Source organism: Platalea leucorodia (assembly GCF_965183815.1).
Source record: "Platalea leucorodia genome assembly, chromosome: 6".
Taxonomy (NCBI): Eukaryota; Metazoa; Chordata; class Aves; order Pelecaniformes; family Threskiornithidae; genus Platalea; species Platalea leucorodia.
Genome location: NC_138828.1, coordinates 77317725 through 77571739, shown reverse-complemented (window position 1 = coordinate 77571739; position 254015 = coordinate 77317725). Strand labels below are relative to the sequence as shown.

The following is a 254015-nucleotide window of genomic DNA, read 5'->3' as shown; positions in this document are numbered from 1 at the left end:
CTTCACTGCATGCACGTGTATTGTTTGTGGATCTCGGGATGTGACAGAAAAAATACCTTTCTTGTGGAGCTAAGATATTTTTGATATAAAATAGTACATAAATCAGTCAATCGACAGATGTGCTTTGCTTGTGCTGGTTAATAGTTTGGTTACAGGTAGCACATTACTCTTCAAATATCAGTCTACTCCTGACCAATCAAATATTTCAGTACTTGGTTAATACAGTATTAAACAGTACCGTTAATTTTGCTTAGTTTTTAACCGTATAGACAGATGCAGGGAAGAACCAGAATTGAACTGCAGAACTTATAATTTCATCTGAGAACAGTGAAATTTTAAAAATTATGTATATGAGGTTTGGGTGTTAATGCCCGCCTTCCTCTAAAAAATGGGGGAAAAGCTGCTGGAACTGTTTTTCAACAAGATGGCTGACACCCCCCTGCCAACAAGATGGCTGCCTCAAGGACAGGGCTCAAAAGTGACAAGGACACCGTGGTTTCATACCTCCTATATTTCACAGGTTATTTATAATGCCAAGCGTTTGTTCACCTATACATCCACCTAAGCCCCAAAGAAAATAGGTGCTATTTAACTTTATATGTAAAGGGTAGCAGAAGCTTCAGGTTTGACCCAAAACATGACTGAAACAGCATCTCATAGCAGGAAAAAGCAAATGTGGCTGCAGTCATCCTTTCATGCCTCAGACTTGGCAAATGCAGGAAATGAATTAGTAATATTTCAAAGTTCTTTTATGTATTTAATGAAAATCCTCAAGGTTTCTCCTAAGTATGAAAAATATAGATTAAATGTATGCTATTTATATTTTTAATTCAAAAGAATATGTGAAGATGGAATATTCAATTGACGGAATCTTAAAAAAAAAATCAAGGCACCCTTTTCTCACATCTTTTGACTGTGTTGGGTACAGAAACACTAATGTTTAAATTTAGTGATTATTAAAGAATTAATTGGTATTTTTATTTATGTACTTATTATTAGAGCTACTTTTAAAAGGTTAGGCTCCCAAATGCATTGCAAGATTTTTATGCAGCTGTGTTTGCTTTACGAGTATTTAAATATGTAGTGCATTTAAATGGTTAAAATTATTTAAAACGTGCAACTTACCAATAGTGCTTTTTGTTAAGATGGCAATCTTAAAAAAAACAAACAACAACAACAAAAAATCTTCCCAATCTACACATTTCTCTCACTAGACTGGGTTTGTAGCCTTCTCTTGTTATTCTTTTTTCTTTCTGGTTGGCTGATAACAAAACCAAATGAAATGGGGCAACTAATGGCAGTTCCTCTAACAAAGCTGCTTAATTATGTAGAAACATTATATGAAGCCCATACAAGAAGAATAATATGCTCTGAAGTCATTAAACTATTGACAAGAGATTTCAGACAGCAAACAGATGATTACAGAGGTCTCAATACGTTTATGCAGACAAGTAACCAGTCTTTCAATAGTTTCATTAAATTCATTAGTATTCAGGGTGGCAGACAATGTAGATGCATGAGCCTTTTCAGAGCTGAATCCGTTATGTTTTTGTACAGTCCTTTGTTCCAGATTTGTTTATACCTGGAAGTTACATGGTTTTCTACTGTATATGAAAAGGAACGATAGTACACTCTGAAAATTTCCTAAACGGATACGGTTTCAAAATACTAATTGATTTGGTGCATTTACCAAGGATTGTGAAATAACACTTAAGAAAAGATGAAGTATTAATAATTTTCAAGTCGTTGTACAAATTGCTCCCACATGAAGAGGCCTAGTGACTGTAGGTGATATGTGGGCCTTCCACGCAAGTCAGGTTTTGTTTTAAAGAAAACCATCTTTCACTCCATCCAGACCAACAGCCTGTGAGTTCACAAAGAAAACACTCATCCCCAGAATAAAACACGATACACATAGTTGCTAGGGTTTTATTTTTAAAAAACTTAAGCTGCTACGGCCATTTTAGACCCGGTTCTTAAAGCAACCATGTTGTTTGGAAAAGTTGTCAGCCATCTTGTTGAAAAATGTGTTTTCTAGCAGGAATAAGGTGAGAGGCTAAAAGAAAGAAATACAAACCCTTCTTTCTAGATGGATGTAATAAGGATCTGAGAATGATTAAAATAAATATAATATTTAAGCACAGTTAGAATTATTACTTAGTATTAAACATCAAATTGTTTTTCCCCTGAAAGTTAAATAGAAGCAAAAGCAAGGTGAGAGTCATCTAAACAATTACAAAACAAACTTCAAATAACAGGAAATTGTGATGCCTGTTATAGGCTGTGGGAATATCGAAACATGTAGTTTACTGATATATGAGCACAGCCCAGTGATATGAAAAAAAGCAAGAATGTTTTACTTGTCTAAAAGAGGTATGTGCATAAGACCTATAAAAGCACAGGATATGCCTACATCTGTGCATTACTTGCATGGACATGAAAAAGGAGCAGATGAACCTACAATTCTCCCTGAGGAAGTTTAGAGATCTGTCTAGAAATTGGGGGGCAAATGTCAATATGAACAGGGAGCAAAACTGTAAGGTAATAGCTCTATGTGCAGTATTCTCTTTCAGAAAATCTCTACTCACAGCACAACAGATTTCCCGTAGTAAGCAGGGACATGAAATTCTCATCTGCTCTTGTCCCGCGCTCCTTCCCTCTTCACCAGCTAACGAGCTCTGGTGGGCAGCGGGCAGATGCACGTGGGGAACAGGATTCCTTTGTGGCCTGCCAAAAATGTCTGCACAGCTGGGGGGGGGGGGGCACCCCTCCATGCTCATCACAGTTGTCACCCCTTCCCTGAGGACATGTCCCCAGGAAGCACGTCCTAGATCCTGTTGGATTTTTTTGGAGGATGGATGACGGGACCCCCACTCCCAACTTCAGACGCACGGTCAGCTGCCCCATAGCTCGTGAAAGTGGCTGTGTAGCGATGCCAAATCTCTGAGGCTCCTGCCAGAACCACCACGTTCATTACACGGGCACGGCCCGGGTTCCTCGCTACAGCCAGATGACAAGCCAAGCTGGCAGCAGAGGCAGCAAGGGACTGGGCAGAGAAGATTCAGTGGGTGGAGGGGAAGGAGGTGCGATGTTCGATGCTCGGGGCTGTAAGCGGGAGGAGGTGGGAGCATAATTAGCGTTCGATGAGACGGGAGACGGGTTTGCCATTTCTCTGCTGCAACATCATGTTTGTGTACGCAGTGTGGTTCTGTAAGCGATGTAGTGGTACAGGTCCGTATACAGTATTTCAAAGTAGGATTACGCTTTTAGTCTGTAGAATCTGTTTCCATGGCAATCCCCAGGTTGTCTCCTTGAATAGATTTAACAATATGGGATTAACCTCATCTTTATTCACCACTGTTCAGTGTAAATCTGAAGAGGAAAAAAAAAAAAAAAAAAGACATTACTATGTAGCAAGTTGCATTAAGTTTCCACTCCAGAGAGAAAACCAACAGATCATTAGTAGTTCTTTAAAAAATACTCCCATTCATCATCACAGATTTTTAGGAGAGGCTCCCAGGATACTGGAGCCTGTTGCTCTGTAAATGTTAGAGCCCAAAGGTAAAAGTTCAAGTGGTCGCTGGATTACAGACTTGCTCTCTATGTACGTCCAGGTCACAAGTTCACTCCTGTCTGTAACGTGCCAAAACCAAGCGGCGGTGGCTACACGCTGCCAACAGCACGGGAACAATCTGCCGCGGGTGCCTTTTCAAACAATGCAGGGAGCAGCTACTCAGAGATTGCCGTGACAGTAATAACGTGCTGTAAACACTCATTCCAGATCCAAGGATAATTACCTGCTCAAATTCTAGTCAAAAAGTGGTATTTTAAAAGATTGCATAGGTTTGACCCAAATTAGCAATACAAAATAATGTATTAGGTTGTCATTAATTAAATTTGACATGCAGGCGGACGAGGAGAACACAGCTGGGAGAGTAGAAACAGATAATTTTGAAAAGCTTTTCAAATTGAGGAAAAAGTAGCATTTGCAGTTCATCGTGAAAGTCACACGGATTCTAGTTTTAACCAGCAGATGGAGCTTATGTGAAACAAACAAGTGGAAAAGATGCATAATCATCGCACAAAGCAGTGTTTTGGGGCGCCGCTGTCTACAGGACTGGCGGAGGGCATGGGGAAAAAGCTAGAAGGTTCTGGCCAAGGCAGGGTCAAGCAGAGGAGGGGGGCAGGCAGAGTTCAGGCTATATGCATTGCAAAAAGGGAAAAACGTAGCTATAATGAGTAAATGGATTTACCTTGAGAAATACGGAGGGAAAAAAAAGGACAAAAGGAGTCTCTAGTGTTAAAAATGCACCTGTTAGTTCTGGCTGCTATGAGATTTTGCTGCAAAATTACCAACCCCGTATTTAAGATAACCTGTTATGCCTCCAAATGCGTCAATTTGATTTTATGAATGACAGGCTTTAAAAATATGTATTTAGAGTTATTCTTTGCCTCCAGGTTTTTTCAACTCTGTAAGGTTTGCGAGTTCCTGTCCACAATTAGAAACACAGAAAGCCAACAATCTTACACCATCCTCAGCCTCTCAGAGTTAGGTCTTTAAGAAAACACCAGATGTTGTGTTACTGTCAATAAAAGCCCTAAATCTGCTACCTCTGCTTTCATAAACCCATCCAGAAAGCAAGACAAGGAGCGCATGCGACCAGGGAAGCCCTCCCCCCACCCCATCCCACATTTTGTAGACCTGATCCCGCACTCCGTATATATCTCCAAATCCCTGGTGAAGTCAGCCAGTATTATAGGAGTGCTGGAAAAACAGGAGGTCCCTGCAAACCAGAGATACCTTTCGGTTTGTGTCCATTAAAGAAACAGCAGAAGGTCAGCACACCATTTTAGGAGAATTTTTACCTCTGTATTCTAAAAAGGAGAAAAATGGGCTACTTGCAAGCGCCATTTTAGCGGCAATAACGTAACTTTCTGTAGCAATTTGGCAAGGCTGAGGCTGCTCCTGATAAGCGCTGGTTTAGAGGGGAGGGGATTACAGCCAGCACATGCACACAGCTGTATGACTTGGTAGCAGGCAAAATGCTACATAGTCCCGTTGTCCCCCAGGCATATTCGGGCTTTGTCTGCCTCTAAGGAGGGAAGCAGAACTAAGCATTTCTGTTAAAAGAACAAATCGGAAAGATATTGAAGATGGATAGGTTGATTTGCTGAAGCCTGATGCTTAAAATTCCTGTGCAGAATCTAGCCCTCTTGGGCCTCAGCTGTTGTTACCTCTTTCTTGCTGGTTTTGCCGATGACCTTATCAGTCCTCCCCATATTTTTCCCTAACAATTAGCCTGAGTGACCCTACCAGAATATGTCTTTCCAGCCTTTGAATCGCTCTCTCTTGTTTACCTTTCAGATTTAAACTTTCTACCTTACATAATCCAGACCAAGCCTGTACCACAGATCTCACACTTTTTTATCCTGTTCTCCTTGACCTGACTAACGCTCCCATCTTCCCTGCTGCCGTACAATGACCTCCCCATTCCAGCATGCAAGCCCACAGCCCCTCCTTTATTCAAGTCAAAGAGCTGCTTTTCTCAAGAGGCCACCCCACAGAGATAATGAAAAGCAGATTAAGAGATTTAAAAAAGGAGTTGGTTCCTTTGGAATGGTCAGTGCGCTTTCCCTTTCTACAACCGTCTTCTATACTGTAAATTTTCTAAATCAGTGTTTGTCTGGATGTCTGTGCCTTGACCTCAGCAGGACCTAAGCTGTTGGGCCCCAATCCTACACATGCATATGCATGCCATGTCCCTTTGCTATCAGAAACGTTCACAGGCACAGAGTGGTAAAGGAACAAGCGCAGTTATGTATTTGTAAAATCAAATCCTGGTGCTTGCCAGATAATATCATAAAAGTGCTGGAAAGGGCTAAAAATTAACATTTTTATCTTCATTCTTGTGACAGAGAAAGAACGGCAACCTCCAAGGCAAGTGAAGCGGCAGCTCTGTTGAGAACACTTGGTTTGGACTGATTTGTAGGTATATGAGAATCTGGAGGGGAAATACCTGGTAAAATGTGATGTGAAGCTATAGAAAAATAACAAAGAGCCATCAGCACAAGTACATCCCAGTGGTGCTTTGCCAGTATCCTCCCTTTCTCTTATGCAGCTGAATTTCAGGCATCAGAAACAGAAGATGCTTTGTCTGGGCTTTCCCATGTAATCAGCAACCTCTCCTGCCTGTCTTAGGCCTCTATTCACTTTATTACTATTATAGTATCCCCTAGAGACAGACTTAGGAGGCATTCACCCCCAAACGTCCTGTTACCTTAAAGCGATTAATTATTTTCTCAGTAACACATTACATGCTTTAATCCTGGTTATGTGATTGTATAAAGTGTGGCTACCACGTTATATACGTATATAAGAAAATACAAAGTTGACATAAAAGAGCTTTACTGTTGGATTTGATTAGTATCCAGGGGAAGTAAAGTCCCTCAAACCAGGCGCTCTCCTCTGAAAGCAACTTCAGGAGGGAACTTTGTGTACGAACTGAAGCCTTAGCTGGGGATTGCCAATAGCTAGCAGTTCATCAGCTGGATAGAACGATTGGGACTAATCTGAGCTACAGGTAAAAGTAAGCCATCCGGACTGCTCATCAGTCAGGGGGACAAGCCCCACGCTCATTCCAATACGACATGTATCGAACATTTTTACTCAAACTAATCCAACAGCTGAAAGAGGAAATCCACCCAACAGATATCAACAAAAGGACTCCATTCCCCGTTGGCTCAGCCAGCAGTGCTTTCCTGTCGTGCCAAGGGAGCAACCTCCTCCCCTTTCCGAGGCCTCTCCTCCAAGGAACAGACATCTAACTCTCCCTGAGCGGGAAGCCTCTTTCAGCATGCCAGCTGGGAATCAGGGCCCTGGGCTCAATCCCAGCACCTGTGCCTAGTTTTCTTACAGAGCGCGGCCAGCTGCTCTTCCAGGTCCACAAATGTCCTGTATACCCTATTTCTTTTCATTTCTATGTATTGCTTTGGATAAGCAATGCAAATGTGTTGCTTATATTTGGATTTTTGCAAATACACTATTGTACATTTACCTTAACCTGGTTTGCATTAAGGATCATATCAGGGTACTGACAAACAGAGCCGTGCCATGCTTTCAGTAATCCTTAAACCAGGGCTGTTGAACCAGTAGTGCCCAGAACGCCTGTACTATTTTTGAGGGAATTTGAAGGTGAGCAGGATATAACCGCAGGCCACGTTGGAAACTAGTCACACGGAGTTAGGGAGGAAGAAGTGGGTTTGATGGCTGGTGTTTGTTAGTGCACTTTTCTGGCATTAAGCATGGTAGCAGAGAGTATAGTTGACCCTGAGGGTTCACAGGCATTAGATAATTGCTTTGGCTCTGACTTAGTTCACAGCACGTTAGACAAGTCATTTCTATCTGTGACACCGACCTATCAACTGCAGACTTCCTGTGTGGAAATAATTATGCATCTTTTCCGAGTTTGCATTATGTTCTTGTTTATCCAACAGTTCTTATGCAGAGAGGCAAGGTTAGAGTTAAGAGGAGGCTGTTGTCGCTGCTAATAGCTTGACTCTGGAAAGCCCTCGTATCATTCAAAAATCCTAGTATAAACAGGAGCCAGGCTGGGGCTTGCATTCTGTACTGCAACAGGAAGGGAATACATAGAGGTCTGGAAAATAATGAAGGTGGGAGGAAAATGAATAGAAAATGGTTATTATCAATGTTCACAATACCATATTAATGCAATCAGTTTATCAGGGAGCAGGGTTTAAAAAAGAACAGAAGGAAATACATTTTCATATGAACTCGTTGCCATGGGATGTTCTAAAACCCCAAAATATAAATAAATAGGTTCAAAAAGAAAATAGACAAATTAAGGGAGCTAGGCTTAACGAAATCTCTGACACACGCTCATGCAGATGCAGTGTCTGGTTCAGCACTGAGTTAGTCCCTAAACTACTGATTTTCAGAAGCGGGAATGACACAAACGGGTAAGAGCTCCTTTTCCTATGCCCTGTTTCCAATTCTAAGCATCCATTACTACTTCCCTTCTTGGTTTCCCTTGAGGAAAGGACAGACCTGAGCCCGCTTTGAATTTTAAGAGCCTTCTCCATTCTGCAATAGAGGTGAGAATAAGAGATCATAAATGATTACCCATGAGCAGCTAATGAAAACCGTAGGATGCGAGTCCTAAATTGGAACCAAGGAGGCGTCTGAGGTGGACTAAGGATCACTGTTGGTGGCTCTCATGCCACTTGACTCGAGGCATGGATGGCTCTCCCCGTCCTGGGGGGCTATGGCAGTTCAGTTAGTCCTAGACAAGCACAACACTGTTTCTGCCATCCTTACAACTCCAGGTGTTGCTGTCACCAAGAAAAGAACAAACACATTAATAGAGTTGGGGATGTTTTTGAAGAAAAGGTAATGAAAGCCAGGTCAGAAAGGGAAAGGATTTCAGTCCAGTCGGTAATTTACACAGAACTTTGCAGCACGGAACTCTGCCAGGGTAGGGAACTTGCATCTTCTTTGGCTTTCTTACCACAGTTTTCCTCTTTGGACTTTACAAAGTCCAACTTCTGCCATCATCCACCTGGCAACAAGTTACAGTCTATCTCCCTCTAGTGGGTAATAACCCATGAAAGGCACGAGGAGACGTGTGTTAAAAATTTGCCTTGCACTTACTTTCCACTATCTTCTTTCTTCAGTTTGCTTTCGTCTTCTTTCCTCTGTGATTTTTCTTACAAATACATTCAGTGTTTTCTTGATACCCTCTAAACATCATGACTGCTCTTCCTCCATTCTTGTGCTAGGCGAGGACTTGGGCTGTTTGAGGGTTTTCTATTTGACTTTGATGTAAGTGGAAATGAAAGTAGAGAAACTGTCCAAGAATGAATTTACAATGAAATATTCTGGGGATTGGTGGTGTTTGCACAGAGGCATGTGTGCAACCCCCAGTATGCTGGAGACTTAGAAGTCTGAGAAAAATAAACCCCTAAGATCTACCTTAAATGGGTTCCTCAGGTTTGTAATTGATTTTTTCTATCTGGAGTCAGTCAAAAGAAATTTGCAGTTGGGTTTTCTTATCCTTAAAATTGATTTATTTGGGTGGAAAATCTTCTGCATTCTGCTTAATAGTTTGTTCGCTTTGCATTTGTTGTTCCATTACCAAAAATATTAACAGCAAAATACATAAGCCAGCTGTGTTATATCTAACGTTAGCTCTCTAACAGCAACAGTTAACTACCAAAGAGTATTCCCAGAGCAGAGCTGACATTAATTGAGAAAGATAGTGCTCTCAAATATGTCGAGACAAGATGCTATAGGAATTGATTTAACCAGACCATGCCTTTTGTCTATAGAACTGCATTTCTCTCCTTTGTAGAGCATATAGACTAGATACTATTGCTATTACTCCATTGAGATTAATGGAAATGTATTAGGGATGAATCTCAAAGGTGTTTCCTTTCTCCGACTACTCTGATTTTTTTGTCTGGTTAAGCACATTTCAAAAAACAAGATGAACAAGCCAATATTGTCCAAATGAAAAATGACAGATCTGGTTGAAAGAAATTCTTAGGTCAGGCTTTGATAATAATACATTTCTCGAGTGATAGTACGCTTCATATTAATCATTATCTGTTATCTTTCTGTTTAAAACTCTGAGTTACTTAAACAGACCAACAGGAAAGACATTTTGCTCCAGTCCAAGTATTTTCTAGATTCCTTGAGGCACTGATCTCTTTCTCAGTTCACGGTGGTAACAGTGTTCCTCAAAAGTCACTAATTAGAATCCCAACACAGCCTTTACTATGGCAAACCTAAGTACCACAAGGAGAATGAATGAAATGAAGATAAACTGGAATTTAACTGAAACAAAGTAAGATCATGGATTATTTGTTCTAAGCAAATTGTGCTCCTACAAACACCTATGCGATCCATATACTTTTATTATTTTGTGAAACAGCATCATACAAAACTAATTTTGCTATATACCATATCAGGATTATCAACAGAGCCATTTTACTTACATGGGTAAAAAAATATTGTAGCTTTTGCTCCCTTTATAACTGAGATGTCAACATAACTAATTTCATTTCACTGTAATAACGATGAAATGAATTCCAATCCTTCTCCTATGTCAGTAACAACATATTTTTATTCAGCTGAGACACTTCATAAACCTGCTGAAGGTAAGAATTGCAGACGGCGCTGACACAGGATGTGAAGGCAGGGAAAAGGTACTGCAGAAGAAATTTACGGATTTTGTCTCCAGAGCTTTACTTGCATTGATGTACGGGCAAAAAGAACCCAGTGACTATCAGCTTTCAAGAGCAGCTTGTAGAGCTGACAGTAAGAAAATGTTCTTTTGCTTCCAAATTGAGTACATTTGTTCTAGAATTTATTAAGACCCTGTAAACAAAGAAACTTACAGTGCCACATCCTGTTCTTTATTTAGGTTGGATGAGGGCTTCATTTGGCATTACAGAAACTAGAACAACTGCACTGGGCTAAACGAAAGGCCTGTGAGTCCCTTTATCCAATCTCTGGTCATAGTCAGAAATGAGCGCTTAGGGAAAGAGTATGAGAAAGAGGGCAAGCACAGAGCGTTGCTGCCATTAGCCTACTCTGCCTGCAGCAGCGACTGTTGTGCTTCGTGCTGATACAGAAACACAGAAGGTAGTCTCGTGGTCTGAGCACAGAGCTGGGAGCTATGAATCTGTGTGTTTCAGTCTTGCCTCTGTCACCAAGGTTACTTGTATATTGCTGTGTCCCAGCTCATGTGCGTGTGTGCTTGGGGCAAACCTGTCTTCAAGCCTCCGCACTGCAGAGGCACACACAACCCACGCTGATGTACCCATGCTCGCATTCACGCTGTAGTTGGCCAGGTCTGGTATTATGGTTTGGCGAGATTTGTTCCTCCCTAACAAGCTGCTTAACATCTGTGATTGTTTCCTGAAGAGCTGCATAATATCCCAGTGCACTTCTTATTGTGCCCCTTTATCTCTCCCCCATTCCTTCTGGTTCCTCTGTTTTTCACATGGTTATCATCACCCCTCTTTGTGGTCCTTGTGCTTTGTCTTAAGCTCCTCATCCCTCAGTTCTTACACTCCAGAACAGTAGGCTCAGTGCAGTGGGAAAACTCTGCAAATGTTTTCCCTGACTGTGTAGCCTGAGTCAAGGTCAATCCATCAGGTAGCACGGAGAGACTGACTCTGTCAAATGTCCCAGCTGAAGCTGCTGGTAAAAAGGTGTTGCTGTGAGATTTCCAGTACAACCAGAAAGATAATGTTTAAGTCTCCTCCTTAGACATTCCTGTTAAAAATTTTGTATAAAAACTATGTTCCACCTTGCTTCAGGACTACCCTGCAATTCCCAGCACCATGAGATCACACTTGAATGGACCCTCAGAAAATGAATCCATCAGCTGCAGGCCTGCTTCTGGTGAGCTCGCAACTTCACCGTTTCTCCTGAAACTCTGCCACCTCCTCCTCAACTGTCTCCTCCAGTGCAACCGTTGTTCCCACCTCCATTGGCCTACTATCCTTCCAGAAACACGACATGGAGGACTGCAAGCTCCACGCTCAGGGCGCTGCTCAGAATATCACGCCGCAGGCAGGTAGATGGGGAGTTGCCAGAATTCTTGTTTCCGTATTTAACCTTGCAAGGGAGAGCCTTTACCACTTTGATGCATTACTTGCCCTCCACAGCCATTGGGCATGTCCTCATTTCTGCAAGCTGATTCAAGCTGGTTGGATTGAAGGGCAGATTTGAGGTATTTCTCCCCAAATCCTTGCACCTCAGGTTGAGCAGAACCCTGGAGAGCTCCTCCTCCTCCTCCCTGCGGCCTTCAGCTGCACCTCTGATGAGGGCAGGGGTGCAGAGAAATGGGAGTAAGCCACATGCAAATCAGGGCTGAGTGGTAACCAAATATGTCTAACCCAGGGGGAAGCTGGTGGGAAGAGCAGCGTCAGTGAAAGGGAAGTAAGCGAGCAAACAGGCTGGAATATACAGGCCCTGGTATATTGGCATGGCACGGAGGGCTGTTTATAGTAAATAAATAAATACAGGTGCACGTGCTTTAGCTATTTCCCCAGGGTAAAGTGAGTAAGAGTGTGGTTTGTGTTCAAAGAGTAATATTTGCTTTATACTGTCCTGCAAGCACGGGTTCAATATGTACATTAGGAAGTATTTATAGGTCGTATGTGTGAATGATCAAAGAATTTAGACAACAACCTGAATAAGCAGCAGCATACACCAAATCCCATCAGTCTGATCCCAGTCCCAAGTTCCTTCCTTTTCAGCGTTACAATTTCACAAGCAATTAAAATGGCTACTTAGCTACGTTATGTTTTTATGAGCAACATCACTTGTCAAGTATTTTAAGTATGAAAAGTGATGTTAATTGTTAGGCATTACTACCCAGGTAAAAATTACACCCCGGTGTTAAGAATGCACAACAATATACCATTAACTTGTTTAATATGATAGCTTTGAAAGAGTGATATGTTTTTCTTTTACATTTCTCCTACAAGACCTTTGTTATTACTTTGTTCATTAAAATTCTTGCTGCAGTAAAGATTATTCAATGATTTTGCAAACCAACCTCATCCCTAGAATGTTATAATTTGACAATTTCAAGGCTTTTCAACACAGACCCTTGCATATATGTCATATATCGCACTGCAGATTTCATCCAATAGCAGAAAATGTACTCTGAATGCAATATCATCTTATCAGTATTCTAGCACCATAAGCTTTCTCACTGCAAGCAGGGTACTGTTCATTACAATGAAACTGAAAATGGAATAACTGAAGGATTGATTTATATGACCTTCACTCAGGAATGTTCTAATTCTGACATAATCTCCCTGACTGAAATCCTAAACACTGTATAATTTTGATTTATTGCCCTTAAAAGAAGGAGCTTAGATCTATAGATCAACAGAATACCTAGCATGAAAAAGACTGGTGCAACAGCTCAGGAAGACTGCAAGAAAATGCAGATTGCTCACGTGACTTTACTCCAAACATCGCCTCAGCCAGCAAATCCAAGAACAGGGCTGAAAGCAAGTGGAAAAACATTATGCGGATGTTTTCACAAATCCACTCCATCACTCAGAAATCTCTCTCGATTATATACATTTTTATAGCAAAGATAAGGCATGTTAATAAGTTAAAGCATGAACCAATCTGTTTACTAGAAGTTGCAGGAAATGTTTATTAAAGCAGCTAATTTATGGCAGAACAGGGCCAGAGCTTGATTCCCGATATACTACACAAAAGGCTGCTTTACCAGGCAGCGCTGTTTTCCTCCCGCACCAGCGGCGTATCCTATTCTGTCCCAACATCTGCATGTCACGGGGGCCTGGGGAAGGCTCCTCTATGGTGTGAGGGTGTCTTGGACCTGCCTCTGACTGCAGGTGAAAGCTGGAGCAGCCCTACAGCGTGCTGCTTAAAAATAATAGCTGGTATCTTTAAAGCAAAGTAGCTGGGTCTAAATCAAGTAGAAGCTTATTGAATTGAATTGAAAGGTGAATCAGGTTGGTTGCGTTACTGCTTGGATTTTTTTGGTGAGGTAACGAGAGCAATGAGAAGAAAGGACAGATACAAACTATTCACCACAAACTGGCTGACAAATGTACATTAAAAGCCCAATGAACACAGTTTTAATACCTTCCAGAATTGAAATCAACAGGTCACGTAATTTTAAGCAGACTAAGAAACAGAAATCTGGCCCCAACCCGCACCTTTTTTCTGTTCTTAGTGTTGGGTGAAATGAATGCTTGCCTCCTTCCCGCCTACACGCTCAGCTCACAGCTCCCACTTAGCCACTTCCCAGCCCTGTTTTGGACAAACCTTTATCTTATCACCCTTCTCTTGCAAATCCTTCTTCTCTAGAGCACTTAACATCCTCCTCCTTCACAAAATCCACCTTTTACAAGTGGTACCTAATCAATCTTACTTTATGCTAGCTGGAAAACGGCAGGTTTTATTTTAGAAAAAAATCTTTTTATTCAGTGCATTTTGTGGCTGGTATCAATACTTTAATTCTAGCAGATGGTAGTCTCCTCTATGCAGGAACATTTGTCTGCTTCACTCTATTGCACAATGCTAGTCCAAGCATATTATTCTCACCTATGAATGGGCCTGTTCCTTATCACTCCCAAAGATCAAACATTACACAATTCCTCCAGTATTTTTCACTTACGGACAGTCTGAGCTACAGCTACTGCAGCTACTGTAAAAGCACTACAGCTCAGAGAGATTATTCCTTCCTTCCTGAATATGTTAGAGTGGATATACCAGGAACTACATTTGTGCTTAGGGATAGCAGGAAGTGCCTGATTCTTTTTATGTGTTTGTAGAAAGGAAACAGAAGAGGGGAAAAAAAAGAAAAAAAGAACAAACTTGGGTGGAATCAAATTTAGGACATTTAGTCCCTCAGCTATATGGACACAGTTTTCAAGAGTAATAAAATACATTATATCAAAGACTGTTTTCTGCTAGAATGACATAAAGGCCTGTAAGCAGTGGACATAAGAGAAAAAAACACTGCATATTATTTTTATAATCAATTAGCACCATAATCATATATGGTGCATATCAACATATATGAATACAATAAACATAATATTTGACTCTTTGGACTAGAAAACTTAATGTAAAGCCCAGTTCTGCAAACCAATCCTGGCATGCTTGATTTTCAGCATGAGCTGTTTATTGAATTCTCAAATGAATGTATTTATCGGTAGGAAAATCACAACAGCAGAGGAAGTAATATAGTCTTAGATTTCCCAATGGTGAATTCATTAGCGGAGTCAATTCTGGACTCAGCCTGGCATCTTATCCACCAGACAACACTCACTTTCCAACGTAATGACAGATGATCGTAAAAGCTTAACAGTGTTTTGCTATGCTGGTAAAGCAGATAGGGATGGGAGTGAAGAGCATGGTATCTTCTTCTTCGACCAATAGCAAGCCATTAAGTATGAGAGATTAAGGAGTAGACTTTATTAGGATGATTATCATTACCCTCAACAACAACTATAAAAAGCTCTAAGTCAAATGGTTCTGACTCACTTGTTGAAGGGTGCTAGCATCTGTGGAGGAAATTCTGGGTATGGGCTGTCACCGGTGGCTAATCCCCGTGGAGCAGGTGCACAGCAGTTTGCCAGTCCCACATCGCAGCCGGGCTGGGAGCCAGGGCACCCAGCTCATAAAAGAGATGCCCATTTGGAAAAGAGGTGGAACAAAACAAAAAAGGGCACTGCCTGTCTTGACATCTCTCCTGAGTGGCTTCCACCAGTAAAGTTTTGGTGCCTAGCACAATTTGGAAGCCTTTCTCCCCTCAGCGCACGTCAGTGGTAATACCCTACCCGTCCCTCCCCATATCAAGTTCTCCTGGGCCACCACAGCAACTCTTGGGTGAAGTACTTTTGCAGCCAGTATGTTTGTAATTGTAAATTCAACAGATTTTCTATAAACTGGTGACTGTTAATATTTAAAAATATCACCAGAATGCATAAGTAGCAGATCACTCTAACCTGACTAAGGTCAAAGAACATTTATTGAGCACTTGCAGGACAGAAAGCAGAAATATTGCAAAATTGACTTTCAAATGAACGAATAAGGAATACAGACTCAAAATCTCAACTCTGGCAGATGCTGAACCCAGTGTCATTTGATCTTCAGTAGCACTTAGGTGTCTGAGTAGGTCAGCTGAAGCAGAAGGAAACCTTTCTCAAAAAATTATTGCCCTTGTTCAACTAGTCCAAACTGGTGGCTTCTGAATAAGAGAAAAACATTTTCTTACATTATAAGTAATATAAATAAGATAATATAAAGTCTTCTCACTGATTCAGATACACCTATTAAAAATTACATGGTATAGAGTTAGAGAGGACCCTATCGTCAGACCTGCACTAGACAGACTGAAAGACTACTTGAAGGGATTTTTTTTTTTTAATCTGAAACACAGCATGCCTTTCAACACAGTATTTCTGCCCAATTAGTAATTCCATTGATGGAGAGTCTATCAGTCATAGTTTGATTATGATTACAATTTATTGTAAACTTATTGTATTCATTATTAACCTGAGCTGTAAAAATATTAATACTAGTAATTATTAAACTTGAGAACAATAAAAAAAAAAGAAAAAAGAGGGAAATGAAGCTGATTAAATGTCTGGCTCCCATTGATTGCCAATAGCTGCTAGTGTTAAATTAAGAGGTTATTTTATTGTCCTCTACAGCCAAGCTCAGCCATACTCCATTCAATAACCAACAATTTAGGTCTTTGAGTTAATAATAATTACAATAAAAGTATTCCCCACTTTCTGGCATGCTGTGTTTATTTTAGGATATTACCACAGCAATCCAAATACAACACGTAAGACTCCCTCAGGGCTTTCTGTCTCGCATCCCAGACCTTCTGTTTCTTTATAACCTTTAACAGCCACAGTTAGAAGAGATACAAATAGTCCGAAGCACAAGAGAATCTCTCTTCCCTGACAGAATCTTTATTTACAAGCTGTACAAACCTAAGCAGGTCAAATAGTCCCTTGCTGGTAGGTTAATAAGGCCCACCTGCCAAATAAACCCACCAGTGAACTCCACGGAGCCTACATAAATCCGAAAAGCTTGGACAAGAGAAGATTTTTCTCCCTAGGAATCATACTGAGATGGGATGCTTATAGTTAAAAAGGCATTCATCTTTCAAACTCCAGGGTGCTTGTCTACCTGGCACATACCCATGAGTGCACCAAAAGCTTGCAGAAGACACTGTTCTTACCTTCAGAAGACACCATTATTTGACATTTATATTTCCACATTGCTTACAGGACACCTGCACGCCCAGGGCTCCTGTACTGGTGCCATACAAACATGTAAGACTTACAAGTCTCTGCCCTTGAGAGTTTTTAAAAGGCAAGTATAGTTAGGTCATAAATCAAATCTTTAAAATTATTTAAGACTTAACATACAATTAATTTGCCTACAATACCATGAACGAGAAATGGAAGAATAGGATAACTGGTTATTTAAGCTGACCTAGAAATTAATTCTCACAAGCCACAGTACATTTTTAAATGAATATTGACCGCTATCAAAGTGGAATTCTGTTCCGAGACCTGAGCTGTTCAAACACAACTCTTGGGTAAATGTTTCCCACTGAATCAATGACTTCTTTATGTTCTCTCCTGAATCAGCTAGGCCCAGCAACTGTCCCAGTGTGGGCATATCCATAGACCTTTCAAGAGGCCTAGTCACTATGTTTATATTGTATTTTAAAAAGCATCTCCAAAACATCCTTCAGATTTCTATTTGCTATTTGTACAGTCAGCAAACTGGTGAATTCTGAGAGCACGCCTCCTAATTTATTGTACTTCGGGTGGCATCAGGCCGATGAAGGCAAGCAGCCGTGCAGCAGTGGGTTGTAGCCGGGCAGCAGAAGCGCCCTAGCCCAAGGCTCTGAAGCAGGGACTTGTGATCCATTCACGAAGGGAGTTAGTTCACCTTTGCATGCCGGGCCAAGAACTGCAGCAGTGCCCGAGCTGATTCACAAACAAGATCCTATGTCCCAGCCTCAGAGGTGGCAACAGCGATCAGGGAGGGCGATATACGGCTGGAGAGGCAGCGTGTGTGTATGGAGGGCAGGGATCACAGGTCCAATTTTAACTAACCAGCAAAAAGTCTGATGAAGTTCTTTAATATATCGTGAGGGACATGTCCATAGCAGGCCTACAGGCTGTGGGCTGCCAGCCTGTAAAAATCCTTGGGGACAGGTTACAGGCAAATCAGGGAACACTTAAAAAGGTACGCAGCTATTCCTTCCTGCAGGTCTAGAGTGGGCTAGACCAGGCTCCCCACAGGCACTGGGGATTACAGCTGTATTAAAACATATAGGGTTGGGGCTGCAAAGAGACAGCTCACGTACATAATGCTAAGTACATATATTTGAAGTTGCTCTGGCAAATATAAGTCAAATGTAACAGTTTTACAAGTGCACATGAAATCAGGAACACATGTAGAACGTGCATGTAAGATGGTATGCTGTGGCGAAGCCTTTAGTCGCACTTTGAAAGCCTCTATGTCAGCTCACCGGAGGGAATGCTGGGTTTCGGGAGTCTGGTATTTTAGGTGAGCTACCTGCTGGGAGTGGTGTACTTTTAGTCAGATGCAAAAGTACCTGTTCCAGCCCCTATAACAGGCTTCTGGGGTGAGACAGAAGCTGGGGCTTTGAATCACAAGTTAGACTCCTGAATTCTGAGTGCCATTTAAGTGCCCATTTCTTCCTTTGGACCAGTGCAAACAGTTTATTCCTGCCTTGAAGAACCAGCTCAAACCCAGATGCATGCACCCTCAGCCCTTCAGCAAATACTGCATGCCCAGTTGCTGTAGCAATTGCAAAAGGAGGAGCATCCAACACACGGTGGCTTGCGTCCATGGTTATGATGTTACTATTAGCACAATGGTACTACAACCATGCCCAGCGTCAGCGTGAGACAACGCAGAGTGGGTGAATCTTCATGTAGGCTGTCTCCCACACGCTGGCCAAGCCCAGCACCTCTTCTCTGCTGAGTGCATTCTTCATTTGAACCAGTTTAGTTCAGCTGCTGTAAATGCAGCTGAGACAGTCCCGTGTTTTTCTACTGTACGCACACTGGATGCAGATTCGGCGCTGGAGCCAGAACTGCCACAGTGGGATCGCTCGTGCCTATAGGGTTGAGCTGCTGACAGTGAACCGCAGTACAACTCCTGCAGGCAGCTCAGCAGCCACCTCTCCCTCCCTGCTAGGGCTTGTTCACCAAGCAAGGGTGTCTCATAAAATGCCTGCACTGATTTGCAAAGTGTAAGCTCTGGCTCATTAACAATAACTGAAGCGAACAAATATAGCTTAGAGGAGCGAGCATATTAAGCTCAAGAAGAGTGCAAGAACATGGTAAAATGTGCAAAAAACACGTCCTACTCCTTTCAGTTTTCATAGCAAAAACAGCACAGGTGATAATCTAGCAGTTAGGCCTGCATTTGCAAACCTGCTCATGCCATGCCTCAAATCCAGTTGTTTCAGCCCTCATTTGTCAGGTACATATTTGCACGTACTCAACACCAATATAAAACAAGTGCTAGGCATCTTATATAAAGTCTCCGAACAGTTCTCAAAATTAGTGGATATTTCTGAAAATGTCTGTCAATGAGCATTTTTCTCAAGGCATATATGCCGAGTAAATGGGATATGATCACAGCTACAATTTCACAGTACAGGAAATTGCCAGCCACCAACATAATTAGAAACAGTTCATATGATCAAATTAATCATTCAAAAAAGAGCAATTACTATTAACAGAATAATGGCATGCCTTAAAAAAGAATGAAATTAACCTTTAGGACCGACATAGTTACCCTCACCATTCTGTACTGAGGCAGCAAAGATTAATATATGTGCAAAATAAAACACTGCAGTAGCGTCTGCTGAAAACAGAAGTAGCATTATCTATCTGGCCTATTCAACCCTTGACAAACTTTATTCCTTGGCACTGGCATAGAGTGGAAATATCAATAGTCACTTCTCTGCCAAAATGAGAAAAAAAAAAAAACAAAAAACAAAAAAAACCAAAAAACCCAACCCTTCAAGACTTCCATTGCTATATAACTTACCACATTGTGTTTATCACTGAACAATAATTACATGAAGATTAAGCATAAGTCAGTAATTTGAAATGCAGTAGAATTAACATTCAAACCTACATTACGGCTCCTCAAAAGCTAAGAGTTATAGAGTTAAGCTTTAGCCTTAACAAGCCAAGATCTAGAAAGGCATACCAAACATATTGCAAAAAAAAAAAAAAAAAAAAAAAAGTAGTTTTGCTCTGTGGTGTTAAGCATTAATTCTGATTACGAATGTATTTCAGTATTTATACTTCTAAATGAGATTAAATTTATGTCTATAAACACAGTAACATACTATGCTATCAATAAATAGAAGAGTTAATGTGTTTTGAATCCTCAAGCTGTGTGTTTCTACATAGATTAGATTTATTTTATTCTCAATGTCAGCAATGTTTAAATTAAGTCATACTGATGTTGAAGATAATTAGAGACATATAACTTCTATAGATAAATTTATTAGCGCACTGAAGTTACTTATACCAGGCTGGAGCATGTTAGCTGCTTAGAACTGGTATACAGCTGTTTTTTATCATCCCAACACTGGAAAACAGCAGGGACATGCTCCTCAGTTTTCCTTTCTCCCGGCCTCTGCCTTCCCCTGAAGATGTATCCCACTCCCTCATGTCTTCAACTTCCCTCTTCCTTTTGCTCCCTCAATGACACATCCCTTCCTTCTGCTCAGCACAAATGATGCAAACAGAAATAGGTATTTGCAAGAAAAGTGACATTTACTCCATTCTTTTCCTAACTGAAAATGTATCTGGTAAACAGACTGATGTATAACTCATAGTATGAAGAAGAGTCACATTCAACTGTATATTTTCACCAAGGTTACCATTTCTTACTCTGAACAGTATTTAAGCTATAAGCTATAGTTGCACCTAAGATGTCTCTCATTTGGGCAGGACTAATTCTGTTTGAAATTCTCTAAGCAGATTATTTTCTTTTTCCCCAAAGATTCAACTTGCAATTAAAAAATACTGTTACTCCATTTTTATATGGCATTACACAAAACATACAAAAAGTCTGAAAAGCCTGTACCTTCTCATTTTCAAGTTAATTTAAAAGTAAAAACAATTCTAATACACAATGCTGAATTTTTTAAATAACCACTTTTAATGAACTTTCATTCAAATTAATTAGCAAATTTATGTGTAGGTTCTCAAGAATGCATTTAGTACTATAATTTTAGGATGACTACGCTACGTCTAATATCAAACGTTTTGAAATGCTGATTTAAGTTTTATATTTCATTCTTCCTTCATTCTACCTCAGCACCTTGCTGTCTCCATATTAAACGGCATGCAATATGTTTCATGGCCAAAGACATAAATGCATACGTGCCGATAAAGATTTTTCTTAACAGTTGTGATGATGCACGGGCTGACATGCTGAAGGATCAGTGGCTTTGTCTAGCTATACCTAACATAGCTAAAGAAAGGGTCAGACAGGGTTCAGGCAGGTTGGAAACAACGATTACTCACTGTTAATTCGAAGGAAAAACATGGACTGCTGGCCAAAGTCAGCGCTCAGGTGACGGGTTGCCCACTGACAGTATGAAAGACAGAGTAATGGTGATACGAGGGACAACGCTGGGAAGATCTCTCTGCATCAGTGCTACAACAAAACAAGACAATGGGTGGCATTAACTTTTCCAGTGTATTCATGTTTTGAAGGAGAACTACAATGTCTTCAGTGTTTAGCCCTAATAGGTGGAAAAGTCTGTGAAAAAAGAAAAACCTACATTTGTAGACTCTATATGGCCCAGTACAGTCCTTATGTCATTAAACACCTGTAGTACAGTAAACACTGTGGACATGCTGTGCTGCTGTACTAACTTGGGAATATCTGATTAACTCATCGACTGCACTCACACATAACTTCAGTTTAACTCTACTTGTAGTTATGTTTACATTGCCAACAAGATGACCTGCATTCAGAAGAATATTTACTAAACAGATGATTATATAAAATCCTGAAACAGAAATAAAAAGGGATACAAGAACAGAATTCAGAAAGCAATCAATCCTTAGGATCCCTACAGGAGAGAAATGTAAACACGAAGCTCCTGCCACAAAGATCTACAATGAGATTAAAGTGCTTGCTAACTGCACCGTCATTACGAGTGGCCTTTGCAGGAGAAAGGCAAAGCTTTAGCACAGGGACTGCTAATCTCCATTATTTCTAATAGCAAGAAGTACCCCAAAATGTGCCCCATCCCCTTGTTAACAGGGCTGACCAAACTCTCAGGGGAGAGAGTTCTGCACTGTTGCATGGAGTAGTGCCACACACGTAGAATTTGTTTCTGAGCTCTGCCTAGCGCAGTGAAACTACACCAACTGCAACGTAGGCCTTAGCTTTTCTGGCACTGTCCGTCCCTGCGCTGGCAACACAAAAATCTTCCATCAGCTTCACAATTTCAGCATATCCTAACATACACCTAAGGTCAGGGGCACTGACTACCACCATTGCTGAATAAATGATCTTGAAAAAGTGTTTAAATTGTAAATTATCTTTTGGCCTAGTAACTAATTGATAATCTCTAAAATATGTAAATATTTCTAAAACAATATGCAACCGCTACATTTATTTAAATTCCTTTATTCAGTTGAACAGAGGGGTATTGATCTTGATACTATTGCTTAACACAGTATATCCATAAAAGTTGAAAGTAAGGAGCAATAAAATTTTAGATACCGAATGAAACAGGAGTCATTAATAAATGAATACTATTATCTGCTCTAGTTGTACATCTTTTGGTTTCAATGACCTGTTAAGCTATCCAAGAAACATCAAACTGTTAAAAAATATTGGCTAATTCAAAATCTCAAGCAAATGTAATGAAAGAGAATAAAACCTCCAAGAGGTTCAGTCTGGAAATTTGCAACTACTGGAAGCAGATTAGAGGACACTTACTTCAAGTCTTTCAAAGCCATCACTCAAGTGTAATGCAGCGTGCCTGTTATTTGTCAGCACAAGCTCATTCTGCACTGCATGTGCTCTTACACCATCAGAAGTTAAAACTTTTTTGAACTCAGTTTTCGGAAGGGTAATATAACTATATCCACTTTCAAAGAATCCGCCTCTTTGTGTACCGCAGTGGAAAAAATTGAGAGATTTCTTACTATCACGATATGAGCTCAGGAAAACACACAATTGTTTTTGAAATTAAAAAAAACTGCATGCGCAGTTTCTGTTTAAAAGGGCCATGACATTGGAGAAGTTTGCACCAGTGTCCATGTACAGTATAAACTGGTGCTATTCCAGTTAAAGGTGTTAACTCCCAGCATAAGCTTTCCTGGAAATTTGCATGGTGGCTCTATCAGGAGGTAATTACATGGTTGCAAATCTTAGCAGCATAGACAAGGCCAGTGATCTATAGGAGTTGAAAGGACTAAGGAAGATTTGTTGTCACCTTGACCACGATAGCAAAATCCTTCCACTTAAACAACTGATACAGACGGCAAACACGAGAACTGCATTATCTGGAGGATCTTATGCATTAGTAATAAGTACGGAACAAAAATCTGTTTCTCTTCCATAAGTCATACATAGAGATGGATTTATATCACTGAGCCTGAACATAGAATTTATTCCCAAGAGAAAGCAGATAATGCATTTGTAGCATGCCAATTATTGATAACTAACCTGGTTTCTTATGCAAGGTGGGCTGGTTTTTTTTTTGGGGGGGGGGGGGGGGGGGGGCGGGGGGCAACGGGACAGACATCAAGTACCCCTGCAAGCATGTCATGCTTTGTACTTTTAATATGTTAGCATTATTGTTCAACTATTGAAGAAAAACACACCTGTATATGCTCTTATGTAGCAAAACAACAGGATTCACGTTTGTACTTATATTTATTTGTATTAACAACGATGCCTCTATTTTAAATAGAAAACTTTTTTTTTTCCTGTAAATGCATATAACTGAACTTTAGAAAGGAAGCTGGAATATAAAACTGTCATGACTCTTAATTCAAATTAGCTATTTTAAAATGTGATGGCAATTTATCTTTCTCTTTAATGCTGTAAATGCTGACATTCGGAAGCTGAATCGTGTCTGTCTAACACCTTAATGTATTTTTTTTTACAGAAAGGCTGTATAACAAGTTAAAGTACCTTTATCACTACAGACAGATTTCCTTCAGCCACCTTGAGATTAGAGTTTTAATCAGCCGATTATTAAGTTGTTCATTACTAACTAATTAACACTAAGTTTGCACTGTTCAACTATTAACTGCCATGCTAAGAAAGGTGCACCCACCATTAAACACACACGTAAAAACATCGACAAACTTTAACATATTAAGGATTATGTAAAAAAAAAAAAAAACCAACCAAAACTGAGCCTTTCTGTAGCAGATGGCATAATTACATCATTATCCAGAAAGCATGATGCTGGTGTGTTCCCCTCCTCCATTATGGTGTTTACCTTTCACAGGAGCTGCATTAGGCCCGTAGCTACCAGGTTAATACAGTATCCATAGCACCGAGGGGCTGTATTCTCGGCCTGGTACACAACACGCAGGTTCTCAGTGCTCCGCGAACCCTTTTATCAAACCATCGAAAGCTTGAAAAAGTTGACCATTACCTGCTTTATGTTATCTGGTGCGACAGCTCATGAGACTATTTGTTCCTGTTGTAACATGACAGATATTTAACGATTTGGCCTAAGAAAAAAAAAATAAATAGCTGTGCTTTCAACGGGCAAATTGCAAGCACATGTACTTATTTTGATGCAAGCTTTATAAAAAAAAAAAAATAAACCAGGCCATACTTCCAGAAGAGACGGCCTGGGTAATTCACAGCCAGGCGCACTTGGTTTCTTACAACGATCCGACAGCCTCAAAATTGTGTGCAGTTGCACGGAAAGTCAAAACATTTGGCTTAAATCAGGGTTTTCAGAGCGCACACGTGTAGGGCCGCCGAGGCCGGCGGGTGAGGAGGGCACGCTCGCCAGGCAGCGCGGCCCATGGCGAGCGGCCCTGTGCCACAGGGGGAGATAAATAATAACAATAATAATAAAAAAATTTTAAAAAAGGGTTTTCCACCGACCTCTGCGGGGCCGGCGGGCCCTCGACGCGCTCTCGCCCACCTGGGGACGCCGCCGCGGCGAGCCAGGCCCCCCCTGAGCGGGCCGGGCCCCACACAGCTCCCGCCTTCGGCCCCACCTCGCCCCGTGGCCTTCCCTCCCCTGGCACCCGGCCCGCCCTCCTCTTCCTCCCCGCCGGCGGCGGCCCTGTCAGGGCGGGCGGGCGGCCGGCCCTCGGGGCCCGGGGCGGGCGGCGCTGGCGGCCCCGCTCCCGCCGTCGGCGGGCGCCGCGGCTGGCGCTGCTCCCGGCCGCCGCCGGGCCGCTGGGCCGCGCGTGCGGGCGGCTCCGTGCGGGGGGATTTGAAACAGCCGCTCCAGGGGCAGCGCAGCGGCGGCGACCAATCAGCGGCCCGGATTTTTCGCGCTGGTTCTGGCCGGAGGAGGGGGCGGGGCCGCCGCGCAGGATCGCCGGAGCCGCCGCCGTTGCCGCCGCTGCTGTTGCCGTCTCGCCTCAGCTCCCGCCGCTGCCCGGCACCGAGCTACCGCCACCGCCGCCGCCTCCGCCCGGCTCCTGGGGGAGAAGGATGCGCTAGGGCACAGGTCAGTAGGCCGGGAGCGCGGCTGGCTCTTCCCCCCCCCCCCCCCACCTCCCGTCTCCCCGGGGAAGGGAGGAGGCACCCGGGGCACGTTCCCGCAGGCCCCGGGCGGGAGGCGGGAGCGGCGGTGAGGCTTCCTCGCCCGCCGGGATGCTGCCGCCCGGCCCCGCCGCCGTCACCGGGAGCCCCCTCCCGGGCTGGGACCGCGGGCCCTGCCCGGCAAAGCGCTGTGGAGGCGGCGTGGGGGCCGGGGGTCCCGTCGCGGGGCATCCGCTCCCCCCCCCCCGCCGGCTCCGGCCCTTCCCCCGGGGACTCCCCCTCCGCCGGGGCTCCGCTCCCCTCAAACTTACCGCCGCCGCCCCGCCGTCTCCATCTCCCGCCCCTGCCCGGGCAGCCCGCAGCTCCCCTTTCCCTCTTCCCCGGAGGAGGGTTTTTTTGTTCGCTCCCCCCTCTCTCCCTCCCTCCCCCCCTCCGCTACCTGGCCCTCGCCGAGGGGCCGCGGGTCCCCCCGCCGCCCCCGCCCGCCCCTCGCCCCCCCGGAGGCTGCCGCAGGATTTCTGCTGCTGGCTGGGCCTGACTCTTGGGTGGCGGAGGAGCGGAAAGGAGCGATGCCGAGCCGGAGTCCCGGCTGTTGCAGCTTCATCCTTCCCCCCCCCCCCGCCTCCTCCTCCTCCTCCTCGGCGCTGCGGGAGGTCGGGGGCAGCATAAAGGGGTAAGGGAGAGGTGCCCACCCGTCCCACCTCCCTCCCCCGGGGAGGGGGGGATCAATCAGTGCAAATCAGAAAGAAAACCGGAGGGGGGGGGGGAGAACCGATGGGAAGGGAAAAAAAAGCCTCCCCCAGGGTTTAAACCGCCTCCTTAAGGGGTGGGGTGGCTGCAAATGCCCCCCCCGTGGCGGTGAGGGTGTGGGGAGGTGGAGGCTGCTCCTGCCCCTTCCCTCCGGGTAGGACTGGGATTGTACGGCAGCAGGAGTGAATGTAACTCTGGAAATGTATGGAGGGGGAAGCCATGTTTGATTTATTCCTCCACTAAACACTGGTGTGATGATCCTTCTACTTACACCCTTCTGCACTCCATCCTGGACCTGTATGGGAGGAGAGCCTTGTTAGGAAAACGGAAAGGAAACATTCCTGCGAAGGCGTACGGGCTCGTTGGCTCGATCTTCATTAAGTATAAGAGGATAGGGCTCTTGTAACTTGAATTGATATTTGTGTGGTAAAAGAGCCTGGGGAACTTGTATTCCCAAGGCCATAGTTACAGCTCATCCGTTGTGGCTTTACCGCTCTGGGGGTGGAGAAGGGAATTTGCCACACTTCTTGAACATATTTATACTTGCTTTTTGGTTTTGTTTTTTTTAAATATGTCGGCTGAGAGGAGGAGTAAATACTAGTAGAAGTACAGAGACAGTAAACAGCGTATTTAAACAGATTTCAGAGAAAATGGGCCTCTTGCTAACAGGCATTAAGCAGGCAAGAGGCTGGTATCAGTCATTGCCCATGTATTTTGTGTCCGTGAATAGTTTCCTTATTGGCATTTGCATTAAAATTGCTTTATAATGATTCTTAAATTTAGGAGCTAGTGCTGCCCGCGCTGAGTAAGCTAAACGAGGTCTGCTTTAAAAAAAAAAAAAAAAAAAAAAAAAATGTTTGGCGTTTAGCCTTTTCAGACATCTAAGGAAGGTAACTGTAAACACTGTAGGGTGGCAATGAAGTTTGTCATAGATTTTGCAAAGAGTCCTTGCTCGTGGTTTATGCAGACATAATATGCGTACTAAAATTCCTTAAACATGGAATGTGTGGCTTCAGCTGCAAGAATAAATTGGTTCTTCACCAAAATGTTCGTGTGTTAGTAGAATCTCTGTAAATTTATCGCTGAAGCTATTATTTGCTTGTTTTGCTGTGGGAATTTTGCTTGGGAAATGCAGAATATCAACCTTAATAAACTCCTCAATTTCACAGTGTGGTATTATTTGACTGTTGGATGTAATCATTGAATAAAACCACTGTTTTGCAGGACTACTCAGGGCTCAGTACTTACAGTATATGCAATTTTTGGTTGTTTCAGTAAGCATCTATATCCCATATATTAAAGCACGCTGAGATTTTCATCTAGTATGCAGCCATCGGAAAATATGACCATTTTTTCAGTGTTTGAATATAAAAGCTCTGGATATTCCTGGAGACTATATGGCTAGTTCTTGTGACGGTTATAGGAGTATCCACCCTCATATATAATGGGAAAAATTCAGATATTAAAAGTACAGTAAAACCCACTAATTTATCAAATATTATTTGAAAATGTCAGAAGAAACTAGGTCATTATACTTTAAGGGTGTAGATTTAAAGTAGTTTAGAAAATGTGAAAAAAATGTAAAATTAAATGTAAGATATATTTCCTTTTAGTTCAATGCAAATCCAACAAATGGCTAGTAAGAACAAGAAAAAATGTGTTTTAATATCGGTAGGGCTGCGTGCTTTTTCTGAAGCCAGTGGTTGTTTTGCAGATGAGACTATTGCATTTAAATTACTGCCTGCATGCAATAGACTGGATATTACAACAAAAACAACCCCACTTTGTTTTAGACTGGGAGCAGGAATGATTGTTGAGGGGCTTGCTTTGTAACATTTGGGTGGTGAAATTGATGCGTACAGGTAGACGTGTATATATATGTATATGTGTATATATGTATTTTTATAGAGAGAGAGAGTTTGTGTCCAAAACATTGCGCTAACAAAATGGCAAAGGAATGGAAAGAATGGATTGTTTTTCAGTGTCCTATTGTTTGTGGCCCATTCACCTCTCACTTTTGCACTGAGCCTGCTTTTTGTTCCACCGGTGTCAGTGTGTTTCCCAAGCGAGGCCTTATTTCTACAGACTGATAAATGCGTGTCTTTCCTTGTGGTCGATCAAAGCCTATTGACTGCATTGGGACTCCATGCCTATATAAAGGTTCATCTGCTCTGGTCAGATTACTGGATCGAGGATGTAGTTTATGATGAGGAGAAGATACAAGCACAATTCTTGCAGCATTTCAGTCACCTCTGGTCACTCCTGCTTACATAACTATAAGACGTGTCTTAGGTTTTAAGCGTAGAAGATGGTTCAGTGCATGAAAATTGCAAGTATTTTCTGTGTAGAACAAGGTAAAGCACCTAGCCTTTTCTGGGAAAAAAAATTTTCACCTCTCCTCGAGAGCATTGTGCTGCACAATGGGAAGCATCCACTAAGTGGTATTGCTGAAAACAACAGATAGCCTAAAATTCAGTACTCAAACATCAATAAAGAAACGCTTGGTGGGACTAATAATAATGCAGTAGATGATGATGACTGCATATTTTAATACTATGTTTGTGGCTATACTATTTGAGCTCTTTCATTGCTTTTCTGCAAGGACAAATGAAATGGCCATACGGTCAAGTAAATATGATAGATGTGGTATGATTCTCAAATCTAGCCTTTGGATGAAGGAAGAATGGAGATACTGAAGTGCATAAGTAAGTACATGTTTCTCGGAAGCATCGCTTTCCAGTTAGGATGTAGCTTTGAGAAAACGTCTTTACTGAGACTGTTCTGGAATCTCGGTGGTGTAAATGAGAAGGTGGAGATGGAATATGTCACCGGATAAGCGGTCAGGTGGTAAAGTGGAGAGAGAAAATAATTTCCCATCAGAGCTTGGCATGGGAGTCCAAATTTTCTTTGGTGCATAATTGTGGAGGACTTGGGAGAAAGGGGGTGGGTGAGGAGAGCCTTGTTGACGTGCCAGTAGTCACCCTGCAGCTTGTAAATTCGTGTAGCCAGTTGAATGGGTCAGCTGTTCTATAAAATTAATGGTTACTTGGAAGGCTTTGGTTCTGAGAACACTTTTGAAGGAAAAGAGAGAAACTACCTAAATTCACCCTTCACTGCACCTTCAAATTAGCTTCTCTATGACCTGCAGTCATTGGAGGTAATAAGATAGCTGTATAAATGTATTTACTTTTTTCCTTTCAGTTTACACTGACAGAAATTACAAAAGTGATATATCAAAGTGCTATTTTTAAATGGTTTTATCAAGTTGATGGTGTCCAGCATAGTTATTTTATATTTATAGTTATATACATCAGCAGGAAGGGAAGTTTTTGGAATGTGTTATAAGGGAAACTGAGACCGTACTCTATTCTGCTGCCCTTCTGGTGAATAGCAAGCTACAAAAACACGCAAGATTCCTGGAGAACAGATCGTATATACTAATACTTTGTGTATGGTGATGATAGGTTAATGCATAGTCTGTCATGCATAACTTTGCTTGCAAGCAACTCTAAACTTTAGCACCAGATCATCTATTGACTCTCTGGTACATTTGAAAAGCTGGTTTTGTCCAAAGCGTGTAATAGTTTATACCATACACTGAATTTTTCAGAATGCATTTTCTGTGCAATGAAGAAATACCTGTTAATTGTGGTTGAACCAAAAGCAAGGTTTCTACCGTCCTTCTTGCTAAGGTTAAGAAATAATACCATTACATGGAAATTGTTCTGATAGCACAATGGTGTGATGAGCTACATGTGGAAAGTAGATGTTTGAAAATCTTTTTGAACATTTCATAGCAAGCAAATTAAATTGACTAAGTATGGAAAAGTGAAGTGCTAGCCCGTACGTACTTCAGAGTATTCTTATGTTGGGCAAAATTACTTTGCCCTGGGGCACCATTGATGTAGGTTCTCATATTTGACATAATTTGAAACTAATAAAATACATAAGTGACTTAAAGCATGTGTTAAATTGCAAGGGCTACTCAACAGGTGATGGCTTAGTTTCTAGTTTTGTCCCCATCCTTTTAACTTGTCCTATTTTTATCTTAGTGCAAGATAGCAATTTGATCTTGTTTTGAACTTTGGTATTCAGCTCCCCAGCACAAATCGGAGCTATTTCATATTCATCCATATTTGGGGTAGGAATACATATGTGGCAAATGACTGGAAAGCTATAGCATGATGTGCTGTTGAAACAGACTTTCATAGAAGCTTTAACATTTTTCTTCTGCTGTCCGTGAAGGATACTGTCAGTTTTCTGTGTGGCTCTTTGGAGAAGCACAGGGTGGTCTTGTTCTGTTGGCTGATAGAGGTGGCTCTTTAACTGTCTTTGTGAATCCTCTTCTGGCCTGTGCGTCATATCAAAATATTAAAATACTGGCATCTCACATATGTGCTAAAACACACATAACAAATGAGAAAATTGGTGTTGTAAAATAACAGTCATCATTCAGCATATTTGGCCTTGAGGGCTAATATCAGAATCCCACTTTTTCTTTTCCATGGTCAAAAACATAACAGAGAGTGAACGTTGTCCTGTTCTCTGAGTTCTGCCTTACTAAATACGAGATACACCAAGGTGAAATATTTTGTGACAAACATATTTTCAAGAAAGAAGGCTGAGGTTAGGGAAGTTTTTATTAGAAATGTGATCTAAACGCCATGTGAAATATTTTGAAAAGCTACTGATAAAAGAATAAAAGCAGCAATAGGAAGGAGATGCAGTAATGCAGCTTCCTACCATAATGTTTGGGACCCATTTCATTTATTTATTCATTATAATAAGTTGAAGTGTGAATGTTCCTGCTGTGGTATGGGTTAGCCTGTGGAGCTGAGGTTCCCAAGATTGTGTATGAGATACATCAATTGAACTTGCCAGCCTTGGTGGGATGCCATCGGAGCAAAGAACCTGACTGCACTGGCACTCAGAAACATCTAAATTGGGGAGTTATCTCTGTAGTAAAGAATGCCCAGATTCTAGTCTGATAATAAAGCCAGAGGGATTTAAGCCAAAGAATGAACCTTGGAGAGCAGTGTAGGATGAAAGATATGAATATGGATCATTTCGCTATATGGAGTAGTTGCCAAGAACTTTCAATCAGATACTTCAGAATGAAATTAATGTTGTGATTTTTCTGTGGATGCAAAATGCAGACCATCAGAAGCTGTTTTATAGTAGCACTCCTGAACAAACTGGAAGCAAATGCTGTGATGTGGAACATGACTGAAATTCAGCAATAGTGCAAAAAACAAGTGGTAGGCTTAAAATGTGTAGTAGAAAGTGCATGTGCAATATCTATTCATCAGGTGAATGCTTGGCTCAAAAGTGGTAGTGATACTTGTGTTTTCAGAAACTCTGCAAGGAAGGATAGCAACTAGAACTGCTTAGCACAACTTATTTCTACAGTCAGAACTTTTTAGATTTTCCCATAAGAAGTAGGTACACCAGAATTTGACTAAAGAACTAGATTTGATAAGGCAGTGAAGTAATCCATGGAACTAATGCTATGCTGAGAGAAGGGACAGCAAAAATGACAAGAGATACCCACTGCAAACCTCTCAACACAGAAGTTTTGGGAAGTGGACAAGAAGGATTTGGTTTGTTGGACAGAAAAGTGTTTTAGCTTTCTGTCTCCACGTTAAATGCGTAAGCTACACTGTATCTGCAGAAACGTAAAACTTGCTTCAAATTCCAGACCTTTTACCTGTAACAGTCATTCAGATCTCTCTTCTGGAGAGATTTTTGATGTAGACGTAGCGAAAGAAATAGAAAGGGAATTAAGAATGCTGTGAATGGTAGTAATGCATCTTGGCAAGAGCCTATTAAAGCCCCAGCGCAAGGGGATACTTCAAATAATGTCCAAACCAGAAAGGCCACTTATTAGCAAGTATTTGGATTTGTTTGGAGAGGTTCTAGTGTTCCAAGTCTCTTGTGAGCTCGGGCCTTGTTTGAGTGTTCCTGGCATACATCTGCCAGTTATGTGTGTGGCTTTTGCTTCAAGGTAATACACTGATAGAATAATTGACATAATCGCATCTATATAGTTACAGTCTATGTGTAAAGTAGACCAGAATTAGCACAGTATGGCCAGGATTACATTATAGGCATAGTTACATTGATCAGATACGGATATATACAGTTCTTGATGAAAGGTGTAAGTCTATAAGTAAAATTCCATCGTGCCGTTGAGTCACTATTAACTGCCTCTGAACTTTACCTTCCAGTTCTTTACTTGATGTTATGGGATGTGAAATTGAATGTAGTGGATGAAAGAAACCATGTTTATTTTCACATGCTACCTGCCCACATTAGAGAGGTGCATTATCAGTGCAATGTGTTGCTGTTCTTATACACAACAGAAGACATGGCCAAATACTGTTCTATGATAAAGATTATGCTACTCTCCTATATATACATATAGCTGGACTTTGGACAAGGTGTCACAACACTGCCTTTTAGAATTATTCCAATGCACCAAGTGTGTTTCTGGCATGTAAATCCACCCACTTGGGTGAACAGGTTTTAATGCCATGGTAGATAAAGATAGATAAACAAAGATAGACAAAGAGTTTTAAGGGTCTAGGCAAAATGATTGTATCCTCTGTATTAAAATTAGTTGCTGTCTGGTCTGATCTGGGCAACATTGTTTATTTCTGTAGAGGTGTAGCGGATAACGTTTTGTTAATACTACAGTTTGATTCATTACTTATATTGATAACTTATTTTGTGGTGTCATCCCAGATTTGATCTTCCCTGCTCAGAATTTGCACGATCAGAAATTTTCGTGATACTCGCAGTGAAGCTTCAGGCAATTGCTATGCTGTCATGACTACATATGGGAATAAGGGCAGAATCATTGGCCACAGTGAAGAGGAAACAAACAGATTATAGCGCATTTATCTGCTGCAGTGAGTATTATGTAGAACCAGAGGATCCAGGTCCTGAAGGTATGGTGCAAGGAGTGGAGGTAGGATGCTGAAAAGAAAAAGCAGTGGGATTAAAGAAGGGGTGGGAAATTAAAGTAGGCTTGGACCAGGTGAAAAAGCAGCATAAATAAGGAAGAAACTCTGCACCTAAGTGCCGAGCTATTTGAGATTGCATTTGGTTCTTCATTCCCAAGCTAGAGGCCAGATGCACAACTCTGGCCCACCTGAGAGAAACAGAGACATAATTTCACTGGTGAGTGAAGACCGAGGCTGAAGGAGTATTCTGGCTGTATTGAATTGTTGAGTCCTGTTTTGCTAGAGGGGGGCCATTCCCTTCAGCTGCAACATTTGGAACTCTCCAGGAAACAGAAAAGTCTCAAATTTGCATTTGAAAACATAACCTTTTTTTTTTTTTTTTTTTTTTTACTTTTAGCCATTTGTTAAGCAACTGTTGAGGGCTACCTTTTAGTGTTTATTAAATACTGATGGTAAATCCAGTAGTTCCTACCATTTTAGGCACCAGTGTTCCTCTCTGCTTATCTGCAGAGGAGGAGCAATTCTGTTCTATTTGATTTGTGGTCCCACCACAGTATTATCTGTATTCTCTCTTCAGACAGAAATAAAATGTTTTACAAGAATTTGAATTTACTCAAATCTATCTCCTTCCTTTACCACCCACCTTCAGCAGCAGGAGTGGAACTGACAAAATTCAATTTCTGCAGCAGTGGATAAAGAATATTTCTTCTGATTTTGAAGAAAACAAATTAATGGGGAGGAGTCCTGTTACAGAATCTTCTAGCCTTGTCCTCAGCAGCAAGGGTTGGTTGCAAAAGCTTTTCCTGAGGAGGAACAAAATCCAGTCCATCGGTTTTGTAAGCTTGCTTTCTGCAGTAGCAAGTAACATTTAAAGTGAAGAAATTCTTTGCTTGCCATTCTACAGTTCTTAATTGTACAAGCTGGTATTGCCTATTGCCTTCATGAGAAGGCAATAAATACTTGTTTCTGTTGATGAAAAAAGACTGTAACAATTAAGTTCTGAAATTTTATCCATTAGGAAAAAAAAAAGGCAAACCCAAAACAAATTAGAAAAGATTGATACTATTTTTTTTCAAAAATACTTGGTGGCAAATAAGTGTAAGTGCAACTGTAAGTACACTTAACCTTTTTCACACATTTTTCAAAATATGCTTGATCCTTTTGTACAAATGTATATTTTGTCTCTATGTAAATGTTATTATGTACTATAAGCGTAAGGAAAATTTCATGTACTCATTTGTAGGTCAGCCTTGCCATCTGACTGGTTAACTGAAATCATAGTATATCTACTGCAAGACTAATGAAGTCTTTACTTCAGGTGCTTTTAAACTTAAAATTGGCTCCTTTGGACTAAAGTTGCCTTTTTTTTTTTTTTTTTCCTTTCCTAAGTCTTTTGTAAGACTAGTGGTAAATTGTTAGAAAGTTTTGGTATAATTATTTTCAGTTCTCTATCAGCTACTACAGCAGTGGTTTTCTTCATGCGAGAGAATACTTTTCAGTTTGCTGGATAGAGCTGGCTTGTAACAATTTTTGGCAAACCCACAATGCAATTTTCAGTTACGTGTTTTCTTCTACAAGTAAATTCTGTTTAGATCCTATAGTAATTTTTCATTATTTTAATACAATGAAGAACAGTCACAATGTACTGCATGATAGTAAATATATCTCTACCCCTATTTGATATTTTGTTTATTATACAAGGTAATGTGAATAAGCATACTCAAGTTTTCGTATGTATTAGCAAGACTGTGTTGTAACTTTACTAATCTCTTTTTAAGTATTTTGTCTCATTCTGATCTGAAAATAGGAATAACTTTGGTCTTAAAATTGATGAGAGAATGGAGAAGACTTATCAGAAAGCTATCATTACAGAAAAAAAGCAGCAGCCATCTATTAGCTTTTTCAGTGCCAGCTGAAAGCCTGATTTGTAGGTAATAAAAATAGCTCCTGTGGATAAAGTTCTCTTACTGTGAATTTGTATTTAGGTGTGTCATCTTCCCCCTCTCCTCCCCCCCCCTCCCCCCCCCAGTAATTCACCTGAGAAATGGTTTTAAGAAAACCCTTAGACAAAACAAAAGTGGTATTTAACAGTGACGCTTGTTGTTGACTACTTACTCTGTTCGCTCCCTTTGGCAGAATTGGAAGGAATGGACTACTCCATAATTTCTGACACACAAGAAATGCATCTCTGAAATTGCAGCAGATGTGGAAGAAATGAATAATAAGTATCACATAAATGATAGTGTTCTGGACAGTGAAGGAGGAATCTGACATGCAGACTAACTGTATTTGGCTCATGACTCCTGTCAGATGATGGACCTTCAAGTAATTAATAACATTATTTAAAATATCTGCAAAATAATTTGCCTTATGTAGAACCTGGTTTTTTAGTATGAAAATGTGTACAAAGACATTGCAAGGATTGTCCGATTGTCATTGTCCGATTAAGATATCTAGAGACCCTTCTCTGATAAGTCAAATCTTCTTTTGCTTACTGAAAGCTATTTGTTCACGAGCCAAAATATCATGTTTATTCAGCAGACTCCTTGGCTATCGTGTTTTTTCCTCTTTGTTAGTGAAAATGGTACTTGTTGGGTCACCAGACAGTCAATATGGGACGATACTAGCTTAAGCTCATTAGCTGCTGCTAGTGTGTGGTGCTTTTGTCCCCTTCCTTTCCCTACCCTCCCCCCAGTTTCCTTTTCTATAGATACAGAGTCATCTAGAAAAAGATAAGGGATTGCTTTTGCTTCTCTGTGATATGGTGGTCCAGCATGAGTGCACTTAATTTAACTACCAAATCTAATCATATGCTCAGCTGCTTCAGGACCTTACTCTTACAACGCTGATCAACCAGATCTTGTCTGTGGTCTATCTCACTTGATTCTTTCATGTCCTGTCTTCTAGATCTCCTTGCATTAATTCTAAGCTCACAGTACTGCTTGGTTATCTGTTGCTGATCATTTTCTTTCCTTGCCCCTTTTCTTCTTTTCTGCTCTATTGTCCTCACAAAGAGCCTAGTCCTTTTTCTTGCTTGTGGTATTGTGTTACCATGAATTTTAGATAGCAAAGGTCATGCCAAATTTAACTAGCTTCAATTTTGCCCTTCTTTCTTGAAACCCTTCGTTATTCCCATGTGTAGATTTGCTAGCTTCTTCCCTTTAACTGGACCCCACAATGTAGCTTATTTTTTACGAGGAGGACTGAGATGCATCTTGACAATTTCCCTTCATTGGTTGCCCTAGAGATGGTGACTAACCTGCAGGTTGCTCTCTACAAGTCTCATCTCCCCAGTGGGACTATATTTGCTTATAGGAGCTCACATCTATTATCTTTGCCCGTTATTCTGCCTCTTTAAGCCTCTTCTCATTTGGCTCCATTAAATCTTTGTACAAACATGGTCTATTTTCCATATTCTATATCTGTATCTACTGGTTCTGATAATCTTACTCTCTCAAATTACTGCCTTTGTCTTCATCTTCCCATTTACTATTGACCTGGGTACATTGACTTCCTTTTACCAGTTATACTCATGGATTTGTTGTCTCTCTAGGCTCTGTGATTTGAGGGGCCTTTTTCAGTGCTTTCAGCTGTTTTTCGTGGCCTGTATTAGGGAGAATCATTAACTGAACCTTCACTCACCAAAGTTCTAAAATCTGCATACTGTGTATCTTCAGATGTATTAGGCAAATTAAGGTAACCCCTAAAAGCTCAGGGTCTTTCACTGCATGGTCTTATTGGTCTTCATATTTTTGTGGTATGGAATTACTACCCTTAGGTTTATTAGCTAGAAAGAGAGTAACTTGATTTCTTTAAGCCGTGTCTTTTCACGTAGTTATTTACTGGTCATTGTCCGGACGAGGGCCTGAGCAGCTTGATCTGCGTTGGCCCTGATTTAAGCAGGGGGTTGGAATAGATGATCTCAGGAAGTCCCTCCTAGCCTAAGTTATTCTGTGACTCTGTGATGATTTTTATGTTTTGAAACTCTTAAGCTATCGCTTTTTTAATGCATCCAGTTTTGAGATTGAGTACACGGTAACGTAGTCTAATTTGATTATTTGTTGCTTTTTTGACTTGTCCTGGTCTGTCTCAAGCTTGATGGCTTTCTAGCTTAAAGAAATAAGTGATAAGAGTAAGAGTTATTATTAAGCAGGACAAAAAAATACTCGTAGAATTGTGAATTAAAACAAACAGAGTTACAAAATGCAGATGTCTCAATCCAGAAATCCAGACCCTGGTAAGCAGCTAATGGAGCCATATTAAAAAATGTTTTTCAACTTAACTGTTTAGTTGATGGACCGGAGGAGGTCACACGAGGCATTTTTGGTGCTGGTCCTCTTGTGAGGAGCTGTGATGAGCAGCAGTCTGTCAGGCCGGGAAGTGGGGAGCTGCGGTGTTTGCTGCGCTGGCAGGTTCAGGCAACCACTGGATGGCGTCTGCAGCCACAGAAAAGCTGCTCACTTGTAGGCTTATTTTTTAGATAGAGGGGAATTTTGATGCCCCAAATCAAATCTCTGTTTTGCATTTTGGTTTACTGTGTTAGGAATCTGTGGGAAGGAAGTACAGATTTTGCAACAATTCAGTGTTTGGGTGGTTTTTGGTTTTTTTTAAGGAATTTTGCTGTCATCTCCGTAACCATAACTGTCACACGTTCCGTAATGGGTTTGCCTTTTCTTTTGCCTAGAGATTTATAGAATTTGTCATCAGTTGTTTCTTAAAATAAATATGATTTCAGTTAAATCTGCTGAATCACAGCTTGAGACATTGTCATATTATTAATTGGGTTGAGAGTCTGTCTCATGTCCATGTTTTCAGAGAAGATCTTGTGAAAGTACGAGAGTTCTCTTTCGATTTAGTGAGTTCTTTGTTCTCTTCTGGTGGAGGCTGGAGTTTCCTTTTGCCTCTGACTCCTCTTCCAAATGGTTAATACCGTTGGCTGGTTTGCACTCGTTTTATCAGAGATTTTATTGGTAATTCAGACTTCATCTGGCTAAAGAAAGATCAGAACCTTTGCTGTTGCAGATTCACTTGGAGTTCAGATTTACATCTTACCTTGTTTAACGCCAGCTTTTCAGGCTGCTCTTTGTCCCTGGAGAATGGTTTTCATCTCTCAAATGAGTCTGTGTAGCTTGTATGGAGAGATACCCTTTTATCTTGCAGAGAGTACCATGTTAGGGAGATGGGAGCATTTGCTAAGGAGTGATGGAGTTACGATTTTTAGATTTATTTTTTCTTCCACTCTGCATCTTTGTGCGTGAAAAGGTTTCATGTTGGCCAATTGCTTTGAGTTCAGGCTTGACACCCTTAACAAGCTTTGCCAGGCTAGGGTAGTGCTCAGTTATAAGCATTTGTACATTGCTACTCCTGATGTAGAGGTAGCAAATATGCAAGTTTCAGGAATATGCCAGTTGTAAGCATTATAACTGTGTGCATTAATAAACAAGGTGGTGAGATTCAGAAGAGATTTCTTCCGTAGTGACTGACAATTCAATAATTATTCATCATGGCTTTTACTGCACTTTTTTGGAAGCATGTGAGACTAGATTTGTTGAATCTTTGATTCGATGTGACAGTTCTTGGACTTAATCATATATGAAATTGGTTACCTTGAGCATGGGTATGGTGATTATTGTGCTGAGCTTTCATAATATTTATGATGGTGTATTTCTCTATATCATGTATACGCTGGACCTGGTAATATGAAGAGTATGCATATGAATTTTAAAAATGAAAACGATCATCTTGCCTGGTCTGGGAGTACAAAGGAGTCATTCTGCCAGATTCATTTGCTACAAGAGTATAATGTTGAAATGGGCAGGGTTAGCTTTTAGAAATCTCGGAAAACCCATCTAGGGCAGATAATAATGCAGTTTTAGCTTGTTGGATGTTTTCAAATTTCTGTATGAAATATGGGTGATGTTATTGTTGTTATTAAAAAGCTGAAACTCCAGCAGTTGCTTTGATCATTTAAATTTTGCACAGTGTGGCCACTGGCCTGAAGGATCAGCTGTCCCAGTGGGCTGATGTTCGTGATACTAAGTGCTCACTTTTTATTCATTCTCATAGCCAGAACGCTTTGAGATACGTCTGAAGGCTGAGCTGTGTTGTTTCCTCAGGAGGTGTGCTTTGATGGAAGAGCGTAGAGCAAGGCAGAGAAGTTTGTGGTGCTGCTGTCCATGGTGTAGGTGCTACAGTAATGCAGCCTGTGGGGTTTTTATGCTGGCACGACCTCTTAGAAATAAGCTCATCTGGTTTACATTGTTATTAATGATACTGTCTTAGGTCTTAACTCTTACTTGTTTTAAACAGTGCAATACCTTTGAGTAATTAGTGTGGGTAAGACTTTTGGTGTAGATTGTTAACAGCTTGTTAAAATGAAAGCTGTGATTTTGCTCTCTGCTTTTGTTTCAATAAAATTGATGATTCATCAATCTATTTTTCTCTAACTTTTTCATAATGCATATTAACAAATATTGAAGTGTTTTGGTTATGAAGATTGTAAGCAACACTTTTTTTAGTAAAACTTGAATGAAGTACATTGAATATTATATTAGTGGGGACATCTATCTGAATAGTTGGTAGCTTTTGACATTTCTGTATTATTAAAAATATTCCCTGTGTTTTTGTCTTAATATAGCAGTGTAAGACTGGAAACATCTGGGCTGAATGGACTTTAGCATCAAAAGAAGTTCTCAACTGTTAACTCGAAAAATTAACTACATCAAAATGAAGCAGGTACCAGAGATCCTTGGAAATACCAATGGGAAAACTCAGAATTGTGAAGTGAATCGTGAGTGTTCTGTCTACCTGGGCAAAGCACAACTTTCTGCCACTCTACAAGAAGGTGTCATGCAAAAATATAATGGCCATGAGGCTCTTCCATTTATTCCAGCTGATAAATTGAAAGATCTAACCTCTCGTGTGTTTAATGGCGAGTCTGGGGCCCAAGATGCCAAGCTGCGCTTTGAACCCCAGGAAATAAAGGGAGTTGGAACACCACCCAACACTACTCCTATCAAGAATGGCTCTCCAGAAATTAAGCTGAAAATCACTAAAACCTACATGAATGGAAAGCCTCTTTTTGAATCTTCCATTTGTGGAGACAATGGTGCAGATGTGTCTCAGTCAGAGGAAAATGAACAAAAGCCAGCAAACAAGGAGAGGAGAAACAGAAAAAGAAGCATAAAATATGACTCCTTACTTGAGCAGGGTCTTGTTGAAGCAGCGTTAGTATCAAAGACTTCAAGCCCTACTGAAAAGAAGGTATTACTCTTTTTTACATTCTTTCTTCTGTTAGGTTTGTTAATCATACTGAGATTTCATTTGTTCATATGCTAATCTTCATTTCAGGTATTTCAATAGGTGCTTCCCACAAACAGGTCACTTTCTATCATACTCTCCCTTTGTCTCAACAAAGGACAGATGCACTCTAGTTCTGGTCTGTGTTTCTTGCCTAGGCTAGGAGTATCCCATAAATTCTGTTTCCATATAAGTAAAATAAGTCTCCAGAGCAAATCAGGGCATGTGGTAGTATGGGATGTATGAAGCAGAAGCTTCATCCAGACATGCAGCCAAGACCTAGCCAGGATGTGCACCTGGGCAAGGGGGCTGGGGAGGCCTCTGAATTTAGAGATGGCCTTTAACTGTTGGAGGATGAGGTGTTCTGGCTTCCTAATAAACAGATGTTTCAGAAAAAAAATAACTATTTCTGTATTCCTGCTTCTGAATTAAAGAAAAATGTACACACCTGTCAGTTGGCTGATAAGCTAGGCTCTTTATCTTCAGATTTTGGTAGTTGGAATGTAGTCTCTACCCTTATTTGTCACCTGAAAAGAGCTAGTTTTGCTTGCCATAATCTAGTGAATTGTATTCATTGAAAAGGTCTAGATACTTGTATTAAATGTCATTAACTTTTCTGGTCAAGCTCATCTGTTTTTTGCTTCTTTTAAACACGTGCAGAAATGGAAATTTCACTTTTTTTAATTTGCTTTACCAAGTTGTACGTAAGAATGCTGCTGGGAGCCCTTTTCCCCCTTTATTTAGTTTTTGTTGCTAGACTCCATTTAAAGGAGTGTGATTTGCAATCATTTTATCTGGGAGGAAGAAACCTACATAGCAGGAATACTTCTATGTATATTAAGTTTCTCAATGAGTAATTCAGAATAGTGTTGTATAACGATGGTAAACATTAATGAATGCTTTGGCTAGTGAACAGGTTACGGTTTTACACACCTTAAATGCGAAATGTATGTTATAGTTTTCTGTCAACTGCAGGTTTAGTGGTTAATGTTGATTCTTAATTTCTCCCAAGGTCACACGTGCAGAGAACCACCACACACATAGCTGCTGTATTACTGAGTTTACTTACCCTTACTTTCATTAAAACTACTTAATGAATGCGTTTACAGAACTGTGTAAACATTCTTCTAAGTATCAGAAATATTTATCATTTATTTATTATTTGAATATATTATTCATCCTAGAATGATCAATACTGATGTCTTCAGGAATTTTATTAAAGAGTTTGTTTTTAATTTTGTTAAGGAGAATGTTTTAACACTAACTGGTTCATTCACTACTCAGAGGTAAAAAGTATGGGCACAGTCAGTAGTTGGAGTAATTCTTTGTCCTGTTTATTGTTAATGAGGATAAATTGGACTAAAAGGTGGTATATTTATTAGCATCAACACCTCTAGCATATTTGTGTGCTTTTTTTTTTTTTCCCCCTTAAGAAAGAGGAGGCAGTATTTAGTACGCCCATCTACACAGTTTATTCTGAGGCATCTCACATTGGTTGTTGATTAAGGGTGGTCTTTAATTTTTCCTGGTGAGCAGTTCATTTAACATTAAAAGAAGGGTTGGTCTGGCTTCTCTGAGTTATCTTTCTGGCCAGAAATGGTCAGGAGAAAACCATATCGACACTGTTTCCCAGAGTGCTTGAGACTGGATGGCTGGAGAGTGGTAGGGTTATTTGCTCCTGTGCCAAACCAGTGAGCTACCAAGCTACCAAATCAGGACAACCGCCTGCTTGATCTCAGACTTTGCAATATTATAACCCTATTCTTTTCAGAGCACTTGAAACACAGGGACTTTCTTTTTTTTTGGCTTTTTTTCCTTGCGTAGTGCACTTTAAAGCACAAAGGGCAAAAGGAAAAGCATTTGAAGGTCACAAGATGTTGTTTTATGATATAACTCCTTGACTGTAAAAGGTCTGGGGCTTTTCTCTCTCTCACAGGGAGGGTTTGCAACTGTGCAGGTTTAAAGTAAAGGGAGAAAAGCATAATACTAGGGAACATGCTGAAGGAGATTTTTCAAATGTTTGTCCGCATGTAGGCGAGTGATATACATGTGTTCTCTGTGATCGTAACTGTAATATCTTAATATCAGTGCTCTTTGGTTTCAGGCCCCTGCTCTAGGTGTTATTTCATCGCCAACATCCAAAGCCTTAATGTTAGTGCATCATAGGGTGGTTTTATGTAGCTGATTGTGGCTGCAAAGTGGAAGTTAGAGAAATATCCTTGGAGTAAAAGCTGATTAATTTTGCACTTAGATATCTGTTTATTGTAGGTTACAAGTTAATGTAGAACCTGTTTGTCTGGTTTTATTTCTGGGCTGCTTTCTCTTTCAATTTGTCCAAGCCCTTACTCTTTTGATTTAGCAAAAATCGCCATGGTTCAAATACTGCCTTTTGTGTAAGGTAATTATATCTCTGTTTGATGGACATAGCAGATTACTATCTTGCTGAGGTGAGAGGTATATCGTTTAACAAATGTTCCAGTGTTCTGTTGTTGGGTTTTCTTGTTGTTCGGGCATTTTTTGTTAGCATAGAGGAAGGCTGTTTAAAACTCTATCTGCAAGTCAGTTTTCAATTGGGAATAACATGATCTGCCTAGCTCTGACGTGAGTTAGATTTCTGTTGATAACCACCAACTCCTCCAGGCCTCCAAGATACAGCTGTACTGCTTTCACTTTCCCAAGGTAAAGGAGAGGAAGGTGGGACAAGCCGGGGCTCCTTCCTCCCTCCCCTCCCACCTTTCACCCTTCTTCCCCCCACCCCCCGGTAAATCTCTCCACCTGAGGAGATACTTTAAAATCCAGGCCTCTTCTGATAAGGCCTGGTTTAGCAGCTTTTATGCCAAGGCACTACACTGATAGTGGTCTGACACCACCTCCAAATGTTCTGTTATTGGTGGTAGGTATCACATGTTAGATGTTTGAATTGACGCCAAACCCCTGGACTCCGATAGCTGCCCACTTGATAGTCCTGCTCATGAGAGTGGCAGTATGCTTCAGTACTAGATTTTGTGGTGGCTGCTTTTTGAGTCATTGTTTCTGTCAGTTCTTGCAATGCTACCAGTTAGGAATGAGGACATTCCTAGATTTTTCTCACTCAGTGCTTTTGTTAGAAGTAAAACAATCCTGTGTGGAGGAGAATGGCAGAGGTTTACTTCATGTACTAACTAATATGTAGTAATCCAAGTCCGATCCCTGGAGCAATCCATAGTTTCTGTATGGGAAATACAGAGAGTACATATATGTGCAGCTCTCCTGCTGGTGGTCCCAAAGTAGGTCTGTGCTCTCTAACCCTAAGAGCAGCTCACTATGTGACACTGGCACATTTCAGCTTGTTGCGCATCAGCCTGTTTGGGCCTTCAAGTGGCAGTTTGCCCTTTTGGCATGGCTTCCTGGCGTGACTTCCTAGCACGGGTGCAGTAGCTCAGAAAAGCAGCAGCGCTGTGTCCAGAACAAACCTGGAAGTCCACACACTGCTGTACTTGCTAGTTTAGGGATTCCAGCTGCATAAGATGTACATGATCCAAAAGCTGTACCTTCCACATAGCTTCCTATCCAGTTTTCTTGTAGTCCTCTTCTGGTATTATACCAGAAACTTGGCCGTTTGTTACTCTTTCTGCTTGGTACAGTCTATAATGACTTTGCAGCAGCTGCATGGGGGGCAATTGTGACTTATGGGAGAAATTCCACTAGTCCTCGTCATGTGTTTATGTTGCCATTTCATCTTCACAGAGAAAAACCTGTTCCAGCCAACTCCATTATATCCGATGTCTACATAATGGTACAGTACCTTTCCCGGTGAATGGCAAAGATTTAGAAACCCAGTGAGGGTAGAACAGAAGCAGTCTGAGGATTATTGGCTGCTTTTTATGCTTCTGTGCTAACTAAATATAGGAAGATGGGGACCACTGAAGGCGGTGATGTTGCTCTGATGCTTGCATCTAATTGGTAGAGATGAGCAGAAACCAGCAAGTTCCCTCTGTAAGATTGGAGACCTGTGCTCATCAAATGTTTGATTATCCTGTTATAAATGTTACAGCCAGATCCTGAGGTGACTTGTTTTGTTTTAATTTCAAAAACAGTAAAAAAGAAAAAATAAAGTCAAATAAATGCATCTTTTTTCAGGAGTAGGACTTGCTTGATTGTTTTTCATCATTGGTTATTAGGAATTCCTAGTTGAGTGTGATTACCGAACTTGTCATAAAATGTGCAGCTAAACTACCACGGGAGTCAGGATCTGTATTTGTAGAGTAAAATGAACTCAATTATTTTTTCATTTTTTAATAGGCTGTTCTTGAGGTATTAGATTCTGTCTTCAGGCGAGTGATAACACAGGCTGTCTGGCTGATGTCATCAGAATCCCAAAAGAGTAGGAGTAACCCTAAAAATCTCTTCTAGGTGATTCCTTCAGGAACAAGAGGAATAACTTCTTATCCTTTTTGGAAGTCTTCCTGAGCTACTGTTTTGCGCTAGGCATTAGTAAAAGATTGTGTTTAGCTACACCTCGAAAACTTGTTTGTGCTAAGCGGCTCACAATGTGCAGCAGTAATTGTTACTTTGGAACTTTAAATTGTTTGTTCTTAACGCCTCATTGGAGAAGTATCTTAAAGAACTACTTGTAGGTTAAGAAGCACCAAAAAGCATACAGCATCAAGAGTATACTGGTTTGGGGGGAGATGAGAAGCAATGAGTGTTCTCAGAGTTGCTACAAAGTTAATTACATAAAGCTTAAGTATTTGTTCAAGGCTCTCCATACTAGACTTCCAGTTCTTGTATGTAAAAGTGGCTGAATTAAGTACACCTTCTGCGTAAAACTGTCATCTCAATATGTAATATGTAAATAAATTTTTTTCTCTCTTCATAAACACATTGGTGGAAGAATCCAAACCAAATATGAAATAATATCTTGAAGTGATGATAAAAGTGCTATAAAGAATAGCTCTACCAAGTTGGATCAAGGAGCCGTTTAATGCAGCACTTCAGCTTGGCTGTGAGGTTCAGTGGAGGATGCATAATGGTGGCAAATGATGGAGTGATGCTCTCTTTGAATACATTCAGCCTCCAGCAGTTTGTGACTCAGAAGTTTCTAGAGCTGGTGACTTTGTATTTAATTGCTGTAGATGGCTAAATTCATGGAAGAAGATCTCAGTTTCTTTTTGAGCCAGTGTGAACTTCTTGTGTGCATGACATTAAGTAGTAGAGCAGTAGAGCAGCTCTTTTTCCTTTTCAATTTGCCACCTACTTGTTTCACCTGATTCTCTCATAATACTAGAAGTAGGGATCATGGACAAGCTTCTCTATTATTGATAGTTTTATAGATTTCTCACAAACCTGCTCAATTTTTAATTTCAGCTTGAAGAGTCCTAGGGCATTGTTCCACATATAGGAGCCATTCCAGAATGTTACTTCTTGTTATCATCCTTTTTCTGAACTGTGATGCCCTTTGGGTTCTGCTGTCTCTTTTTTTGAGAATGAGGGACCAGAACGGTACAGGACGTTCAAGATACAGATGTCGTGTGGATGCATACAGTGGCATGTTAATGATTTCCTATATTGTTCTCAATTTCATTATTTTTCATTATAAATAATACTTAGCATTTGGTTGATTCTTGACTGCTTCTGAACACTGAGCCAGTTTTCTGTGGAAAAGAGCTGACCAGATGTAATCTAACTCAAATTGGAAGAATGTCAGCAACTGTTGCATTGTTTCATACTCATCTTTGGTTTGTGCGTTCCAGGACTCTTTTTATTTTATTTTAGTCTTTTGGGCGCTATGGTGGACCTGACAGATCAAATAAAGTGGTGAGCAGGCCATTTTCTGGAAGAACTAACTTCCCTTTACGTCTCAACAGCAGATTGTGTGCCATAACACAGTTGAGAGGTTAATGACACTTTTTTGCTTTAATTGTTTTTTAAGTTGACCAGACTTATTCTCAGTCGTTGCACTGGTAGTGTCATGATTTAAATTAATACTGTCATCTCAGCATCTCCTCTTCACGTTTTATTGACCGTTACCAGTTGGCGTGTCAAGGAATTCGCTTGTTTTCACTGCTTTTCTGCCGAAGACATGGTGAAGCCTTTCTGTTGCTCTGCTCAGTGTTCTGCTTCACCAAAATAATGCATGTCTAAATTTTGTGTTTAGCTGAGAGTTAGATCTACAGTTCAGGGTTATGTTACTTGGATGGATTTACAGGCAGATTTTTGGGAAACTTCAGTGATCTGTACCAGATGTCATTTCTGGCCCTTGAAGCCCCCTTTTGTAGTAACCCTTAGGCAAAGTAGCGAAAGCAAAATATTTTGATCTGTCTTGGAACAGTGATATCAGGCTCCTTTACAAGTTTCCTTGTTCTGGAGTGGATTTCATGTAGGGCACATGAACTTTAGGAGTTCCAAAAGAGGTCTTGGTTCACAGACACTAATTTTATGCTTGTCTATTACCGTGTTTTGTTATCCTCCTATTATAAATGAATAGGTCCAACTGGGCTAACATTTATATTTCTCCTTTTTCCGAATACCCGAAGTACCTACAGGAGTTGTTCTCTTGTGCATCATAAAATGGGCAGTAGCTAAAAGTTTAAGTTGTCAATAATAAGGAATTAATTCCCTTCTCAGAAAGACAGTACATAAAAATGCTTTACTTTGGAAGCTCAGTGCGAGAGGGAAAACTGGATCTTGCACAGGCATTTGTTAAACAAGCCCTGCTGCACTTGTATGAAGAAGGGAAGTGAATATGTAGCCTCATAGCAGCAACTAATGCTAGAAAAGCTTGGGTTTGTTTCTTTGTTTTGTTTGTTTTGGTAAATAAATAGTCAACTGGAATGTATGTTGAGGATGCTTGTAAATGCAAGGATGAAGTAAAATTATTTGGGGTCTTAGTTCTTGTGGAATTGATAGCACTTTGATCATGTGCTTCATGATGTTTTACTGCAACAACTGCCCTGATTTAATATTTGTACGGGGTTGGGGCATTTCTGGTTGGGGTTTCCCAGGTTTTCTGTACATCTTTATTGCTGAAAATAAGGACTGTTTGAGGAATATGCTTCAGCATTGCCAAATCAAGGTAATGTTTGTCTATTTAGGTTTTTTGGTTTCCCCCACCACCACCCACTTGCCCCTGGGCTAATTAACCATTGATATGGTTTCTTGAATTTCATCTCTAGAAGAGGAGGACCTACTAGGTATACGTAACAACACAACCTGGATGGAAACCTCTTGTGCCTACTTTTAGGTATGGGGTTTCATTTTAAAGGTCTAATCTCAAAGGCAAAGTAGTACTTGGACTATGTCAAATTGTTGGTTAACTAACAGAGTCCGTCTATGCCAAATCAGCATTTGTTCTATTAAAGCCTAGACAGCTTCTTTCAGAAGTGTTCTTGTTGCAAAAACGTGTAGAGATAAGTATCTGCCTTCACCACAAAACAGTGTTCTGTAATTCTAGTTGCCTGTTGGCAGTATTATCTGGGCTTGGCTTTTTCTGTTTTCTACGAAGAATATTGGGATTCAGAACATCTACCCGTGCTATGTTGGATGTTTGTGAGCAACCAAGAGGAGGCTATCTGTCAAGAAAGTGTTTTGGGAAAACTCTTTCCTATGGAACTCTATGAGGGCACAGAAGAGCACTAAGGATAAGGCCCTGATAGAGATTCTGATCTTTAAAGTATGTGAAACCAGTGTACGTGCAGATAACAAAATACATATGGATATGGCATTCTGAAAATCTGTAGGTGCGTTGAGATGATTTAGCTTTCATTCTGTTATCCTATGTGAAATTCATATGGAAATTATTCAGAAGTAACTGTTTCCCATGCCAGACTTCCTCATGGCTCTACAGTTATGCTTTTCCAGACTTCTGTAGCATCTCTCATCCGCGCTGTCTTATATATCCAGATACCGCATCAAAAGTTTAAACTTTTGAGGGTGCATGAAGGTTAGAGAAGTTGGATATAGGCAGAAATCTTTTTCTAATATTCAGTATAAAAGAAGGTTTCATTCATTCTTATCAAGCCTTATCTAATTTAAATTTCTGAAACATGGAACCTTTCAATAATAAGCCAGTAACTTACAATTTAAGAGGTCATCTAAATGTAAATGCAGAGGTTCAGTAAAGCAGCTGAAAGAAACTGCTGTCCACATTTTCAAGAAAGATCGAGGGTTTGGGAAGTTTTCCAGAACTTGCATCTTACTGGATCTGTCTGTGAATGATTGAATCTGTTTCTCTTCAACCCTGTATTCTCAGAAAAGGGTTGTATCCTAGTTACTAAAATACCGTGTTAAGTTTATTTCTAAAATACTTGCTCATATAGTGTTTGTGTAAAGGAAGATTGCTGATTTGGATAGACAGATTTGTTTTTAAATGTAAAAGCATCTTTAAAAACTTTCTCATCTACTGGAGACTTGCTAATGAGGGAACCAAAGCCAGAAAAAAGAATTGAAATGTAACCAGGAGTTTAGTGGTTGATTTGAAATACAAATTGGAGCTTTTATCTTGTTTTAAAATCCATAATCTACATTATGAATCCCCGTCTAAACTTAAATGGATTTTTATTGTGTTCTGCTTGTTTTCCCTCTTGGAGGGGAGGGTCCTGCATGGTGATACTCAACATGCTGTCCACAAACTGTGTTAGATGAGTTTGTGGAAAGAAATGGAGGAAACAAACCTATTGTCACAAAACTTATGTTTGGTTTCAAAGAGCCTCAGCCAGCACAGAAAAGTTTTCAGGGGATCTGCAAGTAGAGCTGTGTGATTTTCTTCAGCATTTTTTGTCCTCTTGTTTTATGCTTTACCACCCAAGCACATTGAAGACAAATAAATAAATCCTGGTTGTGGCAGGAAGAGTCAAACCTAGTGTCTTCTGCAATTTGATTGTTCAGACTGCCAGATTTGACCCCCTTTTAGTAACAGAAGAGAAGTAAGTGGTTAGTAATAGAAGAAAAGATGACTTGAAGAAATACATTTAATGTAATTGCTCTCAAAATTGAATTTGTAAGGTTTTAGTTAAATCTCTGGCTTGGTATAAAACAATTAGAAATCTGAAAAACTAACAAACCAACCCCCAGTATAGTTTGTTCATTGTTTTTGTTTTGTTCTGGATTTTTCATGTCCTCTTCCCCCTCAGTCTTTACCTCACTGCACAATATAATGCGTGTTTTATGAGGACGTGGCAGATTTAATGGTGCAGAGGTTGATGCAGTGGCCTCTTGAGGGCTGCAGTCTTTGGATGCTCTACTGAAGTGTCCCTTTCTGTTTTACTGAAGTTGGAACACAGAACTTTGCCAACTCATTGCTTCTTTCTTCATGTTTCCTCATCCTTTTCCATTTTGTAGTAACAATTCAGCATTTTCTCTTAATCTTCTTGCAAGGCTCTGGTTTACTCTTTAGTCTCCTGCCTGAAACATTCTCTCTGTAGGCAGTGGTTTGCTGAATATGTAATTACACAGCATTCTTCCATTAGATAATAAACAGAATATAACAAGACAAAGTGGAAAACCTTATTTTTATTCTTAATACATTCAGTTACTTGTGGTTTACTATCTAAATATACTCCCCCACATCCCAGAAGGTGGGAGCTATTTGGATAAACACAGGGCCTCTAAGGACTTGTCCTTCTGGGATAAACAGATTTACTATAACGTGTTAATTAAAATCTTAAAAATAAAAAAAAAAGAAGAAAACACTAAGGCAGTTGTGTTTGTGAGGATACTGTATTTTTATAGACAGAATGATTAAAATGAGCACTGGCCATTTCTTAACAGACTGAAGTTGTCAGCCTTTTCATTTGAAGCAATAGTGTATATTGAGGGTTTTGCACAGATTTTAATCAGCTGTAGTTGTAATTTTTTGTTTTGAAGTGATTTGACTTCATGAGATTTTTGTCCTCGGTCACAGAGCAAGAAGAAGCCCTTTCTCTGTCCTGAATGACAGGACATCACTCATTGGGAAAGTAGCTGCATCCCTCCATTCCTTTGCCTGAAGACTGAATGGTGATTTGTCTTATGTCAAATGAAATTCCTGAATTTTTCAGGAAGCAAGAGCTTTCCTAAGAACGTAATCATGGTGGTAGTTTTTCAAGGAAGAAATGTTTGGAATCATTGTCCTATTACACAGTTTGTTTGCTTGTTTATAGTGTCCTCAATCATTGGTGAATTCAGGTGAATTCAAGTGACAGAACAGCATTACAAAAATAATTTTTGTTCTGTTGCTCCCTTTTTCTCCAGACAAACCTACCACCTCTCCTGAACCTCTGAAAGGAACGAAGTTTGTTCTACAACCGCTTCCTTAGTTCACTATCTTTCCTGATAGAGAGGCAAGAGAAGACAAAACATTTTTACTTTTATTTTCATTACATAAGTCCATGATAGAAAATAGGAGTATTAGTGGATGAAACACGGCACAAGTAGATAGCAGGACCAGAAAAATATGTAGTTTTGGTCAGCAAGCAATGTTATCTTTTCCATAGTGAAGAAACACGTTTGACTGTCTTAAGTTTGTGCGTTCTAACTTTGATTCAAAGTACACTTTAATTGCATATATTCTGTTTAGGGACCTTGATTATTTTGGTTTAGTTTCGTTGTAATGCTAGTAGATTGGTTTTTATTCTGCAGTGCAAGCGGACCTCCAGCAATCTGTGTTTGTAGCATCGCCTTCTGTTACAGTGCGGTCCAGTGGAAGTTGTTTGATACAAGGTGGAACTGAGTTGAAAATGAAAACAGAAAGAGAGATACCAGCTCTCTGCAAGTTGTTCAATACGTACTTCCCGGTTATGTTACACAAGAGGAGAGCATTTACTGTCTTTGCTTGTCTTAACTGTTCTCTTTTTTGGTCCAATATTAAATTCTGGTGGTGTATTATTCTTCACCAATTCTCAACATTGTTCTTTGTCTAATCCCTTTTTGACAATTTACAGTTAGATGAAGGTTTTTTTAACTATTTCTATAGCTTTCCAAGTTTGTATAGTGAAATAGTAGCTTTTTGATGCTTAAGGTAATTTGCAATAATTTGGGGGGGGTTATCATTCCTTGCACATGTGTGCACATGTGCATATATACACAAAATAGATAATATTAGTATCTCTACCACTGATAATTTAAAAGGGATAAAGTTATCTCAGTCTGACACCACCTCGTAAGCCTTCTAGGTGTTTTTTAAAAAACCTACCTTTTCCCCTTGTTTACTAAACACTCATTGTGGTGTTTTCATAACAGTCTGCAGACAAACCCAAAGCTCTCAGTGCAGTAAAGATGGTGCCCTTAAATGCATTTTTCTTTGGTCATTTTAAGATAGTTTTAAGCTTTGAAATTACTCATGGTGTGTTCTTGTCTCATCATGTTCATCAGTCAGACCAGAACTAAATGGAAACTGATTGGATTCTTTTGATCAGATGTAGGCAAAGTTAATTAAATACCAATGTTTTCTATGGCCAAGCCACTTCTTTGGGCTGGTAGAATGCTGACAGCAGTGGCATAAATTCTTGTCAATCTGCCTGTCACTCATCGCTTAGGAAAGTGCTGAGAGAAATGACAAGCAAATCTGTGAAACGTTAAGGGAAGAAGAAAGGCATATTAAATTTTCTTTTCTCTTTTGGTCCGTCTCAGCTGTTGGCCCAGATGAGTTTTTAAGGATGTTGGTACTCTCCAAGGCATAATTGCTCACAGAAAAACTCAGTTGCAATAAGAGAATTATTCCATTCCACACTCCATGCCTGCCTAGACAAAATAATCTTAAAATCTGTCTAGCTGCCTTTCAGAGCAAGTGTTCCATTAGGATACTAATCCAGAAAGCCAGGAATTTCATTGTCTGCCGTAGTGAGCAGTACAGAGCCTGTCAAATGACCTGTCTGGTCAGTGTTAGGACTGGTCTATGTGGGAGTCATCACCTGCTCACCCGGGCTTTGATTGCCCATTTATGTAACTTGTCTGCAGTCTAGTGTTTGAAAGGAGGAAAAAAAACCCTGGAATTCCTTCCCAAAGTAGAAAAGAAATACCATCATAAGCTGTTGCCTTCTTCTGTTTAGCATAACTGGTTTAAAGTTTACGACTAAGGTGGTTGAGGTGGTAGTTGTCAGAGGCTGCAGAGCTTGCCTATAATTAAGGAAGAAGAGGGAGGGGAAATCCTGTGACTAAATGTGTATGCGTTTACTTCTGTCAAAACTGCAGTAAAAGGTAACGCGATGGGGCATACGCATAGCAGTCCAGACTTACTTAGCAATGACAGCAAGCAACGACTGTTCTGCAGCACAGAAAGCCTGACAGGCTTTACTTTGTTGATGTTTATGGGTAGGAGATCTAGTTAGCAATGAGGACAATTTCAAGAAATAAAATGTCATCAAAAAGATGCAAAGAGCCAAAAATTGAGGGGAAGATATTTTAAAATAGTTTGATTTTGTGAAACCTTCCCTTGCTTTACAGTTGTGCTCTAAACCAGGAGTCTCCCATCTTAATTTGCTTGCCTAGGTATCATCACAGAAAGAACGGATCAGCTGTTGCAGGAGGAGGTATTCCCTGTCTTCTGGTGCGTTCACACAGACCACCAAAAGTGTGCTTCCAGTCCTGCCTCTCCATTTTCCACCGGTTCACAGTCAGATGCCCTGTTCTGTCTGACTACATACCGTTAGGAATCAAAATTTACTTAAACAACAATTCCTGTTTTCTTCTGGAGGAAAAAAGCCTGCAAGCCAAATTACTTTTTTTTATACCACTTTGCAACTTGAATGGTGACTTCCTCTTCTTAAAAACTGCAGAGAGTACAAGTGTTTCATAAAGAAGCTCCAGCTCTCATCGTATGAGAACATAGATGCCATCAATAATTAAAAAACCACAACCTGGATACTGAAGCAAAATCTATGCATATGGCTGCCTTCCAGTATCTAGCATTTTCTGATGTTTTTAAACAATTTAAATACTTAAGCATTTAATGCTATACTGGCGGTTTGAAAAAATGTTTTTGAGAGGAAGTCTTAAAGAGATGTTGATGTCCTACAGCTGCTTGTCTCCGAAGTACATGCCAGGAATTTCACCTCACTGTTTACTGTTGAGATACCTATTAAATAGATCAGGGTCATTTCCAGAATGAGAAAATCAAACTAAACCAGAATGATGTGGGAAAGTAAGATGGAAGTGAGCACGTTCATGGTGATATTTTCGATAGGTTTTTAAATAACCTCACATGAGAGCTCTTAAGAAAATTATATATAGAGAATTCTGTGCTGTATTTTGCCATTCTTTTAAAGTATGTGCATTTTATCAATAAAAGAAAACATAAATACAGCAAGCATTGTATAGATAAACCTTGCAGGTTTTATCAGAGCCTGTCACTTTCAAGTTTTTTATCGTGATCCGGTATAGTAAAAGAATTGTGGGCATATTTAAAAGCTGTGAAGTGCTTGTAGGTACATTGAAATGCGATATTCACCCCTGCACTGCCACTCCTTTTAGATTATGCTGCAATAAGAAGCATTGCTAGAGCCTTTTCATTATTCCAGCCAGCTCCCTCTCAGATTGTAGTCATAAATCTTTGCAGCTTAGTTGCACTTTCTGAAAAATACAGGGACTCATAAATTAAAAATGAGACTCAGAATCCTGAGTAACTTTTACATTTCTGAAAAGTTAACTCATTGAAAAATATTTTCATCCCACCTATTTAGTTTAAATGCTGAAGTCAGTTCGTGTGCATTAGTATAATGTTTTTCCGGATCTGTTCTCGGTATATGTATTTTTTAATTTTTAGCTTTTAAGCATAACTTTTCATGTCATGTTTAACTGCTAGAAGGAGCATTTGATTTTTCACATCTGCTTGGAATCTTTTAGGTCCATTGAGACTGCTGGACTTGAGGCAAGCTCAGTGGGAGGGGTTTTCTGACAGTCTTACAGAATCCTTAGAGAGCCAAAAACCTTGAGACATGGCTCTCGCTGGAGGCACATGAACCAAGTCTGAATTCATCAGAAAAGCTGAATCACTGGATGAGTAACTGTCCCTAACAATCAGATGACATAGCATCGTGTGTGTTTACCAGGCATAGCTTTGAAAGCTTTGAGGAAAGGAGTCTCTGAGTACGTTAAGCTTTAGGTTTTTTGATTGGATGTACCTCTATGTTTCAGTTGCAAAAAAATCTCTATGCTGTTGCAGCACATCAAAGATTTTTGTTGTTTGTGTTTGTAAAATAATGTGTAATTAGTTATGGTAGTATTCTCTGGATTTAAAAATCTGTACAAGGTAACCTGATCTACTCTGATTCAACGTAATGCTCCAAATACTTGTTTTGCATTTTAGATTTCTGGTTTCTTAACAGTGTTCTTTCTTTCATCTTGCCACTTTTAATTAATAAAAACAAAATTTTGCTCCAGCTCTAACATTAAATCCACTGAAAACCTGAAGCTCCAGTCCGCCTTCTGTATATTGAGCTGGTACTACACAAGATGAACAATATAACATGTTGCATATAAATTTAGTACTAGAAAAATGAAAAAGCAAATTAAAAATATGTGATTTTTTTATTTTACAGACATCTGTAATGAGACACATTCTGTGCTTTCTTACATCCAGAGTTAGTGCTTACCTAGATAAAGGCGTTCATTATTTGTATGAAATAGAACAGATGAAGCCAGAAAGACAAAATGTAACTAACTTCGTTAAATGGTTTTAGTTGGTGAATAAATGTCTGTGTTGCTGAACTTTGTTATGATGCAGTAAAAATGTGTGTCTGTCATAGGGGAAAACAAAACTCCCTTGTAGTTAAATCTATCCCTTGAAGTGGAAATAGTTCTATAATTGTTTTCCAGTAGCTAAAATCGCTTTAGAGCACCAGCTGAGCACTCACAAACTTTTACTGCTAGAACTGGAACAGAAAAAAAATCTTGCAAAAGGGTGTGGGGAAGGGTTCGTGTCACAAATTCTCAGTATGTAAAAAGACAGCTGAAAGATGCAGAATTTGGGGTTTCTTAACTGGTTATTTATGTAGTTTCTATTCAGACATAAAGACAGTATTTCAGTCTAGTCTAGTTTGGGATTTTTTTTTATTTTTTTTTTTAAATCTAAGAACACATTTGTGTGTGTAGCGCTTAATTTGATTAATAATATTCAGTACAGACGGAGGTTGGCTCTTCCACATCTACATCCAGTGCTCAGTTAATGTGTTTGAAATTAAAGTAAGCCTTCCTGATAGTCTCTCAGCAGTTATTCAAAAAGATAAAGGCAAACCACAGCTTTCTTGCCAATATTTCTAACTAAAAACAAAAACATAAATGGAACTTGGAATTTTTTTGCTGTGAGAGAACAAAAATTATGACTTAAAAGTTTTTATTACACATGAAATATTATTATTCTTTGTTAGCAAACATGATAGCTTTTTATTCTGGTGAACTATTTATTTCCCTCCTCCTATTACCACTGTGTGTTTTTACATATGATGAGAATGTTTAAATAGAATATGAATGATAGTTTGTTTATTTTTGTGTTCTAATTAGTAATCCTAGTGCATATCTGAAGAAATATGGTGATAGGTTGGTTTTTTTTCTTCTTTTTTTATCTTTTAAGGCTCCTGCTAAGAGAGATCCAACTCAAAGTACCATCAAAGAAGACAAAGTCCATCTGTTGAAGTATAATATAGGAGATCTAGTGTGGTCAAAAGTGTCTGGTTTTCCATGGTGGCCGTGTATGGTTTCTGCTGATCCTGTTCTCCATTCCTACACTAAACTAAAAGGTATGTCCATGATGCTACAAACATCCAGATTTCTTCAGGTTTACATAACCATTATTTTGGGGAAATTCTGTTTTTCATTTTATCTTTTCAGTTGTATCAGTAACTGAATCAGCTCCTTGTTGTCAAGAGGAATGTTAAAATCATGTAAACACTATTCTTGAGCATATAGCAGACGGAGCTTTTTTTCCACTGTGTCTTTTTAACTCTGAACATTCTCCGAAAGATATCAAAATTGTGATGTATGAAACTGTGTGGAGTCTTATTAAAAAAAAACTATTTGATAGTACTTTCCATTGTTTTTATGGAGATGCTTGGAGAAGTTATATGGGCTAAAAAATTTATTGAAAGCTAATGGGAATTAAATACTCCTGATGATTCTGCTTTACTAAAAGCAATCCATAATTCAGGCAGCTCAGTTTTCTGTGATTCATAGAATCAATGCTGTTATCTACAGACTACATTAGCTGATTCTAAATGCAGGGACTACCAAGTGTTAATGAAGTTTTTAAAGTAGGAATCTGTACGATTTCTTAATCTCATTTGCAGCTTTGTTCTCTGTTCTGGTACCTGAAACTTTTGAGGCTTATCTGTGCTGGTTGTAGAATGAAAAAGTAATACAGGTTGGCAAGGACCTCTACAAGTCATATGGTCTCCAGGTTAGAGCAGGTTGTTCAGGGCATTGTCCAGTCAAATATTTAATGTCTTCAAGGATGGAGACTTTACAGCCTTTCTGGGCAACTTGTTCCAGTGACTGGCAGCCATTATGGCAAGAAGACTTTTCCCTTTATCTAGTTGAAATTTCCTTTGTTTCAACCTGTGTCCATTGCCTTTTGTATTAGCACTGTGTGAATGGGGTTGATTAGGCACGATTTGCCCTTGGTGAGTCTGTGCTGGTTATTCTCAGACCCCTTCTTGTCTTTCATGTGCTTGGACATGTCTTTTAGGAGAATTAGCCCCATAATCTTGTAGGCAGAGAGCAAGCTACTCAGCCTAGCTTGTAGTTCCCCAGATTGTTCTTGTTCTTCTTGAAGATAGGTGCGATGTTTGCCTTTTTCCAGTCATTGGGTATCTCCCCTGATGGTTGTGACCTTTCAGAAATTATAGAGATCACCCTTGCAATCACACTGGCCAACATCTTCAGTTCCTTCTGAGGCATCCCATCTGGTCCCGTAATCTCATAGATGTCCAATTTGATCAAGTGCTCCCTGACTTTTTCTTAATACGCTGTGGGTAGTGCCTCAGTCTTGCAGCCATTATCACTAGCCTAAGGGACCTGAAGGCTTGGGGGCAGATGTTACAGATGAAAAAACAAACAAGCAAACCAAACTGAGGCAGAGAAGGCATAGAGCACCCCAGCCTTTTCTGTGTCCTGTGTCACTCAGTCTGCTGCCCCAGTGAGTGTTCCTTAGCCTGCCTTTTGCTACTGTTGTATTTACAGAAAATCTTGCTGCACATTGCATCTCTCACTAGTTTTAACTCCGGCTGAGCACTGTAAACTATTTTTTTACTATGTTCATGCCAAACTGTACTGAAGGTTTAGAAAACGTGAAAAAGGAATCCAGAAGACTTGCAGATTAAGGAGAAAAGCAACAAGTTAATAGGAATATCGAACCAAAGTAGGAGCACATAACTTTGTTTTGATATTTATGCTTCTAAATACTTCCATATATTTTATGAGATCAAGTGAAAGTATTGGCTTCTGTTATTATGAACAGAGTAGGGCATTTACTTGTCACTAGAGATTTCAGTAACTTTGAACTATGTATTTCCAAGTCTGGAAAAGGAGTGGTTTTGTGCTTTTGTTTTTATGGAGTTTTCAAGGGTTGCATTGAGAACTTGGAAAATGGACTAGAATATACATCTAAAATTTGCATTGAACTTACAAATTTCCAACGTGGAGGGACTGTAAACATGTAGGACTGGAAATCAGAATAATCTTGATACTTCAGAGGTGTGATCTGAAAAAAAATGGGATTCAGTAGGAGTAACTGTTGGATTTTTACAGTGGCAGGTGACCAAGCTGAGAAATGAGTGGAGAGCTGCATTTTTGCAGAAAGGAATCTGAGAGTCATAATAACCCTTTGTAGTTTTCTCTGCAGAAAGACCAAAGTCGCGCTGACATAAATTAATAGTGCTGCTTATAAAAAGCATGATGTAGATCCTTTGCTTTCCCAGCAAATGGCCTTTGTTCATTTCATCCTGTTTGGGCCATCTCATTTCAAGAAACATGGACCAAACAGAGAAGGTTCTGAGGACAGCACAAACAGAAATCTAGGAGCCTGCCTGCATGGGTAGACTGAAGGAACTGGGGCTCTTTAATCTGAGAAGGAGGAGCTAAAGGAGAACTCAGTAACTGGCCTTACTTAAATAATTTAAGTTACATGCAAAGAAGAAAAAGCATAAACTCTTCTTGTCCTGGGAAGAAGAGAGCTTAGTAGCAGTGAATATTTTGACTACATATTAAGAAGACCTTGGAAGGGATAAAGATAGTGAAGCATTGGGGTGGATTACCTGGAGAAATGGTGTGATCTCATTCATAGGAGGTTTTTAAGAACAAATTGAATGAGGATCTCTAGGATTATAGCTACACTCAATGTTGGTAGTATACTAAATGGCTTCTTGAGAACCCTTTCAAGCATTCATACAATAGCTAGAATGGTTATTATAGATGCCTCAGACAAATTTTTCTTGTAGCAGTCTTTCAGAGTTTTGATCAGGCAGTCCCTGTGATTGTAGTCTTTGGATTATTAGGTCTATTATGAGATAAAGAGTTGGATTTTGAGAGAAATAAAGCTGTTTATTTGTTCCTAACTGAATTACTCTGCTCCTTTCAAGGAGCAAGGTTTATGCTTCATTATCAAGAATCTCTGTGATAGCTTTTTATAAGAAACTATAGAAATAGATGTTGCAAAAAACAATGTCATATGTCTGAATGCAACCTGTACAGTATGAACAGAAAGAAGGGCCCACATGCTTTGAGATGTTAACTTCCATCCCTTTGAAGTAATATGGATGATGGTCATTTCTGATATTTGCTCTGGAGTTGGCTTGGGGCCTGCCTTTTCCTTCAGAAGTTTTGACTAGGTCTGGGCAGCCATCATAACTGATAAATGCGCGCTGATGTGCATATTTCCATCAGGATGTATTTCCAGTCTTATATTATTTTCCACCTACCGTTTACTATGGACGCACTGTCAAAAGTCTCCTGTTCCAAACAGAAGAGTTCTTTTACCTGGGAGTTGTAGAAGTACTCAGTTAGGTCTCTGTACTTCTCATTTCTAGGATTAGGATCAACAGTGTTTATAAACAATCTGAATTTCTGCATGCTAATACTTGATTTCATCATTCCAGCTGATTAGGCTTGAGAAAAGTTTTCAACTCGCAACTTTCAACTTGCGGGATGTACACTTTCATGTAAGAAGGCCCATACTGAGTCAGACTACAGCTCCATCTCATTCAGTATCCTGTCTCTGACTGTGGTCAACCACAGGTGCTAGGGTACAGAAAAAGGCAAGTAATAGCGGTGGGTCCCCCGAACACTCTCCCAAACCTTCAATAACTAGTGGTTCCAGGATTCTGTGAGCCAAAAATTATGTCTTTGTATATAACAACCCTTAATGAATTCCATTATTTTGTCCAGGAGCATTGATAAGAATTCAGCCCACAGAAGATATCTGAAGAGTCACAAATAGGTCCAATGATTCTAGTGGTAGGCACCATTATTTAAACTTCTTAATTAGGCAGTTACAGCTGTTCAGCATTATATTGTAAAAGGAACAGAGTGTCTGTGTCTGCTTGGAACTGGGCTGTTGGCTGCTCAGAGGCAGATTTTTACAGATGGTTGTAAATGTAGTGTGTGCCATCTGTCTGCAGCTAGGACATCCTGGTAAAATACAAAAATTATCCTTTATTTAATCATAGACAGATTAAGTCATCGGAGCTAAGTAGTCCCTAGTTAAGCAACATTTTCTTGAGGAGGACAAAATAATTACTATGTGAGGGAATTGCTCCTGAGTGCATTACTGGAACGTGTATTAGACGACTGGATTGGATGTGTGATGTATACAGTCCCAAGACCTTTTCCTATGCCATTCCTCTAGATTCTCATATCTGATCTCAAATGAGTCATTATTGTTCTTGTAGCTCTCATGTATGTTTTACATACATATATATCTAAAAGTTAATAAATATACACATATATGTAATGGTTAATAAAACTTACGCGCCTACCATTAATTAGGTTGATTTCATATTACTGTTCCAGATGCCACATCTTGAGACACGATCAAGCCCCTTTAAAAATAACTATTGGCTGAGTAATTACGAAAAGAAAGTTCTTTCTAAGTCTAGAAACCCCAGTAATAATAGTGCATGAAGCAATCAACCAGATGTATTTGCTGATTAAGGTTGAAGACATGCAGTGTATGAATAACCTAGTTTGAACTGTGACTGTTACTTGTTCTTACTGCTTAGACATCTTCCTCCCAGACTACATGTTAGACAAACTAATGTGGTGACACCTTGAAGAACCATAGATGCTGGAGGGGGAGGGGGGAGTGGTAACTGTTTGGTTTTTTTTCCTAGCAGGGTTGAATTTACAAACACAACAGTGTAGGTTGTCACAGTTACAACCTTTTCTATTTTTAAATGGGACCCTAATTTGAACACTTAGACAGCAACTCTGCGAGTTTTAATGAGGGAGATGCTAGAGGATGTCTGAAGTCTCATTCTCTTACCTCTCTGCCTTTTAGAAGTTCATTGTTAACTGTGAACTCCTTGGTGAATTTTGAAGGTGTTGTCTTCCCCCTTCACTGTAGAATAGCCAAGATCTGTAGAAGGGGAAGGTTGTATGCCTTTACTACAGTGAGGCAGTATTCCTCTTTACAATCTTAGAAGAATGAATGTTTCTTGTCTAGGTTTCAGAATTGTTCTCTTATCTTCCTTCTCTCCCTTCCACAACCCAAACCCTTTTCATTTCTTGCTTTGATTCCTTAAAAGCTTGGTTAAGATGAAGTTGTGACTGCAAGTGTTAAAACTAGCTGAAGTATGTGTTTCTGTTCAAGAATATTAAAAGAGAAAGTTTAGGCGAATCAGAGGTGAGACTTGAGTGCACAGGCTATCCAAGCTTTGGAAACTTTTTCAAATGTAGCATTTTTAGAAACACCCAGGCATACGTGTAAGTTAATACACATGGAAAGCACTGACAGATGATTGTAACCTTAAGTTAATTTAGCAAAGCATATTCTTGTTTGGAATTAAACTATTGAGCTTATGTGTCAAACTTCATAGATTATAGCTCAGAGACTTTCAAGCTGGTTAAGTGTGTTTTTGAAAGGTTAACGAGTTGTACTGTGCTTTTGTCATGGTAACTGTAGCAGCTTACAAAAGACTTCATGTCTGAAAGTGCGGAGAACAACCTAAGCGGTATCCTAAATACATTCATTTTTAATTTTCAGGACAGAAAAAGAGTTTTCGTCAATATCATGTTCAGTTTTTTGGAGATGCCCCAGAGCGAGCCTGGATATTTGAGAAGAGCCTTGTGCCCTTCAAAGAAAAAGACCAGTTTGAACAATTATGCCAGGAAAGTGCAAAACAAGCCCTCACTAAAGCAGAGAAAATAAAGGTAAGAGGCTACCAAGTCAGGCAAGATTTGCAGCTTTCTATTTTACTGTTACAGGTATGTACAGATACAAATAGATATTCTAGAAAGCTTTAAAGACAGCTTTTTTTACAGAGGCTTGTAGTCTTAGATTTCACTTACAGATGCAAAGAATGAGATGACGTACCGCTGTTTGTTACTTATTAAAAATCAGTACTCTTCTGCTTTGTCATCGATTCATGCGTGGTATCAGTACTATCAAATGCAATTCCATTTCAATGTCTGAATTATAATTATATATTACACTTAGTCTCTTGGAATTGTTTTGTGTTAATGTTACAAAATAATCAAAAGTGGGGAAATTTCTCACACTGTTGTCTTATTTTGCAGATGTTAAAGCCTGTTTCAGGGAAGCTGCGGCCACAGTGGGAGATGGGTGTTAAGCAAGCAAGTGAAGCAGTAGGCATGACAGTGGAAGAACGGAAGGCCAAGTACACCTTCATCTATGTTAGGGACAGACCTCATCTTAATCCTCGAGTGGCAAAGGAAGTTGGCATTGCTGTGGAACCGTTAGAGGAGCTAGATGAGTCATCTTACTCAAACGAAGAAACCACTCAAAATCTGAAATCGATGAAGGAGTCTGGCATTCCTAACAAGAGGAGGAGAAGGACATCAAAATTGTCTGCCACTGATGATATGCAAGAAAGCAGTCAGTCGGGGACTAAGAATACTACTCCTCAAAAGTCATCCGAACAGGCAGAATCCAAAAGAGGGATAGGCTCCCCTCTCAATAGAAAGAAAACTCCAGCATCTACTCCGCGAAGCAGAAAAGGCGATGCAGTATCTCAGTTTTTGGTCTTTTGTCAGAAGCACAGAGATGAGGTTAGTCTCTTTTAGCTGTTATTGTTGTTAATTGCCTCTTCTCATTTCTGTACTTAAAGAAACTTCTGTACTTCAGTTGACAAAAACTAGTTGTTACTGTAGAATCCATAATGCTCTGGGCTTGACAAGGTATGCCTACATCCAATCTCAGTCTAGACAGGAAAGGAGAAAGAACAGAATGTAGATGAGCAATTTAAACAAGATAGTGATAATGCCATTGTACTTTAAGCGTAAGTCATGTTAGTATCTTCCTACATAATCTAATAGTCCTTTGTATTAGCCATAATTTTTTTAATGTATGTAAAATATAGTAGATATTCATACATATGCTCAGACAAATATAATGAAGGTTATGCTGGCAATCTGTTTGTAGTTAGCTTATACATTCTTTCTGAAGATGTGGCTCAGTTCCTTCGGTGTGTTCCCTTGCCTTTGAACTCAAAAACTCCATTTACCTACCTAGAATCTTTTGCTGAGCTTCAAAAGAAGCTGGTTACCACAGCTTGTGAAAATTACTGTTGGTATGCAATCTTCCGGGACAGAAACTAGGTCCTCTTGAGAGGATTACTCTCCAAGACCAGGTAGAATAAATAAATACTTTAATATCAACATTTTTTAGGAAGACTGCTAGAAGTATAAAAGCAGTACCGCTGTTCTAGCTCATTACTTTAAAATCATGACCATCATTTTTCTTCCTTACAACCCTCTGCTCCATTTGCAGTACAATTCCATGCACTGAAAGAGCCTGAGTTCTCCTGGTTTCTTGTGGTTGTACTATTCCATAATACCCACAGAAGGACCAGAAAGTTAGTGGTGACTTTGTCACACTCTTTAGTTGCTCAATGGTTGGCTTCGTTATAGGATATTTGTGTTAGAAAACATTAATAGATGTGAACTTCATAAAGAAAAATTGAAAAACAGATTCTGTTGTATGGAAGTCAATTAGTTGTGTTTCAACTTAGGATCTTTTTAGATCATTGCACCTTAAGCTAATATTGAGGCTGAAAATTAACACGGTGTTACACATACCTTTTAGTTGCTTTGGTTAAATTGTGAAAAGCATTGGCAGTTTAGTTTGCTGCCTCCAGAAAGGAAAGGGTTTTGTAGCCAGACTATTAAATGTAGATTTTGACATATTCATTATGAAAAGCTGTATGGGTAAATCATCTGTCTCATGTTTGAGAGACCTGAGTTCTATTTCCAGTTCTTCCATAAGTCACCTTGTGTCTTGTATAGTGGCAAACGGGAATTTCCTTGGCCTTAAACGTAGGTGGCAAGAAGTCTTGTGCAATATTGAGGGACATGAAATTACTTCTCTGGAAGAAATGAGATTATTATGATTGGTTTTATGGACTCTTAGCCAAACATATCTTACCACAGAAGAGACACGCTGAGTCTCTGATGCTATATTTCTATTTTCTGTGCCAGTTACCAAGCTTCATTCCCTACTATGGTTATACTGAAATTCTCAAATTAATAGATGGAAAATATGAAGACTATTACAATATTTGACCTTGAGGAATTGCTTTGTCTTCAATGTCATTTCAGGAAACTGAAAAACTTGCATAAACTTGAAAATTACACTGATGATAGCGGCTAATGTTGCACTAGAGTTTTAAGTAGAAGGAAGTAAGTTGCAAAATATTACATATATTTAGAGAGAGGACATCTTTAGGCACTGGAACGCCTAAAAGCCGGGTAGACGTGGTGCTTGAGGACATGGTTTAGTGGTGGACTTGGCAGTGCTGGGTTAACGGTTGGACTCGATCTCAAGGGTCTTTTCCAACCTTAACGATTCTATGAGTCTATGGTCTTACTATTTCTGCCTAGAATACCTTTGACTATTATGATCTATCAGTCATGAAAACCCAAATCCACCTGATTGTGTGATCCACTCTAGTAGGTACAGAAGCACTTCTGTGTGTAGAACGGAACTAGGTTACGAAAACTGCAGATACCAGGTAGCTGCAGATAACAGTCCCTCTAACTGATGAGGGCAGTAGAACTTGTCTTTCCTTTCTCTTGATTCGAAGTTAACTGGCAAAGTGGGGAAGTACCATTTTAGGTATTCACGCTTCTTGCACAGAACCAAAGTTACCTCAGTTTAGTTAACACTTCCAGCCTGTCATGTCGCTTTTAAAATGGCAGTTTTGTGCCTTTGGTGGAAGGTGGAGATTGTATCCAAACCAGTATTCAGAGTTTACCCTTCCATTAGGCTTATCTGGTTCAATTTGCATGGTTTGCTTTCCATCCAAGAGTTTGTTTTGTTGCTGTTGTAGATATTCTGATGCTTTAGAAGGAGTGAGAACGTTGGCTAAAAAACAGACGTGGTTTTGAGCTACTTGTATTGGGGGCATTTGAGAGTTTAGTGTATGGCTACTTTAGTATTTGCATGTAGGAACTTAGAAGAAAGGAAAACTATGGATCCAGAGAGGCTCTGGCCCCCAGACTTGGGAAGGTATGGAAGGGAATGGAGAGGAATGACTGAAGACTTCTGTTCTGGGGCCTCTAATAATCACGAGCTCTCTTAAAAGTAGAGCCGTTTCTGCTGTGTCTTGCTTGGAGTCCGGCTTTGTACGGTAGTAGGATTCATAGATCGGTTTGATTTTATTAATTATTACTTTTTGTGTTACTTTTTCTGGGGAGAGGAGGGTGAGGAATAGTTGAAATTTTTAGAAATGAGTGATGGCTGCTGGAAGACTGGATGAAATGCTGGAAAATGTTTTTAATGATTTAAGAGGCATGCTTCCCTGAGGGAGGCGTTGAAAGCTCAGAGCATTTTCATGGCTGTAGTGACGCATTAAGTATTTTGTGCTGTTACCAAAGAAGTAAAGATGTATTTTGTACTATTGGCATTCTTATGCGCTTCCTCTGTGAAGTACAACCATAGTAATCATTAGAAGGGAATGTCTGACTTGAGGTAAAGGTATCGTTCAGTGAGAGGCAGACAGCTATACTGTTTATATTAATTCATTGATTTGGGCCTTGAGTCTGTTTTGAGGTAAATTAAGAAATAATTTTGCTAGTAGGGTTTACAACTGAAGATATCTGCATGCGTAAAGAGTTGTTGAACATCAAGACAAATAAAAGCAAAGGTAATAAGCTTTGCTTGGATGAGCTAGGATGTCCCTATTCTAATTACCATGTTTTCCACACCTATAGTGATATTAATTCCCAGAGCCAAGAAAAGATCATCATGTGTTCTGTAGCATAGTTAGACTTAGAACAAGTACCTGGGAGAAGTGCATGATTTTCATGTACATCAAGACACCCGATACGTCGTTTCCAGTATGTATGCATGCCAGGATTGAGTATTACAGTATGAGGACTTTGGAGAAGATTGCTGGACATTTTCCGTGGAGGCCTTCTTTGCAAGGATCCCTTAACCATTAAGAGTCATGAATGTCTTTTGCTGTCATTTCACAGTGCTCCTAGTCAGTTGAAAGTTGTTTTTATTCATATTTTGGTGGGACTGGAGGTGATGTTAAATTGTATCTCATTTGTGTGAACAAAGCTAGTTATTTCTTAGAGAATTAAATAACTCTGTGCCCTAGTTGAGCACAATGAAATACACACTTAATGGCAATGGTCAAAATTGATGCTTATTTCTTTTCCTAAATAAGTGAGATTGGGGGGGGGGGGGGGGGTATCTTGTGGGTCTGTCTCCATTCTCCCCTCTCAATAACTTTTTTGACGTTGTTGGATTATAATCAAACTTTGAGTAGAGGCCTCCAAAGGCAGTTCTATTCTCCAAGCTTTATGAAGATGGGTTATGCCAGGTAGAAGCAAGGGAACTCTTAGTACTCTACTAAGGGAAAAATTACAGCATGAATTTCCCTACTAGATACTGAATAATCCCAATGGAAAGACGGTACTACAACTATTCCAACCCCTAGAGAAGCTTCAGTCTTGTATCTTGTTTGACAACAGGAAATGCAATTTTAAGAGACTAAGTTCTAAGAAATTAGGTTTAATCATTTCCACATATCACAGAAAATTTGTATTTCTGTTCTGTTGAATGGTGTTACTGTTTGAATGCTTGGCTTTGGCCTAGTTTTTATTTTACTCTGTGATTTTGGGGTATTGGTTGCATGACTCCCGTAACAGGATTTTGGAGAATGCTGGGTAATGAGATGAGAGGGGTTGTTTTTAAAGCTACTGTTTCATTTCTGTAGACCGTACAATCTTAGAGCTTTCTGACTTCTATGATTAATCAAATCTGGTTTTCCTTAAGTAGAAGTATGAGAATACTGAAGGAGTTTGGGAGCATTTTTTCTTTGTTTTTCATACTGGATTTTCTGTTTGTGTTGAATAAACTTCTAGAAACTCTCCTAAATTCCATGTTGATGGCTATTATGTGTCATGCTCACATTATTAAGAAAAGATGCATAGCTTTTTGAGTTCCTAATTTTCATATACGTAGTAAAAAATGATGAATTAATACAGGAAAATGTTGCATCAGATGCTAGCTTGTGTAAATCTCTCTGCTAAGATGGGTGTAATGAGCTCTATGTTTAATGAGTTCTCCTATGAATTGATGGATGTCTTTGCAGGCAAGCATATATTCCAATATTGCATGTCTGTCTTTTGTGGTATAGATTTAAACTTCATCAAGAAATAATACAACATTTTTTGAATTACCACAAGACAAGATTTACACTTACTCCATTTTTTGAATGTTAGAAGGCAAATAGATACTTCCAAAATTATTCTTAAGTCTTCTGAATATGCTAATAGATTTTTTTTTTTTTTTAGAGAGAGAGAAGTGGTTATTCAAAGAAAATCTGGATACAGAAGGTTTTAATCTAGTTCTGTCTACAGCAGAAATGTTAGATAACTTGTTTGTATCCAGTTTTCCAAAGCAATAGAAGTATGTACGCCATTCTTTTCAATGGTCACCTTTTTTTAATACAACCGTATTTCTGCATGTATAGGTGGTTGCTGAACATCCAGATGCTTCAAGTGAGGAGATTGAAGAATTGCTCGAATCGCAGTGGAACATGCTTAGTGAAAAACAGAAAGCTCGCTATAACACAAAGTTTGCCATAGTGACCTCTCCCAAATCTGAAGAAGACTCTGGTAAACGTAAAACTGTGCTAGTGTACTCTAACTAAATTTGATATACATAGTGGTGTTAAACTAAGCACATATTTCAGACCTGTAGGGAAAACAGCTTTCACTGTTTTCCAGTTTTAATTCTTGGTGTTTGTGCCAATAGCAAAGGAATGCCAATGGTTACAATAAACGCAACCCATGAAGTCTACATTTCTTGCTCATTGTTCTGAAAACTTGTTATATGTAAACCTTCTGCTGTTTAGAGATTGCTGATTTCTCATTCTTCTTCTGCCCATAAGCAGCTGCCATTGCATCCACTGCCTGTTACAAGTGGATGGTGGGAAGGGAAGACAAAGTGTTACTAGTAGTAAAATTTGAGTTGTTTTTTTATGTAATAGTTAGGAAATTGTCTACAAAGTTTAATCAGTGCTACACCTTTTCTTCATGTATACCTAAAGTATATTACCTCATATCATCATCAACTCAGGAAGAAGTATTCCAAACTTTATTCTGAAACTTTCATCTGTTTGGCATTTTATTGTGCTACTCAAAGTTATTAGGACATTGTACAAGATTGCAAATACTTTTTTTTTTTCTCCTTTTATTTTTTTGTTGCTGTTGTCTAGCGTTTGGTTTTGATAAACAGTCTCAATTATTTTGCAAAATGTTTGAGGGGTTTTGGAGTCACTTACTTGAGGAAGATAGTTTGGCATTCGCATGAACTTTATCAAATCTAACTATCTACCATTTTTCAAATTTAAGTAGCTTTACAGCACTGTAAGAAGACTTATTATGGAAGTATTAGAAGCCAACAGGTGCTGCTTTGGGCAATGACAAGAATGAGAGGGAGTGTTTGAAAGTTTGTGAGACTTGGAAAAACTTGTATAAAAATGGCAGTCAGTTTTGTTAACTATCTGTGTGTGTGTGAAATAACATCATTTTGTGGAAAATTGAAAAGTTTTTAACTTTAAATTTTAAGTGTCAAATATTTGGATATCAGTTTAAAAAAAAAACACATTCTGTATCTCTCAAGGTTCATCATTGAAGAATATTGGAGAGGCCAAACGTAAAGTGTTTCAAGACTCACCTAAAAGGAGATCAAGATCCAGAAGTAATTGAAATTTGTGTTGTGTGCAAATAGTTCATCATTATAAGTAGCTATTGAGTGTATTTTTTTATGTAATCGCCCACGTATCATAATCTCTTTATTTTATCTCAGATGTTGTCTTCCTTGACGTTAGAATTTTAATGGATCCCAAATTAAATATCTAAACACTGTAGTGCTGAATTTTGTTCACCTTCCTCAGTGTCATATTGCAAGAAATGTAATTGAAATTGTACCTGTACCAGGTGTTTCTAGTACATATATTGTGTACATTTATAGTTATCTACAGATGAAAACATGTCAGTTCAATCGTTCCCCTACCCAAATCCTCTTATCTTAAACTTGGAAGAATATTGTGGGATTTCTTTTGCTGGCTTTTTGTAAGTAGCAGGTTCTCCTGGAGCCATTTCAGTCTGCTTTGTGGATTCAGAGTCTGATAATAGAATATGTCCTAGATTGTTTAGATAAGAACATTAATTTGAAAATTATCCATATTTTCAAGTTGCTATATTTTTAATATTTACAGCTATTTGTTCCCACTGGAATAGAATGCTTGTAGCTGTAGGGCAATTTTCAGTTAACATATTTGTGCCCCTGGAGCTTGCAATCTTGATACTAATAATACTCTGTAGCTTCATAAACTAGAGAGTACTGGAGAATGTAATAATGTTGTCATTTCATCCTGATGAAACAGACCGCTTCCTAAACCTTCATCTATCTTTTTGAGGTAGAGTGAGTGCAAACAATAGCTGAACCTGTGGAAGGGGTACGTAGGTTAGTCACTGACCTTTTGTAATTTAGCAGCTGCTTGAACTTTACGGTGAACAATCATCTAAATATGTGAATAAGTCTGTTGGTTTAAAATGACCAACGTGATTCTGTTCTTAGGATTTTGGTTCACAAAGGAAGGGGATCTTACGGTCTCCTATAAAATATAAGTAAGCTTGTTAGAGAGAGTCTGGAACTGCCGTACCAGAAAGAGAGAATTAATCTGTACGGTTGGTGATATCTTGTCTTTTCCAGAGGCCCCTAATAGATGTCGCCAGTATCTTCATCTGTATCATTTGGAGAACTTAAAGGAGACTTAAGGAGGAGACTTAAAAATTCATTTCAGTGATAAGACACTGTTACAAAGTGGCAGGAGAGTTAAAAGCTGTATGAATCAATCATGTGCAGTCTGACGATATGAAACAAATGTTGGGCAGTAATATTCAGATCTTAAACTAGTGCTTATACAGGTAGACTCATCTTTCTAAAATAACTTGAGTATGAAGCAGTTGATTTGGATGTGTTCTAGAGTTAGCCTTCAGCACCAGAAACCAGACCTTAAGCATTAAGAGGTCATCAAACTGTGTTAATGTTTAACCATGTTTTAAAAATAATGACTGAAAGAAAAGTAACGTAAATAACTAGATCAGTTCAAAATAATTTGAAAGTGGGTTTTAGATTATTTTTCATGTAAGTTTCCCCCATCCCCCATCCCAAGGTAACTTACATGGAAATAAAAGAAACCAAAAAAAGAGGACAAAGGAACCTACAGAAGATTTTGAAGTTCAGGAAGCACCTAGGAAAAGACTCAGGATGGATAAACAGAATAATCGGAAGGTAATTATGTCATTGGTTTGTTTGGGTTGATTTATAGCAGCACCAATCACATTGCTGTAGTTAAGTTTGTCAGCATTTCCGTTTTTAGGATTAAAAAAGTAATGTCTGTATATCAAACCAAACTGTTGTAAATATTCAGAGATACATGTGAGCTTATCGCTGTGGGGTTTTTTTTCTTTGGTTTTGAGGATGGAGGTATGACAAGTTGCACTTGCTACTTAAACTGTGGTGAAAATCTATGCTGAGAAAATCTGTTTCCCGAAGGAATGTGCAGAGGCATGGCCTTTCTGTGTTGTCATGCTTTGTAGTTCTTTTTCTTTCCTCCTGAATTGGAATTCAGAGATGTATACAAGAATGTAAAAAAAAAAAAAAAAAAATCTTTACTCAATACTTAATTTAGACAGAAGTGGGGGGAGAGAGGAAAGCAAGTAAAGCAAAACAGAAAAACTACTTTTCAAGAACTGGAAGCCTATAGAACATTTTAGAGTGGCGTGCTGTCCCATTTCTTGAGTTAGGAAACTGCAGTGAATGTTACAGTATATTTAACGCACAAATCACAGGCTCCTTTTCAGTTTAGCTTGCTTGTGAGAATGAGAATTTCCCTTACACAGGTCACTAAAACTATGTAACAGCCCAAATCTTGTAGAGACTTAAGCTTAGGTTTATTTAGTCATGCATGTAGACCAGTGAATTTCCTGGGTTTTACTTGCGTGGAAAGCTTAGCTCCCAAGTGTTTTCAGATATGTTATTACAGTATCATACTGTAGTGTGACTATCGCAGACTTCGTCTCAGGACTTTAGTGGTACAGCAATTAAATAAACAACCTAATATAAGGAAGGGTAGTGGGTTTATTTTTTAAATGAATTATGGAGGTCACATTTGTAGATGGCACTTTGTTTGGTAGGCTGATTATTTAGTACCTCTGCTGATATTGTGGATATTCAGACAACTTCTGTAGAGTTCGGTATAAAAAATAAATAGAATTTCAGATAGCCAGGCTTAATGAGCTTTTTAGCAAGGGACAAAGATAATTCTTAGAGAAATGTTGTTACCTTTTCAGAAAGAAGGGCCAAAACTGGTTTTTGCACTTCTCGCTCTAACGGGTTAGTCATCGAATATTCATCTTTATATTCTAGGAGAAGTTTTTGGACCCTTTTTAAACTTGTCTAATTGATTTGAATTCACTATAATACAATAGATCCATGGAATAATTAAGTTTACTTATTGTAATTCCTGCTATGAAGTCCTTGACTGTTCCTAAAGTTCCTTCTTTACTGTCCCACCAGCATTCGTACACTACAGTTAGCCTATCTTATCACAAGTAGACTGAAAGGTGGTTGCAGTATAGTTCATAGAGGAGGTTCTGCTGTCTTTGGTGCTGTGATGCAGGTGTGAATATTAACGGGAAAATAAATAAATAAATGAGGTGAATGATTCCCATAAGATACATACCACTAATAATGCTGACTTAGTAATGTGCATTTAAAAAGTGTTGTCCTCTATCTGATCCGGTTATCAGAACTACTTACAAGGAGTCTGGTGTGTGTAAATATTAGGTAATTTGGAAACTCTAAATGCATATAGTAGTGTTTGCGCTTCTGTCCACAGAAGGGTCAGATATCGTAGAATGGTTGCTTTGCGGTTTCTTTTATGAATTATCTCTTAGTCTTTTTCCTGCCTTCACCAGCCCAGGGTACTTCTAGCTGTATGTGCTGCTGCTTAGTAAAACATTTAGTGAATGACAGTGAAAATGCCTATGTAATGATTCAAAAAAGCAAACACTAACCATACACGTTCCTTCTGCTATTCCCAGTTTACCTGCAGGCTTTTGTTACAGTCATTTTGGATAGGAAGAGCTTTAATGACTTTTTTTTCATGTTGTTTTATTTCTTGCATGAGAGTTGTGCATTATCCTCTCCTTTTTGTCCTTAATTCTTATTTACGAAATCTGAATGTTTTTGCACAAAGTAACTAAGTCATAAGTACCCATATGGAAGTTTCGAAAAACTAATTTGTTCATCGGTGCTTTCGTGGTGTATGTAAAATGCACATTAACAAAATGTGGGTTCTGTAAAGCATGCTTTAAATTTAAGAGTGACCTATACTGTACATTTTCTTTCATTTTTACACAGAAGTGTAACAGTAATCTGACAAAACTGATATTGGGAGCCTCCGGTGGCATTAGTGGTAGGGCATCTTAGTCTACTTTGAAGTCAGTAAAATCACGGTGTAGCAAATCTGTAGTACAGTAGCGATTCATGTTTATTTTTACAAAGGAAACCAGTTCTCTGGCCTTTGAGCTGTTCACCTGCACATCTTTTGTAAAACTGAATGTCAGATGAAGAATATGAAAAAGTATGTAAAACCTTCTGTTCGGTAGAATTATTCTTGCTGCTCAGGTGAGCATTTGTCAGGGTTAAGCATTCTTGGTTACAATTTTAGTGACTTAGTACTTGAATGAATTTGTAACATAGAAAAAGAAAAAAAATAGTGGCATGTGTAAGGAACAGTGTCTAATTTTGACAAAGCTTTGACAAAAACTTCCCCAGTTTTCGGCCTAAACTTTTAATGATAAATTCTCAATCCGGAGCAAATTTATGTGTTGTTTACGCTCCCTTGAAAATAGTGGTTTTATTCTGGAAATGCTGAAACAATCTTAACCATAGTAATTTAAAAAATGGCACTGCTATAAGTTGTGGAGTTGAAAGCAAGCCTCTCTGAGACTTAAAATTCTGCACAGGGTTTATTCTCAAATTTATATACTAATTCTGCAGTTTACCTTTAAATAACTAAAGGTGTTAATTTGACCAGTTTAGACAAAGAATAGTAAGGATAATTTACATGTTTTGTGTTCATTTAGAGCTCCCCTTTTTGATATGCTGAGTTTGGGATGGATAAGTGGGATGCTGGAATACTGTGTTCTTTAATTTTCTCATTTGTTTATGGGCTCGTACCCTGTGCTGTAAATGAGTTTTAAAAATCACTTAAATGGGGCTAGCTTAACTACATTACCATTCAGATATTTGTAAAGACACTTTCTTTTTAATAACATAAATCCAGAAGTAATTGCCAGTTTTATCCAACCACTCATAAATTAGGAGTTTTTTTATTTTTTCATATTTTTTTTTGTGACAGAGGGAGACAAGCAATGACAAAACAGCAAAAACAAACTCTTCTAAGGTCACAGAAACCTCCTCTTCACAAAAGAACCAGTCAGGTAATGTGGTCAGAATAAGTTTTAATGTAACTTTTTCAATTAAATAATTTTAAAATAAACAGGTTGTCTGAGGCAGCCGGCTAAATTTTGCTGACGCAATAACCAGTTACAGCCACTATGCCACAGATGGGGGGGGGAGCGTGCCCTCTTCCTTCACTACCACCATTTTGCAACATTATGCTTGACTGAAATTGTGTATTGCTGATTTAGAGCAGCAGTTCACAAGTTCACCATTTGATGGCACCAAATTAAAGCTATTGCCCTGTGATCTTGGCGAGCAGTGATACAAATCCTACTGCTCCAATTTGTCATTGTGCATTAGCCCAATAAAACAAGTGCAGTGACCATCAATGTAATCAGTTACTATGTGATTTTAGTCCTTTTAAATGATGCTTGATGGGAGGCAGTGTGGAGTGTGAGAGGGAATTCTAAATAACCTTGGACCAAAATCCAAAAGTCAGACTTGTTAATGATGCTCAAGTTTAAGGTAACTTTTGTAAGAGCCTGTCTCTTTAGGTATGAGAATGATATGCCAAAGACGAGTAAGCTTCAGCAAGTTCTGCGCAATGTAGAAGTGGTGACGTGCCATAGATGATGTCTGGTACCTGGCTCCTGTATATAACCTTTCTCTTAACAAAGTGTCAGTGGTACTCAGATGGTGGTGAGATCACATAGGCCTTCTAATGTTTATCTGAGGAGATAACTGTTACCTCTGCTTTAAAGAGGTCGTAAGTCACAAGATATTTCGGGTTTAATAGAAATGAGCTGAAAAAAATTGGGAAAACATTTCTTAGCCGTTTGTAGTACATATTTGATTAATATAAACCGCTTTATTTTTAAAATCAAGCCAAAACACATGGTTTCAGAAACTTACTTCATGTTCGCTCAGCCCTACGTAGGTGCCCAGAAGACCTACCTAAATCGTTCCTTCCTTTGTCTGAAGGAATATTTTAAATGGCTTCAGGGAGATAACGTTTTAAAGTTCCAAACTTCACTTTGTAAACCAAAATTATTTTACAGCAACGAAAAATCTGTCTGATGCATGTAAACCTCTGAAGAAGCGAAATCGGGCTTCAGCAGCAGAATCTTCAACTCTTGCTTTTAGCAAGAGTTCATCTCCTTCAGCTTCCTTAACTGAGAATGAGGTAAAAAAAAAGTGGTGTTTGCACACAGCCATTTAATTACAAAAATTTTCAGGTGTGAATCTTGTTTAAAAACAAAAATCAAAGGCGAATTCTCTAACGTTGGTGCTCTAGACAAGTTACAGTTTTGGCCTCTGTGAAACCTGTTAATGTGTGCATTGCAAATTCATTTATTGTAATACGAACGTCTGATTTGGGGACGTCGAGATATTATTGTGGTTTTTAATGTATTTACCAACAAAGTTTTAGAATTGTAACCTTCTATTAGAGGCAAAGTAAAATGCCAGTGTGTTCTGTATTTTCTTCTACAGACTTTATGTAAGTGTACTACATTAGTTACATTATGTAACTCAATATTGTCATGTTGCCATAGCTTTTATATTGAAGCAAGTTTCCTAATCCTCTGTTTGACCTAGAACTGGATGGTTTTCTGAGCAGAGCCCCTTTAAGCTCAAATTAGTTTTCAGGCTGTTTAAGTGCTATTTCTCTGTGATGCAAATAGCTTCATCCCCAGTAGAGTTAAACAGGCAGTGAAGGATGTATCTTTTTGATACTTACTAATCATAGTCTTAGCTCTGCATATTTGGAACTGTAATTCTTCTCAACTGACATACAATAAATGAAATGTATGTACCCGAAGTGTATTCATACAATCCATTAAACCGTTCCCCAAGTCATCTACACTGTTAAAACCAATCAGCCAAAGAGTGGCAGCATGAGGGTGAAGTATGCATGCTGTTTTGCAGGTGGATTCAGAAATGTAGTTGATAGGATTTAGTAAAATATCCATAGACAAACAGCTTCAAGCAGTTTGTATTACAGAAGCTGTAGAGAAAACACTCGCCTGCTAACAAGGGAGTGGGGCTTCCAGCTATCCTAGAGACTTTTTCATCTCCCCTAACAAACGCATGAGGTGCTTAGGCACTGTAATGAATGCAGTTAAAATATCTAGACAATGTTCAGTAAGTGGTTTACCTTTGGGTGGGGAAAAAAGATTGCATGTTAATGGCTGTATATCTTACTGTAACTGGAAAAATATTTTAACAAAAAAAAACCAACAAATTCTCCCTCCTGTACCCCAATAAAAAAAGCAAAGGAAGTCCCACAGGAAATAATGTCCACGGCAGCAGTCAAGTAAAGTAATACTGGTTGTCATTTTGTTCTCTCAACTGAGAGACTCCCATCTCTTGGCTTACCAGCTTCTGCTGTTTTGGCTTTACTGCTGGGACTTGCTGTGCAATGGCTGTTTGTGTTTGGGACCGTCTATTCAGCCAGACCAGTTTAAAGAACATGCTGTCCTTTGGGCTCTAAATATGCATCTCCAAATATTGTATTCTTAGGAGAAAGATTCTTCTGTTGCTAGATAATGTGTTTATAAAATGGAATCTCCAGAAATCTTTCTCGACAAAAGGCTCATTTTTGTAGTATTTTGGGTTGTGACTTAACGGTTCACAAGTAAAAAAGGATATGGTTATATAGGCTGAAATGGAAATTTGAAAACTTAGCTCTTAATCTACTCAGCTACTGCTAAACAACAAAAGGTGTGAGAAAAATTACCATCATACACTGCTCATAAAACACAGATAAAGAAACTAGAAAATGAATCAATTATTTTCAAGAGTTTAAAGGGTTTTAAAAGATCAAAACAATCCCAGTCAACATAACAGAAAACATATCCTGTCAAATAACAGAGATTTTGCGGGGCCGGGTGCAGCAGGGAGCAGATTAGTGGGCTGGATCCTTAGATGGTTTAAAGCTACACTGACCTGAACTTGTACCAACTAAAGATTGGGCCCAGTTTGTTTCCTATGATATTAGATATATTTTGCCTTTAAATAAAACAAAAATGTCAGGCATGTGTTTCTGAACTTACTATTGATCTATTCTACAAAACAAGGAAAGGTATAAATTTTGGATTGTGTGGGTGGCTTTAAAAACTTTTTTCCCTTTTGTATTGTTACTTAGCACTTGTCTAAATGGCTAAATATGTGTGTGCCCTGAGAGCGTTCATCCAGAGAGAAACCTCCTCCGGAGCGTTAAGGGAAAGTGTTTAAAAAATAAACACAATCATGCAATGATGCAAGCGTTGCTCAGCTAATTGAATAGGATGTAATTCTTCTCAACATTAAATACATTTACTGATTAACTTTTATATTTCTGTGTTCACTATAATACTTCTAAAATGTTGGCTTAAATGCTCTCTTAACAAAGACAGAAAAAATTCTGCATATTCCACCGGTACATACACCTCCACGAGCAATACTAAGTGGATTCCAGCTGGTTTTTTTCTCCTTTCTTTTCTCCCCACACTATTTGTGGGCAGCTGGTTCCAGAATGGAACCTGGATATGAGTGTTATTTGTCAAGGACCGTTGCTAGCTGCACACCTCTTAAACGTCAGTCCATTGCAGCTAAGTTCTAGGAAAGGTGTGTTCAGTAGGAAGGGTGTGCTCAGTTTTTTTCTCGTTTGAAAGATGCATCTTATTTGACATTTTTGGAAAATATTTTTGGATGCTTTTTGTTGTTATTGGGGGTATTTTTAATGGGGTTTACTTGAAATATTATAAAATTAGCCGAGGCCAAATTTTCAATTGATAAGTTACTTTGGGTATCTAATTTACAGGGGAGAGAGACAGGGGTGGGGGTGTGGACTTCTGCCTTAAGAACAAACAAACAGTTATAGACCTGACATATCAGAGCTTAAAAGGTAGGCTTTCACTCCCTTCAAAAAAATCGGGCTTTGAAGTTGTTTTAAGATGGATGGACAGAAGTAGTAAGGTGTTTATACATGAATGAATAAATTTCCTACCTGCATTTAATCTTGAAACAAAATACTTAATTTTACTTCTAGGCACTTGACATCAGTAGTTATTTCTTCCAGTACTTCATGTGAAATATGATTTTGTTTAAAATCTAATTCTTAATGAGCAATTGGTAGGGCCAGATGTGAGAAAGATACTCAACACTTCGGAGTCTGCAAAAGCTCGGAGTTGTTTTTTTACTGCCTATCTAAGACTTGGTGTAACCATCCAAAACCTCATGATATTTGTGAGAAGAGATAGAGGTGGTGTATTCTTGTTTCTTTTTTTTACCTTGGCCCTCCAGCCCCCAATAGTGTAGTAGGTGCCAGTAGAGTGTAACCAGTATTTTTGTAATAAATAAAAAAGGCTTGACATTACCATTACTGCTGGATTATTGACACACTTTGTGTGTTTGCACGAAACATCTGCTTTAGCTTTTCAATCAATTTTTGTGGTTATTGGCGTGCTTCGTTAAATTGGATGGATTTGTTGACAGCAGATAAGTGTCATAGTATCCTGCAGGGTCTAGATACTACTTCTGAACTTTGTCAAAGAAATTGTAACTTTTTTTTTTTAAGAGAGGTCAAAATAAAGAATATGTAATACTCTAAATTTTTAGCTAGTCTGTCATTCATCATATCCTCATGAAGTATGAGCTGACCAGCAGATGGCAGTTTAAAGAAGCCTGTGAAAGATTTTGAAGGTGTTGCTTTTATCATAAGTTCCTTATGTCTTCCCTAGAGGGAATTCTTTCTTCTTTCTGTAACATCCAGCGTCAAAACAAGCTCAGTTGCTGGTTATAGCTACAACTTCTTGCGTTTCCAAGGCCTAATAATGCAAGTTATAATAATGCAAGCCTTAAGTTTTGCTCTTTTTCTGCATATTAAACAGTATGGGTTTTTTCTCATTACTGGTTTGAGGCAGATTTTTTATCTGCATTTTTTAATGGGTATTAGCATGTGTACACAATGGAGAAAACCATGTACAATTCTTAAAAGGTAAGGTATTTGATTGAGAAGGCAGTCTTCAGACATGTACAACTTGTGACTAAAAAAGTACATCAGCTCCATTTATTGACCCTGGAGTCTAGTTGTCCTACAGTATACAACTAAAATATTCTAGGCACACTTACTGAAGGTAAAAATAACTGTCTTTGAGATCCTAAGAACAGGAAGGAAGAAGGGAATTCACGTTATTTTAAAGAAACTACTGCCCTAAGGAAGATGTAGTTGAAGCTAACCTTGCAGATTGTTAAACGAAATCAGTATGCTTCTAGCGTTTCATTCTAGTTTCCTTCGAAGATAATTTTCTCTTCAAAGCAATACTTAAGGATAATTTAATATATAGTGTCACTTTAAATCCTTTGACTTAGCGGACAGTTGTTTCCTGTGTTTGTTTCTGTATGCCTATAGATTTTATTTTTTCCTGTTTCAAAGCACCAGTAAGCAGTCAGGGGTACGTTTTTGTGGAACACTGCAAGTAATTGGACTTGTTTCTTGCTAAACCTCTGCTAAAGCCTCTACTAATTGAAATGACCTGCATCGCCCACCAGATCATACAGTTTTGTTATGATGCTTCCACTTTCACATGGAAAAAAGTTCTAGGCTTGACTCTTGTTCTTTGGCAGGACGTTCTGTGTAGAAAATTAAGTTTCTTATGTAATTATTCTCATCTTGTGTATTACTTAGGCTTCAGAGTGCAGAGAATCTGTTTACTGAATGTTTACATAATGTAGGTTTTTATTCCGCATCCCCTACCAAAGTACCATGAGTATCTGTAGGCAATTTTATAATGTTTTAAAATGTTCTCAGAGTTTTAATTAACTTTCCAGGCAAATTCAGAAATGCATAATATCCTTATCTGAAACGTCTAACTCCTGCTAATAATAAAAATGAAACTTGTCCCAGGCCGTCTTTTTTGCTATTATAGTACTGTGTACACTTGTGGCACCGCATACTTAAAGAATTTATCTAGTCTAGCAGTATGGGCCAAAATATCATTCTTCATTCAGTTCAGGAATTCTTATACTGAAATAAAGGAAATGTTAACTGTAACTCAATTGGCTCTGTCAGTTTTTCTGTCTCCGTGTGGGTGCACGATAGATTGTCTTTTGAATACAGTCTGACCTGTTGTTTGTATGTTGCTTATTGACTTACTCCTATATAAGTTGTGCTTAGATTAAAAAAAAAAAAAAAAAAAAAACAACAAAACAACCCTCTAGCCATTGAGACTTTGTTACTAAGAAAAAAACTGCAGTTGGTGTTTCTCTGTGGAAAGACTAAAGAGTTTGCTTATCAGAACATGCATGCTCGAGCTTTGTAGAGAAAGCTCTTAGCCAGGCCAGACCGCTTCCTCCTGGATGACTGTGCTATAGCAAGCACCGACTCGGAAGTCACATCAGGAGGTCTCAGCTTGTAGCAGTGTCCTTAGTTTTAAGCAAGGTGGAACTTAATAGCCAACAGCATTCAGAAGTCGTGGAAACATGCTTCTAAAATGCTTAGAAAAAGATGCAATGCGTCTGTTAAAGATAGCAGATGACCTGAGAGAGGATGCCACTTAAGCCAGCACGTGTCTTAAGACAACTCTGAAAGAGTGGTAGGTTCGCTCTTTCTGGGCCCTTTCTTTTATGGATCTTGCTGTGCGGGTGACATGCCTACCAAACAAAAAAGCAGAAGGAAATTATTTTCTGCCGTGCTTTGTTTTTATTTTATATACCCCTAGCTTTAAAATAAGTATACATAGTGGATTCTGTTTCCATTTGACATTCTACAGCTGGGATTATAAAACAAGAGATGCTCAAGTAAAACAAGGGGAAGTGGGAGGGTCAACTTTTTTGGCTCTGGAAAAATTTGCCCTTTAGTTGCTTTTATAACTGCCTAACCACAACGTGACAGAACACCTCCGTTGTCTTGAATAGGACTAAGACCAAAGTTTGTATTCTTCATGCTTGAGAAGTGCAGTTAAGCATGCATATATGAGTAATATAAGAGTTGTTTCTATAAGACTGAAAGAGTTAATAAAGTGAGTTTTCTGAGGAAGAATTTTTCTTAATGAAAATTGCACTTTGATAGCTAGAAAAGTCTGAACAGGTGTGTGACTGGTAGAGTAGGAACTGTTGGAGCCCATTCCAGTGTAGGCACCATAGACGCATAAATGTTAGCAACTTTTTCACTCAAAATTTCCAAATTGGTTTTGAACCTTCAAACACTGGGCAGGGAAAGCTTGTCTGAATTGGATCTAGGAGAGGAGAAGTCCTAGTGAAGCTGATAAGCACAGAAGTGTGAATGTTGTTCACTTTCCAATTGCTAACACACAGTGACTAGTATTTGAAACTTGCTTCTGCTCCATGAGGCATGAGTTTTTGCCTTAACAAATACCGATGCTCTAGTCCTTTAGGATGTCCTTTAGCCAGGAGGTACTTACAGGGAAGGAAAAAAGACACCAGCACCACCCCCCCCACCCCCCCCCCCGGATACCGTTGAGCCAGCAAAGATGCTTTTATAGATCATCTTCTAAAAATGAAGACTTAATCCTAAGCGTAAAACAAAAAGCACGTTTAATAGCCAGGTCAACAGCTTGATTGGGGGCCGGTCTTGAGAAGCAGAACGGTTGCATTTTAGGTTCTTGCTATGGTAACTTCTTAAATTCTCAGGCTGCAGATGGAATGAGTACAGCCATTTATTTTCAGACCTGGAATTTCTGAACCTCTTTTTCCTTGGAATTAGAGTGTAGATATTTTGCTGGCACTGGTATTTACTATTTGATTTTGGAGCTGTCTGAAAGGAAATACAAAATTTTAAATGGAAAACAAAATTTTTTCCTCAAGTGGGTGAGTGGATGGAGCAAATGTCCACAAAAGTATTTCACTTCATCCTCACCTGCTTCTTTGAAACACAGCATCATTTGAATTTTTAAATTCCAGGCTGTCCTTTCTTGTGTTGTGTATGATTGGATGCCAACTGAGAGTATGTCAGTGCCTCTTTTTTTTATTAAGTGAAATTTCAACCATCCAGATGTGGAACTAACGATACCATTTGCAGAGTTCACCCACATGATTCTAGAAATATGCAAGCTGAGTGTACATACCGGCTTGCATCCAGCCTTTTTTTTTTTTTTTTTTTTTTAAAAAAAAAGCCAGAGGGAATGAAGAATTGGCTCGCGTTTCTGCTGAGGTGTGTGGCTGAGACTGGAATCAGGTACCTGGTTGCAAAAAATGCTTAAGAAGTTGTTGTAGACTTGGAACTCAACATTTAGCTGTACTAAATGGTGTGAGAAGTGTTTCCCTATGTTCGTGCTTATCCTTTCACCTTTGAACGCTTTAATTGATGGTGCAGTGAACTGTGCAGTTATCTGAAACTCAGTGTTGCAGACGAGGAAGGTCTTGCAGTAGGAAAAGCATTTGAGAAGTGATTTTGTACACAGCGCTTCTGTCAAATCGTCTTCCTGCCCCCCCTTAATCTTTTTAGAGAGCTTCAATCAACAGGCAAAATTAAGAATATAAACATATAAACTCACAAAATGCACATAGCTGACTCAATTCCTTTTAATACTCTAATGTCTTAAGTCTTATTTTAAATGTACGGAATTGCACACGTTTCCTCCTCTTTTCTTAGCGTGCCCAGCAGCCTCCATCAAAAACAAATTCTCATTGACTCGGCGTAATCATGAGAAGGAAACTCCATTATTCCACAAACAGCCCTTGCATCTGTATGCACGTTGTATATCCCTTTTGGACAAAACGGGGAGAAGTAGTTCAGGAAGCAGTAAAAAAAAGTAAATCTTATCCTTATATTTAGCAGTTAAACAATTACGCAGTATCCAGTGGCGGTTGCTGGTGTAATCTGGCTTTATACAACAAATATTGCAGTATGCAAAGCATCTCCATTCAGTTAAGAATTAATGCTGAAGAAAGAATCTATTAAACATTTATTTTGGTTATTGTGAACAGGGAATTTTAGCGTATAGTTCAAAAAAAAATTTAAAATTCTTTGGGCATACGAAGTCTTGATATGTTGATTCCTGTACCGTTGTGGGTCTGAGTAACTATTGCAAAAAAAAAAAGTTGTAGTAGTATAAGATGTATGATCAAAATACCTTGAGATGACTAGACCCAATTCTTAAACTAATGACACATTGCCACAATTTGTATCTTTTCACTGGTAAAAAATATAATACTAAATCCGAAGAATTTACAGACATGCCAAAATGGCGTCCCAGTTCGACAGTTATTTTCCCAATAACAAAGCTATGGAGAACTTGGAAAAATGCAGTAACGTGTCCTTACGTGTTCCCGTTGAGTCTTACGTGTGTGAGTAGTGACTAATCCGTGATACGCACGGGAGAGGCAAGGTTGCCTTGGCAGCCTGATGGCAAATTTGTCGCTTCTGTGAGCAACCGTATTCTGAGCCTCATTGAGTCCTGAAGTAAGGTCTGGCCCAGCCCAAATGAAGAGCAAAGCTCGTGATTTGGTTTTTAGGCCAGTTTTTTCCCTTCCTCTCACTTGTGTACGCAGATTGCGCAGTTTCCAGTAGAAGGAGCTGCGTTTGATTTCTGAAATGCCACCCGGTTGCTCAGTGTTCAAGCAGCGCGGTGTGAAAGCCTCCACAGGCAAGTACTTGCAAAATAATGTTGATGTTCAATAATTGAAGGAAATGGGAAGGAAAGCCTGACTGATGTGCAAAATGTAAAGTTTGATGGTGCTTGCGATGACGCTAACTTCAGCAGAAGAAGGGTATCTTCCGTGGTGCAGCATCGGTAATTGCTAATGAAAAGTGGAGATGATTATAGAGTTCAGCTACAATTTCATTGCAGAACCTTGTCACTTGCTATAAATCTGAAGTGAACAGCCTTGCCTTTTTTCCCCTAAATTTGCACTCTTAAAAACAGTACTTTGCCTTTATGAGGAATAAGAAATTACTCAAAATGTAAACCAGAATAAAATAGCAAACCAGCAATCGCTACAAATTGCTAATTAACAGGTTTTGCCACTAATCTAAATGTTGATTACTTTGAACCTTGGCCTGAATATCAGAAGAGTTAATTACATGCAATTTACTTTGCTAAGGAGATTATATTACAAAAGTAAGGACAAGACAAGCTCTGGCATGATCACAAGGGAAAGGTTTACGTTTGTAGCTTACCAATTCAAGAAAAAAGCCCCCAAAAACCTGTGCTGATTTTTATTGAATGCTGCGATTTGGGCACTTGTATGTGAACTATTAGACCTTCCATTATGGAAAGTCATGTTAACAAACCACAAAAGCGTTATGTTTCATTTTAGAGGTGGCTGTGTTTCACGTCAGCATGAACTGATTTCCAGCAATCGCCTTGTAGATCATCTTTAGTTAGCGACTGTTTCAATCTAAAAGTATTTTTACTGTGAAACTCAACCGTCCCATTAGTGAATGAGAAACTTTCAGTGCCGCTGCATCTTGCTTGGGGTACAAATGGAGTTTTCCCAGCCATCTCGTGCTATACCTGTCATTAGGTTGTCATAAGTCCTCTCTGAGAAACGTTAGATGAAGGTTGTCTCAGCCTCTTCTACGCAGGCCTGAAGGGCCAGACGCTCATTTGACTTCCCTGATATTTCCATCGGCTGTTCTGGGATAACTTCAGGAGCTGCGGGGGCTCTCTTCATAGAGGGAGCTTTCCCAAAAGATGGCTGTATAGACCAGGGGTTATTTGCACAGGGAGATGGCTGATAGAGAGCATTTCACCTTCTGCAAGATACAAATAAGACAAGATTAGGGTCAAACTCTGAATTATCCTGAAGAAATGCTTCTCTCTCTTATAACAGGGAATCTGCTAGCCTCCCCCTTGATTAGCCCCCTAAAATTAGCCAATATGTAAACTCAGATGGTGGTGGAGTGGGTGCGAGCCGTGCCCGAGTTACACGCAGCGTGGCTGTGGGATGCGATGGCGAAGTCGGTGGTCGTGGTGGCAGGGGTCGAGCGCTGCGTTCTGCAGCAGCAGCCTGCAGCAGCTGGTAGAAGTGCGTCGCTGAGCTTCTGGTGAATGTATTGATTCTTCGGGGTTGCAACAGCCACGAGCAGGCATGCAGGCTTGTCTGCGTAGTGCAGAACCGGTGGTTAATAGGGCATTTGATTTGTGAAGTGTGTGAGGCTCCTGACAGCCGTAAAGGAGAGATCTTGAAAGATACTCTCAGTCTGGTAGCCATACGGCTGATGAACTAAAGGTATTTTGTTCCTGCTGCGTGTGTTGGTATTCATGCTTGAAATCCGGCATTAATCTATAGGCAGGTGTAAATCGCCAAGTTTTATCTTGAATGGGCTGCTGGAGTTGGGTTTTGTGGTTTCATTTGTGATGTAGAGTTTGATTCTTGCCAGCGCTGCTCCTTTTTGGCTCAGTAACCGTTTAATGTCAATGAAGGGCTGGTACGTTAATTCTGAGGCAGTATAATCTCAGTTCTGTAGGAAAATGGCTGGGATTTTGTGACCTATATCTAGGGGGGATCTGAAAAACTGTCGTCTGCCGATAGGGTTACCTTTCCATATAGAGGTCTGCATCCTTCATTTGGACATTTTACAGGTATATAAACTAAAGAAAAGTTAGGAAACCATTGCTTTGAAACAAACCTTATTCTCTTGTGACTGAATGCATTTGTCACTGGCTATGTTCTGTTTCTCTGCTCTGCCTGCGAAAGTAGTGAGCTGGGGGAAGAGGAGTGCTTTCCTCGAGGGCAAGGCTGTATATAGCTTTTGCTGCTGGGAAGACGACTATCTTAACTCTTAAGGTGTGCTCACACATGGCTTTTCTCAGGGTTTTAGGTGTACTTTGTGGTGTGGGGGAAAGATGGGGGACAACCGTAGTGTCAAGTTAACATAAGACTGCTTGTTTTGTTTACAACATAAAGAGTACTGGGTTTTTTTAAGTGGAAAAGAAATACAGATCTAAGACCTTCCAGCTTATTTTTTCTTTTTTTTTTTTTTTTCTTCCCTAAACGTGACTAATTTTGGCTAGTTGAAACAGGAACATAATGAGGCACTAAAAATGTTAGAGCAGTGCACTGCTTATACTAATTAATGTTTCTGCGGGAATAGTATAAACAGAAATAAGCACGTGTGTAAGTTTAGTTAAACTGTAAGGGAAAATGTTTTTGTGTTTTTGCCGAACTCCCGCGCTACCTTTCTTGATCTGCCCCTTCCCAGCAAGAACTGGCTGCTCCGGGCCGCGCGCTCGGGTTGCATTTGCAGTTTAGTGTTTCACAGCTCCGTCCAGGGAAAAGAGATTGCCCGGTGCCTGGACAAAGCAATGATTTTACATGCAGTTTCTTTTACCCGCTTCTAAAAGGGTTGGGCAGAATCTCCAAATCACTCCAGTTGTAGAAATGTTCATAGGTGAGGTGTAGGTACAGATCACTTTGATAGTATGTATTTGCACAGAGGAAATGCATTTAAAATCTTGTGAGTAATGTGACCAAACCATCAATCTGATCCAATTTCAAAATATTTTTAGACGTGATCGAGGAAAGCAAATGTTAAATGGAGGAATGCAAGTTAGCTGGCAGCAACAGTGTGAAGTAATTGCTCAAAACCAGTGTTTCTAAAGGGATTTTATAAAGACTAATGCTAGGCCTGGTTCAGCTTTACATTTTGCTCTCTGATTTCAAAAGAAATCACTTCTAATAAATTTGCACATTACATGGAGATTGGCTGACATGGGAGGTTGCATATACCTGTCTCCATTACTAAGTAAGCTGGGCCATTTTTAATAAAATGTGTTTTACTATAAATAAATATGAGATCGTATGTCAGAAAACAGAAAGCAAATTCTTCATATAAAGCGGGGTGTCTGTATCCTGACAAGTGGCTATCAGCAAAGTGATCCCTTGAGTACTGCGGCAATTTACAGTGACTTTCAGTGCTGTATTAAAAGACTTGGGGAGATCCTTACACAGCGGAGCAGAAGCGGTGAAGAAGAGTGGCGTGGTGGTTTGCTTTGGATATTGTACTTGGGAGACTTGTAGTGGGCTATTGCATCCAGTTCTCATGTCTGATTTTCCAACAACCTTTTTAAAGTACAGATAAGGTTTAGAGAAAACCCACCAAAATTCTCTTGATGCTGGAAAAAATTCCTTAGGGAGAAAATTGGAGGGCGTTCTGGCTTACCAAAAAGGATTGAAACGGGCTTAATTGCAGCGTGCTTCCACAGGAGGAAAATGTCTGGTTCCCAAGGACTTCTAATATAGCTGCAATACCTGGAGAAAGGCTCATCAACTGCGAGTCGCAGTTAGACGACTCAGAAGGGAGAGGAGGCAGTATTTTGGATGGTGTGTGTGAATAACCATCCGAACGAGCTGGAAGGGAAGCGACGGGTTTGTTTTTCAGTTGCGAGTGGTGATGCTCTCCTGGAGAACGTACTAAGCCAAGCGCAACCCACTGAGCGCCGTGTGGGGGCAACGGGGTGAAATTCCGCAGCTGCTGGTGTAACATGGGATAAGACAAATGACTCGGTTGTCCATTCCCTCCCTAAATTCTATTGAACTGAAAACTGCCCTGTATTTCTTTTAAATATGTCACTTGGTTGGTCAGTGGTTGTTTTGTTTTTAAGTAAATTATGCATATTTTAAAAAATCCTCCATCTTTAATACATCTACATCTGTTATATAAGATTTATCCATAACAGGGTTATCTTTTGTAGCATTTTGAATTCATTGTTAGCTATAACGTTCCTAAAAAATATTCAGAGAGCCACTGTTTTCTTTCTTCCTCTCTTCTATATACTGTTCCCACTTTCATGGAGAATATTTGGGTCAGAGACTTTCATATGCAGCTTGAAGTTTACCAAGTTTCTTTCTAAAATTAACTGTTACTCTCTCATAAAACACGTGTTCAAACTTTTATCAAGGGATTTGAAGATATCCCCGAGTTACTGGCCAGGCACTTCTAGCTAACCATATTACGGAACTGAGTATAAATAAAATGCCATATTACAAAGTTTTGGTGTTTTGCTTGGGCTGCTGTTGAGCGGGTGAGGATGATTGTTATATAGTCCTTTTGATGAGACTTCCACAAATGCCTACTCTGGTTTTAATCAAGCTTTTTTTAAAGGTGGGGGAAACAAAACCGAAAGAGGGTGCCTAAATCTGCTAGTCTGAATTGCAGTCTGTTTGCTTCCTTCAGTTGCTATTCTGTACAAAATTGATGATAGATGACTGCTTTCTCTAACATGTATGTTTAATCTTCAGATCTCCGATGGCCAAGGAGATGAGCGGTCAGAGTCTCCCTATGAAAGTGCTGATGAAACTCAGACTGAAGTGTCTATCTCATCCAAAAAATCTGAGCGAGGAGCAGGAACAAAAAAAGAATATGTGTGTCAGGTGAGAGATGTTAGCTGGGGCAGCGAGCCATGTTTTCCGAGGTTTCCTAGAAAAGGTCTTTTTAAATATGAAAATGACAATATTAGGCCAGAAACAGGCTTATCGTGTGTGTCTGAGATGTCTGTCAGTGATGAGGGTGCCATGCCAGTAAATGGGATTCTTCATTCCTAATTATTTTTTTTTTTTCTTGACCTCCAGTAAGTGGCTTAGCCTTTCTGCTTGAGTTTCCAGACCTGTAAGATAAGCATAGTTTGTACCTCAGAACAAGTGCGCGAGCGTTGCCAGGTAACTAGCTAAATGATTGAGGAGAGCTGCTCGCTTCTCCGGTAACGAAGAGGAGAAAGCAAAACCCCGTGGGTTTTGTGCTTCTGCGTGCAGCAGAGGTTGCAGCGATGCATTGGTAGCAGCGTGCGTGTGGCACGCTAACTGAAAGCAAAAAGCTTTCTCAAACTATTCTGAAAGAGTTTTTAGATTATGAAATGATAACACGATACAAATGGACAGATCAAATTTGTTTCCACGAGACTGGGCAAGCAGTTGTATTTCCATTTCTTGTACATAGTGATGATGAGGTTATATCTATCTTTAAATGTTGGCTAATCCCTTAAATTCTGCCAGCATTATTGTTCGGTTCATTTTTAGTTATGCATGTGTCATTGCTAACCACTCGGACATAGAGGTATCATTGTGCCACCTAGATTAATTTCCTTTTGCCAAGGAAAAGGAAAATAAGGATGCTTTTTAACCCTACTCAGATGCATCAGTGTGCTCAGGGAAAATTTCTTAAAGCTTTTTTTCTTTTCCTTTTTTCTGTCAGATTGTGTTTACTCATGAACCGTGGTTCTATGAGTGATATTTCTAGCGGTTTAATGACTATTATCTGTTTCGACTGGAAGCCAGGGCATGTGATGATACTTGTAAAATTATCTTTCACTTGTTAAATCTGATTTCAACAATGGGAAAAGAGATTTTGAGGAGCAATATATGAAAAGGAATAAAGAAAACAGTTTTTTCCACATATGAACTTTTCTTTAACATTCAATGCCTTTGTGTTGTAAAAGCTGTGTGAAAAAACAGGTGATCTCCTACTGTGTGAAGGACTTTGCTATCGAGCTTTTCATGTAAGCTGCCTTGGGCTCTCTGGAAGACCAGCAGGAAAATTCATTTGTAGTGAATGTACATCAGGCAAGTTTGTCCCTTTCTATTAATAAAAAAAAAAAGTTGTAGTTTTCCCATACGTTGTTCTAGGAAATCATCATGGACAGAGTATGTATCCCTGGAGAAATCCTATTTATCCTTTCGTGCCTGACAGGGTGGGAGTTCCTGTAGTACCATTAAGTGTGCCGTGTTTTAAAAGCTCACGCTGTTTTCCGTGAGAACTCTCGTGCAACTTGGCTGACTCAGTCTGAATTCCATTGCCTTAATAATTGCAGGATATTTGCTCTCTGAATACAATTACAGGTTAGATTTAAAGTCTGTCACAAAGACTTAAGAAATCCTAGACAAAAAGCAGCAAGTGAAACGTTTTAAGTCCTTTTTCAGTCCTTTGTGTGTCTATATCAATTCTTTTGCTTTTCCTATTAAAAGACTACCTTATTGCTATTAATTTCATTTGCTTTTAATCCTATAATAACTGCTTGGAAGTTCCTAATCTTAAAACTTTATGTAAAAGATTTGCGTTCTTGCTCATAAGCTCAGTTCAGTACACGTGGTAAACCTTGTTGGAACAAGGCTGCTTCAAAATAAAGCTTTTCCAAGCGGTCCAGAGAGAAGATTAGAGGATGCTTGTCCTTGGTTTGTGGACCTACTTCAAATTTTACAGGAGCGCAAGACAACCCATCAACCTATTTCATTGCCTTAAAAAAAAAATAAAAATTCAGTCGTGCTGGCGTACTGAGGCTTATAAATAAGAACGTAAAAGCAGATCGGTGAGGCTTTGGGTGTTGTTGTGTACACTTTAACTGCAATGGGTTTGCGTTGTAACTTTATATTATCTGTATCTGAACAGATTAATATTTAACACTAAAGAGTTAAAGTAAATAGATTGCTGCATCAAATAACAGAATTTTATTTGAGTTTGTTTAAAAAAAAAAAGAAAAAAGAACAAAAGCAACTCCCCCATGTATAACAAAAACTCACAACAGAAGCATTTTAAATGCACAGGTTTGGATGAAAAATTAGTGACGTTATTTTTATTACTTTTGCCACTAGGTGTGCATACCTGTTTTGTGTGTAAAGAGAGAAAGGCAGATGTCAAACGCTGTGTCGTCTCTCACTGCGGAAAATTCTACCATGAAGCTTGTGTGAAAAAATTTCATCTTACTGTGTTTGAGAACAGGGGGTTTCGATGTCCTCTCCACAGCTGCCTAAGTTGTCATGTTAGTAACCCCTCCCATCCACGAATTTCAAAAGGTAGTTTCATTTTACGTTTTTATGACTGATGAATTAAGTCTGTTTATGGTATGTTAAGGTAAGGAATCTGTCCATTTAATAGCTGCTAGCTGCAATTTTTCAGGCATGCCTGTACTCTTGATTAATTCTGAATTTTTAAAAAAATAATTGCATAGTTTTTAATCAACATTAGTATTTACCTTGTGGGGGTTTTTTTAACTAGCTTTCAATTATCTATCGTTAACGATGTTTTCTTCTCAAGAGAAAATGATATCTAGAATGCATATACGCTGATGAGAGACAGGCTGAGCAGAGCGAGGGCAAGACCGGTGAACGTACAAAGACGGCGGCAAGGCTCGCCGAATGTGGAGACATTGGATTCTGTGCATATTTTTAGCTTTGGGCAACGTCTGTAGACAAAATGGCATGACTGAGGAAGGCTTGTCTACCCTGGTGTGCATAGTTAAAGCCTTCACATTTAAATATTATAGTGCTTTAAACTCAGTGTAAGGTTCTTTAAACACCTCTGTTAATTCAGTATTGTTGCTAAATGCAAATACACAGAGTTTGAAAACATAATTGGTGTATGTTTTTGTGTACACAGGCTACCTCAGGCAGCCATACTGTTTTTTAGCTCAAATAATAAACCGGTTTTGTTCAAAAATAATATGGCAGTATTCTGCTTTGCTAGGAAAGATGATGCGCTGTGTTCGCTGTCCTGTTGCATACCATGCTGGAGACGTTTGCATTGCTGCGGGATGTGCAGTCATCGCTTCCAACAGCATTGTTTGTACGAATCATTTCACTGCCATGAAAGGAAAAAGTCATCATGCGCATGTCAATGTGAGCTGGTGCTTTGTGTGTTCAAAAGGTAAACTGATGTAAAACTCTTTCATAAATGCAGCATCAAAACGTTTTATTCTTCAATTTAAATTTCATTTTACTAATCTGTTTATAGAAAATTATTAGAAATGTGGCATATTAAGTTAGGCTCCGTTAGGTATTGAAATAACTTCAGGTTGGCTTCTGCTGCTTCAAGTTTTTGAGTATCCTGTTTTTGCAGATACAATTTATTAAAGAATATTTTTACTTGGACTTTGTTCGGCAGCCAGAAGCCTGATTTAATTCTTTGCCAGAGACGTGTAATGAGAAGTGCTTCTCTGTTCTTTCCCCTGTGTTCAATGTACTGAAGCTTTTTGTGTTTCTTTGCTAATACATAATATTAAAACATAAATATTTTAAGAGTTGCTCTTAAGTTTAGCAGCAGACAGCAAATTGAATCAGTATTAGTTGTTGCTGGAAGTGCTGCTAATTAAGGGTGCTTTGTTTTATGTTGTATAATAAATTTATTTCTTATTGAGCACCACAAAATGCATGGTGCTGATTAAACGGTAGCAGGGAAAGTTTGCCTGATTTGTTAACAAATTAACATGCAGCATAGCAGCTTGTTAAGCTGCAGCTAACTTTCCACTTGATAATTCATGGAACAAACTAACAACCTCATTCCCTCTCCCCCCAGGAAAAAAAACATGAGAGAAATCTGTTGTTGTTAAAATCTTGTATACAGTGAAATACTAATATATATTAAACTATGTTAAATATATTGTAGTCATTGAAGTAAAACAAAGTAATTATAATTGGCAGTGCATTATTCTGGCTTTTTTATCACTAGCTTGCTTGTTATTTTGTATGTATTACTAATGCAAGTCTGCCTGGCATTCAAATTAGTACAGACCTTTTGGGTTTTGTACACAACTAAATTATATGTATTTGTTGCAGGCCAGCAGGTTTTAACCATTTATTTTCTAACTGAACCTACCACATGTGTATCGCACTGCTTCGAACCTGGTTGGAATGCAAAACTTTTATTTTTGTCCTGCTGTTTTCCAACTTGTTTTTTTTTCTTTTTCTCTCCGAAGGCGGAAGCTTGTTGTGCTGCGAGTCATGTCCTGCAGCGTTTCACCCAGACTGTTTGAATATTGAAATGCCAGATGGGAGCTGGTACTGCAATGACTGCAGGGCGGGGAAGAAACTCCATTTCCAGGATATTATTTGGGTTAAACTGGGAAATTACAGGTCTGATGAACGGATTTATTTTGTTTTACAGTACTGGCATGGTTAATTAAGGATCATACAGTCGGTTGCTTCTGTAGGCCAGCCTTGCTGCACGCAGATTTCTCATTCCTCTGCGAACTAGGGACCCCATCTCCTTCATTGTTGCTCGCTGCCAAGGCATTACTCGTACAGGACTCCTTGTCGTCTTCTGACATCTGCTTCCAGCGTATGAGCCTTCAGCCCCTTTTGTTTCAGAGATAGCTTCAAATAATTAAGCTGGTATAACTTGTAATTGGCTAAATTACTACCTTGCAGGCTGGGAGATAAGTCACTCAGGTTGTCAGTGTTTTACATTTCATTGAGATTTGAGTGAGAGAGGTGGGTGGGGTTTATCCTAGCAAGCATTAATTGCTATTATCAGCTGTCTCTTGATCTTTGACAATTACAGTGATTGCAGACCTTATTAAAGATGATGGTTTTGCTAACCAGATGCAAGGAGCTTTATGTGTACGCTTATCTTGTAGGCAGGCAAAAGTCCCCCAGATTTGAGTGTCGGGCTTTCCTTTTCTAGTCCAGTCTTCTCTCCTTGCCTAGTGAGTGGGGAGAGGAAAGGATTTTAAATCCATTTGGACCTTGGAAATAATAATCAGTTACTGCTGCTTAGGGTGATTTTGTTAAACTGTCTCTTAAAGAAAGAGCTTGACTAAAATGCTGTATTTTTTTTATTTGTACTTCTGTGCTAGATGGTGGCCGGCAGAAGTTTGCCATCCGAAAAACGTTCCCCCAAATATCCAGAAAATGAAGCATGAAATCGGAGAATTTCCTGTGTTTTTCTTTGGTTCTAAGGATTACTATTGGACGCACCAAGCACGGGTGTTCCCTTATATGGAGGGAGACAGAGGCAGTAGATACCAGGGGATCAAAGGAATTGGAAAAGTCTTCAAAAATGGTACCTAACTAAAAGTAAACAAAAATAATCTTGTGATACGCATGCTTTACTTTCTTCACACGTAGCCTTGGGACTGTTTTTGTACATTTGTTTTACAATATTGAATTAAAAAAATTGTTTGGTGTCCGGGGCAACAGTCATTAATTATTACTAACTTTGAATGAAAGCATTATTTTCATGGCTTGTCAAAGACCAGCATCTAATTGAAATTCTTTCTGGTGATTTTTACTTTCCGGGAAGGAAATAATGAGTGTAACTGGGAGACAGAAAGAGTAGAATTGGTACATCTGTTAAGAGTATTAACACTCCAGAAGCATTGTTTGCAAGAAAATTGAACGATGGGACTAGGAAGTAGAAGATGATTCTTTAACCCACATGGGAATGAGCAAGTCAAATTGAGGGGGAGTAATCCTCTTTCTAGCATTTCTGTTGATACAACAATCTTTTTTAGCTTTGCAAGAAGCTGAAGCTCGATTTCGAGAAATCAAGCTACAGCGAGAAGCCAAAGAAACCCAAGAAAGTGAACGTAAACCTCCACCATACAAGCATATTAAGGTAAAGTTTGAGGAAGTTACGCTGGATACTCAAAGGTCTAAGCCAGCCCTGGCGAGGAAGAGCCGAATGGCGAGATGGGGAGGAGAGGTTGTAATGATGTGCTGGTAATTGTGTTTTTAGAGTCATGAGATGATGAAATTTTGCTTCCGTTGGAACATCTAGTGTTGCGAAACTAAATTAGTAACCACTGTAATAACTCTTAGAATAAATTCAAATGTTTTAAAGTGATGTTTGAACTATTTTAATGTATTATTCAGGTGAATAAACCTTGTGGTAAAGTGCAGATATATACTGCTGACATTTCTGAGATTCCCAAGTGCAACTGCAAACCCACAGATGAAAACCCTTGTGGCTTTGATTCCGAGTGCCTAAATCGGATGCTGATGTACGAATGCCATCCCCAAGTTTGTCCAGCGGGAGAACGGTGCCAAAACCAGTGCTTTACAAAACGTCAATACCCTGAGACAAAGATCATCAAAACCGATGGGAAAGGCTGGGGTCTGGTCGCTAAGAGGGACATTAAAAAGGTATGAATCATTCTTGCCTAGCGAAGAATTGGTGCCTTGCGACGCTGTTTGTGGGTTTGGTATATACTTTACTAGTGATACTTGGTATCTTTCAGGGAGAGTTTGTGAATGAGTATGTCGGTGAGCTGATTGATGAAGAGGAATGTATGGCAAGAATCAAATATGCACATGAAAATGACATTACCCACTTCTATATGCTTACTATTGATAAGGTAGAGTATTTTACATTTTCTTCTGTTATTTAATTGTAACATTATTTTGATCTCTTTTCCTTACATTGATCACCTTGGTAGGGCGCTCTGCTACCTGTGATGTTCCACAGTTTCACATATTCAGTGTTGTATCTTCTGTGCCTGCTTGCTCCTTTCTATATATATAATGCATCTCATTAGTTCTAACTGCATAATAAAGTATATATTAAGGTCTATAAATTGTGCTTTTCTGCTTGAAATCAGGTACAGCAAAAGTATTTATCTGCCTAGTCTTAAAAGAAAGTATGACGTTTCAGGAAATAGAATCATAGGGTGGTTTGGGTTGGAAGGGACCTTTCAAGGCCATCTGGTCCCACCCCCCTGCAATGGGCAGGGACATCTTCAACTGCATCAGGCTGCTCAGAGCCCCGTCCAGCCTGGCCTTGAAATGACAACGATATAGTAACCTGACCTTGAAATGGTAGTGATACAGCTGAAAGAATTAGTTGGCAATCCTTTTACTAAAATTTCAGCAACAACAAAAAAAAAAATTCTCGCTTGAGAGTAGTGTGGAATATAGTTGTGAGGCTGTGTCCTATATTGGGCCTTGAATCTTTTTTGCAACTATCTGTCCTTTTCTTTGTTTATAGCAAAAGTAGGCTTGTGCTTTTGTAGAAACCCCTTTCTGAAAGCACTATCTGCATTAGGAGCCAGCCAGCACTTCATAAATTGATTCCGCAGCAAATTAATCCAGCAGATTAATTAACACAGCAAATTAATCCAGCATCTGTGGTTTTCTGTGCACACCTCTGAGTATTTTAGCTCCTGAGAAGGGAAAGAAAGTGGAGAACCTGGACAGTAGGGGGTATTGATTATGTGTATTATATTGCTTCAGTGCCCAAACAGCTACCTAGGAGAAAAACAAGAGTTGGCTGTCAGTCCTGCGTATTTTTTCGGTCCTAATCACCTTTCTTTTGCCCGAGACGGTCCTGCTCTGTATTTCCACAGCTACTGTTTTCATTAGTCCTGTAACTGAGGAGTTTCTGCACAGGAGTTACCACCTAAGAAGGATGAAACCATGTTTCTCTGAACACTTCGGTTTCTCACCCCTCTACTAAACTGACACACAATGTCAGCGTGTTAAGGAGCTGAACCAAACACGTATTTGACTCTTGCCGTAGTTAATAAATGATCCTTGTGGTTCCGTCTTTCAAAAATGCCCGTGCCATTATGAGGCTGAGCTGCACGTGCAGCTAGCGTGGCTGGACGTATGCGCACACAGTCGTGACAATCATACAGGTGCATTATAAATATAAGTTAGAAGGAAACTATAGTAATTGTTCATAAATAAGCAAAGCTGTCTTAAGCAGCCCTGCAAAAAAATCACAGTTTCAAAATTCTTCTGGCTAATTCAAGACTTTGTTTTATTTTGTTAATGTCTGGTATGTTTGGTGGAGATAGAAATTAAAAGGCAATTGTGTGTAGGGATGGGATTTTTTTAGTTTACCAAGAGCTTGTTTTTGTTTAAACTAGGCTGATTTGGGGAAAGAAAGCTGGTGAGAAACTGGTAATCTCTGCAAGTAATCATGCAGTGACTTGGTAAATACCATAAAGCACAGTATTTGTAAATGCGTCACAGCTTTGTGAATGCAAAGTGAAAGGTAAATGGACTGAGTTTGAGTTTTGAGGCTTTTTGGAGGGAGGGGGTTCTTACCATGGCCACCACAGTGCTCACAAGAACGCTTATCCTGCCACGTGGCTGAGATGAGTTCTGGGAAAATGTGAGCTAGAGCACGAGTATTGCTTTGGGAGTGTCCCATTCCAGGCCACATGAGACACTACAGTTTTCAATACAACACGGACCATCGGTTTGCTTGTGTGCTTCTGGGTGAAAACACCATGTCTGTTTTGAATGCAGCTACTGAAATAATTTATGGATTTTTTTGTTTGTTTGTTTGAGGGGGAGGGGGAGAAAAAACATTCATTCTCTTGCTGGTTTGATCTCCAGGACCGTATTATTGATGCTGGCCCCAAAGGAAACTATTCTCGTTTTATGAATCACAGCTGCCAACCAAATTGTGAAACTCTAAAATGGACAGTAAATGGAGACACTCGTGTCGGCCTGTTTGCTGTGTGCGATATTCCTGCAGGTATATCAGCTTACGTTGGGTTTGGTTTAATTCCCTAAGTGAAACCTTTTGCGCAGTTCTGAGTGGGATGGTCATGGTTTAACTGATTCAGCGCAAAGATTTTTGTAGAGAGCTCAGTACGTGGAAGAGATGCTTTGTGATCTGCCTTTGGTTTAATGTTTCTTAATAGCAAATCCCATGGCCGCTTTTTGTTGCTTACTTCTAAGGGAACGCCGAAGAACCCCTAGTCGGTATCTGTGCATTCACTTTGTGTTGTCGAGCATAGTTTTTGTTTTAGAGATCTCAAACGATATTTCTGTATCTTTTCTTCAAGTGATGATAATAAACTTAAGGAGTGGGGCAAGAAGGATGTTTAAAAATATATATGTTCTGGTTTGTGTACACACATGCACACACACACACACATATATCAATATAAATTTATAGCTATATCTAGCTGTCTGGATATATGGATATATATAACGTGTTTGTGTAGACGAGACGCATGCACAGTTTTGTGAAGTCAAATGAATTTATTTTAAAATGTAATTTCATAAGACATCATGCTCTGCTGGCATCTAGTTAATTATTGTCAGTGCTTACGAGCAGTAAAGAGGGGGAAAATCCTATGATAATAGATCAGCAAGCAAGTACAAAACCAGAAGACAGGTAATGAAACCTTTATTTGTTTGTAATAATTTTGATAGACTTCGTTACCTTGTCCTTCATCATGAAAGGGTATGTCTTATCTCACTCAGGGACGGAGCTGACTTTTAATTACAACCTTGACTGTCTGGGCAATGAAAAAACAGTCTGCAAATGTGGTGCCCCAAACTGCAGTGGATTTCTTGGGGACAGACCAAAGGCAAGTAATATGTCAAGAGAATTTGACGGTGTCTTGTCAAACTACTAACCTTTTTTTTCTTTCGGGGTATGTGTTGGTGGACCAGTTTTATGTTATGATAAGGGTTGGTGCTGCTTAAACAGATGCTAGCTGTCCTCTGAGGAAAAGGCTTACTGTTTCCCTTGCTGGGAAGAAGGAAACATTCTTTTGCCAAACATCACCTTGGTGCTAAAGAATACATTTTTATGCTGTAATAGTAGTTACTGCTTTTGGGAACACCCTAAAATATTTTCTCCCACTTTCTCCTATGAGAAATCAATTAGTTTAGGTCCTGAATAAGAAATACGACTAGCTACAGGCACTAGGGAATAACCTTCCCAGTCCCGTTCGAAGTATGAAGGAGGGGAAGGGTTATAGGAGCTAGGAACTGACGAAGAATTAGCCTAACTACAGCCAGTGAGATTATTCTGACATTGCAGTTTATATTTCCCCCATCTAAACCTTAAAATGTGATTATTTTATTCAGATTTGTTAAAAATCTTTCAGTTGAACTGAAGAATTTAAAAAAAGGGTTTTGAAATATAGACATAAAGGAAAAAATGATGCCAAATTATGTCAAGAAATGGCCTGTATGATTCACGTCAGGTTAATTTTAAACCTGTCATCCAGGAGAAGTTGATGGGGCTTCCTGAAGGGCTGGCACAGGAGTGTGAGGGAAGGCACAAGTATATTCCCAAGAGAAAGAAATCTCACCTGTGGATGTAGAAAGGCTGTGCCTTCATGTGGTCCTTTACACTGCTCACTATCAGGCGCTTCAGAGGATGGACTTAAAATCTCCAGAATTCGCATAGTTTTTTGGTTTTTGTTAAGGGAGAGGCTTAAGTGGGGTTTCACATAAGCTTGTGATCAATTTATGCAGCCAGCCACGAAGAAATGAAATGTTACAGTTCAGTTTTGCAGGGCTGTCTGCATTGGTAGATAGAATGGGCTAATTTTAAAGAAAGTAGTTAATGATTACTGGGGTGAGGGGGAGGGAATGATGGTAGGGACGTTGAAAAAACATCCAGAATGAATTTTACATTATTTGGTGAAGGAGGGTTGAAGCGCAAGCAGCAGACCGTCAGACTGAAACAGGGATAAGTCTCGGTATATTCTTTCTAGCATTATGGGCAGAGTTACAGTTCCTGAAATTCTGCTGCCCGTTCCTCAAAGAAGGGAAGTGGAGGCTGTTTTTAATAATTCCAGCATGAGTATACACAACTGGAAGAGAAAAATGGATATTGAAGTGATTGGTGGTGCAAGCACAAAATGGAGGTAAATTAGCTGCAAGTAGGTTAGACTGGAAATTGGAAGACCTTTTTTCAGTCATAAGAAAGTGGAGGAGCTTTGCAATAGGAAGGGATTGTAGGGACAAGTTCTGGTTTCAAGATGACTTTTTACAAGGGTCACCGTGGTTTTTTTTATCAACACAGATAGGCACTGTGAGGCTCTGGAGAGGTCTGAACCAAGTCAAATTTTTGCCGGTGTGCACGGTCTGCCAGGCATGCCAACAGTTTTGCTAGGCTGTGTGATGTTTTTCCTTTGCAAAACTGACATTTACAGATTTGCATCTTACTCTTTTAGAATTCTTCCACTAATGCCTCAGAAGAAAAAGGCAAAAAGACCAAAAAGAGAACACGGAGACGCAGAACGAAAAATGAAGGGAAGAAAGAATCTGAAGACGATTGTTTCCGTTGTGGTGATGGAGGCCAGCTGGTATTGTGCGACAGGAAATCTTGTACTAAAGCTTATCATCTCTCCTGTCTTGGTTTGGTGAAACGTCCTTTTGGTGAGTCGGCTGGCCTCTTAAACTTACGTAAATAACTAACTTGTGCAGGTACCACATTTATTGCACTGAAACTTTGTCAAGAGTGTCTTCTCAAACGTTCTTGTCATACGGTAAGAACTTCGTTTGTGCATCATGTAGGAGCTCTTCTTGAGTATGGAGACAAAGTGATGGCCTTGCTCCTGCCTCTGGCAGAATGAACCTTTTGTTTTACAAATGTAGGTAATGGAGTACTTCACTTGGTAGGAGCACTGTGGCCCTGTCACAGGAAAGTTGATTATATCTAAGAAATGCATGAAGCCAGTTGAGTTCAAGCCAAAAGAATAACGGCAGCATCTGGAACAAGGCGAGTAGGAGATTAAGGGCAGCAGACATCAGGCTGCCGTTCCAGATACCACAGGAGTTATCTGGTTCCACAGTCAGCCATGTCAGGTGGGATATGAAGAAGTGAGGCAGGCAAAGCCTGTTATCCCAGGAACAAGTAAAACAAGGACTGGTAAAATATGCTGGGGCAAAAGAGCGTCTGTAGGTAAAGCCCATCAGCCATCCCTGAGCAAAATGTGCAAAAAACTGGTGAGGGTTGTAACGGTAGGCAGCAGTTGACTGGATGTTTGGATACTCTACCAGCCTGCAGGTTCTGCAAAATGCTATTGAGTAAAGCCTGAATAATTTTCTAGCTGGAGTTTGCTGCTGTATTTAAATGAAAGGATGTCAAGTCTGCTACTTACTGCTGTCAGTTGAGCTTTAGAAGTATGATGTAGCATTTTGATTTTTTGAGATTAGCCACAGTAGTTGCCCTCTCACCTGGCTTTGTCAGGAAAGTCACGCGTTGTTCAGCTGCTAAAACACAAAACTTTAAAAGACGATGACCCGTTTTACTCCCTACTAACGCGTGCTTTGTTTTTGATGGCAGGAAAGTGGGAGTGTCCTTGGCACCACTGTGATGTTTGTGGCAAACCTTCTGTTTCTTTCTGCCACTTCTGCCCAAATTCTTTCTGCAAGGAACACCAAGACGGGACAGTACTAAATTCTATGTTGAATGGACAGTTATGCTGCTCTGAACATGTTCTTGGGGTGGATTCTGTTGAAAATCAGAAGACTGAGAAACCCCGCAAAAAACTGAACAAGTTGAAGCCTAAGAGAAAGCAGAGGAACAGATGGATGAGAGCTGAATGCAAATAGTCATGGACTGCAGTTTCTACTGCCAACACTATCTTGTAGATAAGTTGTGAATATGACCAGGGAAGGACACAATTTTACATATATTCTGTAAAGGTTACATGGGGGGGAATTTTTTGTTTTGTTTTGTTTTGTTTTTATAAATCCACTGAGCCAACCACAGCAGTCTTCTGCTGCTTCTGCACTGATAACGAACTGCATAGTTCAGAAAATTTCAGGACAAACCAAACTTATTACTCAGCATTACAGTTACACTTGAATTGTTACGAATGTAAAAGGTTCCCTCCAAAATACTTTCAGATTGGAGGTAGGTTAAAATCAAACCAGGTAGGCGTAAACATAGGTTTTTGAGATAGTATTTGTCAACCAACAGATGTTAAAAATAGTATATCCTTGAAAGAAGTTATTAGCTCTCAAGTCCTTTTAAGTATGAAGTGGCTTGGTCTGTGGTCCCAATGAGATTTGCTTGCCTTGTGTGTTTTTGAGCAAGTGCTTGAATGCCATTCATGATCCAGGTGCGTATCTCGCTATAACCACACCCGTACCAATTTGTTTGCGCTCTTATAAAATAGCTCCCCAACGATTCTTAAACAAACACGTTTTTAAATATCCTTCCACCAAGAAATATAGTGCGTGGTAGGAAAGGCACACCCGGTACCAGAGAGGGGAAATCTTACGTTGTGAGAGATTTTTTTCTATACTGTTTTTTCCTGTATTTCATTCCAGCGAAGTGGAAGTGACTTGATCTTGCAGAGCTGTACAAGTCTGGATTTAAAGGGATATTGTCTTGCAATCTAGGCCCAATACTCTAGGATTTTTGTGTTTTAATAAAAATAAATCTTACAAAACCTATTATTTGAAAAAAATTACTTGATTTTTTTTTTTTATTTAATGTCAAGTAAAACGCAGAGGCAAACATTTCTTTGGAATACTTGGAGTCCAAGCATTACAGCTTTGTGATAATGCAAAAAATGCCCAACAAGGAACAAAAAAACCCCCATGGATGAAATGGAAGGTGAAACTTGACTAAAGTGCAAAAACTAAATTCAAAACAACTAATTAAAAGTGAAATAGATTTTTGAAGAAGCACATAAGGAACAATTTTAATGTGAAATTTAGCCTGACTCTGTTCCTTTTGATAAAGTTTGTGTAAAACTGGCTACTTGACTTGACAGACTGTTTGAAATCAGTGTTTAATTTTTTAGGAGCTCTGCTCTCAACTATCTTATCGCCACTGTGTTGTGTCAGCAAAGCTGTTTTGAATTCTTTGCTCCCGTTAGGTTCTCACACTTGCAGTGAGATAAATATACAAGAGTTAGTATTGATGGAAATAATATTAGAACTAGGAAAAAACGGTAAAGAAAAATGTCTTTACCTGTTTTCTTCCCAGTGCATGTCATTGGTGTGTGATTAGGCAGTGTTACAAGTAAGTTTTGACTTGTGCCATTGTTATCTAGCCTATGTAAACACAATGTGCGCCTTCATGTCCATTTAGTAATTTGTGTATGTTCTAGCTTAGTTTGCCTTTAATAGTGCGGAAACTCTGTGTAGCCCTTTTGAAAATGAAGCCTTGCTATATCATGAAAGTGTATGTTTTTTCCAAAGTATTTCTTCAGGATTTGATTGCAGATTTAGTTTTTGGAATTATCAAAATCCCCATTTGTTCCCAACAGGTAAAAACTTTGGTTTTATTAGAAGATATTAATTGAAAGAGGTTTTAAATGTAGCGTTGCCCTATCCTGAACTCTTTGGTTTCTATTTTGTGACCAAACCGCTTTGTTCTTTTAATCAATTTTTATAAACGCTGTTGGAAGGTTAATTTTTTTTTTCAAATAATTTTGAAAAAATAGCACAGTTCAAAATAGGGGGAAGTGTTACCTGTTTGCATTTTCTCAAGTGGTATGCCAAGCCTTGCACTCAAGGAAAAAAAAATCAAGATTTCTTAATTGATTTTGAGGGAAACTTTCCCTCTGCTATAGATATGTGTTATACCAGGACTGAAGCATAGGCCTGCGCCTAAAATCAAAACCAAAAAATGGTATTATGTGTGTTTCTCTAATATTGGTTCTTGAGGGGAGGAAAGTGAGATCAGGTAGTAAAGCAGAAAGATTTTCCTCGTCGCTTTTAAACAAAATGAAGGAATTTGATGTCATTGGGACCATTCTTTGAATACTATACCATGTAAGGAAGGCTTTATAAGAATACCTTTAAATAAGTTATTATAAAATTTTACCTTTACATTCCATTGCTTTTATAATTTGTTAATTTTTTAGTTGTTTCGTTGCTTTTTCCTCTTCATATATAGGTGTAACAGCTCTGGCACCCTGGCACAGTTATGCCCCAGGTCCTAAGAGGCAGATACCCACTTCCAGAAGCCACCACCTCAAATAGTTACTGATCGGCACTGCTGCAGTAACACCACCCATTTTAAGATCGGTCGCGGAGCCTACAACTCCCTGCCTCTCAGGTGGGCTCACGAGCACATTTAGCAGGACGCAGGACAGCCACCCATTTTGTATCTGTCTGTGGGTAAATAAAGACTTTGGCGTTCAAAGCAATCCCTCTCGGCGCTCTTTTCATGATGTTAAATTTACACAAACAGATCTTAGCAAGTGGCTGTTTGACTTTCTGCTTCCTTCTACCTCTTCTCAGCTCTTTACCACGCGACCCTTCGGGCCAAGGAAGGCTTGCGTCACTGAGGCTGCAAACTGGGAGTTTGCTTTTGAGTTGCTAGGAATTCGTTCCTTCTGCTGATCCCATGCTGATCCCATGCTTTGGAGATTGATCTTTAAAAGACATGTGGATCATGTTCTCCCTTAGTAGGTACTGACCATGTAACCCCATGAGCTCAGCGAAGTCACTCAGGTGGTTGTCTGGGAGAATTTTAGTTTCTGATTCAGGAAAGGTGGGTTTGGGTGTCTTTTAATGAAGGATTCTGTACCTTACTCTGCAGCACTGGGAAAGTAGGCTGAAGTTTCCTTAAAAAAAGAAGACAAAAGAAAAGTTGTTTCACTATTATCCTTCTCCCACTGTTCCAAATACAAGGGAAAACAATCTTGAAAAATTAAGGTTTCTCATGATGCAACTCAATAGTTTTTAGCATTCAGCAACTTAGAGATTTTCTGTTATAAATTCACCTAAATAACATCTAAGTATGACACATTATGTGGCATTAAATTATGTACTTAGTGTCTTGCCCATCGAAGTAGAAGGATGTCTTTCCGTTTCCAGCAAACTCTTCAAAGCTGGTACACGATAGCCAAATTCAGAATTTGTTGTTCTCTTATCACATGAGCAAGCATGGAGACAGTTTTCAGTTGAATATGTTAGATGTATTTTCATACAATCTAGGAAGAATAATCAAATTAAATGTCTGTTTTGTTCAATAGCTTTGTGTTCATGGTCAGTTTTTAGGTTTTTTTTTATTTTAATTACTTGGAAAAGCAAAATATCTTGAAAGACGATTAATGGGATTTTTCCACATTGTTGAGTCACATTATTCCATGTCTGACTGCGTGAGAAACTTCAGTGTCTTATTAAATATTAAAATTTATTCCTAGTTATTTAAGAAGTTGCTAATTCTTTTTTTGTAAAACAGCTCTATATAATTATTTTTGCACCAATTTCTTTAAAGAAAAAAAGTGAAATGCTGCGTACTAGGCAAGCGTGGTTTGGCAGTGAGGGAACGGAATGCAGTTCTTTCATAGTGAAAACTTACGCTCCAAGACTTGGACTCATAGAATCACAGAGTCGTCAAGGTTGGAAAAGACCCTTAAGACCATCGAGTCCAACCGTTAACCTAACACTGCCAAGTCCACCACTAAACCATGTCCCTAAGCACCACGTCTACCCGGCTTTTAAATACCTCCAGGGATGGGGACTCAACCACTTCCCTGGGCAGCCTGTGCCAGTGCCTGACTGCCCTTTTGGTGAAGAAGTTTTTCCTAATATCCAACCTAAACTTCCCCTGGTGCAACTTGAGGCCATTTCCTCTCATCCTATCACCTTTTACTAGGGAGAAGAGACCGACCCCCACCTCGCTACAGCCTCCTTTCAGGTAGTTGTGGAGAGCAATAAGGTCTCCCCTCAGCCTCCTCTTCTCCAGGCTAAACAACCCCAGCTCCCTCAGCTGCTCCTCCTAAGACTTGTGCTCCAGACCCCCTAAGAGACTCTGTGGAAATAATGTTTTAAGCTTATACGGAGGTGATACTGATTGGGCTTTGGCTTGTTTTCACAGCGTTGCTTATCACAAATATATTGACATTTTTTCGCAGCAGTTTTTCCTGTTACAGTGCTGTTTTCTGTCGCCCATAATTTTACGGGCTTTAAGGACTTTGGGCTGGAATCGCCAGTCCTACCAGCTCTGGTTCCTTGGGTTCGTTTACCTGCCAGGGGTGCTGTTCCTGCTTGGTCAGGGCTGCATTTGACTGCGTTGTGTTTTTTCAGCCGGGTTTCGGTTTGGGTCTGGTGTCACTTCACAGGTGCAATCTCCCACGTCTGACAGCAGCTGCGTTGTTTTTTAAGAGCGTTTCATAAAATTGCTTTGATACTAATGGATTACTGCTCTGCTGAAATCCTCTGGTGCTGTGCATCAGGGCTGTGTCCTTTTGCTGTGAAAAGCCACAATTTTTTGCCAGCTGAGAAACTTAATCCCTGTCTACTAAATCGATGGCATGAGAGAGACTTGGGGAGGACGCGGGGAGCTCTGCCCGTGCCGTGCCGTGGAGTTTGGGTATGGTTAGAGGTCCTGTCCCTGTGGCTGCTGATCCAGATTGGAATCACAGGATGGTTTGGGTTGGAAGGGCCCTTACAGATCACCTAGTCCAGCCCCGCACCATGGGCAGGGACATCTTCCACTACATCAGGTTGCTCCAGCCTGACCTTAGACACTTCCAGGGATGGGGCATCCCCAGCTTCTGTGGGCAACCTGTCTGACCACAATGATGATGTACCTCTCAGCCCATCCATTTACTCATCTGACATAGCTGAGAGGGATCAGAGAACTGAGATATATATATTTTTTTTTTTTATTTATTTTTTTATTTTTATTTTTTTTTTTAAACACAGTGACACCTCCCCTGGGAGAGGAGGGTGAGCAGCTGAGGGCAGGAACCACTTAACCCCCCGCCAGCTGGGTTACCCCAGCTGACTCGGCACTGCTAGCCCAGCGAAGAGGCAAACGTGAGAACTGACACCTGCTTCCACCTCAGCACACATTCATTTAAAAGCGTAGATCTTTTAATAGTAGATACTATTTTTACTAGTGCTTGTAGAGCTGGTGAAGCACGGTGCTGTGGCGAAGGGTGACAGCTGGCTGGTCTGCCTGCGGTTACGCAGCACCACCTACTAGGTGTACGAATTTGGCTGTAGGAGACCGGTGGCAACAAGGGGGGAAGGTTAAGAGACGCCATGGAGCAGCTGAAGCTGGCTGCATTACAGTCGATGGGCATTTCTGAGTGCCTGGTATGCTGGGGAGACCTCAAATGGCCACGAGGAGGAGGTGCAGAAAGCTAAACATCACCCTGAAAAAGAACATGATAAGGAAAATATAGCAAACAACAGTTTCAAAAAGAGAAAGAGTTAACCAGTTAACACCTACACCATTTGAAGTCATCCCTGTAAAACACGAATCCCATCAGTTTAACCAGATGGTTGAACTAGGCTGGCTGCGCAGGAGAAAGCTTGGCGTGCCACGGCTCCGTGCAGGGAAAAGGGGTACAAATCACACATGCTGCTCGTGCGCAGGGAATGAATCAAGGGCAAGGACTTTGCACGGGCGCTTAAGCAATGGGTTTAGCACAGGCACAGCTCCTGCGCACGCTAAAACGCGCTCCGTGGCTGCAGCGCGCTGCTCGGTTTGGCTCCGAAGGACTGCGTGCAGTTTCAGGTCTTGCTGGTGTGGCTTGGTGGAGAAAGAAACAATTCCTGGGAGATCTGATGGAAGTTCTGAGTTGCTTCTGTAGCTCTGGTATGAAGCACCATCTTACAGCAGGACACAAAAGGGACGTATTTGTCCAGGAATCAACCATTAGTTTAGTTGCATGTGTTTTCCCACAGCTGACAGGACGGGGAAGGCTTTGGGCTCCCTTTCCTTGACTTAGCCTTGCTTAAAGCAACGGTGAAGTTTTCAGAATGGCAAAAAGAAAATAATTGCATATTCTTAAAAGGAAGCATATTTGTGTTAGTCCCTGCTCAGGTGGACGCGACCGTTGTACCACAGGAACCTTAACAACCGGAGCAGTCGGCCCGCACTGAGCTTGTTCAGCTCCCTGTTAAAGCAGAGGGAGAGATCTAATTGTTTGCTGGGTTTTTTCCTGAGGAAAGGAGAGAAGTATTTACTTGTGAATGAAGCCAGGAATTTAAGGGGGAGACTTTTTCCATCAATTCGTTTCAGTACAGCAGGCAGCTGGGTTGGTTAGCACAAGTAGCCACAACTCAAAAATGGAGTTTTATTTCCCTGCGCTTATTTTAGCTATACAGAAATAGGTTGCTCATGGTTAAACATTTTCCCCCACACACACACACGTGCTGCCCCATGGAAAAAAGAAGCGGGTGCTTGCTAACAGCATGTCCTGCGCTACCAGCCAGCATAGACTGGTTCTGTGTGCTCCGTCCCCCCGTAGGTTGTGGGTCGTCCTGAGCCTCGGGGCAGCAGTAGAGACTTTAACGATTTCTTGCTATATTCTTGCCTTCTTCTCAGAATTATCAGAAAGCCAGCAAGGACTGCACCTGGAGGGCAAGGAAGGGTAGTTATTTTCAGAGAGGAAGGTAAAGCACCAGGTGTCCTTTGCTCTAGGGCTTCCCCAACTCAGGTATTCTCTTCTGGTGAATTAAGGGTTTTTTTTTCTCCTACATACTCTGCACAAAATAAGGTTTGGCTAGCTATAACAATAAATACTCAGCTTTGACATTTCAGCTTTACTCTCGAAGGTGTGGAGAATAACGGCAGGTTTCAATGAAATAATTCAGTAACTTGCTTCCCCATTTACTCTTGCTCGGTGGAACTACTATTTGCCACTTGGCATCTTACCGATTGCTGATCCCACCAAAGGATCTTGTGGAGAAACGAGTTTGCTCTGTGCAGCGCTTACGCTGAAGCACAAGAACTGACCTAGATTAACTTTGAGTCTAGACTGAGATCAGGCCCGTCAGGAAAAATTACTTTTAGGTTGGGCATAGACATGGAAATAATTGGCAAATACCAAGTACTGCGACATTCTGTTTGTTTGTTTCTGGCAGAAGCATAATCAGGGAAAATTGATCTTAACAGAAGAGCACAAATCTGTCGCGGTGATGCAATATGGCCCGACAAATACATCCAAATTTAGGTTGCGTGAGCAGCCGGTCTCATGGTAAACAATTCACCTGTCAGACCAGCCGTGAAATGCTCGCAGGTTCCTGTGTGGGCTCGCTCTTTTACCCCGCTTCTGAGCAGCTCTTTGACAGGCGGGACTTCACTGAGGAACGCTGCTCGGTGACCCTCAGCCTTGTTTATCAGAAATGCTGGTTAATGGGCCGTTGTCCCGATGCGGACGGGCTTTTCATACACTTCATTTTAAGCTGCTTTTTCTAATTAATACTTGCTTCAGATGGCATCTGTTTTGGCAGATTTTTGGACTACAGCCTGGCACGAGGGGATATGGGCCAGCGGAGGAGCTTTCACACAGCTCCAAGCCATGGCTTGTGAGAACAACCCTCCTCCGCTCCCACCAGGACATTTCAGCCCTCTGGAGAAGAGCAGTCAACCAGGCCTGCCCGAGCCAGAGCTCCTCCAGACCCTGCCGTCCTTCTTCTCCTCCTACGCACCCAGAGTCCTCTCCTCGGGCGCCGAGAGAGGAGTGTGATGAGAACTGGCCCTGCTTTGTTGTTGGAGAACAAGTTTACGTTCGTTCTTGTTCGTTGCAGGGAATAACGCATCTATTTTATCTGCCCCTGCCTTTTAACAACAGTGAGCTGGACTGGAGAACAGGTCTTCAGGAGGCGCGTAACTTGTGCTTAAAACACAGAAACCCATGGACATGAGGCTATAATTAATTCCTTATCCTCTGATGGCTTAGTCGTCTCTGACTTAGAGATTAAAATCTTGTGTCAAGAGAGCTGGTAGCACAAGCGGCACTTGCAGTGGGGTGTCTGTTCACCTGCCCGCGCACAGTCCCTCTTCCCAGCCTGCGCTTCTGCCCTTTCTGCAATCCATAGGGGTAACAATCGCTCTTTTGCATCATAACTCTTTATCTCTGATTAAACCTCCCCAAACTTTGATTAAAAACTAGAGAACTCTTATTTTTCCCTTTGCTAAGACTACAAATGCACATTCATTGGTTTGGAATGAGTATTCCTGGCGTAGCTTCCAGGTGGGAAAGCTCATCCACCCACTGGCTTGCCCTACTGAGCGAATTGCAGCAGGTGGCAGCCGGGATGAGGGATGCTCCACGTTCTCAATGGGCGCTGGCTGGCTTTCATGCTGTTGGTCGCAAGGTGCACTACAGCATCGATACAACCAACGCCGCGCAAGCTGACAGCACCCCGTCCCGCTGGATGCTGCGGCAAGAGTTACGGGGAGGAATGCTTTTAGGAAACTTGAAGTCTCATTGTCCTTTTTTCCTGCTTTTGGACAGCCAAGAAATTCCTGTTTTGGGGTCCATACACACACCTGCTTCCCAAAGACAAAAAACAAACATTCAGCCTTCCTTCAGAGCAAATACAGCTATATCCCTACTTAAAACTGGGGAAAGGATTATCATTTGCACTGGAAGCAGCCAGAAGGACTTTTATTAGAAATCCAGGGTTCCAGAAACATAAAATACGCCATCCAGAGAACACTGCTGGCATAACATGAAGGCGCCCAGCTGCAGAGGGGTGCCTAGTTTTACCAGAGGACAGAGAAGAGGGACACTTACTTACCTGCTGAGACGACGGCCAGGAGGATGACCATCAGGGGAGTCAGCTGGCAGGAGCCCCCCGCCTTGTAAAGAAAGATCTCCATGCAGTACGCCGGCTCAGCGCTGCCCGCCGGGCAGAAGGCGTCGGGAGGGCACTTGACCGGGTTCACATCTGGGCTCTGCCCAAGAGAAGAAGTAACTCAGCACCAGCGAACGGGGAAGACTGCAGAAGGTAACTGGTGTGAAGGGAGGTGACACTTCAGCATTGAAAAAAACAGGAGAAAAATAACCAAGAAATGAACCTGTCGTCATTAAATTCAGCCTGCCTGCCCCTGTGGTGTTACTCAGAGTAGGGTGAAGAGCAGAAGGTGTTGTTATACAGCACGTCTGCACGTCAGACCCCCTCGTTAATGCCTACACCCTCCTCTGGCTGTCCCCTGATGGCCCAGCGAGACCAGGCAGCTCCAAGGGTGGCACAAAGCCAGACTCCCGGTGTCATAATTGTAGCCATCTCCCTCCAGCAGGGCTCTGTCTATGTTTAAGAAAAGGAAATAGGCTCGGATAAAAATGGTGTTAATTTCAGTCTATTTAGCTTGCCATGGGACAGCTGTATTTGTTAATCCAGGCTGTCAAAGCAGCTGATGGGGACTCACAGGGCAGTAGTGGTTTTCTGGGCACAGGTCACAGCTCTCCTTGCCCCGCTGTAACTGGTATTCTCCTGTCCTGCAGAGCCTGCATTTGTTGTCACCGGGACCTTTGAACATACCTAAAATAGCAAATAAGCACAAAATTAGGATCTGGGACTAGACCCTGGGGCCTTTGCAATTGCATATGGATGATTCAGCTTTCAAAGCCACAAGAAGAAAAACCATTAAATACTTCATGTGCATAACAAAAGCTGAGCCTGGACTTTGGTCCTTCCTCGGCGGCAAAGGGGCAGGACAGAGAACAAACAGGGACGGGGGGACTAAAGGACATCTGGGGTTAGATCTTGGCAAACAGAGTGGGAGCAGGAGCACGGTGGCAGATGGGTTTAGTAGCGAGCTCTGGCTTTAAAGCAGAGGGAGGGTTGGAGCTGGAGCTCAGCAGTGGTTCATCCTCTCTCATTCTGGATTCAAACACCTTTTCCAGCTGTTTGAAACTTGCTGAGCAAAGTTTAAAGCACGGCTCAGTTTCCTAAGCTTTGTGGGAACGACGGGTCACAGAAATCCCGGGTCTCAAAGTGGTAAATGCTTTTCTGCATGTTTAAAACACAACTTGGCTACAAGAAGCCCCCGGTGCTGTCTCCGGAGAGGATGCTCGCCATCGGTGGTTGCGGGGGCGGCTGGAGCACTCTGCCCTCCCGCTGACTCACCCGCTGCGGTTTGATGTTATTTAAGACAGCGATGCAAGGAGCGGAGGCATTTCCTCAGCTCCCCTCGCTGACCGTCCCCTTTGCCACTGCTGCTCCCCAGCCTCAGGCAGGCTCCTCTCCCCGGGGTCCGCTGGGGCAAGGGAGGCGAGTCCCGGGAAGAAATCGCTCCTTTTGATGGCGAAGCCGCGCGTTCCCAGCCGGGCTGTCGCAGCCTCCGCTGCACAAGTTACCTGGGGGGCAAGGCGCGCACTCCTCCGACGCCTCCTGAAGAGCCTCTTGCCCGCCAGGGCAAGGCGGACACGCCGTGCAGCCGGTGGTGCTGGGGAGGGGAGAGGGGACGGGGAACACTGCAGGACAAGGACTTCCAAGCCAGCCCAGCCCACCAAAGCTCTCTTATGTATTCACAGATTGAAGTCTCCAGGGTCTACCAGGAATTAAGCTTTTGCCATTTTGCAGGCATTCAGTGTTTCTCTCCAGTATGCCTTCTCCCATCTTTAACTAGGGCTGGGCACATGATGGCATTTCTGTCCTCTCTTTGGTTGCTTACTTGCATGAAACTTGTAGGAACTTGCTATCCCAGAAGTCACTGTTCCTTAGCACACTTGGTCAAGGGGTACTGAAGGGAGTTGGGAGAGAGACTGGAGATACAGCCGGCTAAGCCCTGGATCTGGGCTTGTGGCAATTTAATCAAATTTCAGCAGAGATCGGCTGCGTAACATGGACAAGTGAGGTCAGAAGGAAGGTAAGTATTCACATGCCAATTCACCCGCTCTGAATATAAACTCTGCAACCTCCACGCAGGCATCCCGACACGCAGGGTGTGGAGCCCATCGCGAGGCACCCCACCAGCACCTCGCCCAGGCCCCCTCTCCCACCCCGAAGGTGACAGCGCAGCCAGGGTAGTTTAGCTACTGCCTTCTGTGCATCTCGACTCAGGATAAACAAACCATCAGCTCAGCTTAAATCTACAAAACCCAGAGCGACGCTCAGCTCGATCTCTGTGCCAGCCTCTGCTTCTTTAGCAGCGGTGTGCAACGCCCATGCGACGCAGCAACATCGGCAAGAGTGGATGGCAGAGGTGGGCTGCAAGCCGATGCTCTACCACCTCATCCCAGGGTACCTCCACATCCAGCCAGGATCCTCCCCTCCATCGTACCATCCCTCTCTCACCAGGGCTCAGCACCGATGTCCCTACAGCTGAAATGGCCGGTGACTTGCCTTTGGCCACTACATTTGGTCTTCTAGCTCAGTGGCTGAAAGAAAACCACCCCTCCCTGCCCGCCTGAGGGCCAGTATCACACATATAGACTTCTTACTTGCAAAATGATCCAGGCAGGCAAGGCAGACAAAAAGTTGCATTTTGCTTGGAGCTAAAATAGCCTGAAAAAGAGAAGAGTAAGGCTTCAGGATCTTTCCTCCACCATCACTACCCCACATCATTGTATATTTATTCATCTCCATTTTGCAAGCGACCAAATCAACTCCCCACAGCACACTTCAGGTGGCGTTTCATGGGCTAATTCAAGATGTTTGGTTTTCTGTTTGTCAAAAGCCCTGAAAGAACAATAAACGTTTCCCAACGCCCTCTGCCACGCTGAGGGGAGCATGGGGTGCTCGGGCAGATTTCCCTGGTGTCACTCTCGCATCCGAAACCCCACCAGGGAGACAGAGAGACCCGTCAGCCTTCCCAGCATGACGGGCTGAACTGGAATGAAGCTGAAATAGGTGATCCCAGTGCCGACTCCTGGATTATGCAGCTGGAGCAGGTCTCTGGCCAGGGGAAACCCTCCGGTCAGCCCAGCCCCTCCAGCGGTCTCCCCACCCCAGGAAGCCTGGGGTGCATCTCCTTCCCGCCAAGGGGAGGACACAAGGCCCACCAGCCAGGATGGCGCTGCTCAGCGCAGCAACCTGCTGTTTGCTCTCCCTCCTTGCACCCCCAGGACCACGAAGGGCAGGAGGACAGCTACAGACCCTTCCCCAATGCACGACAAGGAGTGAAATGCCCTGAAAAGTCCATGGCATGGGCAGGGGGGCAGGCAGGACCCGGCTTGTGAGACCCTGCCACAGCCAACAGGAACCTCTAAAGGCAGGAGACCACCACTTGGGAGTTCAGGTGGCTTTTGGATGATGCCTGAGGACGCACGACACCAGTCACTGCCATGGGTCCACACGGGACAGAATTAAGGTGCCTGTGTTCAGAGAGGAGCTGGAAGCGGTGTGGGTAAGATCTGCCTTACGCCCTTCAAACCGGCCCAGGCTTGCAACGAGCAGCATATGCTGCGGCAGAGCAGGATGAAAACAAAACAACCTCCCTCCTTCTGCAAGGAAAAAGGAACTTTTAAAATTTGTAATTGCATGATTTAGGGGCCACCCCCACAGACTCCTCTGTGGTCTAACACAGCGTTCAAATTTGCTGAGTAAAGGAAGCGACATACCGCAGCGCTGTCACCAGTTCGACTTTTTTCCTCCCCAACTTAGCAAGTGATAGCCAAGATTTAGGTACCAGCCAAACAGTTTGGTGGGCGGATTTTCAAACGAACAGTTGTGCATGTATGAGGAGCACTTAATTTGTGTACAGAATAGCTGCTGCATTGCATGTGTTAATTAGGTTTTTGCATAAGTAAAGGCGAGTCTGTTTTGAACATGTTGTTACACTGTCTGCGAACACATTGTACCAAGCTCATATTGCATTAGCCAGGTGCAAACCAGCTCGCCGAAAACCCAGTTTTTAATGTCTGGGGAATAAGGAGAGTATTACACTTAATATTCAGACTGCAGAAGATTGCCTAACTGAAAACAAAGATGGTTTAGACTCATTTTTGCCATTAAAAATAGGGGAACACTTTATTCCCCCGACACCCTCCTCCCCCTTGTGCTGTAACTGTATTTCATAAACCTTCTTTCCTGACTTTCTGGAAAAGGCTTTCATTGCAGTGTTAGGATTAGCTTGATGCAAACAGAAGCATGACTCTGAGATCTGTTCTTTTCATTTTAATAAAAATGTCAATAACGGAATGGGAAGAGATCTGCTGTTCTATTTTTAGCCCGAACAAAATAACCTGTTTACTCCCCAGTGCTTTTAAGTTACCTGGTAATTGCATCTGGCCATGGGAAAAAGCATCACGTAGCCTGATGAAAACGCATTTGGGTTGAATACAAATCAAAGCCTACCTTTCCCACATGCTCTGCAGGCTGCAGCCCCAGCTTCATTAGCGTAATGGCCGGGCGGGCAGGGGAGGCATGCGGTGCTCCTTGGGAAGCTGGGAGAGAAGGGAGCAGAGGTGAGGGCTATTTCTGTTCACCTGAGCCTCTGTCCACTTTAAGAGGAGAGAGCAGAGCACATCTGTTCGTTTCACTAACAAGTCTAGAAATAGGGTAATTATAATGAAGGAGTTCAGGTAGAAAAACAGCAATCTGAACTCACCTGAATGTTAAAGGTCCACTGAAAAAATAAAGTTTTCTGTGCTATTAACATTAGAGATGCCCTGTGCCTGTGGGCTATATGGAAAGGGATGGGGTTCTGCATCTGAATCCTAAGCCTTGAAAAATACGTTGCAGACAGGCTTAAAAACCTTGGTTTAAAGTCAGGCTCTTAAATCCACACTTGGAAATTGAATTGAATCGGAAAGGTGCTTGGTGTTCAGCATCCATCAGCAATTGTAAAAGGAGCTGCTCCATTGTTGGAAGTCGGGTCACTTCGGAGTCGAAAAAAGGAGCTAAACCACAGGCACTGATGTGTGAGAGTCCTGACCTTAAATAACAGGGACTGTGGGAAAGGGGATGTAATATGTTAGACCTCCGGGAGGAGAGGGAGGAAAAGAGGGAAAGGCAGAGAAAGAGGAAAGCTATTGCATTCATCGCCAACAGAGCCAAATCCCCAACAACAAGCATGTGGGTATAAGAATTTGTTAACATACTCAGGGATGCTTTGGAGGAAAACAAGGACACGCTCTTTAATTCCTTCAGAAACCCCAGGGCTGAGTGAGATTTGTGGAAAAAAAATAAAAATCAATTGGAAACATAGCAAATGCTTTCCTTAAAACAAACCAATACAGGGCCTGCGCCAGCCAGAGCTGCTCAAAGCTCAGGGGAGCCTGGATTCTCCAAATACCACAAAAATGTTAAACGATCCCATCGGAGCCCCGAGGCCCTGGCAGCTGCCATGGAGATGGCCACGCACACGCTGCGCCCGCCGGACCCCCTCCCCTCCGCTTCCCCGCATCCCCCCTTCCCCTGGTCCCCCTCCTCCGGCGCGCGTAAAGCCGGCCGCTCTTTGCCGACCCCTCCATTCTGGTCCCTGGCTCTGCGTTGCCCTCTCCGACATCCCAACGGGAGCATTTGTGCGGTGCCCTGGGGACTGATCCTGATGATTGTTTTTTTAAAAGCACTTGGGGGGGACATAAGGTAAGGCACAAACAGCAAGGGGGGAGCATGGAGGGGAGCTTGGAGGAGCGAGCTGGGGGGCTTCAAACGCAGGGGATGCTGCAAACAAGCTGCATGGTCAGGTCGCCCTTCCCCGTGGCCGGGTTTTGTTCCCTCTCCCCAGGGCTGACCCGAACGGGGCCGCTTTGCCGGGGACGCGGTCCTGGGAAGCCCTCGCCACCCCTCCTGTCCTTGCAGCCACCCAAGGGACAAAACCCACTGGTTGCTTGTGGAAGACGTTGGATACGCCAAGGGAAAACCCGATGGGCAATGGTGAGAGCAGCACGGGCGCGTGTCCCCGCAGCCGGAGGACACTTGCACAGCGTCGCCGGGACAAGGCAGCCTGGTGAAATTGCGAGGCTGGGCTTCTGGCGGGGATGGCTTGTTGGCTTTTCCACACTGTATCAGCCAAGGGTAGTGCTTTAGTTGCCAGCAACTTAAACGTAATGAGATCCCTTGGAGGCGACAAAATAGTGATTGAGAAAATAACTGGGCAAAGGACAGAATGAAGCCAGTTGGCCAGAGGTATCCCAGAGGAAAGCTGAGGAGATGAACCCCACACCTCACTCCCAAGTGTCCCTCTGTCACAAAAAAAACCCACAACACATATTTTCTCCTGGTACATACAAAAGACCATGGAAAAAGAAAAGGGCAGCCTGCAGAGAGCTGGAGCCGGCTGCTGGGAAGCCCGCGGCACGAGCTCCCCGACACCGGGGTTTCCTGGTGAGGAGCACCGAGCAGCGCTGAAGAGGTGCACCCCTGCACACCTCCACCTGCCCACGGGGAGCTCGTGTGAAGCACAGCCCAAAGGCAGCCTGGGGCTTTCGCCAGGGTTTGGACGGCTTGTAGGTTAGCGTAACAGGCACGTAGCTATTTTGGCTTTGCAGCGAATGAGCTCCCTGACCCAGTTTGCCACAGAGCCCTGCAAGAAGCCGGGGAGCACACGGCCTCTCGCTGCCGCCGCTGCGTGTTCTGCACCATGGGTGGGTGCTGGGAGAGCAAGCCCCGACCTCCTCTTTCTCTGGGCGATGCAAAACCCTGTTGCTTCCCACTCAGAAACCACCCTGGCAGCACTTCTCCCGTAGCCCAAAGGAGGAGATTTTGCTGTCTGGGAAGTGTTTTGAGGGAGAGCATCCACCACCCCATGCCCAGGGGCTCAGTCACTTACTTGGCGTAATGCCCCTGCGGACAAGGCAGACATGATGGTTGCCCACTTTCAGGCTGGTAGTGGCCCAGCGGGCAGGAGGTGCAGGCACCAGGGTCTGTGCACGAGGCCCCCGCACAGCACGAGCAGCTCAAGGTGCCTAAATCGGAACAAAAAGATCAGGATCAGGACTGGGAGACTTGACTTAAAGCGCTTTGCTTGTCAGGATGGGTCACTGCAACGGAGTATTTCGGGATGCAACCCCTCCAGCACGACAGTCCTAGCGGGTAGAAAACTGTAATATTAATGCTCGTGATGCTGCTGTGCATTGTTAGCAAGCTGAGGAACACCATAAGATGATCTAAGGTCTCAAGTCTATCAACATGGATTTCTGGTAATTAAGATGACTACTTTTTCCTCTTTTAACTTGAGCAGCCAGGAGGGTTTTCCTTGTTTCCCCACCAACACACAAACAAACAAAAATAACCCCAAAAAACCATACCAAAACCATACCCCTTTGGTTTTCTGATAATTTAGGCTTGTGGGAAGCAGAACTGAAGAGTAAAACCCCAGAGCAGAGAATCTGCCTTAAGCAGCAACAGCTTTTCTTTGAGCACAGGTACCACGGCAGTCCCACCAGACGCAAGCTCTAGCCCTCTCTGCCCCACAAAACAAATCCCAGCTACGCAGAGTAACCGCGTGGGATTTGCTGTAGCTGCACCCGTCAGAGCTGCCATCCCACCGCTTGCAGGACCCAGTCCTTGGTGCTGCAGCGACCCAGCTCAGGCAAGAGGAGAAGATCCCATGGATGAACATCCTGCAGACAAGGGTGGTGGGAATTACCTCCTGTCCTCTGCAGATTTAAAGCATCAGAGCTGCTTATTCCTCTCTTCAGAAGTGCCCTGCAGTGGGGGAAGCAAGCAAAAAGCACATGGCCTGGCTTTTAGGGATTTTTTTATTTGGGATTTTTTTAGGGGTGAGGTAGTGGTGCTTAAAAATACAACCACATTGCAACATAAATAACTTCTGGAAAAGGTAATGTTATGCACTCCTGACACAACAGAGGTTGACTGGGTGGTTTCTTAAGCCCAAATGAAAAGGCTGTTTGTGAGCAGAGATTCTCTTTCAAACATTTGAGACTGATAGCTGGAAGCTGTCCTTATATTTGGCGCTGTACCTCAAAACAACATCCTCCTGCCAATAAATCAGATTGTACTTGTGTTTTACTTTGCAGCCACAACCCTGCTGCTTCTTCATCCTACTGGGGAAGCTTCGGGAAGACCAAGGAACAGCACATGGCCAGCAAAGGTCAAATTTTTAACTTCAGAAAGGTGCAACAAATTAACTCCCACTCCTGCTGCCTGTCCAAGCCTCCGACATGGAACGTGTGCTCGTCTCACCTCCCTTGAAAAATCCCTTTTCCACCTAATGCGAGAGCCAGGGCAAGCATGGGCTCTTACCTTCGTTGGGAAATGTCCCCGGGGAGCACTGGGCACAGGCTGTCACATTCACTCTGCTGCAGTTCGAGGGCTTGGTGGTGGTTAGGAACGGAGCTGCTGATGGGACCCCAGGAGACATGGTCATGCCTGGAGCGGACACTGCGGTGCTGGTGGATGCGGCCATCGGTCCTGTAGATGCTTGAGAAGTGGCCGTGCTGCCAGAGGTGAGGACGGTCACATCTGTGGTGGCAGGCAGAGTCTGAACCGCCTCTTTTGTGCTTGGATCAGCAGACGGCGCTGCTGTGGACACGACAAGGTTTGCAGCGGTGGATGCCACTCCAGCCGAGACCACTGCAGAGGCAGTTGGGGGTGCAGAGGCTGCGGTACCGGTTGCCCTGGGAGGTGCTGGGGTTGATGCAATGGGGACCTGGGTGGTGGTTGCACTGGGAGGCACTGGTGTTGATGCAATGGGGACCTGGGTGGTGGTTGCACTGGGAGGCACTGGTGTTGATGCAATGGGGACCTGGGTGGTGGTTGTCTGGCCTAAAGCAATACCTAAGAAAAGAAAAAACATAATTAGTGGCCAAATTACTGTTCTCCCTTTAATAGAGGGCTCCCATTAGGTCTTTACCAACTGTTTAACCCATGTATCCTTGCTCAATGTCCAGAAACTCCCATCTGCTGTGGTCCATTACAGAGCAATACAGAAGCAAGGAGGCAAACAGCATTGGCAGCATCTGAGCATCCTTGGCCCATGAGAGACTCATCAAGGAAATAAATTAGAGGGTCCATGAGGCCACAACTCAGTAGATGCCAATGTCCAGGAGGTCTGACTCTCCTAGATAAAAGGGCATGAGAATTGCCTGAAACACTTGATTTTGTTAGCAGCAGCTCAAGACATTTTACCCTGAGATCCCACGACAATCTAATTTAAGATGCTTGTCAAGTAGCTGGCTGTTTTATCCCATCTCCACTAAAGGGATCAGCAAAGAAAAGTCATGGGTGTGGGATTTTATTTTTTTTTTTAAGCTATTCTGGAGATAAATCCAGTAACCAGAAGGGAAGCTGCAGGCCAAGACTTGCTTTAATTCTGAAATCCCATCGTCAGAGCGGGGACAGCTGTAATCTTCAGAGAAAAGGGGTATTACTGCAGTTCAAGTTGTTTTGTGGTGATACGTAGTGGACTGAAATTCTGCTGGTGAAAGCCAGCTCTCGGCACACAACCATGGGGGATGTCTTCCAGTCTCCAAACGGAGGAGAGACCCGTAAAACTAAACATGAAAAGCAGCAAAGTTGCTTTTAGTTTAACAGAGTGGTATTAAGCAAACGAAGAAAAGCAAAAACTAAATAGCCAGCTGCTGCCACAGCGAACGTCACATCAGCTTGGCTCAGAAACTCGGGGCAGGGATTTACTCTAAAATAACTGCAGCTTCTGAACACATCCAACTTCATACAGCATCAGCATGCGACCATGGCCGATAACGTGGTGTTTACACGCTCGCAACCAGCACACATCTGCTAAGCCACCACAGCAAGAGGGCCTGCTGAGATCAAGTGGCCATTGGCAGGGAAAATAAATGGACTATTTTAAGAAATTGCTTTAAGGGTTTCAAGGAGCCCAAAGAGCTGACACCCGACGGGCAAGACGTGGACAAGGAAGGACACGAGTGGGATGAGAAGCTGGAGACCTGGAGGGGCTGCACCTTTGCACGGTGACAGCACAAGCACCAGGTGGCTGCAGCCCCACGCATCCCTGCAGGCTTCTCCCCCAGCCTTTGATTTCTCTCTCGATTTGGGCTATGCCACGTGAGGCCGGGCACCACGGGTACCAGTGCTTAGCACCGCTGTGGGATGAGCAACGACGTGCAGACCAAGTTGACTAATAACTCTAGTTAGATTGCTACAGCAAGGTCAGGACACTGAATAAAAGAGTCCTTACAAAGTTGTGATCACATGGAGAGAGTCCGTCGGGAGTGCTCCCTCCTATCGCATACTGCCCGCTTTGTACTCCACTGAGTGCGAAACACCCATCTTTCTGTAACTATTGAGGACGACCACCCAGCTGTCTGGGCCACTGCCCACATTTTCTTGCCGTAGCCCCCAAAACAGAGACGCTGAATTTAACAGTGATCGTTTTGCGGCATATTTGTTTGCCCCAAGCCCAAATCCAAGCGACCTGGAGACATCAGCGTTGGTCCTAGGTAGGGAGAGCAGCTCCGCAGTACCCACAGAGGATGCTGCTACCTTGGCCATGCCTCGACCCAGGACCGAGGTGCGGAATTGCCCTCCTCTGACGCAGCTGAAGTCAGCCTGCTTCTCTTTCCTCATGTCTGGCAACGAGCCAGATCAGTCCCGAGTTTTATTAAACTGATCTCAAAGTAAACACTAGCAGTAAGTCGAGGGCACCGTCAAGTTCTCCTGGGAAAAGCTCTCAGAAGGACCGCTGGGCTCACAGCCTGATCTCCCACAGAGCAGCCTGTCCCCACCATTTGCTCAGCTCTGCCAGCCAGGGACGCTGCAGGGGATTTAAACACCTTGGACTGCCCACAGCTGGATTAATTTGTTTTGTTTTTTTAAACAATATTAGTCGAATATTGCCTCTTTGTAAGCTTTCATTGGTTGGTTGGTTCTGGTGTTAACAGTACCACTATTTAAGATGGATTTTTTTTTTTAATGGAAAATATCTTTTCATAACATGTTACTAAAATAGTCATTAAAGAGTTGCTTGCAAAACTTCAGTAGCCATCAATAGCCTTCAGTGGCCAGTATGTCATAAATTCATCTAAACAACTTCTGGAGGAAAAAAAAAAAGTAGGCAGGCTGGAAAAAATAGTTTTGAGCATCTAGTAAAAATGGGTGATGTTTTGTTTTACCAGCCATAGTATCACAAGTGTGAAAAAAACTGCTCAAACCACCTTAGCTTCATTAGACCATTTTCTCTCCTGCATTTACACTGTCTACGCCAGGGAGCAGTGATTTTGCTTTCTAAAGACTTTTTTTTTTTTTTTTAGGGGCACTGTGAATCAACAGAAGTATCTCCAGGGACACTTCAAGGACAGCTCACTTTGTGTAGCGCCTTGGCACGATGTTTCACTCCAAGAGCCTTGAGGATGTCAGGGAAGGTTACTGAACTCCTACAGACCTAATCCTTCCCGACTCAGAAGGCAGGCAGCCCTGCGGACTTGCGAGGCACGCGGACACTGGCTGGGAACTCACAAAATGCAGAAATAGGATGGACACTCCCTTATTTTTTTCTTCCCTCCATCTTGCACAACTGTACAGCCTGAAAAAACTAATCCTTTGAGCCAAACAAAACACAACTAAGTCAACAGTTACAGATCTAGGTGAAGATAAAAATCATCTTTGGTGAATTCAGCAGGTGAATAATTGGCTCCTGGATCAACAGGTGAGTAACTGGCTCCTGAAACAGAGAGTTTCCCCAAGTTGTTTAATTTCAGGAGAGTGCCAGGCTTGTCCCTTGTTACGTGCTCAGGCTGCCCGGGATGCACGCAGCCGAGATGAGGCTCGCCAGGTCGTTGCTCTGAGTGGTTTTGCCCCTTGCCAAGGAACTCTGTAAAATGCAAATTGTTCTGACAGGGCTGATGGGTTCATACTGCAAAAAGGGAGGCGGCCGCAGGGCCCCTGGCAGCCTCCAACCCCCCCCCCCGTGCAGGGGGCTGCGGGGAGAAGGGAGCAGGGCAGCACCGCGCCCCGAGGAGCTGCCAGGCGCAGGGGGCCGGACTTGCCCTGGCAGGTACACGACCTGAAGTGCAACAGCTTTTGCAGATCCCACGTAGCAAAAATATCAACTATAGGAATGCAGATTTTTTTTTTTTTTTATAGGTAGGCAGTACAAAAGGACGAGAAGAACAAGGAGAGAAGCAGATAGAGGCATGATTACAAAAATATTCATGTGGGTTTATGCATGTTCTTTCTCTTATAAAGACCCAGTTACCCCAAGAAACTGAACATACTGGGGCATCCTGTTCCTCGGGCTTTAAGATAAAGCCATGAAGAAGCCACTGCAAATCCTCAATATGCAGAGTAACAGGGCTCTATTTTTCCTCTTTTTTTTTTTTTTTCTTGTAAAAGCAAGTTTTTATATTTACCATCTTCAGCCCGCTTCCAACACCGCCTATCTTTCAACACTTATTTGCTTCCCTGCCTTCAACCCTGCCCTTCTGCAGCACCCCGAGCCGGTGAAGCCCAGTGTTTTCACAAGCCGGTTACACCTTTACCCACCTCCCTGCTCAGCCAGCGAAGAGAAATGCCACTTCGGGAGGACTTACCTGTTAAACACGCCGCGGTTAAGCTCCAAAGGAGAGGAGAGGGCCAGGCACTCATTTTTCCCTGAGGAGTAACACAGCTTATCAAAAGGCAAGATCAGCAGCTGATCTCCTACACCCCACTATTCTCCGGTTTTGTGCCCAATATTGTCACCTGACTCCGATCATGCGGCTCAGGCAAGTCAGCCTCCCCCCAGCAAAGGGGGGTTTTTACATTCGGAGACTGCAACAGGTCTTAAGACGTTACTGGCCTTCTCAAAGCATAGTGCAAACTAAATACCGAGCAGAAGAGCAAATCTAAGCTTCTTCTCGTGGTGTGCAGAAGTACATGCAAGAGAAGCGTCCTGGAGGAAGGGATGGGCTCGTAGGCAGGAACGGGCAGAGCCATGCAGGGGCCCTGAGCCTGGCTGCTGGCCAGCCCCCCGTGACCTCGTCAAGTGAAAGGATTTCATTTTTTAGACACATAGGATTTCCTGCAAGACGAAAAACAAGAAGAAAAATAACCCCAGAAGAGTCCACAGTTTAAAGCAGTTCCCATTTTAACTGAGACCAACCATACCATAACCAACCTTCACCCTCTTGTGAGCGCAGAGCTTTCCCAAACAGCATTTAATTCCCCCCTCATTGCCCCCAAAGTGTCGAACTTGATGCATGGAGGAGTTGTGACCAGAAACAAACTCAACAATCCTGATGATGATGATTTTGAGGTGAGGGCATTAAGTTTAGCGAGACCCCATCCAATTTTCCATGTGTTATCCGGTGGCTGTCCTGCTTGCTGTTCGTGCCCTGAGGCCGGGTCCTCCTGCCTGTGCCCGTGCTGCCCAAGGACACAGATGTCCCCGTGGTTTCCTCACCTCGCAGCCCTGGTTTGAAAGATTCCCACCCCCCATTTCCCTCTGCCCACATCAGTGAGTAATCAGCATTGCCAAGCCTCCACCGCAGTAGAGGATTTCCTTTTGCATACAGCTGAATGCCACATCTCACGCATGTCACATCTTCCCCCAAATTCAGGGAAGGGCTGGCTACTCACGTAGGATCGTGGATGCGCCACATGCAGAGCCACAATTCGGCGAGCAGATCAGGCACTGTCATGCACCACCCTTGTCTTTTTGTGCTCCAAGATCCTCCGCAGGGCTCAGCACGGCGAGCCAACAGTTAGCGTGCTCTAACCCAAACCCTCGAGCTTTCCCGGCAGCAGCCCAGGTAGGGCCAGCTTGGCATCACACGCAGCGCCCTGACAGCACCGCGCTGTGCGTGGGGCTGCTCCCCCACGTTGCCTGGCTGCTCCCACTCCTTGCGCGGCTGCCGAGGTTGCGCAAGGGAAGTTTCTCACGCAATCCCTGCCTGCGCGGCCCAGCAGCGCTTCCTGCACGAGCTGCGCAGAGAGGCACAGCCCCTGCTAGGGGGGATGGCAAGCACCCGCCCAGGGACCTCCTCTGGCACCCACAGCTCTGCCGGGGACGCTCTCTTGTCCTCCTGTCTCCAGCAGCGACAGCCTGTTGATGCTAACGGGCCTCATGGTAGCTGCAGGGAGACAGGGCAGCCCCCTCAACTCCAGTATCACCAGTTTGGGTGGGTATAGGTCAGCCAGCTGGCTTCCCACTGTCAAATATAACCTTAACCTGAATTGCCTACTGCTAGAAAGCAAAATACCAGACTTAAGGACACTGCCCCAGGCCCAGCAGCCCCTCGCAGAGACGCTGCCCACCTGCGTAGGGCAAGGCAGTGATGGGGGTCTGCCCCTTCCCTGCAGGCAGGCAAGCTCTCAGCATGGCCTTTCTCACCTTGGCTTTACAAGTCTCTGCCCAGGATGTTCGATCTCAGTCTGTGTAAATAACGCAACGACCTGGTCCACCCAGACCTGCGGGCAGAGGACCTGCGGTGGTGGGCAGCTACTGCATGAGCATCATCGCAGGATGAAGCAGCCCCATGCGCTGATATAACACTGCCAGCAACGACCCAGCGAGGTTCACGCTGTTCAGAGGAGCTGACGGGAGATTGGTCCCCTCCATACCACAAACTGCACCCCTCGTTTGTGGAGAGCCTTCCCTACACCCCCAAGTCGCAGGAGCAAGTTGCACATTTGCTGAGCAGCTACAGCACACATGTACACACACACACTGGAAAAGCACTTAAGAACTGGATGTTGGCACTCACCACTGTGACAGTACTGTCACTTTGAGTTTCAGCCTGACACACGGAAGAGAAAGGGAAATTGCATGTTAAACCCCTTCCCACACCCTCAAAACTCCCTTCTTGGATGAGCTACCAGAGCCCAGCTGGGAGGTGAGGCAGGCTGCTTTCCTCTCAATTAATTTAGCAACTGGGCAAGTTAGAAATACTCTTCCAACAGGAGAAGCCTGATGCCACTTCAGGGCAGAGAAGTACAAATAAGTTAATTTCTAAACTCCTGACCTTTCTGTTGAGATTAAGTGCTTTTGCTAGTTGGTTCACAGAGAATAAAACACAGTGTCATAGCCGATCAAAAGCAATGTCCCAGGCTGGCACAGGGCCCTCTTCTTGTCAGTTTGGTTGCTCTTCCATGGGTGGTGAACCTTGTGTTCCCAAATGAACCAGACACTGCCCTCCGCCCTGGGGGCTCTCAAAACTTGGCTGGCTCCTTAGGGGGCAGAGGCAGCGATGGTGATGTTTCTGGGTATCAAATATAAGGATACATACAGGTATGTAAGTGATGTTTCTCCCATGAACATCCTGCTCAAACACACCGTCAGTTATGTCGACTCTCCCACATTGCCCAGCCTAGAGAGGACAGCTGTTGTTCTAGGCTGCCTGGAACACGCCTCCACCCAAGCCGGGCAAGGAAATGCCATTAGGGATTTCATCTGCTGAGGGCAGACTTGGATTTCTGAGCTCCCCAGGCATTACAAATCTGAGGGCCAGCCCAGGACCGTGCGTCAGTTGGCTGCAAGTCACCTCTGTGTTGGGTATTGAAGCGACCTGTCTGTTTACAAGACGACTGACTTATTAAATAAGAAACACTGAGCAGGAAGAGTCTCTCAAACACCAGCTCTCTTCACAATGTCAAGCGTGAGCTGCCACCACCCCAGCTTTTGTTAACTGGGATGTGACAGTAAGCACTGTGGGGGTGAAAATCTCCAGGTGAGGTCCCACCTACAGTGAGGATGCTGAAGAGGAGAGGAATCCATGAGCTGGGAGCAGACAGACATCCGCCTGAAAATGGTAATGGTCACTGGGTGAACCTCTAAGGTCAAGAAGTCCCTATTAACTGCCAGCAGATGAGAGCAGGAAGATCACTTTATTCTTGTGTCCTTCGGCTCTTCCCATAATTACCCACCACTCCAGTGTCACTGCTGGGGCCCTAGGCTTAACAGACACTTGTTCCAGTGCCCAAGGGCTGTCACCCTCCAAGCTAAGCAAGCTACTGCAAAACTCTTTTTTCCCACTACGCTGAGGAACTGATGGTCCTTGGTGTCCTGCATCCAGCTATTTGACAAGACTACGGTCCTTTGGCAGCACGTTCCTGATTTGCACCCTATTGCTGGGCTGCACCTATTGCCTGGGAAAGAGCAAGCTCTTCAGACAAACTGCAGGCTGGCTTCTGACCGGTACTTTTCTTGGAAAGCAACTTTTCTTCAAGCAATGCAGCTTGCATGTCATACCACAACCTGGCTGCATGTAGAGGAGGTAGCGGCCAGCAGGTACCACGTCCTCCTTCACAGAGGAAAAAGTATTGAGGCATTCTTGACACCCATGGGATGCACTACCCCATGGGCTGGGCTGGGAAGTAATTGGGAATCCAGAACCCCCTTTCAGATGCAAGGCTCTTCCAAGTCGCTGGGATATAAATTGTCTCTCATGGAACAGCCCAGGAGCTCAGAGCTTCGGAACACAGGTCAACAGCCCGTCAACCGTCTGCAAGTCAGCAGTGTAAATTCCGCTTATCCTCTGAAGGCTCTTCAGTAGCTTTCCTGCAAAGCCATTATGAGCATATGCAGTGGATGGGCCTCCCAGTCAGGAGGACCTTTGCTACAGAATTATGACCAGACTCCTCAACAGTTCTCAGTAGATCTTGAACTCAATGAGCAGGAAGGAGGCCACCAGGAGTTTCCTTCATTTCAGGTAAGGAGAGAAGTGCTGCCATAGCCTGCTGCTCATGAACGATACTGAAAGAGCTTTGTACCCAAGAGGAGGGCCAAGACACTGCTACACAAGTACGAAAAGAAAAAAGCAAGCCAAAGCCATCGGTGCTCCCGAAGGAATGCACACGTTTTTGTGCTCTGAAGACATTAAAACCTGTACCCGACCAAATGGCCACATGATGGCACCACAGCTTTGGGGAGCGAGGACACATCACTGCGCTTCGGAGTAGAGAATAAAACCCTCTTAACTAAAAATAGTGCTGCTCTTCTCAAACTGCACCAGCAGAAGCCTCCATCATCGGTGTTGTGTGGATGGAATAACAAAACCCACAAAAGGGAGCAGAAGGAATTCAAGTAATAAAAAGTTATTACAGTCACTTTGACACAAATAACTCAAAACTGTTTAAAAATGTGTTTCTTCTAGGCTTGGATTTAGAAGGAATAACAACAACAACAACAATAATAATAAATAATAATAATGTAGAGATAGCCAAAGGAAAGGTGTGGTACTACAGCAGAGATCTGATGGTTTATCCAACCAAAGTCATGATAATATGTGAACTGAGTCCAGAAGTTTTCTCCCAAGCAGTACTGAACATTTAATTCTTAATTAGCACCCATCAGTTAAAAAGAGGGTCTTAAAATGTGAAGAACTCCAAAATGGACCACTGTGTCTTGGGTGTAGTCAGTGTTAAGGATGCAGGTCAAACCCATCTAGTGCTCTAGCCAAAAAAAGAAAAATGATACAAATTGGTCAGCTGCCTTAGAGCAAAACACACAGAAGAACAGTATGATTTAATAAAATAGAGGTAAAAGGGACTAAGTGTGGTTATCTGAAATGCAGCTCTCTAGGATCTGACACAGCTGAGACACTAAGAGTGTTACCAAGTCAGGAAGGTCACTCGTCAGCAACCGGAGACTCTAACACTGCCCATATTCTTGTAGGTCCTGTGGGGATTTAAACCCCTGAACACCCAAGCTGAAGATGTCAGGGTTTCTAGCAGCAGCTCCCAGGAAATGCTCACAACCTGCCTCCTTCATGAAAACCCAGCACGTATAAAAGGACGGGGCCTTCCTACAGCGCTCCAGCTCTACTGGAGTCAAGCCACGATCCAGAAGAAAGGCCTCCACAGAAGGGGAGGCGCATTTGGCAATACACAGCTCAAAGAATCTCAAGGTAAGGTGTCTTGCATTTTCCTTCAAGTCATTGCTCATACATGCACATTCATTCTGTGGGCAGCTTTTAGCCATCAAAAGGAAAAAAAAAAAGGCACAGAGGACTGCTCTGGCAATACTTCTTACCTGGACAGCTCAGGTATGATGGATCACCTAGCATGTCTAGACTCCACCTGTTAGCTCCCTGGCCTCAGACTTTAGGAATGCTGAAAGGGTAGCTGGTGGTCTGTAAGAGGGTAAGTGAAAATACTTCAGGGAGGGGATTGCACAGGCACTGTTATAGAAGACACAAAACCAGAATCTGTTTATAACCGAGTGGGACAGCTTTTAATGGACATCACCAAGCTCTTCACAGAAAAGAGACCGAAATGTTTTCCAGACTGAAATGTTCTCCAAAAGAGCTATGTTCTACCCAAAAGAGGAGAAAGGCATTTAAAATCCAGTGCAGGTAGTGTTGCTTCTGCTGTCAGTGCCTGGAGCATCTGGAGGAAGGAAGGAGGAAACAAGGCTGATCTTCCATGTAGGTACAACGTGGGTACCATTTAGCCAACAGCTCTGGATCATTGCAGAGTGTGACCACAAAATTTTAGCACAAGCAAGATCAGTCATGAGAACTTGTGTCTCCAACTCTCCTACATGAAGGAACAGCCAATTATAATTTTTATTGAAAGACAAAGAGGGGGAAGAGAGACTATGGACTTTAATGACACCAAATGATGGATCAGACTCTAGAACCAAGCTTACATGCTACTGAGGGCTTGAATCAACCACTCTCGAGAAATGGATTGTTTTTTGTAGTTCATGAAACTTCTACCAGGAAGAAGTATATTTTAATACCAAATGCTACTCAGGAACCATGTTCCGAGAGTCAGATGAAGGAATCTCCCCAGGTTCCTCAGGAGAAGGTCTGGTACCATGCAAGTGTCTTGAAACACAGCAGGTTCTGAAAACAACATTACCTCATATACTTTAGAACAACCACTTTTTTTCCTTCTTGCCTTATTTTTTCCTTTCCTGCTCTCAGGAGAACCTGTACATGCACACCTGCATGCACAGGGGCAGGGAGAAGAGTAAAGTCTGAGATGTTTTAGGTTCTGTCTAAAGGCATTAGGAATACAGGACAGCTTTAGGACAGTATCTGACACTAGTTTGTCCAGGTCTTAGAGAGGTCAGTGTTTGGTCAAACCCTACATGCCTGTACCAGCTAAGCCTGTCCAACACGTCTAGTGACGCAGATATCGCTAAAAATAGATGGGTCTGACTCTGCACAGGCCATTCTCAGAAGACAGGCGAACTGGCACACACCTGTTCATATAAAATTGATCAGTGAGTCACTCATTTGGGCACCAGGAAATCTCTTTGACAGAGCGAGTGCCCTACAAAATAAAATGTGCATCTCAACCTATTCCCAAAGCTTTGTCCCAAGCGTTGTACCAGAGCAGTTGACTTGGAACAGAATTCCCTTCCCAGCTATTTAATAAGGTCAATCCAACACAGAAAAGAAAAACCTCAGACCATGTCTGGCACCGCACCAGCATGGCCAAGTGTAACAGAGCCAGGTCACACAGCTGTACATAAGAAAATTGGTATCAGGCCAGCTGCACACATCCATATAACTCAACATTGTAAAGTAAGCCTTCATGTTTATCACAGGATAAACTAGACCATAGAAACAGTATCTCTGAGCATGAAAACAGTTTGAGGGAAAAAAAAACAACCCAAAACCACAACCAACCAACACCAACCCCAAACCAAAAAACACCCACCTTCCGCAGCACTTTAAAACTGAGAGAAGGCGCCATTGCTGTAAATCAGCTAAAGAAGGTGTTAAAAAAAAAACCCCAGGGTTTATTCCACAGTCTCATACCACGTGGGCCATCCACAGAACCTGTGCATGGCGTATCTTCCTCATACTATCAGATCTAGGCTGTGGCTCGAGTGCTTCAGTGTACGCGCACCCACACGTTGTGGAAACACATCGCCCAAGGTTAAGCCGCTTTCGGCGAATCCACCCAGAGAGAAAGAGCAGGTATTTTGGTAACACCTCCTACTCACAAATATCCTAACCAGCAAAACTAGCATATGTCAACTTTGAAATGTCAACTTGGAAATGTATCCACAGAAGCAATGTAACATAAATTTAAAATGGATACACACTATCATGCAATTTGGCTGTTTGGTCTCAGGCTAGTGGTACTCATCACCAATTCAACTGTTAACACAACACACAACTTGATTATTAAAAAGAGTATCAGTCCGTTTCCTTAGAAAATCTAAATTTTTATTATACATACTGTATTACACTGAAAATACGTACCCAAAGACAGAATATTTTGAATTTACAACTGTACAAAAAAACCAATAGAAAAACATACGGGCTATGCTATAGATGTAACATTTTACAAAATGACAGATCTTGTTAAAGGCACCAGATTCCCAGAGGGCTCTGGCTTAACATTTTTTAGTCTTTTTTTCCAGTCAGATCTTACTATGAAAATGTGATTCACTCTTAAACTGTATAATGCCAAAGCCTCAGGCTTCTTTCATCTGGACAAGTGGTCTGCACTTTGACACAACTTAGCGAGAGAAGTGACCAATTTTACATGGAAGTGCCAAGCAACTACCAAAGGCTCCTCCCCATTGCATCCAGCATCCTATGGTATTTAACTCAAAGATTACATGGCAAAGCTACCAGTGAAAATCAAGTTAACCCACAAAATACTGGCCCAGCACTATAGAGTGTTAACCATACTAAGCCTAGCCTGTTTTGTATGGGGATAACTACAGAGCACTAGAGTAGGAAAAAGCACTGTCTAAAAGGAAGATGGAATCTATGATCAGAACATGCTCAGCATCCTCCTTGGGCTCACCTTCATTACACTCATTTCACTCTTTCTGGTCCTCACGGCACTCATGAAAGAACACGGAGCCTAAAGAAACCCAGCACTTTGCTGTAGGGCAAGTTGTTAAAGAAGCCTGGGTATGCATGTATGTGTTCTTTCTCCCCCAAGAATAAAGTTTGGACAGGACAGGGAAAAATATAAGCCACTTTCATTGCTTTTCTCTCCAGTATTCCACACTCTAAAATCAAATAAACTAATTCATATCATGCCTAGGCTTGCATAGACAGGTGCTTCTTTACAAGCAAGGACAAGAGAAGCTGGGACATCCTGCCTTGCTGAGGTGCAGTAATGCACTTTGGAAGTTTGAGCTTGCTATTTCCTAAAACTTCATGCTTGGATAAAGGGAAAGAGGAAAGGACACAAACAAAGCTTTAAGAAAACTCTAAATTACTGCTCCAGTCAACTTGTCAGTACATCTGCAAGTCATTCTAGAGTCCACAAATGCTTTTGTTTAATGTTACAGCACACACTGAGCCTCACTGAATGGAATCCAGCTAACATCCAAGTGACTGAACATTCAAGACAAAAAAATATTAAGTTCCAAGGCCAGATTTTGTTCTGTATGCAACAATTCCATTTCACTGGAATTTAAATGTTGGTGTTGCGCTTTCTGAATTGTCTGGCATTATCCCTACTTTCAGGCCACTGGTTCAATGATTTCATTCTCTGAACCAAAGAACTCCATGTAGCTTTACTTCTTACCATATCATTTTAACAATGTTGCAAAAACTTCCCTTTCTTTAGGCATTTAAAAAGAAGCTTTCTAGATTCACAGATCAAGTTGAAGTAATGCTCCGGTATCGAGGGTCATAAAGTCACTTTAAAAATAAATTATTTTTGCAGTGTTAAATTGCCTCATCCTAATGACTTAACGGAATTAAAAATATACTATGCTTCTATTTAAAATGTCAATTTATTGCGTATGACTGACTTTAGACAAACAGGCCTGGAGACCAACTTTGTTATGCAGCAAATACAAACAGGTAGCAGCATGGTTAAGCTTCCTACACACTACTGCAACTCAGATGACTCCTCTGCATTCTAGAAGGGCTTCCTGAAGAGGAGAGGGACAGCTGTCTCCATCCCAACAGCACGGGTCTGAAACGCAGACTTCCGCGGACTAAGAGAGTTAGCGAGGGACCCCCACTAATCTCAAGTAAGCCAAAAGAGCCATCACGCAGCAGCTCCTGAATTGTCTTGATCAACAATTTACAGTGACAGTACATGCCCCTCAAGTCAGCCAATCTTCTAAAAGTTCTTTCTTAAAAACTATATTTGGTACTTGCAGCTCATCTAGCAAGCAGGAACAGTTAAGACGAAGTATCATACATGTTTACAGAAAACTGGTCATCACAAAAAAACTTTAAAAATCTGAATGCAGACAAGAAGAGGAATGTCACTTTTCTTTAAACCTTTCTTTTAAAAGATGAATACTTTCATATTCTATTGTTAGCCCTTACTGTGTAACATACTATAATCAAATAAGTTATAACCATGAAAACACATTTCTATGAACTCATTCTAAAAACTAAAACCCACTACTCATCCTCACTTGTCAGGCTGGTTTCTAGCTGTTCAGAGAAAAATCGCAATCAGAATCACAATCTACATTGCTTCTGAAACGGGATAATTATGTGGAGGAGAGCCCCCAGTGTGACAGTTATATGCAAGTAACTTTCACACCAATACATGCACAGCACTCCATAATGGTAGCAGGTACCATCAAATAACTTGCCTGCTACAGGAGCTAGAACATTCCGTATATTTGCTTAAATAAAGTTAAGAAATCTATACTTTTGGTCACATCTTAAAACACTGTAAAATACAGATTTTCTTATTATTTATACTTGCCCTGTCCTGTTGGATAATTTGTTTGAAAAACTAAAAATAAAATGCAATAAAAATTCCCCAGTACAAAAAGACTCTAATCAATCATCTAAACATCTTTGTTAGGATATAAGTGTACTTATGGGATTTGGTCTGCTTTCTTTTCAGAGAAAAAAAAGAAAAAAGCCTCATTTTGTCCTAAGAGTTCCACTTTAACATAAACCTCTAGTCAGCCCAAGGTACCTCCTCAGCACCAACCAACCATTGTGCTACTCATCTTTGTATTTCTTCCTTCTAAGCACCGTTCCCAACCAAGCACAGCTCCACATACAAGTACTGGCAGAAAGCAGACGTTTAATCCAAGTCTCCTTCAAATGATGAAGCCAAGTCTCCAAAGGATGAATCCTGAACTATGTACATAAGCCCTCTCAATAAATGCAAGCTTTATTTGTACTATTAAAGCCAGATTATACCAGTGGTGTGAACACAGTTATAATGATAAAAATGTGCTTCTACTAGAAGGGGACAAGTATAAGGCACATTTATATGCCAGTATAATTGTGGCCACATTAGTGATTACACTGATATAACTACACTGGTAAAAACCACAGCTACAGTCATTCAAAACTTTTTGGATCAGGGCTTGGCAATCAAGTGCCTTATGACTACTCAACCAAACATAAATTAACACTGCCTCAAGACAACAAATCTTCCCAACCATCTATATTCAGATGTGTGTCACTCAACCATTTCTAGGGCCATTTTTAAATTAAGCTGCAATTGGTCTTGAGATGGAATAGTATCACTTCCTCCCAGGTAAGTTATGCTGTTCAAAGGGCTTGCTACGCAAGAGCCATAGATCGACTTCGAATCATAGTACTGAATCGTTAACTTACTTCCACTGTAAGACTTACATGGTAAAGAGCTATCACTTCCAGGCAGTGACAAGCCTCCACCACTTTTCCTTTTTCTTAATTTTGATGTTTTTTTCTTCAGAAAGTTACGATACTCAGTTTCTGTCGATCTCAAATAATGCCAAATATAGATTAACTCATGCTGGGCATGGACATTGACAATATAGCGAGTTAACAAAGCTGCTCAATCCCATCCTATGACCCAAGCATAAATAAGCTAAACATACAGTGGGTACCATTAGACACTGGACATCTACCACCTGCAATATTTAGTTATACTGCAGCTGAATTACAAAATAATCAAGCACTGACCGGTGGTGCTTTAAATGTCCATTCTTACAAACAGAACCCATGTAGCCAAAGAAAATATTTTTTACAATAAAGATCTGTGCCCTCGTTTAATGGTAAACCGTGAATGACTGCGCAGTGGTCTTCTCTTCCGGTACTCAGAAGTAAACTGCTCCCATCTGTAATCTTTCAGTTGTGATCTCCTTTTCCGGCATCTTGAACTGTAGGAAAACAAAAACACACCAAAACTTTCCCGTCTAAGATCACCCTTCCCTCTCCCAAGATTTATTAAAAAAAAAAAAAAAAAGCAAGTTTGACACCATCTTCTTCTGTGTTCACTGAGCCCAGTTAGGTTGAAGAGCCACAACTTTTACTCTGGAGGGTAGTAAGAAACATACACATGAATGCCATTTTGTACAGTTGACATACTCTATGAGCTGGTTGACTCTAAGCTTGATTTGGTCCAGTCTGCTGTTGCTGCGTCTCTTAGGAAACATTAGTTATAGGTTTGTACTTCTTGAATCTGGTCCATTCACCAGTAGCATAGTTCATTTCAAAGACCGTATCAACCAACATAGTGGTGCTGCCAGTGCCATCTGCCTTTGGTAAATCTTCTGTATGCTCACTAAGTTTAATTTGGATGATGTCACCTTGCTCTTGGCAAGGATTCTCTGTGAAAACAAGAATAGGAACAAATTATACATTTCAGTATCGTATTAGATAAGGTAAAGAGCACTTGATAGAGATTCTAAACCTTATCCTGAAAAAAAAAAGAAAAAACCAAACCAAAACCCAACAAACAAACCCCAAGCCCAAAACTGAGCAAGTAATGTCACTAATACACATAGCCACACAAAGATCTTCCTCCCTCGATACATCACAGACAGTTTTAAGGATAACAAAACCAGACCCCAAACGATGAACCCCAAGGCTAAAGTAACTGGAAGAATAACAAAAGGGGGAGTGAAGCATGCCAAGGTCAATGCTGTCTGCCTCAAGAGCCACAGGAAAAGCTTGTATTTAAATGGGAGTTGATAAACTTGAACTACCCAAGTTATTTTATTTGGGATACATTTGGTAGTTAAAAGCCTCAACAATTTTCAGCTGTTCTGGAAGCCCAAACAGCTTCACTGAAATCACTCGTCCAAGGCTCAGTTCCATTCCAGTAGAAGCACTGAATGTTACATTTCAAGGTACTGGAATTGACACTCAGGAAAGCTCAAGAATACCATAGCTGGCAGTTATGTACCCAGCCTTCAGAAGGTGCTGCCATTATTACTGAAGGAATTCCTATTGTTATTACTTATCTATATATGCATATGTGAATATATATAACACACACACGTGCACACTTCCAAAATATTTTACCTTGCATTACAAAAAACTGTCCATGTAGATATTAAAAGTACACCCTCCTACTGTAGTTTGAAGTAGCATCTAGTACTAACAGCACCATCATTAAGAAAGTTTTGTGTATCTCGTAGTAAAGCCCAGGGATCATCACAGTAACTTTACCCTGGTCATCTTCAATAACGTATTGCATTAATCCAAACGCACAAGCCACATTTAGGCTCCAGCACTCCAGTGATAAGAGCTCTCAAATACCAAATTAGAAACCAGAGCTAGTGCAGATGACAGAGTTCACCTAAGGACTCTTAAGCCCCTTCTCATCTTACATCTGATCATCATCTGGGTAAAACAGCCTTGGTCTATCAAGGCCAATATATGGCAGGATCTTGCTATCAGACAGCTTCTCTCTCTGTGATTCACAGCACCTGTGGTTACCTAAAGTCTCCAAGACAACAGTTGCTACATTTCTAATGCTAAGGAATTAGCAAAGAGGCTCTGTACTAACCAACTTGTACCTCGACTTGCCACAAAAGAAGTTCTATTTATTGGTCTTCCAGACAGACTACTAGGGCCTAACCGGTCTGTTCACTGTTCTAACTAGCTGCTTAGTTTCTCCTCAACCCCTAACTCACTAGCAGCTGCTCTGTCAGACTGTTTGACTTATTGGAAATAGGCCCTAAAGACCCATTTCCAGGTAGAACTAAGGTAGTTCAAACTGTAATCCATAAAACTATGTACAGTCCAGAGTAAAGCTAAAGCAAGAGCCTTGCACTCACATATGCACATTTAGGAACGCTAGGCTGTACTTCAGATTTGGGTATTCAAAAGCAAGCTAGATTAGTCTCAATACATGCCTCTGGATCCTGCCATGAATCCAAGTATAAGAGCCTTTTCTGGCCTTGTAACTTTGTTCGCAGTCTTGAACATTTCCTGTGCAGCATACATTTGCTCCCTCTGCAACAGATACAACAAATATGAATTCCAGTGGAGAAAACACTGCCAACAGATACCATATTAATACCCACAGACAAGCATAAGAGTAAGGTGGAAGTCTGTAGACCTACAAAAAGTAAACAAAAAAAGCCTTAACCTCAGGGCTTTCCCTCTTTAACACTTAACACTTACAGCAGTGACAACAGAATTCTGAAACTGGACAAAACCCACCTTTAAATAGTTACAGAAACATGTGCTAAGAGACTTAATGTTTACATTATCAATTTTGTGTTCATGACATTAATAAAAAAAGAAGAAAAAACCCAATGCTTCCTCTACAGTCCAAACCCAGGCTTGCAATAATTTCAGATGATTTTTTTTCTCTTTAATAAATGAAGTAGAGGTACTGAAAAAAAAGAGTCACCCAGTTTCTTAAAGTTCAGATCTTTCAAGCCAGGCTTACATATGTGCTTAGCAAAGTCTTCAAATTGGTTGCATCTTGAATTAGTTACCTCCTTAACTTCAAGCATGCAAGTAATATATACCAACAAACCAGCAATAAGAAGCTTCAGGACATAAGTAACTGCTGTTCAATTTAGTTTCCTCCCCACTCTCAGGCTTTAAAAGATGTATAACGGGGCAGGGGCCTGAGGGGATCAAGAAATAAAAACTTTCGCCTTAGAATAATCTATTGATGTCTTTTCTCCTACCACTGCAATGACAAGATCCTTTTTAGCAGCTTACATTATATGCAACTGCCTGGGTAACAGCTCAGCTGGAAATACACCTTTCTTCCAAAATTCTTATAACAAGTATTTACATAGATTATGTAAATTAATATTTACATAATAAATAGCAGTGAATAAAGACATCTTACTGTAACGTTTACACTGCACAACTAAAAGTGTTGTGATTAACATTTTTAAGACAGCAATGCTAACAAAGCCACAAAACATTTTCATTATCTTTGGTTATAAAAAAAGCAGCCTCAACCACTCCATGATCCAAAGGCCAGGAACTGCCAACATGCTAAATGAGATCCATAATAAAAATTTGCGTTTTCTAATCTACACCAAAAGCAGCAGTCAAAAAGAACCTGGTTTTACTTACTGTGAGAGAGAGGCTTTTTTTCGGCGGTGGCTGTTGCTGAGTTTGGGGGGCCACTTGTGGTGCTTGCGCCGCAGGGGAAATGGCAGGAGGTGTGGTAGGTGTTAGGGGTGAGGTAGGTGTAGCTGCAGGTGGATTAGAGTTACTGTTGTACATGGGTGTTCTTTGTTTGAATTGTGCAGGAAGAGTTGTGGTAGCATTTGGAGCTGCAGGCTCTTCAGTCTGTCTGTTAGTCTGCAAGGCCTCTCGTGCAGAGCCAGCTGCAAAAACCAATCAGGATAATTAAAAATATTATAATCCACACACAGGGATTAGCATCACCAATGGCTTTTAAAGAAAACTAAAAATTCTGATTATTCCACTTTAGCACCACAATTTGATACGCCATCTAATAGCTATATGAAAAACTGAAGAGCTAATGCTCTTTTCACTCAATTATCTTCAGCAATAATTAGATAACCGAGTGACTAGCTGTCCAATATGGATTACACTGTATTCAGCATCAAATTTTATGTTTAATGGTTATCAGATTTATGGATATCAGAGTTAGTGAATTGAAACTGCTTTATTTACTTTTTAGCTTCCATTGCTATAACAACTGTTCTCTGACCCTACCAGGATTATTGCTGTACTGTTACATAGAAGCCAAAACCATAAAAATATTTAGTCAGTTTCTACCTAACGTAGCAGCCACTTCCAGAGGAAATGGTAATTAAGTCTCAGCCAGTAACAAGCACTGAAATACACAAATACTTAAACGGGTGACAGAATTAAATGCAGTTTTCACAAATCACTCATTATTTAAACACTAACTGCTAGGAGGGTTAAAACCCCACAGTATGGACAAGTCCTAACTCTGTTATTTCTCAAAGTTGATCCACTCACCTGCACTTAAGGGAGTTACTATTACAAACCTGGCTGCAGGTGGAGGTTACATATATGATCGAGTTACTGTGATTTCGTAAGTTACCATATGTCCAGCAAACAGTAATTACCCAGTGCACACTCTAGCCAGTTACACTCTTTCACAGCTCTTAGACACAGGCACAGCTGCTTAAGCACCTTTCACAAATCTCATGAGGTTTAAGCGAACCTATTCACATTGTGTTCACGGTAGACGAAAAGGCAGATACAGACCAGAGCTACGCTGAAGCCTTTCAAATCAGATTTTAGAGAATGAAAGGTCTACCACTCTCCATCTAGGCATGGATACAGCATTAACAATATGGCTGTTATCCAGTAATGTGTGGAACAGGACAGTGAACACTTGAGAGGACAAACATTTCTAACAATTATGTCTTAAGTTTTATTATTGGCTTCCTCTCATGTCAGAATAACTGACTTGCATAAAGTAATGTCTTAATTTTGCAACCTCAGATTGAGACCAAATCTGTGGATCTTCTGTGTGCATCTTATATCAAAGAAACAGTATTATATTCCTTGTCCATAAGAAAAGCTAGATACCCCATACTCCAGAAGGAAAAAATAAGTTAGAAAAAAAAATAGAGAACAAAGACAATAAAGAATTTTAAACTAGGCTTTTCCTGCTGTTGAATACAATGCCAAGGCTGTGGAAAATAATACTAGCTGCTGACAACACTGATGTGCTCTTGGCTGCGTTCCTTCTGGAGACGCCAGTCTTCTGCCAGAGAAAGATTTGCAGGGACCTTCAGAGAAATTCTGACCTGTTTCAGGGCCAAGTGATCTTGGTTTTGCATATGCATTTTTCTATAATGACCAACATGCCACAGCTCACATAAAGACAAACACTAAAGCACCAAATGTCAACAAGCAAGAGTAAAAATAATGCATTAAACTGAAATATTGGTTCTCTGTTAACTGCAAGGTCTGGTAATGAATCCCAGTCATGCAGATCTGCTAGTGCAAACTGATACATTTCTTTAAGACTTTACATGCAGCAGGGAAGGGAAAGTAAAACCAAGAGTGTTAAAATAAGAGGTGTAGAAATAAAGGATTTGTATGAACTCTGTTTTTTACTATAGGTAATTTTCTAGAATTGAAAATAATGTAGCCCTTTTCAAAAATATGCAGGAGCTCTGCTATTATCTATCAGACTGTTATAAAAAGGTAAAAGGAAAATGGATGGCTTGATCCCAGCCTGTGTTAAAGCTAATATGTACTTGCCTCTAGAAATGCATCTGACTCTTGAAAGCAACTGTTTTGTAAGTGCACGCATACGGATGTGTGTATGGCATATATACTCTAGATTTATGTGTATTACTGGTGTCTCTTTAGGGATTAAAAAAAATGCTGGATCTTCTGTTACAGAGTAAGAAAAAATACCCCTAACAGTAAATTGCTTTGCTTGCCTGACTTAACTAGCTGTCATTTTAAGACTTAAAAGCAACAAGGATTTTCTTTATTTAGGTTAAATGACATGTCTTGTTCCCAAAACCCAAAGGCTGGGTTCCTGCAATGGATTTTTAGACTGCTAAGGTTAAATTTCACTAGAGTTGACGGACAGTAGGTTTGTAAATAAGAGTTAGACAGTAAAACTGTATAGAGTTGGAGGTATTAGGTCCCAAAAGCAAAAAAGCATCTTTTACCTGGTTGTGTTTCAGAGCTTGGGATATACGAGGAAGACGGCACCACGCTGGGGGTAGCAGGTAAATAACTCGTAGAAGGTAGTGCAGGCTCATTGTTCAATGAGCCAAGTTTCTGTAAAACAGAAAAGCAAGTGCTATAGCCATACTGCATACATTCATGCACTATTTCTGAATTTTAAATACAATTTCAACATTACTTCTGCTATGATATTCCTTTTGGGAACTTAATTATGGACTCCTCTGTTAGGGCAAGTTTGCCCTTTCAACCCTAATTCCCTATACAAACTTCAGACATTAGAATTATCATAGGAGAGAAAAAGCAGCTTTTATTTCCCCTAATACAGATCAAAGTTGCTTTGGAAGGCACAGTCTGAGCCAGGAAAAAATACTGTTACAGAGAATGTACTTCTACAAAGACAGTCAAGCTGCTGTTCCTTTGTCCCATTCCTCAGCTGGTAGTGTGGAGATCAGATGATGAAATTTGTGCAGATGGTACCCTCTGAAAAATTACACTATAGAAATAAGTGATCTTCTGCCTGAGCAAACATGATCCTCACTATTAGTGTGCAGAAATCTGTGTTCATCCACGGGCAAAAGGTCTGCTAAAGTACCACCCAGGAGAATGCAGAGGCCTCTGGGACATAAGCAGGTGGAAGGCAGCAGTAAAAGCACAGGTAAGACCCCATTTCCACTGAAACAGGCAGTCAACACCAATATGACAGATGTCATCTAGGATCAAGCCAAAGAAAATGCCACATTTTGTACTGAACTAAACATGATATTGCACACACAGCATAAAGAGAGTAGTGTGGTATCTCTATGAAGATCTTCACTTTAGTCCAATCCAGCCTTATAAACATAAGGGCTTGAGAGAGAAAAGAAGTTTTGGGGGAATAAGTCTAGCAGACAAATCATTTAAGGTAGCCCTACTAGACAAAAGAAAGAGGATATTCTGTAAAATGTGGAGCGTGCCAAAAAAAAAATACTCTTAGCATTCTGCAGAGAGACAGGCAGTGACCTTCACTCTTGACACAGGCCTACCAATATCTACCTATATGTTGGTTCTGGCATGTGTGCCACAGATTGCTACCCCCACAACCATGGGACCAATGTTGCATGTGCCTACCATTAGACTCTAGAGATAAAAATGCCTGGCTCACCAACCAAACCATCGTTCTTTCAACTAAAGTGCTCTCCAAAGGCAAGTGCTGTAGTCAACACGTGGACTTAAAGAGGCAGAGGTAATCATGACCACTTTAAATTTGGAACAAGAGAAGATACTTAAGATTCGAGATGGGATTTCTATCATCCCGAGAAGCTTGCAAACACTGGGTGCAGCAGCCTGAAATTATCTATTAGTATCTGAAGAATGCAGTTGTCCAAATTAATTCCAGGCCAAGGCTTGCTGGAATAGAACAGAGAGTTTCTAAATCAGAAGTGGGGGGAGGACCTAACATTCTTGTAAAAGCTATGTCCTGGCTGAGAAAACAAAGCTGCACCACAGTTTTTCCAATGCACCGTATCTGAAAGATTAGGAAAAAAGCCCTACACACAACTCCCCCCCTGACTGAACTACCTCTAGCAAGAGGTTAGCTTTTTCAGTAGATGCTAAACAACTTTTGGATTTAAAAAAAAAAAAGCAAACACTAAAAAACTCAAGATAAGGAACAGCCACCTCTGAACTTTATGGGTTTTAAGAAGCACAAATTTATAAGCCATGGGTAACCTGTACAGAGATCAATTCCACTGTGTTTCTCCTCCCCTTTCAGTAGTAACGGGACTGGCTAAGCCTAGTTACAGATAGGTTTGGGGACCTCAGAAAAAGCTGCCTTCTGGATTAAGCATCAATTCTCAAAGATTACAAGCTAAAAATGGAGAAAAGAACCACAGAAGGGTACTAGCGTGTAGGTTCTTTTCTCAAGCCAGAAGACAGATGAGTTGTAAAGACTTTTCTTACTTGGCTGCTTACATTCAGCTATCCCTCCTGGGCATAGGCCAATGACAAGTGCTCCTCACCGAGACTCCTGTGGGCACCATTCCACTAGGGTCACAGAGGATGCACAGGCACAGAGCGAAACCTGCAGGCCTCCTGAAAATGATTCTACCTCTCCAGGGTCAAAAAGTCCTCCTATCCCTTTCATCTCTGACAGAAGACTACGATCCTCAGTTACCAAAATGCCGTACACCATCACAAACTTAAAATAGCAACAAGAAAACAATCAATACCTTCATCCTGCTTTGAATTTTTTATCTAGTTTGGTGAAAATATAATGGAATTTTGAAATAATTATGTAAAGATGTTTACATTAAGAGGCATGTTTCAACAAATTAGTAAAATATCATTACAGTATTTAAGTGTTTTAGAACAACATGCATCATGGTTTCCTCTTTTTTTTGTTTGTTTGTTTTGAGTCTGTTTGGTTTTACCTGTGTAGACACAAGGCCAGCAGCATAATCTGGGGTAGCATTTTCTACTACTGTTTCTTCTTTGGCTTGCTTTTCCACAACTTCTGTATCTATTGCATAAAAATAGAAGCCAGTTCAAGGAAGCATTCTGAAATATTGAGTTAGATATACTTTTTTAAACAAAGATATAAAAATGTGTTTCTCAAAGTCTGCTAAAACTTGCTTAAAGAGGTACATGCTGAAAGGTTGGCAGATACAGTAATCTTCACACTCAAGTTTATAATCAATCCAATTATGAACTGAACCACAATGTACACCCATCAAGATACAGTAACTAAGTACTTAGGCAGAACTGGCTAATTTTGTGATATTAGAAAGCATCAAAATCCAAGCAAAAATTTAATTGGAATTATGATTTTGTTCTGAGAAGGCACTCTTTTTTTGGTGACAAATACAAAAAGGTTGTCTTGGGGCAAATATGCTGCCTAGTACATCTTCCTGATATAGCTGAGGACTGCACTGTCACTTGACTTAAGAGCAGTATATCACATATTATTCACTTGCTAAGATCTCTCAGCCAGAATTCTGGAGAGCACTGTAAGTTTTTTTCAACATCACTTTCAATTCATTTACTTGGCCACACAGCCAGTGGAAATAAGCACACCAAGATATCTCAGAACAATTCCAGTACTGAAGCCACTCGCACTCCTACGTGCTGCGCAAAGCGCAACCAACTAGTTCAATCCTTTCACGCGACTGAGTCAAGTTATTACCTAGGCACATGGCAATATGATTAGAAGAACCAAAAAAAGTGAAAATCCTCCCTTAAAGTGTTTTGGTTTGGGTTTTTATTTCCCCCCCTCCCCTTTTTAGAAGTTTAGCTGAAGACAAGTTTTAACAAATGAAAAACAAAATGGTACTACAGATCTAGATCCTATCTGCAGGTATATTAACAGCCTTTGTAAGCCGCATGCTATACCAACCTAATGTCTTTCTTCTTCTCTTTGCTTCACGGCCAGCACCTACCATATCCAGCTCAGAGATATCTAGAAGCTGAAAAGAAAGGCCATAGAGAACTTAGTAACCATTGTTAAATTTATGTAGTTGATCTCTAAAGCTTGTCCTTAATTTTTTCTTTAATACATTAATACTTGATCCAAAACAGCATCAGAAATTCACTTTAGATCAGGGAGGAGAACTGAGCAGGAAAGCAGGAGACTAAGAAAGAGCGCACCTACCTTTACTCCTCTTTCTTTGCGCAAAGGTGTTCTTGAAGGAGGAATAGGAGTTCTGTTTCCAGAAGGACTAAATACACTAGGTGCTGAAGTACTCCTGAACGGAGCTTGTTTTGGTATTCCTTTGAGTGGTGCTTAGGGAAGATCAAAAAAGGCAGCAATTGTAACATATGTTTAATTAGTTACAAAAAACAACAATAAGGAGTTCTTCGGCTTTTCCCCTTCTTAACGCACACACTCCCTCCCCTTTAACTTCAAATGTTTATAACGCAGAACTGCCTATAATAGACTACATGCCCCTCAAAGGTCGGATTAGGTCTTAACCTTCAAACAAGGAGTAACAGCCAATCTCTAGGCTAATGCTTGCAACCCCATTCTATATGAAGTAATCAAACAGGTGCACTGCTATCAGAATATATTTTTCCTGCATATGTTGATGCTTTCCTTACTTATAACAAATAAAACATTGAACACAAAGGTATTGGGCATGAATGTTCTGAATCCAATTATTGCCAAAGTTGCTCTTTGAACTTTAAGATCTAGTAACTTGGTAAAACTATTTAATCAAAGATTCTTAGCCAAGCTTCTGCAGGGCTAAGGGCTCATAATCTACTGGAAAGGTAAATTACTGCTTCACAGAGGGGTCTGAAATTCTGGAGCTGCTGTTTGCACAAGGAGGAGGATCCAACCTGGGTCTATATTGCAAACAGAAAACCTGCTGTCTCAATACTTGGTAGAAACTGCTACACCTATAAGAAGCTGTTTTTCCCCAACTTTACATTAAGTGTGAGGTAGCAGGGTAACAGCGTAAGCGCTGAAGACAGCATTGTTTCATCAACTGCTAAAAAATTAGGGACACATATGCCTATCTGTCAGGTCTTTGAACCTCCTGACAATCTCATCATACCCTACAATGGGAAGATAAACACAGATTTTTAGTTTGAGGTTAGATACTCTGTATCCCTCTGTATGTTGTACTGAAAACCTTTTCACCATAGGACAATCCTCTGACCAATGGGAATAAGTTTCAGCAGAGTAAACCTGAGCTGGTCCCATAGCTCATATTTCTAGAGACCACCTGGCTCTAAAGGCCACGTCTAAAAACTAGCTTTATTAGTACAATGGCTAAAGAGAATGTCAGGAAGAACTGTGGTCAATTTCTACACTGGGACAATTTTTAGTTCAAATTACATCTACACTTTTTGCATTTCCTGCATGAACACGTGGCCAAACTTTAGTGCTCAAACCCACATCTTAAATAGCATCGACACAAAGTACTTCACAGCTTCTAGCCACCACACCAAGAAATCACTCGAGTTTTACACCTCAGCATCATATTGGTGGTCAGAAAAGTTATACTGTGCAGTGATTTAAAGTATGAAACCTTCTGAACCCTCCTCTTGCTCCTAGTCAAAAACTTATTTGAAAAATTCAAGCAGTTCAGGAACTTCACCAAATAGTTGAAATCTATTAATGCAAAGCTGAAGAATGATTACACATCTTTGTCAGGTCCATTAAATAGAAGCGACTGCACAGACTTGGCTGCAGAGAGCACACTGTCCCCTCTGCTTTTTCCACACAGAATTATACAAATACAAGACCATTTCAGTCTACTTCACAGCATTTCACAGAGCACAGCAGATTACTGTGATCCACTCTGCTCCCTTTTGGAGCAACATGGCTTAGTCAGGAGTTATTCCTGGAGCGATGCAAATTAAATTCTTACCAAAGTCTACAAGCATGATCTAGCTACATACATTTTAGAAGCATGGCAGATATACTTGCCATTTAAGAAAAACCCCACACTCTTGTTCTTTCTGACAAGACATGTCAGAAACATTTACATATCAGGAGAGAAGGAGGCAGAAAGGGAGAAATCCTTTGCTTCAAAAAAAATTAAGTTTCTGTAAAAACTAGACAGTAGTTTTATTATCAAGGCTATTTTATCAGATTTTCTTTCTGGGAAGTTATGAAAGTGAGCCATACTTGTTGTATCTATCTTTTTGACCAGTCCCCTGCCTTTGGCATGGAAAGGCACTCCTGCAGTCTTCTTGAGCTGTTGTGCAGTTTCTGTTGCTAAAAAGAAAAAGGGATTTAGTTATTACAGAATCTGTGCTGAAAAAACACAATACATCGCTATTCCCATCTCTTTATGTATTAGTTAATAACATTTTATATATGAAGCAACAAAGAAAGAATTATATTTTAATTAAAACCCAGGTCATTTATGCAAGGTAAACACAGTATTCGAACAAAATGCAAAATCAATATGACTATGCAACTGACAAGATGGTCTAAGCTAAAAGAAATTATCAGAGTAGACAATTTACTTGATAGAGATTGAAATAATTAAAGAAAGTTCTATATAACACCATAAAAAGTTACAAATCTTGTATTAACCAGACCAACTACTCAAGGCACATGCAAGAAAGTAGCAAGCTGCTGCAACAGAACAGCAGGTATGGTAACCTATTTTAAGATCACTTAGTTCAAGCGGCTACCAGTACATATATGTACACATATGTTGCCTTTTGTTCGCAAAAAACCTCTTGGCTTTCACACCCTATACAGCCATACTGAGCAAAAGAAAGCGTTAATTAGCAGCTCTTGCTCCCTGTTGCAAAAACATATGGCAAAATAAAACTAGGTTCTTATTTCAGTTTTGTTTCAGGAGCTTTAACCAAAGCTGTCCCTCACAAGTCTTCACAACCGACTGTTAAATATACTCATGAGAGAATATATCTGTGCTTTAAAAAGCTACAGCTTTCTGTATGCCTTGAAATCTGAACAGCATTTAACTCAAGATTAGCATTTTAATGTAATCATGGCTGGAATGACTTGCACCTGCTCTTCCACACACAGCAGTCTATCAAAGAAAAAAAAAAATCAGCCAGCAAAGCTCTTATAACAGAAAATTTTAATGTATATCCCCATACTGGAGAATAAGACTGAATATAATTCTCCTTTCACCATTTCATTTGTTACTCAATCTTATCAACTAGCTGTAATACTACTTACACTTCTGCAAGAGTTCAGCTCTGAGAGTGGCACTTTTAGGTTTCCTTTTCAGCTGGAAGTGTTTCACTGGGGGAGTAAGTGGCCCAGCTAGTGTTGTCAAGGCATTTTTGTTTAAGTATTGGCATTCCAACGGCAACATAGCTGAAGTTTCACATTCACTTACTGCATAAAGAGTTAACACAGTACATATGGGTATTAGCACCTCTTTGATAGCTAATTACAAAACATTTTACAACTAGACTGTATAGGTGTTTTTACATTTTAGATTACTTGTTTAAACACCAACAGTAATTTAGTTCTAATTATTACACAGTATATAACCAGTTACTAGGATGTTTATTTTTAACATTAGCTTCTTAAGAGCTCCCATGTTAATTATACCTAGTCAAATTATAGGAATCTTAAATATGCTACTATTGTCAGAGTAAAAGAAGATAAAATGATTGAATTCTCAGACCCCTTAAAAATTACACATAAAAATGAAACTACTAAACAAAAATCCAAACCAAAAGTGTGAACATATGAATGATCATTTGATTATAGCAAGAAAACAAAATGCTGCCACCTCCAAGTCATTTCATTATTGGTCTGCTGCAATCCTAACTCCAAGACCACATCTGTCCATCGATGTCTGAGAGCTTTTTCTAGGCAACGTGCTAAATCAAACCCACTGGAGTAGGAGTAGCTTTGCATCACCATTTACTACATTGTTTGAAGTAGCAACTGTGCAAGTGCCTGAGCCAACATTTTCAGCTGCTAGGCAATCTGTAGCTAGTCGGACATCAGCAGCATAACTCTTCTTGGGATTAGGCTTCCCCACAGCACCTATCACTTGTTGCCTAGAGGAGGACTTCCAGCAGAGAGGCACCCCACCTGCCCAATGCAACGGTGGTGCTTCCAGACACACAAGGCTGCCCACACAAGCACTGCAGAAACAGAGCCTTACTGTCTTCTTTGGTACTACAACAGCGGAGACAGAGCAACATATGAAAAATCTCAACTTACTAAGCTGCAGTAAGTCAGTTACCTATCAGTGCACTTACAGCCTGTCTACGATACTAATGAATCCATGTTGACTTGCACGTTGCCCTTCACAAACACTCAGGGTAATACCCAACATGCAAGTTCTGATGATGTGTGAAAAGATAATTTAAGAAGTTACCATGCCTCAAATATCACAGTTCTCAGTCCAGTAACATGCCAGGTCATGAACTGTGGCAGTTAAGAGACAAGACATACTGCTTGTCCTGATACCAGTACTGTTAAGACAGCAAGTACGCCTGTGAAACGACAGGTTATTTCTGTAATTTGCACCAACAGAAAAGGCTTACCTTTTTCTCTAAGCTCTCCTAAAATATCTTGAACATTGGGATTCTGTTCTTCAAGATCAAGGTTAAGGGAGCCAGTATCTGGAAAGGATTTTAAAATATCAGCTACCATTAAGACCCAGGGGTCTGAATCCAAGGTAGCGAGCTGGATAATTTCAGTCAGTGCCCCTTTCATCTAACAAAAAAAGAAAAAGAAAATCAACCAATTGGAAACAGTTTTAAACAGGTTACAGTTGGATTTTTTTAATTTTAAAAAGACACGAGCATAAACATGCACAATGTTTTACTACTGGGGAAGGGAAGAGGGAAACTGCTTCAACACAGTTATACATTAACTCTAGAACTAAGTAAAGAATGAACCAAGATAATTTTTTTTTATATTGCTTTCGGTCAATCTAACCCAAGCTTGTTTTGAGCTTTTGGCAGCTCAAAGCTTTGTTTAGCACTGAACATTTTTACTACAAGCAATAGGCCAGATGCTTACATTAGTGTCTCCTTACGTTCTACACTTACACTCCCAGTGTACCCACACCTTACATTCAGTGATAAGAATATCCAACTAGAATACAACAAGTTATTTAGAACAGGCATCTAAACGAAGATGTGCCCCTTTCTGGGCTACAGAATAACATAGCAGACAGACCATATCTGCATCACAGGAACATAAACTAAGTCATCAAAATTTTACTTAAGCTTAGGCCAAAATAATGTGTTTCATGCTAATCAAAACTATATTGTTTGACAAAAACTATGTATTACAGAAGTAGACCCAGCCCTCTAATATGCCACAAGTAACAAGATTTTCCCTCTACCCAAAGTTTCTATTGTCAGAAAAAAAGTTATTTTTCTTTAAGCACCTATTTTGAAAAAGGGCAAGTAATGCATATGATTAATAAGAAAAATTTCATTGGTACAGTAATTTTTTTTAATTACTGATCAACATGTCTGTTGGTGCTATGAAATGAAATAAACGCCTGATTGTAGTCACCTTGATTTTTACACAATGAATCTCTTAAATTAGTTGGTTTACTTCATTCACAGGTAAGCTTAAACCCCTAAACAAAGACTGAACACTTTTTTTTTTCCCCCCAAGTAAACTTTCATGTAAGCATTAAAGCATTAGCTTCACAGCACTAAGATGTTCAAGATGTACTGTGCCTCTATCAAGTCACAAAACATAACAGTAAAATTACATAGAGTATCTGTATGGTACTAACATTGAAGAATTTTCAACAAGTATAAGGAAATACTTGAATTTTGATTTTTCACAACCCATTGTGGCTCATATAGCTTAGTTACCATCTACATGTTTCTGAACACAGGGAGACAAGCAAGAGATTCATCTTCACCTTTATGCTATATTACTTTCCCTTTCTTTAGAACCAGCTTTTTCTTATAAGAAAAAGTTTAATAAAATAAGCTTACTCTACTCATGCAAGTCTAAGAAATAAAAGTTAAATTTCTGCTCTCCATTATTTGCCCCAAGTACTTTTAAAGCTCAGAGGCAGACAAACATTGACATTTCTCAATTCCTTTCACCAACACAATGTTATTGCCCTCTCACTTTAGAAAAGTTTACAAGTGCACTACAGGGGCAGTTTGTCCTGTACCCCTTGCATGTTTTAGCACTCACAGTAATGTGCTTGTGAAATGAACCAGATCAGTTAATCTGACCAAAAACTAGCATCTCTCTATAGCTTTAAGCTTGATCAGCCCCTCGGCGTGGCTGACTACAGTTACATGAACCACAAAAAGAGTGGAACAGAAAGGAGACGCTACAACAATCCGTTACCATCTTCAGCAGCTCTATCGATTTGCTTTGGATTAAACTGGCCACATAACCATGACCAGACACTGTTTAACATGATGTCAAATTTAACCAACACCCAATGGAGAGAATAAATTTCTAAGGTTCTAGTCTTTGCTGTCCTCCATTGCTCCTTTCTTTCTCAGTAAACATAAAAAACCCACCTAGACTCCATACAGACTTGTCAATCTCTCTATTCTAACCCTGAACTGCTCATCATAAGTCACTTCTACTACAGTGGATGAGGACAAGTGTGAATACTATCGAAACAAAGTCCTTTATTTTCCTATCTGTCCTATAGGAATTACAGTACTGATTTATGCAAAACACCTAAAAATTTAAAACATGCCATGAGAGCTGATGAAGCTATGGCTTATTTATAGCTCTTTTATAAGCTTCTACCTGGACACCACTAACACAGGTAAGTGTATAGAATGTAATCTCCTCCAACAAAGCAAATTCAGGCACTAGTTGGAAGAAAGATGTCTCTTGTATCCTCCCAATTTACCCTTCATACCTGCTCCACAAAATCTGTATTTTTACAAAAAATTCACAGAGCTACACATCTATATTATGTATGTTCCTATGGAGCTCTTGTCTGGGCACGTTACATCCACACTGCTCTCAGGGCAGCTAAAGTTCAGGCAACCTACTTATGCCACAACTCATTGCTTCACATGACTTTGGCTCCTTCAAGAAACGAGCCCAGAAACAACTTGTTTGCCTAGCACTGGGCAAATAACATTATCACAGGCCTCGTGGCAGAAAGAACATGGTGAAAGAACAGTCACTGCCACACACAGGGCAGCGAAGCACACTAACGTGTACTGTGAGCTAACCGGAGACCTTGCCTGAATATGGGTTTGCATTTAACAAGCCTGGATTTGAGTTTTGACTCCGGTTTGTCTTCAAATGGCAATTTAAATATATGTTCCCAGTTCACTGTTGAACCAGCAGCTGAAAAACAGTTTCATTTGTGGTTTGAGAATGCATGAAATGCATTCAAACCTACGTACAGGTTTTTTTTCCTGTTACTTTACAGAGCACAGCCATAATCCCAAGCTCTTGATTGTATAAGATTGCAACACTGGGTCAGTAAGAGTCCCATCAGCTCCAGCCAGCATCTTGTTAAGCATGAATGTCAAGATCTGATGAAACATGTTCTGGCGTTTCTCTCATCTAAAACTTAAGGATCTTAAGTATTTTTCTCAGCCTGCTGGCACAAAAAAAAAAGCATAGGGCACAACTAGAAACATCTAACAAGAAAGGATCAGGAAGGATGGAAAAAGTCTGGGAACAGAGACAAAGGGAGATTAATAATGGCTGTGCAGGAAGGATACACAAACAGCACCATGGGAAGGGGTAAAAAGGAAATATTACTAGAAACACACAAAGTGACAGCTCCAAGATGACTTCTTGTAAAGAAATCCCATTCATTTGCTTTATATTATGCCTGAATTAATATATGTGACTATACCTTTAGACAATTGCATCAACAGTTGGCTAAGAAACCCAATCAAGTTTTAATCTTTCAGGGGCCATAGAGAAGGTGATATTTAATAGGTATCTATTATTAGAGTGCATTTTCATTAAGCTAAAAGCATTGGATTGAAAGTACAGTATCAATATTTACACAAAACAAAACTAGGACAGATCAAGTATCACCAGTGTATATGTTTTGTATTTTAATCATGAAAAAAAAGCAGAAGTGGCCAAGAGTAATATTAAAATATACCATATTACATCATAGAAAAACGAAGAACACTAAACGCAGGCCAGAAAGATGCACAGCAGCCTGCTTCTTCTGAACACAGAGGGAAAGGCAAGTGTCATGCGCCTTCCTATCCCTTTCCACTAGTACTCCACAATTCCCACTTGCACGAGTAGAGGACTCCTGATTCACATAAGCAAGCAAGAAGAAACAGTCTTGACTTCTGTTCTCTTGCAGCTACTGCAATAAAAGGCAGGCCACTGCTGGGATAGGCAGCCTCTTCCTCTCAAGATAATTCAGAGAGCACAGAAGTGCACAGTCCTCATTCCAGACTTGGTTGTAACATCACAGTCTAACCCTGAACAAATAAGTGAAACGCTGGCACAAAAAGAAAACCTGTGCTTGCCATTGTGAATCAGGTTAACAAGAATATAATATACAAAATAAACAGAAGCAACTGTTCTGCCAAATTCACAGCTGAAACTCTGGTCAGCACTACACTGAGCTTTAGGCATCATTTCAAATAGGCATGATTATGTGGAAAAAATTTAGCAGATGAAAAGCTGGGGGGCAGGGAGATTCAAGAGTTAGCAAATTCTGCCCAGAGAATTACAGCGGGAAAGGTTATTTTTGATAACTGCCTACAAAACACACTTAACTTAAAATGAAAATGGGAGCCAATTATTCTTATTAGTCAGCGGGAACAAACAAGCAGTAATGAGGTTCACAGCATGATAAAAATTTAGGTTTATTACCCATCCCACAGGAGTATTATGAGGATTAAGTCACTTATATCTATACAACATTTGGAGTGTTGAAAGAAAACATTATGAAAATTGAGGGATATTACATTTGAGAAAAAAAAAAAACACTTAAGCAAAAGACTGAGTTTTCAAGAGAGCTCATTGAAGATTGACTTGTCTAGACTGAAGCTTTCACAGAGATTTAGAAAGGGCCAGCAGCCAATTAAACCCCTTCTAAACCAAATACCACCACACTTTTCTCGATTCCCACGTAACTTTACTCAGATGTCTGCTCCCAAATGGTTTCCATGTTATTCTATGCCTCAGTGAAAATGCTATTATAGAGAAAATGGGGGGGGGGGGATTTTGAAGACAAAAGAACTAAGTCCCATCTGTTATCTAGAGAGAGGAATACCATTTAACATGTTACATAACAAACCGGTAACATATCCTGCGTCCACTATCGAGATTCCCAAAGCTTTACAAAGCTGATGCAACGTATTTTCCAATACTAGTAAGTTTCCAAATGCCAGCTCAGTGCTTCTCACACATGATCAATACAGATTGGCACATGGTATGGAAAGCACATATATGACTTTCCAAAGAGACTGATGAAGTACTTTCATAGTTAAGTTTAATCATTTTCGGATATGAGAGTGATTTCCAAATGATGAATTTCACTTCCAGGCAGCTACAAGTATCCTATACTGGTGTATTTCTGCTAGCATGTCCAGCACTCCACAATACACTGAGCAGAAAATACTGTAGAGAAGTACACAGCGCAGTACACATATACTGAACACAAATATTATATATATATATATATATCTTATATATATAATGTTCTGGGTATTATATGTAAGATACCCAACACTAGTTAGAATATCCCAAATCTTGACAGTAAGTTACATAACAAATCTTCACAAATACAACCTATTTTAGCATACTCGCCACAAATGATCAGTATCTGACAAGACAACACCGCTTTCAGTCAGCAGTTTGGCTACAACAGCTATTTTTACCGTTTATAGAAGGAAGTCTATAATGATAATAGCAGACCTACTAGCAAAGTTAAGGATTTCTGCCTCATGAGTTTTTCATTTTTAATATTTTTTTAAGCCTTTCCTCTCAGTTAAAAAAAAAATTACATGCCCATGAAATAATTAAAATGTTACAGATGATTTATCATATTTTCAGTCCTTTGCAAGGATCCTTAGATCTCGATTGAGTGTGCTCTGTTTACAATGAAAGATTAAGTTTATGATTGTGAATTCACAAACTCCATCAAAGAAGTGAAAAATCCTACAATATTTTTTTGTTACAGCAGTAACAAGAGCTTTATATTTGGAACACAACTGATAACTTTAACAGTACACTGAAAGGCACAGCAACTGGCCTGCTCTTCTTTACATACACTTTATCTCCATGGCCAACTAAAGCACAATCAAGTAAAGTTGCTGGCTATCATCTTCCTCAGAATCAGTTTAAAAAGTTCTTTTACCCACCCAGTGAACACTCTTGCAGCATTTCAACAAATTATTTCAGTTTACTTGAATGCTGCTGCCTCAGAGAGTTGGCATGAGTGTTATTTATGAAAGTCCCTAAGTTTTTTTTAAGCTCTTTTCCATCTAAAAACATCACTAATTTGTTAGCTTTTTCCAAACATTGCAATACTCATTTCTTCCAAGTTACTTGGATTTTCACACTACTTCAGAAGAATTTTGCATACTCAGAGTTCATGTGAGCTTCTGCATAGCTCCCCATCCCCCTTTCTGGCCTTGGTTATTTTTGTTTGTCCAAAACACAACTGCATTTGTCACACAGAAGGAAGACAGCTTGTGCACTGGACAGGCACTAAACATTATCGTGTTTTAAAAATTAGAATAAATACGCTGAACAAGAATTATTTCATTTTTTTTTTTAAGATATACCAATTACATGTAACACAGTTATCAATTATACAGATGTATGTGGCAAGACAGACACCAATGTACACTAAACTACTGCTTAAATGTGATATTTGTGCATTTTCAGCTTAGAAATACACAAAAGCTGAGCATACAATAATCCAAGTTACATACCATCTCCCCACACCCTGCCTCGTATGTATGTATATTAAGCCTAAGCAGCAGCTGTGTCCTAACCAAGAAAGGGACTGGTGCAAGCACAGCTGAGTATACTCTACACAAGAAGGTGAGGATTAACTACACACCACCTCCATGGTTGTTACCAGGATCCAATACCATACACAGTGAAAGCAGGAGAGGAATTCATCAAACCTGGCTGAAGAAACATAAATGTTTCCCAGTCATTCTCCAACTATTGCCCCAAACATCAGTAGCTGCCTACTGGTAAGAATAAGCCAGCTGCAGATGAGGTATGGTCCAGGACCAGATGAATAAGCTTTTCTGGATCTATGATGACTGCCTGCAGAGCCAGCTCAGACTCGAGCCAGCCAGCTTATTAGCTGGGATAGGACAGTAAAGGAAAGCACCAATTGTTCCCAAAAAAGTAAAAAGAAGCAAAAAAACCATGGCAATTTTCCTCAGGCAAGACCTGACTGCAACAAGGTGGGGAACAGCACTGTTCATTGCAGACCCCAGATCTTCCATTCCCAAAGTTTCAGCACTTGCTGCTGTCCTTCCTAAAGCTGAGATGTTTGACTCGGGACACCTACACAGTGGCCAGTATTAAGAAAGGAGAGTGAAGCAAGGCTAACATACATTACTGTTCCTAAATGATCATGCCTCTGTCCTAATCCTAGAATAACCACTGCCTCAGAAAAGCCCTTTTCCCCAAAGGCACCCCAACTGTATCAAAACACAGCCCTACAACTACGAGTCCGTGTGGAAGCGTAAGACAGATTACAGGTCGAAACTGCTTTCTGAAGACTAGTGCCAACCAGAGATTCCCCGAAGAGCGGGAGGAGGAGCAGCAGCAAAGCTTCCACTCCACTCGCTCCCTTATCAGAGGGAACCTGAGCGCTTTTCCTCACACCGAGTCCTCCGAGCTGGGCCTCAACGGACCGCTCTGCCAGCCGAGCCCTTCCTCCTCCCCATCCCCGCCCAAGAGGGGCTGCAGGGGAGAAGCGGGGATGCCTGTGGGGAACACCCCGCGCCGAGTGCCCTTGAGGAGCCGGCGGCGTGAGGCGGCAACCGCGCCGCGGGGTCTCCCCTCCCCACAGGCTCCGTGCGAAGAGAAAAGGGCGGGCGGGGGAGGTGGTGCTGGCGCTGCCCCCCCTTCTCCCCTCACGCCATCTCCGACCGACCTCTCCCCCTCACAGACACGCACCCCGCTCCGGTTAAGCTTCCCGCGCAAGCTCCTACCCAGCTCTCACCTCATCCACCGCCCGGCGGGGCAGGTGCAGCATCCCCAAGAGTAGCTTGAGCTTGACGGCCGAGGAGAGGCCGTGGAAACAGAGGCGGATGTTGTCGATCACCGAAGCCGTGAGCAGCGAGGCAATGCTCGGCGGCGCCCACAGCTCGTCTGTGGAGCCCAGTTTGTTGTGCAGCCACAGGCCAGTGTCGCTCTCCCGCATCGACGCCATCTTGGGAGCGGGGCGAAAAAAGAGGGGATTCTCCACGGGCATTTTATGAAGACACCTAAAGGGAGGAAGGGAGGGGGTGAGGACCCCTGCGGGTCGCCGTCTTGTTCGTAAGCCAAAATGGCGGCGCCCTATGAGGTTGCGCTAGGGAAGGCGGAGAATCTGCCGTAACCTAAAATGGCGGCGCCCAAGCGGCGAAAAATAGCCAGGCTCTCCTCATCTCTCGTTCAGATGCAAAATGGCGCCCGCCACAGCTTTTCTGCCGTACTGCAAAATGGCGCCGCCTCACCGCAGAGAAGCTTCTCTGTCAGCCCCGGCTCGTTGTTCCTCACAGCCCGCCCTAACTTCTCCGGGGCTCTCCTGGGCAGAAACGGGCCGAGAACCAGGGGAGGACGCTGGCCTCCCCCGGCCGGCGGCTCCCGCCTTCCCCTTCCTGCCCGGGAGCCGCCTCATTGGCTCGGCGCGGCGAGCGGCTGCCGCTGAAGGCGGGAGAAGGGCTGAGGGCCCCGCTGCCAGCCCGCCCTTCCTCCCCGGGGCTGGGCCGGCCCCCGCGCCTCCCGCCCCAGCGCCTGGCGGGGCACCACGTCTGCTCTCCTCACGGCCCCCGAGGGGCCGGGCAACCCGGCGGCGCCCACCAGGCCCCTCCTGCTCCCCCTCCGGCCCGCCCGCATTGAAAAGGCAGCCCGTTTTCCCCACCCAGCACCATGGGGAGCTTATTATATCTAATGGCACCTTAAAGCGCACCCACCTCTGTGGCTTCCCCAGGTCCTGTCAGCCTTTGGCTTTCTTCTCGCCCAGACCAGCGAGTGCTGCCTGCCGACGCGGTGCTAGATGGTGAACCCCCCCCGGTGGTGCTACGGTTTGACACAAGCAGAGTTGAGTGTCTTTTTCACCATTTTCCCCAGAGATTTTTGCGCTGGGTGCTTCGGAGATGGAGGAGGTTACCTCAGTGTCTGTAACACTAGCGGTAGGCGCTCAGAAACATACATTCACATTCCCTCGTGATTCAGCTCATTGTTATTTAAATATGAAAAATTAATCAATTACCTAAATCCCAGAAGACTGAGGTTTTCGAGTGCAGCATAAAGGGTTCATTTTAGTGTCTTCCTAATTGAAATTAAATCACAGGAGCTGTAGGAGTGCACAGCAAATTCACCTCTCTTTCTCGAAGTTTTTGAATGAAAACGTTTTCTTTACAACATTCTTCCTTTCAAGGAAGTTGTTTACAACCTGATTTCTCTAGGAGAGCAGAGCAATTGTTGCTGAGGTGCTTTCTGTTTCCTTAATATGGCGTTGTGGAGTGTTATACTTTATTTTTGTTCTCAACTTTTACTAATATCCAAAATGCTGAGCGTCTGCAGCTCTTGGGTGCTATGAAACACCGACTTTTATCAGTGTGGCAGTGTTTTAGAGCAAAGAGTTTCTATGTGAATAAATTACATATTATATACATAATGGGAATTTTATATATATATATGGGAATTTATATATATATGGGATTTTTTTTCCACAGATAATCATTTAAAATGTGTGTGCAAATGCACACACGTGCATTTTGTTGATACTACCAATGTATACTCAAAACAAATGTGATTTAAGACAAAACTTTTTTATACAGTCAGCTAACATTTTAGAACAGCAAAATCGAAGTTGAGACAGCTTTTCTAGAACATAAATTGTTCTGTCCAGAATTCCAGTTGACCTCTATCTCAGTATGTTCAGTACATAGTTGTGGGAGAATTATTTATCCACGAGTAACTATTTATCTTTTAGTTTGGACACAAAGAAAATTGTAAATAAGAGACTGGGATAAATGATTAAATTGAAAACAGAACAGGAAATGAATTAAAGCAAAAGGTTTGAAAAACAGCTGTAAAGGGGTGGTATTAGTTCAGACATGTAATTAACATGTCACTATCACTAATAACCTTTACCCTCCGTTAATTACACCCAGCTGTTTAAAGTAGGCACCAATACTGGTAAGATTTAGGTACATGCTTAACAGTAGTGCAAAATCCCATCGAGTTCACTGGAACTGTTTGTTTCATGGCAGGAGAGTGAGCTTTGGATTGCAGGTTACCTGGGGTATAGAGCATGTGTTCCTGTACCTTACGTAGCCCATCATATATTTAAGTCTGATTTTACTTAAGGGTATGGATTCTGCTGTGAGAAAGCATTCTGAAGATAAAAAAGTGCAAAGTGGCACAATTGTGACAAAATTCCCCAAACTGGTGAGGCATAGCTTAATATCTCACCCTTAACTCTGCTTTCTGCTGTCAGCTGCTTTTGAAAATGTATAATCCATGAGATAGATAGTGTAAGTACAAAAAAAATGCTTAAGCAAGGAAAGTAAGCAGCATTCTCACCTTCAAATGTGAGGGGAAAAGTAACCGACTCCTTTTAAAGGTGGGTTGGAGGGAGTAAATCAGAGAACATGCAATGGTTTGCTCAGCTGCTTGTCTTCAGCTAACACAGAGAGTTAACTTGGTTCCGTGAGATGGCACGAATGGTTTTTAAGCATCAGACCTGATAAATGCTCTAAAACTCCATCGTGCGAAGTGTGCTGTTGTGCAGCCTCGCTCTAGCAGTTCACATGGACTGAACGTTTTTTTGAAAGGGCAACTTTGTTCCGGTAAACTTTGTGTGGGATTAGGTACTGGCTTTCTCAGGCAGTGCCAAACTGCACGCTGATGGAAGCTAAGGGAGTGTTATTACATACTTTCTTTGTTCCTGTGCTTTCCTCGAGGCATCTATTTTTGGACACTGTCAAGTGTTAAAGCACTGAGCTGCATGGCCGTCTAGTCTGGGCTACTGTAATCACTTCTATGTTCTTATCTGAAGTGTGACTTGAAAAGGGAGCCTATTCTGCGATATGTATCTGGAATATAAGGTTTTTGCATAGTCAATTTGGCTCCAGTCCTATCGCCTGCAAATTTGTCCCTATCAGCTGTTAACTGAATGGGCACACAGACGCTGTGGAGATGAAGACAAAGTGCCAGCTAGCTGTAAGGGCATGCTTTTGTCCTGTCTAGTTACTAGTACCTTAACTTTCTGTTTGAGTATAATAAAGCTTTATTTATTTTTTACTTGAATTTTGTTTAGTTTGAGTAGTGATTTTCAGAGTAATATATGGCAAATATAAAAGTGCTCATTCCTCAGGGATTCCCAGAGCTAGAAAGCGTCTACTTGATTTCTCTGGAAGTGCTTTATATCCTACATGATGTTGAATTACACAGTTAGCTGTCCGCAGATGTTTTCTCCTCTACGTTGTAAGTCCCTTTTTCAAAGTGGGTGATGTTGAATATCAAATTGTTGAGAAGAGCTGGAGCATGCTACAAGATAGACTGGGGGGAGACACCCTAGATTCCCTTGCCCAGTTGTGACAGTATTCAAATAAAAAACAGATGTAGGCAAGGATTCATCTTCCTGAATCCACTTTATAATTGTTTTAAGAGAGATGTGACTTTATCTCACACCCAAACCAGTGCTCCAGGAATTTCCTAACCTGCTGTTTGTCTCGTTACATGTTGAAAAATATATCTGCTGGGGTGAATGAGTCCTGCACTACTGAGGGCAGAGTGCTGTGTTCCCTGTCAGACTCAGAATAACTGTGTTCACTCAGAAGGACGTTGCAGGGGTAGAGCCTGGCGTTTTTGTGGTTCAGGGTAAGCAGCAGTGCATCTCAGCTGGGCACCCAAGTTGAGGAGTGGTACACTGGTAGGCAGAGATTTCAGGTTGGTGCTGGCATTGAGCTCTCGGTGAACAAGAAGCTGCTTTTACTGTGTTTTAGGAAGCACTGAGGCGTGTGCAATAAACACAACATCAGCATTAGCAGTGACGCTAAGTTCCCACTGGCATTCCGTCCTGCAACGGCAAGTATGGCAGTTTCTGAGCCAACGAGGCTTTAGGCTGTGATTCATGCCCTGACGACAGGGGCCAGCCCAAGAAGGTAGACAAAGCAGTAGATTGTGTATTACCATATAATGCACCCTCCCACCGCCGCAACCTTTCCATTAAGGTTGAATAACTGAGCTTTTCTGCAGTTTTATTTTTACTTTCATGTTTGTAGCTGGAGTTCTAAACAATGCAACTTTTTAGTATATTCAATATTTCAGCATGTTTTTAAAGTGCAGTTTCCTAGGTTTTTGAAGCATAATAGGAGGACGAACTTCATCCTGTGGTATCAGGTTGACACATAAGTTGTCTGTACGGTTAAACCTTGAGAGCTGTCAGGGACACTCATGGAGTAACTGGTAGTAGTAACAGGCTAATATCCTTTATGTTAACTGGCAACAGAGATTTCTCAGTGGGTCTAAGGTGCACATAATTTTAAGGAAAATCCATTTCGCTACCTTTATATATACAATTAAATTATCGTTAGTAGTACTAGTAGTATCGTTAGTAGTGCATTTTATAAAATGGTATTTACTGTCAGTTTTAATACCTGTCAGTACATTTTTATACTGATTCAGTTCATAAAATGGTGCTTATTATGAGTTTATGCATTGTGTGGGTGTATCATTTTGTGTGGGAGTTTATTTGACCCATCTTAAAACTTTGCGTAGCCATGGGATCGGAAAGGATACATTGTCTGAGAATTTACTCAAACAAAACCAGATTATCTGACTTCCTCAAGTCAAATGGGAAGCTTGCTTGTGGTACCCTCTTATGTCAGCTGTGGCACAGCCAGCTACCTTCCCTGGCAGGCAAAGTCTCTTGGAACCGATATAACTCTATTCTGGCAGAAATAAAGATAAATAAAGATAAAAGCTATGAAAAGCGTCCTGGATATGTCTTCTCTTGTGAATTGGCATGGCACGATGGGCAGTAATTATTGCAATGGTGCTCCATCTGGCTACCTGTGTCCAAGATTATGCTTACATTGTCATCACACCCTCTTACGACTTCAGCCACGTGATTCTGTGATTATTTTTTTCCCCAAATGAACTTCGAAATGGTGTAGTGACTTCAGACCTAAAACAATAAAGGTCCATGAAGAGCGAGGGGTAGAACTCAAGCCAGTCATTTCCTTTCTGTCTTGCTCTGGAGCAGTTGCATTTGATACACTGCCACTCTTGGGCTCTGACGTCCAGTAGTGGCTAATGGGGCCTGAAAATTGAGGGTTATCAGCAGTGATGAAACAATTTCCTTGAAGTCTCTGCAGAGCGGCATACCTCTGTGACAGGTCCCATCCCTGAGGAAACACAGCCATCTGTTTGGAAACTCCCCTTCTGCTTTTCCCCCATCTCTGTGTGCCACTCAGCAGCAGCTAATCAGCGTGGTGGTACTGCACCATCCTTAGGGTAGCCCTGACTTCATTAATATGCACTGCTTTGAAGAAGGTGCTGCCCTCCTAGCTAGCAGGGCATATAGGGTGATTAATGGGACTTCCAGACTTCACCAGAGTCTTATTTGCTTCCCACATTTGACCTTAGAGGTCATGAAAAGTGTGTTTATTCTCAGGGCTGGTGGGCCTGGCTGAAGAGGATTCCTTTAGCGTTTTCTGGACATCTCTGCCTACAGCCATTGCTGCTGCTTTCACTGACGTAGCAGGGCTGCTCTCTTGCCTTCGCCACCTCTTAACGCTGCCTTTCTTTTGCTCTTGATTTTAGTAAGTTTTTAATGTATTATTGTAACAAGAGGAGGCATTTAAATAGTTATTTAAAAAATAAAACTATGAGTGCAGACCTCAATTACCTTCTCAATTACTTTTTAATAAACAAGAACACAATCACTGTGAGCAGTAAAAATATCATTAATCAGGCATAACAATGTGCAAAATTAAAAACCATTAGGGCTTTTAAAAAACCCCTAGGACCTAAAATGCAAAGTGCTGCACACAAATAAACTTATTCTTTCAAAGTCATATAGTAGTGCATGCATGGTGCCTCAAATCGTCTCTGCTTATACGACCAAATGGTAGAAAGGCCTTGTTTTGTAGATAAGGGATTCAAGGGAATCATTCAGGGTCATCTGTTACTTGACATCCCATGGCATACGCTGTATAAAACATGGTGTGACTGTTTTGCTGGAAGCTGTAATGCTTCTAGCAGCCGCCACAATGAAATTGTGCTCCAAAATGAGGGGTGTTAAAGGCAGGTGGCATCAGGCCGCATTGAGACAACGTTGTGATCGCTGACAAGAAAGTCACCAAGTTTTCAAGGAAGATTGCTGCCCTTTTCATTACCTCCAAGGACTTTGTTTGCCAACACCCATATGTTTATCTCCCCTTTTCTCTCCCTCTTTATTATATTTCAGAAACTATTCTTTATCTTCTTTCATTTTTTATCACTCTTTTATGCATGCAAAATTCAGGAATGTAGGACTGGATGAGACCTCCTACATCACCACTTGCTGTCACGTGCAATGTTATTACATCAGTCTTTTTATAATTTACACTCCATTTTGCAACTAGCTTTATTGTTTTACCCTGGTACTCAAGGCAGAAGACTATTGCTTCTGCTAATTGGATTGCTACCTTCTAATTTCCCGGGTAGATTATGCCCATTTTTATGAAAAGGTGCTCTTTTTCTTTCTATGCATACTGGATAAGCATTTAAAGTAGAATGTGTCAGCCTCTGTGAAAATTTTTGCTCTTTCTCTGTTTAATGCCTGTGGGATAATACCTTCCCTGCCACACCTCTCTCGACATAGTCCAGGGTGCAGTTTGCTTTATTTGCACTGAGAGTGCACTGTTGGCTTAAACGGGCTCATGCTCAGCCTGGCATCACCATGATCCCCTGGTCCTTTTTGTGGACCTGCCAGTCCTCATGTCAGCCACTCCTTAATTTGGTGTCCATAGATTTGCTCAGGGTGCATTCTGTGTCATCATCTGGGCCTCTGATCAAGATGCTGAATGCTGTGTTCTTCACATGTCAACCATTCATTTTTACCGGTTGAGCCTGGCAGTCCAGCCAGTTTTCAAACCATCTGACAGACCGGTGGCTCAGCTCATGCTTTCTCAAAAAAGACCATTTTTGTGTCACTGTATAAATTAAAGTAGAAGAGAACTGAAAATTTGTAAGTTTTTTGGAATAGATCCCACACTGAGCACTTGCAGAAGGACATGCTAAAATATCCAGACAGCAATTATGGTATCTAAGTCTTACCGTAAAGTCACATTGTATTGTACGTACCTTATTCCACTGAGAGACTCCATGTGTGCTACGGTTGGATGTTCTAGATGTGATTTAGGATCTGGGCCTGGAACTCTTTCCATATTTATAAGTCAATGCAGAACCTGAATTTCACAGTCCATCTCTGCTTGCTCTGGATCCCGGTCAGGATCAACATTGGTAGCAACACAAGATAGAAGTACTTGAATTTAGAAGTTGATAACTCCCACAGACAAAATTTTCTGCTTTTAATGGTAGCTCCTGACCCAGTGAGCTTTCCAGAGTTACTGCTGATGTATTTCTTACTCTTACAATTAAACGAGAGATTCCTTATGGCAGTATTTGCTTATGTTCTGATTGTTTCCTTCATTTGTTGGTATTTGCTTCTGTATTTGTGCAGCTTGCTGGGCAGAATTCCAGTGGGATGGCATGTACTCCTTTTCTGAGGACAATGAAATCAGGAGCTGAGTACCAGACCACACTGATGCTTGAGGCTTGGCTGTACAGACACAGGTCTGCTGGTTTGGGGATGTGTCAGAAGCTGGAACACCAGTAGTGCAGGCTGTAGAGGCAATCGGTAAGTGTGACAGAAAGGACGATCCGGGTAGCCAGCAAAGTCATGTTTTTTTATCAGTGGAACCACTTAACAATTGCAGGACAATGGCTTCAGGACAGCGTTTCAGTAAGACATGCTTGGGCTAACGGGTATTGTTTGAGTAATACTTTTTCTAAAGAAGCTCTAATAGTAGCGCATATAAAGCCAGAGAATTCACACACACACAAAAATAATTTTATGCAAATCATTAATCATAAAATGTATAAAATTCACCCACACTAAATTTCAAATGCATACATGCTTTCCAGCTTGTCTCAATAAACAGTAAATGTCAGTCAGTGCCCAGCAATGAAGATCTCTAGTGTTAGTTCAGATACTGCTTTAAGAACTGGAGTCTTTTTGAAAAACACAGATTATAGTGGAAAAAAATGCAGAGACCTCCAAAGAGCGTGACAAGATATGCATAACCAAAGAGTCTGGCTGAAATCAAAACATCTCTCATAGTTTAAGGGATACTGTGAACTTGAACTATAGTCACTTAAAGATAAAATGAACTAAAAGCTTTTCAAGTTTTTTCATGCCAGTGAATTTTCTCCACCCATTTTCATGTTTTTACAATGACTCTTTAAAGGTTTTGTTTTGTTTTGTTTTTGTTCTTTTCATTGCTATGAGAAAAATCCAAATAAGCAGGGGAAAATTACTAGCTTTACACAGTTTTAGAGCTATGTAGCGAACAGTGAAAATTATTATAAGTCTTCTAATCTTTTTCAGTTATAAGTTATCTTAGGCTTTATTGGTGAAGGAAAGGTTCCAAATGAGCTTGTTTTATTATGTCATTTCATGTATCCATTTGTTTGTTAATGTTTATCCACCATAGTAAAGTGTTTCTTGTAAATGCTTTACTTTTCAAGTAATACTTTTGTAATCTGTAAGAAAGGTTAGGTTTGTAGGAAGACATCATTGTATTTTATCAGATATAATTGGAAAAATAAACAAGCTTGCAGGCTTAGGGTCCTTATATTTGGTCTGATTTCATCTAATAAGACGTATTACCTCTCCTTACGAACTTTCTTTATCAGCACAGATTTTCTCAGCATAGCTGGCTTTCCTCCAGGACTGTAATAATAACTTCCAAGGTTGCAGTTTTTGCAGGCAAACTTACCATATTTAGTATGTGATTGTGTATGAATTGTTGAGACATTGCTGCTCTCAGTACAAACTGGTATTGCATGTCCATTACAGACCCAGTAAATTAACTTTTTAAACAATTTTACTTTTCCATGGATTTTGGATTAGTATTATCTGTTTCAGTCTGATGTGCTGAGAATTTTCCTGCTTTTAAAAAAATTGTTATTATAACTTTAGCAAGACTTTTGTTGTATTCTAGTAACTGAGGTGATGTCCTGATGGACACATTTATAGGGAGACATAAATTTGGTTTGTATGTACTATTTGTATCTGTTCGTATGGTTCTAATTGCCATTGGATTTAACTGACTCAATCCCTGATAAAAAGGATTCTCAGAGTTTTATGAGATTTGTACATGGGTTACCCTGTTTAACAAAGAGGCAGCTAAGGACTAGGATAGATGAAATTATATGCTTAGGGCCAGGTAAGAAAACTAGATGAGGTAGGTCTTTAACTCAGTTCTCCAGCACCTGATTGGTGATTTTTACTCTACGTTTTTCCTTTTCTGAAATCTAACTGGTCTAAACCATGGAGGAGAAAGCCGGAGTTAAAAATAATGTTGTACTCTTCCCAATTTTCAGTTGTATTAATGAGGGAGATGTTTAAATCCAGTTTAATCTGTTAATCCCTTTTTTACTGTTGGGTGATGTAAATTAGCTTAAAGGAAGATGTTTTGAAATGGATTGTATTGACACTTATATAGAAGAGTTTTTGATTTACAGCTCTCAAAGCCCTTTTCAAAGGCAACATTATGGACTTAGGTTTTCAAACTGATGGAGGAGGGGAGCGAGAAGAGCAAAAGAGGGAAGAGAAAAACAAGGAGGAAATAAAAAAAAACATTAATCACAAAAAATATTTTTGATTTCCATAAATGTTTTGGAAAAAGTTAATGATAGCAATTTCTACATTATTTCTTAAAATCCCTTGAAATCCTATTTTTTTTAAATCCATAGGAGAACATCATTGAGTTTAATAGCAAGAAGATCAGGCATAACAGGAAGACCCTGAACACAGAGCAATCTGACCATCAGGTATAATTGACTCACTGGTACTACGCTGTTTCACAGGATAATGACGAGTGTGTGATTTACTGTGACTAGATGGAATAGATTGTACACTGACACGTGGAAAGCCCAGTAGTGCAATTGTATCCTAATTACATATCAAGTGATACGGAACAAGGGAAGTAACTCCACCATTGACCTAGGTAACCAGCTTCTTTGCAAACTGCCAAATGCAAAGCTGCCAGATACCTTGTAAAGATCTCCGTTTAATCCTAGCATGTAAAATGCAAGCCTTGAAACTGAAATAGAAATATGACAGTCCTAACCTGCAGGCTACACAGATCCTTTCCACAGTAATTGGGGGCATAATGTGATAAAATGCTGATTCTGGTGGGGCAGGGATAAACCAGTTCTTTGCACATTTGACAACATGGCACTGCCATGCCACAGACCCAGGACCGAGTGTGTCAACTTTGTGCACTGCAGCATAGGCCACAGATGCTCAAGTATGTTAGCTACAGACATAGTTTCATCAGTGTAGTGTTCCAAAGGGAATAATTAGCTAAACTAGCAAAATACTCTATATTAATTTACACTTTCCCTATGTCTTTACGTGTCTCATTATTATCCTAACTCTGTTTATACACAGAGTTGCACTGCCTCCTTACTGTTTGACAGTAGCTTAGTTCAACTAGTGCGAAACTGTGGACCCTTTTACAATTCTAACATTATGATAAAGCTTGCTCTGATAAATGTATAGGTTTAAACTAATCCACAATAATCAGGGTTAAAGTCTCAGAAATGTCAGTGTTAATGCACTTCTAATCTACAGGGATTCCTTTTATGGTTCTTAATGCTTTGTTTTACATAATGTATCTTTAAATTCCACACAAAAATCATATGAAAGCTTTTAAGGCTGCAAAGTCAAGCATTCTGAAGTTAGAAAATGCCAGAATTCATGTTGTTTGCAGAACTTTGGTTTGCCTCCCCTTGTGTTTGGTTGCAAGGTAGTCATTAATGACATGAGCCCATTCAGTGCACAGAAAGCATGGTAGTCACTTAACGAGCAACTATTCAATATTTTGTTCTCTCTTTGATGCTTGATGTGGGACTCCATGCCTTACTACTTACTGGTCAAATCCTGCTCCGAAGACAGAGTTAGTAATTTTGTTATGGACTTGTCAGTGGTTTACAACAGTGTAGGAGCTGAGAGTTTCACGAACAGAATTCAGAGTATTTTGATAACATCCTCATAAAGTAAGGAAAAGATAGCATTACGGCTAATTACATTACCTTGCAGCTACATTTTTAGCCATAAAAGCACAAGGTTAGACTTTAGGCTTTCAGCAAAACCCTGCACCCAGTTCATGGCCACCCATGAAAAATGGGTTTTTAAGTGGCTAATTTAGTAGTCTGTGCAAAAGACAAAAATAGAATCCAGTCCTTCTGAGCAGCATAAAAACGTCTTAGCCAGCAACCACTTTTTTCCTTCCTGCAGTCATTGTGTTCACTTTCTGCAACGAAAGAGCCAGGATCCTCTGGACAAGATCTGATTCATTACACAATCCTGACTCATCTCCATAGCGCAGTCCATTCTGTGCGCTGAGTAGCTGTATACAGCTCTGTACCAACAAGCTAGATAGGTTTCCCTAAAAATGACAGAAAAGTTGCAGAGGGAGAGAAAAGAAAAAAAAAAATCCGGCCATCCCTGCGAGTCTTTCTAGAAGGCCTGAGGGTCCAGGTATTTCCCTGCCTCTGTAACCTGATGTGGCTTCAGTGACTGCTTTGGGCAACTGCCTGTCGGTGCTGGTGCTGCGCATGTAGGGTTAAATGGATAAAAAACCTACTCTCGGAAGATGGGTAAAAAAAAGTTCATGAGGTGTGTGGGAGATGAGTGCTGAGATGGGGAGAAGGAATTCTGGTTGCCGAGAGGTTTAGGGGGCTTTACTGGTAGGAAGGGGAGGCCTCATTTACCTCTGGAAGCATGTGTCTTGCTGTTTTCCACCACTGACCCAGCTTGCTAATGGCGTGATACTGACCTGTGAAAGATAACAGGATGCCCTCAACCCTGAGAGGTTAAGCTGGGCACTGCACCGTAAATCAATGCACCACTTCCCTCCTTGAAAAGAGCGAGATAAAATCAGTTCCTGTCTTCCTTTTCCTGATGGGTGATGGAGCTAAACCCCCTGAAGAAGTGATAACACATAGGTGGGGGTTGTTTTGCCTCAGAATTCCTACCAACAGCATTCTTGTAGGTCTCCTTTGGCTTAATCTTTGTATGACAGTGTCTGTGAAGCTGAGTGCCTCTGCTGGGACTGTCAGTGAGCGATCAGTGCATAAACAAGATAATTCCTAGTGGTTTTCTCATGTCTGTGGTCCTCTGGATACTCTTCCAAATGGCAGGAGAGCCTAGAACTCCTGAAGGTACAAAGGCGCTCTCTAACTCCCAGCTTTTGAAGTGTGGTGCAGCAGACAGCATAGGGTGGCACCGTTGGTATATTAAAGGTCTGCAAGTGTTTCCTGAGACAGGGACATTTTGCATAAGCACCCATGGGTGAAGTGTAACAACGGCATGATGTGGCATAAGGGCCTAGTTCAGGTCTGCTGCACAGCTTTGCTCATGGTTGAGTGGCTGGGGCTGCTGCGGGTGGGGGATGCTCTGAAGTGCAGTCTGCGCAGGTTGCATGAGCAATGTCCTGTAAGGCAGTCTCACAGCCGGACACCCTTAGGGGATATTGTCCTGGTGTTCCACCCGAGGGACGCTCATCACCCTGTCAAGTGCTCCCAGAGCTAGATCTTGTAGATTATCAAGGGCTTCAGGTCTCAAGGACTAATGTGTCACTAGCATAGGGCAATACAGACCTACCAACACTGCTTCGATGGTGCTTGGAGAATTCCTGGCCCTTCTGCAGTAGAGGCAGACAGGATCCCCCTTTACATTACCCATATGCTAGCAGAAGAGACAGAGAACTCAGTGCCAGCATTGAGAAACAGAAGATCAGGAGTTTGATGGATTTTTGTGCCCCAGGATGGGGCACACTCAGTGAATCGGTATGCGCAGTACATGTAAAGAGCCTCTGGCACATGGGAGCTGAGAGTAACAGAACATTCATGGACTTGAGCTCACAAGCTCCCATGAGTCTTTACAGAACATGTTTGAACTGAGATTTTCAAAGGCTTATCGCTTGGCCCAGATTTGTGCAGTGACTCATAGGAGCAGTGAGAAGCACATCCCTGAAACAGATAGCTCCTCTGTTAAATTTCAAGGCCCTGCATCAAACTAGAAGGTGCACAAACTTTTTAACAGAACAGTCTTGCATTTCTTGTATTAAGGTGGGCATTCTTCCATCTTTTATTCTCATAGACAGCTGAACCAATGTTTTAATAAACAACCAAACAAAATACCCTTCAGGTCCTCAGCAGTCAGCCAGCACAGAAAATCTCGCTTGAACAGTTAAGGTTAAAAGTTGTGTACTGATCACACTGATAATGAACCTAGTGATGAAAGTGTCAGGCTGCCTTAACTATGTGTGTCCATATAAATAGCCAAACCGGAGTTATGACATGCAGTAACTTACTTTTACAAGCCACTAATTCATGAGATCTCGTACCTTCTATTTCTGCAGCTATGTTCCTCAAATCAGTTTAGTGATGCAGACCATTAGTTTTAGGTGAGTGAACTCAACCCTATATGTTTTAAATGAGAGAAATGATTAGTTATTGATTGATAATTATTAATTAGCCCAAACAAGACTGAACGAATGTGAAATATGAGAACTAAGCTCATAGCAACAGTTTAGAACATGAAGGGATGCATCTCACACTATATGGACTTTCAGGTTGTTTTATTAGAGAAAACAAGCATATATGTCTTTTAATTTCCACTAGATCTTTCCAGATAATACCTGTTCTTATTTCTATAACCGAAAGGTGGCAGCATATTGTCTACTTTCCCTTTCCATCCATCCTAGCTCTAAGCTCCTAAATAACCTTACTTGTTCAGTTTGTCGGAATGCCAGGAAGTCCAGAACAATCATGCTGACTAAGGAACGCTGATGAGATCTTATGTGAAATCAACTGTTTATCACCTTTAAATAGAAACAGGAATAGATCAAGGACTGTTGATTTTGTTCTGTTGTTTCAATGACAGCCTGATTGCCTTTTGGAAATGTGAAGAAGGGTTAAATTTCAGCTCAGTGGTGTAACTTCAGAATGGACACCTACTTATAGAGCTTAACACTTTTATTAACATTAATGATGTTAAGAAGCCCAAGCCAATAGTATCTGGCAGATACTATTGATCTGTCAGACTTTAACTCAGTTTTGTTCCTACTTAGGTTCTTCCTGCTTTGGTAACTAGACAAAAGGCCAGTGGGCATCCAAAGGAGCAGCAAAGGCAGGGCAAATACTTTACGTACTGCAAATACCAAGGTGAAAAGGACATGAATGTACCAGTTGAGTTTTGCTGCATGAGTGCATCAGTTCAGAAGCTTCTGGAAAGATGCCCAGAGACACCCATTTCCCATTTTGGCTGGTAAGGAGATCTGGAGGCGGAGGAAAGCATTCTGAAACATAACCTGCTCTCAGATCTGCAGGGGTACTTGGCATGGTGCCACAAGTCCTCAGGGAACACAACGTGCTACAGAACACTGCAGTGTTCAACAACTCAAAACTCCCACATGCATATCAAACTGATTCCTGCTCTCTACACTGGCTTCCCATACTCAAACTCAAGGTCTCAGTCATGATTTCCCAGCTGCTCCATGGCCTGGGAACTGTAAATGGCACTGCTCTAGGATGTTGGCCGGAGTTAACAGTACTGTTCCTGAGGCACCATGAAGCTTTTTACCACAAGGGTAAATAAAGCTTCTCAACTTGAGAGAGTTGAGATCTTCAAGTAGCCCCCTTTTCCAGCTGGAGAATAGATGCACGGAAAGGATAAGTATATGTCTGATAATTACAGAAGACTTTAGGGTCACTTTGAAGCCCCAACTCGGTAGATGCCTATAAAGAAATGCCCTAAGTACAAGCCTCAGCAGCCATCCAGTCTGAGTCCAGAAGCTTTTCTGAAGTGATATGACATACTTAGTACATCTGGCTGCTGCAGCTTGCAAGTGTGGGTGGTGGTGAGCAGCAATCCCACATGGCGCTATACTTCCTGTCTTTGCTGTCCATAACAAGAGACAAGACTTAATGGAGAGAGTCAGTTCATAGACAGGGCTGGCTGGAGGATTAAGGAAAAAGATGTGGAAGCTGGTGCTGACAAGCAAGATGCAGATGCAGGGAAGACTGCTCAGGTGCCTGAGAGCATGTGATCCTTCATCTCAGTTATAACTGCCAGCGTAGATGCATTTTTGGGGAGTAGCTCACAGACTGAAGACACAACTCTTCTAGATATTAAGGATCATCTTAAATTATTACCCATCCCTCCAAAAGGAAGAGCAGGTTTTTGGCCTGCTGTCTCTTACACAGAAGCACACACATCACATTCTCCCTTGTAAGAGTAGAAGAGGAACAACAATGTTTATATGAAAATTATGTATGATGTTAAGCCCAGCACATGAATGCGAAGTACTAAAACATACATAGCAATGAGGCCATGTAAAAGCACATACGGAGGAGGATTTCCAGGCTTTAATTTGTCTATCATAAGTAGAGATGCCTTTGAGGGAGGCTGGAGGATTTTGATGTGGCAGTTGTATCAAGATGCTCCTCAGCAGCACAGCACCAGGTAGGTGGTTTGCTGTGCAGCATTTCTGTTGCTCTGTGTTGTGTGAGTGGCTGCTCCTGGCCCATCAGTGGCTGCAGCTTGCCTTCCTATTTAATCTCTCCTCAGTTCAGTCACCTTTCCACGGTGTCAGTGTTGGTTCCTGAAGGAGACGATAACCAACAAAAGGTGGCACATGTGGTGAGCCCCAGCCACTGCAAGTCTGTTACTCAGAATGAAGGATGCCCCTTGCCAGTCACACTTGGTTTAATGCCTACAATTGGAGAGGCTATAACTCATTTTCTTCTATGTACTTACAAATGCACAGGTGGGAAAATCCTCTGTGAATTGTCTTATATTTTACATGCCGTCAGCCAAGGGATGAGTTAATAAAATTCAGCCATGCCAATATGAGTAGATTTCATAGCTGCTTGTCTGTTGCTCCCTCCATTTCCCACCTCTTGTTGAACAGCTGGTCTCTAGAAACAGAAGAAATATTTCTGTTCGGAGATTTCAAAACCAGCTTGAAAGAGAAAGGACAGAGAGCACCTCAGTATGTGGTCTCCCACCCTCAGTGTTAGTGCAGCTGGAAAATTGTCTGTATGACTAGTAAATCTCAGACCTTTTTAGACCTGGAATAGACATTCAGCACAGGTTCTATTTTGATTGGGAATCTATTTTCCTCTATCCCTTATTTTAAAAGCATCTGTAGTTCACAGCTACGCTCAAAACTGACAAGTCTGCGTGTCAAATGGAAATGCCAACATAGTATGGTGTGACATGAACAGCGCCCAAACATTTTCTTATGGCTTTTTTTTGCTGGTGCAACAAAAGTATTTTTTAACATTTGTCTATCTCTGATGAAGATGGGGTCTTAAGACTATATTTTCTTTATTCTGGAGACTTACCATTTCTGCTACCCTTATACCCTCCTCTTTTTCTCCAACAACATTTGAAATTTAACACTGCTTAGCTAGAAAAGCCAGAATTCACTGCTTCAGAAACATCCCACACCACAATATCCAGTCTCTTTTGCACCTAGATAAAAAAGTGCTAGCAAAAAAGTGCAACCTACATCGGATTTAAATGGCTGATCTCAAGATAAAAGGTGACTCATGGCATAATCAATCTTCAAAGCCCATTTTTATGCAAAAGGTGACAGTTTAATCCTCTGTTAATTTTGGTGTTTGGAAAGAGGCAATTTTCAACTCCAGCTTGGAATGCAGTAATTACCAAGTGCAGCATTCATAGAATCATAGAATAGTTTGGGTTGGAAGGGACCTTTAAAGGTCATCTAGTCCCCCCCCCCCTGCAATGGGCAGGGACATCTTCAACTACATCAGGGTGCTCAGAGCCCCGTCCAACCTGACCTCAAGTGTTTCCAGGGATGGGGCATCTGCCACCTCTCTGGGCAACCTGTGCCAGTGTTTCACCACCCTCATTGTAAAAAAATTTCTTCCTTATATCTAGTCTGAATCTACCCTCTTTTAATTTAAAACCATTACCCCTTGTCCTATCGCAACAGGCCCTGCTAAAAACTTTGTCCCCCTCTTTCTTATAGGCCCTTTTTAAGTACTGAAAGGCCACAATAAGGTCTTCCTGGAGCCTTCTCTTCTCCAGGCTGAACAACCCCAACTCCCTCACAGCAGAGGTGCTCCAGCCCTCTGATCAGTTTTGTGGCCCTCCTCTGGACCCGCTCCAGCAGGTCCATGTCCTTCTTGTGTTGGGGGCCCCAGAGCTGGGCGCGGTACTGCAGGCGGGGTCTCACCAGAGCAGAGCAGAGGGGCAGAATCCCCCCCCTCGCCCTGCTGGCCACGCTGCTTTTGATGCAGCCCAGGATACGGTTGGCTTTCTGGGCTGTGAGCGCACATTGCCAGCTCATTCTATAGCATGAAGATGGGATCTGTAAGCATAGTGTGTGCCTTAGCCCTCCAAGATACTTTCACACTTAGAGCTAGGCCTACTCCATAACCCCCCCCTTGTTTTGGTAGTTGCTGTTATTTAATAGGAAGCAGCAGGCTTGTTGAATAAGCTAATGACTTCTGACTGTGCTTAATTACAGCCTTTAATAAAAAAATATATCTGACATTTTCTCCAATAAATAAAATAGTTGACTAGAGTAAAAACAGTGCAACTAATAAAATAATTGATAGTAAAACATCAACTATTTTCCTCTCTTTAAGAGTTTTTAAATTTCAGAATATGCATATGCTTTTATTTATTTTTTTTTCAGCAAGCCTGGAGCAGAAAAGCAGCTTTGCAGGTCTAAGTGATAATAATGAGGAGAGGCACTCCTGACGTTCAGGATGAAGAGGGCTACACTGCTGGTCTGGAAGTGCTTCATTTTTCTCTCCTCAAGAAGAGGGTATGTACATCTGCAGAAACCTGGCTGGAACGAGGCGATCTTGCCTCTCAAGGAAACAAGGTCTTGCAGCTGGCTGGCTAATGGGAGGTACTTTGCCTCTCTGGAAGGCAGCAGCTCTTGCTGGGCTCAGAACTCAGCCTGAACGAGGAGCTGACAGCTACTGCCTCTCACAAATGCCTCTCTAAAGAAGCTGTGGCTTCTGGCCCTGCACCAGCCCAGCAGCATGCTGTCTGCCCACTTGCCATCTTGGGTGTCCTGCATTGCTGATCTGTCTTCTAAATCACGCGCAAAGCCCCTCCAGTAAAATCAATACAACAGGGTAGTGAATCAAATTGTGCACATCAAGGGAAAAATGTTAAATACTTCTAGCTTTAAAATTGCCGAACAGATGTTCTTTGTTTTTGACTCAAAACCATTCAAGTTTAAATACAAAAACAGCTGAGCCAAGTGGGAGTGTTTCAGGCTCAAAAAACCCACTGAAACCAATGAGGAATGGTAGGCTTGTTTTGTTCTCACACCAGTGCATCAATTCTGTTTAAAGTGCTTTCTCTAAATTAACTTCTGTGCTGGGACAGTGTATGAAAAAATTAGCAATTGGAGAGGTTAAGTGAGGATCACAATAAAAGTTGTAATTCAGCTTTAACAACCCAGTACTCTGTAGCCATGTTTATCTGCCATGTAGTGCGTGCTTTTTCAAACACTGTAGGGAGCCCTGGTACCTCTTTGTCAAAAGGGTACTTCATCTAATGTTACTTGAAAACCTTTCTTAGCCTCAACTGTATTGTAAAGTTGACATAAATTCACTAGAATTTATTTATAAAAAATATTTTTAATTTAATTAAAAAAAATTTAATTTAATTTAATTTTTTTTTTTTTTAAATCTACTTCAAATTGCTTATTGAAAAATATCCCCATATGACAACTACATGCCCTAGACGTGAACCCATTGCCCCACAGTGATTCAGGGTCACATTACATTAGACAGTAACTCCTGAGAGGTGGCTGCTTCTGTTAGCAAAATTAGCATATCACAAGTGCACCATTAGCATAGACATTGCAGGAATTTATGCTTTGAAAAACTGGATCTTTTAACCCTCATATAATTTCTTTTTTCTCCCTCCTGATGCAATTTCCAGAGTGTAGTGGGAAACTAAGTTAAAGGTACCTGCTCTCTGAGGAGAGGATGCTGCTCTCTGGGATAAAAATGCAGGATGCTTGCCCAGAGAAGATTCCTTGGCAGGAGAAAAGTATTTATGCAACTGAGAGTTCTGCCTTGTTCTTTTCTTTCCTTTTTTGAGATGTGGAGATGACAAGTAGGTTGTGCATTATCACAGATTCAAACATAGCACTTAAAATAATGCAGGATGGTACTGTGGGCTGCCCACATTCCTCGGGATGGGGCAGTCCTCCCTGTTGCAGACTCCTCATCCAGAAGCAATGAACCAGGTGGTTACTGCCTTGCCTTTCCCATATCCCTAAAAATAAGTAGAAAGTCCTAGAAAAGGCAAAATGGGCCTCGATGTGGAAAAGGTGGAGAACCTCTAGTGAGGGCCTTTTCAGCACCTTAGGGCTTCCTGCTAATGGCTGAGGGTCCGACTTGGAGCCAGCTATTATTTTTTGGGAGATGGATTGGGCAAATTTTCCTCCCAGCCCTCCTCTGCCTATAACATGCCTTTTCAAAAAATGTATGTTTGTGTTTTACTGTCCCCAAATGGCTGATGCACACTGATGCAGCACAGTCCCAGTACCCATACTGATTTATTGACTGATCTCGGGGAGCCTATGCCACTGACTATCTCCGCAGTATTTTGAGAGACTTCCACGCATGTTTGAAGTTCTCAAGGTGGTTACATGACTTTAAAAAACAGAGCATTCTCTTTGTTTTACCTTCATCTACATCTTTATTTACAGTCTGCACTGCTTGCAGCTAGCCGCGTTAGGAGCAGAAAGCCAGCTGAGCTGATGCTAATTCTGGCAAATGGGACAAGCGTGTAGTCATTCAGTGACACTCCACGTTGCCCTTTACAAAGCACTCTATGATCCATTCTGGCGTAGTATGCCAGACTATCAACTACAAGGGGATGAGAAGCCAACGTGTTTGCTCCAGCCATCTTTCTAGAGAACAATAGCATTTTGGCAGAGGGACAAGGCGGTGGAGAGGTGCACAAACTATTTCTTTGGAGGGTCGCTGAACTGCACTCAGACAGCTGAGGGCCCAAACCAGGGCTCAGCGTTCACACACTGCAGCTGAGCATCATATTGCAGGAGAATATCAGGGGCTGAGAGAACAAAGGATGTCAAATGGGGGACAAAGAACTAAGAGACAGAGATAGAGAGAATGAATAATTACAGCAGTTGTTGTGTAAGAGACAAGAGGAATATACAAAAGGAGCAGAGGCAAAGTAAGAAAGGGAAGAGCTTAGTTGACAGACACCTCTTTCCTTATCTGTCAGCTGCCATACTGTCCTGTGCACATCTCTAAGCACCCAGTAAAATATCTTCTGTGATTTCTCTTCCTCCTCACCTTGAAAATTTGGCTGCACTGTAAATAACCTGCTCTGGCTTTTAAACATAAACACTTTTTAAAGGTATTAAAATTGTATAAGCACCTGTCCAACTCCCACTCAGGCAGTGCTGAGTTTTGGAAGAAGTGTTCAGCTGTTTTGGCAGGCAGATTCACCTATCAGACAGACATGCTTACAGCTTTCTGACAGTTCTGGGTTCCAGCACAACAGTGAAAATCCTGTTTTTCTTGATTTGCTGAGGTTTAAATTTTTAAAAACAGTAATCCACAGAAGTCATGGTAATGGGACATGTCTAGAGAGTACCCCATACAACAAAGTTGCATGGTGGCATCCCATTCCTGATGTGTCACCCTGACATCTACATCCTCTGAGCAACACTTTGTAGTTCATGGATCAGCTCTAGACCTTCAAAGTCCGGATATCTGTTTCTTCCTCAGGGTGCTGTATGTCACTATTGACATTTTTGAGAGGGTCTAGAAAAAAATTATTTGTTGTTCAGCTCCAAATATAAAGCGTTCTTCTCCATCACAATTATACCAATCTTGTCTGATGACTTGAAAGGTTTAAGAAAATGGATCTTTCCTCCACTTTTCCAGCTAAACCAGCCCTTCTTTTTCTCTCCCCTACCCAACCTACTTCCTTATCTCATACCACTGTTGCTTTGTGGCTATGTTAGCTTCAGCTCCCCACTTTTGTCTGCATCCTGCCTGACCGTGCTTGCTCTTTTCTCCACAAAAGGAAATCTCCCTTCAATCTGACCTGTACGTGGGGCTGCTCTCCACATGTTCTTCAGCCTACTTGACAAAATTAAATTTATCACCTTCTCATATCAGTAAATGAGTTATAGATGAATCTTTAGCCTTCCATGAAGAGGGATGGGAGTACGAAGAGTTTTCTTTGTAGGGATGGGCAACTTATTATTTTTTTTTTCCATAAGAGGAAAATATTCCTTTTCCTGGCTTTTCAGTTTTATAAGATTTTCTGCCATCTGTTAATCATAGAATCGTAGGATGGTTTGGGTCGGAAGGGACCTTTAAAGATCTAGTCCACCCCCCCTGCCATGGGCAGGGACACCTCTCCCTTGATCAGGTTGTTCAAAGCCCAATCCAGCATGACCTTAAAATAATATATATCCGTCTGTTTTAGAGTTTTTTAATACACCTGTCATCATGGCATATTTGTTTCCCTTCTACATCCTCATCCCCTTAGAATACACTATTTTGCCCATGGTAGGGATTTTTGTTGCTTTTTAAGTGAGTAGATGTGAAGATTAGAAAGAGTTCAGGAGAAAAAGGAGCATTTCAGTGGAGCATTTCAGCATTTCAGCCTCCTGGGAGGTTGCTGGTTATGGAAAAGCTTTTATTGAGAGCAAGATTTTGCAGCATTTTCTAATTTTGATCAGACTCTGGATTCACCATGTTTCTTCTGAAGATACTTGTGCAGACAAATGTCCTCAACAAGATTGATTTGTTCTCAGCTCTCTTAAAGTACATTCTGCGTAGTCTCAGAGCCGCAGAACTGCCATTGTATTTCGTAAGATGAGTTTGATATTGCTGGGGCATGAGATGCTTACTGCCTTGCATATTCTAACGGGTGTTGGAAGCGGACAGCAAATGAACAGTCTTAAAGCAGAGCTTCCATGGATTTGGCTGCCTAAAACTGGATGGGGATCTTGTATTAGCTAAAGCCTAGATGCTGTCTTTCTGCATAGATTCATGTGATTTACAACAGTGTGCAGTGAAAGCCCATAACATAGCCAGGAGGACAAGTGCAGAAGAAAGCAAAGATACTTTGCACGATGCTAGGAATGAAAGAATGCATTGCAAATGAGAGAATGCATTGCTTCGAAACCAAGCCTGGATGTCAGTGCGTAGGAAGGCAATCGCCTCCAGTGTGGGAAGTGCCCTGCAGTGCCTTTGGACAGCACATGTGGCTTTGGGAGTGCTAACACAGGTTGACAGTAGTTGCTACTACTAACTGTAACTTAGTAAATGAGAAGACTAACATAGGATTCTTCATGCTTTTTCTTTCAGAAAAAGAACCAATCTGTTGTTTTGAGGATTGCAGACCCACATTTTTTTTGCCAACAGTTAGAAAAAGTTCTCCAAGGAACAAATAACCCATTGTGCCCTGGTGGTCACTCTGTCTCCCTTCTAGAATGATAACCAGGTGAGCTTGAGGACTCAGGGAGTGTAAGCTGTTAATGAATGTATGTTAGAACTTGATCCCTGCCTAGATTGAGTTCTAGACCTTCTGAGGATGGGAGCCTGTCCCAGCTCCAATCACTGATTCTTGACTCAGTCGCTTATGCTGTAACTAGCCATGCTTTTAGCAGGGGTGGCTCTGGTCTGTTTTCTAGCATCTCAACCAAGATTTTGACCACCATAATGATACTTAAGGAACATTAATTGCCCATTTGTCACTGGCTAGTGTCTAAAAACATCCCTGGGTCACAAATGAGGAATTCATTCACAGGACATTTTGAAGGCAGACATGAGTAAGCTCTTAGCTGGAAACTGTGCAGTCACAGTTAGTGCAACATCAAGATAGTACTGCACTAACCAGCTTGCAATTTGTAGCACTGTCATTGTAGAAAGGAGAAAAAAATTGTAAAAAGGAGAAGCCACATCTGTCAGCTTGCAAATATCTTGTAAACATGAACTCCAGTGAAAGATGCTGTTTTCAAGCAGATGTATGAAGGTACATCCATCTTTAAGCCATTAAATCATAGAGACATTAATGTCAGAATTATTGATTATGAATGAGATCCAAGTATTGCTGTCATAAAAGTCATCCTGGATCAGTCTCAGGTAACTGACTGCAAAGCAGTTGATTCCTAGAGCAGGGAATGGATCTGGAGCTCCCTGACTACAGCGCTTCTGGATTCTGAAGTCTGAGAGTCCTTATGCAGACTTTGGATAATAAACATCTTTTGGGGAAAAAAAGCGTCATTGATAAGCTTCCAATTTCAGCAGTCTCATTTCCTTTAGTTTCCTCAGTTGCTAGCTTTCAAGGCAGCCTTTGCAAGGAAACTGGCTAATGGTGCACTGCTTCTCAGCTAAGAGATCTTCTCTTTTCTAGGCCACCCATGTTAGAAGAGGCCCCTGGACTCTGAAGTCTGATTCTAGAATGGAAAGCTGGTAAAGATAGCCATTTGTTCCCCACCGGTTCAAAGCCCATTCATACGCTTGCATATTTGTATAGTTGCTGCAAAGTATTTAAGACATCCCTGTGGACTTAGCAAACTAGTTAAAGTTGCAACTATTATGTACCTAGAAATAGCTCAAGTGCAGCTTGGAGCACAGCTTATTTCCCCAAAGATGCGTGTGCAGGAGGGTGGATAGGGACAGTGCAAGCCAAGGGTAGCTCAGCTAAAGCTAACCCTTCCTGAATATTGCCATGGGATTTTTAAATGCTTCTCAACTCCCAGAGAGATGCTGAAAGATTTGACCTCAGTTTAGCATCTCATCCAAAGAGCAGTAAGTAGTTCTGACAGTGCAGGTCTCCCTGAGTGCTGTGTGGAAACTTCAGAGTTGGACGTGAGCCCAGCCTTAGTGTTGCACTGAAACTCAAGACTTTTGAGGCCTAGAATAATTTCAGATGAGCCATACTCTGACATATAGGGACTGCAGGAATCGGAGTTACTGACAAGAAAATTATTCCTAAAATTACTGGTGGAGAAAATGGAAGGAGGAACAATTTCAATTATTTGCTGCTACCAAGATATGCAAGACCTGTTCAGGGAACAAAGAAAGGCTTCATTTCTTAATCTGGTCACTCTGACACTTCCCAAGAGCTTTAAATTGGAAGGAAAATAATAAGAGGCTTGCTCTGTGAATAGTTCATATATCAGAGTGTGGGACAATGCGATCAGCTTTAGGTAGTTTGACATTATTATTCATCACATCTGCCTGAAGGCCTCTATCAACACTCCAGCCTTGTGGTGCTGTGCCAACAAGTGCAAACACAGCCCCTACCCTCAGGCATTCACAGCCTGGGATTACAGCGGGATGACGAGGGGGGGACTCAGCAAGAGGTGCGAGGCAGCAAGATATTGGTATAACGAGCACATTTGCATGCCATCAGCAGTCACAGCCAGCTTCCTCCCCAGGCTCTGCCAGGCAGCAGTGCTTTGTAGGATTCATGGCAGAGGTAAAGCTTAAAAGAGGATTTGATGGAAGACAAGATGGTACCTTTTGGGGAGATTTTTACCATGATTTAGACGGCAGGCTGTGAGAAAGTATAAAAGAGTCTGCAGGAGAAGTGACAGAATCTGTTATCTTTAGTGAGGGAAGAAAGTTTTCTGCTGTGACAGAGTATTAGATTTAAGAGCCAAGGAGAGACCAAGCAGTGAAGAGGCTTAGAGGTAAAGGCTTGAGCTTTTCTCTCAATCCCACAGAAATATTTATAGTATCAAAACATATGCTATCAACATGAAAAATTGAAATCTCAGAAACAATGCTTTGATGCTTTTTAGCTGGTGGGGATCTTGGAAAAAAACTCCATTGTGTTTGACTTCATTATAAAAAGAAACTATAAATTCTCTCTGCTTACCTCATGAATGATCCTCCAGGGCACTGGGGAGTCAGGACGTTCCAGCTTTCACTTAAATGTCACTTTTCATGCTCAGCCCAAGGTGCCGCATGACCACCACTGCATCTTTGGGTACACGAGTGAAATTGCCGCTGAGGGCTGTTATGCAGGTGCTGTGTAGTCCCTGTTCTGGTCTGTACTTCCAGGTTTGGGGTGCCCTTGGGCCAGCCTCTGTACAACCCATGCTTTCTGAATGAGGGAAATAAGAGAAGGAAAGATTTTATTGGGGTTGTAATGTTCTGGTGGGGATGTGCCCTGATACCCTACCATAAGAGCTGCTTCCTATCTGCAATTCCATGAACTGAGCATGAAATGTATTTTTACTCTGTTAAACTTAGGTTTAAAAAGAAAATAATTTTGAAGGAGAAAGCCAGAAATTATCAATTTGAAAATTGTCAAAATAATTTTTTTCAAAACATTTTTCAAATAAAAATATCCTAAAACAGGATCTCTACCTCCTCTGTGGAAAATCTCCTCCTTGGTGAACTGATAGTTTCCAGTTGAGAAAATATTAGCTTCAGTGAAGAGAAAAGCTGGTGCTTTGAAGAGAAAAGCTGATACAGAATGGGGAGAAGTGATTAAAGAGGAAATGTGATTAAAATGCTAAAAAGGCAGGTGTTCCTTGCAGGACAAGTAGATGTAGGACAAGGCTAAAGAAGGGAGGTCACAGTAGCCGATATGAGATGCGTAAAGCAAGGAATTTGGCAGCTGAGAATGGCAGAAACAGATTTTTAAAATTGTATGTAATGGAGTCAGAAGCCCATTGCGTGGGTCTAGAATAAGGAATCAGTGATAACACCCAAGCTACCGGGACTGGCTGCTTGGTGTTACTGTTCCGATAGCGAAAGGGCAGGATTTGGGAGAACAGAGTAAGATTTACTGGGAATGATCAAGAGCACAAGTTAAGAAAAGGCATATATATATATATATATATACACACACATAGATATGTGTGTGTTTGTGTGTGCATATATATGTGAATATCTATGTTATTTATCAGGAGGAGAGGCCAAGGTGTGAGACTAGATGGCTGAGAATGATCATGAATAAAGTTCTGCATTTCTGATTTGTATATAGGCAGATACTTAATCAGACCAAATCCTGTATGGATATCTGTGCAAGAACAATGCTAAATCTTGTTTGCCCAAAAGAACAGTCTCTAAAATTTATTTTCCCATTCTTTCTGTTTTCGTGATGTATAAGGATGGCAGTACTATAATTAATCCCCTCTTGACTCTGCCTCTGGATGCTGTAACTTCATAGCATGATAGTTACACACTGCACAACCAGAAATTTTAGTATCTCGCTTAAAAAGTTGAATTAATGGGAGCAAACCATTCCCCTAGGGCTGTACAGGAGAGACAGGTTATAGAGCATGTTGAAAAGAAAAATGTTAGCCAGCCATTTAGTCATAATTCTGAGAAGGACTTTCTGCTCATGAAAAAAAAAAAAAGGTTGTGTACTTGACCTTCCTGGACACTGAGTGCCCCCAGCTTTCACCATGAAAGCATTTAAGATTGAGTCCCTATTGAACCGGCTGGAGCAAACCCAGAGCACGGTGCCTTTGAAGTTCTGTGCATGCTTCTCAGTGCTGCGCCTGCTCTCAGCTGTGCTCGCTCTCTCCGGAACAAGAACTGCTAGTGCCTAATTTGTGATGAGAAATGCGTTTTGGGGGGGAGATGTGACCCCTGAACTTAGCTTTGCTTTGAGAAAAGCACTTTTATCCGTTATTGTATTGTATTCAGCACAAGCGCCATCAGTGTTGTTCTGGAGTATAGCTCGTGGGGCATTCAAAGGGGAACAGAGGTGCAGGCTGGAAAAGGGGGGTGAAGTTTACTCTTGAGTTTGGACTCAAGTTCCAACTCAGAGTTGAAGTGCCTGCACTCCTCCGGCTGTTCCTGGCAGCCCTGAGACGGGGATCACAGAAACGCCCAGGAAGGCAGGCATGAGTGGTTATGACCCCTGTAACTCAGAACCATTCAAATGGCAGATTGTGCACTGAACAATTCCTGGCCTTCACCAAAGTCTCACCTGTGACGTGTCCTGCAGTTTCTGAGTGCGATCCCATGGTTTTTCCTGGTTTCCCATAAAGCAGGTGTGATTTGTCACGATTATTTTCAGGCACTAGGGAAGCAAGTTGCTTGAATCAGGCACCACATCCAGCTGAGCAGACTTCAGGAAAATGATTCAGCAGACTTCAAGAGAGATGAATCAAATGGCCCAGCTTTAAAAACCGTACCTGGACCAGGTAAGTCACTGCTGGAATTCACATGTCAAAGCAGAAACATCCTTCTCCAGACCTGGGAGACACAGCCTGTTCCTCTTTAAATCTCTGCTATGCGCTGCAGTGCTCTGCATTGTTGCCATGGCAGAAATCTCCCCATAGTAATAACCTCTTTCAGAGAAGGTTAAAAAGAGACAGTGCACATGCTCAGAAATGCTGCACTTGTTCTGTTAGCAGTTTGCAGCGGCCATTTCAAAGAGACCGTCACAAAGACAAGAGAGAGATCAGGTACTGACATTTTTTTCCTTTGTTAGAGGGGATTACTTTTCTCTTTCACAGAAGTCCATGCACAGATCTGTCTCCGTTCCCAGTTGCACTGCAGAGAGAGACCACCCTTGAAGCCTGTCGTGATTATTCCTCGCAGGTAGCAAATTCCCACAGAATAACTAAGAGGCAGTAGTTAGATGTGGCCCGAGGTGACTGCTGCACTCGGGGAACAATTATTTTGCAGCGGGGCTCACATATGAAGCTGAGCTGATGCTGGGGTGGGTGATGTGTAAAGTACCCTGCAAAAGTTTAACAGCGTATCATCTGCTTTGTTTTGCTGAACCTTTCTAGCACTCAGAGTCAGCTCTCAGAAGAGCCTCTGCTCCTACTGCCCAGGAGGCTTCTGCACTAGGTACTTTCAAAGGAGGCTGGTATTATCCTAATTTACTGTTACTTGGAGACACTGCTGCATCCTGTTGCAACGCCCGGTGTCTTTGATTGTACTTGCTTTGATTGCAGATCACCATTAATTAAAACAGAAGACCCAAGCTGTTTGTTATGATTTTAATCCCTTTATTTTAAGGATTGTAGAAATAAGAAAAAGCGTCACATCAGATCACTTCTAAATAGTGGGAGGGATAGGAAGCCCAGTTCTGAGGTTATAGGAATTACATTACCAGATCTATTTTTTGGTGTGGGCCCAAATATATTTGTGACTCTACGTGTACATGTGTGTGTCTTGCTTCTGAACCATCCCCTACTCTTATGTTTAGGTTGAGGTGCACAGGAAGGGGATGTGTATAATGCTTCTCCTTTCCTGGATGAATTGCTGGTTTGCATGTGCTGCAAGTGTTCGTGCAGAATTTGCAGCTTCAGATTAGCTGTGCCTGAGACGGTGGATTGCATATATCGAAGAGCAAGCTTGTTCCATTCTGTGTTTGTGTCAAGATGGGGAAAAACCTTTCCTTTCCTGCCTCCCTCTATTGCCCTTCCAAATGTGAAATACAAGCTGGTTTGGGGAGTGCTGTACTCTTGCATTCAGCACATGCAGATTTGGTGTTCTTATGCAACATCTTTTGTTTAGTGTGCACTGACTTAAAAATCAGGAAGAGACCAGAATGTTGTCCTGCTTTCCTGGGTTCAGCTAAAGAGTATTTTCATGTGGATTTTATTGTGTTGCTACAACTTAACCTTATTTGATTCTTTCTTTCTTCCGTTTGAACATACAGGACTGGAAGGTAAACTTGGCTGAACTAAGGACCACCCTAGCAGTTTGCCAGGATCCTTGAGGCTTGGATTGAAATCTGTAATAGATAGTTGCAGCTTGAGCCAGTCCAAGTTTCCCATGTTCCCTCTTGATCTGGACAGTTTACCTGTTGGATCAAGAAAATACTTCATTTGAAACCTGTATACTTATCAAAAATTTTACCTCTGTGTGAAGGGGAGGTGTTGCTGGACCAGACTGTACCTATCTTCAGGTCATGGTGTGGCCTGGCTGTGACGTTCAGGAACAAATGGGTGGCTGCAAATAAAGGTCTGAAGCCCAGATTAGGAGGGGAAACAGAAGGTCCAAGAGTTTTGATGCATTTACCATTAGAAATTCTACGTATGAGTTTGTGGAGGTTTAGCAAAAGTCTTTTCCTTCAGCTACTTTCATAAAGGAGTAAGTTTTTATGATCAGTGTGGGGCACAGTTAATGATAACAGTCAGCTATAGTTATACTCGTGAAAAGATGGTACATCACTAAAGCAAGTGAGTAGGTAAAAACTTCATTGCCAGGTTCAGATCTGTTTCAGCCAGCTCTGTAATCCGTGCAGTTTTGATCTTGAAGTCTAACAGCGAACCAGCTGTCCAGATTCATGTGCTGGTCTGGTACTGCGTAGTTAGAAAAAAGATTGAAATCACAGAGCAGGCAAAGTTGCTGGCATCCTGGATTGCAAATGACACCAAAAACTGTCTAGGGACTTCTGATCTTCTGCTTCATGTCTAGGGACATTCTCTCCCAGCTGGGTTTCATGTGCACTGCTGGAAAAGTACAGAGAACTTCTGTCCATGCTCTGCATCTTCTGATATTTTTTTTTCCTTTCAAAGGAAGATTGCCAATGCTGTAGCTGTCAGGAACATTAATTTTCTTTGTAACAAAACCTTGTCTCTGTAATGTTCCTCACTGGCTTGTTTGTGTCTCTTGATAAACAGAGAAGCACCCATTCCCAAGATGCTGGCACCCTGTCTTCTGAGAAGAGTGGTCCTTACAGTTCCTTTAGTTTTTGTGGTTGCACTGCTTCTCACGGAGCCTGTTAGATCTGATCAAGAAGCGGGAACAGCCATACCAGCTGAAAGTACGTACCACCCTACAGTCCTCTCATACAACTTGTACTGTGGTTTTAATGTTGCAGCACTTCATATCACTGAAGCTTGTCCAAATAATTCAAACCATTTTGGACATGTCTTGCTTATGATGTTTTAAAATCACAACTTGATAGCGTACCAGTGCTGTTTTGCTCCTGCATCCAAGCCTCTCCACTCTCTCACCCTTATCTCCTGCCTGTTGCTGTCTTGCTTGTACCTGAAATCTGCCACTGTTCTCTACCTTTTCTTTGGTACAGCCCTTTCATTGTGTTAGCCCTTTCTATGCCAGGAGTCACCCTGTTTGCTTTTCAGAGACATTCTTGAGACTTGGTTTTTTCACCTGACATTGACTCTTCATTACATCTTTCATTCTTGGTAATGTCTACTATATTAAAGTCAGTAGTTTTTATTAAAAAAATTCACAATGAAGATGCCAAGAAAGCACACTTTTTCAACGCTTAGTCTTGCAGTCTTCAACCACCTAATTCTCCTTTGCTGATCTGTGTTGAGTTTAATGTACATCATAAACATAATGACAGGTCCTTGCATCAAGATGTTGATGTGGAAAATGCTGTCCTCTCTTTATGGCTGGTGCATGTATAATAACACTAAGGTTGGGCGGTGGTACAGCAATGAAAGAGGAGGTCTGTAATACTTCTCAGTGGTTTTTTTTAATATCTTTTTTTTTTCCCCTAGCCAGTTAAAGACTTTGGCAGACTCCTTTTCTCCATCAGGCAGGATTCCTGTCTGCTGGTTAGCACACAGATCATGAGCTGGAAGCTCATACTCCAGCTTATCAGAGGCATGTAGTAATCAGTTAAATATCAAGTGTTTGCAGAATAGGCTGACAGACACTGCAGGATTTTCCAACATTACTCTAGGTTTCATCCTTTCTTCCTTAGAAGACCTCAAAGAGCAAACTAAACCTGCGCTCAGAATTTCTCACTTGCGTAATATTTCCTCTGAAGTTGTCAGAGAGGCACAGGCGCTGAGAAGCAAATAAGAGCATATGTGGAGCCTGATGATTTGAAGACATTTCATCATGTCTATATTTGTTCTCTCTCAGTACTGCTATCTGTTAGGGCACAGCTTTGTGTTACATGATGATCAAGGCAAAGCAAGCCTTGTGACCTTCAGGCTGGATATCTAGATATGAGAATACTATCTTAAACACTGTAATTAGTCCAGAATGCAGCAGTTCTGCTTATCAGCAATGCCCACTAATGACAGGGCATTGTGTTTATCTGCTGCTTGCTTCACCAGCTTTGGACAAAGCTGTATCATATTCAAAGTAGAGGCTAAGTGATCTGTCTTTGTGATAATGTAGTCAATTTTATTCCATTAGCTTTCTATTTAGAGCTCAAGTTTGTGAGATTAGGAGACATGATTTACCAGGGAACAGGTTAATAGTTTCAGAGGTAATTTCTGAAAAATCTGAAAAGTCTGAAGATGAGGCTGAAAATGTGCTCAGGGTTGGTGGAGCAAAATAAAAGACTGAAGTTATGGGTTTAGTGTTTCCATACTATGAACTCTGACAAGAGAAGGACGAGGGGAACAGCAATAAAGGGCGAAGAAAATTTTTAATGCAAATTTGTTGAAGTAATTATTTTGTCATTGAGAGACTGGGTGGGCCATCATGATGGACCATTTACAATAACCTGGATTGTTCAAGAGTGCATACATCAGTACTCACTCTGTGGCTTCTTTTCTGTAGCTCTTCCTCGTACTCAAAACCACTGTTTATTCCTTCTACTTAATAGTTCATGCCATATAGTCACGATTCTCTACTAAATGCTGTACTAAATGCTCTCCTAGGTCGTCCCTGTGTTGATTGCCATGCATTTGAGTTCATGCAGAGGGCTCTGCAGGATTTAAAGAAGACAGCGTATAATCTAGACACGCGGGTAAGGAAACATTGAATTCCTTTTTTTTTTCCTTTATATGGAAGAAAATGCTGTGGATAAAAGTACATAAGGTGGATGGATTTTGCACAAGACACTCAGTCAGCTGTACTGTCCTATCTTCTAAGGTGAGGCTGGGTAATTACATTTTACCTCTCCATGCAACAATATCTGTGGAATTCTGCCTTGGGGTATGAGGGACACTAGGAAGCTTAGGAAAGAGTGAACTGACAATCCTCAGCCCTCTATCCTTCTCTTGCCAAGTTACAGCCATTAGTGCTGCTGTTCTCGTTCCAATTGCTGAGGGCACACCTTTGGTTTTATGTCAGGGGGAGTAAGGTGAGAGCATCATTTATATTTATTAACCAAAATGAGAGAGCCAGCTCAAACAAAAAGTCTACTAAAATAGAATACTCCCCTGTGCATGCTTTTACCCCTGGGGAGAGGCTAAGGGAGGAAACATCACCTTGTAGATAGATACTTTTTACATTGCTCTGATTCCATAATGATGAAAAATGCCACAAAGTAGAACAGCGCAGGGAACGAAACTTGTTTGGCTTGCAGTCAGTGTGGAGAATTTGCCAAGGTTGGTATCTTCCTTCTGTGAGGGAAGTTGAATCTGTCTCTTGCTACTGCAACCTGCAGTCTGTGACTCGCTGTATCCCAGCTGCTGTCAGATAGCGGTGTCTCAGGAGGGTAGCTTTTTCCGAACCTCCTGTGTACCCTTTAGCTGAAGTGCTATATCTACACTCTTGCACAGATTTTTTAACAGCAGGCACCCCAACTTTTTTTGCTATTCTAATCTGCGGTCAAGGTTGTTCACAGTTCAAAGCCTGCGAACTGGCATCTTTGAAGAATGGTTTGAGGTGACTCGGAGCAGGGTCCGTGATGTTTAGGTGAAAATGCAGGTGCAGGAATGAAGATGCCTTGAATTGTGACATACTACAAAAAACAAATATTCCAGCAGAACCAGATTGGTATGTAGCACATTTACAGTTAAACAAAATCTGTTCAATAATTACGGGTCAAATGTATTTTGGGCTCCTTCATGAAGAAATCTCGTTAGTGAATACATCTGCTGAGCACAGCCCAAACAAGATGTGCAGATTGTGCTGTAAAGTAGTTCTAGCACACCTTTTCCTTCTTTTACAAACCTTTCAACTTTTCACCAGAATTTCTAAATCTTGATTAAAAAATATCTCAACTAGTGGCCTCTATGACACCTACAGCTTGCAGACCAAGGGAGAAGCTTTATAAAATACAGGTATCCAAAGCAGGAGTAGCAATAAGAGCCCCAAAGATAGCAACTGTATTTTAATGCTTTTAAAAAAATAGAAATAAAAGACAGCCAAGGAGAGGAAATGAGGATACAAAAAAGGTTTGGTTAAGAGGAATGTCCTATTATTGACTTTCACAGTTGTAGATTTGACAGCAAGCCTGAAAATGTGGCTCCATGATATATTCTCACCAAAACAAACCTATCGCTTCCTTATCACTTTAAAATCTAAATAATTTAATCCATATTGAGATCCTTCAGTGCCTCTGGCCTATTCCAGTCATTAAGCTAGGAATTCTGCCTACATCTTCAAAAGACATGGAAATATTTAATAGTTGAGGACGTCTTGGAACTTCCTTCTACAGTGTTTCAATTCTTAGTTTTATTATTCAGCTGTGGCCTAATTTGATGCAAACTGGGAGTTTTAAGACAATTGCTTTCAGCCACATATATATTTTACATTTGACTATTTTAGTCTGTTTTGCTGCTTAGTGGGGCAAACATTTCTGTCCCCGAAAATACAATTCTCTTTGTTAATATTCCCACTGGAGACACTCATTTCCTTGAAAAACTCTCTTTTGTTTGCAGGCAAGATTTTTAGATGATGAGTAAGCAGCTCCTAACTCTGTTGGAGGGGGAGGGATTCCCAAAAGCTTAAAGAAGAAATTCCCATTTAATTCCTCCTGCAGATTTCACCCTGCAGTTCTGTACAGGGGAAACCATTTAGTTTTATTGCACAACTCAAGAGTTTTCACGCTTAATTTGGCCCTGTGTTGATCTACATGGTGTCCCACAAAGCAAACTGACTCTAGTGTAGGTCACATAACCTTTTATGGGGGCCATAGGCTACATCTCCTTCCTTTTACAAGACTAGACATGCTTGTAACCTGCACTGATGTGCTGATCACTTACTGATTGACAGGCTGGCTGCATTTTACTCATGCGGTAAGAGAAGGGTCACAGACCACCTCTGAGAGGCTGGCTAGTACCCATGCACATACCAGATCTGTTTGCCCCCCCCCCGCGTACTGTTTTCCACCCTTTCATTGCTGCTGGCCCCTTGGAGCAGGTTGCAGGTTGGATTAGTTGTTTTAACAGCAGTAACCAACTCTGGGCAATCTTTTCTGGGGATATCTGTGGTTCACCACTCAGCCAAAGGGCAGTAGGTGGCAGGTGCAGCTCTGATCATGAACTAGGGAGAGGGTTCTTGTACTGCTGGGAGGGAGCTGCTACCATCAAAACCATTCAGCCAGTTCACAGCTGGCTCCCTCCTGCATATAAAAGCTGCTCAAGACAGAGGCCAGCAGGGAGCAGGCCATAAAACAAATCCTATAAAACAAATCCAATCCATGGGCTACACAATTTACTGTAAGTTTGCACTATAGACACTTATTTTCAAAATTCCAACACATTTTTCAGAGTTAACCAGTGGACATTGCATTACAACTTTAAAGAGCTCAGGAGCTGCATTTTTAGCTGGAACTTATCAGCTTTTTTGTAGATTCAAAATCTGGACCCTGCCCTGTTTGTTTTTTGGGGGGGGGTTGGGGTTTGTTTGTTTGTTTGTTTTTTTTAAAACATGCTTTAACCCACCAGGGGATAATAACAAATCTCTGTGCAAATGGTTTTGTGATCATGCTCACAAAACAGTCAGCAAAGCTGTATTTAGTGCCATTCACTTTGTTCTTTATTCCTTTCTAAACTGTCAATGGTTATTTAGAATGTTCAAAGCACATTAAGTTAGATGTGCCCATGAAAGTAAAAACGAAGGCTTGAAAATGTTATTAAAGATATATAAGATGGTAAGCAGCCTTGGGGCTTAGCTCCAAAGCTGTTGGCATGCTGTCAACCTCCCTTATTGAAACAATTGCAAATGATGTCAAGGAGATGGTTAGAAGGTGGTGATTGAGTGTCTTTTAGGTGATTAGCAAAGTCTGATCAGATCTATCCAGTTTTGCAGGGTAGCTGAAACAATCAAAAGCGATACCTGATTTAATATAGAACCACAGAGCTGTGTCTAGTGATTTATCATCTGGGAAAAAACCCTGACCAATAGGTAGCTTCTCCTGTACTAAGGCGGCAGGTGGTAAGCAGGATGCTTCAGCCCAGCTCTGCGCTAAGTGCCTTTAGCTGATGTGGGTCAATGGGTAACACAGCTTTTAAAACACAGCCTTTAATCACATGGCAATTCCATCTCACACAAAAATGGCAAGACAGGCAGGTTAAGGTTGGATTTCACTGGCATTTAGAGCTGGTATTCTTCATAATGCCCCTTCTTTGTGTAGCTGGTTGCACCAGTGGGGATTAATTTGGTGAGTGGACTTCCCACAGCTAGTGTGTCCCATGACAATAAGGAGGAAGTCCTCTCTTGGATCAGACTGATTCTCAGATACAGCTTCAGCCCATGATAGACAAACTGAGATGAAGATACGATGTTGATGTCAAACAAACAGCTCTGTGCTCCATCATGCATCTACTAAAGCCATAAGTGCTCCAAACAGCCAGGAAAACCGAAGTGTGTGTGTGCTAGAGAGGAAGGATTCCCAAATTTCCCTTATGCAGCGCTGCTGTGCCTTCTCTGGTCCTCAGCCCCTTCTCGCACAGGTAGGCTGGGAGGGTGCAGGCCTTCCTGATCATACCCAGCTGCAGCTCTGAGAAGTTCCCAATCCACCCTCATTGCTCCAGAGAATCCCTGTGGGCAGTGATGATCTCCTAATATTGCTGAACCTTAGTTCAACTGGGGGACCTCTGCTTTCCCCAGTTTGGGACCCCTTTCCTTAAAGAAGCCAGCAATCTCATCACATGTTTGAACTGTGATGGCTGTATGCCAGCTCAGCACCTATCGTCTGCTTTAGCCTCCAAAAGCATATTAACAATAACAACAGTGAAGCAGAAGTTAAAACAGAAGTAAATTTCTTCACTGAGAGGGCGGTCAGTCACTGGAACAGGCTGCCCAGGAAAGTCGTCACAGCACCAAGCCTGTCAGAGTTCAAGAAGCATCTGGACAATGCTCATAGTCATAAGGTTTAGTTTTAGGTAGTCCTGTGAGGAGCAGGGAGTTGGACTTGATGATCCTTATGGGTCCCTTCCAACTTGAGATATTCTATGATTCTATGATTAAATTATGCCTTACTTTATAACTTTCAACAGTGAGTCCAGGCTGTAATACTCTAGTTTTAATTTTTTGAGTCTGTTTTTAAGTAAAAAGAAAATTTCTCACAGGCTTTTGGGGTTTTTTTAAGCCTCTTATGAACTTGAGTGCTTATGCTCCGGTTTGCAGAGCAGTTAGCAATGACTCTGATTTTTACCTCAAGCCTCATCTCATACAACCAATTCCAAATCTTAGAACAAAAGTAAAATGGCCTTTACTTTGGGAGCTAATTAGCTTTACAGTGCTGACACTTGTTTTTTGATGTTGTTTTTGTTTCCCCTCTTATAGACAGAAACTCTGCTTCTTCAGGTGGAAAAAAGAAATCTGTGCGACTGTGTAACTGCAAATCTGCTGAACTGAATCCTGGAGGCCAGCTAAGGAGTATCACCTGTTCAGCGGTTTTTAAAATGCAGCTGTATAAAATACAGCTTTATGGAGTTCATGTTGCAAGCATGTATGCCCCAATGTACTGAGGAAATTGGTGGGCTGTGTCTTATGTATTTGTCTGTTCTGTTTTTTTTTTTTTAAAAGAGTACCCTCTTTGCACATCCACTGGGTTGCCAGTAAGGGCTCAATTCAGTAAGTCTGTTACTTGGTATTAGAGTGGGGGAAAAATGTACCTACTTTGATTTTTAAATCAGAGTTGGCCAAGTGTAACCCACAAGATAAATATGGCCAGCAGTGCTCTAGAGACACTTGCAGCTGTTTTTTGTCTCTAATATGAACATATCTCTCTGGCGACTTACCCAGTTATATTGAGACAGGGAATTGTGGTCTCTGTAGGCTTTGCCTGTGTATTAAAGATGATGGAAGTCCTTTCTGTTTGTTGTCTGCACTGTGACTGCGTTCAGGCATGTTGTGGTTGTGTCAGCTGTAATGAGGTATGTGTCACGAGGAGGTATGTGTGTGCTGTACTTGGACCAAAACAGTTTATATCTTAGTGCTGAGTTTTCTGGTATCCTGTGTAAGAGTATTGTCTTCTTTAATTAAAACCTTTAGTTTCTTCCCCTCCTTCCCTGGACACTCCATTCTTAACCCACAGTATCTCTAAATAGCTTTATCTTAGCAGGTCAAATGGATAGAGTAGAAAAAGGAGAACAAGGGTATGACTAGGCAGCCTTGCCAGTTCCAGCTGTACCAAACGCTACCACCAGCAACTGCTCGACATCACGTTGAAGGAGAGCTCCGTGCAGTGCCAAGAAGTTTCTTCACGAGAGTGCTCTTTATTTTACTTCAGGTGAAACACAGTCGTTGTTAGGTCAAGCATATTTGGTCCATTCTGTGAGGGACTGAACCCTGAATGTTTTGTTCTTTCCTTGTAGTTGCATTTGAAAGCTGCTCTTTTTGTTTCAGGCATGAAGACAGACTTGTGTACCTGAAAGCTGAGATTATTTTTATCCTCAACTCTACCACTTTATTCTAAGATACGTGTCCACCCGCAATTAGGCTGAGCAGTTTGAGTAGATGCTCTGAGTTTGTTTGATGTGATTTAGTGATTTAGAGCTGTCTCAAACCATGCCAACAGTGGGGCTGTGAGGTGCTAACCTGGCTTGGGGAGTGGATGGGAGGTGGACATCTGAAGGCCTAAATCTCTTCAGCTGAATTTGGAAAAAAGTGCCTGCCTGTGGCCTTACTTCTCTAACTAAACTGGTGGGACTTTGCTAGAAGTGGATGAGAGAGGAAATGCGACTGCTGCTCTGCCGGTGCAGCTGTAGGTGTGGTAACAAGCAGCGGGGGAAGTAGGGGAACATGATAGACAGCCTCAGTGGCTTGCCAAACCTGTCCAGGGCTTGGAGAACCAATTCCTGCACACTGAGAAGTGCAGCATGCCCTTCTGCGTGGGAGCAGGACATAGGCCAGCACAGAAGCTCAGTGTAAACTGGAGAGGGGATTCTGATGTTATTTTTCCAAATTTCCTCAAGGAACACCTGTACTGTGTGTTTTTCACTAAGCCTGTTCACACAGCATGGGAGCACTGGCACTGCTCATATCTATCTGGCTGCTGGGCAAAATAAGAGTAACTGCAAGCCTCATCTGCAGCTCCACTCCCAGAGAGTGGAAAGGGGCAGCAATCCTTACTCATGCATGGCAGAGCATTTTCTGGACTTCTTGGAGCAAAGCCTCCTTTGGAGGGCTTCAGCTGATCCTGGCTGTAGCAGAATGGCTTCTCAGAGCTTCTTGGCTTTTGCTGTACTTGGGTCATCCCCATCTTGTCCCAGCTTGGTTTTGTTCCTCTGCTTTGCTCTGGACCTGCCTTGGCTCTTCTCTCCGGTGCAACCTCCATTCCCCCTTCCAGTCTGGCACTGCCCTCTCTCTAGGCCCAGGGATTTCTTGGTGAACCCCTGCCCCCCCGTCCTGAGGACCCTGTGTAGTCACTGCAAGTGTGAGCAGTAGGGCTGATACTCCTCAGGTCAGCAGTCCCTTTGGATCCAACTGGCAGCACTGCGGGAGCAATGAGTGGCACTCCAATTTACCATGGAGTGAGTGAACATGGTGCCAAGCAACACTGATATCTCATTCCCTGTCCAGTGAAGGCATTGTGTGAAAAGGCCTTTTTTTACCTGGGAAGTCAACACTCCCGTTGCAGAACTTGGAGAAAGTCCCAGAACAGTCCAGGTTGTGAAAACTCTGCTCCGAAAGCTGAGTTAATCCCTGGACTATCCACCAGGATGCTGTGAGCTCACCAGCTTGTTACGGGTGTGGACAGGAACCCAGCCATGGTCAGCTGCTGGTTTTGCCAGGCGTTGAGTAATAGATGTTCTGGCACAAGTGGAAACACCTGTAGATCTTGATGAATTTTTCCCTTGGTGTCTGCACAGTCACCGGCTTGAACAACAGAAAATCTGACCATGTGGAAATATTTTCCTTCCGTCATTTTGCTACACCTCTACCTTCTGATTCACATCACCAGAACTGGGGTAGTGGGACACAGGACATAATAGCTGTTGGCCCAAGAGAAAGCAGTCAGGAGGGGGGTAGATGGGGAAAGGGGAGTAGCTTTCTCATTCTCTTCCTCAGAATCTGAAAAATTAAAGATTCCCTTCAGCCTGCAGAAGATCCATTAGAACCAGGAATTTCCTAGTGGAAATTGCTGTCTGATCCTTTAAAGCCCACCTTACCTATTTTCCTTTAGTTGAATGACTATTCTGCGTTACCTCTCGTTCAAAACCTCCAAAATAGTAGGAGAGAGGAAGACAGCTAATATGCCACCAGTTCTTAAAAAGGATTGGCAGGGAGGTCTGGGAATTGCACCCAGCAACCAGAATATCTGTTCTGGGCAAGTGAACAGAAACTTTTGAAGGATTTGAATACATAAACTCAGGTTTAATACGACATAGTGACAAGAGTCAAGACCATTTTTATAGAGCAAAAGAATTCAGCAGAACCAGATAAACTGCTGACAAAAGCAGCTAGGATAATCTGAAGTAACGTACAGACTAGGAGTCAGTCTGGACAAGAGATGACTGAAGAAGGAGGTGATAGAAGCTTATAAAACCATGAGTGACCAGAGAACAGCTGTTTGCTGTCCCTTCCCAAGCAAGAAGTGGGGTGCACTGAATGAAACCAGCTGGGGGCAGGGTCAGAGCAAACAGGAGGATGATGCTCTTGGCCTACTGTGTGTTTCAGCTGTGGAAGTCCTCATTGCAGGATGTTGCTGATGCTAAAAATTCACATGGGTTTAAAAAGCAGCTGTTGAGACTCATGCCTGAAAATCCTGTTGCAAGCTGTTAAATATAAAAACACCAACTTTGATTCAGGAGGTCTCTGAACCACAAGTTGTTCCAGGTTAACAGTGTTGTAGGAAGACATTGTAGTTGACCTGGTTTTATATTTTTCCCTACATATTTCTTATTGGTCAGTGCCAAGGATGAGATACTGGCCTCAGAAGGATCTTTGGTGTGAACTGGTGCAGTTGTTCTTACGTGTAGAAATGAGCCTCTTCCCAAATTCATGAAGCAAACCTCCCCGTGCTTCAAAGAGCCACTCCTTTTTATCCCTTAGAAAAAAAAACACTTTTAGAAAGACTTGAAGTTCTGGGTTTCCCCATTGCCCGAGGACAGGGCACCATTAAATAGGCCAATACGTTGCAGAGACTGCTCCAAAGGGAGGAGTAAAGGCTCCTTTATGAGGGGAAAGAAATGGTACTGCAAAACATTTGCCTACTGCCAGGAAGAAGCTGTATAATTATTCGGATATTAGGGTCTTCTGCATAGTGTACAAGCCCAGTCCTGTCTAGCTTTCACTCCTTGCCCTATGGCCTTTCCTCTGCTTCTATCTTGGCTTTTTGGTCAAGCCACTGCCCTAGCTGCCCTTGGAGCTGACCATTGGATATGCAGATCATCTCTCCTGTGCTATAAAGAAATCTTGCAGCAATGCGCTCATGAGTAGCAAACACTTGTGCATGTGAAAAATGTCTGAAAGTGGTTGTATGTTGCTGTGGTCAGGGTGCTGAGCTGGGAAATCTCTTCCAGACTTATGGTCCTATGTCTTTGATGGCTCTGGCACTGTTTTTCCTCTTGTCCCTCTTCATCTACACATACAGTATTTTCTCTGCCATCTGAAAGCCTGACATTTTGAACATGAAAAACGGAAAGCATTAGTACGAATAGGCTTTCTCTTCCCATCATACTTAAAACTGCCAGTGTGCCTCCTTCAAGAAGTGCATTTTTTCTCCTCAAGATCCAAAGGTCCCTGGTAAATCCAAGCTGTTGTTTCATATGTATTTAATAGGGCCATCAGAACATGCGTGCATCCTTCTCACTGTACACCTTGTCCTTTTTATTCCCTGTACTGCATTATGTGGTTGTCTCTTGCTTTGTGACGGCACTGAAAGCTGTCTGGGGCAAAGAAGTTGTCATGTCAACAGCTTTGGAAGGTGGCCATCACAGCTTCAGGTGTTGCGAACTTATTAAATAAAAATCACAATGTCAAATATGCTGGCCTGTTGCTCTAGTTTCCAGCATAGTATTTGTTTTTATGCATAGGTTTGCAGTTTAATCTCCACGTAGATATTCCTTAACCTTCTAACTCCAGCTTGCTGTTCCGACGGTAACTCTGTAGAGATGGGGAGTGGCAAAGATGGTATTTTCAAGGCCTCTAAGCTCCTGAATTTTAAAAAGTGGCTTAAAACATAAGAAAAAGAGTTCCAGGCATGGATGCCATGAAAAAGGAAATGCAAATATCTGCATATATTCTATTTCTTACATTGGTCTGCCTACACTGATAGTCAAGGCTGTCATCATTTGATTTCTGCTCTGAACTATGCACTTGCTGAAAACCTACTAACGTACCAGCTTGTCTTCATTAGCTTTGAGCGCCTTTTGCGGTTTGAATCAAAGTAAGTGATACTGCACTTTTCTGGTCATTTAAGTGACAAAACTATAGCTTGTTCTCTTTGTCAATAGAGTCTGAAAATGGAACAGGTCTGGCAACTCTCTCATTATTCTTTCTATAGCTTCAGTCTTCTTTGAGAGTCCAAATCAACCAGAAAGACTGCTGACTGGTGATGCAAGTTAGACCATTCCATAGGGTAAGCAGGACGCAGGTTTCAAGGGAGGCCAGTATTGAAGTTCTTGTTTTGGGGTGGGGGGATCTGAATTTTCTGAGTGTGTGCCTTAATAGCTGCACTTAACGTTCATGCTCAGGCAAACATAATGGCAGCCTCAGCCCTGAGCTACATACAATTGTTAGATGTTTTCTAAGCATTGATGCTATTTTCATTTTTTTTTTTTAAGATTAGAACTTGTTTTTACCCTAATCCTTTATTTTATTCCGAGACTCCATAAAATATTTGGCTATGCAAAAGCCAGTAGGTACCACTGACAGAGAAATGAAGGAATCACGTCACTGGGAAAGTATAAATACAGCAGATTTTTTTGCCCCGTGAAGTGTCAGTTGTTGTATTACAGCAGTTAGGGTCTTGTGTTAATTGCTAGAGAATGTAGAGACGAAACACAGCTTCTATTTAGCTTTAAGTGCAAAGAACATTTAATGCATGCAAATTTGATGGGCATAGGGTTATTTATCTAAGGGGCTCTTCTACAAAAGAAGCAGAAAGTGTAGGAGCTTGTCTGGATAACAGAATTGTGTCTAGTCCAAATTAATGGAAAATGTAAACTACATTTTTATGTCAAATCTGGACTAACTTTTGAGCAAACCAATGGTCATTTAGGCAAACAATATTGACAAAATTCATCCGATTGTGTGGCTTCTGCACTGAGCTCGGTGAAACTTGGCATTTCCCTTTGCGTAAATCCCAACAGACTTTAAAGTTGCCAGTGATTCGAGGTTTAATGAGGTGGTGTCTATTCAGCTCTCGACCACAATGCAAAAAGATGACCATGGTTTCACTCTGAAACTCTTCAGTTTAATATAGGGGCTGGGGAGAGACACAAACTTTTGGACCAAAATCAAATTACCAGCATCTCTGAATGCGTATGGTCATTGGAGGTCATCTTTGGTGCTATAAGTTGACTTTCAAAGCTCTGGGCATTGTGGGTTGTTTCTCTTCCCCAGTTAAAGGGCAGAACTTCATCCATGCAGTAAATTTGATACACATGGTTTCTTGCCTAAGCAGCTCTTGCATTCGTCCTGGCCTGTATCTACACTGTAATAAAGCATCCAGCTTGTGAAAAGTATCTGGTTTCAGCCAAGAGCACTGAATATAACTAATGCACAATTCAGTCTTGCATTGAAGTGGGAACTGAACAATGTTTAAATGCCTTTTGGCAGCTGGTATATTGCACATTTAAAGTATGGTTTGTTTTATATACAATGTAAAATCAAACTGTCTTTTACCCATGGAAGGTGGAACCATGTCCTAGAAGTCAATAGCTTTTCTGAAATAAAATGAGAACTCCCCACCTCCCCTTCTGTACGCACATACAGGCTGTGCAGAGGAGAACTGCCCGGGCCTTTTGTTACTCTGCTTTTGGTAGCCACAGAATAACGTGCCCAAACCCGGCACTTTTAAAAAAACAACCAACGGGTTCTTCCTGAACATCAGCTGCTCTCAGAACACATGAATTCAGAAGGGATTTTTACACACAGTTATCTAGCAAGTAAAAAATGACATGCTTATATCTTCCTAGACAGGGATAAGACTGGCAGGAGCAAGGCAAATAGCTCAGCTTCACTGTCAGTGTGTTCAGACTGAGTGTACACAAGCAGTACACAACCCCTGCTATGCTGTAAATTTACCTCATGTCCAGCAGAGTGATCAGCTGCTGGATTTCCAGCAGTCCATTGCAAACCTCAAATATAAACTAGGAAAACTGGTATTTTGCCAGTGGTTCTTACTTTTTCTTGGAACCAAAAGCCTGAACTGACCTTCATTTCACAATAGCTTGACAGCAGCCCCTCCTGTGTAGCAGAAAGCATTCTAGGCTTTAGAAGGTGTTTAAAGATGCTTGTCACACTTGGCTTCAGTTGATTTTTGGAGAACTGATCAAGCCTGGATGCTTTCCCACATCTCACACCATGGTGAAAGAGGCCTCTTGGAGTTGGCTAGTTCCTACATTAAAGGATCTTGGTGCTAAGTTTCTATCATACTCCCTATTTGCAGCCACATCCCTGTTTTGCGGTGTCACGTGGACTTTGTTGGGGCAGCTGCAGTGTCTCAAAGCCTCATAGTCTAACCGAGGTTCAGCTTGCGGTTGGATTCTTGAAGGGTTTTCCAGGAAGCTCTAAGATGGGGAACTCATCGAGCAATGATGCCAAGAACAAATTTGTCTTTCATGAGGGAGACTCTTTTTCCCCACCAAACCTCTGACCTAGTGTTTAAAGAAGATACTGAGCCATCAAGCAAAGGTGAATCATTATCTCATGGCAAGAGGGACAAGCTAAGTAGAGAGTGCTTTAATTTTCAGTCCTTCTCAGGGCCCGAGATGGCTGTCAGAACAAAAGACAATACAATTTATTCTGTTTATGGGCTGAAACATCTACAGTGCACCAGCCTCTCACCTCTCAATTCATCTGCAAGACTGTGAAGTAATTATTTAAAGGAGGATTAAGAAGCTGTGGGCCCTGGCAGCTGCCCTGCTGCCAAATGTCTCTGTATTCCTTTATCAGTGACGCATCCCAAAATGGGAATGTTCTCTAGCCATCACACTTGCTTAGATCAGAAAAACGTTGCCTTTGCCCTGATAACTGAGGAAGGAGAAATAGTCCGAATTCCAGATGCTGCATAAGGGTAATGCATTTCTCCCAAGGGTGTCTGTGTTTATGCTGGAATTACAACACAGAGAGCTGGGAAGTGACTGCCTGGGAAGCAAAATGATTCTCATAATCGCAGAATCACGACAAACAGGAAGGGAAAGGTATCCATAAGAAATCACCTAGTCCATCCCTGGGCCAACTGTCCCAATGCCATTCCCAAATGATGTCTAATTTATACCTACAGGCTTACATATCCCCCTGTCTTTCACAGGCAATCCACCCCAGTGCCATCCCTATTATTCAGAAGTTTTCCAGGGGCTTTGGTGGTGCCTCCTTGATACAATTTAAAGCTCTGGTTATTTCTGCTGCTGTTGGTGTCTCTGCTAGTTCCTAGTATTGTGGTGACCAAACCAGGTGCAGTACTACAGCTCAGACCTTCTGCTGAAGGCAGTCTAAGCTCTTGCACTTTTTTTTTTATATCCCAGTATAATTGCATTTTTTTGGCAATGATAGAATATTGTAGACTGATTTCAGCTCATGACTCCCTAGCTCCGCCATAGAAGTGCCACTTAACCTGCTGTTCCCCATTCTAAATATGAGCTGTTGATTATTCCTGATGAAGTGTAGCACCTCGTTATCATCCTTATCAAATTTTGTTCTGTTTTTAGACCCTTTTTTCCAAATTGTCTGTATGATTTAGAATGCTAGTCCTCTTGCCCAGCATTGCTTATAACCTCCCAGGCTGATGTTGCATCTTAAATAACCACTTTGCTTATTCATTATCCAGCTGACTAATGAAATGCTGAATAACCCTCGATGGAAGTGAGTCTCTGCAGACCCCATGTGATATATCTTTCCGTGGTGACAGTGACCCATTGCTAACTCTCAGCAGTGACCGAGCCAGTTTTGCTGGCCTCGGAGCAGTTTCCTTCATTTGCTTCTGACAATGCTGTGTGACACAGCATCAGAAATCTTCCTGAAGTTGATTAAATTTGGCTTTTCCCTACCTGCAAGGCCTGTTACCATGTCACAGAAGGAAACTAAACTGGTTTGACTTGATTCTTGACAAATACCTCTTCCTTGTAACTCCACTTCTTGTTTTCCAAATGCTTCCAAACTGTTAGCGGGATTTTTGCTTCTAAAATATTCCCAGGGATTGACAGCGAACTGGTTTGTGTGCCATTTTCCAGTTCCTCTTCCTCCTTTTAAAGATAGTCACTGCATTTACTCTTTGCCATGGCTGGTATAACTCACATCTTCCCTGAGCTCTCAGCAACAATTGCTGATGGTGGTTGCTTTAGTTTCTTCTTTAAATATCCTGAGGTAGGTCTGGTGATAGCCCTGAGTAAAAAGAGAGCTCTAGGCAGATTGAAACCCAGAAAAGTGACCTGGCACAAACTTACATGCATATGTAACCAAAGCAAATTTCTGCTAAATGTTTTTACCTAAGACATGTTCACTGGTATTAGTTGTGTTAGCCTCCTGCTCGCTAGTTCACCTTATTTTGGTTGGTAGATAAAATAGACGCTAAGCCCTGTATCGCTTTCTAGGCATCAACTTGATTAACTTTCCCCTTCTGCTGAATACAGAACAACCTCTTCACTTGGTTTTTGTCTTCCTTACTCCCCATGTGTTTAAAGAATGCTTTCTTGCTATTCTTCATGTTTCTCACTGTTTGCATCTGGTTTTGCTTCTTGGCCTTTCTGGGGTTGTGCCTGTATTCTCTTGCCACTCTATTATTCAAGTAATAGTAACCAGACACAGATTCTTCTGTCTCTGTGCTTTCTTCTTCCGTTTCAGTTCAACAAAGGGCTTCTGGCCATGTTAGCAGGCAATGATTTAGCACTTCATATTAGACTGGGATTAACCACCCTATTTGCCATGTGTACCATGACTATAATAATGGAGTTCTAAAATTAGAACCTTTGCCTGCACCTTCCTTTTATGCACACGTATTTAACTCAGGCCCTTAATGTTAGTGATTTTAACTAGGCTTATACATTTTCTTCCGCCACGGCAAAGATGTAACTTTCAATACCTGTAACACTTAGGCATCAATAAGAGATTTTCTGAGGGAGCTACCAGATGTCTATCCTCGCAAATCATCTTCCCAATAAATGTCTGGATGTTTCTGATTATTTTGGAGGAAACTCTTCTTTTGTTAGGAAATGATAATTAGGTATGGATTCTCTGTAGAAAAAGAAAATGAAGTATAAATGTTTCCGACAGCCTTCTGGGATTCACTATGACATGCTTCAGACAGCAAATGGACTCCTATGAATCTCTTGGAATTTTCTCATCCTTCAAAGTAAATTTAGTACTGGTATCCCTTAGTCATAGTGGTAGGCAATAGTGAATGTAATTGCAAAGCAAGTCATGCAAGTGCTTTCATGCTTCTCTCTTCTTCAGCTTTACTGGAGGTGAGAGAACAACACAGATTTCTGGAAGTTTTCCATGCAGATTGGCTCCTGTTCCCTGTGAACTGAGAACTGCATCTTGGACCACACAGTTCTGTTAGCAAGAGGAGCTGGGAACTTTTTTCATGCTTCTTAAAGACCATGGCATTTGACGCAAAAACTGGCCTGACTCTGCAAGTGCAATGTTTGATTGTTTTACATTGGCACCAAACAATTAAAAATAAAAGGACATTATTTTAAGCTTAGTAGTGTGCTGTAACACAGAAATAACTCCTTCCACCCCATTCGATGGTGAATAGAGAAGGCCCTACTGCAGATCTGCCCCACTGTCACAAGTGGGAGCAGGTTCAATGGTGCTGTACTGTCTGGATGGCAGTAGTCCAATTCAGCAAAGACTCCCTCTGTGTACTATCACAGTGTTAAGTCTGAACAGTGGGTGGTTGAGCAGTCAGAAACCAAGACAAAGGCACTCCATCCTCTCACAGAGAAGCTTTATTGGATGCATATACAACTATGCAAAACTTTGCTGTGACACCTCTGCTATGAGGAAAGGCTGAGAGAGTTGGGGTTTTTCAGCCTGGAGAAGAGAAGGCTCCAGTGAGATCTTACTGAGGCCTTTCAGTACTTGAAGGGGGCCTATAAGAAAGAGGGGGACAGACTTTTTAGCAGGGCCAATAGCAACAGGACAAGGGGTAATGGTTTTAAATTAAAGGAGGGTAGATTCAGACTGGATATAAGGAAGAAATTTTTGACAATGAGGGTAGTGAAACACTGGCACAGGTTGCCCAGAGAGGTGGCAGATGCCCCATCCCTGGAAACACTTGAGGTCAGGTTGGACGGGGCTCTGAGCACCCTGATGTAGTTGAAGATGTCCCTGCCCATTGCAGGGGGGTTGGACTAGATGACCTTTAAAGGTCACTTCCAGCCCAAATTCTGTGATTCTGTGATTCTGTGATATATAGACGCTAATAACAAGATATCACCAAAGCATGTGTGGGCATCCTTGGAGTCTTGGCATCCTGGGAATGACATAATTCAGAATGTGCAGCTTCTCTTTATTCCAAATTTTCCCAAGGTCTCTGCTCTGATCCCCTTTTATACTTTCTGCGGTTGTTTTAGATGGGTAACACCTCTGCTTACTTCTGTGATTGCCCTTCATCCCTGAGATGTCAAATTCCTTTCCTTACCTCATCGTGGGTTGTACTGCTTGTACTACCTACCTACTGAAAAGACTAAGCAATTATGAAAAAGATTTTACAAAATAGTTACAATTTTAGAAAAGACTATATTGATACCTTGAAAAAATATTAAAACAAACAGTGCTTTCCACCTTATCAAAGGTTATTGCATCTGTAGGCAATTCCTTTCTGTCCTTTTCTTGAAGCTCGTGTATGAAAAGTATGATATGGCTGTGGGACCATAATGAAGGTATGCACAAGAAACACATATGCCAGGGTGAATGGGAGTGTAAGGTTTGGATTTTGTGCCAGAATTTCCATTTGGTGTTATTTAAAACTGCAGATCAGGGCTAGACTATGTGACCAGCTCTAGATGAGCGTATAGCCAAACTGTACAATGTTGTTCCATTATATCCTGGCTCTTACGGAGCTGCTCCTTTAACAGGCATCTGAGGCCTGTGGAGAGACAAACAGGCAATGTTAAACTGGGCCATCTCACACAACCTCACTTCAGGCAGGCAACTTCAGAGCTTGGATTAGGAGTCTCAGCTTCTCATAAAATCAGTGGAGCCATTTTGGTGCACACGTGTGCCCTGACTCACCTTATGAAGACACCATTGACTGAGACCTTCATTTGGACCTTCCACGCACGGGAAGTTGAGTTGCAGGTGCACTTTGGGCTAAAAGTTTGCTCCACATGTCATTCCTGTAGGAATTGCTTCCACTCCTCTCGGCTGCTCCCCTGCAAAGTCCTCTCTTGCATGCATGACGTGATTCCACTTTGCCAGAAAGCGATCAGAAGCCTGGACTCCTCTGAGATGACTTTGAAACTAACCTGGTCCAAAAGCATAAGCATTGAAATGAGGGATGTGAGAGGTAATGCTGAGGAAGCCACAGGAACAAGTACATTGCCGGTGACAGTCCCTAGGGCTGAAGAAAGCTAGGGATAAATTTTGTCTCAGCCCAGGAAGGCCGATGCCTCCACAGCCTGGCGGGTTAGTTATTCTGTACGAACCAGCAAGGCTGGAGCCTGCTCCCTGGTGAGAGGAGGTGGAACATCCTCCCCAGAGAGAAGGACAAAGCCATGAATTGAACAGGTATGTTGCAAGATGGGTCCTTAACCACACTCTGGGGCAAACAGGTATTGAGACCCTCTCTCGCTCTTTTCCAAAAGGTATCATCACCTCCACTTGCTGAATGCTTGATTTCAGCCAGGTCCTTATGGAGATCTCCTATCCAGGAGGGCTCATGCTTGAGCTTTGTCAGGACACAGCCTATTAGCAAAACCCCAGATCAAGAGTTGAGCTTGAAGCGAGCATCCTTAAACTTTTGCGGTGCGTAGGTTTTGGCTGGGCTGTTATCACGGTTACCTGTTGTGCAGGATCCATATTCCTGGTTGGTTCATGTGCCAATGTTGCTGTTGTCCGTAAGGCTTCATTTTCAGTGTAGTTAAACGAAGCCTGTACATGGAGTCTGCCCTGGAGGCTGGGGCGCCATCAGCAGGCCCTGCGTCTTTATTTTTCCAAGCAAACTTTTGAGTTTTCATCTCATTTGAACCTCCCAGAACAAAATCTCACTTTAAGTGAGGTACAGCTAAAGCAAGGGACGGGAGCTGCATATTTCAGCACAGTCCCTTTGGGAATAAAAGCAACAAACACAAAAATTGCCTAAGACCCTCTCATGTGGGTGGCAGCAGCCAGTGTTCGCCAAGGAGAGGACATGGCCTTCAAGGAGCAGAGGCAGAGGAGGAGTCCAGCAGCGACCATCCACCACACTGTGGTCCCTTTAAATCTCCTTCTCCACTTGGCAGCTCCAATTTTTCAGTGTTGCTATAGCAAATCTCCATGGCAATGACCCTAATCAGGGAAGGGGGGATGCAGGGGGGACGCATGCTCAGAGTGGCTGCTGGAGCCTCGCCTGCTCGCTACAGCTGCTCCAAGGGTCTGGCACACAGGCGAAGAGAAAGATCAGGTACTTGGCAAACTGGTCCTTGGGGTGCATCGCAAGCCCGTGGCGTGTCACTGCAGGGATGTGTGCGTGTGGGTTTGCGTGTACATGTGGGCCTGTGCTTATCACGTCTCGTCCACTCCTTTGTGGGGAGCGTGCTGGGAGCAAACTGCTGATTTTCACTATTTCTCCTCGTTTCAGGCAGGGAAGAAAGCTTGAATTATTGATGAGAGTAATGGCGTTGCCGTCCGTCTGGAGCGTGATGCGTGTGGCGATCCCGTTCATCTCGGTGGTTGGCCTGCTGAGCGTGAGGCTTGTGGGGGCCGGCCAGGACTCCGGGAGTGTCATTCCTGCAGAAAGTACGTACCTGCTGTGCGCACTCATGCCCTCCCGCTGCACCGCGTCCTGCTTCGTTTCCTCCACTTAACCCACAGCAGCACACAGATCTCAAGCTCCAGGGGGAGATTGCATTGCCTGATTAGCGAGGGAGTAATGATGAATTTGTAACAAGTCAGCAAAGCACATGAAAACAGTGCTTATAAAACCAGCAAGCAAGCAAATGATTCGTAGTTATTTAGGAAAAAATACTAACTGCTTGGAGCTCGTTTTAAAGCTCTTTGGTCGTAGATCTTTTAGATCTGCTTCTTGAGAGTTTCGTTTCCAGATTTGCCACAATACATATGACGTCCTTGCTAGTCTGGATATTGTTAGAAGAAAACTTGTATTTATTTCTGCTAGAGTGTTACATTTTGCTTATGTTAGTATTTGGTTGGAACAATACGTCAAGTTCAGCTTTCTTGTAACTACTATAGATTGACCCAGGGGAAGTTGACTCAAACAGTGTATTTGTAAAACATATATAGATTTCTGAAATCCTGCTGCTATTCTGCAAACCTAAAAAACAAATAAATATGAGCACACTGTGGAGCTGGGAGCTCTTGAATTCGGATCACAGCTCTGTATTAGCTTCCTCTGTCATTTTGAGCAAGTCTCTAGTTAAACTTTCTCAGCTCCAAAATGAGGCAATAGTTCAAAGGTATTAGGGGATGGAGTCAATGTTCTCAGGGTGTTTTGATGACAGCAAGTGGGAAGTAGCCACTCATTAGAAACTTTAAACATCCTCTGGGAGAAAAAAAAAAAAGGAAGGTAATTGCATACAAGCCAATCCCTAGTTCTTAGTCATGCTTACTTTGTGTCACAGCTATCTTTTTACATTACTACCAAAATATTTAATACAAGACCTGATTTAATCACTGCATTTTATTCTGCTATCATTCCATTACTAGTTCTCAAATACACCAAAGTGTATTTGTCTCGACAGGACTTAAATGCTGAATTCCCTTCTTTTTCCATTCTCTTCTTTTATTAGTGCTAGGTTTTGGTCTGTTCTAAAATAGATCTCATCTCTATTTTGTGTGTCTGTTTTCTAGGCATTAATTTACTTCAATAAGTTTTGTGGCAAGTAGTCCATTTTGTGTCCTCAAGGAGAAAATCATGTTTGAAAAATAAATTATATGTGCCCTTTGTATGTCTATGTTAGCAGAGGCAAGTCAACACATTTTTGGGAAAAAATATATGGTGATTCCTTGTTCTGCTTGTGTAGTGGAAACTCACGTTTAATCTGTAGAACAAAACTCTTGGCCAGGGTCTCTGACCCCAATCTCAGGGAGTTATCTCATGGTTTTGATATCCAGGCCACTAAGTCCCCTGAAGAGCCCTTGAGGAAGATTCCTTGTCTTGTCTTACTCCCGCATGTGAGAGTGAGGAATGAAGGGCAGGTCAGAGTGTTTCTGTGGCCAGTATTTCTGCAGAGACACGCTGCTCTGTCCTGAGTAATGGAGGCTGGTAGCACTGCTACGAATGCATGACAGTATTTATGTCTGAGGCCAGGCCAGGAGGAAGACTCTCAGCTGATCATGAATTATAAATTGTTTTGTGCTGCTGCAGAGACAGAGTTTTAAAGCAACAAGGAACTCGGGATGCTCCTAATCAGCCACTTGCTGAGAGTGCTGCATAGCTGCTAAGTGCTCCAGGTACTTTCCTTTGCCCATCACGGCTCTTCCTGATAGCTAACCTGTGGAACTCCTCCCTTAGGACACCGTGGATGCTAAAAGTTTGCATGGGATTGCAGAACTGATTGGGTAAATTCAAGGAAAAAAATCTTAGAAAGGGCTGTTAGATACAGCAGCAGTTCTTCTGGCTCAGGAGCTGCCTCAGCGTATTCCTGAGGCCGGGGAGGGTCTTTGGGGACACATCCCTCCATACTTGCCCTGTTCTTGCGCTCTTCCATGGGCATCCATTGTTGGCCGTGAAGGTCACATCTCTAACCAGTGCCCGTGGACGTTCCCTGGCATGGGCACATGACTGTACTAGTAACCTGCTAGGATGGTCCCTGGCAAACTTTTGTCCATGACAGGAGGCTGTTTGCCTATCTGGAAGACAGAGTTTACTGTTCCAGAGATGAGCTGACCCATGCCAGCTGCTCTCAAAGCTTGGGAATGCTCCTAGACACATTTAATGTCCTACAAGAGGTGTAGCTTATGGGAGAGAGAACATTGGGCCGGGCAGACCTTTGATGTGATCTAGTACAGATATTCCTGCATCTTTTCCTGCTTGATGTCAGCTCCACTGGTTATTTCTCATCAAGGAGCTGATCTTCCTGGGCACTGACCCATTTTGGGTGCAGTGCTTAAGGCCATACTGTCAGCCCAGGTAAAATGGTGGCTGCGTGATCCTGGATGACCCAGGGAGAAAAACGGGGCCGACAGGGATATATGATGTACATGGACCATACTAAGTGTCCTTCTGCAGGGCAGACCAGTCTGGTGCTCGATGCTTTTCTCTGTTCCCAGGTGTGCGACATGGGACTGGGAACGTGCCTTTAGCAGGAACAATCCCTCATGGACCACACAGCACGACAGCCTCTCTCTCCCACTTGGTGGGAGAAACGTGTCCCTCCTGCAGCACCACGAGCAGGAGAGGGGCAGCAATGCTCTCGTGCAAGCGTGGGAGGTGCAGGAGTCACAGGAGAGAAGCGTGAGAGTGAGTCAGAGTTCTTAGCCTTGCAGACAGATCCTGCCCTGTGTGTGGCACCAATATCTGGCTTGGGGTACCGTCACCTGCTCTCCACTTGGCATACTTTCTACCAGCCAGAGAGCCAGGCCCAGCTTTTTATGAATAATGCTAATTAGCAGTGATTAATCATGTCCTTATACTTTATACACAGCACTTTGCATATGCAAAAGACTGTTCAAGTATGAAGTGGTGTTACTAGTGTTTGCAGATTATTTTGTTTAAAGTTCAGTGCAATCCACTAAAAAAAAATCGAGTAATTATTTCCCCAATCTCCCATTGCATTTATAGCCCAGATCACCCACTGTGAAAGCTGAAAAGTGGAACTTGAAGAACAGAAGCTGGTCAGTCTGTTTTCATTAGCCAAGGTGCATAAAATACAAAGAGTAAACACCATGTGCATGCGAAGGAAAGTAAATTAGACTTCCATGGTGCTTTCAGTTCCAGTTTTTCACCAAGAAGAATCCAAGAAGCATATTTTAAGCTCTCCTCCCCCACTTCTCCCCAAACACACAAAGACACACACAGTCTTTGTGCTGACAGGACCCATTTAAAGAATTATAGCTGACTCTTGATAATTCTCATTATGTTAATCCACAAACCTGTTAAGTCTTCCTATGAATGATAGTCTGTTCCCAGCTGTCAGCAAGGAATTAATAGCACTCTGCTGTACTTTGCTATGATGTGACTTAAGGTTTCGTTTCATCATTGCTTTAAGCTGATGTAAGCCTATGCTGCCTCTGCCCTTCTCTTCCCCATAACGTGGCCTCCTGTCCTTGCCCTGTTTTGTGTTCTGGCCTCAGAACTTGGGCATTCAGGATCTGATCTGGAGAAAAAAAATCAGCGATCCAGCTGACCGAGCAACTGCATGGTCATTCCCGCTGTGAGCAAGCTAAGGTGTGGGAACATGTAGCCAAGGACAGAAAGCAGGGTGGGATTGCTCCTATTGGAAATACAGCACATATTTAGATTTGTTTAAAACCTCTGTGAAAACAGACCCTTAGACATCATGACTTTGGGGAAATGTCCACAGGCATCCTACTGAAAATATTGTGAGCATAAAGAGAGATTAAGTCCAGCTCGATAGGCCAGTTTACCAGCCCAGCTCTTCAGTCTGGAAAGGAGACACCGAGGCAGGGAATGATGGAGAGCAGCAAAGTCATAAGTGGGACAAAGATGGTGAATATTTAATAAATGTCTCTTCCAGAGCAAAAATTAGAGGCAGGAAATGAAAGCAGCAGATGTTAACTTCAGAGCAGACAGGAATAGTATTTTGTTCACATAGTGAATAGCTGAGCTGGGGAACTCATTGCCACAGGATGCTGCAGATGCCAAAAGTTTACGCGGATTCAGGAAGCAACAGGGCAAATTAATGTGAGAAAAATTCATGGAGGGCTTATCAGATGTAGAAACACCAGCCAGACTCAGGATATCCTCCAGCCTCTTGGTAGGGTAGAAGAACATTGCTGGAGGCTTATTCTTACATCTTCCTTAGGTATCTGCTATTGGCTACTGTGAGAGGCTGGCCAGTATAATAGATTAAAAGCCTGGCTAGAGACAGGACTTGGGCAGCTCTGCTGGTAAAAGTCCGACTGTAGCTACACGCTTTCCAGGTAGTGGGATATCGCCCCGATTTTATTTGGGGAACTGCATTCAAGTTGCTCTGTGCTAGTGCAAGATGCTTGGCAGAGAGATCAGCGCTGCCCTGGTTCAGTCCCCAAAGTGCTGAGCAGATGCATGCTCTGCAGGGCTACACAGGTAGAAATGTTTGTAGCCAGCCACCTCCCTGGCTGCTCGCCACCTCCTCCCAGGTACAGCTGTCCTCTCCTCTGCCAGTGGAGCTGCTTCAGTGAGTCCTCTCTGCTCCGCTGGAAGTCAAAATGATGTGTCCCATCCTGGGATGTAGCTGGTCGGAGGAATCACACGAGCTCTCCCACTGCCAGTGCTGCAGGGCTGCTAGCTCGCAGCGGACAGGGGTGCTAACCTGACCCCAAGAGAGCTGTGCCTGGAGAAGGACGCTCCACCAAGGAGGACAGCCCAGGAAACCATATTAGAGAGTGAATATCCCATTGTGTGGTGGAACTGGCTGCATCTGCACTGTGGCTTTGAAGAGCAGTGCCGTGTGGGAAGCTTCGCACTTGCTGATCCTGCACAGGCAGGTGTCCTCTGTGCAACCACCATGTTCCTGCAGAAGCTGCTTTGACGTCAGGGCAGCTGCTTTCACAGGGGTGGCAGAAGTAACCACTTGGCATGGTTGTGCCGTTCCACTAGTACCTCCCTGTCCACATAGGAGCACTTGGCTGCCATAAATACCAGTGAACGGTCCCACACAGCCATGGCCTTCATGAGGGCCTGGAAAGACTTCCTGGGTGGCAAGCAGTGACTGACTATGGAATTCATGGCTCTCCTAAAAGATGCTTTCTCCACACTGCCAGAGCAGGAGACATTAATTTATGACCCATAGTTTGTTTTTTCTCCAAGTTCTGATTTTGAGAACACTTCAGTGACAAGCACTTCAGGGTATGCAGCACTTCACTGAGGTGGAGCCGGGGCAGGTGCTTTCTGAGAAGACCACAGCAAGGGGAGGGAGCAGGCCAAGTGAGTGATGGATTTGCTGACAGCAGACTGAGGATGCAGATTCTTTCTAAGGGCTCTGCTCCATGATCTGAAGTGAAAACAATTAAATTGCTGAAATACTGAAAACAGGAGGGGGTTGAGTGTCTTTAAAATGTTCTCAAAACCATCCTGTTGCTAGTCCTCTCAGGCCTGGAGAGGATCTTGAGTGATGCTGTTCTTATAGAGGTGGGGACTTTGCATCTCTCTGTATCCCTGGAATTAAATTCCTGGCTTGATCCCTGTGTTTCCCTGAGATGTGAGCTGCCTGGAGGGGAGATGGAGGAGGATGGGTGGGAGCAAAACACCTCCTGAACAGGTCAAAGCCCTGAAGAGCCTTGCTGAGGACCGAGGAGCACTCTGGCTGCTCCCCTCCGTCAGGCCCAACTCAGAAGTGCCTGTTGGCAGCAGGGTGCCAGGCACGGGGTGCTGCATGGCAGCTCTCTGGCTTCGGGCAGCTCCCCAGCTATCTCAGCAGCAGCTTTGCACCCTCTTTGCTGTGTCAGAGCAGCACAAGTGGCTGCCTGCGGACAAGGATTTCAGCACTCCCCCCAGCATGGGGGCTCCGGGATCAATGTAAAATGTCCTCTCTCCCCATTCCCCCCATATGTCCTCCAGCATCTGCAACTTCTTTTTCTGAAAACCCACACTTCATTAACTCTATGACTGAATGAAGGGGCCTGAAATTAGTACAGGGTGAATCCTGGCAGAGCAGAAATGCCCGGGTCCATAAGTGAGCCATTTTAGTTGTTGTCAGGTCCCTTCCTCCTCGTCTTCTCTGCCTTTTCCCTGCCCTGCCCCTCTGTGCGCACACACGGGCACCAGCTGCAGAGCCAGTGGGATGCTTTGCATTCCTGGCAGAGAAAAAATACAGCAGCAGGTGAAAGGAAGCAAATACAGATCTGGCACTGTCCCTTGCCAAGCTGCTCTGTAAGAGCTCCTGTAAAAACAGACCTGCCCGTCTGACTTCTGAACCACTGCAAACTGCTATTTTCAGTGCATCAGTTGAGAATTAACCCATGTCTGAGAAGTTTTGAGGTTTTCCATTTTAAGGGGAGAGGCCGGGGGCTGAAGGCACACAGCACCGGGCAGAATCAAGCCTGGGCTATGTTCAGAAAAGCACACACAGCAAAATGCTCTTGTGGTTTTGCTGGTCCTTACACATTTGCACGAGGATAGATACAGCCCTGTCCACAGGCAGCCCGGACTTTGTACACAAGGGGATGCAGGTGCCCGGTAAAATGGGTTTTCTCCTGGCATTGCAAGGTCTCTGGGTATCCCCTCAGTACGGCCACCCTCCAGATTTCCTGCTGTGACAGTGATGTCTTCTGTACCTTTTTCCAGGTCGTCCCTGTGTTGACTGCCATGCGTTTGAGTTCATGCAGAGGGCGTTGCAGGATTTAAAGAAGACGGCATATAATCTAGACACACGGGTATGTGTTTCTATAGAAATGCTTTTACTTAGCCTTTATCTCCAAGTGGCAGGTCTGCCTGTCTGTGTACAGCAGACATGACATCTCTGCTGACTCACTTCCATTTCAGCAAATAGGATTGTACCAAGTACAGATTATTTTTCACAGGCTGGAGAGATTCATTAAAGATCATCTAGTGAGACTTCTTGCATAACAGGCTAAGGAATTACCCCAGACAGTCCCTGCATCAGAGAAGGAAAGAAGATGTAAGAAGGAGAGAAGAACAAGAAAGATTATTTACTCTCTATCTCACAACATTGCTTCCGAGCTGTGGACTGACTGTTCACTGGGCAGGAGCAGAAAGCGAATGACAGAGCAGGAAGGTGGCAGGCAGGGCTGGCAGAGAGGAAAGGGAAGCACCTATATTCCTTGCTCATGGATCGATATTCCGTGAAAAAGGGGGAAGCACATTTGCTCGGGTAGTTATCACAGCACACAGGGCATTTTGCAACTTCACGTGCTGGTCTTGTGCTGCAGAGGTCCCAATGAACAAAAAATGAGGGTGTGTTAACTGCCCTGATTTTAGCGATGTGTACATAGGTGGGTTCATAAATACGCACAAACACTGAGCGGGGTAGGGCTTACCACAGTGATTCCCATGCTGTCTGAAGTTTGCAAGAGGCAGGAGGTCTCTCACCTCTACTAAAGCCCCCCCATGTATGTCTTGTCCTACCTCTCCTTCCCTAACAGCTCCCTTAACACTGGCAACGTGACAGTAAAGCAACTTGTGGTGAGTGAAAACAGTTTGCAGCCACATCTCCCTGTTCCTTTAGGCACTCACTCGGTGCCTTTGACCAGTGCCATCTCTGTTGGTAGGTGAGAAGGGCTCCGTGTTCCTCTAAAGTCACACTCCGCTCAAATTGTCATTCACAGCAGAGTCAACCAAAGAGATGTAAATCAATTATGTGTCTCAAACTATAACACAGAAGGGCAATTACGTTGCTTTGCCTTTGGTTTCTTGTGACCTTGGGCAATCATGTAGGGCCCCACACAATAAGGTTGGAGTGATTTTAGCTTTCTCGAGCTATCAATAGCAAACTGATTAGGGCAGAACTCTGAGTGCAGTACAGGTTACATTTCAAAACTTTCCCATGCACTAGCGTAATACTAAATAACTGTTAAGTGGTAGACTGTGAATAGAGAGGCTTTACCTCCAGCAGCTGTGCTGGGCTGTTCTGGTGCATAGAGGGGTTTCACCTGTTTGGATTAGGTTCAGCTGAAATGTTTTGCACCTACACATGCCACAGCAAGACCACGTGCAATCGCAGCTGTGTTGGTTCTTACACTGTCACCAGGCTTTACATGGGAAGTGCAAGGAGGTACTAGATTTCTGTCTAAGCTGCACTGGGAAGATTTTTTTGAATGCAATAGAGGCAGCACAATTCCTTAATCCCATTTACAGAAATATTCAGACATATCTGTGTTGGCTATTTTATTTGGAGGGTGGCGTGAGAATACAACCCCATCAGAGAGCAATGCTGTCTCGTAAGAGGTGAGGTAGAGTAAAAAGGGAGAAGCTGATCCCAGAGCACCGCAAGATAAGCTTCTGTTTCTGTGAGGACCTGGACAGGCCTGAGATGCCAAGGCACTAATTCAGACAGCTCTCAGTATTACAGGACAAGGGGCATAGGAACAGTGCATCACCAAAACAAACGTAACCAGTTATCTGAAACAACACCCACCTTTTGACAACTATGAGAGTTTGATACTACCAGTAAAGAAAGGATATATTACTGTCCATCTTTTCCAGCCTTTGGATTGAGACTCCAAAGGCATTTCTGGAAGAGATGCTTTAGTTAAATACAAATTATTGAATGATGCAGAGATACTAAAGTGAAATGCAGTGGCCAGGGCCCTACAAATGGCACACTGTGGCCTTCTATTCTCTGAAAGGTACAGCCTCCATATCCTTACTTAACCACTGGTGCTTGGCTCGTGCTGACCAACTATAATTTCTCAAGTTTTACACACAAATAACTTCATTCAACAACTCCTGTGTCTTGAAAGTTGTTGTTACAAGGGCAAGCCCCACGCGGGACTGTTCCTATCAGGGACTTCCTAAGTCAATGCCAACAGGGCCACAATTAATTTTTGTAATTGATGTTTCTCTTTCATAGTCTTTCAGATTACAATTGAGTTCTCCCAGAGCTGCTCTTCCTGCCTGTAAATAGTTACGAGTGATGCCTAGGCACAGTTTGTGGCAACAGTGACAGCTTGTTGGCATTACGGTGAAATCCAGTAAGCCTGTTTGATGTTAAGATGATTCTGTGATTTCTACTGGGCTCCCAACAATGAGATCATTCAGTCATCCAGGATTGCATTGTACAAGCGAGGAGCAGTGCTTAATAACGCCTGCCATTGCACTAAGCCGATAAGTGAAAGCAGACAAGGAAAGTGAACAAGTCCTCTTTAATGCAAAGGTGGATGTCAAAATTTGAGTTGAAAAGGACAGAGAGCTGCAGAGGGGAGGGACAAGCAGTTCTGAAACAGCTTTTCCGTGCAAAAGCTTGCAGTCCGAGAACAAGATATGAGTAGTAGAGAGTGGGAACTGCTGGGGACAGAGGTGCTGCTGGCCAAGCAAGGCAGAGCTTGCTGGAGCAGGTCCCCAGGTAGAAGTGCCCAGCTACCCGTTTGGAAACTGTGCGTGTTTGTTAATTAGCCCTTTGCTGTCTCTAATTTGTCAGGAGGCATCATGTCAGAGGAACACCAGCAGGCTGAAGACCTTGCTGTTTCACAGAGCTTTTAGATAATTTGTTAACAAGTGGTTTTCGACCTTTACTGTTTTTTTTCCAGTGCAGATGGGAAACCCATTCATAGTGAATTTAAGCCTGGTAACTTTTTTCCCCCTCAAGAAACTCTTCAAAGTCAATCTACAAACTACTTAAGGGACCACAGACCACAGGGTGAAAACCACAAGATGTGCTCAGGAAGAAGTTTCTCTTCAGTCACCATCGCACTTGCTAATGTGATTTGCTTGCACCAACTATTTTATTTTGAGTCTTGCAAGAGACTCAGCTTTTGAAATGATGGTGCCATTTGAGAAATTCACCCTTTGTTTCTCAAAGAGTGAGACCAGGACCCACAAAAGATTTAAGTTATTTGGTCGCAGTTAAATAAATGATACTTAAATATCTTTGAGGATCTGAAGTTAATTTTTTTTCCTGGATTGGTTGGAAATGCTTTTCCACTAAGACGCTCCAAAAACAAGAGCAAGTAATTTTACATGATGTATATAGGGAATGAGTTTTAGGCTTTTGATGGAGTTCTGGGGCCATGGCTCCAAATGGAGTTGATAATAAGGCAACTGTCAGTAAATTAACTCAGGTTAAAATAGGAGCCACAAACTCAAGTCTAGATCTGCCCTGAAAGATTATGAGTTTCAGACAACAAGGTTAGACTGACAGCTGGGTTGAACTCAGACTTATTCTAGAGAAACAGCGGTATAACTGAGAGCACAACTGGCTCCTCAGCACATGCTATCTGGCGCAATTAAATTATACAGCACTGAAGACATTGTCAACAGGAAGCCATCAATCACTGCGAAGGAATTAAGAGCAGTGCAGTTGAAAGAGGAATTTTTCTCAGCATTTATAAAGGACACTTTAATAATTTTGACAGCCTACTCCCTAGAAGTTAACTGTGAAAATGAAAACATTTAAACTCTAAAAATACTCTCCATGCGTCTTGGTTCTGAATATACTTATTTCATCACTTTTTCTGGATGAAAACCAGCACTAATAATGATAATTTTTCACTCAGCAAAGCACCTTGAATACAGCTGTGCGGAGGGATTAGGTCTAATCAATTATATACTCTTCTAAAGTGATCTATTCATTTCTTTGATTTCATGTTTTTTGCAGACAGAAACCCTCCTCCTGAGAGCGGAAAAGAGAGGCCTGTGTGATTGCTTTCGTGCAATACACTGAAATGAGCACTGGGATTTGGCCAATGGACATTTATTAATTTCTAAAATGCTGTTCAATAAATTACAAGAAGATACAGAGTGCAAGGTGTGCCACACAGCAAGGAAAACAATTTTTATCCAAACAGGTACAGCTCAGTTAGATAATTTTTGCTTTGATGTGTTTTATTATTACTGTGTGTGATATTGAATCTGCTGAAATGTCAACAGAAGAAACAGTGCCAAAGTCTCGCTCATGGGTTTTATGGAAGGATAGCATCTCACTTTTCTGGTATTTCAAGCCAAAAATTGTCCTTGGACTCTCAGGCCAACCCCTCAGCACATGTGAATTGCTGTAGATCTCTGAAAGTGGGTGAAGTCAAATTCTTTAATATATTTATGGTAGAATGTGTCCCTAACATGAAAAGGAAGCTACTTTGCAATGATGCATAGCTAAACATTTACAAACAAGCAGTCATGGCTTTATGTAGAAATTAATAGTTGTCACTGACTGCTTGGCAGTCCAAGGAAGGTATTTGTTCCCAATTGTATCAAGAGTCCGGTGCACAGCACACACAGTAATCTGTATCACAATTTTGTTTTCTTAGAGCCACACAGTAGCTGTGATCCTTTTGGAGAGATTTATTAAGTATCTAATGTGATCAGTAACGTTTGTAATCACATGAATGCTGCCTGGCAATTGAACTGATTACATCTGCCAAAATCTTCTGGAGAAGTGTCTTTCATTAAGCAAATCACATACTGGATTGAACCACTCGAACTGGCCTCTACAGAGAGTTTTGGCAGAGAGCCTACAAAACTCCTGCGTGCCCAGGAGTCTCCGGCAAACTGTATTTTGAGAAATATTTAAGTTCTACCAAAATGGTCCATAGCTCTTGCATGGACTTTGCACTCCGTAGTGGCGAGTTACAGTGCTGACACTATTAATATTCCTGCTGCAGTCAGTGTGAGACAAGAGAGAAGAAAACAATTTAGGCAGGGTAGTAGTAGTAGTAGACAAGATTGCACCGTGTTGCTCTTCGAAAAAGAATAGCAAATCCTTTCTCGTTGTTTTGTTTTTTCCTTTGTTTTGGGGAGGAGATCAGAAAATGGCCCCAGTAGAAAGTTCTGGTAGATAATAATAGATTTTTCATAGGGCTTAAAATGTCATCTCCAAAGTATAATTAATGGAGATTTGTATATCAGCTGGAGCATCTCTGTACAGGCTAGAAACTGTTATACAAACAAGAGTATGGGAGCAGTATCAACAACAGTGGTTTTCAAAGTAATTTTACCAACTTTTATTACCATGGCTGTCTTCCCATACATGGCTGATATTTTGCTTCTCTCCCATTTTATCTACCACATTAAGCACAGGGTGATGGGGAACTGTGACCCGCCGCCAACTTACTGTTTTGTGTGCAGTCATACTCAATAACACAAAGGAGTGGATTACCATACACTCTGCCAAAGTTGTTTGAAAGGCATGTGGTTCTCAGCAAGGAAAAGCTTCCTTGCACCTGCATTTCAAGTAGGAAATTTGCTTTGTCCTTTGTAGTGTTCTAGAAAACCCCTTTATAGGTCATCAGGACCGAGTCTGTATAAAAGAAAAGCAGCATGACACAGCAACACATTGCTTCTAGTAGCATTACACTCCACTGTAACACTGGTGACTGGCTGATGGGAAGCAACAGAGGTTCTTACCATAGACCATATTTTGTTTTACAGATAAAACAATGCGTTTAACACAACTCCTTTGCAAAATACCAGCCTTAGGTTACTTTACTCCCACTTAGATTTGAACCAAAAAGTAACGCACAGATGTTGAGTTGGCTTTTTGCAGGAGATAGATAGAGTTCCAGCACTGAACCTGTGAATCTTCCAGCACAGCTCACCTTTTCAGGGAGCAGCATGTCTATGGTTTTGTACTGCTCTTGTGCATGCTTATTCTGCTGGTACCTTAAAGAATCTTGCAAAGTCTCGTTAGCAAGCGCTGGTTTTTCGGCTGTGTTTTCATTTAGAAAAATGGTTGCTCACAGTTGAGTTTTGATATACGCAGCTTGTTACAGTAAAAAGGTGGAATGAATGACAATTGGGTGTTCTCTGACTCCCAAAGGGATCAGAGTGACACTGCAACTTTACGGTTGTGATGGCAGTGATTATTCTGTATGTGCTCCTCTTTCTCTATAATACAATACAATAAAAGGGCAAGATGCATTATAGTATTTGGTGTGCTTTGTTACTGATTTGAAAAATGATAGTGCTTATGCATTAATAAATATCTGGTCTTTAATTAGGTGGAAAATCCACAGAGAAAAAAATGCTATTTTGAATAAGAAAATAAAGAAATCTTGTATTTGGGATAAATTTATGAATGTATTCTTATTTGCTGAAGTATAAAATTTAACTCACTCTTATTTGAGATTAAAAGTACTGTAATGATTTTTGTGAGCCTTTTTAAGGACCCCATACTCTGTACTTGGCTATCATAAAGCTCCTTATAATTGCTGAATGGCATGAAGAAAAAAAAATGAGCTAGCTAGTTTTAATTTATTATTGCTCATGAAGTTAATTTAAATTCAGAAGCCCCTTGAGTCTCCACTTACTAACAGAAACGGGATATTTTACAAAAGGATTTAATTGCAGGAGGCCTTAAAGCAGAAAGTCTGTTTTCCCACACAACGCTTCCAGCGCCGTTTTGCTGTGGAGCCAAGGCACTGCTCATGACCTTTTGAAACCAAGCCGTGTCTTCTTTTCTTTTGGTGCAGTGCTGCTGCAGGTAGCCCTGGGCACATGGCATCTGTACACAAGGTGGAGTGGAAGTGGTAGGCTGCAAAGATGCAGAGCCAAGTCCTCCCTCTAAGAGAAATGGTATAATCGTGTTAGCATGGTGCTGTCTCTGGGTAGGCAAGGTGATGGATAAATCCTGGTAATGATCTCCATGTCTCCAGAGCTCCTCATACCTGAGCTAAGGCCTTCTTTGGGTGTGATTTTCTAAGTTAGTAATTTTGAGCTGAGTCTTAGGACAACTCTCTGAAGACATGTCTCTGGATTTCATTCTGAAAAATGGGAACACGATTTATCTTGCTTGTAATGAAGATTCCTGTTAGGTAACATCAAAGCTAAGTAGTATTATTGCTCGCTGAGTCTGGCTAGTGAGTGGGCTAATGTTCCTTGCCCATATTTTTGTGCGCAGTACTCTGAAAGCCCCATGGAATACCCTCTCCAGATGGAAATCTCATATTTAGAAATCAGTTATACCTTTGTACACAGAACTAGTCTGTAGGTAACTCCCGGGTGATCTGAGCATCCAATATACGTTCCCTGTTTTCTAAGCAATAAAGTGTGTAGGGAGTTCCCATACGGGTGGCCATGCGGTTTCTGCGCCCCCTCCTTCACCTGGCCCAGGCTGGTACCCAGAGAGAAGACCTCCTCCTGTAGCAGCGGGACTTGTGGAGGGGACTGATGCTGGCGGTTTGCTACCAGAAGACAGAACTCACCCTGCTGAGAGGAGGCACTTGCTGTGCTGAGGGAGGCTAACAGGAATTCCAGTTTAGTTCAAAGGTAATTTAAAAGAAGAAAGGCTCTGAGGCTGTTGTGCCTTTCCTGAGGCAGAGAAGCACATAGGTTTTTCTTTGGAACTGGCACAAAAAATTTGGCAAAAAATTTGCCTTTGCCTCTCTTGGCAGACAGGAAAGAAGACCCCCCTTGCCTAAAACAATGTTCTGCTTAGTTCTTCCCTGGCCAGGACTCAGGGAGTGAGAGAAAAGGGGAGCAAGTCTGGAGGGCAAAAGAGATACCTGCCTTCTGCAGCCTGGCCGAGTTCCTGGCAAATCAGTGCTCCTGACCGAGAAACCAGAGCTGCAGCCGCCTAAGGATTTATATGCTCTGCATGGTGAGCAGAGGCTGCAATCATTTTGAATGAGGGCAGTGCTGCAGACAGAGCCGGCACAGCGGTATCAGGAACAGGATTTGAAATGGGGAGCACAGAGATGTTGTGCGCACTGATGCAAAAGAGTGGATTATTTTCCCTACTCTCATCAAGCATGGCATGTGAATTTTCCAAGCTTTCCAGAACCTGCTTTTGAGAGCTGTGCAACGAAATGCAGATTGAAGAGGTGGTTGTGAATAATCCCTGTGCTCCTCAGCTGGAGCTGTACAGAACATGCAAAGTCTCAGGGAGGCTTTGCGCTGTGCTTGTTCCCAAAGAAAATACGGAAGAGCTGGAAGCATCTTTTGCAAACTGGTACTCACTGATTTGTAAACTAAGGGGAAACTAATTTGCAGGTGCTTTTACTAGCCAAGGAGAAAGGCAGCACTCACTTAAAGAGTGTTCTTGGCAGCAAAAGTTAAATAGAAGTGGAAAACTAATATTAGTTGCAAATATATATATGTATGTATAATATGGATAAAATATTTAGCCTCATTTTTGCTCCAGTAAACATTTTGAATAATTTCTGGCAGCGATGGATGAAGCAGGATGGGTCTGTCTGCTAAACTTCTGAAAAGACACCGTGATTTTCCGATTTCTGATTCCGGCTCTGCCTTGAACAGGCCTTGTGGCTCTGTTCAGAACATGCACTCAGCATCTCTGCATCTCCACACGGGCAAAGGAAGCAAAGAATTTCCCCCCCTTATGCTCGTGATAATTTGTTAACTGCTGGAGAAGGATCCCACACTAGAAGGGTCTTTGGTCTAACCCAATGTGGACAAGCCTATGTGCTTATGTTATGTTCTCTATGTACCTGGCTAGAAAAGAAGTTGAAGTTATTAGCTTCCTTCCCTGAACTCCATAGGGAAAGAATAAGAAACACAAGGAGGCTGTTAGAAAACCACTTCATTATTCTCATCATTCTTGAGGAGACTGGAGCACACAGTAAACTTTACCAGAGCCCACTTGCCTCAAACCTGTCTCACTCACTCCATCCCTGGGCTGGGTGGCAAAGAGGAGACAACTGGATCCTTGAAACATGTCGTTCCAGTTGGCTGTTGAGCTCAAAAACGATGGAGAGGAAAAGCGAACACAAAAGGACCAGTTGCAACACAGAGCAGCCATCCATGGTGGAGCTTTATACAGCGAGGAACCCCAAGTACCCGCTTGCTCTGTCTATGTGTAAACACAGCCCTGTCCCTAGCAGATACAAAAGAATTGATGACATTCATTAATGTCCATTATTAGAGTTCACTATCATTATGTTTTCCATGCAATAGATCTTTGCAGAAAAGTCTCCAGTTATTGATGGACCTTTCGTTCAGCCTGGCTTGTTTGAATGCATTCTCTGAACTCCATATGCTTCTGTTCATGCTGAAGTCATTATCAGAGCTATTTTCTCAACACTGTGGCCCAAATTCTACCCTTATATGCCCACATGGGATTCTTCATGAACTCACTGGAAACCACAAGAGGTGACTCAGGCCTGTTTCACACTAACAAAGTGCTTTGTTTACTCTCTGTGTGTCTAAAATATCTGCCTTTTGGATTGCCTACGGTTCCCTTACTGTACTGTAAAAGGTTTTCCTGGGGAGAGCAAAGTTCCTGTGCCCTGTCCCTAGAAGTACAGAAGAGGGGACTGAGGGCTAAAGAAATTTGATCCTATTAATTCTGTTTCTCAAGCTGATCACAAGTTGGCTTCAAGATTAAATGTTATCCATAGTTTAAGTACTGACCATGTGAAATAACAAACAGAAGCCTAGCCTTTTTGTAGTGGTGCAGAAGGTATTTCATCATCTTAAAAGCATTAAGGTACTAAAGATAGATGCTGTCTGCAGCACCAGTTACTGAGTGTATCTGTTTTTTCTCACTGTTGATACACCAACCTGCTTTTACTGGTCTGTACATTATAGATGGGGACAGAATGACACTTCTCAAGAGGATGGATTCTCTTTACGTCAGATTTCATTCCATGTAAATAAATGAAAAAGGTGAGGTAAAACAATGGATCTATACATTTTTTTTGCAAAGACACAATGATGATAACAAGTCTGTCTTCTCTGATGTTTAATTCCTTTTCTTTTTAATTGCTTAAGAAACTGTGCCTGTATCTCTTTACTCAGGTGTGCGTGGGAGTTGAATGTACAGCAGACTGTAAAGCATGTAAAGCTCATCAGTAGCAGTTAAGTAAGTGAGTGAGTGTTATACATTTAAGTCATTTTATAAAATCACTGGTTTTCCTACTTGGAAACTAATGAAAAAACTTTACTTCAAATTCTGGTCCACATTTCTAATGCAACTTCCTGAACTATGCTTCTTATATTTCCTTTCCCCAAACGACCACATGAGTAAGCTTCAGTACCAAGATGGGCAACAGCAAGGAAGTACCAAGGTTGTTCTATGAACATTCACAAAGGAGGACTAAGAAGGTTATAAATGTCTATTCAGAGACTAGATTTAATATGTGACTTGCAAGACCCATCATAACATGACCTTCTGTATCTAATGCTGTATATTGCCTACAACAGAGAAGTACTACATGACCCATAATGCATTGAATAATTGTGATTTTGAATTTGTGAAATAATTCTGAAGAATGGATTGTAGGGACTCCAAAATGCTTCATTGTTGTGCAAAAAAAAAAAAAAAAAACCAAACCAAAACCCAAGGACAATTTGCAAAATTTAAAACCTTCATTGCAAATAATGAGCTGTTTCCCATACATACAGTTATATAACAGAAACAAACAATTTTATCGTGATGGAGTTTGAGTTAGTCTCATTTAAACATTTGTTGAGAAGATCTGGACCTGGAAGTAAATGAAGGCCCTCAGTGGATTTAATGAGTACTGGACCTTGGCCAGCTCTCTAAGAACAAGTGCAAACATGCAACACCCGAGAAAAAAAATCAAACTAGCAGCTAAAGGCTGGGAAGACAAATACAGTAAACTTGGGAAAAATGCATTTAGCTGCTTTCCATTGGACATGAGGTCTGATTTATACCATGTCCATTTAAAATTTCATTGTACATGGCATGTGAGCAAGTTTTTTGTATTGCCTCGTCAAGATTAGTTGCCATTTAGACCTGCAGTTCATTCATGGAAGGCCAGCAGATACCTCATGTACATCAGGCCAGGAACTTCATAATCAAAATCATAGTCTAGAATTAGCAAGTGTGAGGTTTTCTGGCTGAGACCGGCAAACAGTTGGCTGTTTGGACGCCCATATACTCCTCCCAGTCACTGCCAACCTGGAGAAAGCATCCAGCCACTTCTGCCTGAGCTTCTGCCACCAGCACCTCACTCGAGGAACCCAGTGGCGTGGACGCTTGTCGTCCTTGGCAGGGAGAAGTTGTGCAGGATGACTAGCATGCCTTGGCCGAGCACTGAGCATGGAGAGCAGAACGCTGTACGCTGCAAGGTGTGCTGCAGCCACTGTAGTGCCCAGAAGCACGTCAAGGTATACATGAATTGGTTAAGAAAAACTCAGAAACCAAAATTTCAGCTTTATGTTTGATACATGCCCGAGATGTGGCATGCCCCAGAAGTTTCCTAAAGCGCAAGATGAAAGGGGATACCCAGTGAAGAGAACCAGCCGTCCAAGGTGCCGTATTTGGATGTCCAGAACTTACAGCGCCATTTTGTGTGCCCTAGACCAGGCGCCATTTTGTACTCACCCATGAGGGGGGCGGACAAAATGGCCACCAGTGGGCAGAGTCTCAGGGCTGGAAGAGGAACAGCCCTGCTGTCACCACGCTGAGGACGCGGCCTTCTACCCCAGAAAATGAGGTTGCTGGCACCGGTGAGAGCCTCTGTTTCTTCCTGTGGGCATAAAAAACACTCACTCTGGAGCACTGACCCATGAGGGACACTGGGAGCAGGGGGGCAAAATGGCGGATGTTTGTCACCAGCCATTATCCTGGACATGTCACTTCCACGAGCATTCAGCCAGCTGTGGCTGGGGACTAGAACTGCCCTGTCCTTCGTAAAGTGAATGCACAGCCAGAGCAGAAGGGCAGAGAGTTGTACATACCTTAAGAAACAGAAAGAAACCAAGAACTCTGCCTATCTTTGTTGGCTCTGTGAGCAAACACCAGTGTGTTAATGGGAGGAAAGCATATGCAGGCTTCATATTCTGTGGGAATGGAGACGCCCAATTGCTTTTTGCCTGAGGCACTTGAGTTTGGCCCCTTAGGAAGGCCATTCCCCTGGCCTGAGCTGGTTTCTAGCAGCCTTTGATAAAACCCCAGCCGTGTAGTATTTGACAGTCATTGCCCAAAGCCGCCCCTTCATCTTGAGACAGCCATATTGCAAAATCTGGGATGATTCCAGCATAATGCTGGTGTACTGTTTGTTTGCAAGGAAGGGGCAGACCTAAAATGCAGTTTGCTACTATATTATCTCAATAGCATGACTGTGATTAAATTACATGGGAACCACCATGTTACAACCTCACCGTCAGTCACAGAATCTGCCAGGTTATTTGCACTGCCAAATCACAAACACTGCAGGAGAAGTCATAAAATTTTTATAAAAAGCACGAGATTAAATTAATACATCCATTTTTGTTCTCTTTATTTTGTGCCAGTTTTCAAACTTTAAGTCGTGCTAGCTGGAAATTGCAGCAGGAAATAGTGCAGAAATTGTATTAAATCTGAAAAGCTGATAACTCTGGAGAGTTGAGATCTTTAATGCATTGTCTTTGGTTGTTACAGTAGATAGAGCATGAAGAGTCCTATGCTACTGCAAAGACCCCTGCAGGCTGTAGTCAAAGAACTCCATTGACTTTCTCAGAGTTCAGCTACTGATGAATGTAGTCTGGTGAATCAGGCAAAGTTTGCTTCCACATCGCATCATTCATTGCATTTTGATGTAGACTTGGACACAGTTTGTCAAATTGCCTTTTGTTGTGCCTCATAAAGCAAAACCAGATACTGGGTTTGCACGCACAGATGGCTTCTCAAATGTTTCCTGAGGAAATGATTGTGGAGCTCAAGGGACCTAGGTGTGATCTTAGAATCAATTCAATTTTGAGATGCTTTAAGTTTTGCTTGAAAAGCAAGACAGGATAGCTGTGCATGGGGTACTGATGAACAAAGGTAGAGAGATTGGACAGATGAACTGGATGGTACAGTGAGCCAAGGTACAATGCTCCAGATCTAATACTCTAGATATACTTTCTATAACAACTGTTTCAGTTCTGCACATCCCAGGAATCAATATGTGCCTTCGGAGTATGAACAATAAATCTTGCAAGGTGCTACAATAGCAGCTTGCTTAAAACAACATACATCCATGCTTAACAGCTTTGCAAAATTGGACCTTGAGGGCTCAGTACTCTTTGGGATTCATCGCTTAGTGAGTTTTGCTCTCTGTTCAATGGTGCCATTATTCAAGCCATGACAGTTTTTTCCATTATGCATCCATGTGTTTGGAACTGCTGAAAAAAAGATCCTCTCCAGATGGAAACGTAGCGTGCAAACTATCCAAATGCTATTTTTGCAAACAGCATTTCAAGAACAATTGTTTGGGACTTTATAATATGGGCACTAACAAGAACAGGAAAGGTGATTTGAATGTGGCTTCCAGCAGCTTTTTCCCACTTAAAGACAGTGTCATGGGACACTTCATTTTGCACTGTCACTGGGCTGCAGAGTTAGGCCAGCTTAAGTCACAGAACAGCTCCAGTAGGTCCCCTTTCATGGGGTGCCCCACAGGACAAGAGCTAGAAGAACATAAAGGGTAGCTCAGCCCCTCTGTGCAGTGAGCTGGGAACCCCAGAAGGACTTTTAGGAAACGCCGCTTACGAGTCAGAGGGACTTGTATTGATAGGTCCCCATAGCTCTCCTCCAGGGCCCGCTGACAAAGGTAATGCTTTGGCTAGGAAAGTTTGAAGGAAACAGAAAAGCTCCAGCCCATTCCTTGGGCACAATTCTTTCAAAAAATTATTTAGAAAAGCAGGGTTGGAGCTCCAACTTGGAGAAATTTGGGGGTGAACCATTTGAAGATGAATTTTAGTAAGTGAAGAGATAAGCAGATGCTACTATATTCAGCAGCCCAGATTTATCTGATAGGTGACAGGTTAACGGTTGGACTCAATGATCTTAAGGGTCTTTTCCAACCTTAATGATTCTATGATTCTATGATTCTATCCATCAGGACTGCCTGAGGAAGGGTGAAGGGGCAGGGCTTCGGGCTGACTCCCATCAAATTCGGCATGCGGTGCTAGAAACTGAGGCTGGGAAAGTTGTGGAGAGGAGCTGAACAAGCCAACAGCTGTCTCAGCCTGAGCATTTCATAGACGGAAGGGGCATTCCTTAGGATCTCCTTAAAAGGGTCTGTTTCTAGGGCACTGAAAAGATTGTGGATGGGGAAAAAGGGTCTGAGCAGATCACAGTGGGATTTAAGCTGTGTTAAGTTGACGAATTTTCTTGGAAAACAAGTGTTCTTTGTGTTATTGCAAGTGAAAATGGTGGCATTTGTACCTTTGCTAGACTTTAAACATTTTCTTTATTGTCTGGAAAAGCATGACTAGGCTATGGCCATTTCAGGCTCTGTTTTGGGATGCTGGGAGTGGTCTTCTGGGATGGATTAAACTGTACTGTGAATCAATACCTTCACCTTGCTTTTAAGATAATTGTAAGGGAGTAAGCTCCTTAGTGGAACTAGGTGCCTGAAATATTAGGAGCTTCTAGCCAAAGCATAGATATATGTGACTGCCCCGAACTGAAGCACGTGTAAGATCACGCAAGAATTTGAACTATGCGAGAAGGGCTTGAGGCTGTGAATGTATAAATTACGTTGTCAGTCACAGACTGGTTTATTTTTGGTTTGCAATGATGTGTTTTGTCAATGTCTTGAGTACATTTGCACCTCCAGGTCTTTCCGGTACCTGCTGGCTCTTTGCCTACCACATGTGTGCAGATATCCAGGCTGAAATGTCACATTTGCTGACAATTATTTTGTGTCCGTGCATCTGTTAACTTTATGCAGTTCCACATTTCCCTGTGAGTTTTTACAACAATAAAGTTAGAATTCGCCTCTCTCTTAGGGAGTTCGAAAACCCCATTCTTACTAATCTCTAACAGAAAATAAGCAACCACATCTTTCACTTGTCTTTCCTTTTCCCGTCCATCTAACTGATTTACAGAGGCTGATTGCTGTGAGAAACCTGTGAATTGTTGTCTTTCATTGATTTCAGCTTCTTGATCAGTTCTCTGCAACAGATATCAACAGAAATGTAAGCACTGAGCCTGGAAGTCTGTGTCACAGTTGTTTAAGGCTAGCTAGTTTTTCCCTTTGGGTATTTTCTAGCATATATTCTTATACATAATGTATCTCTCTCTCCATAGGCTTCTGTTTCATAGTCCCCCAAAGCCTTGGTGCTTCCTTGTCAATTAAGCTTGGCACACTTTCAGTCACAGTGCTTTGGAGCTTTATTCTTTTGTGACTGCAAGAGTCACCGCTAAAAAATGCCTGAGGAAAGCACAGCTATATGTGATAATGAAGGTTTATGTCCTTAGAAAGGGAAGCTTATCTTAAATAGGTTTTTTTCCACAATTCTAATAATTAGATTTTATTAGGTTGTGATGTTTCTTCCTAAGAGTCATCTAACAGTGGTGATAAGGACTCAGCTGGAGAGCACAAATGGAAGTGCAGCAAGGAAGTGGCATGGGTCTGCTCAGGTTACTGGCAGGTGCATCAAGAACTTGAAAAAGAAAACTTGGTCAATGTTTTCAGCTTTAGCAACAATTTATGTTTTCATCTAGGAACATGATTTTTCAAGTGACAATGTTCTATTGAGTTTCTGCATAAATAATAGTTAATGATCTAAGTAACAGACTCACTAATGATCCAATGTGGTTGAGGGGGAATAGAAACGTCAGTGGAGGAATGTGCTGCAAGCAATTACACCCAAGTGACCCAGGTGCCAGTCTATTCCTGGGATAGATGGGGAGAACCCAGTGTTCAGGGGACAAAATACTGGGAGGTAGTGAAAGTGCTAGAAATCACTAAGAACATGTGCTGTTGCTGGGGAACAGAACAGCAGCAATGAGGTCGGTGAAGTCCAGTCCTTCAAGACATTAAACAGGCATGATTTATCAACCACATCATTTGTATAAGTAACCATGGTATCTTAGAGGCCTCAGCTAAAGTAGGATACCCACTGCACAGGGGACAGTGCCAGCTTGGGGCACATAAAAATTCAGGGGCAGGGAGGTGGAAGAGAAAGGATACAGAGACCACCAGCACGCTGTCCCCATGCTGCCTGTGCTCCCAGCACTGGGAGGTCAGGGAGGCAGAGGGCTGCTCCAAGAGCCGTGGGGCTGCCACCAGTGTACAGCAGCCAGCCAGTGCTACTCTGGATTCTCCATCCTGCCGCCTCCATGGCCAACACTGTCCCTACAGAAGCAGAAGAAAGGAAAAGGAAGAGCTCAACAATCTGGAGCATCTCTACCCCAAGCTGTTGCTTTGCAACAACCTGAGAAAGAGAAGGGACCAGCTTCTACAGTTCTGAAAGGCAGTTGTCCCTGTTGATGGTGGGGAGGGACTGCATCTTGTGTGCTAGTACATCTCAGCTATTGGGAAATACGATGCTTATTTAGTCAGAAAGGTTGGGTTGTTAGAGTGCTTCACTACTGTTTATTACCACTGCAGAAAATGCACGTCAGTTAAGAATTGCTCCATCTTTTGCTATCTGAGAATTGAATTACTTTTATGACACTGGCATCCAAAAATACGGGGCCTTACAGACCCATAAGGCACAACTGCAGGGCTCAGTTCAGACCTTGGCATCTCAGTTCCTCTGAGGCAAGAGTGGCCAACAATCAGGCTCAGCCTCTCAAGGCAGAACAGGGGATGGGAAGAGGAAAAAGTGGGTCCCTTTCATCAGCAGTGACCTCTGCGGACTTTTGAGAAGCCAAGCGCATTTGATTGCCTCTGTGCTCAGCCTCAGAGAACCAGCAAGACCAAACTGGTGGATCGGAGGAGGTGACAGTAAGTACTCCTCTGGGTGCTTTTGGATCTGGCAAGCATCTTTATATAAATATCACTCAGCTGGTGGAGATTTGCAGGGCATTATTTTTAAACCTATTATCTCCTTTGCTTTTAGTATCTGTTTATGTTTTTCTGCAGAAGGCATGGGTGCTTTCTCGTGCGCTTATTCTCCGCTTCAGGGCCATTAGCACGCTTGATGCAATAATAAATGCGCTGAGCCACAATTCAGACTTTATGATGAGCTGTTTATTTCTTTCACTCTGGGGACCTTTCAGACGTGGAAGTGCAATATTCAGCCCCACATTTGAACTCCTGAAGTAATCACTTTTTTTTTCTAGCTGGAATGACACTTTCAGCAGGCTCTCTGTCTCCGCGAGCAAAGCAAACAAATTAATGGGCCAATAGCTCTTAAATTTACAAATCTTACACTCTTGTGCTTGTTTTAAGGAAGAGAACTGCACAAACATGTATCTCAGTCAATTATTCACACCCCACTGTACTGGTATAGTGTGCTATGTCTAAGTCAGCAATCAGAGGTAATTAGATTTTGGCTTATAGGAAAATTTCTGATTTGATCTTTGAATTTCTACTTCCGACTTGCCAGTATTTGAAGCCTTGGGGTTTTCTCCCCCCTGAAGTGGAAAAATGGATGGTCAAGGTCAGGCTTTTCTTGGATGCAGTCCTGTTTACTTACAAAAACTATATTTAATGTCCTTTCTCACTGAGCACCGCAGCACTGTTATAATTCAAGGCCTTTTCTCTACTGCTGTCTTTGAGCACCAGCTCCACAGCTGCCTGTTCCCTGGAAAAGGAGATCTGCTCATCTGTGAAGTCAGTGAGTAGTAGGAGCCATTCAATGGGTTGCTGAACCTGTAGAAAAAAAGACACACTTCAAATCTGCTGTTTACTTAACTTTAATTCTAGGAGGGTTACAGGAAGGCTGCAGCAGAAGGCAGGAATGGGAAAGATAACACTGTTGACGATTCAGAAGCAAAATTCACCACTACAAAAGATCTCTATGCATTATTTATAGGGCAGGCTGGCACTACTGCTTTGAAATCACTCTGCTCTCATGTTTTGGCTGCTCTTCTGCGAGTCTGCAGAGAAGTGGGAGACAAGATGATGCAGCAGAGGGAATGTGTGAGGGCCTAGGCAGAAGGCCATTTAGACGGGTTACGTGAATCAAAAGAAATAAATCTTGAATGTTCCTTGTGCACTTCACTGAGAGGTGTTTCTCAAGGTGTAGATGAGGTTAGTGAGAAACCTTCTGGTCCCTGCAAACTGGCCTGACCAATCTACTGGCCTTCTATGATGGAGTTACTGCAACAGTTGATAAGGGAAGACCGATTAATGTCATCTACCTAGACTTCTGCAAAGCCTTTAACACAGTCCCACACAACATCCTTATTTCTAAATTAGAGAGATATGGATTTGAAGGGTGGACTATTGGATGGATAAGAAATTGGCTGGATGGACACATCCAGAGAGTTGCAGTCAATGGCTCTGTGTCCAGGTGGAGACCGGTGACGAGTGGTGGCCCTCAGGGATCTGTCTTGGGACCAGTGCTTTTCAATATCTTTATCAATGACATAGACAGTGGGATAGAGTGCACCCTCAGCAAGCTTGCGGATGACATGAAGCTAAGTGGTGCAGCTGACACACCTGAAGGACAGGATGCCATCCAGGGGGACCTTGAGAAGGGGGCCCATATGAACCGAATGAGGTTCAACAAGCCCAAGTGCAAGGTCCTGCACCTGGGTCGGGGCAACCCCAGACATGAGTACAGACTAGTAGAAGAACTCATTGAGAGCAGCCACGCAGAGAAGGACTTCGGGGTCCTGGTGGACGAAAAGCTGGATACGAGCCAGTAATGTGCACTAGCAGCCCAGAAAGCCAACCGTATCCTGGGCTGCATCAGAAGAGGCGTGGCCAGCAGGGCGAGGGAGGGGATTCTGCCCCTCTGCTCTGCCCTCCTGAGACCCCACCTGGAGCCCTGCATCCAGCTCTGGAGCCCTCAGCACAAGAAAGATGTGGACTTTTTAGAACGGGTCCAGAGAAGGGCCACGAAGATCATCAGAGGGCTGGAGCACCTCTGCTATGAAGACAGGCTGAAAGATTTGGGGTTGTTCAGCCTGGAGAAGAGAAGGCTCTGGGGAGACCTTATTGTGGCCTTCCAGTACTTAAAGGGGGCTTATATAAAAGAGGGGCAGAGACTCTTTATAAGGGGAGATAGTGATAGGACAAGGGGGAATGGTTTCAAACTGAAAGAGGGGAGATTTAGATTAGATGTTAGGAAAAAATTCTTTACTCAGAGGGTGGTGAGGCACTGGAACAGGTTGCCCAGAGAGGCTGTGGACGCCCCATCCCTGGCAGTGTTCAAGGCCAGGTTGGACGGGGCCCTGAGCAACCTGGTCTAGTGGGTGGCATCCCTGCCCATGGCAGGGAGGCTGGAGTTAGATGATCTGTCAGGTCCCTTCCAGCCCAAGCCATTCTATGATTCTGTGAATACAGCAGAGCTGGAAACCTGCTTTCCTCTTTTGAGCAGTGAGGAGCTATGCCTGGCCTCACAGGCCTAGGAGTGTCTCATAAATTCTTGACACAAGAAGGCAAATGCTTCTCACTTCCTAACCTAACTATGTACAGCTCCCTTTCCACGCCATGAGTGAAATACATGCCGAACTCCTTGCTCATCAGTATTTTCACTGAGCTCAGTGCATTTGCATGCTGGAGGTTAAGCGCATGTGTTAGGAACCTGCTTTATAGTTCACTTGCTGAGAGATGCATAGCCTTTGGCTCTCTTGCTAGAAGCGTGTACCTGCCATGTACAGTTGCTTAATTTGCCCCCCTGTTTGATTTCTGTGTTGCACTCTTGGTGTTGTTGACTTGTAGCAATTACAGAGTTCTCTGCCAATTAGACAGTGGAGATGAGCAGCAATGGGCTCCCAAACTGGCACTCAGATGCTCTGGCTCCTCAGTGCACTGCTGAGCTGCCGCAGGCTATCACAGAGCTGTTGGCACTAGCATTTTTCTTCTGCTTGCTTTGGGCTTTTGGGTCAGCCTGCAGCCTCACAAAAATCTATTCAAGGAAAAATTAGAGTTGCAGTGAAGTTCTTGCATAAGAGTAACAGAGAGAAAGAGGCCAAAAAAACATTCTCTCTGTAGCAATTGTTAGGAAACAAAAATTTTCTCTCTGCATTAGAATGACCATCGTAGTTCACTGAGGAATACCACCTAATGTTCTTCACTAAGGCGTACAGATACAGCTTCAAGGCTCATCAGAAGCCAACTCAGCTTCCAGAGCAGTTTTGGGAAGCCCTGTAATCCCTTTGTGCCCCACTTTCCAGTCGAACGAAACCCACATTCCCTTTTTCTAGCGCCTGCTCTGTTTTACGTGACAGAAATTTGGGTTAATAGCTGTCCTGTCATATGCAGCGGTCTGGAGGAGGAGGACACCTGATTTCAGCTGGTGGTCAAGATTCATGTTTTTCAATAATAATACAAAAATCACTCTAGTGAAAAACCCAGTATAGACCCGTTGCCTCCTGTGTAAATGGTTGCAGGAGCATTCAGCACACAGCCAGGAACAGAGTACAAGGGCTTAACAGCAGCTCTTGCAGTTACTATCAGTATTTCCTGCAGAGCCCTGTGCCATCCTGCCTGCTCTACAAAGTGGGTGGTAATGGTGCATATGTACGCTGCCTTCTTGTGATTTGTAGTTCTGTAGAGTTCTCTCTTTAACCTGACTTCTTGGCCATGGTTTTTTTGCTCCTCTTCTTGCTTTTTCTTCCTTTTGGCCAGCTGTCGACGGTTCTTCTGGTAGAGTAAAGCAGATGTTGTACCATTCTTCATATTGTTCAGCCATTTCCTGCTGGAGGTCACTCTCCTAAATATTAACTGGGTTTTGTGTTACAATAAAATACTCATTTACCCATGCTTGCTTAACTGCAATGAAATCTGTAGAGAAGCCTTTTATCTACTGAAAGCTTCTGTCTTGAGACTTCCCTGCAGGATCCCTGTGAACTATAGGTACAAATGGGGGCTGGATTTACTAGAAAACAGCTCCTCTCATGTAGCTGGCCTTGTATTGCACTATTCTTATGTCCATGACGCCTTTTATCAACACATGCCTAAATAAACAGACAGGTCAGTCGCCACATATCAAAACTGATAACTTCCCAACAATGCAGATAAAAGAGAAATTCTCCCTGGTATCAGGATGTGGGGAGAGGAATAGAAGCTATAGAGCAAAAGAAGGTACGATGAGCATTGCAAACCTTGTGATGCATAACCAAAGTTGACAAATGTTACTGAACGAGCCGGCAGCTAAACTCTTTCTGGGGAGGCTAGGCATAGACTAGACAGCCCTGCGGTATTGAGCCTCACCATTGCACATCCTTCACACAGAGCAGGGGCTCAGACTTCCAGCTGGCATCATCTGGGCTGCTGAACTGCCCTCAGCTGGCAAACTCCATCAACAAATGACTGAGCTGAAAATCATCCCAAATGCCTCTTTTGGGTGCTTTCCCCATCCAGTCAGTATCACTCCAATCTTACCAGGTGCCATCTCAGCCACCTTGCCCTCACTGATCAGGCTCTGCGGTCCTGAGTAACCCAATAAGCCAAGCCAGGGAGGCCTGAGAAAATGGAGTGATAAAACTGTGTGTTGGGGCACTGTGAGAAAGGCCTCCTCACAAATGAGTTTGCTTCAGGTGTGTGCTTAGCACGGTGAGAACCTTCTAACACTGTTAGAACCACTAATGCAAGGGCCTAAGGAAAAATAACATGTAACTGGCATCATCCTCCAGGAGATCAGTGATAGAAAAAGGAGAAGAAATAAAAATAATGTCTCTGTCACTTCACGGCCTCCTCTAGTTTGATCTCTTTGAAACTGGGAAGGAGAAAGTCCCTCCTAAAATTTCCCTTCATGCTATAGGCCATTTGCTGGCTGATCCTGAACAAGAAGTAAATGGAAAGACCTTCTTGATTTCAGTGCTCTCTTGTGGATTTTTATCACTGACGTGAATTTTGGTGGTGTTGCACCTGCTGAGGACATATGCTCCATGATACAGGATGTATCTGCTAAATCTTCTCCTGGAGAAGACCTGTCTGGTTGAGGCTGGTCCTTCATTTCATTTATCTCCATACAAACTCACACTACCTTTGATCAGGTAAGGCCAAAGTCAGGAAGGTTGGTCTAGATGATCCACATCTAATGAGATTTCTATGATTTTTTTTTTTCTAGTTCAGTTGGTACTGTTCTAGTCTGTGTCAAAGCCTGCCGAAGAATCTGTTCACTCCACAGGCAAGCTTTTCTCATGTGGAAACACTTCAATCCAGCATGCGTTTCTTTGCTAGAAGTGTTTGTACCTTCTTCCACACTTAAACGATGACTAAGTTCTCCTGGACCCAAACAGGGCCAATTATAAAGGATAAAGCGCATTCGTTAGATGTAAACACTCCATGCAAATAAATGTTCCTGTTTACAAGAGCTTTCTCCCCTACGTAGATAGTTTAATTTCACTCCTTAAGAGACAACATTGAAATATGATACCATGTTTTTAAGCTTTTATTCATTTTAATTTTCCACAAATGGTTTTCACTGTAACAATCTCAACAGGAACCAATAACACGCATAATCACAAGGCCCTTGATAATGATGAAAGTAGATCTGCTGCCAGCAACTATTATGCTCGTCCTGGGACTGTGAAAAACATTGCGCATGCTTTTGTCTGGGTGAGATAAAGGGCAGTTTTACCCTGAAAAAGGGCTGTCAGGATGGCATTTTCTTATTCAGTGGCTTTGCTCCCTGCTCCTGTCACATCTGCTGATATTAGCGGAGACAAGTAAAATTGTACTACCTTAGGGCTTTAACCGCTCGCTACCTAACAGTGTCAGATATGCTCAGTGGTCCATTATCATCCAAACTGACTCATTACCACTCTCTGCATGGCTCCTCAGACCGGCATCTCGGCCCCCCAGGAGAAATGCAGTGGATCAGAAGAGCCGTGAAACTACCTGAAGCAAGTTGGTGTCCCGTCAGGCAGCTTTCCCGTGCAACCAGCAGCCTGCAGCACTAGTGCAGCTCGAAAGGGTTAACTGGGTTGTCCCATCTCTGCACTGTCACCAGAATGAGTGACTGTCCCCATGCATGTGAGAGGTGAAGAGGTGGCAGCCAGGACAAGGAAGGGCGGCACTGCTCCCCTGAGAAGCAATAAATGTGACCCCCTCCACCCTCGCGTGCTGTTTGGACAAAGTGTCTTCTCAGAGCCCGGTTAAGTTGCTCAATTGATGGTTCTCACTATTTATCTAAGTATCAACTTGTCATCTCCACCATTAAGCAGCTCTTTGAGCATAAAACTTGCAGCATGCCAGAGTGACAGGGGAGAGCAGCTATGCCCTCATATAGGTGCTGTCTGGCTCAGGGAATTGAGGGACGACGTGTGAAGTGCACTGTGACTTCCAGCTCCAGGTGAGAGATATGTGGGATGAGATGGATGTACAAAACTATGGAAGAGCTGAGTGCCAAGGCTGGGATTTACTATGACTCCTAAGCCAACCAGTGTGCCAGCACCAGGGATGTATCTTCACTCTCTTGGCACTCACCTGGATTTGGAGGCTTTTCCCATGGCTGCCATTAAGCACCCTGTGAAACTGGGATTCAGTCTGAAACCTTTCTCTAAGCTGTGCTGGGTTTCAGAGCCACCTGCTGTTTTTCCTCCTAAAACCTGGACAGTGGTGGAAGTGCTGGTACTTATGTGAGGAGACTCATCAAAGGTGGTTGACAGAAGAACTGAAAAGTGATCATAGTCCCAACTTTCTGTCTTCATCATGAAGTCCATCCTTGCAGGCCTTTAAAATCCATCTGGAATGTAAATATAACTATACCATATTTACATGTCTATAGTGCTCAGGGGGCAAAGACATGTTAGAAATAAGATGTAAATGGAATGTCAAAACATTAGAAATCTTAGGGAAACACATCTTTTCAAGTAAGTTTTTCATATCTTCATGAATACATCCAACCAACATTAATTTTATCATCAGCCACAAGCAAATGTATTTATTAGCCCCAAACACATCCCTAGCTGTTAATGATTTGATTTTTTACACTTTCAATTTCCATTGAATTCACTGAGAGTTTAGAAAACTCAGAGTATCAGAAGCTAAACATCTTCATGTGTATTTATTATTTTCTTCTATTCTAGCTTCCATTATATAGGAAGCTGAGCCTATTAATTCAAAATGCTTTCAAGACTGGAACATCAGATGTACCATAAGGACAAAGTTACATCTAAACCCATGTCATTTTAAAAAAAACTGTTGATTTGAAAATTAAAACTTAAGTGAATACACAGTTCTTAACATTGTATAATTTCAACCAAGAAAGCAGACAAAATAACACTGTATTTTTGATGTGGAGAAACTCCCCAAAACTAAGAAAGAAAAAAAGAAACAAAGAACGTCATTGTATAAAACCTTTTCCCCTTCCTCCATGTATTCAATATGATCCTGAAAATCAATTTGCCTTAGTGACATAAAGGACCACAGTTAGATAAAATTGGCAGAGACAGTTACTTAATAATAATGTAATATAAAAGCAGACATTAAAAAAAATCATCAGCTTACAAATGCTGTATATATATTTGTTTCAATAAACTTCACCCTGCTACTTCACATATGATGACCTAGAAGCAGTGCCCACTTCCATATATATGTCTGCCAAGCCTCTACGTTCAAGAGAGCCTTAAAATGATCCTCACTTGTAAAGATATAAAAGCTCTGAAAAACATCCCAGCTCACAGTATTTTAGAGTCTGAGTTCAGGGTCGCTGGCATTCCTTTTTGAATTCCGGAATGGAAAACAGATATTTGCTTGAAATATATCATCTTGAATGATACCGCAGCCAGAGAGGCCCAGCTTATCAAAAGAGCTTTGGATCAGGAAGACCCCAAAAAAGGTCTGGGTTTTCCAGAGTGCTTGAAATCCTGCGGCTCTTGATATGACAACTCTTGTAGCAACATTTTGTCTGAGCTCCTGGAAATGCGGCTCTTCACTCTGGTGTCTAAAGGAGCGCTGAGAGCATGTTTAGGAGAACGTGACCTCAGGCTGCAGGTCTGGAGCACGTCTCAGGATTCTGGATGGAGGGTGGATTTATGATGAGCTTGGGAACAGGAGCTGAATGAGCTGTGAAATGCTTTTCAACACGTATGCGGCAGCAGAGGTACGGCTAAGCAAGCCTAGAGCAAGCTCCTGGGTATTAGGAGTCTATGTGACCGCTAGGACAGGGTAAAACTGCAGAAGCAGGCAGGAGTCCCTGTAAGAGGCAAAGCGTGCTACTCCTCTGCAAAGAGAAGGAGTCCGTGGAGGTCATGTTTGGAGATACATGCCCAAGTAAGGGCAGGAAGAGATGAAAAACTAAGTCCATTTACCGCAGCTTCTCCTCAGCACTGTACACACTGTCCAAGCCAGGGCAAAAGACCCCAAGCGTTGGCAACCTCCTGCCCCACAATTCTGGAACTTATCCTACACTGTGCGTGCTGTTTAGCAGCAACTGCAAATCATTATTGACAGCTGTGGAACGTGAATAAGACAGCTTTGTAGTGCTCTGGGAAATCTGTCTGTACGACTTACAAATTCTGTTTGATATCAAGGACTTGCTATGTGTGTATCTTGCTTGAATCACAAGCTCTCTTTTGAATGTAGGGCTGATCTTACTCTTCTGTCTCTTTACATCTATTTTTGGGACAAAATAATGTCCAGAGGACATGACATAGTGCCAGAATTTGAACTTGAAAGATTTGCCACTGAACCTTGGCAATCTTCTGTTTGTATGGCAGTATCCTTTGGTCAGAAGAGAGGCCAGACCAAGCAATGTAGTCTGTGCAGGCAGGTTGGTAACTAAGCAGCGTATCGCCTGGTCCTCAGTTCTTGTTGGCTCATGGGCCCGCCTTTGGGTTTGCTGACAAAGGAGCAGTGGAGGTGCAAGAGGAGAGGAGATCTGGAATCACCCAAACCCAGCCCAAGGAGTAATTCAGTCTGTCAGGGAAGCACTGCAAGGAAGGATGTTTAGGCGATCACTGTTCTGCCCCTTTGGCTCCTTGTTCTTCCTACCATAATGAGTAATCTTTGAGCAGTCTGAGTGTTACGTGTGTTTACACGCCATCCGCCTTGGAAGCATACCATCTTAACCAGAATGCCAACAGGGGAGCTTGTAAGCGCCTGCAGGAGCTGGACAACCTGGCTGTAGTCTCAGGGCCCAAGGTAACAGAGACAGAGGATGCACATTCACTGTGGAGAGTGCAAGTAGGAGCACGACGATGTGCTAAATGCTTTGGCTTTGCTCAGGTCTGAGGCCAAATACACAGGTCCAGCACAGACGTCTGATGCCTGTGTGGCAGCAAGAGCTTTATCAGGGCACTGACAGGCAGCTACAAAATAAATGAGGTACCAGAATCATCATCCCAGATGCAGCTGGCCCACGCATTTGAGATATCTCAGCTTTGTGCTTTTGTTTCAGCTAACAGCACCAGGCTGTCGTGTAGCTGGAGGCACAGACTGCTCAGGCAGGGTCACCGGGACCTCTCTGACCTCTCATGCCCGTGCAATATTAGGTAGCCCTTTCTGCTGATGGCTGAAAATTGCCATGAAATCCAAGCTAGTACACCCATGCACAAGGCTCGGTGCAGCATGGAGCCTCTCTCTTCTTCCTATAATTCAAAGCAACAACAAAAAGCAGCTGCTTTGCTTCAGAGGTGGCTCCAAGTATCCAGCTTCAGACAGTTCCAGAAATGTAAGATGATTTGGGATCAGCTTCCTAGTGTGAACACCCCTCGCTCAGCGATGCCAAGAATCAAACCGGCACGTCTGCAATAAAACAGATCTAACAAAGACGGCTCCTGGCAATGCTCTGCTGTCACAGCAACACCAAATTTCTCTTTCATTATGTTCAAATCAGTCTCATTAGTTCAGTCAGACTTCATTTTTTCAATGCTTGGGGCCTTCTTGAAGTAAGACACTTTAACTTCATCTTGATTTATAGCCCATGGGTTGGTTTCACTGGTTTGTAAACTGAACTCCTACACATTTTTCCTTCCTTATGGCTGTATTTTCTGTCCTCTTCCCCCCCAGAGCTGCATGTCTGATCAGCCCATGTGCTGTGTAGGCTAGTTAAAGATTAACACAGCCAAATTGTGGCAGTGCAAATCTTGAACATGCATGGAAACATAGAAAACAATTTTGCAAAAGAAGTTACACAAGCATTTAATGAAAAAGGTTTGCTCAAAATATTTCTTTTTTGTTTGGTTTTATTATCAGTCAGTGCACAAAATTTAGGGCTGTTTGCAGTTCTACCTTCTTGACAGCTTAGATGTTAAACCTAAAACTCTTGTTGAGAGACAAGAATTCAGTAATTTTGCAGGAGATTAAGGGTCTGGAAGTTTGTGTTACTGCCCAGGCTCCCAGATGACCTTGGTAATGCACTTAACTTTGTTCTCTTTCAGAAGTGATGGAGGTGCTTGGGGTTTTCATGTTTTGTGGGAGCAGACTGGGAGTTCCCAGCTGCAGCCATCTCACTCAACGAATATCTGGCCAGACTCTGGTGGAGAGAGGGCCATGGACAGGCTCATGGGTGGCGTTCCCTGTGGCCTGTGCTCCTTGTGGCCACACTGCTGCCCTTGATGGTTTCTCTCTTGCGTGCATGGATCCAGCACCAGCCTCAGGGCTGGCCAAACTCCAGAAGATTACCTATCCCATAATCCCTTGCTGCAGCTGACCTGGGGCTTGGAAGGATGCTGTGGCCTCATGATGCAACAGCAATGATGCTTCAGTATGAGGTTAGAGACAGAGTGTGTATATAAGAATGTTTATAAGTACGGATTCAGGCTGAAGAAATAAAAACAAAATAGAGTTTAATAATTCAGAGCCTAAGAGAGTGGTCAGACAGCTGACTGGTCCCAATTTCTCCCGTCTCACCCTATACAGGGAGGGGAATAGTCAAATATCCATAGGAACTCGCTTTCCCTGTTTGCCCTCCTAGAGCCAAGCCCCAGCACTCATCAGTTAATAGCCCCAGTTCTCAGCACAGTTTTTGCATCCCGTAGGAGGAAGGTCAGCATTTGTTCCTCTGGGCATGAGAGAATCAATCCCAAGTGCTTAGAGCAAAATTCCCCTGGGAAAAGCCTATGCTAAGACAAGGTACTTGACGAGGATCCCACTTTTTCTGGTGGGATACAAGCCTATAATGATTGTTAACCACAGCATTTGGGCAGCACTTTTGCACAGCCTGAGAAAAATCTATGCCTTCTCTGTGTTAAACCTGTACAGCAGGAGATGCTTGCATCTGCCTCAGCAGGGATCCCTGTTTTATACCAGTACAGACATTAGAAAGCTTGGCTGGAAATGTCAAAGATGTTTAAAATCCTATTTTTTTAGGTATTCTGCATTTTATCATCCTGCCATAATAACATGCCTCAGTTTTTTCCTTTGTGATTTTCTTTTCCAAGTATAAATACTTTTCATAAGCATTCCTAGACTAAAATTATATTATTGGGATAGTGTCTTTGTGCTACTAACCTTAGAGCAAACACGGCCTGATAGGATGTCGTGTTGAGTCATAGAAGTCTTTTTCAAGACAGCCTCACAAGTATTCAGTCTGTATTTGTTTTACTTCTGTCTGCCTGCTTGAATATCTGTGTCAAGAATTCCCACTGATACCAGCATCCAAATCCACGTTTTTTTCTCCACACTGGTGATCTGTCTAAAGAGCACCTGCACTTCTGTGGGGCTGGGTTTTCTGCTCATAACCACAATGGTAAAACCCTTTCTTCCATCCCCACAGAGACACCGGAGCACTTGGGGACAAGATGAGTCCTATGGCTTTATGTCCTACGATGGCACTGCCAAAGCTGGGAGGAGCACCCTTGGGAGGGGAGCTGGTATCCTATGGCCTTTCACAGTCGGGGCTGGGAGTGTGGAGGGAGCTAGTGGTACAACACACAGGTCAAGGGAAGTGAGGGGAGAAATGACTGCCCCCGTGAAGGGCATCTGCTACGGTGATGGGCATGGTTCGGACCGTTTGGACTGGGTGGTCCAACTAACGCTGTGGTGTTAGTTAGCTTCAACTGCTCCAATAAACACAGGAAAATTGCCTATCTGTGGATCCAACATACGAGTCACTGCAGTTTCTACCTTTCACCCAGAGATACCCTGTACTGAACAGGACACTGAGCCGCAGCATCTCCAACAGTGCTTCAGCTTCTTTGGCAGAGGTTGTGGTGGGCACAAATCAAAAGAGAAGGCAGGAAAAAGGAGCAAACCAACCTCTTCCCCCTCCCAGATCTGGGGGCTACTTACCCTGGATGCACTTGCCCTTCTGGTCATCTTGCCCCCCATGGGATCTTCACCATAGTCTCTCTGGGACCCCACGTGGATATTTGCTGCAAAGCTGGGCAGTTCTACTGGTGACGTATATTCAGTTTAGGAATCTTCTGCAAATTCCCCGTCTATTATACCAGACGGGAGGATGCCAGAAAATCTCATCTTCATTGCAGTGGGGATGGGCAGTGCACTACCACAGACTGCAGAAAAGGAGGGAGGGACCAGGCAGGGATTTCAAATCCCAAGGGCATGGACCGCCATGAGGCAAGGGTAAAATAGCAATGTACAGAGATGCTAACTCTCTTCAGCACCCAGTTGGGGATGAGGTGAATTGATTTTTCATCATTTCAGGCACTGTCAGCTACAAACAAAAAGGCACAAATGTAAAAATGCTAGTGGAGACCTGCAGCTTTCCAAAAAAAGCCCACAGCCATTTCTCTGATAGTGGCAGCACAAATACAAGTAGCTTTACTGCATGCCAATTTATTCTTAAATGTCTTCCCTCAGGGAGCCGAGTGCTTAGAAAATATTTAGGGGGACTGGAAGCTTGCCGGCTGCTCAGCTAATGTAGGTCTCGAAATCTCTGATGATGCTCCAAAGAATGTCGGGCTGCGTTGATGGGCCAAGTTCTTTTAGATCAGGCAGAAGATGATGTTTTGGCAAGAAAAACAGAAATCCAACCAGGTGCCTCTAGAGAAGGAGAGTTTTATATTTATACTGCATGTCACACAAATCCGGATAGGGCCATCTCCAGGACTGTGTAAATATTAAATTCAGCTTAAAAGCCGAGAGAAACAGTAAGTGCCTGCAGAGTGGGCGACTCTCCAGGAGGAGACAATGGCTGGCTTTTAGCACATCCCGCTTTTTTATTTCCTTAAACAACTCGACTTGTGTAACCCTGCAGTGTGCTGCCAATTGCTCGTACTCAGCTCCCTGCTTACATCCATGCATCCACTGAGACTTTCCATTCCCATGGGTGGGATGTAGCCGAGGCGGTTTTTCTGTCTCTCCTGCTCTGCTGCATACGTGGGTAAATGGAGACAGTTAACGACGTTGAATCTTCTCAGTTGATGCTGAGGGCCTTTCCCTTCACAAAGCTACTCTGTTCCTTTTTAGTGCAAAATTTAAGCAGGGTTAGTTTGATTTTTACTTTGCAGCTTGCTAAGACATAGGAAGGAGTGAGCTTCAGCAAGGCTGTGACGCCCTGGTGTGGGAGAAAAATTTATTTCCAGTGTTTCATACTTGATAAGACTTGCTGTCCCCATCGTATGGCAGAGGTCGGTACCCTTTGACCCCACATGGCTTTTACATAGGAAGTTTGCTCCTCATTTGTAAATATGAGAGATTGTTTCCATGGTTATTCCCAACAGTTCCATCCAAAATATTCTCTGGTTGTTTTGCAGAAGCAATAGAGAGTTGGTGGTGAGAGACGGTCCAGCTGCCACTGTCCTGAGACAAAGAGCTGCTCTGATTACAGGAAGAAATAGATACATGGGTTTGGTAGCGTTTCCATCTTTGTGTCAGGGTATTTGTCGTTTTCATTGCTGAGAGTGCTGTGGTGGACAAGCCTGGTAGCAGGTGACAAGCAGTTTTGAGAGAGTGAAATTTGGTCTTTTCAGTAAGGAAAACATGAGATTTTGGTGCCATCCAATAAAACTAAAGAGCTGCCTGTCTGTTAGCACTCACCCTCTGCACAAGGTGGATTTTGTCGGCGTAAGAACACTTTTACTTATCCAACTGGTGACAGATAAATCAACCCCCTGGTGATAAACCTATTTTCTGCACTGTCCTTTGCCTGTACCTGTATGGCCCCTGTCCCTGTGTTATCTGTCAACATTTTCCTGCTTCCAGCGGGCAAGGTGCATTGTTTTTCTCTTTTTGCAGTTAGAAAACTAAAGCACAAAGACCTCAGAGTCTAAATACACAAAGTCACTAAGACAACTGATTTTTTTTTTGTGTGGCTGGAGCTCTGAGAGCCTTACCTGTAGTTACAAAAGAAATATGCTGTACATGGAGCAACAGCAAGTGCAGCACTTTCTCCCGTGAGCATCCCTCTTCCCTAGCCACGAGGCTTCCCATTCCCTGCTCAGCCCAGAGAAAGTATCACAGAGTCTCTGCAGCTCCCAGTGCAAGTACAATACGAATACAAACAAAATTAAATCCAAGCATTTTCTGAGCAGGGTTTTGCTCTTTTCCACTGCCTCCTATAGCTCCGAAGTTCAAGGACACCTTGTAGTTTATGCATCAATATCCATTTTAAACTATCTACTCTTTTAACACACTTTGCACTTTACCCACTTAGCGCTGTCAGCCTGCAATCACTGCACATGGCTTCCCTCTCCCCGTTGCCACCTTTGATAGGAGAAATTATTTTCAGTGTTTCAGCACTGCTGCTTACCTCTAAAAGGACAGCATGTGCTGGTTTTGGCTGGGATACAGATAATTTTCTTCATAGTAGCTAGTATGGGACTATGTTTTCGATTTGTGCTGGAAAAAGTGTTGATAACACAGGGATGTTTTAGTTATCGCTGAGCAGCACTTACACAGAGTCAAGGCCTTTTCTGCTCCTCACCCCACCCCACCAGCGAGGAGGCTGGGGGTGCACAAGAAGCTGCGAGGGGACACGGCTGGGACAGCTGACCCCAGCTGACCAAAGGGCTATTCCGTACCATACGACATCATGCTCAGCATAGAAAGCTGGGGGAAGAAGAAGGAAGGGGGGGACGTTCGGAGTGATGGCATTTGGCTTCCCAAGTAATCGTTACGCGTGATGGAGCCCTGCTTTCCTGGGGATGGCTGAACACCTGCCTGCCGATGGGAAGCAGTCAATGAATTCCTTGTTTTGCTTTGCTTGCATGCAAGGCTTTTGCTTTACCTATTAAACTGTCTTTATCTCAACCCATCAGTTTTTGCACTTTTCCGATTCACTGCCCCATCCCACCGGCGAGTGAGTGAGTGAGCGGCTGTGTGGTGCTTAGTTGCCGGCTGGGGTTAAACCACGACACAGTGTCACCTTAGATTTAAAGGGATTGCATAACCACAAATGTTTTCCGCAGTTAACAGCAAAAAGGGAGATACCTGTTTTCAAATAAACGCCCTGCTGCTGTATTGTGGTGTTGAGGATCTGAAAGTGAGATGAGCTAGAATCAAAAATGAACCTGACTCACTGATTTTTTATTCTCTAAATAAAGAGAAAATCAAAACCCAGTCTATAATGTAAACATCTGCCATCACTACTGTATTTGGAAATTTAAATGGACTGTAGTAAACCTGAGCTGGGAAGTGCTTCCAGTGGTGCACAGTGGCCCTGACTCTGGGGTTTAGGGATAAGCATGGTTTTGCCAAGGTCCTTTCAATGGCTAGGTGGTCCTCTACCTCTCCCAATACAATCTCATAAATTACTGCTCAGGATAGTTAAATAGAAATAAACAACAGCTGCTGCACCCCGAACGCTGCTGGGAAGCCCTGCCGGCTGGTGGCACCTGGTGGCCGGTGTCACAGTGCCACCTGCGGGCCCGGGACCCGCACCCTCGCGGGGGCAGAGCCAGTGCCAGCGATGGCCTGGGCCAGTCTGGTCCTCAGCTCTGCTGTGGGCACCCAGCATCGCCCGCCGAGCTCAAGGGGTACCTATTCGCTCTCCAGTCACTCTTTCTAAGGGGATTTTCTGTCGCTCCGACGTGGCATTTTGCCTTCAATGCAGCCCTCAATTTCATCCCTTTGCAAGGGCATCCCTTCCACGAAGGCCTGCTGGGCTTCAATTATCAACCTCACACTGAATTTTTAATCCCATGGCCATTTTACAGTGAGTCAGCTTAATTAGTCCTAACAGTCAGTCTCGTCTCTAGACTGTGGCTGTCGTATTTGTGAGAGTCCCGGGGACTGGATCACTTAGTCAGCGCTTCCTGATGTCATCCAAAATCTTTGCTTCATACATTTCTGATGAGGCTTGAAGCCTGCTGGCTCCTCTCTGTTCTGATTTATTTTTAATTAGCAGTTTGGGGCCTTTGCTGTTACAGCCATGGAAGGTGATCTCCGTGGCACCGTCTCATTTGTCTGTATGTACGGGTGTTGATGCCTGTGCAGGGAGCTGTAACATGTCGTCCAGGCAACAGTATGCTGGAGAGCAAGGAGGAGGAAATGTACGGACCTCTCTTGGGAAGAGGTTTGCTGGATGCTGCAGGACAAGATGCCAGGATACCTAACTAGAATGGCAGCATGCCTACAGAAAGAGGACAGGGAGCCAGTGATGGAAAACTTGCCACTTTTTGATGAATTAGCTCCAGATTATGCCAGAAGGACAGTTGTTTTCACTGTCCACAAAATCTGTGCAAAGCAGTCAGGAAAACTGCAAGCTATCAGAATAAACCCTCTCAAAATGAACTGCTTCATGGCATGGGATGTATAATTTCCCATTTTTCTTACTACAGGGACAATTCAGTAGCCATGACTTGGTAACAGATTTCTCCTTCTTGGTCATGACACAGTTGCAATGCATCAGGGCCAAATCCTGCAAGGGACTGAGTATCTGTTGAAACCTGCTGGGTGCCTTTGGCTATACCCTTGTCATTAAGAGGAGACAGGCAGGCTCAGCACCTCCTGCTGGCATTTTAGCAAGGGCTGGTACAAAGTCATGGAGTCCTTTGGCACTGTGCAGCCCAGAAGGGCACAGAAGAGGACTACAGGGACTGTGCAACCAGCCAAAATCTGTGCAAAGTCTGGCACTTCTGCTCACAATGTTTACAAGGGATATTGTAATTATTTATTGATTGGTTATTTATGTTACAGTAGCATTTTGGCTGGGAACGCTTAGGCCACATGCATCAGGGGCTGTACAAAAACAGAACAGAAAGACAGTCCTTGCTCTAAAGGAGCTCGCAGTCAGAAAGTGAGACAAGATACAACAAATGAGTACTACAAACAGTGGCATGGGAAGGGAACAAGGGACCAATATTATTAAGTATGAAAAAGAATGAATACACAGTCAGCTATTGTTGCTAAAAAATCACAAAAATTGTCGACTCTCCTGCCTGTTTTCCCTTCCTAGCTAGATTTTCTGCAAAGCCAGAAATGTGTCTGTTGCTTTCAATGTGCTAGATTTGTTATACATCTTCCTCAGAAAGTTCCTGACCTAAAACACATGGAAAAAGATGGAAGTGTTTTTGCTGGCTTCAGTGGACCTTGGATGAGCCAAAAGTCTTAAACGCAGAATACTTTAGTGGAAAAGAGATATTATGTTTTCAGTCGAACTTTTATCAGCCTAAAGCCCCGTACCTCAAAAGATTTATTCAGGGATTTCCTTGTTTACTAGTACTACTAGTTTACTAGTTCCTCTCTACTTTTTCCCCCTTTAATTAAATGTATTCCAAAACCAGCCCCCGCATCTTAATATTGGGATTTTTTTCTGCTTGAATCAAAATATTTTGGTCTCAGATCCAGCTTGTGCGTTTTCACAAATCTTAGTTAAAATGCAAATCATTTCCTCTTAATAATGCCACCAGTCTGACAGACATTTCACTTGAGGAGCTTTTAAGAATCTTTTTCTCCAGCAACTGTCCAGTCCGAGCAAGTATCTGGATACTTCCTTAGATGATGTGGGTTTGCCCAGCAGCTGTAGCTGAGGACACAGTAGGTATTTGGGTACCTGTACCTTATTTCTGTTTACAGTCATAAGGGTAGAAATGGAAATGTTTGTGGATCTTACGTCTTTTTGTTCCAAAATCTGTCCCCATATATTTTGCTGCAGAACTATTCTGTGCTCTGAGATTAAAGATCGCCAGAGCTGCTTTATACCGGTTCTTCCCCTCTTTTGCTCTTGCTGACCCAGAAGTTTGAAGGAACGGTGACTTTAATGGAAGAGCAGGTATCCCACCAGTAACTATCTTTGCCTGTCCCCTCCATTGCTTACTCAATTACAGTTAGAAAAGCAGCTTTGATGGTGATAAGAAGTAGCAGTAATCCTACTCACTACTGCCACTGCTCATGCAGGGAGTCTGAACAGACCAGGCACCAGGGAGCAAAGCTGTCATTGTGCCATCAAAAGAAAAAAAAAGCAGTGGCACAAACCCCCACTCATTTAGAGAAAAAGACCCATCTTCAAATATCTTATACAAGTGGAATAACCTATAAGAGAAAGGGATGAATCTAACAGGTACCTTCAATGGGCATCAGACTAGTAGAGGGCAAGAAGATAAATAAGCAAAGTGAGAAAAGTGAAACTCAGAGCAGTATAAGCCTTTAGCAAGTGCTAAAACTTCTACTTCAAAGAAGAAAAGATCTCTCTTCAGGTTACAACAAAGAGGCAGAAAGTCACTCTGCCAGCACTTTGGTACTGATAAGCCCAGCAGATGATTGTAATCACTGAACATGTCTTAAGTAACGGGGCAAATCCACTGAGAGTTTTTATTTAATACTTTACTGGCTCCAACTAAAGGTCTGATTTACCTTCCTCACAGAGTCGTCGTTAGAAAAAGCATCTTCCCAGGCACTGAGCATTCAGTTAACTCTGCAAAGAAGAGGAAAAAATAATTCCAAAGCCAGAAGATCATGACACTTGGCAGGAGAGGCTGTTTAAGTAATTGATACGGATATCTGGAAAAAGAGAACAGGATGGGAGATGGAAGCTCATGGTCCAGAGAGGGGGACAACACCTTCCTGTACATGTAGGAGTTACACATGTTTCTTTTGAAGGTGAGGCACTGGCCATGCCAATGAGAGGGCAGTGGGCACCGATCTGTCCCAGCAGGACTGGTTTTATATTCCTCACACTACGGATCAGACCCTCAGCTGGGGGGAGATTCGTCTGTGAAGTAAGATAACTTGATTTAGGCATCCAGGGGTACATTAGTGGAGCTCTACTCCATGTAGTGAGTGGAGTTCAAAGCACCATTCAGCTATCCGTCAGCGCTGATTACATCTCCATGGACTGAAATGGAAACTTCGATGCACACCTGTAGATGCCTAAATGTAGGTGTCTCATTCTGTGAGCTGAATGTCAACTGCACAGCTGAAGCAAAGCCATCAGAGCTACACCAGTTGGCAGTAGCTATAAATCTGATCCTATTATTTTCCTGGCTTCAGGCATATATATGTCCTTATTTACATTAACCAGAGTTAATGGACACAATTTGCTAACAAATTCACTGCTGGCAGCAAGACAGAAGTGAAAGGGTTTTATGGATCTTTGTAAAATAGATTGCTAACTATTTGTGAAATATTAAATTCAGGGGCTTATGCCTGGAATATTTGATGTAGTTAAAGATGCATCTTTGACCTCCTTTGTGCTTTTGTGGTTTGGCCAAAGCGTTCGTACATCTGGAATTTGGCTTTTTCATAAAATGTTAAATAAAGGCAAAGTTGTCATCACATATATGAGAAAATACAGAACTTTCTATGTTGCCTTTGAAAATTCACCTTCACTGGGTCTGTTCTTTTGGGTAAAATGCCACATTTTAAATATCTGTTTGGATGTCACAGAACTTTTGCCAGTTTCAAAGAATGTAATGCTTTACTCACTGCAAGCTGGGGCAAGGATTTTCCTCTTGCTCTGTAGTGCAACGCACAGGCACGCACCACCTTAAATGAGCTCGGTTTGCCTGCAAAGACTTCCTGCAGGGCTGTGCAATAACATGGCAAGTAATAGCTTAAACCTGCTTATAGCAGTATCTTTTAAAAAAAAAATTTGCAGCCAGTGTCACATTTAGTCAGCACAGGAGATGCTGTCAGTGCTCTAGCAGAGACTGACAAATTTTAGCCTTGAAAGATGGTAACTCAGCCTTCCTCTTGTGTCCTGCTCTCCCAGCTTCTTGGGGTGAACAGGCAGGCCGTGGATTCACGCACAACCTACGTGTGCCATGGCACGCTGTGAAACAGTGAAGTGCAGGCCGTGCTTTGGGGAAGAGGAGCTCTGGAGGGGAAGCATGTGCTAAAATATGTGCTAAAACCTGCCTTTTGAAGAAGATACCTCAGAGTCTGAAGAAATAAATAAAGAAAAATTGCAGTTATCTCTCACAACTTTTTCTCTCTTTCCGCAACAAAACAAACAGGCTGTTTTAAGTAATCTCCTGAGGTAATGGATTGATCTAGTTTTCTAAAAGGGCTTTTACAGTCCTTTCCTTGTGTTTTCTGGAGCATGGTTATATGACTTGAAAATTTATTTACCTGGGCTTTTGCACAAGTCATTTTAGAGTTCAACTCCATTATTTCTTTCCTTGCATGTATCATGGATTTTTCTCCTTCCCTAATTCATTATCTAATATGGTTTTTATGTACTTATACAAAAGATTTGCTAGTGGCCATTTTCTCCTTCCACCTCTTCTTTTTATCAGAGGTTTTGCTCAGTGACTCAGGATTTGTATCAGCTATAACAGTTCATTTCAGTTCTTGGAGGAATTTGGGGGGAATTGCGCTTAGCACTTCGTAGGTTAGTTGCTTAGCTACCTAGCTTGGTCTAGGAACATCTCATCTTTTCTTCCCTCTATATTTAGTGTGTCCACTGTAGTCTGGACTTTCTTCTGTGCCTCCTTTCATCCAATAGGTTAGCAGGCTTTTATAAGGTTTTTCTAGCTAGCTCTATGGGAGACTGTGACAGCACATTTTCTTAGTTAGGGCTTTATTGTTCCAGTTGCCGCTTTTCAGCCGTCGCCCCTTTTGAATGGACTTCTGTGATTTCATAGTACCATTGTGTGGTTATATTTCCTTAAGGAGCTGTCAAGATTTCTAGTTATACTGGCCAATTTAGACTTGGTAGGTCAATTCAAATCTGGCCTGAGTATAAACAACTCCATTGACTTCACACATAAACACAGAGCGAGTTTTAACAGTTTCTGAAATAGCTGATCTTCTGTATTTGTCACTAAATGCTACTTTGTTTTAGGAAACAAATATCATCATTCAAAGGGCACAGGCTTGTAAATACATTCAACAGGTCACAGCATCCTGAGTCCACCATGTAATCTCTCACGGAATTAGGATGTAATCAGCAGGGAAGGTCTCTTTGAAAATGACAAAACAAATCCAAAATACCTGGGCTGCCTTCAGCCTGAACATTCCCCACTCCAGCTCCCAGGCTGCCTTCACACAGACAAAGATTTAGAAACAGGCGTTGTGGCTTCAGAGATGTCCTCAGTGTGGAAGTGTGACCTTCCCCTGGGCTGCAGCGGGGCTGGCTCCCTCCTGTAGGGCTCCATGCTCAACGCCATGTAGACCCGGCCACATCCCTGCTGGGAAGGTGAGCGGGACAGGGAATGAGACAGCTCATCTTCCCTCCTCACAACTGAACAAACAAACAGGCCTGCCAAAACGCTGGTTTTTTGGAGTGGGGGTGGCAAAGAGGGTGTAGGAGAGAGAAGGAGATATAGCCACTGCAGCTCGCCCCTTTTTGTGAGCAGCTCCAACGCAGCAGCCCCTCACTGGGGAGGACGAGCGGTGAATTGATTTTGTTGAGTCAAGAAGACTGAGACTTTCCAGGCTTTACCACTCATCCCAGGGTAGGCTGTGGGACAGCGATGCCCTACCCGTCCCGCTGGCCTTTCCCAGAGCCACTCACTCAGGGGCCGCTCCTTCCCTAGCCAAGTCTGCCGGACGTTTTCTTCTTGCTGCTCCCTCTGGCTTTCCTTTTCCACTGCTGGCTGCTCCTACTTGTCATCATTTAGTGATTTCAACTCCACCCTCCACCACAGAGGGGCCACATCTTCTCTGCCATGCTCGCCTGCGCTGGCAGCTCCAGCAGTGCTCCTTCCAGTCCTCCCCATTCAAGATCTCCCTCATGGTCTCGGCTATTTATTCTAAGCATATTCAGACCTGTTCTTCTGGTCTGCTCTGGTTTCACACAGCCCATCTCTCTGAAAGGTCGCCAGAGGAAAACTCATTTTTCTCATCACAAGAAATCAGAAATATAGTTGAAGTCCAGTTAATTAAAAAGACTGTTTCTTGCCTCATTCTTTCAGAGTGATGAGGTTTCAGAGCAAAACAGTGGCAGCCAATGTGGACGCTGCAGATTCTCAAAAAGCAAAAGGGAAGGGGAGGGTATTAATCCAAACTGATGGGTGTAACGACCGTCAGGGCGAAAAATACCACAACCCCCACCAACTGCAGTTGGCCAACTTCACTCCCAGCAGCAGAGGGTCTAGCCCTCAGCTAGGTTTGTTCCAACCAGATCTGTGTCTGTCATAGTGCTGGATCCAAATCTGGGTGTGGGAGTGATGGCTACGCTGGGAAAACTGGAGTGGGTGGAAGAACGCTGTGATGTGCCTTGAGGCTGTGCCCAACGCTAGATTTTGCTCAGAGGCAGTTGCTGGTATTAGCTCATGAATAAAAAAAATGCCATGTACAGTCAGCTGCCAGCCACTGGGAGCTGTGGGGACAAGACAAACCAATTTTAATGAAAAAAAGATTCCTCTCATATAATTCCTAGCTGATCCATAACATGAAATGCTTCAGTTTCTCAGTTCCCCATGCACAGCAGAGTTCTGAAGTTGCTGAGATTCTTCTCTGGGACTCAGACTTTCATTAAACAAAGGAAAAAAAAGATAAAATGTCTGGCCTTTATAGCTGTGAATAAAACCTTCCAAGCACGAAAAGAATGTCAAGTCTTGCCTATGCACAGAAGTCTATTGCTTTAACTACTTCAAAAGGCAGAATGGAGGAAATTAGCCTGGTATAAAGCTGTTTTATACCAGTGTAGCTAATGCCATATGGCAGGGAAACATACGGGCACAGCTCTCAGACACTTTTATCCTAATAGAGGACTAAGCACACAAGGGGAGGCGTTTGGGCCCAGGCTGGCAATCAGGGACAACCTAGTTTAGCAGAAGTGATGCAGTTCCTGCGCCTGATGCATGGATGTCGCAGCCGCTCACCCTTGGCTCATACAGAGCCTCCTCTTGCACAGAAATTACATCAACCCAAAACCCGGCTGTAACCTTGCTCAGAGGAAGGCTGCTGTGCCCATATCAGAACAGATCAACTCCAGAAATGTCTGGCAGTATCACAGCATTGGTAGGGCTTTGCTTTTCCTTTTTAATAACAGAAGCCTTCATGCAGACATACCTAGGGTGGCAGACAAGTCATCTTGCTGGCAGAGCTTGCTGTGCTGGGGAACTGTTCTAACCTTTCAGCAAAAAAGGATCATTAGGTCTGTAGAAACTGAGTTTCCACTAAAAAGGATAGTTGGTAGAGCAGGAGCAAAGTACATCTTTGCAAGAGAGCCCAAGTCTGAATCTGCAGCTGCCCTGAAACGTTTGTTCTGAGACAAGTGCGTGCTGTGGTCCTTTTTCTAGGGGGCACTGACCCTAATGAAGACATCATTCCCTTGATAAGCTGTTTCTCAGCAGTGTAACTGCAACAGGCTTGTTCCAATGCTTTCTCCTGTTCCTCCCGTGACCCTCAAAGACACTCTGTCTCCTTTTCAGACATCCCAGAAAAAAAATGAGCTTCAGATGGTTTCTGCAGCTTACGTGAGCTCCCCTGGGCCTGCAGAAGAAAGTCCTTCTGGTCCTTTCCTCCCTCGTCCTCCAGCTCAGCTCTGCAGCTCTCTGTGGCAGATGGCAGAGCCTGATTTGTCCCAGGTAACCGCTCTGTGCCAGCACCTGGAGCTCTGCCCAGAGGCCCTGGGCCCCCAGGACTCTGCCCTTGGGTCTGTGCTTCCTTTGCATACTCATCTTCTCAAATGGTCTCAAGCTGCAAGCACAGATAGCTCATGTTAGGGCTCTAACAGCCAACCAGTGCACATGGGTTATGGTATAGATTGTGTATACTGTTTCTATATTTAATTCAACAAAGAGGTATCATTACAAAACACCCAGGTTTGTTTCCAGATTTCTTGACTGAGCTTTGAGGTTCTACATTTGCCTTTTTTTTTTGCCACCAATGTGACACCAAGATTATTAAGAGAGCTGGAAGGCAGAAGTACATGCGCAAGGACACTCGAAAAGTTCCTTACCACTTGGTTGTGAATAACTTTCCAAAATGGGGATGTTCATTTTACAAGGGGCCTTTTCAAGTGAAATAGCTCTGGCATGCCTCATTCCAGCAAAGTGGCTCCTCTCGTAGCATCCTGCAAGGAGTTTCAAAGAGAGAAAACCTCCAGGCTGCCTGATGGGGAACTCCCAACAGCTTTTCATTGCCTGAGAGGCAACTTCCAAAAACCTGTGCTCAGCTGCTTAGTGGTGTTTCCCTTCCGTCTTCATTCCTGTGGCTTGTGTATGTGTTTATTTGTACATATATAGCTCGTGTTTGCATGTGCCAATCTCTGGAGATCCAAGTTTTCTACACTATTGTAGGGATAAACATGCAAGAGTCCTGACTCTCTAACAAGGTCCTAGTGTGCCACTGGTTGTACAGATGCAGCCAGAGACAACCCTCAACCACCCAGACTGCGTGTCCAAAGAAGGGCAACAAAGCTGGTGAAGGGTCTGGAGCACAAGTCTTATGAGGAGCGGCTGAGGGAGCTGGGGTTGTTTAGTCTGGAGAAGGGGAGACCTTATGGCTCTCTACAGCTACCTGAAAGAAGGTTGTAGCAGGGTGGGGGCTGGTCTCTTGTCCCAAGTAACAAGCGATAGGACGAGAGGAAATGGCCTCAAGTTGCGCCAGGGGAGGTTTAGATTGGATATTAGGAAAAATTTCTTCACCGAAAGGGCAGTCAGGCACTGGCACAGGCTGCCCAGGGAAGTGGTTGAGTCTCCATCCCTGGAGGTATTTAAAAGCCAGGTAGATGTGGTGCTTGGGGACATGGTTTAGTGGTGGACTTGGCAGTGGTAGGTTAACGGTTGGACTCGATGGTCTTGAAGGTCTCTTCCAACCTAAACGATTCTATGATTCTATG

General features: G+C 42.1%; 5 protein-coding genes across 9 annotated transcripts; 3 read left to right on the top strand and 2 right to left on the bottom strand.

The window, feature by feature from the left end:
- The first annotated feature begins 25192 nt into the window (after positions 1–25192).
- On the top strand, positions 25193–100547 carry NSD2 (nuclear receptor binding SET domain protein 2). Its single transcript, XM_082315444.1, has 23 exons — positions 25193–25286; positions 39674–40299; positions 55859–56024; positions 61481–61647; positions 62014–62505; positions 67440–67584; positions 68594–68671; positions 70152–70270; positions 73407–73488; positions 74509–74633; positions 87638–87769; positions 88831–88954; positions 89981–90181; positions 90852–91031; positions 92080–92236; positions 92959–93164; positions 93616–93719; positions 93977–94246; positions 94342–94458; positions 96446–96587; positions 97325–97431; positions 99034–99238; positions 100149–100547. Exons 2-23 carry the CDS (start codon positions 39703–39705, stop codon positions 100415–100417), a joined length of 4185 nt encoding a protein of 1394 aa, XP_082171570.1. The 5' UTR covers positions 25193–25286; positions 39674–39702; the 3' UTR covers positions 100418–100547.
- Positions 100548–106912: 6365 nt separating this feature from the next.
- LOC309592388 (uncharacterized protein) lies at positions 106913–123205 on the bottom strand. Of its 3 annotated transcripts, XM_082315694.1 has the most exons (12): positions 122969–123205; positions 122219–122411; positions 121942–122002; positions 118040–118207; positions 117674–117952; positions 116238–116373; positions 113819–113907; positions 111964–112027; positions 110878–110966; positions 109947–110059; positions 109316–109472; positions 106913–107143 (listed from the first exon to the last, which is right to left on the bottom strand). In XM_082315694.1, exons 2-12 carry the CDS (start codon positions 122324–122326, stop codon positions 106992–106994), a joined length of 1416 nt encoding a protein of 471 aa, XP_082171820.1. In that variant the 5' UTR covers positions 122327–122411; positions 122969–123205; the 3' UTR covers positions 106913–106991. The 3 variants fall into 3 exon arrangements, with proteins under 3 accessions (XP_082171820.1, XP_082171819.1, XP_082171821.1); XM_082315693.1 differs by having other exon boundaries at positions 117674–118207; XM_082315695.1 differs by lacking the exons at positions 106913–107143; positions 109316–109472 and adding an exon at positions 109474–109529 and having other exon boundaries at positions 117674–118207.
- A 6341-nt stretch (positions 123206–129546) lies between these two features.
- Positions 129547–155381, bottom strand: NELFA (negative elongation factor complex member A). 3 transcript variants are annotated; one of them, XM_082315432.1, is made up of 12 exons: positions 155089–155379; positions 154710–154974; positions 147115–147286; positions 145784–145945; positions 144752–144841; positions 142769–142899; positions 142514–142583; positions 141552–141640; positions 139125–139236; positions 136561–136817; positions 135372–135471; positions 129547–133838 (listed from the first exon to the last, which is right to left on the bottom strand). In XM_082315432.1, exons 2-12 carry the CDS (start codon positions 154959–154961, stop codon positions 133654–133656), a joined length of 1620 nt encoding a protein of 539 aa, XP_082171558.1. In that variant the 5' UTR covers positions 154962–154974; positions 155089–155379; the 3' UTR covers positions 129547–133653. The 3 variants fall into 3 exon arrangements, with proteins under 3 accessions (XP_082171558.1, XP_082171557.1, XP_082171559.1); XM_082315431.1 differs by having other exon boundaries at positions 154710–155379; XM_082315433.1 differs by lacking the exon at positions 135372–135471 and having other exon boundaries at positions 154710–155381.
- A 27015-nt stretch (positions 155382–182396) lies between these two features.
- Positions 182397–191497, top strand: LOC309592436 (NELL2-interacting cell ontogeny regulator 1-like; the record flags this gene model as incomplete). Its single annotated transcript, XM_082315782.1, is given in 5 exon segments — positions 182397–182409; positions 182412–182481; positions 184657–184799; positions 186625–186713; positions 191426–191497. Coding segments are annotated over 5 exon segments (387 nt in total).
- A 13236-nt stretch (positions 191498–204733) lies between these two features.
- LOC309592336 (NELL2-interacting cell ontogeny regulator 1-like) lies at positions 204734–215978 on the top strand (the record flags this gene model as incomplete). The annotated part of the gene is given in 5 exon segments (XM_082315596.1): positions 204734–204773; positions 204776–204860; positions 205038–205195; positions 211866–211954; positions 215854–215978. Coding segments are annotated over 5 exon segments (438 nt in total). The 3' UTR covers positions 215920–215978.
- Positions 215979–254015: the final 38037 nt, after the last annotated feature.

Coding starts and splice junctions, on each gene's coding strand:
- LOC309592388 (XM_082315693.1), bottom strand. CDS start 122,326: ATGGCTCTGCCCGTTCCTGCCTACGAGCCCATCCCTTCCTCCAGGACG. Junction 110,967..111,963: donor CTGCCTGGATCATTTTGCAA/GTAAGAAGTCTA, acceptor TCCCCTCCCCAG/CACCACCGGCTGCACGGCGT. Junction 107,144..109,315: donor CCTGGCCGTCGTCTCAGCAG/GTAAGTAAGTGT, acceptor CTTGCCCTCCAG/GTGCAGTCCTTGCTGGCTTT.
- NSD2 (XM_082315444.1), top strand. CDS start 39,703: ATGGACTTTAGCATCAAAAGAAGTTCTCAACTGTTAACTCGAAAAATT. Junction 62,506..67,439: donor GTCAGAAGCACAGAGATGAG/GTTAGTCTCTTT, acceptor CTGCATGTATAG/GTGGTTGCTGAACATCCAGA. Junction 87,770..88,830: donor AAAAAGAATATGTGTGTCAG/GTGAGAGATGTT, acceptor GTGTTGTAAAAG/CTGTGTGAAAAAACAGGTGA.
- NELFA (XM_082315431.1), bottom strand. CDS start 154,961: ATGCCCGTGGAGAATCCCCTCTTTTTTCGCCCCGCTCCCAAGATGGCG. Junction 145,946..147,114: donor AGGAGAGCTTAGAGAAAAAG/GTAAGCCTTTTC, acceptor CTCTTTATGCAG/TAAGTGAATGTGAAACTTCA. Junction 136,818..139,124: donor AAGCTCTGAAACACAACCAG/GTAAAAGATGCT, acceptor TGGTTTTTGCAG/CTGGCTCTGCACGAGAGGCC.